Genomic DNA, 288358 nt, shown 5'->3' with positions numbered 1-288358 from the left:
ATATTGCTTATCCAGTGAGCTAGTCATATTATTTTGCCAGGTCGATGTTAAAATTGTAATATTCTTGTAAACAAACCTTTCAAGATTGCACCATCCCTCCAGCCCCACCCCAACCCCTCTCACCCTCCCCCCCTAACCCCTCCTCCCCGGCACTCTTGTTTATTCTCTTCCACCACATCCCCCACTAAGCCCTCACATTTGTATTTTTTTCTCTGATCACCCCTAGGCCCTCTTTAGTGGCGCCTATGGAAGTGATTTTGATTTTTAGAGGAGTGCAGGAGCACACACTTGGCCACATATACAATTGATGGGCTGCTTGCAAAGGGCAGTTATAAAGAGTGCATGCACATTCTGTATTATTATTATTATTATTATTGAATTTTGTAGGGCGCGCGGTTACCCAGGGGCATCCCAGCACTTATAGAAACCAAGAGCAGGCTACTAATAGAGGGCAGAGGAGCTACAATTATTCTGGAAAAAGATACGTTTTCAGATGTTTCCGGAATCTGAGAAGGTTTGGTTCGGAGCGCAGTGAGAGTGGGAGGGAGTTCCAGGCGCGCGCTGTATGGATAGAAAAACTCCAGTCCCCTGAGCGGGCTCTCCTAATTCTCTTTGTCTGAAGGAGGTGTTTGTTGTCAGAGCGTAAAGCTCTTGTGGGCTTATAGGGCCGAATCATGTCCTTCAGAATAGCTGGTCCTTTCCCCTGTATGCTCTTGTGGGCGATGCAGAGGGCCTTAAAGGTAACTCTCTCTCTGACAGGGAGCCAATGGAGTGCTTTTAAAGCAGGCCTGGCTGACTGCCTGGCCGGAACGTTCCGCAGCAGCCTTGCTGCTGCGTTCTGCACTTGTTGCAGGATCTTAAACGTTGACTCTGGCGCTCTGAGAAAGAGCGCATTACTGTAGTCCAGGCGTGAGATGATTAAGCCTTGGACTAACAGCTTCCGGGAGAGTTCTGGCAGCAGGAGGAGAACCTTACGGGCCGACCGGAGAATTCCATAACACGCGCCAGCGGTCTTCTTGGCGTGTGTCCTAAAGGACAAATCCGGCTCCAGCCAGACCCCCAGGCTCTTAATCTCCTTCTTTGGGTCGGGCGGGGTGCCCATGCAGTTGGGCCAGCTGCTCGGCGAGAGGGCAAATCTTGACTGGCCCAAGATCATCAGCTCAGTTTTTGATCCGTTCAATTTGAGCGATGACCTGGACATCCAATCAAACACCTCTCTCAAGCATGAATGGAGCGTCTCAGGCTGTTTCTCCAGCTGTGTCAGACTCGCCACAAGCTGGGTGTCATCCGCATAGCTTATGGTCTTAAAGCCAAACGGAGACACCACACCCTCCAGGGGTGCCATATACATGTTAAATAACGTGGGGCTCAGGGATTAGCCCTGGGGCACCCCGCAGTGAAATGGGAGGGGAGGGGATTTTGCGTTTCCTTCCCAGACCTCGAAGTTACGCCCCTCCAGAAAGGAGGCCAACCATTCCAGGGCCACTCCTGTGACACCCGACTCAGCTAGACGTTGTATCAGCACCCCATGGTTGACGGTATCGAAGGCCGCACTGAGGTCCAGGAGGATCACTGCTATTGACCCCCCTGCGTCCAAAGTGCTTCTGGCCTCCTCTACCACTGCTAGCAGAGCCGTGTCAGTTCCATGACCCGGTCGAAATCCCGTCTGGGAGTCCCTCAACCGGCCATTCTCCTCAAGAAAGTTGGATAACCGATGGTTCGCCAACCTCTCGGCGATCTTACTAACTCCTGGTAACAAGGAGATGGGCCTGAAATTGGCCAGGTTCTGCGGGTCCAAGCCAGGCTTCTTCAGAAGCGCTTTGACAACCGCACTTTTCCAATCAGGCGGCACAGTCCCATGAGTGAACGAGAGATTGACCAGATCGGTCAAGGGCTCTCCTATCGCCAAGGCGGCCTGCTTTAAGTACCGCATTGGGACTGGGTCCCGAGGTGAGCCACTTTTCAGGCTCCCGAGGACCTTCAGTACTTCGCCTGAGGATACAGGGCCAAATGACGTCAGTAGATTTTCCGACATGCTGAAGTCCTCAGAAGGGGCCGATGTTCCCATCACCGAAGGGAGAGAACTAATAATGATATCAATTTTGTTCTTAAAGTAAGTGGCTAATTCCAGACATTTTTCCTGTGGTCTGTCGTAGACAGGAATGGGCTCAGGCGGTTTAAGAAGCTCCTTCATCACTAGGAAGGCTTCCCTGGATGAGGACGCAGCGTGATTTACTCTCTCCCCATAGAAGGAGGCCTTAGCAGTACGTATAGCACGTTTGTATGTTCTTAATTCCATGCAATATTTTTCCCTACTATCTGTCTCCGGGCTCCTCCTCCATAGTCTCGCCGCGCGTTTACAGTTCTGTCTCAGGGTTCTGAGCTCTGGGGTATACCATGGGGCAGACCCCATTCTCTTGTCCCTAATAAGCATCTTCTTAAGTGGAAGCACATGGTCCACTGCATTGGTCAACCAGTTCTTCACTGTAGCATCTGCAGTCACCGGATCACGACCCTTCTCAGGCTGGGTGCCCTCCAGACGGGCATTCCAGGCCTCTACAGGGAGCCTTGACCATGCCCTGTCTATTCTAAATTTCCTGAGTGGGAGGGTGTCATCACACTAACCTCCCAGTTAGCCATGATCAGTGAGTGGTCGGACCAGGGAAGAGCGAGGGGAGGCATAGCGGATATACCCGTCATGTTCGCGAAAAAGGGGTCCAGAAGATGACCTTTAACATGTGTGGCCCCAGTATTTATCAATTTCATCTGCAGGGCGCTCAGCTCGCTCATCAAGTTAGTTGCCATTGGGTCAGTCACTTCATCAAAATGGCAATTGAGATCTCCCAGCAGAATGAAATTGCACGAGACCGCAGCCAGGAGGGTGGTAGTTTCCATTAGTGACGATGTAAAATCACCCACACTCCCAGGAGGCCGGTAGACTAGGAGGCCTGTCAACGTGCAGGTAGGGGAGAATTGAAGTGAGAATTGGCAGCTCTCACAGTCTTTGACCCCTGCCTCACGTGCCTTACAACCCAGTGACTCCCTATATATAATGGCCAGACCCCCCCCTCTCCCTACGCCTCTGTCAAGATGGTAGATCAGATATCCCGGCGCCAACGCTGTCACCACGTCCGGACCCGAGGTGTCAGATAGCCAAGTCTCAGTAAGAAGCAAGGCATCAACCTTGTGGTCCAGTAGTAGGGAGTTAATCTCTGTAGCGTGGCAGGGGAGAGACCTGCAATTAAGCAGGGCGAGCCGACACAAGGTAGTGGGGGTGGCTTCTCCTAAATCTGGTTGGCAAACTCTACATCCCCTAAAGCGCTTTCCATCTTTGGCAATATAGCAGCATCTGTCATATTTCGGTATTCTATAGGATAGAAGCTCATCCTTCGTGTACCTGATCGTGATAGAATGTTGGGGACTCGCATCGGGCATAGCCACTGGCCCTGGTCCCGGTTGTGCCCGGACGGGCACAGACGGGCTTAACTCTGGCGAAACTCCGGCGCTAATCCGGCGCGTTCGCTGCACGCGTCCGCTGCGCGGAGCCATAAGGGACTGTTTTTATAGGGCGACTAGACCGCTCGGCGAATGTGACCTCACCTAAGATGGCCGCCAAAACCGGATCGAGCCCGGGACCTAGTCGAATACAGCACCCAGGGATCGGGGACCGGGGGAAATGCCAAAATGAATTCTCAGCCCAAACGAGGGTACGAGCGTTCAGTAACAAGATTCTAAAAGATTCTAAAATAGATTTTAAAAGTTCGGTATCTTAGGTCCTAAATGTCGTGCAAATGCAGGGGGGGATCGGACACAAAGGAAAATTCAATAGCAGTTTCCAACAAGCTAAAACAACGACTGAGCGCTCAACTAGCAGCCTCTCAGTGATTCTATCTCCCGGTCTGGTCGCTAGGCCCTCCTTTTATAGGGCGACTAGACCGCTCGGCGAATGTGACCCCACCTAAGATGGCCGCCAAAACCGGATCGAGCCCGGGACCTAGTCGAATACAGCACCCAGGGATCGGGGACCGGGGGAAATGCCAAAATGAATTCTCAGCCCAAACGAGGGTAGGAGCGTTCAGTAACAAGATTCATAAAAGATTCTAAAATAGATTTTAAAAGTTTGGTATCTTATATTGTCTTTTGACACATTCAGCAGCTGCACCTGTTGCCCCTTCAGGGGACCTGGACAAAAAAGCTGGGGCACGGGCCCCCTCTAGCGCTGCCATCCTTCCTCCCTGCATTCTGAGTTGCTTTCACCATTCTAATCCTCACCCCCTCTGGAGCACCGTTCAGGAGCAGAAGTTGGATTTGAGAAGGAGAGAGGGAAGTGTCACCCAGAGCAATGGCAAGAGCAGGACCGAGCAGAGTTTTTTTTTAATGTTGGGCGGGGCCTGGACCAGAAATGAGTAGTTGCATATTTCCAGCACTCCTTTAACCCTGACAAACCATGCCAATCCGCTGCATCCTCAAGCCTCTGAAAAACATAAGCCGCTCTGAAGACACAGTGAAGTATCAGCAGCACTCTGGTGGGGTGGAGACATGCCAAAAACATTAGAAGTGAATTGAGCACTATTAAAGTCAACTTTAAAGCTTGTTTCAGTGAACTCAGAAGTGACCCGAATTCCAGAATGGATGATCCAGCAAAGGCTGTGGGTGACCCCTCGGTGGCGCAACATCATATATAGGGGAATCATTCAAACTTTCCAAGAACAAACGTGGGACCAAAGCAACTTAAGCAGGAAGATCGTATACTGAAAGTAATAGAAGATGGATGGAGTAGGGCTTTGACACTGACAAAACTGTGACTGTAGTATAAGCTCCAATTACTAGGCATTCATTCTACAAAAGCAGAGATGCTGATATGCCAGAGGCCTTCATTATTATAGGGGGATATTTGAAACTTGGACTATACTAGGTTAAGGATAAGTCAAGTATAACAAAAACATTTGCAGAAACCGTTACACAGAATTGTCAAAATAGGCTTGACTGAGTGGGTCTGGTATGTGTTTCAAATACAGAAACTACACCAGATTTTACTTGCTGACCCGGGAATATGAAGCACCAACAGAGGGCACATCAGCCTCTCGGATCATGACCCATTGAGTCTGGAAGTGCTAGCATAGCATGCACAGGCTCACTAAAAGGTAGATGTTGGAAACGAAATGATACAAGGATTAGTGAAGAAATCGAATATGTTATCAGACAATTACTGGTTGACAACAATTAGAAATATGTAAGCCAAGAACCATTATGGGATGCTCCCAAAGCTAACCTTCGGGGAAATTTAGCATCTAATTCCTCCAAATGAAATAAACGTTTAAATTGTGATTAGGGAACAGCTGAAATTTCGGTTAAGAGAACGGGAAGACAACCATAAAAGATTCTGCTCCAAGAGGTGGAGGAAGCTAGTTCCACACATAGCTCAGATCAAAGCAATTGATCAAGAAAAGGCATAATATTCTCTTCCTAGTCATTGACAGTGATGATATTGTCAGAAAAATATAGGGAGGCGTCAATTGGCATGTAATCTCACAGTGAAAGTATTAAAAGATTAATGCAATTAGGGTTGAGGATGGGGTCTTTCTGCACCTTCTGTAGCACCTTGTAACTAGCAGAAAACATGCCAACAGAAAAAGAAACCATGCATCAAATAAACTTAAATATTCAGATATTAACACCATAAAAGGCTGCATTCTTAGATCTCCCAATTAGAGTTGCAAAGATTGCTAGCATGAGAAGTAAGGCGACGCAAGGGAAAGCCCCGGGTCTTGAAAGATGTCGTAAGAGAAGCCCAAGTTTTTGTAACTCCAAACTGGAAACAGACCCTTCTTGTTTCAGTTCAAAACAGCTAATATTTTGCTTGGTACCAACGCAAAGATCTTCAGGAGCATCATACCAGACAATATATACAGTACTCCAAAAACAGTGCTCTTCATCTCTTGAGATTCCAAGAAGGCATTTGATCAACGCAATGGCCACTTTCTAGGCAAGATGCTTGATGCCATAGGCATTAGCTCCAGACTCAAAAGCTGGATCGTTGGGGTGTACCAGGCGCCCACAGCTAGACTAAGAGTCAGTGGAGGATCATTGCCGACCGTGCATGCTGGAATGTACGCTCTCAACCTTGCTATTTGCCCTCACTATTGCACTATTTGCAGAACATATGTGTGGAAATCAGGGAATACAGATTGGTAGTTTATTGAATTATCCTTGAATACAGTTATCATTCTTCTAACATTATCTTACCCAGCTTGTTGAATAACCACACTGCTGGAGAAGCTAGACATTTTTGGGAAAGCATCAGTATTCAAAGTTAACTTACAGAACTCGCGGATGCTTAATCTATTAGGGAGCACAGATCTAGAGTGAGACCTTCAGACACATTTCCCATTTTAGTGGACATAGGACATGGATAACCTACTTAGGTGTCCAGATTTCTCAATATAGAGCTTGTAAAAGGGGAGCTACAGGTTGCTATTGTAACAGATCGAAATGGACCGACAATCCTAGGATGGTGGCGGGGGTGAGGTTGTTTCCTGGCTGAGAAGTCATCAAGTTGGAGTTACTTCACAAACTATTATTCTTGTTTCAGGGTTTACCATTACAAGTTTTGAATGCTGAGAATAAAACAATACAGATAGCAAAAGAAACCAAGATAAGCAAAATCACTACTCTCCAAAACTCCAGGAAAGGGAGGCCTAGACATTCCCATGTAAAGTAACACAAAGCAATGCAAATGTCATATATTATTCAAAGGTGGTAACTTAAAACTGAAAACCACTGGTGCTACATAGGTATGGGCGGAAAATCCGTTTCGCTCGCGGATTTTGCGGATTTTCGGGAAATCCGCAATCCGCGAGATTCGCGAATCTCCCGCAAAATCCGCAAATCCGCGAGCAGCGGATTTTGCTCGCACTGCTCGCACTGTTCGCGTGAGTTCGCGGCTTCCCAGTACAACTTCGCGCCCCGCGAATAAGTGCTAAATTGCAGAAATATGATCTTAGCAAAACTGAAACTACTTGCCAGGTTCAAAAGTTCAGGCTCATCATTAGTAGCCATTTCCTGTAGTGCTTCCTGAGGGGCCCCTCCAGAGTTCAGTTGCCAGTTGCAACTATTATGTGACCCTGCTCTGAACCTCAGAATAGTTACACATATGCCACAAAGGTCCTGAATTACAGCGAAGGGAGACAAGCAGGAGCCAGGCTGGAAGTTAAAATCCATTAATCAGCCCCTAATTCATTATTGTCAGTTGGGGCAGGGCAGGTGTTGTAACTAATTTTGTAACAATGAAAGCACTTAGCAAGTGCAAAAGATCACTAATCAGGGCGCACTAAGGAAGCAGGTGCCAGCTAAAAAAATATTCTGTGACACATTAATCAGCCCCAAATTAATTCAGGTCACTTGAGGCAGGGAAGGTGTGCTTTGCTTTGCCAAAAATAATGTACACTGGACAACCAGAGGGTGTGGTGATGAAACAGAGGGTGGCATGGGTGGGCCAGAGGGTGGCATGAGTAGTCAGAGAGTGGCAGTGGTGACAGAGAGTGGCAGTGATGAAGAAGAGTGTCCCAAACAGGCTGGACACGTAGAAACAACAAGTTCGCAAAACTTGCGACCCGACAGGTAAGTTCGCAAATTGCGAAATTGTAAAAACCCTCGCGAACTGGCAGAAACACGGGCGAACACACAAAAAAAAATCCGCAAATTAGCGGGAATTCGCGGATTTTGCGGATTGCGAGTTCGCAAATCCGCAAAATTCGCGAACGCGAGATCCACAAAATTCGCCCATGCTTAGTGCTACATAGACCAGTGTATATTCGGGATACATATAGGGGAAATTCCAAAGTTGAAACAGATGATTTGAAATTGAGGCTCTTACATGGCCCTTGTTAAGAGGGCTACTTTGCTAGTGTGTGACATGATTGCAGAGGAACCGGGCTTACATTTACATTAGTGATTTTTTCCCTGTAGTTAATAATCCTGACTTCACACCAGCTATGAATGGTAGTAATTTTGCTGAATCACAATGAACGGCTGTAACAGATTAAGAGTTAGATCTGTTTGGTAGGTCAGTCATCAAATCCTTAGAGAATCTAAAAAAAAATCAGATATCAAAACTGTAGGATCAGCTTTCATGGTTACCCCCACTTTTTGCTGGTGTCATTCTGTTTTCTGACTGGGATCCTGCTAATAGGGACCTCAGTCACTGTGCTCTCTCCCTAAAGTGAGCTATGGTAAGTACTTTGGTACCTTCCTAATTTGCTACTGGTGTACCCTTCTAAGTCCCTAGTATATGGTACTAAAGTACCCAGGGCATAGGTACACCAGGGGTCTCACACGGGCTGTAGCATGTATTATGCCACCCATGAGTGACCACTCAAACTGTGACTACAGGCCTGCCATTGCAGCCTGTGTGAGCTGGTGCCAGCACCACTCGCAACAGATGTTTCCTTATATCTGAAGTCACCCCTAAAGCACGCCTTTCAATCCTGAAGGCAGGGTGCTTGGTTATAAGTGTGAGGGTACCCTGTATGAGCCGGACAACCCATACAAACACAGAGGTTGATGCTCCAGCCTTTGTAAGTGTGGTCCGTCATTTTATACATACAGTGGATATCAAGTCAATTATGAGATTTCTAATTATACATTGGCTGCACCAAAACCAGTCATGTTTGGTATCAAACATGTTGGTATCCTACCCCAACACAGATTCTAGTGTTGGGTGTAGGATCCCATATACTAGGGGGCTCCGCTAAGGAGCCCTCCTGTATTCCTGGTACCAGCCTTTCAGGATCTAACAACAGGCTAGTGCTGCTGCCAACCACAGACACAAGTCTGCCCTCCTGCTGCTGAGCCAAGCTCGAACAGGGGAAGGAAGAACAATAGGTTTCCTGTCACAGGGAGGTGTGGTCATCTCCCAGACAGGACTTAGTGTATTGAGCTGTGGAGGGGGTGATTGCCAGCACCACAGACTGCTTTGAAGGGCACCCAAGGTGCTGTCCTTGCATACTCCAGTTGAAACCAGCTCAGGGAGCCATTGGCTCCCGCTCTGGCGTGAAACTGGACAAAGAAAATAGGAGTATCCTCCTTTCTGTCCATCCCCTCCTCTGGAGGGATCCCTTAATCATCCCAACCGTTTCCCTAGGGTACTTAAGGGCTTACCTGTAGGTTGCTCTTCAGACACTTCTACTTCAACAGTCTGGGCACTTTGGACTTCGTTGGACTTTACTTTTGTAACCGAGACTGCATCTGAAAGGCTCCTGCTGATCCTGGTCTCATTGTCCTGCCAGTCTAATGCATGGTCTGTGCCTGTCCTCTATCCAGGTTCTTCTCCAGGCTTGTGGGCATCAAAGACACCCGAAGGAATTTCCCTTGGAGTGAAGGAGTCACTCCCCTGCATCTGCAAGCACCCCAACTAAGCTGACCAGTCTGCTGCTCTTAACGTCCTTTGGACTTCGCAAGGCCCAGCAATACAGGTGATGGTTCTGCAACTACCTCGAGGCCTACACCCTCTTCTCACCCAGTTTGAGGCCAGTATCCCTCATTGGAATCTCTGGAACAGCACCCCTGTTTACCACTTCGACTTGCCGTTGCCAAGGCTTGCTGACTCTTTTCTCTAGAAATCTTCAGACTCCAAGAAGCTCCGGCCTCCAGCGTATCTTGCCACCAAGATCTTTGTCCTCACCACATCCTCTACACCATGGGCCTGCACCATTAGTAACCTGCTCACGGTCCTCTTGCGACTCTTGTGCCTTTGGCCTCTGGGGTCCTCTTGAGGGTCTTCTTTCAGTCCAGTGGGCTCCCATGCTTGCTTGGGACCTGCTCTGACAATCTTGCACTTGGTGAGTCCCTTGGACCTTGCTGGTCCCAACACTGCACCTTCTTCTCTTACCTCATCTGTTGCTACTGCCAAGGCGTGTTGATGCCGCCACCGAACACAGACTACCTGTTTCTCACCTTCAGAAGTAGGACAGCTCGAGAACGTCTCTTGGTCTTTCACATCATCGCCTGGTCCTCACAGCTGCAGCAACAAGGTCACCATCAACCCTCCTGTATCTTCCGACATCAGTGGTCATTGGTCTTCAGTGCCTCCTGGTCACTCCTGAGTAGCATAGACTCTGTCCCCTCTGCTTGCAGCTACTCTTCTTCAAGAATCCACCCTTGGGTTCTACCGGACTCTTTCACCTTCTTTGTCACTTCACTGAAGTCCTTCACTATGGTCCACGGTGGTTTCCAACATCACTTTGCACCTTTGCATTTGGCTTCCCTGGTGCTTGGGGTATCCATGGGTGGTGGGACTCTCCAACCTTCCATCTTCCCCGAGGTTTCTTCAGGGTCCTCTGGGAAGGGTCCTTCTTCTGCCAATCTGCAACCTTGACTTCCCCATTGACTTGCATTGAGTGTTTCTACTCTGCAAACTGCCTCTGTGGGGTTCCTGGGTACTTACCTTGGGTGGTTCCTTGGGTCCCCAGCTCTTCTAACTCTTCTGGGTCCAGTCTTGACTTAGGTTGCAGTTCGCATTCCACTATATTAGTATATGGTTTGGTCTCCCCCTGGAGACCACTGTGGATTTGTGCTAACTTACCTGTTCTCCTTTTCAAATATTGTGTGTATTGTGTTTATATCTCTGTGTAGGAGATATACCAACGTGTTAGTGAGTGTGTTTAATAAATATTACTATTTTTATAACTACACTTTGTGGGTCTTTTTCATTTAACCTACACTATATGATTAGTACTGGTAAAACAAGCAGCTTCATTCACACTCCTGGACTAAGCCTGAAGGCTGCTCTCCAAAGCTACCGCTTAGAGAGCTTTGTAAGGTTGTCTAAGACCACTAAACTCACCATAAGGGCTGTCTAGATTAGTGCAAGGTGCTCCACTTAAATAAGTGTGCACCATATACTAAGCCAGCCTCCTACAACAACTATCCTATTCGACACTGGGTGCAAAATCCATCCATAAGACCCTATGTGGCTAGGTCCTTGAGTAGAGAAATGGCTGGTTACTATAGTGAGATAAGAAAACAATTCCAAGATCTATATATTTTTCAGCTGTTAAAATAAAGTAAAGCAGGCTTCAGGGGAAAGAACATGGGACACCAACATTGGCCACACAGCTCATGGGAAAAAATTGAAGGATATTTACACCCAAGCAAGTATTTGGGGTAAAAGTTGTACGTGGAAAGAGGCACTGACAAAATTCGCACTGAAGACAAGGCCAGGAAACATTTAATAAAGTACAAAGAAAGCATGAAAAGACAAGCAGACAAACACAGATCTGAGGCCCCAATGTATAAAATTGGTGACAAAGTATGGCTCTCCACAAAGAACCTAAATATAGAGAGATCCCGAAAGCTGCAACCACGTTTCATTGGACCCTTTAGTATAACTGCCATAGTAAACCCGGTAACAGTAAAATTGGACTTACCAAAAGAATACCCAGTACATGCTACATTCCATGTGTCCTTGCTTAAGCCGTACAACCCAAATACCCGACCCGAACCACCACCTCCACCCATACCAATTAAGGGAAATCTAGAATATGACGTAAAAAGCATAAAAGACGCAAAAAGAATTCATGGACGTCTGTTTTATTTAGTAGAATGGAAAGGATATGACGAAACTGAGAATTCATGGGAACCAGCGTCCTATGTACATGCCCCACAGTTAATTAGACGGTTTTATCTAAAAAATCCAGGGGAAAACCCGTCCAGTAGGAGGGTCTTTGACGGGGGCGACTGTTAGGGTTTGTGCACAGCACAGAGCATGTCCCCTCTCATTGCACTAGTGGTCTCTGTAATAGCTCTCTTTAAACATACGACTGAAAGCCTTTCTTGTTATCTCAGCCCCTCCCTAAGACTTCTGTGTATGTTGCTCAATGTATTCACAATGTATTCACAAGTTTGAACATTGCTGTCTTGTTTGCACATTGGACCCTGCTTTTATCAAGGCTTATTTAGAAAACATTGGACCTTGCTTTTACCAAGGCTTATTTAGAATACTCCTCCCTAGGCCATGTGTTACTTCAACTCATTAGCATAATAACTGAAGCTCTGCACACCTGCTTGTGCGAACCACACCCAGTTCTTCGAACCACACCCAGCTCTTCGAACCACACCCAGCCCTGTCTATAAAAGGCAGCCCCTGAGCCTCACCCAGTGCTTGTGCTCGTCTACCTTCCACTTGCCTGAGAACGGATCCTTCGGCGCTGGCACTCCTGCTCTCTCCAGACCTTCATTGACTTCAACGGGCGCGGCTTCTGGCTCTTCCTTCTTCTGGTTTCCGGCTACTTCTTGCCTCAGCCCCTCTTCCGTCCACTGCAATCGACCTGCAAAAGAGGAAGAGGTCAAGGTTAGACTGATCAGTATCCCTTTTCAGCAACAAGTAAGTGCAAAACCTTTTATTACCTAAAAGAACTTTATTGGCGATTTCTGGATTCATGTAAAGACAATTTGGAACAAGATATCTTCCACGAACTTTGGGCCATATGTAGGTAAAAGGAGAATACCGATTCCTTAATACCGAATTTTACCGAATCAGTATTAAGAATTCGTAAAACGCGATGTAGATAAAAAAATCGGTAAAGTTTACCGATTCGTTAAGATTCGGTATTAAATACCGAATCTGAAAGAATCGGTAAAAAAATCAAAAATCCAACAATGAAATACCGAATCAGTGTTACCGAATCCATTACCGAATCGGTAAAAAACGATTCGGTAATTCAAAAATTCGTACGTAGGATAATCAGCCAATCCTGATCAACCAATTACCTCACAAGCAGGAAGTGGCCACACCCAGCCAGGTTTACAGGACCAGGAGCACACAGTGAGGCAGGCAGGCAGTCAGCCAGGAGAGCTGAGGAGGCAGCAGCAACACAGCCACACAGCCACGAAGCAAGACAGAAGAACCCGAAAGCAGTGAAATGGCAAGCCAGGACAAGGAGAAGGAGGGAGGTGACAGAAAATGAAAACTGAAGTTCGGTGACAAGGAGCTGGAGGTCCTCATCCAGGATGTCATCCAAGAGCACCACAAGCTGTTTGGAGCCCAGTCCCACCAAGTGCCAGAGTCACAGAAGAGGCAAATCTGGAGTGGCATTCGTGACAAAATCAATGCCATAGGTGTCACCCAGCGCACCATAGAGGACATCAGGAAGAGGTGGTACGACCTCAGGAAAGCAGCAAAACAGAGGATGGCAGAGAGACAGAGGCAGGCTGGCCTAACAGGTGGAGGCAAAAGCCGAGCCCCAGCACCAACACCACTTGAACTGATGGTGGAGTCCACCATCCAGCCGGAGAGTGTGAGCGGTGTGGGAGACGCAGACAGCTCTGCACGAGCAGCAAGAAAACAAGGTAAGAAACATGCCCAGCATGCTGTGCTACCCCCTCCCCAACCCCAATCCCCATAGTGGCAAAGGGACACCCACTCCACCCCATGTCTTACTGGTTACCTTCAATGCATGATGGGTGATGTAGTCAAAGTGAACACATGACTGGGTCAGTCAGGCTATCAAGTACAATACCATGGTAAAGGAATTGGCTACGTCAGGACAACCACTGTGCACAATAGGCATGTTGTTTAATGCAATTCCATTGCTGACAGAGCATTGAGTACATGTACATTTGTGTCATTACAGGCGAGTCATCTCGCAGTGCAGCAGAGGCCAGCAGAGGCAAGTCAGCCAGGCCAGAGGGGAGCCAACATGAGGATGACAGCATGTCCTCAGGGACCACAAGCACGGCGCCATCACAGCCACCCATTCCTCCAGCACAGCCATCACCACCGCGCCAGGGAGGGCCGCAGTCCCCTCTCACACAGTCCCCAGAGCGACGATCACCGACACCACCACCACCACAGTCAGGCAGGAGGCATGCCGTGCCCAGCCTCCAGCAGATGGAGAGGTCAGAGGAAGAGGGCAGATTTGGCGAACAAAGTCCCATTGCTGATCGATACCACAGGGAGAGGGCTGGTGCAGCATTTGATGGCTCCCACATCACATCAAGACGCTGCAGGGTAAGGCCGGACAGTCCAGTTACATCCAAGCAGGGTGACAGTGTGTTTGCTGGACTGGAAGGCAACCTGCTGAAGGTCCAGCGCCTGCAATGGAGGGAGATGAAGTCAATGCCCAGGGAGGTGGCACACATGAACAAGCATATGCACAGGATGGAGAAGGGCATCAGTGCTATGGGTGAGAACTTGTGTGCGGGAATGGAGAGAGTAGCTAACTCGGTGGACAACCTCTGCAGCCAGCTTTAGCAGGACCGTCTTGGCAGGCGCGGGGAGAGACAGAGGCTCCAGGCCTATACCAAGTCGGTGAACCGGCTGGCCACTACAACTTTAGTGATGTGTCGCAGGTCCATCGCCATGCAGGAGGAGATGGCGCATTGCAGCAGGGATGTGGCCAGGAGGATGGTGTCCATTACCTCTGTGCTACAGCTCATGCAGAATGCTAAGGCGGCCACAATGGAAGGGAGGGGGGGGGCAGTGAAGAGGCTACCAGCCGTGGTGGCATTACGCCCTAACCCACTGAATGCAGGAGGCGTAGTGAACGCAACCTGCCTGCACATGAACAATCGTCTGTAGCAATGATCTTGCAACATTTCATGGGGCTGTACAGACGTGCTCCTCCAGTTTTGTGGCGGCAACGGAATCTGCTTTTGAGCAATCCAAATGTGCGCTCCACCACGTTGCGTGTGCTCCTATGTGCCACATTGTACCTCCTCTCCCTTGGGGTGGTTGGGTTGAGATATGGTGTGAGCAGATAAGGCCGGAGGGCATATGCGCTGTCACCTATGTGAAGAAGTAATTGGCATTGATTACTGTGAACAACAGCTTGAGGCAGGGTGTACATCAGGGTGTGGCACATGTACTTACCTAGTATGTATCCGTCTCCAAATTCGCCAGCAAGCAGACGTGTATGGATGCCACTGTTACGGAAGATGTAGGCGTCGTGGCTACTCCCGGGGAATTTGGCCACGATGTCAGTAATGATGTGCTTGGCATTACAGATCACCTGCACATTGATGGAGTGGGTGGATTTGCGGTTTCTGTATATGTATTTGCTTGCTGCAGGTGGGCAGATGGGTATGTGTGTTCCATCGATGCATCCAATGACGTGTGGGAACTGTGCAAGTTGGTAGAACTCAATCTTGGTTCTCTGCAGCTCCGCCTGTGTACTAGGGAAGGAAATGTAATGTTCCATTCTGTCCATCATGGCATCCAGGAAGGTCTGGAAGAAACGGGATAGACAGCTCTGTGACACTCCACCCACTGCAGTTATCACACCCTGGAAACTTCCTGATGCAAGGAGGTGCAGGCAGCAGAGTACCTGGACATGGGTGGGGATAGCGTGGGCCCTTGGTGTCTGATGCTCCAGATAGGGTCTTAGGTCACGGATTAGGTCCAGGATGGTGTCTGGGTGCAGTCTGTATCTTTCATGAATTTCAGCTTCTGTCAATTGGAACAATGTGATGCGTACTCTGTACACCCGCTCTTCACGTCTCCAGATCCTCACTCCTGCTGCTCTCAAGCGTAGCCGCCTTGCAATGACGTAGAGGGCTGCCATTGTGGTAACACAGATGCATTTTGGGCCACTTTTTATGCACTGCACCTCATTACCACATGCTCTTGAAACGTGGTAAATACCGAATCGTTATTTCCGATTCTGCTCGTTTTCGGTGTTAGCGACGTTTGTTACATCGCATTCTTGGGGGTTTTACCGATTCTTTAATTCCATTTCGGTATTCATTGTTTCGGTATTTCCGATTCGGTAAATAAGGAATCGGTAATTTTTCACCAATTCGTTATTAACGATTGCATTCGGTATTACGTATATCTCACATGGCTGGATACCGGTCGGTAACACCGAAAAAGGCCCTTTTTCGGTGTTACCGACCGGTATTTGGCCACCTACATATGGCCCTTTGTGGTTTAAACCCTTTGTTACAAGAATACTTTGTGGAACTTTGTGAAATAAACATTGTTTTACATGGAACTTTTTTAAGAATCGAACAGAGGAAACCATTGACAGCAAGGCAAACAGTAAATCAAGGACTTGCACAAATTACCTGCTGTATTTTGATGTAAAAGTACAGTATTTTATAAAGAGTCTGGAAATGTGTGAAAAGTGAGTTTGCTATTAAGAATTTAGGCTTTAGTTATATTAAGGTGAATGTTAGACGTTGGTAATTCTGATAATGATATTCGTTTGATTTTACAGAAGTTTTACAGTAATAGAAAGCACATCCCAGAACAGTAACACATTCCAAACCTGGAAGCTTGAGACCAGGATCCAAGAGGTACTTTTAGAAGAGAGTTTCTAATTAGATTAAGGTTTAGTCAGGAACACATTCAGGGATAGGTTGCACTTATCTGTTCTTTGTTTATGTTTCATTAGGCACCAGTTTCTACAGAAGTCAAAGAGGGCCGCAGATTTTAGCAGCTCTTCTACAGTGGAACTTCCACCCTTCCCTTGAGCTTCTGGTTCTTCGTGCACTGTTTTAAAACTAGTGTGCTGGAACAAGCAGTTTCAGGGTGGGGTCGGACTGTCTTCAACCTCCATCAGAACTGAACAGAAACTCAGGTGAGCTGGGCTTTGACAGAAGCTCAAGCCTTTAAAATATTCAGTTCTGTTGGACGATGAATGCCGGGGAAGAAACAGAGGGCATTGACGCCACGGATATGGCGCAGGCCCTAAACGAGGACTTGGCCCATAATGAATCAGTGTCTGGCATCTTGCAACATATGCAAGAGGAATTAGAGAAATTAAAGTTGGAAAACACCTTTTTAAAACAGGATTTAAGCAGGTATAAATCTAGGGAATCTCATTGGAACACAGCTTTTACGCCTTTGTTTAATACCTCCTCAGAGACAGGGGCGCGAGCAAAACATGCAACTCCCCCCCCCCCCCAGTTGAGGTTACTGTTAATGTTCCTAATGCTGTGCCTTTAGCAGCACCTGAATGTTTTCATGGAGATAGTAACAAATTCCATGTTTTTATCAATCAATGTCAATTACACTTCGTTTGTAAACCACAACAGTTCCCTACTGATGCTACGAAAGTGTCATTCGTCTTGTCTTATTTGGGCGGTAGAGCAGCCAATTGGTCAATTCCTTTCGTGGATAGAGATGATCCCATCCTCCATAATTGGACTCAATTTAAACGTACTATGACCAACCTTTTTGCAAAACACACATTTATGCATGCAAGCGATAATGAGCTTTTAAATCTTAAACAAGGTAACAAGGATTTATTGACCTATCTCACTAGATTTAATTGTTTACTCCCCGAGACACGTTGGCCAGAAGAAAAGCGTGTCTCCCTTTTTTATAAAGGTTTGAGAGACGAGTTAAAAGACGCGCTGGCTCATATCGTTGATTTGCCAGAAGACTATTCTGACTTTGTAGATGTAGTCGTGAAATTGGAACACAGACTAGGAGAAAGAAAGGGAGATAAATCCAAACTGGAATCGCAGTTAACTTTTATTAGACATGAGAAGAAAGACACAGATAATAAACTCCCTGAACCTGAGCCTATGCAAATAGGGACACTCAGAGGTCCACTCACGTCAGAGGAAAAAGAAAGAAGGAGAAAACTTCAATTATGTTTATATTGTGGCAAGGCAGGACATTTTGCCAGAGAATGTCCAGTAAAACCTAAAACTTCACGAAAGGGTACTGTTTCCTCTATCTCCTCAACTGAGTCGGGAAACGATTAAGCTCGACAGGGGGGGAGGTTACTTGTTCGAGAAAACATCTTAATCAAACCTCTAATTCTGCAGCCTTCATGGTACCGCACAAACCTAGACATTTCATAATTCAGATCTTTTTAATTGTTACTACCCAAGTTAGACATTCTCTCCCTGTCCTACTGGACTCAGGAGCAACAGGAAATTTTGTGGATAAATAAACGTGCCGAAGTCACACCTGACCCTCTCAGACACTCCCTTTTATCTGAGCTGCCCTGGTTACATGGCAGTTTCAAGCCTATCCTCCCAAGCAACGAGTCGGGAATATTCGAACTATGATACCAATGTTTCAGCCTCTATCCCGGATTTCGGTGAGAATGACTCTGAGGCTGCTGGGGTAACTCATGGCAAAGGTCACACATGATCGGGGTAGGTGGAAGAATGCAGGAGCCACTCAATCCCTAAAAAGCATCACGCTAGGGGAAAGACTACCCTTAAAAACATCATTGACCCTTACTCTGGCAAGGGAAGGTGAGGTGACCCACTCCATCATTTTGGTCCTCCATCATACAAACTCACAAATGGCAAATCCGAGAAGCTACTGGCCCCAAAGAGAAAAGAAACTTTTAGCACTGCTCTGCACAAAAATCACATAGATTGAAAAAGGTCGGGTGGTCTCTAAATGAGGAGTGGCAAAAGAAACGTATCTGAGTCCTTCTCAAGAAGCGTGGCTAATGCAATAAAAGACATGGCTTAAAATGTGTAAACTAAAAACCAATTGCTTGAAACTGTGTGCCTCCTGACCAGTATAGGTATTTGGGGGCTTCTCTGTGACACTTCTGTTATTGCATGATCCAAAAATTGAAAGGCATACGTCTAAAAGAAACCAGACCTATTAGGTTTCCCAGGGCTTGTTAACATTGTCAGAGAAATAAGAAACAACAGTTCATTTGTTCATAATCAAACAGAAAATATTTCAATCCTCAAAATATAAGACTGTGATTTAAAGATGACTAAAGTCTGTGATAGGTGTTGTATGGTGACTGTCTTATGAACCCACCCTCAATCCCCTTCAGACACCCCCTCACCCATGAGCACTGCATTTTCTTTTTCTTTGATGCTGCTAATATTTTGATAGCTGTTTATCTCCTTTGCACTCTTTCCTTAAGAATTTTAATTAACAAATATGACCTTCGTTCTCTCTATGCGCTCTGCAGAGAGGTCAAGGATTGGATGGGCATGGAGCATGCGTACCTCTATGAGCCACAGGTAAGCACTGTGACAAACGGGCTCTGCCTTCAGCATCAACTCCAGTGCTCCCAATCGGCCGGTCATATTTAAATGCACCCACGACCCGAACACAGACAGACACCTAGAAGCAACTGTGTGTACTACATATGTGGCTTAACGGCTAGAGCGGCCGACTTTGAAGCTGGGGAACAAGGTTCGAGTCTGGGGGCAGGCTCAAGCTCCCTGTGACTCAAGGAAAATCACGTAATCTCCCCGCGCATAAAAATGAACGTGTCAGTCTGTAATACAACTGGTAGTCGTGTAAAACGCTCTGATACCTTCGGGCCGAGTTCTCGTTATATAAAACTGCACAAAAAATCTGAATCAAACCTTGCTTTAAAAAAATAATTTAAAAAACGAAATCTGGGAAAAAAGCCAATATACTTAAGGAAAACAAGGCGGGGTAAAACATGCTAGATGTAAACAGGGAGGGACCGCGTAGCTCACACGTATTAATGTTTTCACAGAAATCGATCAGCGAGCAGGATACGAATATAGGGCCCAACAGGGACCGTTTACAATGTTACATTTAATTACTGTCGGGTCCTGGAGTGCGCCCCACTTAAAGCAATCGCATAGGGAGCAATGTGTGCAGACCTCTATTAACGTAACATTTAATTTACCATGCCTGCCAGCAGCGATGACTTCCTGCCACAGGACGATGGGTCGACCTGCAACTGGAAGTGTTGGCTGGAAACCTTAGCATAACATAATTGCGCTGCAGTGCCACCCCCTTTTCTAAATCGTTTTTGGCCACTATAGGTGTGGCAGGGTATACTCAGACATGAGTCCCTTTCTCACTGCTCCATCAGGATTCAAGCAAGCCGGGCCGAAGAAGGCTGAAATGCCAGAAACCGGTCCCCGGTAGCTTGTCTCCTTTCTGGTGAAGAATTGGCTTGGTAGTTTAGTCTGCCCTGTTCCCATGATGCACTGGGCCAGGGACAGACTGATTTGCATATAGCCAGGTTCTGAGCTGGGATGGGGCAGTGAGATAAATAACGGTGATGGATCAAGCCCTGATCTTTGGACTGGGTAAGAGTGGTCTGTTTAACTCAGACACTCTGTTCATCACCGCCCCCTTTTCTAAATCGCCAGCCAGGTTGTGGGCGTAACTAGGTTTCGGTAGGGAATGGTAGTAAAAGAGGGATGGGGGTGTCTCCTAGGCAGCGACTTGTGGGCTACAGGGTGCGGGGCTCCGGACATGTCGGCGTATTTCACACCTCTGAACACCTGAAATAAGGTAACCTGTGAACATGGTGTCCTCCAGCAGGGGGCGCAGACAATAGGCCCGCAGATTACAGGTCCTCGGCAGTGAATTAGTGCGAGTGCCTCTCTAGGCTTCTTACCATATTATAGAACACGGAATCCGCTTGCTTTTCCATTTGAATTATTTGATTGTTTTCGGCTCGGGCAGGATATCCGTGCCTGTCACGGCGGCTGCTGCGTGGTGCTCAGAGACATTTTAAGACCGGCAGCGCTGGGGGAGGGGCATCCATAACATCTCGGACAGTTTGCTCTAGTTTACATTTAAAATATTTCCAAATGTTGTCTATTAATTCAGACCTGCTCGTCCCAACCCACACCTTCACATCTGCACAGCGCGTTAATGGCTGTTAATTGTTTAGTTCTCCATTGGGATTCCGAGCCGAAGGAAAATAAGAGTAATGTGTTGACAATACATTTAAAAACGAAAAGCCACTGGCATCCTTAGCAAGGCCGAGCCTGGAAGAGTTAACCTCTCGCTTCTGACATCAGCTATGATCTGAAGGTGGCAATCAAAAATCACGCAAGGTCATCTCAGCCATCTCTCCTATCATCTGAGGCATGCTATCCCTCGGTAATTATAGTGCTTGGATATGGCAGAACTGTGAGATGTGCGCTCTACTAACCCTTTAGCAGGCGTCCTTTAATTTGAATTCTCTGACTTGCCCAGTTTGTATCGCCAGGGCCCATACACACGCGGCTCTGTTCTTGTGCCCTCTTTCTCTCTCGCCTCTGTTCTTCTTGTGCTCTCTTTCTCTTTCGCCTCTGTTCTTGTGCTCTCTTTCTCTTTCGCCTCTGTTCTTGTGCCCTCTTTCTCTTTCGCCTCTGTTCTTGTGCCCTCTTTCTCTTTCGCCTCTGTTCTTGTGCTCTCTTTCGCCTCTGTCCTTGTGCCCTCTTTCGCCTCTGTTCTTCTGCTCTCTTTCTCTTTCGCCTCTGTTCTTGTGCTCCCTTTCTCTCTCGCCTCTGTTCTTCTGCTCTCTTTCTCTCTCGCCTCTGTTCTTGTGCTCCCTTTCTCTCTCGCCTCTGTTCTTGTGCTCTCTTTCTCTCTCGCCTCTGTTCTTGTGCTCCCTTTCTCTCTCGCCTCTGTTCTTGTGCTCTCTTTCTCTCTCGCCTCTGTTCTTGTGCTCCCTTTCTCTCTCGCCTCTGTTCTTGTGCTCTCTTTCTCTCTCGCCTCTGTTCTTGTGCTCTCTTTCTCTCTCGCCTCTGTTCTTCTGCTCTCTTTCTCTCTCGCCTCTGTTCTTGTGCTCTCTTTCTCTCTTTATGTCTCTATTCTCCTCTTTCTCTATTTAAATATCAGCTCTCCAACTATAAGAAACGGTTGCGCACGTGGAGGGCGTAGCTTGCGATAAGAACCCTGAATTTGCCTCCCATCAAAGCTGGAAATGGTATTTTACGCCACTGCAGCCTCACTGTGCCTGAAACAGAGAAGGAAATTCGGAGTCCGGAGAGCACGTGGCGGCCGCCTGACCATCGGGTGAGAGGGCACAGAATGGACAGGCCCAGGTAAGAGCAAACGGCCACTTATTACGACAGGTATGCAGCTGAAAGCTTCTATACATTAAGACATATGCAATGAACTCCACCTCACTTAGACACTTAATCACACTATCACCCTCCCCCTCAACCTGAACAACCCCCTAAACAAAGAAAGCTTAGACTAGTATTTTTCCACATTTATGAATTCAATAAATGTAACTTGTCCTTGAATGGCTGCCAGATCTCAATTATATGAACACCCTTACACGATAAAGCACCGTCCTCGTGCATATCTGCAGCCGTGTAAGGCTCTTTACTAAAAGGTATCTCATGTCAGTCCAGACAGCTGAAAAAAAGGTACAAACATTCATCACCATCCCCTTTTTAAACCAATCACCTTCTTTTCACAGATTACCCCAGCGTCGTCTCCCTGTGATCCACCTGCCAGCGTTTGCCCTTCAGGGCCCCAACAAGCCGCGGCCCGTGCAAATAGAGGCGGTGAGGCCAGGTGGGGAGGGGGGATTTCGGCGGACGATGATGAAGGAAAATTCATTATTTATTTCATTTTGCACCGTTGTTTTCTGTAGAAACACTCCGCCCCCGCCCCCCACTGCTCTTACCTGCACAGGCTGCGGCTGGCCCTACCTCTTCCGGCCTAGTGTGCAAATCCTCTGCTTAACCGCCACACAGGAAAAATCCCTTTTTTACAACACCCAAAAAATATGAATAAACATAGATAAAAAGAGCAAAAAATAAATATGAATGAATACAGAAAAGCCCAAAAAATAAATACCATAAAACCGGTAGCCCTAATTAAAATTTACTGTCTTCTTTGCCAGATCTTTACCCCACAAAGGTATCACTACTAACAATGGAAAAAACTCAAAAAATGCAACGCTCTTCGACTCATTCATCCATTTTATTGGCCATTTCTCGGAACAAAACAAAACCCTCAGAGCTGGCTGCATCAGAGAAAACCTGAATCATTGATGTAAAATCCAAATCCACAGACCACATTGTTGCACCATTAAAATTTCATAGAAAAGACAGCCAGACTTCCAGATCAGCCTGCACCACAGAGTCCTAACCTGTGGTGAGACAACTTTGCATCAGACATCTCAAAACCTAACCTTTGACAAAATGATCTCTCTGCACTCACAACTCAACATGCAAAGTTTAGATGCCCCAGCAGCCTCTATACCTGCCTCAACTGCAACCTTGGCATTATTTCAAAATGTGCACTAGTTGTTGTAGTTTGCTTTGCGATAAGATGGCTTCCATATTCACTATGTCAAGCTCAATACCTCTTCCACTACCAATTGATATCCATGTAGAACCCTTTCCACAGTCACCTGTGCCATCTGCACCAAGGAATAAGAAATCACCCAAGTAATGCATTACCATCTAGTAACCGGACCTACCAGTGAAACTCCATTGCAGAAAAGTACTGAAGGTCTCAAAAAACTTGCAAGTTATAGAGCAACCTATGGGCAATATCTCGTCCATGTAGATCAATCCATCAAACTGTATGTTCAGTAAGGAAAAATCATACTGATACACAAAACCAATCAGAAGGCGGACTTTATATCACATTTAGTCAATTCTGGATCTGCGCCACATTTCCACACCAAGTCTATTGCCACATCGACCAAAGCCAACTGCACTGCTGCATCCTCCATTGCAATGAAATAGTTAACAGTATAACCTTCTGGCCATGATAAGTGATGTATCATCCAGAATTCTTCTACTCTTTTCTTGGTAACCACTCGTAAAGGTGACACCATAAAGTAGTGCAAGGGCCAATAATCACACAGACCTGCTATCTTCCCTTCGCCTACCTCTTTGCGCAGTTTATCCCTCACCACTTGTCGCATTTCTGTTGTGGATTTCAATTTGTCTGCAAGCCTCCTTTGCCTGGACCCTAGCTAACTCAGTTGAAACCCTTCTTGAAAACCCAATTCCAGTGTAACTACATTCTCTCTGGGTAAAAAGCCAGCCAGGAAATCAAAGTGTCAACTTTAATTGGCTCAGAAACCCTTCTTACCAGATTGTTGTTGCACTTCGTTCCCCTCCCTTGGACACTTCGCGCACAATTTGCCTTTTCTCAGAAATATTGCAGTAGTGGGTGCTTTCCCACGCATGGTGGGCATTCATGGTTGTAACTTCATGGATTTCTGACACAGTATATCCTGTTAAAACCCCAACATGATCCCAAGTTAATCCTTTGTCCCTGACCACATGCACCCACCGATTCCAGGATCCCCAATGTTGCCCAAATTCCTCATCATAGTGTAGCCATACCAACCGCCAAAATCCACAGGTGCCTTCCTGATTGTGCCTTTATATTTAGAAATCAACATAGATTTTTGCAGCTAAAACACGCATACATTAGGAAAGGAAATGTCTATGTATCAATTGTTGAAGGGACTCTGGGCCTTCGAGCAAGCTTCCAAGTCTTTTCTTTAGACCCTTTTTTCGCTTGAACCTCCCTGTGCAGTAACTTTTATAATCTATAAATTCAAAATCCATATTTTCTCTTTTGTGGCTGTAGAAAGATGTGCACCCAGAGGCATGGCAAACCCCATGTAGGCCATATTTGTTCAGCCCCACTGCCTTCCCTTTACCTTCACCTTTCGCTCTCTTTTTTGTGATCTTCCCCTTACTTATCACTTTTTGCCTTATTCAACTTACCAGCTTCTTCGGTTTTCTAGTTCTCCCTTTTCTTGCTTCCCCCACCTTGTGTTCCCCCAGTCCCAACTCCTTTATCCACAGAATCTGGCCCTACCCATTTTTCAATGAAAATTATGCCTTTCTTCTCTTCTCCAACCGACCAACAATGCCACCACCTCTTCTCACCTACATTTAGCTACCATTGAGTAAGTTGTCGTTTCGTCCCACAAATTGTTCTCTTCTCCGTCTATGCCCCTTTCCACCTCCACTTAACCCTCTTCCTTCACGTCGAACAGCTGCAACATATCGCTATTTGTGGCACTCTAGTCACTACCACCCACCCTGCAACTTTCCATCATTCTCTGTTTTATCCGTGCTGTGCCAATTAGGAATCTCCCCCTCTTCTTACTATTCTTCCTCATCCGTAAGATCCAACTCAAGTACGTCATCATGCCCCCAAATACCCAGTCTTCATTCCTCACGCCCAGACATTTGCCATCTCCCATGCCACCATCAAACGTTCTTTTTTTTGATGATGGCCAGTGTTCTCATCTACCGTCAGGATGGTTGCACCAAACCTCTCGTCTCTTCTGCCAGTGTCAACAGGTCGCCTCAAATCCGACCGCTCACATGATCAGGGATCTAGACCAAGGCTTATCCCAACATTGTCCTTCAAGTTGCCCCAGACTGAAAGAGCTGCGGTCCTGCTCCCTGCCTTAACCCTTGTGAGCCCACCTGCCGCAGGCACCCATATCCATATCCCAGCCTGTTCCCCCCTCAGGCTTGTACCCTCCCATCACATGCATCGCCTTTCCTAAAAATTCTTTGCTTATCCATGGTAAATCCTCACTAGTATCCCTGATTCCACCGTTGCCTTTTTTGACATCAGCACTGTCATTTGTCACTCCTGTTCTCGTATTTCCATCTGCTCAACACCCCCTTTTTCTCCTGCATTACTGCACTATTCCTTTGCTCTATAGTACCCCCAGGCCCGTCACTAACAAAGTGTTCTGGTACCACCTGCCGCCCTTCACGTTGAGTGGTACTCACGTTCACACGTGAGCACCCTGCAGCCACTTACTGGTGCAATGTTTACAGCAGCAGGCCCAGGCAGGACTGACTCTGCCATCATCCATGACAGCGTTTGGGAACCTCCCTACTGCACTCCTCCCGTGCTTGCCTACGTCCTACCCCTACCCCTCCTACTACTGCAGCCAGTAAGGTGATATTGTCCTCCTGCCCATCTTTTGAAGTTGCTCTGACCATAATAGCTCTTTTAGGCACATTCTCAACCAGATCAGGGGTGGAAGGGCGGAAAGTGGGGGGAGGGTAAAGAAAATAAAAATAAACGTACCTCCTCGCCATGTCTCACTGCGTCTTTCCACCGTCGTCTCTCCTGGAACAGGAACAGAGTACCAGGAAGCACACAGGCTCCCCTACACCAATAAACATAACATAACATGTGTATTTGTAAAGCGCACATTCACCAAGAGGCATCTTGGCACTGAATAACAGATGTTTATTGTTACCCAACTCAATGGTACTCATTTTATCGACCTCAGATGGATAAAAGGTTGAGTGGACCCGCTGGGATTTGAACTTGAGACCATGAGGTCGAACACAGGCCCCTGCAGTGGAAACATTTGTCCATTGAGCCACCAGACCCAGCAATGCAGAGTTGTTCGGCACTCAAGCAGGGCCTGGGAGCCTGATCATGTTCTCCACTCAGGCTGTAACCAACCTGGGTGGAGAACATGCAAGTACGTATGACTGTTTGGCCGGTCCAAGAAGGCCAGCCAAACATTTATGCGGACTTACAGAGTGCCCACCACTCCTCCCCCTGCTATGAGAGCCGAGCACACCCACCCAGCAAAGCTGCCACAGCAAGAAAAAATAAAATGATAATAAAAACAAGTTATTATAATTGGATTTTTCCTTTATTCACACTGCTGAAAAGAAGTGGGGCGACACTCCTCTGCCTTACCAAAGGAGCCACCATTGTTCTCAACCTTTAATCTCGGTTTAACTCTATGGGGTGAGCAAGGTAAGATTGCAGCTGAGGTCATCTCAGCCTGCCACACACAACTCCCTCAAAGCCTCCCTCACTGTTGTCCCCTCATTGGCCATTATTTCAACGCAAAACAAACCCACAGCAAAAATTGAAAGATTTTACTTTATCCTACACAACCAGAAAAAATCACCTATACTACCTGGCGAGACCACATCACACTGGGAAATGTGTCTAATTGTCCTTGAATGCTCTGTCACTAAGGTCCCACCCTTGGCACCAAACTCGCCCACCCAATACACCAAGGGCCTGGACCGCGCCACTCTCCCAAGGCACTTTGGTGTTGGACACCATATGGGATGGCACCCACAGGAGCTCACATTTAGAGGTTCAAATGTTGGAGCCTGGCCTTGCTGGCGGCTAAGGAGGTTCCAGACCCCTGGACACCTATGAGTTGAAATAAGGTGACTCAGTAGACTGATGTGAGATCTGCTTTGTGCTACCTGGAAGCGAGAGAATTGCTGGGGAACCAGTGGCAGGAATGTGAAGCTGGTGGCAGGGGCTCGTCTTGTGAGTTTTGGGCCACGGTGAAGGGGTAAGACGTTACTACACTTCACCTGAAGAGCAAAGGTTGCTTTGCATAGCAGTAGGGGCTGTTCAACTGGCAGAGGTGACCCTGGACCATGAAAGATTCTGCCGGTCTCCTTTGCGATTGACGTCAGCCCGGGGAAGGCACCCTGGCCTCGTTAGAGCTGAGAGTAGCATACTTCTCCTGCAACATGGAGGAAATACAGGCCAATAGACCATTAGGCCTACAGACAAGCGTCAGCTATCCAAGCTACCCAAACAAATACTGATCGCAGAAACCTATTGCTAAACATATTGTCTCAGGTCCTGATTGGCAGGGTTCCAGGCCAACTAAGTCGGAAAACCAGCAAAACACCAGGCAAAAAGTTGGGGGCAACCATAGTCAGGTATCCACCTTCCTACACAACCCCCCCCCCCCCCAAACGAAAGGAGATAAGGCTATCCTTGACCAGGTAAGCCTATATTGCCTGAGTGGCCATATGAGGTGGTACATGCACTGGCATGGGTACCCCCTGTATCATGGTCCACTAAGCAACCCCTCACCCTAAGGGTATCTGAGGGTCTCCACCACAGGGAATCACTACCTGTGGTGTGCTTTGGCAAAGTAAAAGGCTGGTGTGGGAATGGAGTACTGAAGTGAGACTCCACTACTGTTGGGCTCAACTTCCTCCAATCACTATCCACCATATGTGCCTTTCTTTCCAGTACTGAGTTGCTATGAGCTCTCAGGGTCAACCTCTGGCTACCTAAAGCTGGAGGCTGAGTCCCTCTGTTTGGCTTACTGGAGGGACAGGTCAGGTTTGGGGTTTTTAGGCCCCAGGTTTGGCTGTGCCCAACAGTGTCCAGCTGTGGGAGGTCCCTAACTACTTTTAAGGAGGATCCCTCAGGAGTCTGTTTTATTTTCACTTGGCTAGGTTTACTGAATGACCACTAGCACGTTAGCGCTTGGGTGTGGAGCGTGCCTGCACTACAGAGCTCGCATTATCAAAGTGTGTGTGTTTTTATCTTTTTTAACTTTTGGGCTACTCCTAAAATTGTAAAAGTGTATTTTATTACTCCTGTTACCTTGCCAGGCACAGAGCTGTCTCCCCGGTCCACCGCAGCTCTTTGATGCTGTTTGAGTGGAGGGAGATCGAGCGCTCCTACTTCCTGTTTGTCCCTCGGCGGGCGGCCATCTTGTGAGGGTGACGCTCTAGTCTTCCCTCCTTCCCGGACTATTAAGGGCTGTTTACTCTGGCGCTCGTGCTGAATGACCACTAGCACGTTAGCGCTTGGGTGTGGAGCGTGCCTGCACTACAGAGCTCGCATTATCAAAGTGTGTGTGTTTTTATCTTTTTTAACTTTTGGGCTACTCCTAAAATTGTAAAAGTGTATTTTATTACTCCTGTTACCTTGCCAGGCACAGCGCTGTCTTCCCGGTCCACCGCAGCTCTTTGATGCTGTTTGAGTGGAGGGAGATCGAGCGCTCCTACTTCCTGTTTGTCCCTCGGCGGGCGGCCATCTTGTGAGGGTGACGCTCTAGTCTTCCCTCACCTCCCAATCTACTTACTCTCTGCCCCCTAGCGCAGCGGGATCGCGCAGCGGGCGTGTCCTCGCGTGGCCGGAGTCGTGCCAGAGTCCTGCCCGTCTGCGCCCGTCTGCGCCCGTCTGCGCCCGTCTGCGCCCGTCTGCGTTACGGACGCGCGGGACGTGGCGGGCTCTGGCCTGCTCTCGTCTATCCAGCACTGTTGCCATGCTTACATACTCTAGGGAGCGTTTGTACTCCATCGGCAAGGTGAGCGGTCATTGCACTTTACAGCCCGTTCATCCCTTATGCGGCCCCTACCGCTGTCCCTGTAATGGCCTGGTACTTGACCCTCCGCAGCTTCTTTCGCGGCACTGCCCCTCTGCCGTCCGGCACAACAGGGGACTACCGCCTTCACTGCGGATTATGCATCTTAATGTCAGGTCAATCCTTAAACATCTACAGAATGTGTATGACCTGATTGAAAATGAAGCTCCGGATATTTTAGCCTTAACCGAGACATGGCTTCAGGAAGCCGACACTGCTATTCCCAATCTTGTTTGTCCTCCCGGCTACTCTATGTATACTGCGAATAGGCCATCTAGAGGCGGGGGTATAGCCCTGATTGTGAGATCTAGTTTTTCCTGTGTGTGGACCACTCTTAAGATCGCTGGCTGTGAAAGCGCCTCTTTTAAAGTCTCTGTCAGCCCAGAATATACACTCTCTGGGATGGTGGTGTATCGTCCGCCGGGCAGTGATGTGGCGTTCAGGAATGCTTTCCCGGACACTGTCGCCACCTTGGTCACTGACTGTGCTAATTTTTCCATTCTGGGCGATTTAAATCTGCATTTCGATGCTCCATCTTGCCTGACAGCACGTAGCATTCTCATGGACTTAGAGGCTTTTCAACTTTTTCAGCTGGTCTCCCAGCCTACTCATTCCGGGGGGCATATTCTTGACCCTTTTTTTACTAACTTGACCGAGGCTAAAGTCACGTCGGTGGCTCCTGTAGCGTGGTCTGACCATTCTTTGGTGTCCATCTGCTGCCCTATAACTTCCAACATTCCCACCTCTTCAGCCAAGCGGGTACCCAGGAGACCCTGGAGTAAACTCAGGCTGGATGACTTTTACCATCTTTTGTCAGTGGAACCTCTGGGCCCATTCAACAACGTAGAGGAGGGGTATGATCTCTTCTGCTCTTGGCTCACTAGGGCACTGGATGTGTTGATACCTGTTGTAACAACGAAGATCAATCCTCGTGTGTCAAGCCCCTGGTACGATGACGCTTTGCGTGCTCTGAAGGGAGCCTGTAGACGGGCGGAGAGGGCCTGGCGGAAGACTTATGGGGCTGAGTTAAAAGCAACATATGTCATGTCCGTCAAGATCTATCACCGGGCCATTTGTCGTGCCCGAGCGGCATTTTATGCCGAGGAATTCCGGAACAGCACTAACCCGTCGAAGGCTATCTTCAAGGCAGTGAAAGATCTTATGTCTAAGCGGTCTATCTCAACGGTTGAGAGCTCTGTCACACACTGTGAATCCCTCGCTTCCTATTTCTTGGGAAAAGTCCAGTCTATATATCGGACTTTCCCGAGCACTGGTATAGCGCTGGGTAGCTCTACGGTGACATCTGACCAGCCCGCTCTGCTCTCATTTCCCCCCCTCACCTTGGAAGGGTTTGACAAACTTGCTATGCAAGTTAAATCTGGGTCTCCATCCGATCCAGTGAGACCTGCCCTCTTTCGAGCCCAGTCCTTTGTGGGGCGCGTGGCTATACGCTCTCTTGTCAATCTCTCCCTAGAGACTGGGGTCGTTCCTATCAGCTGGAAGCAGGCGGTGGTGTCTCCGATCATTAAAAAACCTACTCTTGACCCATCCAAGCCGGAAAGCTACCGTCCCATCTCGCTGCTGCCCTGGCCAGCTAAGCTGACAGAGGCCCATGTCAACCTGGCCCTGTCTGAACACTTAGCCCGGTCCAATGCCCTCGATCCTACACAGAATGGCTTCCGTGCTGGCCACAGCACAGAGACTGCCCTTCTGGTGATGGTGGAACATCTCCGTGCTAGGTTGGATGATGGGCAGACGGCGGCGCTGATTTTGTTAGATCTCAGCGCCGCATTCGATACTGTTTCGCACAGCATCCTCCTTAGGCGGCTCGAGGAGACTGGTATCGGCGGCCAGGCGCTGCAATGGTTCCGCTCCTTCCTAGACAACCGCTCCTTCTGTGTTGCCATCCCTCCCTTCAAGTCCAGGTTCCAGCCTCTGGCCATGGGGGTTCCGCAGGGATCCTCGCTGAGTCCCACGTTGTTCAATCTCTACGTGAGACCGCTGGCTGATGTCGCAAGGCAGTGGGGCCTAACCATGGTCTCATATGCCGACGACACACAGCTGGCGGTTACTCTCAGCGGGGATGCGGAACAGGATGCCCCCAGGTTTCAGTCCGGACTGAAGGCGGTGGCCAGCTGGTTGACAGGTAACTGTCTCCAGCTTAATGCCACAAAAACAGAGGTTATGGTTGTCGGGAAGGGAGTGGAGCTCTGGGGCGACCAGTGGTGGCCTTCGGAGTTGGGCCCCACTCCGACCCCAGTGTCGGAGGTGAAGAACCTCGGGGTCTGGTTAGACGCTGGTCTTACATTCACAGGGCACACTAAAAAAATCGCAGCCTGTTGCTTCGGTCTCCTAAGAGGGTTGAGGCCGGTGCTTAAGTTCTTCGACGCCCCTACCAGACAGCTTGTGGTCCAGGCAACCATCATCTCCCGTCTGGACTACGCCAGCTCCTTGCTGGCGGGGGCCAACCAGGCTGAGTTAACCCGTCTGCAGCGGGTGCAGAACGCCGCGGCGAGAGCCATTGTTGGACTTCCTAAGTTCTGCCCAGTGTCTCATGTCATCCGCTCCCTGCACTGGCTCCCGGTTAGAAAGCGTATTCTTTTCAAGGTCCTGTGTTTGACCTTCAAAATCCTTAGAGGCATTGGTCCCGAGATCCTGGCCAACTCCATTTCCTTCTATGTCCCTACCCGCAATCTTCGATCTCAAGGGCAGGCCCGTGCTGTTGTCCCCAGATTTAGGCTCAGCAGGATGGGGGGCCGTTCCTTCAGGGTGAGAGCCGCGTCAATCTGGAACACCCTCCCAGTTGAACTTCGGCTGATAGAGGACATGCTGTCGTTTCGTAGAGCCATAAAAACCTTCCTATTTTAGCTTCCCTGTTTTTGCACTTTTCTGTAGCATTGTCTCCATGCTGTGTTATGACTGCTTAGTGTCTCTGCGCCGGGATGCTCCTTCGCTGGAGTCGCTGTGCGCATAATAAATTGTTATAACATAACATAACATAACTAGCTTCAGTGATCCTAATCTGTTGATTGGGGATTTCTTTTGGACAGGGGGCCCTTTGGGGTCCACCACTGGCCTCCCTTACCTTTACAGCCCTGGGCTGATTGAGGCAGGGTAGAGAGGTGCAGGCTACCTGCTCCAGACTGGGTCCCACCTGGGAAGGGTCCACTGCCATCAGGGGCTCTGTCAGGCCAGGCCTGACTACCTCTGGGGCAGTTCCTTCAACAGGGGTAGAGTCAGTTCCATGAGGAGGCTGGCTCTCACCTAGTGTCTGGGAGGGGGAAGACTTTTCTTCCTCCTCAATGCTCTCAGTTTGGGTGGAGTGATCCATTGTTTCAGGCTTCACAACCCCACTATCTGTCTGAGTAGAGGCTGAGACCATTTCAACCTTGCCAACCTTTTCAGGAGGGCACTCAGTCTGTGTTTGGGCTGTGACTGTCACAGCCCTCCTATCCTGTTCAGGAAAGTCTGTCTGAGCCTGGGCAGTGGCTACCACTGCTCTTCCAACCTTTTCAGGGAGGAAGGGTGCTTGGACTGGGGCTGTAGCTATTTGTGAGAAGTTGGCCTGATATGTAGTGTTTCCAATTCTGGAACCACTTGGTATCAGTCCAAACAAACCCCAAAGATGTCTGGTTGTAAGTCAACCTTGTTAGACAAGCTATCCTAGTGGTAGCATGGACTAAGCAGCCTTAAAGGCTTAACTTAAGAGGTCGTGTTAAGCGAGCTGTTTTACCACATACAATCCTGTAATCAAATGAAAGGACACCACACAAGTATATATTATAAAAATATATGTATTTATTTCTAAATTACTCCCCAGTACTCTTTATGAGGAAAAAGGCACAAGCGTTAAATCAAAAGCACAGTATAACATACAAAGTTGCACAATTTTGGATAAGGGCCGGTGGCCACTTAAACCATATACTAAAAAAGTGATATAAGAGATACCAATCGAACAGTGGTTAGGCCTAGGGCCTGGAGATTCGCCGGGAGCAGTCAGGACTAGCAATGCTGAAGTCGGGAGTAGCCCACGGAACTCGGGTGCAGCACGGAAAGTGCGGCCTGCACCAATGCAATGTCAATGGTGCGTAAAAGTTACACAAAGTGAATTAAAAGATACTTCCGCTGAACCTAGAGGAACAAAACTTTAGACACAGACCCTAGAGGTGTGTACCAGTGTAGGAACACCGGCGTTGCAATGTTACCTCACCCACAGGCCGTGGGTGCACAAGGTCGAAGTGGCGTCGGGTTTTGACACGCAGGCTCTTGGTGCTTGGAGCTGTTGCAGCTGCAGGCGATGTGAAGCAGAAGTGTCCGGTGCGATCCAAGGGTGGATCAAAGTAGAAAAGTACCTGAAAGCAGAGGGGACAGAGTCTGGGTCACTCAGCAGTGACCAGGGTGGAACCAGGACGGAACCAGGCAATGTCGGGCGCAATCAGGTGGTTGTCGATAGGCTTCTCTCCGCTGTCACGTGGGCTCTGGGGCATCTGCGACGTCCAAGAGCAGGTCACGATCTGTCCCACGTAGGCTCTCGCCGTCAGCACCAAGATTGCAGCAAACAGCACTTGGCAAAAGCAATCCACGCGGAACCGGGAGATTGCTTATCATTCGAACCAGGAGGGTCAGAGTGGGGGCTCCTTTTCACAGGAGCTGGTGCAGATCTGGAGCAACCAGAAAAGCAAGTCGTATTCAAAGTTTCGTCGGCACAGGGGCCACAAGCCAGCTGGCAAGTGACCGGGCCAACGCGTCGAGCCGCCACAAGCAGAAGGGCCCCACGCAGCACTCGTCAAGTGTGGAGGGGGTAGCTTTGGTGCAAGTGTAGCTCGGGGTGGGGGCTTCTCAAACCCCGGTGCACAGCTTCGAGGATCACTCGTGGGCTGCACGGTCAGCGTCTCGTGGCCTTTTCAAGATGGCGTGCCCCACGCTTCCGGTCACCTCCACTGGTCTCAGCTCTGCAGGGACTGTGGATCGGGCTGGGAGAAGGCAGGCAAGCTTGATCTCGTCGATCTCTGTTGCTCGAGTTCCGGCGGGAACTGCAACAAAGCAAGGGTCGAGGGCTGGATGGTGCCTGTTTGCACAGGGTGGTCACTCCTTGACCACAAGGGAGATTCTTCAGGCTTCTATGTCAAATAGAATGTCGAAGGGTCCAGAATTCGTTTCTTATGTTTCTTCAGGATGATCTGAGTTGCATTGGCACTGTTCCCACTCTTATTCGAATCTGGTGGGCTGGACATCCTGCTAGGTCCCCTCCTATGGGTGGGACCCAGGAAGGGGGTGGTTACACCCCTTTCCTTTGAAAAGGAAGGCTGGAAGGCCCCAGAACCGGTTTGGCCGGATTATGCAAGGGGCAGCCTTGTGCTCCCCAGGCAGTGTCTGGTTTCTTTGAAACCTCCCTGCTGCAATCCACTATCTCCTGTCTGGGGTGGTTTAACACCGCCCTGCGACAGGAAACCCTTTGTCCAGGCCACCATTTGCTGAGTTTCGGTCAGCAGCAGGAGGCCAGACCTGTGTCTGTGGCAGGGGCATCCATTTTGTGGATCTGAGGCTCATTTTAAATCAACCGCGTTTCAGTAAAGTAACATGTCTTATCCCTCTAGAAGGGTGGAATGCTACCCCCGTCGCCAGAACTGGCGAGGGGGTAGTATTCCAATTCGTATGACACCTTACACGACATGTTTTGATAAAGCCAAACCGAAGTTGCTATATAACCGCGAGGATTATAAGGCGCTTAAGAGTATATGGTATGGCATTATCCCGGATCAGCTTAGGGAGTTGTTCCCGACAGCTGCAGACAGGCTCAGCTCATGCCAGAGCTCCATCTCACATAAAACCACACACTCTGCCTCCAGGATTGATGAGGCCTTCCATAGGAGTGGCTTACAGGCTATATATGTGTCCAGATATAGGTTTAGATATAGGTATACTATATCTAAGCAAGGGGTGTTTACACCAACTTGCCCCAGCTGAGTGATCAGCCAGTTGTGTCAATTTAAGAACCAGCCAGGGGTGGCAAAAGCTATGCTTCAGCCCCTGGTAGGCCTTGGTGGCACCTATGCCCTGAGCACCTATAGTGCATGGTACAGGGGCTGACAAGGAGTCCATTTCCAATTGTGGTATGTACCTAGGGTACATGGAATCCATTTTACAGCGAGAGCAGATAGCCTGGGGCCCTGATTAGCAGGGAACCAGGCCAACTAAGTCGAAAACCAGCTAAACACAAGGCAAAAAATCTGGGGTAACCATAGTCAGGTAGCCACCTTCCTACACACCCCCCCCCCCCCAAACGAAAGGAGATAAGGCTATCCTTGGCCAGGTAAGCCTATATTGCCTGAGTGGCCATATAAGGAAGTACCTGCACTAGCATGGGTACCCCCTGTCTCATGGTCCACTAAGCAGTCCCTCACCCTAGGGGTATTAGAGGGTCTCCACCATAGGGAATCACTACCTTGGGTGTGTTTATGCAAAGTTAAAGGCTGGTTTGGATATGGAGTATTGAAGTGAGGCTCCACTAATTTTGGGCTCAACTTCCTCCAATTATCTTCCACCATGGGTGCCTTTCTTTCTTCAACTGAGTTGCACTGAGCTCTCAGGGTCAACCTCTGGCTACCTAAAGGTGGAGGCTGGGTCCCTCTGTTTGGTTTGCTGGAGGGACAGTTCAGGTTTGGGCCCTTTGGGTCCCAGGTTTGGCTGTGCCCAACAGAATCCATCTGTGGGAGGTCCCTAACTACTTTTAAGGGGGCTCCCTCAGGAGTTTTTAAAGTTTTCACCTTACTAGGGCTACTAGTTTTGGTGCCCCTAATCTGTTGATGGGGGTGCTTTATTTGACAGGGGGCCCTCTGGGTCTCACTGTCCTTCTTGTCCTCTGCAGCCCTGGGCTGACTAAGGCAAGGTAGAGAGGGGCAGGTTACCTGCTCCAGACTGGATCCCACCTGAGAAGGGTCCACTGCCATCAGAGGCTCTGTCAGGCCAGGCCTAACAACCTCTGGGGCAGTTCCTTCATCAGGGGTAAGATCAGTTCCCTGAGGAGGCTGATCCTGTCCTACTGTCTGGTGAGGGGGAGATTTCTCTTCCTCCTCCATGCTCTCAGTTTGGGTGGAGTGATCCATCATCTCAGGCTTCACAACACACATATCTGTTTGAGTTTGGGCTGTGGCCATCACAGCCCCACCAACCTTTTCAGGAGGAGACTCAGTTTGGGTTTCTGCTGTTATCATAACAGCTTTGCTATTCTGTTTTGGAAGAGCTTCTGGTAAAGATGGGGCAGAGAGTTGCTCAGCCCTACCAACCCTTTCAGGAAGGACATCTTGGGTTGGGGCTGTAGCTATTACAGCCCCACTAACCTTTCCATTGGAGTTTACCATTCTAGAATGGATTTCCTGTTCAACCTCAGCCCAGGCTGAGATTTCTAAATCATTACCCAGTAGGCAGTCTACAGGCAAGTTTGGTGACACTGCCACTCTCTTTGGGCCAATGACACCTTCCCAGCTGAGACTTACTACTGCCATGGAATGATTTGTTTGGATGCCATCAATGTTTGTTACCTGGTATGTGGCACCAGGTAAAAGTTGCTTAGAGGGGACTATACAGTCAGCCACCATGGTGATGCTAGCCCCTGTGTCTCTAAAGGCTTCAACTTTCAAACCATTGATGATGGGTTCTTGTCAATATTTGCTCAAGGTATTTGGGCAAACAGAGAAGTTGGCAAACCCCATGCCAGTCTCATGAACAAGATCATTGGGTGATGGGGACCTGGATAGGCCAGGGTCCCCCTGGGCTCCAAAAGTAAACCCACCCAGATTCCTGGGTGTGCTCCCACTTCCTGGGGGATTACTGCTGACAGTAACAGGAGGTGTTGGAGCTGGCTTTGGAGGTATGTTTTCTTTATTGCCATTCTTGGGACAACAGCTGTCTGTTTTGTAATGCCCAACCTGTTTACAGGCATGACAATAAGGCTTTTTCTCTGTTGAAGAAGTGTCGCGGGGCCCACCCTTTTCATTGGAATTTTGGGGCCCTGGGGAAGTCTTTTCTTTACTTTTATCCCCACCCTTATCTTGAGGCTTGGTAGACTCCTTCTTCTGGTTATTGTCCTGATTCTTAGGCCTAATCCTGGTTCTGACCCATTTATCTGCCCTCTTTCCCAATTCTTGGGGAGAGGTCAAATCTGAGTCCACCAGGTGCTGGTGTAAGAGCTGGTTCTGACAATTACTTAGGATCTGCTCCCTCATAATCAAATTATACAATCCTGTGAAGTCATGTACTTTGCTGCCATTTAGCCAACCCTCCAGAGCCTTAGTTGCACAATCAACAAAATCAGTCCAGTCCTGAGTCTGTGTCTTCTGGGTATCTCTGAACTTTAACCTGTACTGTTCAGTGGTTAAGCCAAACCCATCTATTAGAACACTCTTCAGGACTTTGTAATTGCTGGCATCCTCATGTCTGACAGTGAGGACCCTATCTCTCCCTTTCTCTGAAAAGGAGTACCATAAGATTGCTGCCCACTGTTCCTCAGGAACCTGCTGTACCATGCAGGCTCTCTCCAGAGCAGTCATCCATTTGTGGATGTCATCCCCTTCCTGGTAGGGGGGCACAATCTTTGTCAGGTTTCTACTATCATAGGACCTGGGTTTCTCTTTAGGAACTTTGCTGCCACCAGTGGCATCTAAGCCACACAATTTTCTTTCTCTTGCTAAAGCAAGTTTAGCTTGAGCCAAGGCTACCTCTTCCCTCTCTATCTGGAGTTGGACAGCCCTCATTCTGGCCCTATGCTCTTTCCTCTGGGAGGGAGTCATCCCTCTTTGAGATTCTCTTGAGGCACTAGAAAGATGAGAGTCCCCTGATTGAGATCTCACCCTCCTGTTGCCTGGGAGAATTTGGTTATGAGATCTGGAGTGGTGCTGGCCCTCTCCATTCCCATGTAGGTCTAGGTTGGCCTGGTTAAGCCTGGCAACCTGTACCTGGGTCACCCTCTGATCCTGATCTTCAGGCTCTTCTACATCTGAGCCTTCCTCTTCCTCTTCCTCCTCCTCTTCTTCTTCATCTGGAAGATCCTCATTCTCAGGGGAGTTTATCCCTTCACCTGAATCTAAGGGAGCCTGACTCACCTTATCTAAGTCATCCTTTTCCAGGATAGCTATTAGGGAAGGAATGGTAGGGCCTCTGCCCTTTTTTAGCCCCCTGGCTGTGCACAAGGCACTCAGGTCTTTGTGGCTAAGGTTGTCATATCTGGAAGTTGCCTTGGTAAGGTCAACTGCTACAGGGGCAGACCCTGAGGCTCCACCTGTATCAGACATGACTGCTAGTGAGGTGTAAGTGGTGCACTTACCTACACTAAGTGTTTTCCTACTGTACCTTGCTAGTGAGTTGTAGTCAGGGTGTGCTAATCCCTTTAATCTACAACTACTAAGTTCAGTAGAACTTAATATGCTAAGCTTTTGATTTATATGTACCTAAGGTACTTGATGTGATCTTTCAATTTGATGTAAAGTTTGCAATGGTAAAACAAACAGCAAGCTCAAATCCGCACCGCTGCACACCAATGTGAGAAGTTGGCCTGATATGTAGTGTTTCCAATTCTGGAACCACTTGGTATCAGTCCAAACAAACCCCAAAGATGTCTGGTTGTAAGTCAACCTTGTTAGACAAGCTATCCTAGTGGTAGCATGGACTAAGCAGCCTTAAAGGCTTAACTTAAGAGGTCGTGTTAAGCGAGCTGTTTTACCACATACAATCCTGTAATCAAATGAAAGGACACCACACAAGTATATATTATAAAAATATATGTATTTATTTCTAAATTACTCCCCAGTACTCTTTATGAGGAAAGGGGCACAAGCGTTAAATCAAAAGCACAGTATAACATACAAAGTTGCACAATTTTGGATAAGGGCCGGTGGCCACTTAAACCATATACTAAAAAAGTGGTATAAGAGATACCAATCGAACAGTGGTTAGGCCTAGGGCCTAGAGATTCGCTGGGAGCAGTCAGGACTAGCAATGCTGAAGTCGGGAGTAGCCTACGGAACTCGGGTGCAGCACGGAAAGTGCGGCCTGCACCAATGCAATGTCAATGGTGCGTAAAAGTTACACAAAGTGAATTAAAAGATACTTCCGCTGAACCTAAAGGAACAAAACTTTAGACACAGACCCTAGAGGTGTGTACCAGTGTAGGAACACCGGCGTTGCAATGTTACCTCACCCACAGGCCGTGGGTGCACAGGGTCGAAGTGGCGTTGGGTTTTGACACGCAGGCTCTTGATGATTGGAGCTGTTGCAGCTGCAGGCGATGTGAAGCAGAAGTGTCAGGTGCGATCCAAGGGTGGATCGAAGTAGAAAAGTACCTGAAAGCAGAGGGGACAGAGTCTGGGTCACTCAGCAGTGACCAGGGTGGAACCAGGACGGAACCAGGCAATGTCGGGCGCAATCAGGTGGTTGTCGATAGGCTTCTCTCCGCTGTCACGTGGGCTCTGGGGCATCTGCGACGTCCAGGAGCAGGTCACGATCTGTCCCACGTAGGCTCTCGCCGTCAGCACCGTCGGCTTCAAGATTGCAGCAAACAGCACTTGGCAAAAGCAATCCACACGGAACCGGGAGATTGCTTATCACTCAAACCAGGAGGGTCAGAGTGGGGGCTCCTTTTCACAGGAGCTGGTGCAGATCTGGAGCAACCAGAAAAGCAAGTCGTATTCAAAGTTTCGTCGGCACAGGGGCCACAAGCCAGCTGGCAAGTGACCGGGCCAACACGTCAAGCCGCCACAAGCAGAAGGGCCCCACGCAGCACTCGTCGAGTGTGGAGGGGGTAGCTTTGGTGCAAGTGTAACTCGGGGTGGGGGCTTCTCAAACCCCGGTGCACAGCTTCAAGGATCACTCGTGGGCTGCACGGTCAGCGTCTCGTGGCCTTTTCAAGATGGCGTGCCCCACGCTTCCGGTCGCCTCCACTGGTCTCAGCTCTGCAGGGACTGTGGATCGGGCTGGGAGAAGGCAGGCAAGCTTGATCTCGTCGATCTCTGTCGCTCGAGTTCCGGCGGGAACTGCAACAAAGCAAGGGTCGAGGGCTGGATGGTGCCTGTTTGCACAGGGTGGTCACTCCTTGACCACAAGGGAGATTCTTCAGGCTTCTATGTCAAATAGAATGTCGAAGGGTCCAGAATTCGTTTCTTATGTTTCTTCAGGATGATCTGAGTTGCATTGGCACTGCTCCCACTCTTATTCGAATCTGGTGAGCTGGACATCCTGCTAGGTCCCCTCCTATGGGTGGGACCCAGGAAGGGGGTGGTTACACCCCTTTCCTTTGATCCAGGCCGCGCTGGGACTGGGGCTGGAAGGCCCCAGAACCGGTTTGGCCGGATTATGCAAGGGGCAGCCTTGTGCTCCCCAGGCAGTGTCTGGTTTCTTTGAAACCTCCCTGCTGCAATCCACTATCTCCTGTCTGGGGTGGTTTAACACTGCCCTGCGACAGGAAACCCTTTGTCCAGGCCACCATTTGCTGAGTTTCGGTCAGCAGCAGGAGGCCAGACCTGTGTCTGTGGCAGGGGCATCCATTTTGTGGATCTGAGGCTCATTTTAAATCAACCGCGTTTCAGTAAAGTAACATGTCTTATCCCTCTAGAAGGGTGGAATGCTACCCCCGTCACCAGAACTGGCGAGGGGGTAGTATTCCAATTCGTATGACACCTTACACAACATGTTTTGATAAAGCCAAACCAAAGTTGCTATATAACCGCGAGGATTATAAGGCGCTTAAGAGTATATGGTATGGCATTATCCCGGATCAGCTTAGGGAGTTGTTCCCGACAGCTGCAGACAGGCTCAGCTCATGCCAGAGCTCCATCTCACATAAAACCACGCACTCTGCCTCCAGGATTGATGAGGCCTTCCATAGGAGTGGCTTACAGGCTATATATGTGTCCAGATATAGGTTTAGATATAGGTATACTATATCTAAGCAAGGGGTGTTTACACCCACTTGCCCCAGCTGAGTGATCAGCCAGTTGTGTCAATTTAAGAACCAGCCAGGGGTGGCAAAAACTATGCTTCAGCCCCTGGTAGGCCTTGGTGGCACCTATGCCCTGAGCACCTATAGTGCATGGTACAGGGGCTGACAAGGAGTCCATTTCCAATTGTGGTATGTACCTAGGGTACATGGAATCCATTTTACAGCGAGAGCAGATAGCCTGGGGCCCTGATTAGCAGGGAACCAGGCCAACTAAGTCGAAAACCAGCTAAACACAAGGCAAAAAATCTGGGGTAACCATAGTCAGGTAGCCACCTTCCTACACTATTACTGCCCCACTAACCTTTCTGGGTAGGCCTATCATCCTGGAGTGGGTTTCTTGCTCCACCTCAGCCCATGCTGAGAGTTCCAGGTCATTCCCCAGTAAGCAATCTGCAGGTAGGGTGTCTGTCACTGCCACTCTCATGGGCCCTGTGACATTACCCCAACTGAGCTCGACTACTGCCATGGGATGCCTTCTTTTCACTCCATGAACGTCTGTCACCTGATAAAGGAAACCAGGGATCAGTTGAGCAGAGTGGACCAGATGGTCAATCACCATGGTGATGCTGGCCCCTGTGTCTCTGTATGCCTCAACTTTCTGACCATTGATAAAGGGCTCTTGTCTATACTTTCCCAAAATGTGGGAACCAGTAGTGAAGTTGGCAAACCCCATGCCAGTCTCACAGACAAGAGTGTTGTTAGGGGACCTGGCTAGGCCATAGTCCACCTGGTTTCCCAAAGTAATGCCCACCACATTCTTGGGGGCACTACCACCACCTGGGGGATTACCACTAGTGGTAACAGGAGGTCTGGGAGTATTACCTGGGGATATGTTCTCCTTATTGTTGTTGGCCTTGAGACAACTGCTGTCACTTTTGTAATGGCCTACCTGTTTGCAGGTATGACAATAAGGTTTCTTTTGGGTTTTGGGAGAAGTTTGGGACCCACCCTTTTCAGAGGAATTTTGGGGCCCTGTGGTTTGATCAGAAGATTTATTCCCACCCTTCTCTTGAGGCTTGGTTGATTCCTTCTTTTGGTCACCACCCTGGTTCTTAGGCCTGACCCTGGTTCTGACCCATTTGTCTGCCCTCTTACCCAATTCTTGTGGAGAGGTCAGATCAGAGTCTACCAGGTGTTGGTGTAATAACTGGTTCTGACAATTACTTAAGATTTTCTCTCTCATAATTAGATTGTACAATCCTTTAAAATCAGTAACCTTACTTCCCAGTAGCCAGCCTTCAAAAGCCTTAGTGGCACAATCAACAAAGTCAGCCCAATCCTGAGACTGAGTTTTCTGGGTGTCTCTGAACATCAACCTGTACTGTTCAGTGGTTAAACCAAACCCATCAACCAGTGTATTCTTCAGGACATGGTAATTGTTAGCATCCTCAACCCTAGTAGTGAGGAGCTTATCTCTACCTTTGCCTTCAAAGGAGAGCCATAAGATAGCTGCCCACTGACTCTGGGGGACACACTGTACAGTGCAAGCCCTTTCCAAAGCAGTCATCCATTTGTGGATGTCATCCCCTTGCTTAAAGGGGGGCACTATCTTACTCAGGTGTCTAGTGTCTAAACTCCTGTCTTTTTCTCTTGGGAGAATGCTGCCACCAGTGGGGTCTGCCCCACACAATTTTTGCTCTCTAGCAAAGGCAAGCCTCTCTTTGGCCAGGGCAAGTTCTTCCCTTTCAATCCTCAGATTGGCTTCCCTCATTTTAGCTTCATGCTCCCTTCTCTTAGGGGATGACATCCCTCTATGGGAAGAGGTCTGAGAGCCATTGGTTTGAATGGATCTGTTAGAGCCTCTGGATAGAGACCTAACTCGTCCACTCCCAATGTTAAGTCTGCCTGAGAGTGGCCCTGGGGGTCCCCCAAATCCAGTCTCATGCCTACGTAAGTTGGACCTGGTGAGTCTCCTGACTTCTACCTGTCCTTTGTCTGCCTCCTCCCCTGATAACTCATCTTCATCCTTATCCTCAGCATCATCTGCCTCCTGGAGGGGGTGGTCATGGTTATCAAATGGACCCTGTAAGGGGGGCATATTCCCATCTGGATGAGAAGGATCTGTGTTAGCAGCCCTCCTAGCATCATAAGTCTCTAAGAGACCAATCAGAAAAGGAATGGTAGGGTTAGAACCCTGTTTTAGCTTCCTGGATGTACAGATTTGTCTCATCTCCTGGAAGCTAAGAGCAGCATATCTGGAAGGGACCTGTGGAGGGTCCACAACCACAAGAGGGGTCTCTGAAGACTCTCCGTGGTTAGACATGCTTCTAGTGTGGTGTAAGTGATGCACCTACCTACACTATTTGTTTGCCTACTGATCCCTTGCTAAGAGTTGTAGTCAAGGTGTGCTAAGCCTTGTTAAACTACAACAGCAGGTTCAGTAGAACTCAGAGTATTCTAAGCTAAGTTATATGTACCTTAACTTATGTGATCTTTCACAAAGATATTCTTAGGATACGTGTGGTAAAACAACAGCAAGCTCAAATCCCAACCACTGCTCACCAATGTGAGAAGTTGGCCTGATATTCAGTGTTCACTATTCTAGTGATCACTATGTATCTGTATCTAGTGATCACTATGTATCTGTATGTAGTAGGCCTCCTACTAGTAATCTGAAGGTTCAGTAACGTAGTCCTAGCGATTCCAAAGCCTATTAGTCCAGTACTTACCTGCTAGTAATTTCGCATTCCACTTTCATAGTATATGGTTTTTCGTGCCCCTCGGGCATTTGTGTAAATTGTGCAACTTAAAGTATTTTCGTAAGAGTTTTGTTGTGTGCTTAGTACCCTGTCCTCATAAAGAGTACAGGGCTGTTGTGATCTAAATAAATACACTGTTTATTTTCATAACACTTGTGTGGTGTCCTTTCACTTGGTGTTCAAGGGGTATATGTGATGGTATAACAGCTGGCTTAACACGCCCTCTAGAGTTTAGCCCGAAGACTGCTCTTGTCCATGCTACTAGGATAGCTGGTCTATCGGTTGACTTACAACCAATCACCATAAGGGTTGTTTGGACTGATACATAGTGATCACTAGAATAGTGAACACTGAATATCAGGCCAACTTCTCACACCCCACAACCCCGAACTTACCTTAAATGTGTGGTAAAGGCATACATTGTAAAAGCATATGTGTTCTAAAAACGTGTGGTAAAAAATGCATGGTAAAGGGACTACATGGTAAACCTTGTTGTAAAGGCTGTTTCCCCCATTGCACGATCGCTGTAGTTTTTCCTAGAAACCAGTCCAGCAGAAACTGCCCTCAAAGGAGCCTTTGTGAGGCCACGTATATACAAACATTCTATTCATTAAAGTTTCAACAAGTATTAAAGCCATAACATACACCATGTCAGCTGATTTTAATATGCTAATGCCCACTCATTCTAGACTTAAAATTTATTTGGACAACGCTGTGCACGTATTTAGACAGTTGTATTTCAAATACATAATTATTGTTTGAGATGTGTTGTTATGAACCTGGTTGTTCCGATGAGTGACTGTTACATGTCTCTTTTAGATGCTAACAGATCAATTTTATACAGCCAATGTTTATTCATACAATTCCCCTGCTTTGCAATTTCTATAGCAACTGTTTCATATGTGATTGTAATACATAGAATTTATCACAATTGGAAACCTGCTAAACATGCTGCACCTGAATGGTTACCTTCCTGATGTTACTCTCAGATATGTTTTAATGGAATCATCATTTTTTTTAAAGTTAGCCTAGGTTAAAGCATGCTGTGGGATTGCTGATAAGATAACATGTATCAGCAGGGTATTAAACCCAGGTGAAAGAGGCTATCTGGAATTAATATCTGTATACTGCCATGCCAAGGTGGACAGGATTATTGAGCCTAGCATTCACAATACCTGTATGGTGAGCCGCTCAAGAGGAGGAGGCTGTCCAGGACCAGGACTCACTCTATCAGTATGGTACTGGTTTGCCACCAACGCCATCTTTAAAAGAAGAAGCCAAGCTAGAGAATTGTTCTCATCGTCTATCTCTGCAGGAAGTGACAAGACTGCATTTCCCGTCATCCATCTGCACAAGAAGTGGCATAACTGCATTCCCCCTCTTCCATCGCGACAGAAGTGAAAATCCTGGTTTCCTGCGAAAAAATTTTTTTTTTTAAAAAGCCAAGCAAAAGGATTTTGGTTCCCATAACCTATCTGCATATGACATGACAATTGTGGAATGCCCATAATCCTCTGCACAAGAAATTACATCATTGCATTTCCCGTCATCCATCTACATAGGAAGCAACGTCACTTTCTGCCTTCTCACCCAGGGCAGGGTAACGCAGCACAGAAATTTGTGCTGTGTTGCATTACTCTGGATTTATGAAGCCACTCAGGGCCACGCAAGGTGGCCTTGTGTGGTTTCAAAAATCACACTTTGTTCTTGCATCGTGCATTCACCACGTTGCGTTGCGTGGTGCCATCGTGCCGCAACCCCAGTCATAAATATGCCGCAAGGTGACCAATGGGGAGTAGTTTCCAAACTTAATGCACCCGCACCTAAAGATACACTTTCAGAAACCGTGGTATCTAGCAGTGATACTGCAAGTCACATAAAACGGAGATATATTTCTTCCACACAACATTTAGATCAGCGATATTGGTGAGATTTTTGGGATCAAAGATTAAGGGCCTGATTACGAGTTTGGTGGTTCTCCCGTGGTGCGCTCGCCAAACCTGTCCACACACCGTCCGCCAGATTAGAAGTTTAATCCTGGTCTGGCGGGTGATACTGCGACGGCCCCATGGAGGTACGTTTATTGGGCTCAAAGGAGAGTCTTAGAAAGGCACTGCTGTGGGACTGCTGCTGCACATTCTTTCACAGGAAGGAATGCACCAGGTCATGCAATACCAGAGGGTCACGCCATGTACCCCCCTGCATGCACCCTCAGTCCCAGAGGCAATAGGGGGCCCTGTAGGTGCCCCCTTACTTGCCTCTCAGCCACCCTTTCCATGGCGGGCTCACCCTCGTAATGCAACGCTTGGTGCCGCATTGCAGTGGCAGGGCCATCACCACAGAGCTGCAGTAGTTGTAATTAGGTCCTAAATGTTTTCCCTCTTGATAATGGGTTGATGAGAAGAAGTATACCAGCTAGGACTTATCTTGTTAGGAACAACTTTCAGGTTAAGAATGCTCTGAGTACATCGCGTACCAATGGGGTGTTTATGACTTGTGTCGCTAGTTTAAAGTCCCGTGTGAACAAGAATGAAATCTCACCTAAAAACAAAGTAGTACACTGGATCAGGAATGTGCTTTATTGTTATTCAATCATTCACTCAGAGGTGATTAATGTTAATCGTTGCCCAAAACTAGACAACAAGTCTGTATCACAATTAGGCTTGGTGAGTTCAGACTGACAAAGGGTCTTATTATGTATGGTCATATATCTGATCTCCTAGAGGGTCGTAAATTCAATTTAAAATCTCTCCCCCAATTACTGTGTGCCCTCACGCACAACTGAATTCTGCTTGGGGATCCAACTATAGTTTAAGATTCCTCAGGCAGAATAATGCACCTAAGATACTTACGCCATCCTGTTGACCCTCAGATGAAAAGCATGTGACTGGTATACTGGCGAAGGTACCGATTTTGTCACATTCTCGCATTGAGGGCGACCGCCTTGATAATAAAAAAACAAATGTTTCTATGCATGGGCCACTGAATCAACTTCCAATCACATATAATCCACCTAATGATGGACAGGGAAAGGGCAGGAATGCCCTGCACTGGTCCCCTTTTGGCAGGCAAACGCCAATGCAGGCACTCTTGCGCCATGGTGCACGGGTGCCTGTGTTGCATGCAGGATTGTTTTTGTGCAGGAAGAGGCACCTTCATGCACAAAAACAATCCTCAGAGTCATAGTCCTCTTCCTTTGTGTGCAGCAAAATGCAGCACACGTAGAAAGAGGAAGTGACAAGGAGAAATAAAAATATTTCTCCTCGTTTCGCATCTCCTGGGAGGCGCATCATTTTTAGCGCATTCTGAGGTCTACACGGCATCTTCCAGGTATAAATATACCAACACTTGCCTTAAGCAACACACTGTGGTGTGGAGCAGAGCGGCTATCTACTTATCCGAAGCCCAGCTGATGCGAGAGCCGAAGGAAGCCGCCCCTCCCCTTTGACACACTGGAGAAGCTGCCTTTTCTCACGCCGAGAAATCCAGCTCCGGTGTTTCCAGTCATCCTTGCGGGTTACTGGGAGATCAAGTCCTGAGAAACGAGATACAAGACCTCCTTCATTCTATAACCAAGGTACGGAGCTGATTCAAACCTTAGAGAGAAGTCTTGATGCAGATTCTTGGCAAAAAACCTAACTTAAATTAACACTGCAACTTACTTACTCCTTCCCACGTATTAGGCTTAGGTCAGGCACACTGGGGTAGGCGTATCTTAGAAGCGCCAGCTGAGTTCGTTAGTCAATGTTTTTATGTATGTAAATATTTTATCCGTTTTAAAGTATCATATGGCTAAGAAACCATATCAATGCTTTTACAGTATTACTTTATAATACTCCATTTACTGTACGCACTTTACTTCATAATAAGTATTGCAATTGTGGCAATTCATTTCTCTTACATGAGAAAGAAGACTGCTCAATAAAATAACACCTTTTATTGAAAACGCCTGTCTCTCTATTTCTCTGCACCCTGGTGAAATTAAGCATGCATGATTGACTGAGTGAAATAGCTGTCTATTGTTTTCACACGACTCTGGAGATATACTCCTTATTCTGGGGGAGCAAAGTTGTCATGTTATATGGTTGTCAGAAGCTAATCCCTTCTTTTCTAAATCAGGGAAGTTAACCCCTCCCTATTCATTCAAGAAAGTTTTTAGTGACCTCTGAGCTAGCTGGCAAAACTAAATAAGTCTAACATAGTCAGTAGAGACCTAGATGACCTCAGTCCTACGTCTACATTGCTGTTTATGTTATTCCAATGCACAGAGCCTATTGGGAATATAGGAACTACACTACATGGCGCCCAACGTTTGGTAAGGCGATAATCTAACACAAGATACTAGAGTAACTCAGTCGTGCTTTTCACACAGACCCCTTTCTCCCTTAAAAACTTCAATAGACGTCTGGAGTGGGTAAAAGGTTAATATCCGCCGAAACTTAGTAGGATGAGAATCCTTTTTTTTTTTTTTAATCTCTTTATTGATATTGCAAGAGGTTAAGAGAAACAAAATATGTACAAACAAAAGTAGATAACACCAGTTAACACATCATTTACAACAGAAAAACAGTGATATTTCAGTTTGCATAAATGTCTCTAATAGCCAACCAACATCTTCCCCAATTCTTATCCAAATAAATTAATCCAGACTTTCTCTTTTTTCTTCAAAGAGTTAGGACCCCTTAGTCTCACTAGAGCAATCTCCATTGTATAAATTTCCTTTACTAGACTCCACCACTCCATTGTATGAGGAGGATCTGGTGATATCCAAGATCTGGCAATAGTTAGTCTGGCACAAGCAAAAATAATAGAAATAAGGTCTCTATTGGGACAGTTCACATCCTGGATATCTAATAAAATCAGATGAGCAGATATAGGTGGGAAAACAAGCAATTTCATATTAAGTATAATTTCTAATCCTTTCCAAAAGTTAGTAAAAGCGGGACATGAAAAAAGCATATGCTCTATGTTTGCAGCTTCTAAGAAACATTTAGGGCATCTGGTGCGCTCATTAACCTGATTTTCTAGAGCCCAGCTAGCAATCCTTTCTGGGGTGTAATAAAGTTGACAAACCGTACGATATGCTTGAAGCCTAATGTTAGAAGAATGCACCACTCTATTGATTTGAGTGAGTGTAGAAGAGATCTGTTTGGCGGAAATGTTAACACCCAGCCGATCGGACCATTTAAGAGCCAATTTACCACATTCATCTTTTTTATCTTTGTTCAAGTTATAATAACCTTCACTAATAAGTGACTTAGTCATAGGTAGTAGGATGAGAATCCTATGTATTAGTTTACGGTATAGTCAACATTGAAGGATACAGTGTTCCAAAATATTGTGCACCTAATCTTTGTTTCCTTGAAACTTGATCTGCAACAAAAGACTCTCTGTCAGTAAAAATGTCAGACAGTGAGGACGAAAGGGAAAGAGTTAGACTAGCAGCTCAACTCCTAGCGGAGGACACAGTCATCCAGAATGCAGACCCTGAAGCAAAACTCATCCTGGTCATAATAAGAAAAAGCATAACTATAAAACTAATAGAAAATGGGGTATCACCAAGAGGTGGTACAGTTGTATTTGTGGTAGGGGCACATGAGTATCAGCAGACAGAGGTTTCTATTCCTGGATAACTTTTCCAGCAGCACATACTGTGACACGTGAGTTCCACTATTATAAAATAGCGGAATCTCCAGAGGAATACTCTCCTTTCGAGAAAATTAAAATTCCACTAACATACCAAGAGCACCTGCTCTTATTTAATGCCGCCCTAAAACATCAAAATCACATTACCAGGCTCGGTCCACTAGGTAGACCAGGAGCCACGTGGCCGGTTCTAGCCAGCTACACACCACATCCAGACATTGAAGGAATGTTAGACGGAGAAGGTTTAGTTCAGCTAAAACAATTAATTAAAATTCATAGACAATTGGTCCAATATGTCATGCGGACTTCAACAGTCCAAACTACAATTAAAATTCCACAAAACACCCCTCATCAGGGAAATACAAATAAAATTACACCGCAGAATATACAATCAAGTCTTGGTAAAACACCCGCAAAAAGGGAACAAATTCCTTTTTGGTTAGCTCAAAAAATCACTCAGATAGAGGCAGTTCATCCTGAAACTACCCCTCACGAAAAACACAGAATTCTGACTATCTGTCTCCCAATGGAGATCGCACCACATGTGGAGGACTGTGACACTTGGGGCACGGTCTTTGCTTCTATCTACACAAAAACACATGGTGTTCAGTCAATGGCGGTTATACCAGATGTACTAAGACAGATTCAAAATGAATACGGTCCAGAACCTGCTTTAATTCTGCGTATGAAATTACTGAAAGACTTCAAGCAGGTCTCGGCTATATAATTAGCCAACATAAAAGGAAAAGCAGCATGTGTGGCAATCCGCCAAAAATTGAAGAAGACAGATATAACAGACCAACCTTTTGAGCTTGCTAAAATAATTGAAAAATCCTATGAAAAATTAGGCAGAGATAGTTTGGGTGGTAAACCAGTAAAACCCCAACTAATTGAAAATCCTGAAAAAAACCTTTATTAAAAACAACCTCAATTCTCAAAAGAAGAAATGGGAGGGTAATAAACAAACTACTCCCAGAGAAAAACAATTTCAGTCCAGAGGAAGGTCTCCCCAACGGAGAAATAAATCTCCAGGGGGAGGGGACAAGATATAACCTTAGAGATAGGGATAAAATAAGAAAACCTGACAGATATCAAGATTTTGATACACGTCCCTTTCGATCTTTTCAGAGTTCCTCACAGAAATCGGAAAGAAGAGGACGGTCAGAACACAAGGAAGAGCACATCAAGTCCAAAGACAAAGAACCAGCTCATCAAAGTAAAAAATCACAATTTCCCAGAAAGAAGGTAGCAAGTATTAAAATTAAACATGCTGAGAATCCTGAGGACACAACTGAAAAACAGAGAGTGGGCCCAGACAATGCTAGACAGCGCAGCAGAAGTGACCATAGCTTGCAAGATCCTGATGAGTCTTCTGGAGACAGTGGACACGAATGAATACATTCAGGTGGAAACTGCAGACACGCGAGTTAGCATGCCCCATAAACTATATGAAATAACATTACGTATAGAGGGAGATAAAAGTAGGAAAATAAAAGGTCTCTTTCGGGAGAATCTTTCTAAAGGCTATGATATCCTGTTAGCTGTAAAAGACTGGCCACCAGAGTTTGTCAGGGAGTGCCCTCATGGCGAAGAAATTATTATGCCTGCCTTGTCAAATCATATCCCAATTCATAAAAAATACACATTTGCAAGAAAAGGGGCAGTGGCCCAAGCCCCTGCTTTATATAAAAATCATGTAGGATGGGATGAGATTCTCCGCCCCACAAAATCCAGTTAAAAAATCAACCTACTGCACAAAGGCAGTACCCAGTTAAACAAGAAGCTAAAAAGCAAGTCAGGGAGATCTTAGATCAACTTGAATATCAGGGGGTGATTGAAACATGCACCTCAAAAATGAACAATCCTTTGTTTCCTGTCTCCAAGCCAGACGATTCATATCGTCTAGTTTTGGACTACAGACATCTAAACTCCTGCTGTAAAACATTTGCAGTCCAAAACTCTCACAGTGCATTACTAATGAATAACATCTTGCACAAAAAATATAAAACGGCATTAGATATCTCTAATGGATTCTTCTATCAAAACATTGCACCTGAAAGCAGGTATTTGACCGCTTTCTCAATAATGGGGTCGCAAAAACAATTTTGTCGACTCCCACAGGGATTCAAGAATAGCTCAGGATTATTCTCAACAAGGGTAACAGAATTACTACAAATGTATGATGATGAGGCATTATCCTATGTCAATGACATCTATCTTACAGACGATGACCTGGAGACTCACTTTAAAAGAGTGAACACCATAATACTTGGGTTCGCATCGGAAGGTTACAAATTCAACTTTAAAAAGTCAAGAATAGCCCATCTAACTGTCCTATTTTTAGGATATGAATTATCAAGTGAAGGCAAAAGCCTAGCAGACAATTTCCTAGAGAAATGTGCAGTACTCCAAGCACCTAAAACGCTGAAGAATTTACAATCAATACTAGGTTTCCTGAATTTCGGAAGAACATACATTCTAAATTATGCAGAGAGGGTTAAACCTCTCTACGAATTAATAAAACATGATTTCAAACCAAATAATTGGACTCAAAAACACACAGAAATTTTGAGATCGTTACAGACAGACATGTTAACTAAAACAAAACTGCAAACACGTGCAAACGAACGCAATCTTGTAATCTGAGTCATCCCAGGGAGATGCGGATTTACATACCTGACCTCTAATGAGGGAGAAACTTTACCAATAGTTCACAAATCACATCTGTACACACAGGCTGAAATGAAATTCAGTTGTACAGAAAAAATTCTGACAGCGTTCAAACTGCTGTAGCAAGAGAAAGAGCCCTAGCCCAAGGCAAGGGAATAACTGTTTTTACATCAGAATCAGCCATTGAGGCATTAGCAAGCCCAGGCAATCTAAATGCTGTGGCATTGGATCCTAAATGGATACAATGGGAAAATTCTCTTGCTGCAGAAGACGTGAAACACTATTTTGATCCGAAAATGAAAAAACTAGAAAATCTGGAATACGAATATGAATATCCTCTGCCGACCGAAATCCTGCCTCTCGAACAATACACCTGTGTAATCTACACAGACAGATTTGCACAACATTTTGTTGTAGAAAAGCAAATTTACAACAATGCGTGCGCGATTGTTAAAAGTCGTTGGCGCTTAGGTAAATTCAGACCAATGGTTACTAAAACCGAATCATTCAGAAACTGTACAGCTCATCGAGCTGAAATAAGATCTCTAAAGATGGCACTTGAAAATGCCGATCGCGAATTCCCCACACTAATAGTGTGCGATTCACATTTCTGCGTCCAGTCTTACAATAAGAGCCTGCAGACTTGGATTCAAAACGGTTACAAAGATGACACAGGTGCCACAATAAAGCATAAAAAGCTTTGGGAACAAGTAGTTCTTTTGCAGAAAGAACTACAAAAGACTCACGTGATACATACACTGAGTCATCGACGTGATGGCGTTCACGTTGCAGGGAATTCATTGGCTGATAGAGCCACAGCGGTAGCTGGTCAACCGGCCTCCGTAGCCACTAAAAAGCGTTCAGAAAAACAAATAGATGGAGAAACGATGCTGGCAGTAAAAGCCTCATTAAAAGGCGACTATGCGGCATTACCTCTCAACTATCCACTCAATAATACATACATAATTGATGCGAAATCCGTTCCGTTTGCTCGAATCCCTGGAGTGGGGGATAGAGTAATTCCAAACATGAACCAGAGAATCTTCTTGATACAAGAAGCACACATGGGATTGGGTCTGAGGCACCAAGAGATCCTGAAATCTCTGATAGAATTACAATCACAATACTGGTGGCCGGGGATAAGCGTAGAAATTTACAATTTTGCAATGAATTGTGAAGAATGCAACAGAGATCGCAGTTGTGAACCGGACCAGGCACCAGCCCAGACACCAGTATTAGACAGCATCAGGCTATCTATGCGCAGACGTCCGAACGGACAAATGCGACCCCATAATTATTAAGACTAGATTCACTAAAGATGTGGCCCCAGCGCTCGGCTGATGCCAGAACTGTTATAAAAGATTTGCGAGTCTTTATCGGCACATACGCAATTGGCATGCTACATTCTGACCAGGGTCCTGCGTTTAGCTCTCGAACTTACAAAGAGGCCATGAGCAGCATGGGCATTGCATTGCGGTACTCTTCTCCCTTCCATCCTGAGGGAAATGCGGTTGTGGAAAGAAAAAACCGTGACATAAAGCAATCTATAACAGCGAGGATATTAGGTTCGGGTGATGGGTGGGTCAAACGTCTAACAAGTGTCCAACGTAGTCTTAACAATCTGCCAAGAAATTCTCTAAAGGGTTTCACTCCATACAAACTATTGTTCGGCACTAGAATGAAAATCCAGGATTTAGATTGTCAAACTTCAGTGGTGGAAGAAAAAACCTTTGATATCGAAGATCGTTTGGCTGTTTTACAGGACTTGAATGAAACAAAAAAAACTCTAAGTAATAAGTCTAAGCCAACAACCACTGAAGAACCACCTGTCCCAGCAAGACCTGTCTGGATTCCAAAGATTGGGGATCTGGTCAGAGAAAAGATCGCGGTGAAGAAGGAATTTGGGCCTTCTTACAGAAAAGCAGTACCTGTCTTAGCTGTCAGCGGAACAAGATCAGTAGTTCTACCGCCACTTGCTGGTAAAAAGGAGAACATAGTTGTATCCATCGACCTGGTGAAACCACAATCATGTGGCCAATAATAAGTAGTAGGCCTAGTGGACTCCCAAGAAGTATCAGAAGACCAAATCTTGCTACAATGCAAGAGGTTCAAACTGAAAGACTAATCACTTTCGATAAACCATCAGTGAATAAAAAAGGACTATGCAACAAAGCCATGGAACTTGTGCCTCTTGAAACCCAAATTGCAACAGTAAATGAAGAAACACCAGTCTACAACGATGTAGCCTCGGACTATACAAATGTAACAAGAGAAAATGCAAAGATCAATGGAAATCCGGAAGCAATCCCACCAATTGACAGAACTGCATCTGGCTATTTTATCAACTTTGATGATTTTTCCGATGATCCGAGTGAACATGGAGACAAGCCAGCAACAAAAACTTTCAAAATGAAAATTACAGAACTTTTCCATCAACTCAAAGAAACATATCTAGTTTCCCCTTGGATTGAACTATGGATTGTGTTAGGTGTACTTATCCTACTACTTTGGCTCATCTTCATTTTAATTTTGGGAACATTTATTGATGGAAAATACAGTACAATGGACACAGCAAGTCAGAACATCAACTTGGTCCTGAAACCACACAGATCCTCTCACATAGAAAAAAGAGACCTATCATCAGTGAACATCACAGCAAAGCCTATACCTGGTGGTATAGCATGGGACAGAACTGACTATGAAATCTATGGCCAGGTAGAGCTCTTGAAGTATCCACACCAATTCAAGATTTCATTGAGTGACTTTGTGACACCAAGTTCTTTCTCTGATGATTGGGACTTTGAAAATATTAATAATATGATGTCAGATTTAGAAATGTCAGCAAAATTTACAGAACATGATTATTTACAGGGTTCATCGAATTATGAAGAAATGCACTGTTACAACCACTATGGTCATCATTATCTGCATAAGTCTGCGAATCCTAGAAATGTTTTTTCATTTAATCAGTGGGAACATTATCCAACTCCGCCAATAGGCAGTTCGAAAACGTTTTATGAAAAATTCCCATACTTTTCAGGGTTTAATCACACTGATCCAGAAATGTTTTATTTCAAGATGTCAAATAAGACAGTAATGAAAAACATGCTGACAAATACTAAATTGATTTATTCTGAAAAATTTTACGATAAAATGTCAACATTTGGTTTTGAGTTTTGGAAAAACAACATTGAAACAAAAACCATCTGGGGAACAAAAGAATGACAGGTACAAGGTCTAGAAGCATTATTCAGAGCCTGCATGATCCTAGAACAAATAATGTTCCTGAATGACACAATTCAGCAAACAACCTGTCTTGGTTTAGCCAAGATAAAAGATTTAAATAACCCGTCTATACCAAAACCTATGCCTGATAGAAACACCACTACTGATAAGGGGTTAGACATGCCCTATATTTTAAAACAAAACAGAACAAATCCTGATTGGAAAAAATGATTGATCTGGCCCATAGACACAAATAACTGTCAGAATAGATTCCGGAAAAAAATACAGGGGTTCAAACAGAACAGGCCAGACCCTAGATATTCCCAGAGACAACATCCAGGGATAGTTACAACATATAGTGTAGGAAAACTATGCCTTGACTGGCTACAGAAATCCACACTTCCCGAAATAAAGCAACACTTAACTTTACTTAAAGAAGGTGCTGACTTGCGAGATTTCATAATGGGACCTCGCAAACAGCGTCAAAAACGTTTCATATACGCCAGTATATACGCAGATTACAATGAAGCTTGGAAATTAAAACAAATTGAAACTGCAGAAAAAATACGGGTAATTGACCGTATCAATTTGGAGAAATCACTTTCTGTTGTGGACAATGGGTTAACGACTCTGTCCTCCAGAATCTATTCACTGGACAGCATTGTATCATCTGCTATCGATATAATAGAGCAGGACATGCTAATGTTACAACATGCCAGTCCCAATTACGTTCTATTGTACAGCTAGGCTGGACATTGCAAAACCTGCGTTCAGGCTATGTGCCATGGCGTTTAATCAACACAACGTCATTGTTTTCTATATTTAACCTTACTGATAAACAAATCAGTTTGGCACAAAAAGGAGCAGACTATACGATACTGAGCATTGAAAAACTTGAGAGATTACCATTGACAATGTCAGAAAGACCTGTCATTGAATGGATAATACATGGCACCATTACAATCCTGATAACAATTTTTCAGTTTCAATACTGCCAAAAATATATACCAGCAGGCCTGTATGAAAGTTTGGGTAAAGGAAACATCAAATCTGCCTGGAATTTACCTTATACACTCAAATGTTACAGTGAAGGGAAAAAAGAGGTATTTCTTAGTGGTAATGATTGTAAAAAATCACTAAGCAGTACACTCCTGTGTCAAGGTATTAACTTACATGGGGCCTGTGAAGGTTCTTCGAACAACCTTTCCTGTCATCTGCAGGGCACCCCTACTACACAGATAAAACCATTTTTCAGACAGCTTTCCAACGGCAGCTACGTTCTAATAAGTGAACACAGCTGCTGTGGCATGGTGCCAGGAAAACCCTATCTCGTAACTGTGACGTCCAAGGTCATTTGCTGTATGCAAGTATTGTATCCAAACAGCAATCCAGACATGGAGGCGGCAATATGGCCTTATGTGAATATCTCTTCTATTCGAATTGATACTTTAAGCAGAATGAAGTCTATTCTTTTACAGACAACTGTGCCTTTAACCTCGTCCAAAGAGACGTATGACCTGCAAGTTGCAAGGACAGCGGCAGAGATACATACCCTATTAGCAACAAATTGCCTGGTGCATTTTGTAGCAATGTTAAGTCAAATCTTAAACATGTCAGATACCAGTGGCATCGCACATGTATTTAAGACAATTTTTTCGGGACTGCTAACACCCTTCGAAGCAGTTCTTGGCATCTTCCCGAATTTTGTGCATTCGCTCTTCGGTGGCCTGCCTCTTATTTTGGGACTCGTAGCGGGAATTTTATTTTTGTTCCTTCTGCTCCGATATGGCAAGCCAAGTCACAGACAAAACTCTGGCTACGATGGAAGAAAAGATCCTAGCAATACGGTACCGAGACCGTATCACTAAGGTCCTCGGATTGGCCCGGCTAAGAGATCTGAATACTACCTGGTTTCTTTCATTCAGACCAATTTGGCAAAATTGCATCTTACCTGTGCTTCGATGTCTGCTATGCGGAGAAGAATGCGTGTTGGACGTTTGTCTTACACTACCATCAGCAGTACCATTGGATATCGACGCTTTGCTTTGTCCGGTAACGACTCATGCAACGTGTTGTCCCCAGCGGCTACCTATTCTGATGACGGCATCCGTTGAGACTTCACCATTACGATTAAGTGGTGGTGAGGTACAAGATGAAAGCGGCACCACACAGGTACAACCTTCTGTGAACATTGCTGATCCTGACTTCGATGATGGCAATTCATCGCACATTTGCACTATTTCCACCTTTTCGGAGTTGGCCCAACTTTCACCTACTGTTGTAGACAAATATTTTGCCGGCCTATCAGAAGTAATGTTCTCCCCTAACAACGAGAATAATATTTGAAAAAGCGAGCTCACAGCGTTCCCTGAACTCTGAATTCGGCCTTCAGTTTTTATAAACAGAACTCCAAAAAGACAGTGAAATTATTTTTTTTCTCCCTTCCCGAGAACAACATTATTTTCCCCTAATTTCCAAAATATTTACAGTTTTTTGGCACATGGTACTCTGGTTAAAGTAGAACTATTCTTAGAGAACAGAAGTTCTATTTTTAGAGACTCTAGAGACAATATTTCGAATCAGCCTCTAGCCTATGTACAATCTTGTATAACTTTGTGATAAAATGGTCTCGACTTTTTTTTCTGTATTCAGAGCCATTTCATAAATGTAATTTTTGCAACTCATTCAGCCTATATTCATATTTCCATTTCCTGAATGATAACTCTGCTTGAAAGCGTACAGTATAATACTAATTTCGTGTATCTATACCATTTCAAATGCATTTCATTGTATTTTGGGGTGGGTTGGAAAACACATGCATACCTATATGTTTATATATTGCTTAGTATTTAGTAATGATGGACATTATATGTGGAGTGGGTGTTGTGAACGTATCTAGGACTCTAATTAAATATTCCTGATTCATGCCCTTATGCGGTTATGATAAATCATGTCCTAATGAAGGCATAAGAATCTTACCCATATTCAGTCATAGCCCACGCAGCTCAAATACAGCAAGGCTACTTCCTTAGATTCCTAGAGAGCACAACGAGTTCTTTTGACACACCAAACCTTCAGTAACCTGGGAATTCCACCTGTCTTTGCTTTGATTTGTCATTGAACTGCTGTTCTTAGTGACATCTTTTATTGACGTCTTATGTCAAACACAGCACCTTCCAGGTATAAATATACCAACACTTGCCTTAAGCAACACACGGTGGTGTGGAGCAGAGCGGCTATCTACTTATCCGAAGCCCAGCTGATGCGAGAGCCGAAGGAAGCCGCCCCTCCCCTTTGACACAATGGAGAAGCTGCCTTTTCTCACGCCGAGCAATCCAGCTCCGGTGTTTACAGTCATCCTTGCTGGTTACCGGGAGATTGAGTCCTGAGAAACGAGATACAAGACCTCCTTCATTCTATAACCAAGGTACGGAGCTGATTCAAATTTAGAGAGAATTCTTGATACAGATTCTTGGCAAAAAACCCAACTTAACTTAACACTGCAACTTACTTACTCCTTCCCACGTATTAGGCTTAGGTCAGGTACACCGGGGTAGGCGTATCTTAGAAGCACCAGTTGAGTTTGTTAGTCAATGTTTTTATGTATGTAAATATTTTATCAGTTTTAAAGTATCATATGGCTAAGAAACCATATCAATGCTTTTACAGTATTATTTTATAATACTCCTTTTACTGTATGCACTTTACTTCATAATAAGTATTGCAATTGTGGCAATTCATTTCTCTTGCATGAGAAAGGAGACTGCTCAATAAAATAACACCTTTTATTGAAAATGCCCGTCTCTCTATTTCTCTGCACCCTGGTGAAATTAAGCATGCACGATTGACTGAGTGAAATAGCTGTCTTTTGTTTTCACACGACTCTGGAGATATACTCCTTATTCTGGGGGAGCAAAGTTGTCATGTTATATGGTTGTCAGAAGCTAATCCCTTCTTTTCTAAATCAGGGAAGTTAACCCCTCCCTATTCATTCGAGAAAGTTTCTAGTGGCCTCTGAGCTAGCTGGCAAAACTAATTAAGTCTAACATAGTCAGTAGAGACCTAGATGACCTCAGTCCTACGTCTACACTGCTGTTTATGTTATTCCAATGCGCAGAGCCTATTGGGAATATAGGAACTACACTACAGTTTTGATCGGGGACTGTGATCCTACGGCACGGGTGCTTGTATCGATGTTTTGACAAAGTTATTGTGTGTCTTTTGTGTATTTCGGGTATTGCTGGGGATGGGCACGGCGCGGGGTTCTCCCCCTCCAGGTACCTAGCGGAGCATGTTATTTCATGGAGACTGCTTTTTCACTGCCCGGGTGCTTGTTTCGCTGGTTGTATTAGTAAGAGGGGGCAGGGGTTCCGGTATGTTTGCGACACGGGAGAGAGGATGTGGCTTGCGGCATCTCTCGGCAGTGCAAATGAGATAGGGGGTATTCTCAGCGAGTGGAGGCTGTCGGTACGGTCTCCTCTGCCCCCACCCACCATTGTTACAAGGGTTCACTGCATGAAGGTCGTTCGTGCATCGGTGCACTTGCGTTTGGGCCAGGCAGAGATGCAGGAAGTTTAATTTCTTTGCATTCCTTGTGCGTATGTTCTGGGCCAGCTGTCCTGCATTTACAGTCGGGTGAGTCCAGGCCCCGGGGGAGAGCACGACCTCGGTGCAGCCCAGCGCTGATCTATTAGTTTGTCTGCCAGTCCACGTGAGACTCGCGGCGGTTAGGGGTTGGCAATGGGACTCAGTGACCGAGCGCGGGGATGGTGCTGGTCTGTGGTTCTTGTTTGCTATCTTTGTCGCACGTGGTTAATGGCGTGAAAGGGCAGCCATTTTTAGGGGCATAATTGTCCGGCGCAGAAGGATAATGGTGCCCAGTGCGGCCATTTTCAGGGGTATCTTGTTTCTTTTGTCCGACCCACGTGGTGAATGGCGTCGGTGGTGGCCATTTTAGGGCTCTAATTATTAATGCTCGACGCATGTATGTCATAGGCCCGGTGCGGTCTTTTTCAGGAGCAGCCCCTTCTGGATGCCGGGTGTAGTGGGTATTTGGTGCCCGTGTTTCCGCCATTTGCTTTGTTTTGCTCTTTTGGGGGAACATGCACGCCGGAAAGTTTAGTTATTTGCCCTTAGAAGAAATTTTCAGCCACCATCGTGTGCGCTTGCCAACTGTGGGCCGCGCACCGCGGTCAGCACCAGGACTGAAGATGGATGCTTTTGCTCTCGTGCTCAATTCAGAATTCTTATATTGGGTTCATTTTGACGTGCAGCTTCATTGTTTTCGCTCACTGGCCACTATCCACTGCGGATTTTCTTGCGGTTCCTGCAGCGGCGGTATGCCCTCGCACTGATTGGTAAGGGGGGGCAACCATTGGTTTTCCTAGCGGGGGTCAAGGATTATCCTTCGGCTTTGAATGCGAACTGGGCAGGCTCTCCTTTTGTTAGCGGAGGAACGAGTTGGATACAAGGGGCGAGGGGGGGTGGTGAGGCTCAGCGTGCCTTGCATTGGACTACGTGAATGCATTATAGAGATTTCTATTTAGGAGTCTGCTACTGAGGATCTCAGGATGACTAGGTCGTCACGCCCAACAGGTCGCCTGGAGGTCCCAGGATTTAGGGGAAGTTTTCACGAGCCTGTTTTGACGTGAGAATGGCGTTTTTTCTGTCACGCCAGGCGCTTAGGCCTAGGGTAACACTTTGGGCTTGGTACACACCACATTTTCAGGTCAATAGCCCGGGGACGTTTGGGGGTGAAATAAAGAATGGCGTCAGGGATGACGTATGTTTATGTATAAGACGCCCCTAACATGTGTGTACTTTCAGGAAATGGGTACTTGTACGGCTGGAGAGGACTGGCTGGAAGAAAGCTGTGCTATGGTGGCACGACGCCAGAAGCTGAAGGAGCAATGCGGATCAAAGAGCTCAGCTGAAGGAATGAAAAGAATGTTATGACAATTTCTTTTATCTTTCAGGATTCAAAACAAAGAAGTCGGGGCAAAGGACGAGAAGTCTGTCCTGGGGGCACATTGTGGGGCAGATACAGGTATATAGTTAAGGACCAGACCGAGGTGGGGACACAGAAGGGAGGGGGCTTGCACGCTAAAAGGGGAGAGGGAGCACGACATAGTGAAGTCGGAAAGATTGTCACCTACAAGTGCACCAACTAACGTTACCTATTTCCCTCCATAGCCCCTTTTTTGCCCTCTCTCGCTGAGTTTTCTCCACATCGATCGCACTTTCCGTTTACGCCATTTTCGCAACGCTTTGATATCCCGTGAGGGCGAACAGAAGTGAGAATGGACAGCCAAAGTTCCCCCCTCTCTTTCCGGAAATTACCCAGGTGGAGGACTCATTGCCGGGCACCTCCCAGGATGCATGGTGGGCAGACTTCTTGGAGATGGCAAAACTTAAAGGCCTTGCATGGGCACAGAGCTTGATGCACACACCAGAGCCAGATGATTCTGGTTTCCCGGGTGACTCACCAGCGTCGGATCCCCATAACAGTGCCGATGCCGCCCCTTCCAGGCCCAAATGGATCAGAAAGCCCACTGTTAGGGATTTCCCACAGGATTCTCTGCCGCATACACGAAGTAAAACGGTGGCGACCCCCGTGATGTCCCGTCGCAGGTGTCAATTGCATCATCGCCGCCCCCGGTCCTCTCTAAGGACAGCCAGGCTGCCCAAGGTAATTTCGCAACAAGAGACGATCTTGCTAAAATGATGGACACCATGAACAATTTTATGGGGCGCTTCCAAGGGGGGTTTGCTGCTGCTAGCATGCCTCAAGGGGGGGGGAAGTAGCGTTGTTAGCGTGAGTCCTGCCCCGGCTGCCTCCTCCGTGTGGTCATCTGTCCAGACTTCCAAGCAAGGGGATACGGTACAGGCTGCTATTACACCAGTGGTTATTGGGACTGGGTTGCAGAGTGCAGTGCCTTTGGGGAGTTCCCCCGCTGCTCCTCCCGCGGTCACTCCTTTGGTTCCCAGCCTGCCTTCGGCCTCTGCTAACATTACCGCAGGGGTGCCTCCTGCTGCCAGCCTTTTGTCCACGCCCTTTCCTTCCCCGGTTCCTGCGATATCCACCGCACCGCTCCTTTCTGGGCGATGCTCCCTGGCTTGGCAGGTACCACAAGCTGCCAAAGAGGGTATTTGGAAAAGGGAGTTTATAGATAATTTTACGCTCCTTGTGTTAGGTCAGGAAGGTATGGACGCTAGGAAGTTTGGGGCTAAGGATGATGACAAAAAGGAAAAGTATCAGCCATGGCCTGAAAAGAACATTTCTAATTGGTTAGAAGCCTTTTCCATTTTAGCGTCAGTCACCATGGAAAAATTCCCTGAACAGGGCCCAGGCCTGGTCCAATCCTCTAGGATTATTCGCAATGAGGCCTTGAAATGGGGTGGTAATAGATCGATCAATTACGATAGGGAATTCAGAAGGAAAATGTCTCAATGCCCAGGGATGAACTGGGATCAAAAAGAAGTTCAGCTCTGGATGGAGCACATGGGGGCATGGGGCCAGCTATCTGTTACCGCACCAGGTAGCCTCCCTGGGGGTCAGTCTACGACAGGGGGGTCCTTTCAGTTTCGAGGTAAGGGCAAGCACGCCTTTCTAGGAGGCCGCAGAGGAGGTGGTTACAGAGGTGGCTTCAAGCGATCCCCCCGGGCACTTGCCGTCTTTTCAATAATGGGTCTTGCTCCTGGGGTAAGACATGCAAATTCTTACATGCCTGTAACACTTGTGAGGGACCCCACCCCGCAAACTCATGCCTTTCTAAGCAAAGCACACAGCCAGTTGGGAAAGGGGGACAGTAATTTTGAGGTAGGCACCAGGTCTCCACTTCTGGCTATCCCATCCACGCTTTCCCACTCAGCCCCTTTGCAGCTAAGCGATGTTTCTGGGCGCTCCTTTTTTCCAGTTTCCCACTCTATTCCTCCACTTGTTCATCTGCAAGCGCCAGTTGGTGTGTCCCCCATGATTCTAGACCACATTACTCCCTTGCTCAGGAAGTAGAAGCAGACAGCCGTTTGCTCTTGTGATTTGTGCTTTGATTGATTGTTTGGATTTCATGAAGGTTTCAAGATCCCTTTTACAGGTGCCCTAGGGAGCAAGGATGCTGACAATCTAAGATCTGCTAAAGATCAACCAGAGGTGGTTAGGGCTAAAGTGGAAAAAGAGAGAGCATTGGGCAGAATAGGCGGTCCTTTCCTGCACCCGCCACTTGAGAATTTTGTTGTATCTCCCCTGGGGGTAGTACCCAAGAAGGAACCAGGTGCCTTTAGACTCATTCATCACCTCTCCAACCCTAAAGGGACTTCGGTCAATGATGGTTTAGAGGAGGGAGCATGCTCGGTGTCATACTGCACGCTGGACGTAGCATTGGACCTGGTTAGGAGGGCGGGCAGAGGGACCTGGTTAGCCAAAGCAGATATTGAATCAGCTTTCAGGCTATTACCAGTCCACCTGAGCAGCTATCACCTGCTAGGTTTCAAGCTAGACGGTAAGTTCTACTGTGACGAATGCAGGCCCATGGGTTGCGCTGTGTCCTGTGCGTACTTCGAAGCTTTCAGTTGTTTCCTGCAATGGGCACTCCAAGACACGTATGGTGTAGAAGGGGTAACATTACTTGGATGACTTTTTGTTCATTGGGAGCGACGGGACACAGCTTTGCTCTCAGGTACTGGCAGACTTTGTTCTTCTCACAGACCACCTAGGGGTACCCCTTGCTCCTGGTAAGACAGTGGGGCCAGCGCAAATTTTGACTTTCCTGGGAATAGAGATCGACACGATTGCGGGGGAGTCCAGATTACCAGCGGATAAGGTGCGCGACCTGTCTAACAAGATTCAGGCGCTGGTAGGACTGAACAAAGCTTCCCTGGGGTGCATCCAGGGCATCTTAGGTCTCGTCAACTTTGCTGCCAGAATCATCCCATCAGGTAGGGTCTTTGCCAGGAGACTCGCTAGGGCTACTGTAAATATATCCAAAAAGCACCACATGGTGAAGCTGAGCAAGGGCATTCAACACGATTTGGCCATGTGGTCTGAGTTTCTGCGCAACTTCAATGGGGCAGTGATTTGGAGGGCTCCATGGGATGGCAGCCCTGACCTTGCCCTCTACACAGATGCGTCAGGTAGGCACAGTTTTGGCGCCATTTTAGACAGGTAGTGGTGCGCTTAGAAATGGCCCAACCCTTGGATCAAGAAAAGGGTGACAGCTAAGATCACTGTGCTAGAGCTGTTCCCCATCGTAGTGGCCTTTCACTTATGACCTGCTATTCTGTCAGCCAAAAGGGTCCTGCTGTGGTCAGACAACTTAGCAGTAGTACAAGCCATCAACTCTCACTCTGCCAGTTGCCCCCTTGTGTTATGTCTGCTGCCCGAACTGGTGCAAACTTGCCTTTACAACAATGTCGAATGTAGGGCGCACCACATTCAGGGTACCAAAAACATTGCGGCTGACACTCTCTTTCGTTTTCAGTGGCAACGGTTCTGAGATGCTTGGCCGAGAGCGAGAGAGGAAGCCACCCCATTCCCAACACACCTCTGGTACCTTTTGAAGTGGTGAACAGGATGAAGGCCCTGGAAGAGATGTCGCTGGCACCAAGCACTAACAAAAGATACAAAGCATGTGTGAAAAAATTCTGTGCCACTGTGGGGTCGTGGGAGGACTCTGGGGCAGCCGCAGAGTTGAAAGTTCAGGCCTTTATCCTGTGGGCCAAAGATAACAAAAAGAGCCACTCATGGATAACAGGCCACTTAGCAGCCATTAGCCACAACGCCAAGATGAAGGGACAGGATGACCCGACTAGGACATTTGTTATCAGGGCAGCTCTAAGAGGGTGGGCTAGAGGTGAACCTAAAGCTCCTGACAACAGATCGCCCATTGACTTTCAGATACTACAAAGCATGATCCTTTGTGTGCCCCAGGTTACCTCCTCCGTTTTCGAGGCGGCTTTGTTCGCTTCCACTTTCAGCTTATCGTTCTTTGGCGCTTTCAGGATCTCCGAGCTTGTGGCCAGGTCTAAGAATGACTCGTCAAGGATAGCAATGCTGTTGCAGGATGTGTCATTGATAGGTGATGCTCTCAAGAACACCCTTCGTCAATCCAAAACTGACCAGCGGGGAAGAGGGAAATTGTTTTGTTTACAAAGCCTAGGCTTGCCCAAGTTCTGCCCAGTGAGCCTCCTGGCGGCTTACCTAGCCATCCGCCCGACAAGTGATGGATACCTCCTCATGCACTCAGATGGCACCCCTCTCACCAAATATCAAGTAGAACATGTCATGCAAGCATGTTTGGTTACTGCAGGTGTTTCAACACAGGGCAAACGTTTTTGTACACACTCTTTCTACATAGGCGCAGCTACCACTGCTTTCTCCGAAGGGATACAAGTAGAGGGCATAAAGCAAGTGGGGAGATGGAATTCTGATTGTTACAAGAGGTACATCAGACCAGTGAGCAGCATGTAGTTTTTTCAGAGATTGTAGCAATTTATATGAGTGTGTTTTTTCTGGGACAGAAGGCAGTATCTTGTAGCTTTCGGGCAATATGCCCCGTCCCACAATTTGAGTTATGTTATGTTTCATTTTGCAGTGTGGTTTTATGCCAGTGTGATTTTAAATGCATGTTCAATAAAATAGTTACCTTCACCACTTCTCTTTATTTACCAGGAACCACGGTTTGGATGCTGGGCCACGAGGGTGTCTCCAAGTTGGCTCTGTGGGCTGAAAGCAGGAAGTGGAATCATGGGTTTAACAAAACTCATTTTGTGTGGCGCGGATTCAATGGCTTGCGTTGGAATGGGGTGTTGGGCATTCTGAAACAGGAATTACAGGGGAGCCCCCATCCCCCAGACGTGCTTATTCTGCACCTGGGAGGGAATGACTTGCCTATTTTAGGTAAAAGATTCCTGCTAAGGGACATGAAAGTGAACATTTCCAAGATCAGCAACTTATTAGGACCTTGCGAGCTATGGTGGTCTGAGATCACACCACGCCTGGTTTGGCTCGGGCCATGCTCGGGGCAAGCGTTAGAAGTAGCGCGAAGGAAAGTTAACTGCGCGATGCGCAGATTCGCTGAGCTGATGGGCTTTGGCTTCATTAGACATGGGGAACTCCACACCAAATCCCCAGGATGCTTCGATGAGGAAGGAGTACACCTCTCCAGGGTAGACATGGATTTATTCCTGTTGGACCTCCAGGAAGCCCTTTTATCAGCAGGCTGCGTTTAGGAAGGTTGAGCTCAGGTGGGGGGCCCTGGCTGCGACGGTCGCCACATCCAGGGCTGTGGAGGAGTTACAGGACGATCCAGGGGCGAAAGGTACTCAGGAGTACCCTATTCAAAAGCACAAAGGGTGCTGAGGCCCAATATCCCCGGGAGATCTGTGCGGTGGACAGATCTCGCCCCGTTATCCTTCGGGTGGTTGGTAACCTGGACAGCCGGGGGTCGCTTGAACGCTCCGCCCCTCGTATGGGGGGGGGGTGTGAGCAAGAGGGTGGACCAATGGTTCACCGGATATGGGAGGGGCTATCCTCTCACCACAACTGCTAAGCACCGTCTGGCCAAGGCCGCGGGCTACTTGGCCTATCAGGTGGCAAGCTGCGAGGGGCGGCTTGCCTTTGGATCGTCTGTAAGATAACCCACTATGTTTTGTCATAAGTTATGCTAATAAACCTGCAGCTACCTTTTCCCACCAACAAGTTGTCTTGTCTGTTTATTTATTATGTGCAACATGTATGATGGGGGGCTGTTGTGCGGGCCGATATTAGCACTATGCGGGCCGACCGACTTGTCGCCGCAGGGGACCCTCATAAGAGGGCGGACCCCGTAGTGCCACAAGATGGCAAGTGCAGCAGCCACAGAGTTTGCCAGCTGCTAGCTGCTGGCGCGTCACTTCCGGCGGGTGAGGGGGGGGTCGGGTATTTAGACTTCCTCCTCCCTCTAGGCGGCCTCTTTGTCGTCCGTCGCCGCAGGATAACGTCCTTCTTCCCTCGATGTTGCCCTCCCTTCCGCTTACCCTGCATCTCAGGAGGCGGGGGGAGCTTTGCTTGTAATATTTGTTATTTGTGTTGCAGGAGGAGTTACAGGACGATCCAGAGGCAAAAGGTACTCAGGAGTACCCTATTCAGAAGCACAAAGGGTGCTGAGGCCCAATATCCCCGGGAGATCTGTGCGGTGGACCCTGGGGTGAGACGGTGCCCCGTTATCCTACGGGCGGTTGGTAACCTGGACAATCGGGGGTCACTTGAATGCTCTGCCCCTCGTAGGGGGGGGTGTGAGCAAGAGGGTGGGCCAATGGTTCACCGGATATGGGAGGGGCTATCCTCTCACCACAACCGCTAAGCACCGTCTGGCCAAGGCCGCGGGCTACTTGGCCTATCAGGTGGCAAGCTGCGAGGGGCATGGTCATATCGGTCTTTTCTGCAATGTTTCGGGTGAGGTACCGCTCACCATAGTTGCATCCCGTTTATTACAGAACTATGGCATTCTGATGTGTTTATTGTTCTTCACTTCTGCACTCATTGCTCCCAAACAATCGCTTGTTCCTGCTGTGTGTGTTGTTACTTATGCCATGAGTTATCTTGTGCAGTGCTTTGTTTTCTGCCCTGCATGTCAACTTCTTTTTTTTGTCCAGTTATGGTTTCCCCTATGTTGTGCCGAGACATTGATTCTGTTGAGACATTGTATCTGCTGACCGATTGAATACAGTTGTTTGAAGTACTTGGAGGGGTTGTGTCTTACCTCTGTACATTTGTTTGAAGTGTGTTGAGGGGTGATGTAGATGAGGGAGAGTGTGTGTTTATCTTCTTAGTGATTTTTTTTTCTATTGAGTGTTGCTGTGTTTTCTCCCACTTTACGTGGTTATGGGTTAGTGTGGTACAACCACCCATTGTTTTACGGATGTTTTGGTTCCATGTGGAGTCCCTTCGACACATCACAACCCAACTTTATGTTTGGGTGGAGTTTCTGCTTGGTCCGTTCATGTTACATGCTATTCTACATTTTGCTAAGTTTGCTACCAAGTACCCCATTGGTTACAGGGTTTATGGTGATTTGTGTCATGCGTTTTGGCATGCATCTGCTCCTGGTATTGCTGTCTCCCACTTTACGTGGTTAAGGGTTAGTATGGCATAAGCACCCATTCTTGAACGGAGGTTTTGGTTCCGTGTGGAGTCCCTTCCACACATCACAACCCAACTTTATGTTTGGGTGGAGTATATTGTTGCTGATTGGAGTGATCTTTAATTGTTCTGTGTAGAGCCTTTTCTACACGTCGCACTCCATCTTGCGTTAGGGGGAGTTCCTTACATTTTAAGTCAATTGATATGTGCCTGATTGGTTCTGTGTAGACTGTTCTCTGCACAGCTCACCCCAACTCTCAGTTGGGGAAAGAGTTATGTGTGCCTACTTTTTGTGCATTTACTTGCGTGATTTCCAGGTTTCTTCCTGCTTTTGTCTTTATTGCACTTTTACTCCCTTGGATGTCAAGGTTTCTTTTGCTAGATGTGTGTTTTTCACCTCGCACGCCAGGGTTTGCGTTGAGAGTCCTTTTGGTTCTGTGTGGAGCCCCTTCCACACATCACACCCCAATTTGTTGTTGGGGGAAGTTTGCTCATATTGTGCTTGTTCTTATGTTGTGTGGATATATCCCATGCCTGCATACTGTTTCTTTTCTTATTGTTAGTTTTCTTTCACACTGTTGTTGTTGGCTCTCTTGTACTTCTTGTGTTTGCCTGGCCAGCTTGCACGATCCAGGTACTTGGGTTTGGTCTGTAGTCTGTGGTGTGGGAGTGTTTGGGTTGTTTTTGCAATGGAGGATGGTGTGCATGAGCCTCTGTACTTGTGTTACTGTTTCTCCCATCCCATTTCATTTTCTCTACATAAATGTTCCATCTTTAATTTTTCATGCTATGCTTCAGAAAGTTATCATCTTATGTATTTCTTGCAATGTTTCTAATGTCTTTTGAGAATTCCTTATTTTCCATTACAAAGAAAGGGGATGGGTTATACTGCTGCTGCTCAGCCTGGGTGACTGTGTGTGAGAATGTTGGTGAGTGGAATGTTCACGAGTGTGATTGTCAGTTGGTGATGGGCTGAGCAGTGAGGCTGCTCCTGGTGGGGTTCTCCCTTGTAACGTCTACTTAATAAATCAATTTGAAGATACTACCTGGAATGGACATTACTTTTATAACAACAGTCTTGCATGTACCACGTTGAGTGGTACATAAAGCATCTTGTAAATAAGCCCCCAGATAAACAAAGGACACCTTAGGAACCCAGTGTGGTGTCAGTGCAGGGGGGGCGTGACTGAACCCCAAGCCAAAGCAATACCTTATTGGCAGCCTCATCTCGGTCCACGTTCGCAAATAGCGCTGGAATGCCTTAGGGTAGCTATGAGCTCTGTGAATGGTCATTTCATTCATGCATTTCATTCATTCAGCCTGAGTAAGTGGAAGTTCGAAGCCACCAGCCAATCATAAAAATTTGCTTCAGGATAATAGCAATGATAAGTTGGAATATTTCAGAGCTCAAAACGAAACTAGGTGATAGTGACTGGGACAATTTTATAGATACTTTTAAATTCTGCATTTTCCAAGAGACTTGGGCTACTTAAGGTATATTACACACAGGGTTACACACATTTTCAAGTTTTGGTTGGAAAATCAGGGGAATTATGTGTGGAAAAAAAGCATAATTGTTTTGCAGTTTTTTTTTTTTAATTTATTTTTATTGCAAAATCATATAGTGTAATCATCAACATACACATAGACGCCTACAACCCTGAGGCCGGCTTGCAGTATGAATCATATGTAGGCAATACGGAGACTTCGAAACCTCGTCCGGTTGCAGGAATAGCATCAATCATCAAGATGATCATAAACGTGGAACGAATGAATTCACAGTAAAAATACAATTTGCTTTTTGTTTTTTTTTTAAGTTATTACATTAAACGTAAACTAAAATAACTGCACACATGAATCAGCACGACAATAAGTTATTCGTAGCATGTTACCTAGCATCGTGGTTGTCCTATGAGGGACCAGCTGTATACTTCTCCCAAGACCACATCCCACCCACACCCCTCCGTTTTGCAGTTTTAAGCAACTTCTAACTGTCTCACCAGACCTGCTGGGTCTTAAGGCTCCTCTTATAGAGCAGAAGCCGGTTCTTCTATTTATTATATACAATTGGTGCACTAGCAAGTTAACAGAATCAAGGACTTTAATCTTGCTTCACAATCTCTTCACAAAGTATAGTAGATATTTGTATTCATTATTTGTGGAGTTATTATCACCACTTTTGAGCCCTCTGGCTTACTAAGAGAGGTTGGAAAGAGGAGAGGAGGGCATCCATTGGGACATTCTGCAATTGAGTGTTCCTTTCAGAGCTCATTTCACTAGGTCACCTTTAAAGCTCATTGGCATTTTATCATTATGAATGAATCTCACTGTGTTCATGCATGTAACGGTCATTCCCCTTCAGACGTGGCTGCAGGTCCAACTTATATGAGAGGCTCCTACCGGAGCAATATCGATAATAGACTACTAGACACTCAGCTATGGGGGGAAATGGTTGACATTCAGGTGATCTCGAGACATGAGAGTAACCATGATCCTCTGTGTGTGTAGTCACAAATCGGATTAACACAAATGGACCTGGGACTCTTTGTTTAACTGCTAATGATATAGAAGTTACCAACAATAAGAGGAGTGTAAAATTGACAAATATAATCAGCGATCCCACAACCATCCAGAGAATAATTTGCATTATCACACCTACACCAGAATTTGTTACCAACAACCTGGATTCTCCTATTTTGCTATTGGATAAACAAAAAATCCTATCTAACAATTTAAAATTTTCTTAAGAAAGAACTTTACTGCAGGTATGAACTCTCCAAGTGGCAGTAAGGGATTCAACCTTGAGTGCTGAGCAGGAAGTTCGAACTAATTGACACAGTTAATCCAGGTATCAGGGATAGAATTGACTGTATAGGGAAAGCTTCAAAGGAGCTAAGACAAAACAGGACAGAGAGAAATTGGTAAACCTTCTACAGACAGCCAAGAATAGAATATGATTTAACCCCTTCGATGCTTGTGACGGAACCATTCCGTCATCAGTCACGGCTGAGCTGTGCTGATGACGAAATGGTTCCGTCACGGCCACACCCTATTCTGGAATGTCCAGCACAGGGGAAAAAATCAAGTAGCAGCCAAGGTGTTAAGATTTCAAAATTATATCCTAGGGTGGAAGCACCAAATTAGGGGGCCCAGAAGCTCATATACAGGTAGACGAATATGTTAGAAATTCTTACTTCACTTTATACAGCCCATAGTGAGGTTGATAACCGAGTTTGAGTTCCAATCATAATATACATGCACAGAGGTCCCATTATACGTTCTCCCTGGAAGAATCAACGAATGCGTTAATTGTTCCGAAAAAAGCAGGTGTTCTTGATTAAGACAAGATCCCTACTGACATCTTTTTTACTAAACCCACCCTCTGGGCCCTATATATTAATGCTGTGTCGAATGCAATACCTGCAGGGAATCCATCCCCGATACATGAAGGGATGTCGAACTATACCATGTAAATATCAGCCTGATCGACAACCTGCAGAGAATTTTCTGTCGGCAGGTTCTCGACAGGCGAATGACTGGATGATTAAAACAAACACCTTTAGCCCCTTCCAAGTCGGGTTTAGAGCAAGAAGTGGTACAGCGAACCAGCTTTTCCACTTTCTTCTTATTAAATGGATTTTGGTCAACACTGGGGGCAATCTTTAGGTGTCATTTGTTAACCTTTGGCAGAATTTGACATGGTCCCTAAAGTGAGACTGTGGCAAATCCTTGCAGATGCAGGGCTGCCACTGGGACTGTTATATCTAATAAGGCAGGTCCACATAGGTAATTTTGTACAGATTCGGTGGGGGTCAAAATGGTGAACTGACAGACAAGATCAACATCAATAAGAAGGTTCAGAGGGTTGTGTCCTTACCCCTACTCTTTTCTTGTGTGCTTTTTATTCAACTTTATTTGCTATTTCTCAAACAAACCATTGACAGTTTGAGAGTATTGGCACTTCATAAATCGCAGTGCATTTATCTATTAAAGTAAATAGTGGGCCTGACATCACAATACCATGGTATAGACAGGGTACTGCATGGTTTTGATCTCTACAGAAGTCTGAAATAAGCCCTTAAGGTTTGTTTGGGCATTCTCCCATTGGCTTAGTTTGCGCATTCTTATTTATTATTTATATAGCGCACGAATCATCCCCCAGGGGATCTCTCGGAGCCCAGGTAGCAGGCAACATAATACAAAATTCTCATTTAAAATAGCCAGGTTTTAAGGTGTTTCTTAAAGAGAATCAAAGTGGGTCATGCCTGCAGGTCCTCTGGCAGCGCATTCCAATATTTGGGGGCCAGGTATTAAAAAGCGCGTTTTGTACGGCAAAGGCCAAGGTTGTGGTATATTTTCAGGATGCACCTGTTTCCCAATAAAGCGGCCTTTATCACACCTTACATCTGTCTTTGGTCGGGTCTTCCCCTCCCCGTCTCCCGATGGGCCCTAATGGGGCTTTGCGTGGGGTGGCCGACCGGAGGGAGGCTCGCCCCCCCCGGGGAATTTGGGGCCCCGGGAGGAAGGGTGGGGGGAAGGATTTGGACGGACACAGGAAGGGACTTTGGGCTGGTTGGGCTAGCTGGTGGGAATTGGGCTCTTTTTGGGCTTGGGCCGATAAGAGCGGCCATTTTTGGTCACTGTGCACCATTTCGTGGGACAGTGACCCAGCAGCCGGGGGGCATTATTGAGCGTTGTCCCGCCCGCCCTCCCTTTAGGACAGGTTTTTCGTTGGGGGGAGTAGAAGGGAGTATGTCCGGGGTCATGGCAGTTCTGGGTTGGAAAGGGGGTTTGTGGGAAGCAGGTGCTTTCTGGGTTAGGATTGGCTGGATGTGTTGTCGCTGGGAGCAGGTGCTGGAAAGTTTATGTAGGATGGCGCTTTTTCCTAGTTAAACGGCGGGTAGGATAGGAGGAATGAGTTTTACTGGCTGAGGGGGAGGGAGTGTACATATGGCAGATGTTTAAACAGTTGAGGCAGGCGTTTGGGTAATTGATAATGATGTTAATGTTGTTGGCGGGGAACTGTTTAGGGGTGGGGGTGGGGGGGTTTTGGTCAGGTATATGTATAGTTAGTTAGGCCTAGTTTTGTACGGCAAAGGCCAAGGTTGTGGTATATTTTCAGGATGCACCTGTTTCCCAATAATGCAGCCTTTATCACACCTTACATCTGTCTCCGGTCGGTTCTTCCCCTCCCCGTCTCCTGATGGGCCCCAAAGAGGGATTTGAGTGAGTATGTAACCATGTCTCTGTAAAAAATACAAATTCATGGGCAGATATGAATCTGAGTAGTAAGCTCTGCCCGATATGCAAGCAGGCAGATGAGACAGATGCTCATGTTTTATTTTTCTGTTATGCATACTAGCATAAAAGAGCCAGGTGGGTTAAACGACGGCGTTTGGAGTTGGGTGTAAGGAATTATTAGGTTGCACTAAGAATCTGTAAGCACAATCCCAGTCTGTGCGTGATGTTTGGTACCTCAAAATATATGCAGCTACCTGGCATTCGAGAATAAAATTGCTGAAATTATTTTATTGGGAAACGTTTATGATCTGTAAAATACAGGCGATCCGTCTGCTGTTTTTAAAATGTATAATTAATGTTATCTTATTGTTAAAGAGGTTTTAAAATATTTTTTATTGTTGAAGAATTAATAAACACTCAAATCCATGGAGCTGTTAACATGCCGTTTCCTGCTCTTTGCAACTCAGACTGCCACCTACCATCTCATCCACAGGTTTCCCAGTCAGAATCAATCACTTACCATAAAGCGCTGTAACAAACGCTGTTGTTCTTAGTTTTACATTGTGATGGTCTGAAAAGCGTGCCTGTGGGAACACTATCCCCTCAAACTTAAATACAAGGGCTGCATCATAAGCATCTTCAGCAACCATGCACAGGTCCGGAAGGGGTCCGTGCACCGGTTTGCTGAAACTCCAGCGCATACTTCAACGCAGAAAATCTATTTATCACTGGCACTGCATGGGATGCAGACAGTGCAGCTCATAAACATGAAGCGGCTGCCACAACTCTATACCCTAGTATGTGCGGCAGACAACTCCATTTGAGCACAAAGTGATGTCTTGGCCTTTTGTGAGCCTGTACACTAAAGTAGAACACAGTTGTGATCACCAAATTCAGCTTTCATTCCTACTTTCTGCACAACAAAACAAAGTATGGAACTTAAGGCACTGAAAATAGGCTTGTAACTCAGCCAAATTACGCGCCCAAAATACAGTCGTCATATTTAATGGAAACATATTGAGCTTTGCTTGTTCTTCCCCCAAAGATAGAAAATATCGTAAAGCAGAATATAAAGGGAAAGTGCCTTGGGCAACTCTCCTGCAACCCGGCAGAAGCACAGTCCCTGCAATGCGTTCAAACACACAAACACCCAGGCGCATGGTTAGCAGCTTCACACATTCCATAGACAATGTCAAATAAACGTTATTCATAGTGTAAACTGCAAAGACAAGCGCTGCAAGGCATCCTGCAGATTCATCCCTTACTCAGCGGCTTCTGTGTACAGCTGACGTTTACTGCTGCTACCCAAGTCCATAGAGCAAACAGGACGCATGTTAATTCAGCTACAAACGTCTCACTTCTGGCAGTGAAGAGCAGGGACAAGTCCAGTCCAGGCAGTAAAGCGACATTTATATCAGCCTAGACTATTTAAGAGAACAGGGCCGTGTGGCATTGGCTTCCAATAAAAGAGCACACAGCATCCCACAGTATAAATAGAAAGTCTTCAGTCGAACTTTGTCACTTGTCTAAAGAACAAAGCAGCAGGAAGGTGTGTCAATTACTCAACATTAAGGGAGAAATATTAACAACATTTGCAGTGGGGTACATGGTGGATTAGGTCCTAGGGGTGACAACTGGTACACTGCATGGGTTAACCCCAACGAGAGGGAACTAACTCGGTACATCCACGGATAAAGGAAAGGATGGGTCTTCTTTGGAATGAGAGGGTACAAAAGAGACACCATAGGAGGGACATAGGGTAGTATCCACAAATGGGCCGGTTAATTATAGCGGTGCAGCTATACAGTGGCAGAAAAGAACCAATAAGAGTCACGGTTGCTATGTTTATATGTTTGTGATGCATGCATGTTAATGTGCATAAGTATACATAAAGATTATAAAAAAATATACTCAACATTAACCTTTTGTATGCTGCAATCAAGTTTTAATGATGTAAAAACATAGCAGTATTCATGCACATCCTGGACATAGGGTTGGATTGACCTGTTGGAAAGAGGATTTTGAATGCCAGGAAAGAAGACAGGCAGGGGGGTGGTGGGAAGTGATGAAAAGATGCTTGTAAGAGCAGGTTGAAGTAAAAGGTACAGAGTAAGGAATTAGTAGCATAAAAAGGAAGTAAGAATTTATATATTTAAAAGGAGAATCCAGGCAACAGGATTTCATTTTCCATCACCCATCTGCATAAGAAGTGACATCACTGGTTTGCAGCCAAAAGAAGCCAGACGATTTTGTTTCCCATCATCCATTCCCAATTGAAGTAATAGCACTGCATTTCCCATCATCCATCTGCACAGGAAGTGACATTAATGGTTTCCCGCCAAAACCATCATTAAAAAAAAGAAGCTAGGCAAAAGGACTTCATTCCCCATTATACATCTCCAGAGGAAGTAAAATCACTGCCTTTCCCTTCGTCCATCTCCACATGAAGTAACATAATTGCATTTCTTGTCATCCATCTGCACAGGAAATGAGATCATTTTCTGCCTTCTCCACACTTTAGTCACCTCTTCGGGCAACCCATCACCCAGGCGTACCTAACAAAGGGAAGACACAGATAAGGGAATCCCCTATTTGGGCCTCCTACTAGATCAGGAAGAGCCTTGGCCCCTGTTCCAGTTAAACCTCAACATCCTAGACTTCCTTTTTCTCACAGGTTATGGCATCCATCATGTGGACTACGCGCATAAGAAGGGAGGAGGCCTCACTTTCATCCATAATTTATCTTGTTCCTGCTCCTTAGGCAAGCACTTAAAAATCAACTCAATGGAGCTGCAGACATGCTAATTCCCACTCTGCATCTCAAAAATCCATGTTCCCTCTCATCTAAAGGCCTCGCAGGCAGAATAAGGACTTCATTGATGAATTCTCAGATCGCCATGCCACCTTGTCCATCTGACATAAACACACCACTCTCTTGGGTGACTTCAACATCCCAGACAATATTAGCTCAAACAAATTAGAGATACTCTTCTTAACCTCATCAACACACACAGCATGTCACACAACCAGCACACTCCAAAGGTCACATTCTCAACCATATCTTCTCAACATCACCAACAATCCAAAGCAAACCACCAGTATTCCTAACCTAGACCAAACACTTCCCTTCCCTATCTCCCTGCTCAGCATCCTACCAAGAAACCAAAATCAACTCAGAAGTGAGAACAAACCTTCACATCCTTCACTGACTTCTCCATAGACAACCTAATGCTTGTACTCATCTCTGTATTCAGCTCTGCATCAGATGATAACACCTTTCTAAACTGCTTCAACAGTTTCTTGGCAAACAATGTGAACATCTATGTCCCACTTAAAACATGAAAGCCATAACCTTCAAAGACCTTGCTAACAATAAACAATCCATCCACCCACAGAACAGAAAATGAAAAGGGAGAAGGCAGGATTCCAAATGACTTTATGATAAGGAAATTTCTCCATGCAACATGCAGACATCTCATCCCATCAGCTAAAGCAAAGTACTATACCACTACAGCAAATCGAAGCAAAACACTTTTCAAGACTATCATTCACTGTATCTAACCCCTAATGGACCAACCGATTCCCCAATCTGCAAAAAAGTGCACTGCCATCAGCCTCTTCTAAAGTGAAAAAATATAGACAATCCGATAGCACAACAACAGCAACTCGACTTTATCTCCTACCCCCACCCCTTTCAGCAGAACCCTACAATCATTATACTTTGAAGCTCTATCTCTTGCAGCATTCGCTGTCGTAGTCAACGCCCTCAAAACCTTTTCTTATGAAGATGATATCTTCTTAACCTCATCCTTAATGAAAGCGGTATCTTGAGACGCTCCCTCACTCTGACTCTCCAATGTCAATGCATCCCTCATTCAAAGCATTTTCCCAGAAGCTCTCAAGCTAGGCCAGCTCCTCCCACTTCTAACGAAATATGCACTAGATCATGATGACTTTCCCGATTACCGGCCCATCATTCACCTTTTTTTCATTGGCAAGATCATGGAAAAAGCAGCCAACTCAAAGGTCACATTAACGCTAAACCTCTCCTGCATGACGACCAGTCTGGTGTTGGGATTTCCTCTAGGGACATATCAGAAAAGAGACATAAGTGCAAGTCTTTTTCTTTTTGTTTAAGAGATTAATGAAAGACAGTGAAGGATTGGAGCTGTGAACTACCGACTCTTAGTGGTTGGCTCACACACCCAGGCGTCAAGAACAAATAGTTCCGGGGCAGGGCCATTAGAGGAAGCACAGCACCTATTGGTCACTATAAAAAGGCTAGGAACCAGCAAGATGGTACCCATCAATGTTCTACATGTTGTATGGCTCCCGCTCTCCCTTAGTTCATAACTTTATTGCTTGCCCTTCACTTTTGTTGTATTTTCACTTAACTTGTTGTTTCCCATGTCCCCTTGTTGTCTTGCCTCATTTACTGCTAGATTATTGTGCTACTTGGTTCTTTATCATTTTAGTTCCATCACTACAGCTCCTTTTCCAGAATATTCACCTAGTGCTGCAGGGCATCCATGTGATTCTTGTTGCCTTCGGAGTTCATTATCACTATCGACTCTGAAGTACCTTGTGTGACCCTCTGCCTTCCCTTCCTGTGAATGCTTTCATGGTATACTCGTATATATACTGATTGACACTGTGTCACTTGTTCTTTTAGGGCCTTCACGCGACTCTGAGATTACTTATTACAAAGCCATCCACCCCAGGGGGATTCTCCTGCAAGAAGCCCTCACTGGCATGGCTTGTCTCTCTCTTGCCTTACCACACCCGTATGCATCTCTTTCCCTGTTCCACGTTGATCTGGGAGGTTGTTGTACCATCCCACCTCTCTGGAAGTCCATATTGGGAGATTGGTGGCTGAGTCCAGAGCCCTGCTCTGTCTCTCTGGAACTGGTGCATGCCTGACGGTGTGTCAGATCCACATACAGACTTGGCTCCAGATGTTAATCCACTTCAGGCTTGAATCCAGATGTTAATCCACTTCAGGCTTGGATCCAGATGTTAATCCACTTCAGGCTATGGCTCAAACAGTGAGTTGGAAGTGGCTCTCCAAGAGTGAACCTTTTTAGTAACTAAGATTAACCTTTTAGCACTGATCCCATCTGCGTGGACAATTGAAAGCTGGATCATGGTGGCTGGAGAAATCATTGCAGATTAAAATGCTAGGCGTGGTGCACCACAATTAACAGGCCTTACCATCTTGGCATTGCCAGAGAATTTTTCAAAGGGACTCAAAAATTAAAATCTTTCTTCATTCAGATCAAATTCTATTTTTTAAACTGATCTCAGCTGGTGCAAAGGGACCCGGCGAAGGTTACATTCATTCTCTCTCCTTTTCCCAGAGAAGCCTGGCCACACCTTTAATCAATGGACACAGCCGACACATTAATGCATTACGAACTGGTTTGTTCTCTGCTCCCCCTGTTTCCCCTCCCCTCCCTGTTATTGGTCTGGTCTTAGAATATTACATTCTAAGATGCTCATTGAAGTCTTTTTGGCACCGGCATTAATTGTTATCAGGATGAAAATAAAGTCTTCTCTTGTTACTCATGACTCCCCTTTCTTCGACTCATGCAGCATTTTTTGGTGACAAGGAGCAGGATCCAAAATGTAGCCACACTCCATAACAGTTCTTACAAAATAAAGTGTATCCTCCATTAGAATGGAAGAAATAGAAGGAGGAATTAACTTTTGAGTTATTTGTTAGCAAATGATGAAGAGAAAATGCTATTGAGTTAGGTTCGGAGGGACAAGAAATACTTAGGTCATTGCCCAAAGTAGAGATGCCTGATGATGAATATGATGTGTTTGAGGAAGTTAACCGCATCGCTGCGGCGGCTTTTCCCGCTGTGTGCGGCAAATTTTAAAAAGCTGCGTTACATGACGAGCTCAGCTCGTCATCCGCACACGACCACCGTGGCTAATGACGAGCTCAGCTCGTCATCAGCAGCGAAGAGGTTAAGATGAGGTTAGAGCTACGATTCTAACCAACCATAAGTATAGCATTTGAAAAGTATCATTTTTATAACAGATGTCAAGGAGAAAAGGAGAGCATTGGTAACTTTTTAACCGCTTATGGGAGAATCCTTCTTTAGAAGATGCGGTTAAATCAGCAAAGGTCATTGGAAAGGTCTTGACCTGGGTTATAGAAGTCAACACAGGCAGGACAGAGAAGCCAGAAAAGGAGGTATGGTATACTAATGCAAAAAAGAAGACTTTTCATGCCAAATACCGCAGACCGATATCTAAGGTTGTGTGCTAACAGCCTGGCAGCAATTCCCATGCTGCTAACTTTAAAGGATGCCCAGCTCATGCCCAGGAGTGTGTGGGCTGCATAAGAGTTGGCCATTTTGCTACGACCTAGCGGGATAAAAACAAGAATATTAAAAACATGTTAAAAACATATCAGAGAGTCGTCACTCATTTTGTTGCAGGGGTACCACCTTTTTTTTATGAAGGGCGGGGAGCCTACATCCACTATTTGCCCGTGGTGGCTTAAAATGAACTTACAATGTTCCTAAGCAGGTGACAGGGCTTCGTCCACTGACAAAGTATGCAACAGAGTTAAACAATGCCAAAAGATATCTATGGCCCGATATAACAATATGCATAACTTTGCAGAAACTGAGATTAAAATTGCTGATATGGTAAAACTTGCATTCCCAGGCGCTTTGAAAAAGGAAGAGCAGATTTCAAAGACCCCTTAAAGCTTTCAAGGTTAATAAAGGTCGTGTCATAACTCAGGATGGTGAGTTTTGGAGCTTGAAAGGAGTGTCCAAATGTAATTCCGTACCTAGTCCATTCTTTCCTTATAGGCATCATAACTATGACTGTTGTGATGGCTTTACCGATACATCCATACTTGCTGATGGTCATAATCAACACCTACAGCAGAATACATGCTTGTCGGTACCATCTCAGGAGAACCAACTCTCGCAGATAGTGACTCAAAGCAGTGTTGATGCTTCTGGGGAAAATCTTGATTCCATTGTTGAATGTATCAGAAATGATCCCAGAACCAGGTAACAGTTATTGGAAGTTATGCAAGGTTTTTTTACTATCTTTAAAGGATTGAAATTGTCACATTTATGCTTTGCAAGATGTTTTGTTCTCCACTCTCCCAGTTTCCCCGCCACTCTTTGTTATGGGTCTGGTCTTAGAATGTTAGTGATCTAACGTTCTAAGACAACAATTGAAACCGGTTTGACGCCAGCCTCTCTATTAAGAGGATGAAAATAAATCCTTCCCCATTACTCATCTACACATGACTTGGTTTCCTTCGACTATTGCAACACCAGCCCAGTATTAAAGCGCTATTCAGCCTTTCTTCAACAGTTCTTCAGTATCTTCTCCAGAAAGCACAAATTGCAAGGTGTTCATGTTAATTTGATCTGGGGAACTTGAGAAATCATTTCTTATTTGAGCAGGGTTTATCAATTAAGAAACAGGGTGAATGGATGAAGCTGCTGTAGCAGCGTTCTATAATGGCTTTCTGAAAGAACTAAAGGACCGGTTGACATTACAGGTAAATTGGCCCACCATGACGGATGCCTTAATGGAATTAATGCTTCAGATTAAGGCCCAGCAGAAATAACAGAAGAATGAACGGAGAGCGTGGGTCTGCCCTCTTCTGCTCAATCAAATGGAGGAAAATGCAGAGGAACCAATGCAGATTGGGAATCTTAAAATAAAAAACCTTAGCCAAAGAACACAGGAATAGTTATGGCAAAGAGGGGAGGGTCTAGGCCTCTACTGTGGTAAGCTAGGGGCATTTTGTAAGACGCTGCCACCAGTTGCAGGAAAACTACTGGGACTGTCTTTGACTCGAAACCCCTAGAATGGCCTTTCTCTTTCAAAAGAGTTTGCATCTTCACAAGCACCTTGTTATTTACCACTAGAAGTAATGTCACCTATTGAGCAATGTACCTTTTTGGCTCCTATTGACTGTTGAAAATCTTGGTTGTTTTATGGACTGTACACTTCTTAAGATGACAGAAATAAAAAGAATAGATGGGAAACCCTTAACCTCTGGAGATATCTCACAGGCCACTTACCCATTTTAGTGGTCGCTTCTGAAGGGCATGTAAAAACCATGACTTTCGAGTTGACCGATGCCCGTCTTTTCCCATTGTGCTAGGAACATTATTGCTGTGAATCCATAATCCTCCTATTAATTGACAGATCATATCATTTAATTCTCCTCTCAAAACTGCAAGGAGTGCTTTTCAAGAGGAGGGCTGCAGAAACAGCAATAGCTCGATGTGCAACAAGAGGATTCCTTGTTATATGCCCTTCCAGATGTGTATTATGACTTTGTTGACATATTTAATAAAGCTCAGGCTGAATCCCTGACACTCCACAGGGGAGGGAATATGATTGCCTCACTGATTTAATTCCTGGTGCACTGATTCCTCTTGGAAGGATTTATCATTTGACCATCGAGGAAGATCCAGTATTTAAGGTATATTTTGATGAAATCTAAAGAAAGGGTTCATCAGGCACTCTACATCTCTGGCTCAGGCCTCCATCTCTTACATTTCTAAACCAGGTGGGGCTTACACACTGTGTATTGACTACCATGAACCTAACATCATCACTGTTTGCATCCAATATCCCATATCTTTAATCTTGATGCAAATGGATCAAATCATGTTTGCAAGGATCTTCTCAATGTTGGATCTGTGAGGGGGCATACAAGCATGTTTGAATCTGAAGAGACGATGAAAGGAAGACCACCGTTCACAGTAAATGTCACTTTTGAGTGCTTGGTCATTTTCCGAATACTAGGTAAATTACATCTTCAAGGATATCCTGGATAAATACTTAGCAATTTATCTTGATGATATTTTGATTTCTCTAACTCAGTGAGGAACATCGAAGACATGTCAAGGAGATGTTGTCTTCACTCTGGAAGTGCTCATTGTATGCAAAATTCGAGAAATGTGAATTTGAGAGGACTCAAGTCAGTTTTTTTAGCTTTGTTATATCCAAAAAAGGCATCCAAATTGATCCCTGTAAGGGTAAGTCAGTTGAGGACTGGGCTGCACCGAACAGTGTTAAAGAAATTCTGAAGTTCGTGGAACTTACCAGATTCTATGGACAATTCATTCACAATGTTTCAATGATTGCACTGCCTATCACTCACCTCACAAAGGAAGGGGTAACATTCCAATAGGTTGTGAACAACAAGAAGCGCTACAATAATTAGAGAATCTCTTCAATCTGCACAGTTACTGTTGCATCCTGATAAAAACCGCCCATTCGTAGTAGAGAACGAAGCTTCAGCTTACACAATGGGAACTGTCCTGTCCTAAACAGATCCAGTGATGGCAGAATTACATCATATCGACTTTATCACTAGAACATTCGCTGACACAGAACAAAACAACACTCTATAATAGGAAATTAGTGGCTATAAAAGAGGCGTTTGGTCAATGGTTTCATTATCTGGAATGGACAAAACATGACGCAACAGTCTGGACTGATCACAAGAACCATGGGTTTGTACAATCTATGAAGGCATGCAAGATGGGCACTTATGTTATCCAGGTCTCATTAGGAGATTTATTATTGTCTAGGGAAGAGATAAGGGAAAGCAGCTGCCCTATCCCATTTAGAAGACATGGAAGAAGGACAGGAGGAAGATTTTCCCCTTATAATCTTGACTACGCAAGCTGGTGGTCTTCGCAATGAAGAATTTCTTTTACAAGGACAAGAAGAACATAATTCATTTACCACAAATCTCTAGTTGCATGAAGACCCAGGTCACAGAAATATAGGACAAAGATGTGCTCTTTCATGAGAATAGAATTGTTAAACCTAAAGTACTTGTAGAAATGTATTCTTATCTCAACCCATCATTCATCAACAGCGGGCATTTGGGAATCACTAAAACTGCTGGTATGAGGTAACGTCTGGTATCGTTTGATGCGTAAAGATGTAATGCAGTATGTTAAGAATGTGTGTAGTTTGTGTCCAAGCTAAGGGTGAACACCAAAGGCTAGTATGTGTGCTGTAACTATTACCCACTCCATCTACTCTATGGGCAAACATTTCTATAGATTTCATTGTGGACTTGCCAGTATCTCAAGGTCACACTACACTGTTAGTCATAGTGTGTTATTCCACTAAGCTGATCATTGCATCCCTTTGACTAAATTGACAACTGGTATAGAAATGTCTACCTATTTCCAAGTTCCTTTAGTTGAATTAGCACATAACAACTCTTTACAAAGCACTTTGAAGTATTCTCCTTTCTTTTGCACACATGGCTTCTATTCTGGGTTATGACCTTCCTCTTTAGCAATTAGAAAGGTATCCTCTGCCACAATACTAATTAGACAGCTCCATCAGACTCACAGATCAGCTATCACAGATCAGCAAATTTGATTATGGCTAAGGTAGACTTCATCACCATGATCGCTGTAGTCGACCTACTCCCAATTACAAGATACAAGGTAATGTTTTTTTTTTTCAACTATCAAAAAAAGAGAGGGGGGGGACCAGAGAGCCAGTTAATGGTCCAGTGTCCATGCTCCCAAAATTACACAAAACAAAAAACCTGGCATACCTGGCTGGCGGCGGGACACAATAGGTGCATAGGCTTTGGCACTTGTTACATTTTAGCCCGGCATGGTGCAGGCGTCTAACGCTCACAGTCATTGGAGCGAGTGCAGTTTATATGGGAGGTTTTGATCAGGAGCAGTACAATGGCCCGCCCTGACTTATACTATGGGTATTTATCTATTTTTAATAATTTCTCATGTGCACTTCACCATTCTTTTTAATCCTGGTCCTGAAGAAGCGCCAACGACCGTTTATGGCAACAGAGGCGTGAAACATGTTGATCATTTTTATGATACCGAGGCACAAATGCGCCCCTTGGGATTATACTCTATTTATGAGCGTTTATTCTGACAAGGGTGCTACTATACACTTTAACTTCTTTTGGCTACCCTTGGTCAGTTTTGAATCACGATGCACACACTTTGCTACCCTCATTTTTGGATCCACACCCCACATACCCACACAAACCATTCGGCATGTCTCAAAAGATCTCCCCCAAAGTGACCCTTCGGGGGACCCGTTGGGGATTGCAGCGCCGGACAAACGAGGAGCAACTGCCCGATGATGAAGCATGACACCTCTCGGGGTGTGTGAGGGCAACAAGAGGCAAGACATGTTCGTTTCCTCATTTGGGCGGGTCTTTTTAACCTAGAGTCGTTTTCTCTTTTCTCTTTAAGCACATGGGTGTTTGTTTGCACCCTATTGTTAGAACAGTATCCTCCTTTTTTTGTTTTTGTTTTCTAAGCATCTCTCAATTCCAGGGTCCCATCCAAAGTATTCACCTTAATTTTGGGGGCCTTTTCGGATCAAACAATGGGTTCGGACTGCTGCCTTACACCAGGTTTACTGAAAAGATGAAACTCAATCCTGTAACACATGTATCCAGTTTCAATGTCCATCTAAAGCCCCACCACTACAGGGTGTGGAAGATGGGTTATGGGTAACAAGATTACGAGGTAAAGGCAATCTTAGACAGTGGAATACATCAAAGGAACTCCTAGTGTCTTAAAGAGTGGAAGAGGTTAGACACTTCAGAGGGACCATGGGAACCAGCGGCTTTTGTACATAGCCCCAGATTGTTTAAAGCGTTTCATACAGCACATCCCCATAATCCAAAAAAAGTAAAGCTGGGGAAATTGATCTAAGGGTACTGTCAGGACTCCATCTAAGGATATTCTGGGGAAGAGACATAATGCAAGTGTGTTTACTTCTGTACGATAGATTCACAAAAGACAGAGAATGGCTGAAGGCTTTGAACTACAGACTCTTGGCGCTAGCCCACACACATAAAGTCAAGAACAGATGGTTCCAGGGTCAGGGCGAGTAGGGGAAGCACAGCACCTCCTGGTCACTATAAAAAGGCTACAACCTAGCAGGATGTGCCTGTCAACTTTCTGCCTGTTGTGTGAATGCTATTCTTGCTTGCTTTTTACTGCATTGTGTTCCCTACACTCTTGGATTGTGGTTTCTCTGACCCCATGTTCTCTCGCCTCCTCTCCTGCTAGATCCATGTGCTTCTTCGTCATTTTAGTTCTCTCCGACCGCTGATTTGCCTGACTGTCCTCTGGGTGCCTCAGGACGTACGATTTTCCTTGTGTCTTCAGTACCAAGTCCTCCTAAGTGCCCGGTGAGCCCGACCGATTGACTTCCTGTGTATGCTTCTCTGTGTTATCACCATATATGTTATGTCACTTGTTCTTTCAAGAAAAAAACCAATAAAGGACCTCTAAACTGACCTATACTTTTTTTGAGTGAATCAATCTATAATATTTAGTGGATGCTGCACATATATAGAGTTTCAAACAAACATATTATTTTTCATTGTGTTTATTTTTCTTTTCCAACATTTATATTTTCATTTCAAAATTATTTTTCAAAGAGAAGAAAGAGATTTATTATATATAGGATTTTTTAGACTCATTATTATGACACGTAAAAATACATTGTTAAACAAATTTGTTATATACAAAAAATCGAACAAACAGCTCAAAAAACACCCCCAGACAAGATTGAATAGTGCAAATTTCACCAAAAAGCAACAATCATTCCTAACTTTCTCACCATCACATATACTCATACATACTCACTCTCTAACTATGTAAAAATACTAAAACAACAAACAAAAACAATACATCTGAGATACAAGGAATACTGGTAGTTATTTTCATCAACTATTTGATGACTTGATGTTCCATATATTGTATTTGGCTTTTGGTTCTGATTTCTTATAATCTTCTCTGGTAAAGTTCTCAGATGTATGTGGCCTACGTACGTTTCGGTGAACCACAGATTATTTATATCACCTTCTTCAGGGCCAACATAAGCATACAGATGTACATATAAAAACTGGGGGATCTTCTCATATGAGTATGGGTATCTCTAAAAATAGAAGAAGTCACGCTGACTCTTCAAATGAGGGCAACAGATATAGAGGGTTTTTAGGCTGTCCTCATGTGGGTTTTGATTTTAATCTTTAGAAGGTGTCTGGTTTCGGAAGCCTCTCAATTAGGTTTTGTACTCTAAAATGGGTAGAATGTATCAAAAAGCGCTCACTATAGGAGTTATTCCACCTTCGGAAACACTATAAACCTTTCAGAAATTGTGCCTGGTCCTCCAAATTACGGGGGGTCTAAGTGAACATCACAGGCGTGATGTTGACTTAGAAAATAACTATCAGTATTCCTTGTATCTCAGATGTATTGTTTCTGTTTGTTGTTTTAGTATTTTTACATAGTATGAGAGTGAGTATGTATGAGAATATGTGATGGTGAGAAAGTTAGGAATGATTGTCGCTTTTTGGTGAATTTTGCACTATTTAATCTTGTCTGGAGGTGTTTTTTGAGCCGTTTGTTCGATTTTTTGTATATAACAAATTTGTTTAACAATGTATTTTTACGTGTCATAATAATGAGTCTAAAAAATCCTATATATAATAAATCTCTTTCTTCTCTTTGAAAAATAATTTTGAAATGAAAATTTAAATGTTGGAAAAGAAAAATAAACACAATGAAAAATAATATGTTTGTTTGAAACTCTATATATGTGCAGCATCCACTAAATATTATAGATTAATTCACTCAAAAATAGTATAGGTCAGTTTAGGTCCTTTATTGTTTTTTTTCTCATTTGTTTCTCCCTCCTCTAGACCTAAAATCATATTTGGGAGTACCCTTTCTTAGCTTTACTTGTTCTTTCAAGGCCATCAGCCATGACTCTGAGATCGCTTATTACAATACCATCCATTCTGGACGTGCTGAGTGATGTTCCTGTGACGGTCCCTGCCAGGAGTGGTGTAAATCCCTCTTGCCTTCCTGTATGCTTATACCCGTCTTTCTCTGTTATGGACTGATCCAGGAGGTTGCTTTACCCTCCCACCTTTTAGGAAGTCCTTATCAGGAGATTATCAAATTATCATCTGAATTCAGAGCAAGACAGTGCTAAGCAGGAAGGGTTGTATTCCTGACATCTGACATAAAATCATGCTGCACCACAGCGACCGCTAACTTACACATCACAGATGATGCCCTCCTGATCACAGATGTAGACGACCCCTGCTTTCTGATATTGCTGGACCTCTCAGCTACATGTGACATGTTTGAGTATCCCACCCTGGAATCTTAACAGCAATGTTTTTCACTGGTTCTCCTCCTACCTTTTGATTCAATACCATTTTGTTCACATGGGTACCTCCCATTCCCAAAAAATCCCGATCACCTGTGAAGCTCTCCTGGTTCTGGTTCCACACTGTCCCAAGTCATCTTCACCCTCTAAATGGATTCCCTTGGGGCTCTATTCACAGATAGTATTCACCAATATGACAACTATACACCACTCTACTTAAAGGTCTTCTCCGCTCCGGGCATCCAACACCTCTTATACTGAAGTCAATTTATTAAGACCTCAATGTCCAGAGCGTACCTGATGCTCAATACCCACCCAGACAGAATTCTTATTATTTGCCAAGAACAACAAGCAAGAAACAGAACAAACCTGACTCAATTATATGAACCTTGATGGCTTTCAACCCAACTGTCACTCATGGCAAGTCGCTTGGATTCACATAAAGATCACCCTTAAGCAACACATCACCAAAAAAACAAAGATGGCCTAGTACAAGCTCTCTCTTGTAAAGAAAATTACAGTTTCTTCTAGAAAGCCATTGCAGAACTGCAGTTCACATCACTGCTCCATAGCCTTACATGCTCCACACTGGCTCCCCTAAAAGGCATCCTAAATCCCACGGCACTTCTTATCGAGGGCGTGAAGAAATATGATAATAACCCTTTGGCTCCCCTTGCAAACCCTCACCATATTCAAAACTAGCTGCATCACGCACTGCATCGCATTTGGTGATGCAGTGCACACAACAAAATTCGTTTTATTTATTTATATGTTTACTTACCTATTAAAGTCCGTAATCCATAAATTACAACGCTCCACCCTGCCCCTCCCCCTCCCTACGTCACCGCCCTGCAGTTACACCTACTACCGGCCGTGGCTGCCCTCTTCATAAAACATACCTCAAATGGGTAGCTACCTACACATAGTTTTACCAGGGACTTATGGCAATTCAACATCACACTGCTTTGAGATAACATCACACAGTTTTTTAATTTATGTATATCTACTTAGGAGTCTCACAAACATGTGGCCTACCGGAGATTACTTTGAGAAAATGGCCTACAATTATGTACTTTGCTTCTCCTGTGCCAGTAACATGAATTATATGTTCATATATTCAAACTGTATGTCACCAGTATTTTTATCTTAATATTGGCAATCAGAATTACCTTCATTCTCTTGTGATATATCGTACATAACGTGTAATGTAACAATTGTCAAATATGTACACAAATTGAGTAAGGAAGAGCTGGATATTGTTTGCATTTTGCGCTCCATTCATAATTTATAAGCACGTCTTTCTCAGTACATAACAATCAGCCCATTTTCTATCGATAATTCTGAACTCAGCTCCCATCTATATACACAACCTGACACGTACACCACCGGCGGTGCAGGTCAAATAGAGAGCACACGCATGCTCTGGCTGTCATTCATCAAGACGCGCAGACGGAATCAGACGTCCTCGCTGCTTTTTCCTAGTAAGTGTCTTCGGCGGTGCCTGCCCCCGCACACCGGGTTGGTTCTAGATCAGTAGCCGGTCCTGGGAGGTTTCTCTTCGTACGTGCTGTAACGTTCGAGGCCGCATGTATGCGGTCTAGTCTTCCGCGCCCCAGACGGTGCGGTTACGCGAGCGTGTGACGTCACACACTCGAGTATAAAATAAAGGAGGCGTGGCCAGCGGAGTCAGTCCGGACCACGCGCAAACCAAAAGCGTGTCCCGAGTGTTCTTCATGTCGCAGCGCCAGCGTCACCGTGCGCCTGCGGCCCATGAGCATTACACTGGCGACGAGGGGTCGTGAACCCATGCTGTGCCCCAGTACCCGCCGCGCCCCTCAAGCACGAGCGGCAGCGCCGCTATCGGGGCCCGGAGGGCTTAATCAATAAGAGGGGATCCCGCGCTAAGAGCCCTCCAGCTGGTGGCGAAAGGCAGATGCACCGCCCCACACCACGTGCCTAAAAAAATATAACCACCAGCACGACAAGAGCGTCGCGGACGCGGCCAGAAGCACCTGAGTGTGCCTGCACTCCCCGAGGCCTAAAAGGTTGGCGCTCCAAACAGTGGGAGACCCAGAGAAGAGGCATCCACGGCCAGGCCGGCGCCATGGCCGGATCCAGACACCGGGAACCTCGCGCTGAAGAGGAAAGGTCAGTGCCAGCACGGATAAGGCCCCTGCATGCCGACACAGTGCTACCAACACGAAATAAAATAAGAAAACCTGATCACGCCCCTGCGCACGTGGCTGCCCCGCATAAAGCCACACTCATCAAGCCACTCTACTAAGGAAGGGCGCAAGCTGTGAGCCGAGCCCCGCAGTGTGCCCACATGGCGTCCATACCGGCAATTGAGCCATTTGTCATAGATGGTGCCCCAGCGTCCCTTGCACCTCGGTGGAAGGACTGGACAGATCGACTGCACATATACTTTGAGGGGGCAGGCACAGCCAGGGAACGCCGCAGAGCCCTGCTTTTACATCTAGGTGGGAAGGATATCCACAGGATCTACAATACAAGACGATCGTGGAGGCTACCCCAAACACTCACCTCACGCTCCTCAATGCCCTCAATGCACACTTTGAACCCATGGCCAGCAAAGACTATGAGAGTTTCATTTTTCGCCAAGCAAGGCAAGGAGCAGAGGAGTCACTAGACGCATTCCATGGTAGGCTGAAAGAACTAGCCAGCACGTGTGGCTTCCGCAACCTACAAGAAGAGATACGTGGACAGATAATTCAGGGGTGCTACTCCTCCAAGCTGAGAGTCACAATCTTACAGGAAGATGGCAAACCTCTGGCGGACATCCTCAAATTGGGGCGCTCCAAAGAACTAACAAAGGCCAGAGCCTCGCATATGGAGGCCGCTCTACACCTTTCTATTAAAGCAGAGCAGGTCAACACGGCGGAACAAGTCAACGCCGTCAAACCGAAAGTGCGCCAGTATGGCGGAAAAAAAACGCAAGAAAAGCGCAGGGAATGCGGATACTGCGGAGGCCAGCCCCTCCGGGCCCAGGACTGCCCTGCAAGATGCAGTTCATGTGGTCCGATGAACTACTTCGCAGCTGTGTGCAGATCCACCAAGCCAAAGAAAGAGGCGGCCCATGCTATAGTGGAGGATCAAGACAGTGAGGACATGGACGACGACACCGGTAGCTATCCCGTCCATTACGTATTTGCCATTGACCAACCCCAGCGGAAGAAACGGCGTCTCCTGAAGTGCTGCATCAAGATACAGCAACAAGAAGTGAGGGCCACAATTGACACAGGAGCATCCATCGAATTAATGGCAGCCAACGTGTACAACCAGCTCAGCACCAAACCGCCACTGCGAGCAGCGAGGATCAGAGTATTCGCATACGGGCAGAAAACGCCGATTCCGCTAATAGGATGCTTCCAGACTGAACTCCAGCACCAGGACCTGAGAGTACCGACGACGGTTTACGTCACCAAAGAGGGCAGTGGCATGTTGATCAGCGGGCAGGCCGCAGAAGAACTCAGACTGATATCATTCGCCATGGCTGTACTGACCGAAGAATTAGACACCATATTGGAAGAGTTCAAAGACACTTTCCGAGGCATCGGGTGCCTAAAAGGGAAGGAGTTGTCCCTCCACATCGATCAGTCGATCCAACCAGTAGCCCTCAGGCACAGAAGGATAGCGTTCCACCTGAGGAAGAAAGTGGAAGAAGAACTGGAGTCCCTCGAGCGGCACGGCATCATCGAAAAGGTCAGCGTGCCCACCCCGTGGGTATCCCCAATCGTGGTAGCACGCGAACCGAAGCAGCCGGGCCAAGTCCGCATATGCGTGGTCATGCGTCTACCCAATGCAGCAGTCAAAAGGGAGAGGCATCTGACCCCCACGATCGACGACATCTTGGGAGAGATAAACGGAGCCCGATGGTTCTCAAAGATGGACCTCCGCTCAGGCTATCATCAACTGCCCCTTCATCCAGATTCCCGCTACATAACTACATTCTCTACCCACGTGGGCCTCAGACGATATCGACGTCTCAATTTTGGCATCTCAAGTGCCGCTGAAGTTTTTTCAGAACACCATCAGAGAGGTCCTCAGCGGGCTCCCGGGCGTTTTAAACGTCAGTGACGACCTGCTGATCTACGCCAACTCCGTTGAGGAGCATCATCAAAGACTACGAGGTGTGCTGCAGAGGATCAAGGATGCCGGCCTGACATTGCACCGTGAGAAGTGCCAATTCCTGCAAAACAAAATCAGTTTTTTCGGCTATACCTTTTCAGATTAAGGGATAGCCTCGGACCCAGACAAGGTAAAAGATGTCCAAAACGCACCTGCCCCTTCCAACATATCCGAGATGAGGAGCTTCTTGGGCATGGTGAACTTCTGTGGGAGGTTTGTGCCAGACCTATCGAACCTCACCAGGCCTCTCCGAGAACTGACCAAGGCCGCTACCCCCTGGCAGTGGGGCGAAGAACAAGAAAAGGCATTCCGAGACACCAAAGCAGCCCTATCAGCGGACAGAACACTGTCATACTTCGACCCAGCTAAGCCCACCAACATAGCAGTTGACGCCAGCCCTTATGGCCTAGGGACCGTACTAACTCAACGTCAGGGCAATGACGAGTGGGCCCATATCGCTTACGCCAGTCGCTCCCTAACTGACACTGAACAAAGATATTCGCAGATAGAGCGGGAGGCAATTGCGATTCATTGGGCGTGCATACACTTCCACGTTTACGTGTATGGGCACCCCTTTACAGTGTCGATGGATCATAAGCCCCTTATTCCCCTATTCCGGGGATCCGTGTCTAAACCACCTCCAAGGATCGAAAAGTGGATCCTCCAATTACAAGAGTACGATGATCAAGTAGAATACAGGCCGGGAGCGACAAACCCCGCAGACTATCTCTCCAGACACCCCCGCGCTGCCACCAAGGGGGAGAAGGATGACACCGAGGAGACGGAGGAATACATGAGGGTCGTGCTAGAAAGGTCGAGACCTCTACCCATGAGCCTGGACATGATTATCGAAGCCACTCGGAATGACGAAGTGCTACAACTGGTGGCGAATGCCCTAAGATCCAAAGGGCAATCTACAGTTTTTTACGAGAATATCGCCTGGCACCCCACTGAACCACGGAAGCGGCGCCAGGTCCCTCTGCCATAGGACGAGTGGTCAGGGATACTGGACACCGAACCGAGCGGACCGGCAGGTAACCCTCTCCAACCGAGCCCGATCCAATGACTACGCCAGCTTCCGGCGCAGGGCTAAAAGGTCAGAAATCCAGGAAAGGGACCGAGTGTATGTGAAGGACAGATATCCGGGGAGCAAGTTTCGACTTCCATTTGAACCTCGGCCGTGGACGGTTGTGCGCCGGACCGGCACCATGGTAACCGCCCACCGAGGACCTGAAACAGTCACCCGCAATGTGTCCTTCTTCAAAAAGGCCCACCCCGACACTGTGTGTCCTCCTGAACTGGAGCGGGAAGAAGAGACCTCCAGCCAGCCAGAGGGGCCGGACGAACCCGAGGGGAGTAATCAAGAGGTCCTGAGTGAGACCGCGGAGGTGAGTCCCTCGACAGCCGGGACCCCCAGACTCAACACCCCCGATCTCCAGACACTCACCGAGATGCCCGAATTTACTCACAGGTCATCCCACTGAGGGCCCCCGCCAGGGGAGAAGCAGTGGGGTACAGTCTGCAGAGGAATCCTGCCCCGTCCTCCCAGCTAGCGAACTTTGCGGTGGGGTGATCCCGAACAACCTACCCTTCGGACTGGTAACTGGCCGTTTGGCACTGTTTTTCATTTACTAAGACTATTTAGTAATTTGTGTTGAGGTTTTGTTGATCAAATAAAGGTTAGAAGGAATGTAATGTTCGAGGCCGCATGTATGCGGTCTAGTCTTCCACGCCCCAGATGGTGCGGTTACGCGAGCGTGTGACGTCACACGCTCGAGTATAAAATAAAGGAGGCGTGGCCGGCGGACCACGCGCAAACCAAAAGCGTGTCCCGAGTGTTCTTCATGCGTCAGCGCCAGCGTCACCGTGCGCCTGCGGCCCATGAGCACTACACGAGCCACTCGCACATTAACTTAATGTTGTGCACGTAGCGAACTATGTATGAGTATCCGGCACATTAGATACCGGATGTTCTCTACACTGGGCGTTTTCACTTAAACTTAGTTTTAATGGCACAATGCCCTTCTAGCAATTTTAAGCATTTTTCAGCAATTATGAATCTCCCCACTTTTTTAACATTATCCTTTCCGACAAGCCAAGTTGAGTTATCTGCACGGGAAGCAGGTACTTTAACGCACAACACCGGCACGTACGTGCCTCCATTTTAGCCACAACATGCCTTTGTCACCTCGTACATTCCCGCTCTTACTCCATGGGTTTTGAGCGCATTGAGGAGAGGAGCATCATTACACATATGCGACCGCTTCAGGCAGTTTGATTGTGACGCGTAGGGTTCACTGTATAGAAGAACTTCACTCTAGCTCACGTCTAACTTGTCTGGGACCACAACCTGACAATAGCACTGCCATTTAAATTGTACAATTTACCAATATGGCTTCCACTTACGAACTGCATGATACCCACCATCTAGCCTTCACCCATTCGTGCAGCCCCGGTTTCACGCAACCATTGACTGACAGTGGACTCCTTTACTCATTTTCAGGTGATCGCCACAGCGTCACCCCTTCTCCTGATCTTCCCACCTGCTGGTGCAGAAGATCGTGTACAAAAAAACAAGGTTTGCACAGTCCCCACCTCAATTCCAAATAGATTATACATTACCTGTTTCCAGCAGAGGCCTGAATGTTGCGTTACATGTCTTTATGGAAATACTTCCGCGAAGCATGAACATGGAGTTTGTCAGCTGACATTCTCCACCCCCTCCTTAAAGAACCTGTCTAAAGAAAAACTCACCGATAATCAGGTGAGTACAATTGGGTTCTTGTGCCTAATTGTTTTACAACTGACACACACCAGGCTCTGACTTTGCCCTCCTTCATTTGACATTTTCAGGCTGTCCCACCTCTTTTAGTCCTGATGAAGACCCGCCACAGATGCACACAAATCAGCGCATTTATCTAGGGTCGAAACATCAACGTTCTTTTTATGTACCCATCCACGCAGAGTCTCAACGAGACAAGGGTATACGTTATCAGTTTGAGACAATTGTATTCTAAAGTGGACACTCATGATGTAATGTTTCGTCTATATGTATGACTATATTGGCACTTTTTTCAATTGTGTAAAGCACTTTGTCACCAGTCATGACCTATTCACTCAATGTATACCTAGTCCATGTGTTTTGTTTGTTTTGGACCGCTATTTCAGAGAATTGTGAATTAACTCGCTACAAGGTTTACACTAAAAGATTTACCTTTATAACTATTGTGGTCAGTGTATGTTTCCTCATATATCCGTCATCGGATAGTGTGTTATTTTGTATTTATTGCAGTTTTTCAATTTAATTGCGATCCCCTACAGCACCATTGTTGTTGTCTAGGCTGTTGGAGTACGGGCATCAAACCTCCCACCCTATTTAGGGAGGAAGTCTAATAGCTTTTTATTCTGTCTGTCACCTCCAGGGAAAATGCGGCAGTGAAGATCAGAAACATTTAAATAATTATTCCTGATCCCTAACAAAAACTCCCTAGGTGTGGTAGCATTAATTATTTGTTTTTCAAAAAACATTTCTCCCCTTGAAAGAAGTAAGCCTCCCACCAAGCCCAAAAGCAGGCCCTTAATGAGCCTAAGTGCTTCAGAACATAACTAGTAGAAGCCAAGTAAAAGAAAGCACAACATACTCCTGCACACACATCTATGCACATAATGCTCTACGAAGACCCATAGAGAATCAACCAGTCCACTATTGAAAATATCCCATTCCTAAAGCTACATTAGTCTATTCCAGCCTTGTGAGCTGCTATCCAGTGTGGCCAACATCTTAACAATAGGAAACACAACAAAACACAATATCAACAAACCGCTTTGATTCCAGCCAGTGAGATTCTCAGAATCATTGTATGGGCTCTCCAATTCCGGAAGTGCTTTAGGTCCATAGAACTGGTGGGAATGCATTATACAAATGCACACAACATAACATAGAAATGCTAATTCTTATTAACATTTTAATGTCACCATCTATGTGCAAGCACTAGTCATTTCTTATCGCTCCTTCAATGTTCACTCAGTGTATGAAAGTGAGTCCATCAAGATAACCGTATATGTGTATCATAGTTACACCTTTGCTTTTGTCATGTCTTTGTTCTCTGCCTATGTGCTGTAAGTCTTGCTCTTCCTTGGAACTGGCACTGTAAATGTTTCACTTATGACAGTGACATGACAGTGACATCCCAAGGCTGAGCAGGATGTATCTATTAGGAGTCCTGTAGTAATTAATATTGGTGCAATAATACCATGCCCTGTATTATAGATTGCACAGGTATTGTTAACTACAGCGTGGGCTATCACCAGAGGGATCACAGAATATATTCTACAAAGCCATATAAAATACGTAAAAGCATACAGAAATCAGTGTCACCTCACCATTTCCTAAATGTCATTCAATAACTCTGATGCGGTACGTGAGCATGGCTTTTCTATATATTTGAATGGAAAACAACTTTGCATAAAGTGCCATGGAATCCTCTCAGTTATACAATCATATTTAAGTGAATTAAAAACAAAAGGCCTTGAGTTGAAGAGACTCATTGTAAAGTGTCATTTTAATCCAATAATTTGAGATGTCCTGTCGTTCCCCATATAAGAAACATGGCGTAATTTGGGTCATTGATGGAACACTAAACATTGAAGGTTGTTCAATGTGATAAGAAACAGTGGGTAGGATACATTTGAAAATGCCACTATGCGTTTTTGATAGGAAATTCCGTTTGATCTGCAATAGCTAATCAAAATCAACCTATATTTTTTAGCACAGCAGAATGCAGCAGCCCACTTTTTTTTTAAAGCAGGACAAATTAAATGTTGAGGTTGGGTGTTTCTACGAAACCAAGTGACTTTGTTGGCCTAAAGTAACAAGCATTTGTATTGAAAAAAACGTAGGTTAAAGGGACGTTATAGTTAAGTGAACATTTCAGTTAAAACATACTGTTTTAATCGAACAAAATCCCTGAAATTCACCAGTAATAGTTACCTCAAGTAACAATAACTTGTGCTCTACACTATCTATAACTAGCGCCTCGACAAACAAAGATGTTGCCGTCATATTTCCAATGACATCATAGAACCTCTCATGAGTGATGTAATATGTGCAATTATTAGCACTGCATGGTGAGGCCTTTGGCTACGCTCGGTGTGGGGTTGAGCACAGGGCCATTCTAGTGGGCAGGCCTTGCATCCAACTCCCTGGCGGATGCCCTACCTCCTGCAGCGCGCAGCCTTCTGCCATGCGCGTCATGGAAGCAGAGCTGGCCTGCGCCCTGCACCCAACCCCCTTTTTTTATTTTTTGGGTTATGTGGATCTGCAGTTCCACCTCATCACACAGCGCAATACTTTTGCCCACATTGCTCTATAAACTAGTATGACATTAGAGGCCTGAAAGTTAGAACTAAATAGCTCACAATAATATGAAGCACCATTAATGCTATCACATATACAACTCCCTTAGATGTAACAAGCATGTGTTATGTGTATCAATGACCCTATACCCTGTACCATACACTTCACGAGTAACCTAGGTCACATTAATAATCGAGCAAAGATATAGGGGAAACCTTTGTTGCACATGGTCTTCAATATGTACACAAATGTTTAAAGAAAGCCAGGTTCCTCAGGATACTCAACGTCTGTTCCAAAAGTAATGACCCGCTACGTACAGCTTTTATTTGTATCAAACCCCTCAAAGTCACCAATCATACATTGAGAAATGAAGTTGATATGAGTAGAAAAGTGAGCACTGTGTATTCTGTACCACTGTTTGCATGAGAAACACACAATAGAATATTAAAACGTATCTATTAAGAACAGTGTTCACTCCATGTCAAACTTGTCAACAGAGACATTATTCATTAAAAAATATTCATGGACTGAAGATACTAATGGTCATACTATGTGCAGCTTTCATACTGTGATGAACACATTACAGATAGCCCATCTTTTGTAGCTAAACATGCATATGTACATGTCATGTTGCGGCGTCTTGCCGTTCCTGAGGGGCTGCTAGACACATACGGGCGATCGGGATCTCACTTCCGGGCGGAAGTCGAGTCCTGGATTAGTCTTCCTCGACCTGCCTCCACCGAAGCACTTCCGGGGGAAACGCTTAAACGCTGTGTTTCCCGCCGGCTCTATGCTTCGGATTCGTCCTGCTACCCGGATTCGCCTGGTACCTTCGGAGCCAAACACCAGGGATACCACGGACACCTTGCTCTCCGGTTTCCTTGCTGTGCCCTAAAGAACGCTTGCTGCCGCAGGACTTAGGCAACGTATCTGCGCTGTTTTCAGGTCTGTGTCCACGCTGGAGCGCTATTCTTTGTTTTTTCATTTGATGCGCAGGTGTGCTATTTTGTGGTTAAGCAGTGGCAGCGTAGGAGCGCTTTACCTTGTTAGGCATTGCTGTGCAGGAGCACAGTACTTTGGTTGCTTTCTACCGCGCAGGAGCGCTATTCTTTGTTCCTTATTGCAGCGCAGGAGCGCTATTCATTGGTTGCACATTGCCATGCAGGACCACATTACTTTGACTGCTTTCTACCGCGCAAGAGCACTATTCTTTGTTCCTTATTGCAGCGCAGGAGAGCTATTAATTGGTTGCACATTGCCGTGCAGGAGCACATTACTTTGGTTGCTTTCTACCACGCAGGAGCGCTTGCCTTGGTTTTTTCCTTTATTCATTGGAGCATTCATAACTTCCTTGGTTCAGAGGTCTACACGAGCCCTGGTGAGTTCATGGTTAAAGGAATCCTTTCTGTATGAGTCTAGAGGTCTGCCATTAAGTGGGTGGTGTGGTCTTTTTCTAATTAGGCCTTCTTGTCTCCCCAGTTGGCACCAAAAGATCCTACCCAGCTCCACAACCACCAAGGCCTCTTCATTTCGTTTGTGGCTCCCTTCCCTGGTTCCATCTCATCCCTGCTGGGTACCACATCTCTGCACGGGTCAGGTGGGTACAGGGGCGGTGGCTCTTGTCGTCTCTGCGGAATCGCTTCACAAGCAAAGGTAGGTCTTGTGGGGCATCCGACAGTACATAGCAGGACAAATTAAATGTTGAGGTTGGGTGTTTCAACGAAACCAAGTGGCTTTGTTGGCCTAAAGTAACAAGCATTTGCATTGAAAAAAACGTAGGTTAAAGGGACGTTATAGTTAAGTGAAAATTTCAGTTAAAACATACTGTTTTAATCGAACAAAATCCCTGAAATTCACCAGTAATAGTTACCTCAAGTAACAATAACTCGTGCTCTACACTATCTATAACTAGCGCCTCGACAAACAAAGAGGTTGCTGTCATATTTCCAATGACATCATAGTACCTCTCATGAGTGATGTAATATGTGCAATTATTAGCACTGCATGGTGAGGCCTTTGGCTACGCTCGGTGTGGGGTTGAGCACAGGGCGATTCTAGTGGGCAGGCCTTGCATCCAACTCCCTGGCGGATGCCCTACCTCCTGCAGCGCACAGCCTTCTGCCATGCGCGTCATGGAAGCAGGGCTGGCCTGCGCCCGGGCCCTGCACCCAACCCCCTTTTTTTTATTTTTTGGGTTATGTGGATCTGCAGTTCCACCTCATCACACAGCGCAATACTTTTGCACACATTGCTCTATAAACTAGTATGACATTAGAGGCCTGAAAGTTAGAACTAAATAGCTCACAATAATATGAAGCACCATTAATGCTATCACATATACAACTCCCTTAGATGTAACAAGCATGTGTTATGTGTATCAATGACCCTATACCCTATACCATACACTTCACGAGTAGCCTAGGTCACATTAACAATCAAGCAAAGATATAGGGGAAACCTTTGTTGCACATGGTCTTCAATATGTATACAAATGTTTAAAGAAAGCCAGGTTCCTCAAGATACTCAACGTCTGTTCCAAAAGTAATGACCCGCTACGTACAGCTTTTATTTGTATCAAACCCCTCAAAGTCACCAATCATACATTGAGAAATGAAGTTGATATGAGTAGAAAAGTGAGCACTGTGTATTATGTACCACTGTTTGCATGAGAAACACACAATAGAATATTAAAACGTATCTATTAAGAACAGTGTTCACTCCATGTCAAACTTGTCAACAGAGACATTATTCATAAAAAAATATTCATGGACTGAAGATACTAATGGTCATACTATGTGCAGCTTTCATACTGTGATGAACACATTACAGATAGCCCATCTTTTGTAGCTAAACATGCATATGTACATGTCATGTTGCGGCGTCTTGCCGTTCACGAGGGGCCGCTAGACACATACGGGCGATCGGGATCTCACTTCCGGGCGGAAGTCGAGTCCTGGATTAGTCTTCCTCGACCTGCCTCCACCGAAGCACTTCCGGGGGAAACGCTTAAACTCTGCATTTCCCGCCGGCTCTGAGCTTTTGATTTGTCCTGCTACCCGGATTCGCCTGGTACCTTCGGAGCCAAGCACCAGGGATACCACGGACACCTTGCTCTCCGGTTTCCTTGCTGTGCCATAAAGAACGCTTGCTGCCGCAGGACTTAGGCAACGTATCTGCGCTGTTTTCAGGTCTGTGTCCACGCTGGAGCGCTATTCTTTGTTTTTTCATTTGATGCGCAGGTGTGCTATTTTGTGGTTAAGCAGTGGCAGCGTAGGAGCGCTTTACCTTGTTAGACATTGCTGTGCAGAAGCACAGTACTTTGGTTGCTTTCTACCGCGCAGGAGCGCTATTCTTTGTTCCTTATTGCAGCGCAGGAGCGCTATTCATTGGTTGCACATTGCCGTGCAGGAGCACATTACTTTGGTTGCTTTCTACCATGCAGGAGCACTATTCTTTGTTCTTTATTGCAGCGCAGGAGCGCTATTCATTGGTTGCGCATTGCCGTGCAGGAGCACATTACTTTGGTTGCTTTCTACCATGTAGTAGCGCTTGCCTTGGTTTTTTCCTTTATTCATTGGCAGCATTCATAACTTCCTTGGTTCAGAGGTCTACACGAGCCCTGGTGAGTTCATGGTTAAAGGAATCCTTTCTGTATGTGTCTAGAGGTCTGCCATTAAGTGGGTGGTGTGGTCTTTTTCTAATTAGGCCTTCTTGTCTCCCCAGTTGGCACCAAAAGATCCTACCCAGCTCCACAACCACCAAGGCCTCTTCATTTTGTTTCTGGCTCCCTTCCCTGGTTCCATCTCATCCATGCTGGTGTTAAAAAGGGGTTCCAAAGACAACCGGTAACCAAAAACCCTTTTTATGTTGCTAAGCGGTATCGCCTCTATGACCCACCAATATTAATCAATGAAGAAGCAGGCGCTGGAGACTGGAAGGCAGGAAACGAGGATTTTATTCTCTCCGGAGGAGAACACATCAATTCAGACAGCAAGTATCGTCACGAGGTGCTCTAACCACATCTCTGAGGCCTGGCCTCTTATACTAGGGTTTATGACCTTTATTGCACATAACACATTCTTGCAACACTTTAGTATTAGAAAGAACATCCTCGGAATCTCCCCTGCAGGCCCGTTCCCACACACATTTACAGTTGGATTCCCCACCCCGGTCACAACAGGTGATGGTTGTCGCACAGCAGGGCATTCCGCCGATTCACGGAATGCATGGGGTTTGATCGGATCTCATGGGGTGGGGGCTTTGATCGGTTCGGAGGTCTTTTGATGGGGAGGGGAAGCTTCCTACTGTACGGGGTAATAAACAGTATCCGCAGAGCCAGGTGGCGGCCTGGGAACAAGGAAGACAAACGGGGACACAGGCAAAAGGGGGTTTGCATCAGAAGGATCTGAGGCCATGAAAGGAATGAGGGGAGGTGTCGCGCTGGGAACAGGATGGGATTCAGTGGTGAAGCTGCACTGAAGAGGGGTTTATGACCCAAGGCATGAGAGAGCGGGGGTTGTCAGTGTGCGGGGGGGATGCTTGCGAGGTTAACAGAGAGAGAGAGACGCGCTGGCTATCAGCGAGGGGCAGGGAGGCCATGGCATTAAAAATGGCTGCCGCTTACGCGCACGAATGGGCTTGAAAAGGGGCAAGATGACGCCGATAATGTTCACCAAGTTTGAGTTAATTTTCCACAGTCCTCCCTTTAACATTTCCAAGACATCTTGCTGGCCTATTTCCTATCTATACCTATATGCAGTGATCATAAGTAAGGGAGAGGGGACTTAGGCAAAAGAGCTGTACATAAACATCACATTACAAACATTATATTAAAAAACTCGTCATCTAATAGGTGGGTTCATCGTTAAGTTGGTTGCAGAAAAAGTCATCGTAATGTAATATCAGACTAGAATTACGTAGCGAGGGCGTTGGGTATAGATCATAGATGCTTATAGTCATTCGAAATAGGAGCTGGTAAGTTATCATATAAGTAAGTCCTCTTTGCATTCGGCGGGTGCATAGTTAGTCCAATGGTGCTTGGGAGAGAAAGGAGAGATAGTAAAAATATCAGAGTTCTCGTTGTCTTTTGTCGTCTTCTGTTGGCACTGTTAAGCACCTGGATTACAATTCGGTCTGTCAACAGGAATGTTCATGTGGATTGAGTCGTTGGAGGTCTGCGGGCAGGGGTACATTTTGTCTTGTTTCGCCAGGCCTCATAGGAGCAATGCGTTACGGTTTTGGAGCAGGTGCACTTTCTTTTGTAATGCAGGGCATAGATTTGCAATAAAAATGCGATTGTTCCTGAATTGTGAGATCTGTTTGTTTCTTGGGTCTGTGTGGTGAGCATTTCCAGTCGCTTCCATCATCTTCGAGGCGTTCAGCAGCGGGTAGAACCACATACTTTGTTCATCTTTTCTTTAAAGGCGACTCTTGGTGGAGTTCTAGGTCACCGTTCTAAGATTAACATAGTTCGTGGTCTACTTAGTCGGAGCTCCCTCCCTTCTGACGCAGGGAGTACTCTTCTCTGGGTAGCTCAGTAGGATTTGGAGGAACTTGGGAGTTCGTGTGGAAAGGTGCGGGTGTGAACAGTCCTTATGGTAGGTCGGAGGAGGAGGGGATGGAGCAAGGCCAAGTCGGGGACAGATCAGGGGGAGGCGGAGAGTTTGCGACGGGTGAGTCCGTAACCATGTTCAGAGAGCGGGGGCTTTTGGCACACGTTGATCATATAGCAGGGGCTTCAGGTCAGCCCTTTCCTTAGCTTTGTCTGAAACAGTGCCCCGTCCGGCATCTCCTTACTGCTGTGGTCTCGCCTCGGCCTCCGTCGCTGATGTTCCACAATCCGCAGTCAGGCCGCGTGCTCCCACATCCGGTCTCTTTCTCCTCCGACAGTGATACCCTTAAATGAGTTTTGAAAAGACAGTCTTTAGAGATATTGCAGAAGAAGGTAATTACATAAGTCTATTTCTCTCCCAACACCAAGCAACTGGGGTAAGCACTCGCTACATTGGAGATTCTTGCGGCTAACGTATAAACAATTGATGATGGGTTTGCTGGATTCCTTACAACTTCCTTTCGCTGGTTAATTCTTTGGCGCCTTGATGGTTATTACGTTCATTTGTAATAGGTACGAGGTCTGGTACTCATTTATTGCATACGTCTATTATAGTAGATGTCAGTTCTTCTGGTAGAGACCTATTTCCCTAGTACGAGTCTTGCAAGGCTAGGCTGGTCTTCAGGGCCTTGTATTTTATGAAAAAAAGTGTAACGTGCTATTCACCATAGTCTGATAGGCCTCCTTCTGAGGGGTGAACATAGGCTAAACAAGTCTGCATTACATAAAAACATCTTATTTTCAACCAGGCTTACTGCAACAAGTTCCTTCGATTTTCAATCTAATTTTCAACTTTGCACACATCCTTCTAACTTTCTATATAAATCCTCGCAACCTGGTCACTACAAAAACTCGGGAGGGGTGGTTTGCGATAATTATTAAACTTATCCTCGGGGAAGGAGGGATTTTATGGAAAACAATTAGGGACACAGTGAATTAGAGCAGGGGGCGTTTTTCAGGCTCTCGTTCAGGGCAGCTGACACCAAACTGGGGGCAATTTGGGAAGACGGGGGGTCTCGATCATTGCTTACTGTTTGGGGTACGGGGACGATTTGGAATGGGGGGTGGTCGCATTACCACAGACATATTTTATCATAGAAGCCACTGACAAATAGTTTCCTGGTTGTGGGTCAATTTTAGGGAACCTCAGTCGTCTTACCTGTCCCTTTCCTATTGGTCAATTTAAATTTCATCCATATTTAGCAGAAAAGGAGAGGTAGTAACGTGGTACTGATACAACTTTATTTTAGGACAATTTTGTGCAAATACTTGTGGTATTTGGGGCCAATCAGGGGGTGCACCAGTTTCGTCAATTAGGTGCCAGTCGCTAGGAAGAGGGAAAGTGTGGAGGGGTGAAAGAGTGAGAGAGAGAGAGAGAGAGAGAGAGAGAGAAAGAGAGAATAGGCCAAACAGTACACATGGGATATGGAGAATGACCGTGTATTGTTTGGGCTATTCAGTGCGTTACCCAACGTTAGACGTTTCGGGTCTGTGTTAGGATGTAGAAAGCATGCAGTTTTGGGACAGAAGAGCATTAGATCTGATAAAAAGGTCGTGCATTGGGTAGGGCGTCCTTTTTGTGTCGTCTTGTAGCGGTAGTCCGTTTTCATGCATCGGGCGTGACGTGGTTCCAGATCCCTTACGATACTTTAATCGGGATTCTAATGTAACCTGCAGAGGGAAAAAGGAGGGAAAGGGGGAGGTGGGGGGACAACATTCGAACACATCAAATGTACGGGCACGAAGGTCCTTTACTTACCGCATACTCGTACTTATCTCTTCGGGATATAATCCCTTAGGGTTTTAGTTTCCGAGAGTCAAGGGGGCGGGAAATGTGATAGGTGGTTCATGGGGAGGTTCGAGGATGACATTAAGGATCGTGCGTAGAGAAACGCTTAAAAAGGGAATCAGAGGTGCCTAGCGTGAGGTACCCGGTTTTGTAGATGTATCCGGCCTTCGGGATCCTTAAATCATTCCCAAAGCTGTGAGGTTCTAAGACATATCAGTTCTTCGTTTTAACCCGGTACCTTAGTACCTTCGACCACCATATCTTAATAACATTTTATCAATCACCCCGCTTTACTTTACCCATTCTCAGAAGTCGAGGTCCTTCTTCACATGTTAGTCCCTGAGCTTAGTCGCATATTTTGGAGGCAACGTATCATACCTGGGATCCGATCATCAATCCGGGGCCGGACAACCATTTCTCGGATAACCTTGAAAAAAGAGCAGAACGGTTGCGCATAGAAAAACCCTCCCACCGATACCCGCATTTACAAAAGTAGGTGATGCCTATCCATAGCTTTTTAAGACCTTTATTTGTAGAATTATTCAGTACGTAGAATGTGAGAGCGCAATCATATTTTGGCTTGACATGTCGTCGATAGAAGCACATACAGTAGGGGGTTATTTTGTAACACAAGAACGTGTAAAAAAAACCTTAATTAATTATTTGCAAGTAACTAAAAACATTTCATTGCGTGACGAGGGAATCAGGGGCATTTCAGTTCATAAATGGAAACACAGTCAAGCTCATCGTAATCACATTTCCTAGATGTAAACCGTGGGTATGCATCATAGGCGACGTTATGTATCAGTTACAATAAACATCAAAATAAATCGTTCATTGAAATCAACATTTTTACGGAACCCCTCTCAAATGTTCGCCAAGTAAACCCTCCTCCCTTTCCCCTCGAGTGCACAACGGTTCGTATATACGTCTCAGTACATCAAGTTTCATTAGTTAAGGAACACCACGAGGCATCCGTTAGTTTCCATTGATACCGGCGCCATTTTGGGCGAGGCCGGCTTAATCCGGAAGTAGCATCAGAGGAAAAAATATCCCCGACGATTGGCGGTTGGACCAGAGTCCCTTTCGGCAGTTCAAAAAAACTGTACTAACAGAGGGGCTGGTGGGGTGGACTGTCAATCAAGAGAGGGAGGGGGGATAGAGTCTTTCTTACCGGGTCATGTTGATGCTCAGCCGGAACTTACTCAAGTTCGTTAGCCCATAATGTTCCTGGGTGGTTCAGACGGAAGCTGATGCAGACACGAGAGCACCGCCATCTTGTTGCTAAGCCGTGGTTATTTCATTAGTGATCAATGCAGCTGTTCCCCTCCGAAAGCCTGAAGGGGCTGAGGGCTCTTGGGACTTTGGTAGAATCTTCAAAGCCGAGGGGATGTTTGTCGATGGTGGGGGCTTGCGCCCAGGTGGGCAAGTGCCCGAGTTGCAGTTTCGGACAAAGTTACTCCAGCGGCCTAGACCTGCCTTTCGAGGGCCCAGACGCCATTTTGAGACCCTGTGGCAGCCACCTTTGCCGTATCCATCAGGAGTGGAAGAAAACTTCTTGTGATGGCGAAAGACAGAGCACCATGCGGCTGGAGCAGGACATTTTGGTTCGGGGCGCCAGGGTGCAGCAGTGGAGCCTTCGTCTGGGGAGGTGAGAAAGGCTCGTCCGTGCCGCCTTCCTCTCCCGGCGCATCCTACGCCGTCCCTTGGAATCAGGGGCGCACATGATGACCACCCTACACCCCTGATTCCGACTCTTGGGGGACCACTGTACATCCGGTGCTCCGTAAATATGCCCGTCGGACATTGTATGTCCTGTACTAAGGAAGTATACTAGCCGGGCATTGTATGTCCTGTGCTAAGGAAATATACCAGTCGAGCATTATGTGTCCTGTGCAGCGTAGGTATATGGCCGTCGCCCGGCTGGAGGACATCGGCGCCGGACCAGGGCAGGGAAGCCTCCTACCTGTGGAGGTGGAAGAGGCTCGTCCGCGTCGCCTCTTCCTCCCTGCCCACCCTGCATCCGTTCGATGGAGGAATTCGTGATGGCCGGACCAGGAGATACGAGGGAGGGGGTCATTTGCAGCCGCCCCCTCCCTACTCGCGGCCCGGGGGACGCCATCCCTGGAAGGGTAGTATGGAAAGACCATTTCATTGCCTGCTTGGTGGAGCCTCCAGGACCTTCTCGCCAGCGATCTCCTTTTGGCCCATGGTTGCTGGCAGGCCCCGCCCCACACGTGCTATGTGTTTCGGATGGGCGGGACCATTGAACTGTTACATTTGGAGGACTTCCGGAGTGAGCATAATATATTTTGTATTTTTCTTATTAGTAAAGTTTGTTTTAGAGAGAGAGTTCTACTAGTTATTCTATTTACCGTTGGTTGTGTGTTTCCTTTACCGTAATTAAATCCTAAGTTTGTATAATAGACGCTTGGCTTCCTTGAGTCTTTTCTCTAACGGGGGGTTGTTTACACTGGTCTGTAATTGTGTTTGGTTTTTCAGAGTGGGGGAGTAACAGAGAGCAATCAGTCCCAAAACTCTAACATGTCGTTAAAATTGGTCTGACGAAATCTGTGCCATCGAGCATAATCGAACGGGGTGGTTCTATCTGTCCTGTCCGTACTAGTCTGATTGGTTTTTATTTCGTGCCCTTTTCCTTTCTGTCGGCCTGTCCTTTCTATCGACCCTCCATTCTTACCTATGCTCTGCAAAGTCGGACATTGGGCTTTCCAGTGCCCGAGACATTTACAGAAAGCACATTGGTTTTGTTTTAAATCTGTCCGTCCTGTGCGTAATGTCGGGGGATTACCTTCGGGTCGTTGTGTTCCGGGGTTGGCTTGTCGGCACATCCCTTTACACCGTTCGCTTTTCATGTCTACTCCTCGGGGCTGTGCCATCGCTGGCCCTTCCCTTTGCCTACTAGACGTTTGGGGGGTTGTCCGTCGTGTCCCTTCACCTTTTCTAAATTCGTCGCCTTCCCTTCGTCGTGCAGCTTCTTTGCGCCACATACCGAGGCTATCGAGCATAATAGGTGTTGTTTCATTCCTACGAAGGGCTATTTCTACCGTTTCTATTTTGTCGAGATCAAAGGATCCTCTCAGTGGCCACTGTCTTTCTCGATCCTTTTTCGTATATTTATGCCACAGCTCACTATAGGCTATAGCAATTAATCCATGCTTCATGAACATGTCCTTATTAGGGGTGCCTTCCAGCGGAGCCGGATGGTTCATCTCTAATAAGCGGTCCGGGTTAAACAGGCTACTAACCAGTGGGGAGAAGACAGGCATGACGGATCACAATGGGATAATAGTCAGCACTACCTATCTTATCACTGCGCGCAAAGACTAGACAGAATATTTCTATTCTACGTTGTTTGCACGTAGTGAATACCTCATGAACCAATTCTGAGCAATCAATCAATGTTAGGTCAAAAATAAAAAATCAATATGGTCAATGGGGAGAATAAGTAGGCTCGCAAAGGTTCGCGTCACCTACCCTTTCACTATCTGTAAAGAGGGGACCTATTTTTCCCTGTTTGCAGACAGAGAATCTCCAGAAAACAGTCTATAACAGTTAATCAATGTTAGGTCAAAAATAAAAAATCAATATGGTCAATGGGGAGAATAAGTAGGCTCGCAAAGGTTCGCGTCACCTACCCTTTCACTATCTGCAAAGAGGGGACCTATTCTTCCCTGTTTGCAGACAGAGAATCTCCAGAAAACAATCTATAACAGTTAATCAATGTAGGGGGAGGGGGCAATTGTTCAATGGGGGAGAAAGATAGGTCCGACGGGTGCGTACCTATCCTTCGCTGTTTATAAAGGGAGAGCCTGTTGTTTCTCCGTTTGCAGACAGCGAATCTCCAATAAATTAACAAAAAGTAATACTAGTATTTTCTCAACAATTATCAATCACTTTCAATTATCTATCACTTTCGCAATTCGTCGTGTTTACACGACCTTACCCGGACCGCATGGACAGTTTCTTGTCTTCCGAATCCAGCGCCCGATCGTCCTCTTCTCTTCGTACTTCTCGTGGCACTCCTGATGGTTCCCAGTCAGGACCGCAGATCACTCGAGAGAGGTCTGTTCGGAACCAGTGAAGTTCGGATGATCGGCTGTCAGACAAGGGTCTATCGGACAGGGTACCTTCCGATCGTTGCAGTCGTTCACTCTGTCGTCAGGACCTCTCCCACTGGATCCACGAGTCGCTTATGGGCCCCACGTTTGGGACGCCAATTGTTAAAAAGGGGTTCCAAAGACAACCGGTAACCAAAAACCCTTTTTATGTTGCTAAGCGGTATCGCCTCTATGACCCACCAATATTAATCAATGAAGAAGCAGGCGCTGGAGACTGGAAGGCAGGAAACGAGGATTTTATTCTCTCCGGAGGAGAACACATCAATTCAGACAGCAAGTATCGTCACGAGGTGCTCTAACCACATCTCTGAGGCCTGGCCTCTTATACTAGGGTTTATGACCTTTATTGCACATAACACATTCTTGCAACACTTTAGTATTAGAAAGAACATCCTCGGAATCTCCCCTGCAGGCCCGTTCCCACACACATTTACAGTTGGATTCCCCACCCCGGTCACAACAGGTGATGGTTGTCGCACAGCAGGGCATTCCGCCGATTCACGGAATGCATGGGGTTTGATCGGATCTCATGGGGTGGGGGCTTTGATCGGTTCGGGGGTCTTTTGATGGGGAGGGGAAGCTTCCTACTGTACGGGGTAATAAACAGTATCCGCAGAGCCAGGTGGCGGCCTGGGAACAAGGAAGACAAACGGGGACACAGGCAAAAGGGGGTTTGCATCAGAAGGATCTGAGGCCATGAAAGGAATGAGGGGAGGTGTCGCGCTGGGAACAGGATGGGATTCAGTGGTGAAGCTGCACTGAAGAGGGGTTTATGACCCAAGGCATGAGAGAGCGGGGGTTGTCAGTGTGCGGGGGGGATGCTTGCGAGGTTAAGAGAGAGAGAGAGACGCGCTGGCTATCAGCGAGGGGCAGGGAGGCCATGGCATTAAAAATGGCTGCCGCTTACGCGCACGAATGGGCTTGAAAAGGGGCAAGATGACGCCGATAATGTTCACCAAGTTTGAGTTAATTTTCCACACTGGGTACCACATCTCCGCACGGGTCAGGTGGGTACAGGGGCGGTGGCTCTTGTCGTCTCTGCGGAATCGCTTCACAAGCAAAGGTAGGTCTCGTGGGGCATCCGACAGTACACGGGTTAGCACCTGGTGCACACTGACTTCTATTATATGTTGAAATTGATATCCAACAACGATTCTGTTTGAAAACTCTAGGCTGCTTACAATACTTAGTATCTACTAAGTAGAATATTTGTCCTGTTGGAAATTGTTTCTAGAGAGCTAAAAAAACGTGTGTGAAACATACTAGACACAAGTCATCAACTGTCATATGCACACAGAGTTGCTTTTCAATATAAACAAAATGTATAACGTGTTCAATACCTCTACACACCTATGATGCATTAGAATCACATGCATTTTGTAAACTCTTACAACCATTAGCTGGACGTAGGCCGTACAAAAATAGTAAGACAAGTAATATCGTAGCAACCCGTCAACTTGTAATCTATAAAAAAAAGCAAACACACTTGTTGGATTATGTCTTCAGTGATGCCATCAATAATGCCATTTGAGATGTCATCAGTGATGTCATAAATAATATCAGAACATGACATGAGTGACGGGGCTAAGTTATAGTTAGCTCTGCTAAATCTAACTGGAGAATTTCAGTGTTTTATTTGTTCAAAACATTAATGCTGTCACTGACATTGACCTAAATATAACATTACTTTAACCTTTGTTTGTATCAGTATATACAAAGATTGATGTATTCAGTTAAAGTTACGGAAATATTTTGCGTCACGCACTGGTTCCAATGACAATTCTGTGAATACAAGTGAAGTAGTAGCACCCACTATAAATCCATCATGCAGTGAAGGTGATACTACTGTTATAGGAGCAGCCTTAACACAAGAATTTTTGGAACTACAACAAGAGGAATTTGGTCCCAATACTGAGAGTCAAACAGCGCTGGGGGGTGAACCCTTACCTACATCCTGTGCAACCAACTTTAAGGTGAAATCAAAATTCTGCCCCCTAATGCCTAAAGATAATATAGATATATTTCACGACCGTGTTGCTACACAACTCAAGGAGCTGCAAATCAGGACTGTCAATCAAATCAAACGCTATGACCACAGAGACAGAGAATATCACACCTTGATCAAGAAGCTGAGAGCAAATAAGAACTTGGTGATCAGACAATCTGACAAAGGGGGCAACGTGGTCCTTTGGCCACGCAAAATGTACTTAGAGGAAGCCCACAAGCAACTAAACGATAGAGAATGCTATCGTCGCATTTCCATGCAAGAAGCTTTGAAATCCAGGAATGAAATATACCTCAAACTATCTGCTTGGAGAAGCAAGGGCCTAATAACGATGGATGAATATAAGTTTCTCAAAAAAGACTATCCGGTTATGCCGGTGATATATTTCATCCCCAAAGTACATAAAAACTTACTACAACCCCCGGGCAGGCCCATAATATCTGCTTGTAATAGTTTATTGGAGAATATGAGCAGATATATTGACTTTTTCTTACAGGACTATGTGAAGGGCCTGCCGTCTTTTATTCTGGACACCGGTGATTTATTAAGAAAGATTCAAGGCTTCATATGGTGCCCCAATTATGTCCTAGTATCCATGGACGTGACTTCGCTGTATACCAGCATATTCCACATTGATGGTTTGAGGGCCGTACAACATTTTTTGGGGAAAAGAGATTCTTGTTTCCAGGATCATTCTAAAATGTTGTTGGATATGATCAATATCTGTCTTGAGAATAACATCTTTCTTTTTGCCAATCAGCTATTCATACAGACCAGGGGGGTGGCAATGGGGGCCTGCTTCTCTCCCAGTTACGCCTGTCTACACATGGGGTACTGGGAGGAGCAGGTCCTGAGGAGCCAGTTTGCTGCCGTCATGGATACCAAAGTAAAACTTTGGTTAAGATACATAGACGACCTGGTTTTTGTATGGGATGGATCTGAGGCAGGGGTGACTCAATTTATTGAAGAATTGAATAACAACAACTTGAATATACAATTCACGAGTACCCTGAGCAAACAATCCATTGTATTCTTGGATGTGGAAATATATGTCCATGGGAATAGCTTACACACTAGATTATATCGCAAGCCTACAGCAGGTAACACACTGCTACACGCTGAGAGTCACCACCCAGCACATTTGATACGCAGCATCCCCTATGGGGAGATGCTTCGTATTCGAAGGATATGTAGCAGTGATGATGAATGCCGGCTGGCACAATCTGCATGTAAGGCCCGATTTGTGGAGCGAGGCTACAAAATAGATACCATAGATAATGCCACCAAGAGAGCCAATAAGATCGACAGAATTACACTCCTGGGCTCAGGCAGTGTACAAACTAGTTCTGTTCCAGTGAATACTGATGTAGAGACGAGACTAATTATGGCATACAATCGACAGCACAGAAGTATCCATAAGATAGTTAAAGATAACTGGTTCTTGGTCTCTTGCGATCCAGTTATCGGATCGTTTATCAATAAAAACCCTAGCATTACCTATCGTAAAGCCTGCTCAATGAAGGACAGTCTAGTGTCTAGCAGCCCTGAAGTGATCTCTGGGTCATGGCTTAACGACAGCAAGGGCTTTTTAAGATGCTCTACTTGTAAAGCCTGTAGACATGGCATTAGCAAGACGGAGGTTACCACCCCTCTCTCGCCCTTTCCAATCTAAATTAAACAAAAGTTAAACTACAAATCAGAGTTTGTTGTTTACGTTTTGGAGTGCCCATGCGGCCTAAGATATGTGGGCAGCACTAGGCCACAGGTGCATAAGCGTATACTACAGCATCTGCGAGCAATTACACATGCAGATGCAGCTTACCCAGTGGCCAGGCATTTCGAAAGTAATCATGGAAAGGATGCGTCTCTGCTTAGATATTTCGTGATAGATTGTGTTCCTCCCCAGAGGAGAGGCGGTGATAGAGAGTCACTGTTACGGAAACTTGAGACTCGCTATATAATACTCTTAGATACCAAGGCACCGCTAGGCCTTAACATTGGGGAGGACTGCCACACCTATCTCTGAATATCTTCGTGTTTCTTGTTATACATGTCACCCATGAACCCTCCGATTTCATTTGTTCTTTTCAAACTGCACCTTTCGATGTTGAACTGTGGATCCTACAATCTGTATAAACAACTTGATCCCTTTTTCCCTCCATGACCAAAACAAAATTTTAAAATTTTGATTTAATTTACTTTCACGCACAAGGTAGCACTTTATTGCCATCAATGTTGCACAAAATAGCATATTTGCACAATATAATGTTTACATCTCAGGTTTTGGCACTCGCCCACTTGGGCTATATTATACTTTGTGTTGATTCCTCAATAATAGACCAACACATTCAGATCAAATTTTGTAAATGAATTGATTACAATTTTAGTTATATTTTAATATTTATATAACTATTTATTTGGCTTTTAACTTTTATAGCAATTTTAAAAGTTTCTTATAGCCGTTGCCATATGAATTTCTATGTATTAACATGTATTTTCCTGAGTGTAATAATATTGTGTATATTTCCATACTATATGGTATCAACATAATGTTTATTGTGTGACAAATTATGTTATATGGGCATTCATGCCGTAATGATATACTTGCATGGTTAGAAACATTGATAGTATTTTGTCTGTTTCTATCACACGTGATGGCTTTTTGCACTTTAAATGGGTGATCAGCCCTCGTGACGTTGTCATGTGATCAAGGCTATCTCTAGCCGAAACGCGTCATGGCGGACTGGTGCTGGGCTAAAAAACTAAAATAAAAATATTTGCACCAATTTATGGGTCTTGCTGGTTCCTGTGTTGCTGATCGGCTGAACTGCTGTTTTGGTATACTTTGCGGGAGCGCCACGTACCTCATATATATATATATATATATATATATATATACCGGGTCTGGTGCCTTAGTGGACTAATGTATCTTCTCTTGGTCACAGGTTCAAATCCCGGCAGGTCCATTCAGCCTTTCATCCTTCTGAGGTCAATAACATGAGAACCATTGAGTTGGGTAACTATAAACTTGATGGGGCCGATTCACAGAGTTAATCTGGGATAAAATCTTAAACTTACTACTTTTGGTATTCACAGAAGACATTTAGTAGTAGTAAAGTTAGGACTCCTAACTTTACTACTACTAATCTGAGATAAAATCCTAACTTTACGACTTTCGGTATTCACAAAAGGCATTTTGTAGTAGTAAAGTTAGCACTCCTATATATATTTTTGATGTCAGCAAATATGAGATTCTATCAGTGATGTCATCATTGATGTCATTAAACATGTCATGAGTGATGTAATATGTGAGGCCGTATGCAGTGCGGAGGCGTAAGTTATAATTAGCTCAGGTAACAATAACTGATGAATTTCTATGGTTTTGTGCATGTATGATCTGAGACTAACTATAATGTCCCTTTAACCTTTTTTTGTTCAGTGAATTTCTAAGGTTTTTTGAATTCTATTTCCTAACTGTAACGTCCCTGTAACCTTTGTTTTTTCAGTGAATTCCAAAGGTCTTTCAATTCTATATTCAAAGTATAATGTCCCTGAAATGTTTAGTTTTTAGCATTAAATGCAATCTATTTTACTTTTTAATTCAGTAATATGTTTTTTTAAACTGTAGACTTTTTTAATGAATATACTTACATACAGTTTAAAAAGTAAAACACAGATATGTACTCAACGTAAGGTATATAATGTTTCTGTAAATGTGCTTGAACAATTAAAAAAAAATTATAATATTTTTTGATACCACTGTACTTCCGTAGGTCTGAAAACATAGAATGGACTACAAGTACTCTATAGTTATAGAAATCATTCATGTGATAGCAATGAATCAGCAAATTTCAGTTCACAGATCGACAAAGTAAAAAAAATGTTCTTTAAATATGTACATCTCTCTACTTTCATTAATAACATTAGTGTGAACATATTTAAAGTATATATATTTATATATATATATATATGTCACACTATTTCTGTTTGCAGGTCTTGCCTAGCGTCGCAGCGCATGCGAGATCTATCGTCGTCGTGTGGCTTTCGGAAGTGGGGTGGAAGCTCCACCTATGCTTTTGATTGGCACGCGTCACAATTTATGCTGAACTCTCGCTTTTCCTTGCAAGTGAGGCATGTTTGTTCCCTCCCTGTCTCCTTTTCGGCTCGCCCACCTGGACTGGATATTTGGCTTGCGCATGGCTTCTCTTGTGCTCACACACAGCGTCTCTTCTGAAGAACCGGGTTTTAGAACCCAGCGGCGCCAGGGATAACGCCCGATGTCTTCGGATTCCCCTGCCTTGGCAAACAGAGACACGGGACACTTCTTGATGACGTCAAAGACCAAATTTATTGGCTGCAACCAGGAACAGAGGTCTACGAAGCACAACACGGGTGGTTCGCTAGAGACTGCACAAATTCATAGAGCGGAGCATCATCTTTTATGCTAAAAATCACATTCCTGGCTAGCATCAATTACATACAAACTGACTAATCGTAGAGTGACATTTCAAACATATCGCATGACGACAATCCCACCAGAAATGACCAAGCAAAATCCAACATTCCTGTTCGAACAGGCCGGACAAACCCATAGTAAAGACCTCAACCCAAATCAATAATTAAGCCATAAAGGAAGGAACAGAAGCAGATGAGAAGCAAGATAGAAGGGTGTGTGCATGTACCATAAACTCAGCAATGTCCTGCTCTTTGATCTCTATCTGACCAGCTGCTTAACAAGGAACTGGCTCAACGAGGTCAGCCTCGGGCAAGGGAGTCAGCTCGTTCAGTTCACGAAGAAGTCAGCTAAGGTGTACGTGTCCCAAAGACTCGTTCGGCCGTAGTCATCGGCCTATGTGAGGGCAACCACACAAATGGCTGCCGTACACAAAATGGAACCCGAGGGTTCGAACGAAATCCATGAATACGTAGTGTTCTCATTGAACGGTTATGACAAAAACACTCGTACATACCGCACTCGTCATTTGCGGTCCGCTGACACCAAAATCGTCTATATCCGTCGACCTTATTGAACGGGTTCAGAATCTCAGAACCACAGGACCGCAGAACCACAGACCCTCCTTTTGCCCTTACATAGGCAACAAACCCAAACCCATGTCAGTCTGAATCCAGGTCTATATTCATCAGATCATCAAGATGTTGCTGTAGCATCATCCTAGTACTTAGCAAATCTCTCTGGACAGGTCTCCCCGCACACGAAGTAGCACAGAGGCCACATATAGCAGGAGCACACTGTACACAAAGGCAGAACAGGAAAAGGATAGCTAAGATCATCCCAACAACCATCAGAATCTTCCATCCCCACATGGATAACAATCCCCAAAACCATACCATTAACGACCAATCTCCCTCGACTATATGTACAGACTCGGAGATCTTATGTAGCTTGGAAATGGCCTGGAAAACTGTCGGGCGTTGTCTGGAATGAAAACACAGCAGCTCGATTGAATCAGTTTACACACCCCACCTCTATCTGCAAGTATGACATCAAGCGCAACTCTGTTCTGAAGAGTCATAAGTCGATCCAACTGGAGCTCAGCAGTCAAGTTACTAAGGGCACCGTCAGTTTCGACTATGGTGAACTCAACCACTCTCGTCAACTGGCGAATGTTCCTGCTGTTAGCCATAGGTCCCCAGAACGGCAGAAAACCCTTAAAGAAATCTCCCAATTCTTGTCCTGCGGTATCTTCCTTACTGAAGACACCTCTAGCAACTCTCGTCTTATGGTAATCTGCCGCAGCTGTAAAAGTGGGAGGCAACAGGAAAGAAACAAAAGATGTGCCCGAAAAGTCAGTGGGCAACCATGTGTACGCTTTATCGTAACAGATGAAATAGGTACCCTTAGCTGCTAGGAACGCTGGAGAAGTCTGAGACGCAAATACATAAGTCTCGGTGCAAACACTCTTCCCTAACAGCTCTCGGATTCTTGCCATTTCCTTGGAGACAATAATGACCCTGATGGGGCACTATCCAAATTGGTGGAGAACTTTTCGCTCGCTGGTTAACACTCAGACTAACTCCATATCCAGTAACGTTCCAACCAATGTATGCTTGTGTCTCATCTCTCTGGATAGTCTCATAGGAACTAATTCCTCTAATCATGTCGACTATACCCTTGACCAGAGCACTAGTCTTCGGACTATCTTTCACGGAACGTTGGGGATAGACTCCATGAGCATAAATGAACATCGTTCTGTATGCCCAAATTGAACCATTGTAACTGAAAGGCAAAACCAGGTAAGGAATACCTTTATCGGTAGTATGGGGCATTAGGCCACAAACCCAACAATTTGTTGTGTTCATTACTAGCTGGTGTTGGTGCAGAAGTTGAACAAAGGAATTGTTAGTGAATTCCAATCTTCTAACGATTTCATATTCGGGCAGAGGATTAAAAGAATGAGAAGAAACAGTAGGAGGAGGTATAGGTTGCATAGTGGGCATGAACGTCACTTGAAAAGAGAATGTCACATATCCAATTAAAAACATCATTAAGCTAAGCAATATAAGCAAACACAATATTAAAATACGTTTTCTGCTCATTAATTTACACATTTTGCTCTTAAAGCTTATTCTTTCAACAAGTCTCTCCATCTCGAAAAACTCCATCCTCTCTAATTGCTGCTCGCGGCGGTAGGGTGTTCTGTGCTAAGGAACGCTTCTGTCAGTCCAGGGCAACTCCCTTAGACCAACCAGAACCGTTGACCTAACGTCTTCGGCTTGCACTCCAAAGACTTGACACCGCTACCCTACAGCTGAACCCGGATGGCGGTTCAAAAAACAAAAATCAAAGTAGTTCCTCGGAGGAGAGTTAACCTTCAAAAATCAGAAAAAGAAAGAATCTCAGTACTTTATTAGTCCCGCGACTCTCGGTCGCAAATTATAACGCTCTTTGCCAGGCAATGTCTGTTCTCGGAATAGTAAATCAGGTTCAACAGTGCTCAAACGGTTCAATGGAGGCACAGCTGCTTGAAGAAGATCGTCACTTTCTTGCTCAGTGTTCGTTCCAATCAAACGGGCATCGCTGAAAGGCAGAAAATGAGGCACAGTCTCAGTTTCAGAATCAGGAAGTCCTTTCTGGACCCACGGGTCATAAGGCAGAGGCAAAGGAGCCCTCTTACAATGTACGCCGTGGATCCAGTTCTTTTTACTGTGCACTCGTACTGCAGAACGGGTAGATAGCAACACCAGATATGGTCCAGTCCAGCGGGGCTGCTCGTTCTTGGTCCGCTGAAAGTTTTTCATGAGCACCCACGTGCCAGGTTCAATGGCATGTCCTGGATCTTCAGAAGCTTGTGGCACTGTATTGTGAACCTGTTGATGCAAAACACGCAATTTAGCCGTCAATTCATACAGGTAGTCAAGCAACACAGGATGTTCTATTTGTCGGCCGCGGCACTCCCCAAACATTTGCCGGGCGACCAAAAACTACCTCGTATGGACTCAAACCCATTCGTGAATGCACAGTCATTCTAGTGGACAAAAGGGCTAGAGGCAAGGCATCTGGCCATTGTAAACCAGAGCTCGCTTGAATTTTGGCCAATTTCAGTTTAAGAGTGCCATTATAGCACTCGACTAGACCAGCTGATTGGGGGTGATTTGCAGCGTGGAACTTTTGCCTAATTCCTAATCCATCACATACTCTCTTCATCACTTGACCCACAAATTCACTCCCATTGTCACTCCAGATCATTCTCGACAAACCATACCTAGAGAAGAATTCCTTAATAAGGGCTTTCGCTGTGGACAAAGCAGTGTTGTCTTTCAAAGGGTAGTCTTCAATCCATCAAGAAAAAGAGCAAACAACCACTAACACATATTTCAGGTTGTTGCACCTCTCCATGTGGATGAAATCTAGCTGCAAAGCCTCAAACGGATACGTTGGAGGAGCAAAATGACCAGGATTGTACATCAAACACACCATACAATTCTTAACCAGATTCTCTGCACACTTTAGAATTCCAGCATTCTGCCATACTGGAGCTAACAACTTACAAATCCCTTTCACGCTGATATGAGCCAATCCATGAGCCATCGTAACCACTGGAAGTACATACGCATAGGGTAACAACCATCTCTGATGCTCTGACAAATCAATCCAACAACCATTTGAATCCAATTTACCCTTGCTCTCTCTCCATTCATTCAAGTCTTTCTCTGTAGCTTCAGCTTGGATGGATTTCACACTCTCAATCGTATCTTCACACATACTTCCATCTGGAACCCATCTCGCCGGACCCACAACATACATTCGACTCATCACATTTCTCGCAGTTTCTTTCGTGACTTCATCTGCAAACGCATTACCACGACCAACATCATCCTTAACTTTCTTATGCGCACTGCATTTCACAATCGCAACTTGCAACGGCAAAGTAAGAGATTCAAGAAGTTCATTCACCAACTGACCATGTTGGATCTTGGTCCCATGCGAAGTCAGGAACCCACGCTCTCTCCACAAACGTCCAAAACTATGAGCCACACCGAACGCATACTGGCTATCGGTATACACAGTCACTTGTTTTCCTTTCGCCAACACACACGCTCTCGTTAATGCAATCAATTCTGCTGCTTGCGCTGAATTATGTGGGATACGTGCAGCTTCAACAAATTGTATGCAAAGTCGTAACCGCATATGCCGCAGTCGTATCACCATTCGGAAGCTTGAAGCACGAACCATCAACCCATAAGGTACCATCACACTCTGGAAGAGAAGAATCCCTAAGATCTATCCTCCCTTTCGTTTCTTCCTCTGTCCTAAGGAAGCAATCATGCTGTTCAGTAACATCTGTCTCAGTTGAAATCGGCAACAACGTAGCTGGATTCAGCGTGTTGCATCTCTTTATATGCACATGACTCGCTAACAAGGTCAATTCGTAACCCGACAACCGGGCACTAGTTAAGTGCTGTGTCTTGGTCCGATTCAACACGGTATCCACTGCATGTGGAACCATCACAATCAGTGTATTGTCCATTACCAAACCAGCAGACTGTCGAATCAAAACAGCCGCTGTAGCTCTCAAACAACTCGGCAACGCTCTAGCTACCGGATCCAAAGTTGACGAACAATAAGCACATGGACGCTGCTTATCGCCAAACTGTTGAGTCAAAACTGACAATGCACATCCCTCTCTCTCATGGACATACAATGTGAAAGGCTTGCTGTAGTCGGGGGTACCCAGCACAGGAGCCGAACACAATGCATCACACAATTCTGAAAAGCTCTTCTGACATTCGTCAGTCCAAGGAATAGGATTTGGAGTATCCTTAACAGTAAGAGCTATCAAAGGTTTCGCAAGCAACGAAAAATTAGGGATCCACTGGCTACAATATGACGTAATACCTAGGAAAGCACATACTTCTCTCTCTGTCATAGGCACACTCATTTTCGCAATCGCTTGGATTCTTTCTGGGGTCAGTTTCCTTCCCTCCTTCGATAAGAGGTGACCTAAATAGGTAACTTCTTGTCGACAATATTGCAACTTCGTAAGAGAAACCTTATGATGGAAATCAGGCAGATGACGTAACAACAACAAAGTAGCTTCTCTACAGATCTCTTCATTGTCAGCAGCAACTAACAAATCGTCGACATACTGAATAAGAGCAGCACCATCAGGTAAAATCAACAAATCAAGTTGCGTCTTCAAAGCTTGACTATAGATCGATGGACTCTCACAATAGCCTTGAGGAGCGCGCTTAAACCGGAAACTTCGGCCTCTTAAAGAGAAGCCAAAGATATCTCTACTTTCCACGGCAATCGGGATGCTGAAGAAAGCATTCTTCAAGTCAATCACCGAAAACCACGTGGCTGTAGCCAGGATCAAAGTCAGTAAAGCGGTGATATCAGCTACAACAGAAAATTGCGGGACTACAATCTTATTCACCTCGCAGAGATCGATCACGAACCTATATACAGGAGGTTGTGAAGAATCAGTTCTTTTCAGAACAGGCAAAACCGGACTATTGCACACATTACCTCTCGTTTCCTCAATCACACCTTTCTCAATCAGATCATAGATGATCGTCAGAAGTGCTCTTTCACCATCGCTAGAAATTCGATATTGCGGAATACGTGGCAATCTAGCATTCGCCTTCAACGTCACAACATATGGCGAAATCTCCAAGAGACCCACATCATTAGGACCAGTAGCCCAAAGAGAATCAGGGAGGGAAGACAATTCAGGTGGAAGTCGATCTTTAGATAAATACATCGGAGATATCACTTTCTTACCCAATGTAAGATGTACTCCCGAAGGAGAACAATATAGCGTCGCATACAATCTCTTTAACAAGTCCAATCCCAACAAGTTCTCACCACAACCAGTCGTCAGAATGAGGGGTGCTTCAAATTCACAAGGACCAACAGAAATAGGCAACGGATCAGAAATCGGATTCATAACCGGGGCGCCAGAAAAACCTACGGAAACATTTGTTAAGCCAGACAAAGGTGCGCCAGGGAGTTTAGAGTGCATAATAGAACTCTTTGCAGCACCAGTATCTAACAGAAAAGGCTCTGACACACCTGATGCAATCACTGCAACATAAGGTCCACTCTGATCTACTGGAACTGAAACAACTCCCTCTCTTTGTCTATGGCTGTCCTAGCAATCATTACCATCCACATTCTCACCTTCAACATAGTAGTTGTCCGCATAGTACTGTGCTGTCCTACCAGACGCACCATTCTGCTGATCAAAACAATTCATAGAGTTCTGTGGAGGCAAAGGACGCGCATTTTGACCACGACCTCTACCTCTAGGAGCTTGTTGAACACCTCGACCTCTCACACCAGAAGCACCATTTGTACGCTGTAACAGAACCGGACAACTACCCTTGAAATGGTCCTCTTCTTTGCAATAGGCACACTGATTAGGACCTACGGTAAAATGCTTTTGAGAAGACTCGAACCTTTGCAAGTTTCTCTGATATTGCTGAGGTTGCTGATAATCGTGCTGGTTATTACGGGGCGGATAAGCTTTTTATAGAAGAACTTTAGTCTTCAATTCCTTAGTCTTCCTATCCGCTTTCTCTATCTCATCCTTATTTCTATTCTCATAGTAATGGGCTGTAGCCAAAATCTGCGCTGACGTAGAAACAGCCCAAGCACTCTCAGAATCCTTTAACCTATTGCATAATTCTGGAAGCAAATTATGAACAAATTTGTCAACGAACAACCGTTGACCACCTTCTGTACTCATGTCCTGACCACTGTGGTCTACAAAGGTCTCTTCAAACCGCGTGAAAAAATCGGACACAGTCTCGTCAGTCTTCTGCTTGCATGCAGACAACTTGTCCCAATTGACACGCAACGCAGGCGTCAAAGTCTTCATGTAATCAATAATTCTACCAGGGAGGTCAACAATCACATCCTCAGGTTTAGCACCACCTACTTGTCTAGTATCTACAGCTCTAAGATTATCCCATGTATCACCTAATTCATGCGCATGATCCGTGTGACGAATCTTTCCCCATATAGGCTGTGGAACAACATTCCCAAACAACATATCTATGTCGGCCAGATTCATAAAATACATGAATCCGGAGTTTGAGATAGCTCCTTATAGTCCCCTGCTGGATTTTTATGTGGATCAGGCAAAGTCTGCTTAAGGGCTAAAACTTCAGCACGTTTCAATGGAACATGTACCCAGACTCGCTGAAAGTGTGGCTGAACAGGTGGAACAGCTTGTGCATCACCAGGTCTCCAAACTGGGGGAACCTCACGCATCGGATATTGACGTGCCTTCCTCCTAACTGAAGGATCAGGCTCAAACAGTCGCTGAGAAGGAGATTCACTCCTAAACGACAACAACGTCGCAACTGCTTTCTCAACTCCAAGACTCACAACAGTCCCTTTCGCAAACTCAGAACGTATGTGATACAACTCAGACAGAGTTTGTCCTACTTCACCATCTTCCCATTGTTCGCGAATGAAGGAACACATCATATCGAAAACATATCTTTGTTTCGGTGCTTCCCATTGATGGAAAACATCCATAACACCCTCGAGATCATAAAGTGAAGGATACGTAACCCATTTACGCGCTAAGTGAACTAACCCTGTCCGTTCATCAGGACTAGGCAACTGACTACGCAATTGCTTACGCTCGACAACAGGAGACATACCCAGTGAACCAAAAAGAGGATAAAAGAGACCAGCAACAGCATCGGTCATTCTCTGTCCAGCAGAAGGAGAACTTGACAAAAGAACAGGAGACGGAGCAGAATGAGAAGAAACCGAAGTCGGAACAGTAACAGAAGGAGTAAACAAGACAGGCGTAGGAGTAGCAAACGAAGGAGGTAGCAAAGTCGGTGGCCCTTGAGAAGGCTGCGCCAAAGGAATAGGAGCCAGCGGAAGAGGAGCTGGCTGTTGAGGAATTACAGGTGCCAAAGCAACCGGAGGTTGCGCAACTACAGGTGGCGGAGGTGCCATAGCACTCTGCACATAAGGGGGTGGCGAACTCAATAGATGCGAAATTAAAGGATCTTTCACAAGATCTTTCTTCTCTTCTTGCTGTTGAGGCGGCAGAGCTGGATAGCACCTGTCTACCGCAAGTTTACGCTGCCTAAGCATCTGTTCGCTTTCTTGTTCTTCTTCATTATCCCTAAACTGTATAGCAGCTTGCACCACTGACATACCTCGTTCTCGTTTATTTCGCTTCGCTAACTTAATTTCTTTCTGTTTGGCTTCCTTTCGCCATAAGCGGAAAGAGTCAAACATCGCCGGACGGGCTTTCTTCTTGAACAGTTTAACTTCGAGATTGTCTAAAATCTCTGTTTCAAAGCTACCATAACGGGGCCACTGTAGGACACCGTCTTTCCTGGTATATTTGATCCATACTTCATTATACGTGATAGGGCCCACTCCATGTTTTACGTAAAGCTCATAAGTCAGAGTTCCAATCGGAGGAACTGGACACAAATCCTCAAACCTGGAATCCCTAGTACAACCACAACCAAATATCTTTCCAAGTCTGCTAAGACCAGGCATCTACGCTCACTAGTCTAGCTTCAAACTTCAAGGGAAATCTGAAAACGATAGTCTCGTGAATACACGAGTCCTTCGGATTTGGGGCCTGCAGGTACCAAATCAAAGTGATCCCAAAGGGATACCAAAACAAAACTAAGGACTGGGAGACGCTCCACTCATACTTAACTGAAATGTCGATGGCGTCACCAGAAGACCCGTCTATCGTCTCGCTCTACAAATCGTCTAATGGCTCCAAGACAGGGCGACAGTCAGGGCAGCAGTCCTTCGTAGCCGTCGGAAAGCGGGGAACCTCGCAGCTAAGACTTTCGGACCACGACTACATACAGGGGTCGATGAAGTGGCAGGCCTTCCTCCAGAATTTTCACACGAAGCTCCTCGCGATCTTCAGGCTTGGACCGGTACCGCTGAAGTCGCCCCACGTGGGGCACCAACTGAAGAAGCGGGTTTTAGAACCCAGCGGCGCCAGGGATAACGCCCGATGTCTTCGGATTCCGCTGCCTTGGCAAACAGAGACACGGGACACTTCTTGATGACGTCAAAGACCAAATTTATTGGCTGCAACCAGGAACAGAGGTCTACGAAGCACAACACGGGTTGTTCGCTAGAGACTGCACAAATTCATAGAGAGGAGCATCGTCTTTTATGCTAAAAATCACATTCCTGGCTAGCATCAATTACATACAAACTGACCAATCGTAGAGTGACATTTCAAACATATCGCATGACGACAATCCCACTTTCCGTTGTCCAGCCCACCAGAAATGACCAAGCAAAATCCAACATTCCTGTTCGAACAGGCCGGACAAACCCATCGTAAAGACCTCAACCCAAATCAATATTTAAGCCATAAAGGAAGGAACAGAAGCAGATGAGAAGCAAGATAGAAGGGTGTGTGCATGTACCATAAACTCAGCAATGTCCTGCTCTTTGATCTCCTTCTGACCAGATGCTTAACAAGGAACTGGCTCAACGAGGTCAGCCTCGGGCAAGGGAGTCAGCTCGTTCAGGTCACGAAGAAGTCAGCTAAGGTGTACGTGTCCCAAAGACTCGTTCGGCCGTAGTCATCAGCCTATGTGAGGGCAACCACACAAAATGGCTGCCGTACACAAAATGGAATCCGAGGGTTGGAACTAAATCCATGAATACGTAGCGTTCTCATTGAACGGTTATGACAAAAACACTCGAACATACCGCACTCATCATTTGCGGTCCGCTGACACCAAAATCGTCTAAATCCGACGACCTTTATTAAACGGGTTCAGAATCTCGGAACCACAGGACTGCAGAACCACCGAACCTCACTTCGCCTTGTTGTGTTTGTACTTCTGGGACGTCGCCGCTGCCTCAGAGCCCCGCCAGCACTGCAGAAGCATGAGATTAGTATGCTAGGCACATTAGGCCTGCCGTACTGTTTGTTGTGTTTGTATGCGCTGCTCCCCGCTCTACTTCTGGGTAAGCCGTCGCAACCTCTTAGCCCTGCCAGTACAACAGCGGCGTGGGCACAGCGTGTCATGCACACTCGAACCGATTTGTTCTGGTTTCTCCTTCAGAATCAGGGACAGACCCTGCTAACATGGTGTGCCATGACTTTGGGTGCATAAAAGCCTCTGCCTGTTAATGCGGCGCACCACAACTTCCTGTGCTCTTCATGGGCCGCGGCGCACATAGGTTCTATTTACATAGTTGCTGCGCTTTGTTTTATCTTGGCGCACGCTTGTTCTTCACTGCTTTCTAATTAACAAGCAGGCAAGGCGTCATTTCCAGGTTCTTCTCCAGCACATGGACCAGGCACAGATTTATTGAGCTTCATTAGTGTATCTCCTCTGTATACGCTCTGTTTCAGGTACTTTTATTTTGTTTAACCATATTCCTTCTTTCACCTCCCAGTCCCTCTCACCACTTCCCCATGCTGCTGACCACCCTCCCCGTTATCTGTGCTTGTTTATCGGGTAGGCAGCTTTCCTGGGCCATCGTTTGGCAGTGTTTACAACGTCTATCTCCGTGGCAGGGAGACAAATGTAAGTCCCTTCACTGTACACCTTCTGTAAATGTACTGTACTTTTCAACCATAATTTTCCTTTTATGGCTGACCCCTTCACGTTTCTGCTTGCTCATTTTGTTTGCTTGACGTTTTATAAGCCTTGGAACCACACCCCCCCCCCTAAGTATTTCTTATCACACTCCAAGCCTATCTCTCTACTCCGTCGAAAATAAACAATCTCGCTCCCAAATACACATAAACCATCTCTTTCCCATCACGATTAGCAATCTCTGCAGTTTTTGTTTTCCATAATACTGAAGACATCATGTTTTGTCAAAATAATGTGGCTTTTGAGCATCGAACCCAGGTTTTATCTATTGGTACGTTCTGTTTACTTTGGTCGTTTCTTCCCTTTCACTATTCCTATCCCACATCTCTTCCTCTTCCTTTCCCTATATTCCTCTTCCACTCTCTCCCATCATCTTGCTCCCTCCCTTGCTTGCTATTTATCTGTCCACTCTTTAAATAGGAAATTAACATTCTGGTTGAAAACAAGCATTTGCAATGCAATAGGTCTCGCATTACTGAAACTTAGAGCTATTGGTGTTGCATTATTATTTGCAACGCCAAAAGCTCAAACTTTTACTAATGCGAGACGTATTGCATTGCAAATGCTTGTTCAAGAAAGTTACTAATTTTACCAGTTTCACGACTTTGCAAATCTACAGACTGGAATTACGATGACATGCCCAGATCTTGCCTTTTGATTGGGCATATGAGGCCACCCCCCATGTACATGTAAACCACACCCAAAAACAGTTTTATCTCCAGTGAACTCTATAGAAAGAATATTCATGGGGGCGTGGCCAACTATCATGGCCGCTCGAAAGTCATCTGTACGACCTCCACTGCATTTGCCCATAAGTTTGAGGTTTTATCGCAGTATTTTGCATGCAAGTTGATCTGTGCCGAGCTCCTGCTTCTGTGACTCATGGGAGGCAATAGGGGTAAGCGGAAATGATATCCCATCGACATTACTCCCGTTAAGACTCAGCATGGGCCTTAGCGACCTGGGAGGATGCAGGAGAGAAACACTGGAGTGGGCAGACTCGCTTTGCTGAGCCCGAGCGGCGGACCCTAGGCAAAGGTGCAACTAGAGACAAATTTTGGGGGGGTTAAGAAAAAATTTCAGGGGGGGGCTGAACCTTTAATCAGTAGGCAGAGTGGGGCTGCAGGGGCTCTTAGAAGGGGTGAAACAACTGCAAGGCCTAATTAACATTCAAATGGTCTTTTAAAGACCTGTTAAACGTTGGGGTGCGGCTCTGTGTGTGCCCGGGATTTGTCTCATCCCAGGCTGCCACACACGACGGGGGGACTGAAGCCCGGTGAGTTCAATGGGTGTTGCGCGCCTGGCCCTAGGCACCTGGTGATGCATCCCTGAGCTGCTCCTGGGTGGCTTTCCCCCCTGGAGAGAGACGAAGCAGCGAGACTGCTGATGACACCATGGTGGAGGACACCTCCCCCAAGTACTGTGATAGAGGCCTCTGGCGGAATTAGCCAAGCCTGTTTCTCCCCCTGGAGCGGTAAGGGACCTTGTGTGAGCTGGCGGTGACTGGCCCTGAGGAGAAGAGGGGCTGTAATGCCCCAAATTGCTAAATTGAAACCCTGAAGGGACCTCCAGTCCCTGACTTTAAAATGGCGGCTGCAACATGCAGCGGTTAGCCCCCTCGCAGGCTGCAGGAGATAAAAAGAAAGTGGTGATGTCCGTGACGACTGAAGATTAAATCTTGGTGTACCCCTGTTTAGGAGTGGGGCAAACTGACCCATACAAGGAAACTACTAAGGACTACTATAAGTTTTTGAACCCCAGAGACACTGGAGTCAATGAGGCCTGCCCCCTCGTACTGGTGCATCCCTTCGACTGTGTGGTGAGCTGTGGACTCTTTGAGAGAGGAGGAGAGCAGGGCTAAGCAAGAAGACACTGATGGCGGGGGTGTTGGTCGAGAGGAAGATACCAGTAGCAAACACTCTTTTTTACCTCAGAAGACGCCTTGCAGCACCGGGAAACCATGATAAAGTAGAATCCATTACTAATAAAATTGAGTAAGGCTGCAATATTTTATTGGAGGGCCTCTGGAGCAGCATAGCAACCCCATATCACAGTCAATGTAACAGCTGGGAAGTGGTCTTTTAGGGGCCAGCCCACCACATGTCAGGCAGGACCATCCATTATATGAATAGAGGAATCCTATAACATTAATACAAGGACATGACATTCACCTACGTCTGGAGAGAAGATCATGTTGGGGGACACTATCAACCGATCTTGAGGATAACCTAGAACCAAGGGAAACAATTAGAAGTACTTTAAAATATGCATCTAGTATAGCAACTGGTCCACTAGTAGACCCGGTCCCTATTTAGATGACATAGTCCAGCTCTACATGCCTCTGAAGAAGTCGCAGACTCATAGAGTATTGAGATACTTTCAAACTGCCACAAGAAGATACCAGCTTCCTTCTACTCCCTCAAATGGAGCAAAGGCACCTCACTATGGAAGATCTATTATCCTCCCTCCAAAACCTGGAATTGCAAGAAGAACATAAAGCTGATACCTTTTTAGAGACACTTAGATCAGACCTCACTTTGAAGCTTACTGCTCTCCAGCAGGATCTGAACTCTGTTGGGCATGGACTTTTGAATTGGATAATACCTGCCAGATTTTAGACCAAACTATTAACCAACTTGAATGCTCCTCTCTGGATCTCCAAACCCACCTAAAAACTACTCTAATAAAATGTGAAGATCTGTGAAATCTCTCTCAACGCGATAACATCAGACAGGAGGAGTAGGCTGAAGAACAAGATTTAGGGGCCCTCATAGTGGGCTGGTTCACAGAACTCCTAGTGCAGAATGGCCCCAAAATAAAGCTGGAGCGATTTCATAGAGTATGCCCCGTGATACAGGATGAGGGGCAGCTACCGCAAGATATTTTGGCAGAACTCCACTCCAACTAAAGATGCAATTCTACAAGCAATAAGAAATATGGAGGAAATTTTCTTTCAGGGGTTGTCTGCTCCATATTTCAAGACATTGCCGCAGCAACTTTTGCTGGGCACCTACAGTTCAACCTTCCAATTGATAAATTGCGCATAGACAATTTTAGGTATAGATGGACATAGCCCTGCGGAACAGTCTTCACATTCCAGATAAATTGGTTCACCTCACCATTTTCAAGAAATGACAGCTCTTTGGGACTGACAATTCCAGAGCCAGATCATCCAGATATTGCCACTGAAGGCCAACTGACAAGTAACTTGGTGAACTCTGGCGCACAGCAATAGTTCTCACAAAGACGCACGCAATGACGAGAGAAACCAAATCCTCTGAGCAACATTGAACCAGTGGATGCCTAGATATTCACTGAGGTAGATACCGATAGGAGACTAGCTATTAAGTGACTTTAAAAACTCTTTTTAAAGGTTTTATATCACTATGGTACCCTTATTTGGGAACTCTTTTAGCTCTACCTCCGCACTTATTTGCACTTCTTAGCAAAAACTAACAATAGTACTCGGCACGGAGGAATGGAGAGGCATATAGCTCTTATCTGTTCCGCAGAAGTGTTTACCTTCCAAGCGTAGCACAAATGCATATAGTGTTTTATGACAATCATGCTTAAACAATAATTTTCTGGGGGCGTGGCCAAGATGGCGACCTGAACAGTCGCATGTCCGCGTGGCTCCCTGCCCTGACCCCTCTACAGCACCTATAAACATAGCATACTGCCCCCAGCTCCTCGGCATCCGAGGGACCCGGCTGCCCACTGACCCCAAGAGTGCTCCAGACATCGCTTTGAGGCCGGCAGTGCCGCTCGCAGCCCTGGAAACTGACGGCTGCCCCGGCCCGAGAGAGAGTCCGGCCGGGAGGACGAGAGGTGCGGGCAGCACCTAAATCGAGGCCCTGGTCTGGGCCTGGACAGACTGGCTGACGAGGTGTTGGGCGGCCGGAGTCAAGCCCGGTGGGCGCCGCGAGCCTCCCTGCAGCCTCCGAAAACAGCGGACCGGAGGAGAAGCTGTCCTTGGTGTGCGGAGCTCCCGGCGGCTGGCTGTCGAGCGCCGGGAGCGCAGAAATCGAAGGCCCGGTCGGGGCCTGTGCGGAGCAGCGCCGAACTTGAGGCCCCGGCCTGGGCCTACACGGGCTAGCGGGCAGGGCGCTGAGAGGTGGGGGACCCGATCAGTGGACCCCGCGCACCCTCCCTCGTCCTCTGGAGACGGCTGGCGACCAGGGGAGCTGTCCTTAGCGTGCTGGGCCCCCGGCTGGGCTCCCGGCGGCTTGCTGCTATAGCGCCGGGGGCATGTAAATTGAGGGCCCGGACTGGGCCTGCCCAACGGAGTACCAGCGGACCGCAGGAGCGGTGGGCCTGCAGACGACGGCTGCCTGGCCCGGTGGTAGCTGGCGAGGAGAGTAGACCCCCGTGTTGAAGGTCCTGTGCTCGGACCTGGGGAGCCTGGCCCCCGACAGCAGCCAGCAGGGGTCACTGGACGGATGACCAGGGGGCCCGGGCCACGGATCCAGGTGACCGAAGCAGCGGAGGGCACATCGCTGGCGGTGAGTGGAGCAGCTGGTGAAGCCGCGGAGCAAGGTCGCCGGTGAGAGATCGGTGGGGGGGCAGGGGGGTCCTCTGCAGCCTTGGTCCCTGCTGGATTGCCCCGAGCGTGGAGGCCGCCGGCGCCATAATCGAGGCCTGGGCCTAAGCGGTCCTGCAGAGAGAGCGCCGGGTGGCTGGCGGCCGCACTGGGAGCTGCCGCGCCTCCTCCCTCTACGTCCGGCACCACTGGAAGGCAAGACGAGGGCCCCGTAGGTGCGACACCCAGCGATCGGCAACGGAGGGGACCGACGGCGCTGGCCTCGAGGGCCCGGTCGGGGCCTACGCACCGGCTGGGTCTGGAGGCGAGTAGAGACTCACTCGCGCCATTCTGTGGATTGCCCGGGCCTGGGAGCGGCTGGTGGGGGCCGTGGAGCGTGGCTCCCCAGGACGGCAGTGGAGGCCCGACACCCGATCACCCCTGGGAAGTGAGCTGAGGGCCCGGAGAGCTGGGCGCCCAGAAGCACGGTCATCGGGAGCCCGGATGGGGCCTGAACAGCCACTGGGGCCTTAGCTGCCGCCTGCGACTTCAGAGGGGAGCGGAGTCCTCCGAGGGAGCCCTGAGCATTTCTGGCGGTGAGTGGGGGCCCGGCTGACACCGGACGGACTGGGCCACGACGGCCGCGGACCCCCAGGGGGCACACGCGTAATTGCAGAGGCATTGGGCCATTGGTGGGTGGTGGTCAGCCATCTCCGGCGGCCCCCCAGGGACACTACACTATCCCCGAGCCGACGCAAGCCCCGGAACCGCAGCGACCCCCCAGGGGGGTAGTGACTATCCCGCAGAACCGAGGCGGCGGTTGCAGGCCTGGAGCTGTCGGCCCCCCCGAGACCGAGGCCGCTTGGGATTGAGGACTACCGAGAGTAGCAGGGGAACTGCGCGGAGCTGCTAGGGGCGGCACGGCAAACAGGGTCGCAGACAGTGGCCCCCTGGAGCGGTAAGGGACCTTGTGTGAGCTGGCGGTGACTGGCCCTGAGGAGAAGAGGGGCTGTAATGCCCCAAATTGCTAAATTGAAACCCTGAAGGGACCTCCAGTCCCTGACTTTAAAATGGCGGCTGCAACATGCAGCGGTTAGCCCCCTCGCAGGCTGCAGGAGATAAAAAGAAAGTGGTGATGTCCGTGACGACTGAAGATTAAATCTTGGTGTACCCCTGTTTAGGAGTGGGGCAAACTGACCCATACAAGGAAACTACTAAGGACTACTATAAGTTTTTGAACCTCAGAGACACTGGAGTCAATGAGGCCTGCCCCCTCGTACTGGTGCATCCCTTCGACTGTGTGGTGAGCTGTGGACTCTTTGAGAGAGGAGGAGAGCAGGGCTAAGCAAGAAGACACTGATGGCGGGGGTGTTGGTCGAGAGGAAGATACCAGTAGCAAACACTCTTTTTTACCTCAGAAGACGCCTTGCAGCACCGGGAAACCATGATAAAGTAGAATCCATTACTAATAAAATTGAGTAAGGCTGCAATATTTTATTGGAGGGCCTCTGGAGCAGCATAGCAACCCCATATCACAGTCAATGTAACAGATGGGAAGTGGTCTTTTAGGGGCCAGCCCACCACATGTCAGGCAGGACCATCCATTATATGAATAGAGGAATCCTATAACATTAATACAAGGACATGGCATTCACCTGCGTCTGGAGAGAAGATCATGTTGGGGGACACTATCAACCGATCTTGAGGATAACCTAGAACCAAGGGAAACAATTAGAAGTACTTCAAAAGATGCATCTAGTATAGCAACTGGTCCACTAGTAGACCCGGTCCCTATTTAGATGACATAGTCCAGCTCTACATGCCTCTGAAGAAGTCGCAGACTCATAGAGTATTGAGATACTTTCAAACTGCCACAAGAAGATACCAGCTTCCTTCTACTCCCTCAAATGGAGCAAAGGCACCTCACTATGGAAGATCTATTATCCTCCCTCCAAAACCTGGAATTGCAAGAAGAACATAAAGCTGATACCTTTTTAGAGACACTTAGATCAGACCTCACTTTGAAGCTTACTGCTCTCCAGCAGGATCTGAACTCTGTTGGGCATGGACTTTTGAATTGGATAATACCTGCCAGATTTTAGACCAAACTATTAACCAACTTGAATGCTCCTCTCTGGATCTCCAAACCCACCTAAAAACTACTCTAATAAAATGTGAAGATCTGTGAAATCTCTCTCAACGCGATAACATCAGACAGGAGGAGTAGGCTGAAGAACAAGATTTAGGGGCCTTCATAGTGGGCTGGTTCACAGAACTCCTAGTGCAGAATGGCCCCAAAATAAAGCTGGAGCGAGTTCATAGAGTATGCCCCGTGATACAGGATGAGGGGCAGCTACCGCAAGATATTTTGGCAGAACTCCACTCCAACTAAAGATGCAATTCTACAAGCAATAAGAAATATGGAGGAAATTTTCTTTCAGGGGTTGTCTGCTCCATATTTCAAGACATTGCCGCAGCAACTTTTGCTGGGCACCTACAGTTCAACCTTCCAATTGATAAATTGCGCATAGACAATTTTAGGTATAGATGGACATAGCCCTGCGGAACAGTCTTCACATTCCAGATAAATTGGTTCACCTCACCATCTTCAAGAAATGACAGCTCTTTGGGACTGACAATTCCAGAGCCAGATCATCCAGATATTGCCACTGAAGGCCAACTGACAAGTAACTTGGTGAACTCTGGCGCACAGCAATAGTTCTCACAAAGATGCACGCAATGACGAGAGAAACCAAATCCTCTGAGCAACATTGAACCAGTGGATGCCTAGATATTCACTGAGGTAGATACCGATAGGAGACTAGCTATTAAGTGACTTTAAAAACTCTTTTTAAAGGTTTTATATCACTATGGTACCCTTATTTGGGAACTCTTTTAGCTCTACCTCCGCACTTATTTGCACTTCTTAGCAAAAACTAACAATAGTACTCGGCACGGAGGAATGGAGAGGCATATAGCTCTTATCTGTTCCGCAGAAGTGTTTACCTTCCAAGCGTAGCACAAATGCATATAGTGTTTTATGACAATCATGCTTAAACAATAATTTTCTGGGGGCGTGGCCAAGATGGCGACCTGAACAGTCGCAAGTCGGCGTGGCTCCCTGCCCTGACCCCTCTACAGCACCTATAAACATAGCATACTGCCCCCAGCTCCTCGGCATCCGAGGGACCCGGCTGCCCACTGACCCCAAGAGTGCTCCAGACATCGCTTTGAGGCCGGCAGCGCCGCTCGCAGCCCTGGAAACTGACGGCTGCCCCGGCCCAAGAGAGAGTCCGGCCGGGAGGACGAGAGGTGCGGGCAGCACCTAAATCGAGGCCCTGGTCTGGGCCTGGACAGACTGGCTGACGAGGTGTTGGGCGGCCGGAGTCAAGCCCGGTGGGCGCCGCGAGCCTCCCTGCAGCCTCCGAAAACAGCGGACCGGAGGAGAAGCTGTCCTTGGTGTGCGGAGCTCCCGGCGGCTGGCTGTCGAGCGCCGGGAGCGCGGAAATCGAAGGCCCGGTCGGGGCCTGTGCGGAGCAGCGCCGAACTTGAGGCCCCGGCCTGGGCCTACACGGGCTAGCGGGCAGGGCGCTGAGAGGTGGGGGACCCGATCAGTGGACCCCGCGCACCCTCCCTCGTCCTCTGGAGACGGCTGGCGACCAGGGGAGCTGTCCTTAGCGTGCTGGGCCCCCGGCTGGGCTCCCGGCGGCTTGCTGCTATAGCGCCGGGGGCATGTAAATTGAGGGCCCGGACTGGGCCTGCCCAACGGAGTACCAGCGGACCGCAGGAGCGGTGGGCCTGCAGACGGCGGCCGCCTGGCCCGGTGGTAGCTGGCGAGGAGAGTAGACCCCCGTGTTGAAGGTCCTGTGCTCGGACCTGGGGAGCCTGGCCCCCAACAGCAGCCAGCAGGGGTCACTGGACGGATGACCAGGGGGCCCGGCCCGGGCCACGGATCCAGGTGACCAAAGTAGCGGAGGGCACATCGCTGGCGGTGAGTGGAGCAGCTGGTGAAGCCGCGGAGCAAGGTCGCCGGTGAGAGATCGGCGGTGGGGCAGGGGGGTCCTCTGCAGCCTTGGTCCCTGCTGGATTGCCCCGAGCGTGGAGGCCGCCGGCGCCATAATCGAGGCCCCGGCCTGGGCCTAAGCGGTCCTGCAGAGAGAGCGCCGGGTGGCTGGCGGCCGCACTGGGAGCTGCCGCGCCTCCTCCCTCTACGTCCGGCACCACTGGAAGGCAAGACGAGGGCCCCGTAGGTGCGACACCCAGCGATCGGCAACGGAGGGGACCGACGGCGCTGGCCTCGAGGGCCCGGTCGGGGCCTACGCACCGGCTGGGTCTGGAGGCGAGTAGAGACTCACTCGCGCCATTCTGTGTATTGCCCGGGCCTGGGAGTGGCTGGTGGGGGCCGTGGAGCGTGGCTCCCCAGGACGGCAGTGGAGGCCCGACACCCGATCACCCCTGGGAAGTGAGCTGAGGGCCCGGAGAGCTGGGCGCCCAGAAGCACGGTCATCGGGAGCCCGGATGGGGCCTGAACAGCCACTGGGGCCTTAGCTGCCGCCTGCGACTTCAGAGGGGAGCGGAGTCCTCCGAGGGAGCCCTGAGCATTTCTGGCGGTGAGTGGGGGCCCGGCTGACACCGGACGGACTGGGCCACGACGGCCGCGGACCCCCAGGGGGCACACGCGTAATAGCAGAGGCATTGGGCCATTGGTGGGTGGTGGTCAGCCATCTCCGGCGGCCCCCCAGGGACACTACACTATCCCCGAGCCGACGCAAGCCCCGGAACCGCAGCGACCCCCCAGGGGGGTAGTGACTATCCCGCAGAACCGAGGCGGCGGTTGCAGGCCTGGAGCTGTCGGCCCCCCCGAGACCGAGGCCGCTTGGGATTGAGGACTACCGAGAGTAGCAGGGGAACTGCGCGGAGCTGCTAGGGGCGGCACGGCAAACAAGGTCGCAGACAGTGGGCCCAGACGCGGGGTGTGGACAGCTGCACACCATAGACCTGCAACGACAGTATATCCAGGGACCACACTGAGACCTCCCCCTGGCGGACACTCACCGTCTCCGGAACGGCAGCACCGGATCCCACTGGCCCACCAGGCATCCGCACGACCGGCCAGAGAGCCGTCCCAAAGACGTGCCCGCAGGGCTAGGGCACGGCAGACTGCGCCACGATGTCAAACACCAACCGCAGGGGGGGCCGCTCCATCACCGACCTGCTGGTGAAACAATCGCAGAAGGGGGACAAGGCCCAAACAGCGCCGTTGTCGCCCACACCCGCGTCCAGTAAGATTGGTACCCAGGAAGAAGCCCCAGTCACGAGATCATTCCTCGAGTCCCTCTTTGGCTCGCTGAGGGAGGACTTCCAAGCTCTCAAGCAGGAGATGGTAAGCGAACAGAAGGAGCTACGCAGAGACCTGGACGGCTTGGGAGAAAGGGTGGCCGCGATGGAGGACTCGAACCAGGGCCGTTGCGAGGAACTGGTGCATCTCCAGCAAGAGGTCCTGCGGCTGCGCGACCAGCAAATAGGCCTACAGGCTCACGACGAGGATTTGGAGAACCGCTCCCGGCGGAACAACATCAGGGTCCGGGGCGTACCATCGAAAGCGGAAGGGAACAGTGCCACCCTGTACCTCCAGGACCTGTTCCGAGAAATCCTCAAGGAGCCTGCGGACTTCCCCATCCGCATTGACCGTGCACACCGGGTGGGCCTGCCACGCCGAGCTCTTAAGGAGAGGATTCTTAGAGAAGCGCGCCAGTCTCAGCCTCTCCGCTTCCGAGATGCATCAGTGGAGCTCTTTCAGGACCTCTCAGCGATCACGCTCCAAAAAAGACGCGAATTCAAGACTGTCACCTCCTTCCTGAGGGACAAGGAAGTGCCCTACTCCTGGGGTCACCCGTTTCGACTTATCTTCCGGTGGGAGGGCTCTCTTCACCAGATGCGTTCCCTCCAGGATGTCTGCACTCTACTGGGGATCGAGCCGCCGGAGCAGGACGTCGGCGACGACACTAACACGGAGTCGTCACAGGAACACTCGTCACGACCCCGACGTGACGACTGGCAGAAAGTCCGCAGAAGGAGACAGCACAAGCCGCGAGCCCGCCCGGATCAACTGACGATTGCCAAAGAGCAATCTGATGCTGTTCAGGATGTAGCGAAGCACACCTCTGGGCCTCCATAAGACACTCCCAGCAGGGGCATGCAGAGACAGCAGCATCATGGGGGGGAGCGGGGTGGGGAGCCACGACGGTCGCTGTCACCACGTGCCCTATCTGTACTTTGACTCCAACTGGTTTGGGTCTCTTTCGACTCTGACTACTCCACAGGTCCTTCCTCCACTTGGTTGACCTGGGACTATGATGTTCATCTTGGTTTCTTTGGTTGGGTTTTGGGGATTGGGGTGGGGGGGAAGCGAGGTTGGGGGCACCGGGGACAGTTCACTTTTGGGGCCGGAGATGGGGGTGGGGTAGGGGGTGGGTCAGTTGGGGAGAGGGGGGGGGTGGGGTGGGAAGGGAAGGGGGTGTTCTGCATGAGGGGGTTGGAAGGGAGTTGGTTGGGGGGGAGGGGGGAGGGCACTCTCCTTGTCCAGGGCCTCTGGGCTCTTTCATGGGGGCCACGAACTGGGGGTGCACTGAACGGGGGGCTGCTCTACACCATGCTGCCACGCCGCGAGCGCCAGTCGCAACCATAGCTTCCCACTAACTACGCCCACCATGACACGCCCATTGAGAATACTTTCCCTTAATGTGCGAGGTCTCAACAACCCGGTCAAGCGCAGAGCAGTCTTGTCCTTCCTAGACCACTCGAAGGCCGACATCTGCCTCCTACAGGAGACACACTTGGTGCCCAAAGACCACCTTAGGCTGAGGTCGCGCTCCTTCCCGTGGCAATTCTTCTCCTCCTCCCAGAAAAAGGTAGCTGGGGTAGCTATACTGGTTGCCAGGTCTTTCCAGGGGCGGGTCATGCAGAAGGAGGCCGAGATCAAAGGGCGGCTCCTCCTCCACAGTTTTCAGGTGGCGGGTCAGACATTATTAGTGTGCTCGGTTTACGCACCGAATGAGGGGCAGGAAAGGTTCCTTCTCACAGCATTGGAGGCTGCCACGGCCAATACACATCCACACTTACTGCTTGGGGGGGACCTGAACCTGGTGTTTCACAACACAGCAGACCGCACGGGCCAAAGGTTTGGACAAGTGGGGGCGCTCTCAGCGACGGGACACGCACACTTCTCTGACCTGGCCATCATTGACTTATGGCGACACTTCCACCCACATACAGCGGCTTACACCTACTACTCGGCGGCCCACAAGACCTATGCGCGACTGGACTACTTCTTGTGTTCCTCACAGCTGATGGCGCAAGCTGAGGACGTAGAAATACTCCCGGCCTCATTGTCCGACCACTCGCCAGTGGTAACGACCCTCCGGGTAGCGCCTGCGCCGGTACCACAGCGTCACTGGCGGCTCCGTGACGGACTCCTGCTGTCTCCCGCAACACAGGATAGGCTCAAGGCCGCACTCGCGCAATTCTTGGCCCACAATGCCAACGACGACACGACTAAGGCCACTCAGTGGGCGGCGCTCAAGGCAGTCCTGCGGGGCGAGATCATTTCTATCGCCGCCGCCGATAACAAGGACAGGGCGCTGAAAAGGGCTGAACTCACTCAGCGAGTGGCTGAATTAGAGCAGATGCACCAACGCACCGGGGCCGCGCGGGCGTGGCGCCAGTTGTGCACGGAGCGGAAGATGCTCGCGGCACTGGACCAGGATGTGGCCGAATACGCCGCCATCCGTCTCAAGCACGTGTACTACACTGGAGGTGACCGCTGTGGGAAGCTCTTAGCGAGTAGACTGCGGGCGCAGGAGCAGAGACGCCAAGTGTGCGCCCTCAACTCCACGCTCGGGACGCAGGTCACGGAAGACGCAGCTATAGCGGCGGCTTTCGGCGACTTCTACGCCGGCCTCTATGACGCGGATCGCCTTGATCCGAAAGCGGGCCTGGATTATCTGCACGGCGCGACGCTCCCCACCCTCACTCAAGGTCAGGCGGACTTCCTAGACCGGCCCATTGGCCTGGAGGAGGTCATATCGGCAATATCTCGCCTTAAGGTGGGGAAGTCGCCGGGACCGGATGGCTACACAGCGGCCTTCTATAAAACATTCTGCCCACAGGTTGCCCCCATTCTGCGCGACCTGTTTAACACCTTTGATCGACCCGGTGCCATTCCCCCTGAACTGCTCGAGGCGGCCATATCGGTGATCCCTAAGGCCGGCCGTGACCCGGCGGAATGTGGCTCCTACCAGCCCATTTCCTTGCTGAATGTGGATCTGAAACTTTACACCGGCATCCTTGCGAGTCGCCTGGCGCCGTATATGCAGCAGCTGATAGACCCTGACCAGTCGGGCTTCATTCCCCAGAGGCAGACTAGCGACAATACTCGGCGAGTACTCCACCTCATCGAAGCCGGCTCGCGCACGAGACCGGGTTGCATGCTCCTCACCATCGACGCAGAAAAAGCGTTCGACAGGGTGCATTGGCTTTATCTTGAACAGGTGTTGCAGCACTTCGGGTTTGGGGAAACCCTCCGTCACCGCATATTCAACTGTTACCGGCGTCCCAATGCAGCGGTGCGGGTTAACGGCCATACCTCCCCGAGGTTCGAAATTGGCAGAGGCACTCGGCAGGGCTGCCCGCTCTCTCCCCTCCTGTTCGCCCTCTATATGGAGCCGATGGCGCAGAGAGTGCGACAACACGACCGCATCTCGGGTGTCCGCTTTGGTGGTGACACTCACAAAATTAGTTTGTATGCGGATGACGTACTGCTGTCCCTCACTGACCCGATGCAATCTCTGCGAGCGCTCTTCGTGGAACTCCACGCTTTCGCGCAGGCCTCGGGCTTTAAAATCAATGAGGCGAAATCGGAGGCCCTGAATATCTCGCTACCCCCGACGTCCTGACGGAGGTCAAGGTGGAGTTTAAGGTAAAGTGGTCAGCCACTTCCATCTCCTACTTAGGGGTCCACTTGGCGCCGACGGTGCGGGCCACTGCAGAGGCCAACTACACGACTCTAACGAAGAAGGTCCGTGATCAACTGCGGCGCTGGAAGCCACTCACGCTGTCATGGCTCGGCCGGATCGCGGCGGTTAAAATGACATTGCTCCCACAGATTTTGTACCTATTCCAGACACTCCCCCTGCGGCCACCGCGCGAGTGGCTAAAGAACACCCAGTCGGACCTATCGCGATTTATCTGGAATGGGCGACGCCCGCGTTTCAAACATACTATTGCGACCCTGCCACCGGAACACGGGGGAGTGGGGATACCCGACCTCGCGCTATACTTTCAGGCGGCACAACTGCGCACGTTGGTGGAGTGGCATCAACTAGAGTCGGGCAAGCTCTGGCTCTTTCAGGACCAGGCAGTGGCCGGTCGTCCACTACAGGGAGTCCCATTCCTCCCACGGCGCCACAGACCTCCCAACTTGTATGCCTCGGACATCACGAGCACTGTCCTTGGAGTTTGGGACAGGGTGGCTGTGAAGAAGGGGTTGACTTCTTTTCCGTCGCCGATGGCACCGATTTTCGATAACCCAGATTTCACACCGGGACTAGACGCAAAGGCTTTTGCGGCTTGGCGGGCGACCCCCTGCAGGGCGGTGGGCCACATGTTTGACCTCAAGGGTATACTTCCATTCCACCAGGTGAAGCAGGACTATGGTGTCGCTGAGGCGGACCGCTTGCGATACCTACAGGTACGGCACTGGGTCTTTCACCCTTCCATCTTGCCAGGCGCCCAACGACATCTCACACACTATGAGAAGTGGCTGTTGACCCGCACATCAGACAAGAAATTAATCTCGGATCTCTACCAGCAGTTGCTCCTCACCAACACCTACACATACAATGCGGGCAGGATCAGGTGGGAGAGGGACTTGGGGCGCCAACTCACACTGAAGGAATGGGAGGGTGTCTACTACAGGGCCAGACACTCGGCCCATCACGCAGGTCTCACTGAAACGATGACCAACATTGCCACATACTGGTATCACACCCCCGAGAGGCTGCATCAATGGGACCCATGGGTGAGCGATCGCTGTTGGCGGGGATGTGGGGAACTGGGGACCCTGGAGCATTTGCTGTGGGGCTGCGACAAGCTCCGTCCGTACTGGACCCCCATCCTGGACCTCATCGACTCCCACCTAGATACACAGCTGCCCCGTTTCCCTGCCTACATCATACTTGGCCTCCCTAACGCCCTTATGTACCCCCTGAAATCCTGGAGGGGAAGACTGATCGCACTGGCATTGGGGGCGGCGGTACAGACCATTGTGGCTCACTGGAGGACGGCTCAGGCTCCACTGCAACTGGGCTGGCTACATAGGCTTTGGGCGATCCTGGGCATGGAAAAGCTCTCACTAACCGCGACGGGGAGGGGGGCGGATTTTGCAGCTTTGTGGCAACCCTTCCTCTCCCTGCTGACCGGGGAATTCCGGGAGGTGAGCTGCCCCCGGTATCTGCGACTGCTACGACTCGCGGATACCCCATTGCCGGAGCCTAAGACACGCACACACAAACGCAAGGGCCCCGCGAGTGTGGCTCCACTTGGCTCGTAGATAAGGCGGCGTTGGCGTGTCACCCAGTGCTTGACTATTGGACAAGGAGAGGGGGGACGGGGGGGGCGCGGGGGGTTCGGGGATAGTTTTGTTTCGTTTTGAAGATTCCTGTTCCTTGGCATTTTTATTAGCTTTACTTGCACCTCTTGAGCACCTCTTTGGACGCGGCCGGCCCGGATGGGTTGTAGGCGGCTTGCTGTGTTAACTATGACTGTTTGGTATCACTATGTTGGGCGTATGCCATGCCGCCGGCCTAGACTGCCGCCCCTCGGCGTCGGCGCTGATGCTTTTTGTGAGGTGCAGTGTGACTATTTTCTGCTCAATAAACAGATTTAATACTAAACAATAATTTTCTATCGTATTGGTACCTAATTGTTGGGAAATGCTTCATCTAAAAGTTCATGTCTAACACCATTGTGAGTGGGTGGGCTGGGCAGGCAAGGAGAGAGGATGACGAGACCTTGAAAGAGGATGATGATCATTGCAATACCAGGGTAAAGCCTAGAGAGAAGAACACATTTTTTTGAATTATTATACACTGCAATTGTGTTAACTACATTAATGTGGAACATTAAGAGGCTCAACTCCCTGGCTAAACAACATAAGTTATGGAAATACCGGTTGGATAAAAGACATGATATAATTGCACTGCAAGAAACTAATCTCAAACGCTCTGAAGACCACAGATTGCGACACAAAGCCTATCCCAAGAGGTATGAATCCTTGGCTTTAACTAAACATAAACAGGATGGCCCTCCTATTCCACTTCTCTCTACCCTTTCAACCAATAGACAGAAAAACAGATAAAGATGGGGCTAATGGTTTTGGTTAAGAGAACGCTTTTAGTCAAGATGTGTACAAGTGTTACGATACATGCACCAAATGCAGTCCAAGCCACTTTTCTCAATCCTCTCCTCACTCTCATAGGAGAGTTTGCCGAAGGCAACATTCTATTATTAATCTCATGTGGGACCCAGAAATAGATAGAACTAACTCATACAGAGCAGGCACTGGCAATTTTACCAACGCTCTCAAAACAGTTGTACATTCTTTAGACCTGGTTGATGCGTGGAGGAAGACACACCAGTTCACCCAGGATTATATTTCTTCTTCCACTCCCATCGATTCTACTTGAGTATTGATTATATTTTTCTAAGCCAATTCTTAGAACAGCCCATTAGGGGGGGGTCAACTTTCACCCTATTGACATGTCTCATCATACCCTGGTAGAGATTACATTAGATTGGGCTCTATCTAAGCTTTGACGCTAGTTCTTCCCAAGCTCTTTGACCAAATTTCGTCTCATTATGGAAAACAATTCAAGACTTTTTCCAGGTCTATGATCCAAAAGACACTAATCCTTAAATTGCATGGGACACCTTTAAGGCAACAATTTGGAGTGGTTGCACCTCACTGTTATCTGCATTGAATAAACAGAAAACTAAGGATAGACTTACTATTGAGAAGGAGCTTCAATTAGCAGAAACATAACACAAAGAAAATCCCCTCTCACACTACAATGGAAAGTTACAGCCCTTAGTGGAATGTTGAAGGCAATATATGCCAACAGAGCAGAATACAATGTTAAGCCCTGAGCATTAGACTTATGATACAGGGAACAAGGTGGGCACCTATTTGGAACAACAGCTTAGAGTACAGTATGAGAAAGACTATGGGCCACATGTATGAATCCTTTTTGAGGTCGCAAATGGGCTGAGTTGCAGAATCGGCCCATTTGAGTACGCAAAAAAGGCTTTTCAAATATATCACACCCAAATTGCGATTCAGTATTAGGAAGGGGCGTGTTATGGGCATCTCTTCCTAATACCGAGTCACATAGGTATGTATGAATGTTTTGCGACCAAATGCGGTTGCAAAACATTTGCATTTTACCACCTACTTCAAGTAGGGGGCAACCCATTTGCAAATGGGAATCAGTCCCCAAGGGATCCCTTCCCCTTTGTGAATGTTTGTAAAAGCATTTTTTAAGAGCAGGCAGTGGTCCCACTGCTCTTAAAAAATGAAACGAAAACTTTTCATTTTTCTTTTTGTAAAGCATCCCGTTTTCCTTTAAGGAAAAGGGTCTGCTTTACAAAAAAAAGATTGCTTTATTCAAAAGCAATCACACGTATGGTGGTCTACTGACCTCAGCTGGCCACAGTCCCTGTGATTTGTGCGATTCCTAATGGGGCACAAATTGCGACCTACCTCATTAATATTAATGAGGTAGGTTATTTGAGACCCACTGGGAATCACAGAAAGTGTTCAAAACACTTTCAAACACGCCGTTTTGCGGTTTCCTAATTGAAATTGCGAGGGTTCATAATTAGGGAATCGCAAAACGGTTTCTTCATACAACTATACTTCCCATATTAATACAGAAACGAGAACGATAGCCCATTCTGAAACAGACAAAGCTAAGGCATTCAGGGACTTTTATACTACTTTATATACATCCAAATCACAGAGGAAGGAGTCACAGTTACAATATCTACAAGTGGTGGAACTACCTCAGGTCACTGCAGGCCAGAATGAAACATTGAGTAGCCCCATTGATGAAGAGGAGGTGCGTACAGAGATTAATGCGGTCAGATTACACAAACCCCCATGACCTGATGGGTAAACTTTTGTCAAAAAAGGAGGGGTTTGGCCCAAAGGATTAGAGGGTAGGTAGGGCTAGTTATACTACATAAGAAAAATATTACCTATGCCTCTAGTGACTTCACAACACTTATTCATATGAAGTAAGATGAACGCAAACTAATACGTTCACCTTAGCAGTAATTTCTGCCTTTTATTTCATTATTTTTTTTTATTAATATCTTTAATCACAAAAAGAACACATAGTCAACCAAACGAAATACCACATTAGTACTTACACAGTGAAAATGAACAACGTGAAAATGTGTTTTGACATACAATTACAGATAAACTCATAATAATCAAACATTGTCAGACAAAGGAACTCAACTCCTTGGTTAAATATTGCAAATATACCCCCTTGTGTCCCTGATATTTCATAGGAATTGATTTATCCTAAATATAAGTGTGCTAGTTGTCTAATTTATCATTTTGTATGACAACTTTGTATTTCGTATTGTGTATATATTGATTGTTCTTTGTGACATTTCATTCGTTTGTATTGATGTTTGATTATTATTAAGGTAAACGTATTAGTTTGCGTTCATCTTATTTCATATGAATAAGTGTTGTGAAGACACTAGAGGCATAGGTCATTTTTTTCTGATGGGTAAACAGCACAGTTTTATAAAGCATCTGGCTCAGCATTTGGCTCAGCCCTTGTCTCTCTTCTTACACAACTCGCATGGTAACATCCACAATGAGCGAGGCACTGATCTTGCTTAACCCCAAACCAGGGAAAGACTCTCATTATTGAATATCATATAGAGCAATAGCCCTTCTTATTCTTGATATTAAAATTGACACGAAAATCCTGGTGACTTGATAAGATAAAATATTACCGGAGCAAATTCATCTAGTTCAATCAGGATTTATCCAGGGAAGGCAAACGCACGATAATCTAAGAAGGGTCATCCATCTGGCTGAGAAGGTCACTAAGAAACAAATCCCAGCTGGTTTGGTGGCATTAGATGCTTCGTAAGTATTTGACTTGGTGGAGTGGTCCTTCCTCTTTAATTCCCTTTGCAAGTTCATGTTCAGCGACCACTTTATTTACATTATACAAGCAAACTATGCATATCCACTCTCGTGAGTAATGGTTAATGGGATGGGGTCTAGCTTTTTTGAATTAGGATGAGGAACATGTCAGGGATGCCTTCTGTCCCTGCTTTTATTTGCTCTCAGTATTGAACCACTGGCTGCTAAAATCAGGGCCATCCTATCCATTAGCGGAATTCCCTTTAGTTCGGTAGACTACAAAATGTTACTCTTTGTAGACGATGTGTTGCCGCCCTCACCTCTATGACTACATCCATAGCGGCCCTACAACAAGAATTACATATGAAGCACTTGCAGGCTATCGAATAAATCTTCATAAATCCTTTACTATGAACCTAAATCTACTGGCCCAGGAAATGGAGACACTAGTAAATTAGACACTATTCAAATAGGCAAAAAAAGATATGACATACTTAGGGATGAGAATAACACCTCGAATTGCTGATCTTTATTGTGCAATGATCCTCCATTGATCAGATAACTAAAAATTAATCTTAAATGATGGGCCCCTATGTACCTTTCCTGGCTAGGGTGTATTAATTCCCCTAAAATGACATCCCTGACCCGGGCTTTATACCTTTTTCAGGGTCTCCCAACAGAGCTTCCTCTGGATTTTTCTCGGAAATTAAATTATTGACACTCAAATTCATATGGGAAGGTCGTAGGGCATGCCTTCACTTAAAACAATTATCACTCCCAATTGAAGAGGGAGGCCTGACTCTGCCTGATTTTTCCATATATTATAAAGCAGCACAACTATAGGTAATGTCTGAATGGGTTATGAGAGAATCAGACAAACACTGGCTCCATATGGATAGAGCTGTGGTTGGACGATATCTTTGGGACTTATTGTGTAAACCTAAAACAGATAGGCCTCCCAATGCATACCTCAGTACACCTACTTGATTAACACTTAGAGTGTGGTACTCGATGAAAAGAAGGAAGGATGGGCAACATTTCCTTCCCCGTTCACTCTGATACACTTCAATCCTGCATTTACGGCAGCTCTTCACTCTGGCCCTTTTGATTCATGGAGGGAAGGGGGATGGCTAATTATTTCAGATTTGTTCCATGGGTGGGAGATTCTCACATTTGAGAATTGCCAAATAGACTTTGGGTTAGCAGCTTCCGAGAGATACCACTATACTCAACTAAAACATTGGCTCCTATACATGATATACACTTAGCAGCGACTAGAGAGCTTAACCACAATAAAAAAAATGTGCGTCGTGCGGAGGGGAAGAAAGGCTCGATTTCTTTCCTTTTTGCCTACATGCTCAGCACCCTCCCCAAGGTTAATCCCCGTAATAGGCACTTTTGGGCAGAACTATTAGACGACCCTCCCTCCGACACTCAGTGGCAAAAAATATGGTCGGACCTCCTCAGATCATTCCACAAAGTTGAGGGAAGCACACTACAAAGTGGTGTTTGATTGGTGGAGTGACTGCATAGTGAGGGGGTGTGTGAGCATCTGCATGGATCTATGAGTTGGTCTGTGAGTACGAGTGTGGGTCTGTGAGTGGATTTGTTAGTGCCTGTATTGATATGTGAGTGGGTGTATAAGTGCCTACATGGCTCTCTCACCGAGTCTGTGACTGCCTGTGTGATTCTGTTACTGGGTGTGAGAGTGCTTGTGTGAGTTTATAGGTGGACGTGTGAGTGAGTCTCTGAGTGGGTGTGTGAGTATCTGAGTGGATTTCTGAGTCGGTATATACATGTCTGTCTGGTTCTGTTGATGGGTGTATGAGTGGTTATGTTGGTGTGTGAGTGGGAATGTGAGTTTCTGTGTGGTTCTGTGAGTGGGTCTGTTAGTGTCTGCATTGCTTTGTGAGTGGGTATGTGAGTGCCTGTGTGGGCCTGTAAGTGGATGCAAGGGTCTGTGAGTATGCATGTGAGTAACTGCATTCATATATGAGTGTCTCTGTGAGTGCCTGTATAGGTCTGTGAGGATGTTTGTGAGTGGATGAGTGAGTCTGTGAGTGGGTGTGTGGGCCTGTGTTGGTCTGTGAGTGGACGTGAGAGTGCCTTTGAGTGTGGCTGTTAGTTGATGTGTAAGTGGATGCATGGGTCTGTGTGGGTGTGTGAGCAGGTCTGTCAATGCCAACCTGGATTTCTGAGTGGGTGTATGAGTGCATGCGTGGCTGTGAGTGGGTCTGTGAGTGCCTGTGTGGTACTGTCAGTGGGCATAAGAGTGCATGTGGGGGTCTGAATGAGTGTGTGGATGGTTGTGTGAACCTGTAAGTGGGTGTGTGAGTGCCCATGTGGGTGTGTGAGTGGGTCTCTGAGTGCCAGTATGGGGCTGTGACTAGTCTATGAGTGCCTATGTTGGTCTATGAATGGGTCTGTCAGTGCCTGAAAGGGCGTGTGAGTGGCTGTGTGGGTCTGTGAGTGGGTGTGCGAGTGACTGCGTGGGTATGTCAGTAGTGCCTGCATGGGTCTGAAAGTGGGTCTATAGGTGGCTGCATAGGTCTGTGAGTGGGTGTGTGACTGCCTGTGTGGGTCTTTAATGGGGTGTGAGAGTTCCTGGGTGGGTTTCTGAGTGAATCTGAAAGTGTTTTTTTCTTCAAAGTGCATCATGATTCACAGATCTGTTGCGGACTAACATGGGGGCCACGCTGAGCCTCGTGGGGGATCCACGGTTCCCCGAAGTGAAAAGAAAACAATATAACTCAATTTGGTACCCTACATAGGTCCCTTTGACAGTCCTCTAACACACATGGGTACCTCTAAACTGAATCCTTTAATCATTTTGCATAAAAATTGTAAGACCCCGGTACCATTCCCAAAGACCTAAAATGGCAGCCACTACCTCCTCAGTCTGGTTGTGATCAGCCAATCAAGGAGTTACTGGTGGCACGTGACTTTGTGGATTCACACCGAGTGTCTGCAGTGAGTCCACATACCTGGATATACAATTTGGATTTTCCTTTATTAACTCCGCAACTCCTGGATGGATTTACACCAAATGACAAAAATGTCTCTTTCTGAGCCAGGAGCTACCTCTCTGCCAAATTTGGTGTAATCCCGCCCAGTAGTTCGGACAGTAGTTGTGTTTAAAACCCCAATGGGAACTTGCATGGGGAACGCAAATCTTTAACCCTCCCTTTTTCTCTGCCCCCTGCTTTGCAGATCACTTTGAAACTTTCCATGCAGAACTAGACATATCGTGCCACTTTTTGTCCTATCTATAATTACATACTGTCATTTGAGATGTCATCAATGATTTCATCAGTGAAGTCACTGACCATGACATGAGTGAAATAATATGTGAGGTCATAAGCCGTGCATTGCAGAGACGTAAGTTATAGTTAGCACAGGTAACTATAACTGCTGAATTTCACTGGTTTTGTATGATTAAAATCTGAGCCTAACAATACCGTACCTGTAACAATTGTTTTTTTCAGTGAATGTCTGCATTTTTCTAAATTATATTTCCTAACTATAACGTCCCTGTAACCTTTGCTTTTATTCAGTGAATTTCTAAGGGTTTTAAAATACTATTTCCTATCTATGACGTCCCTCTGACCTTTTGGAATTTCTACAATGTTTTAAATAGTATTTCCTAACTATAACAAACCCTGTAACCTTTGAGTTTTCTTGTGAATTGTTAAGGTTTTTTCAATTGTATTTCCTAACTGCAACATTTGAGAGTGAGTGTTTGATTGACTGCATGAATGTCTCAGCTTGTGTCTGAGTGTTTCTATTAGTGTTGGAGTGGATCTGTCAGTGGGTGTGAGAGTGGGTGGGTTTGCAAGTGCCTCAATAAGTGTGAGTCAGTATGTGAGTGAGTGCGTGACTGCCTGTGTGGGTCTTTAATGGGGTGTGAGTCAAGTCAAGTCAAGTCAGATAATTTATATAGCGCACTATATACCCAGAGGGTCTCAAGGCGCTTAGAAAGGGAGGAGGATTACTTGTCAAATATCCACGTTTTGAGTTGTTTTCTGAATGCTAGGTGGTTCTGGGTAAGGCGAAGGTAAGCGGGGAGTGAGTTCCATGTTTTAGCAGCTAGGTATGAGTAGGATCTGCCTCCCATGGTGGTCTTGTTGATGCGAGGTACAGTAGCGAGGGCTTGGCTGGAAGAACGTAGTTGGCGGGAGGGGGTGTAGAAGGACAGTCGTGAGTTAAGGCATTCTGGTCCGATGTCGTAGAGTGATTTGTGTGCGTGGGTTAGCAGTCGGAAAGTGATTCTCTTATTGACGGGTAGCCAGTGGAGGTCTTTCAGGTGACCGGAGATGTGTTCGTTGCGCGGTATGTCTAATATGATCCTGGCTGAGGCGTTTTGGATTCGTTGGAGTTTCTTCTGGAGTTTAGCGGTAGTACCTGCGTAGAGGGTGTTTCCGTAGTCCAGTCGGCTCGTGACCAGAGCATGGGTGACTGTTTTCCTTGTTTCGGTGGGGATCCAGCGAAAAGTTTTTTTGAGCATGCGGAGAATGTTGAAGCAGGATGAGGATACGGCGCTGACTTGTCTGTTCATTGAGAGTGAAGAATCCAGGATGACGCCTAGGTTCCGTGCGTGGTCTGTCGGGATGGGTGCTTTTCCAAGGGCTTCCGGCCACCAAGAGTCGTCCCATGCAGAGGGGGATGTGCCTAAGATGAGGACTTCTGTTTTGTCTGAGTTCAGTTTCAGACGGCTTTGTTTCATCCATTCGGCAACTTCTTTCATTCCTTCGTGTAGGTTAGTTTTGGCTGTGCTGGGGTCATTGGTGAGAGAAAGGATTAGTTGAGTGTCGTCTGCGTAGGAGATGATGTTGAGGTTGTGTTGGCGTGCGATGGCCGCGAGGGGGCTCATGTATACGTTGAAGAGGGTGGGGCTGAGTGAGGACCCTTGGGGTACGCCGCAGATTACTTCAGTGGCCTCGGATTTGAATGGTGGAAGGCGGACTCTCTGGGTTCTTCCGGTGAGGAACGAGGTGATCCATTCAAGTGCTTTTCCTTGGATTCCGATGTTATTGAGGCGTTGTAAGAGGGTGCTGTGGCAGACTGTGTCGAATGCTGCAGAGAGGTCGAGGAGGATGAGGGCGACTGTGTCTCCATTGTCCAGTAGAGTTCGAATGTCGTCTGTTGCAGCGATGAGGGCGGTCTCAGTGCTGTGTTTTGCTCGGAAGCCAGATTGTGAGGAGTCGAGTGATTTGTTGGATTCGAGGAAAGCGGCGAGCTGGTTGTTGACAGCTTTCTCGATGACTTTGGCCGGGAATGGAAGGAGCGAAATGGGGCGGTAATTTTTGAGTTCGGTGGGGTCCGCTGTGGGTTTTTTCAGAAGGGCGGTGAGTTCAGCGTGTTTCCAGTCTTCCGGGAAGGAGGCGGAGTTGAAGGAGCAGTTGATGACGTCTCGGAGGTGCGGTGCTATGACGGAGTCTGCTTTGTTGAAGATGTGGTGAGGACATGGGTCTGTGGGGGATCCTGAGTGGATGGAGTTCATCAGGCGGATTGTGTCCTCAGTGGAGATTGGGTTCCAGTTGTTAAGGGTGTTCACGGGGGGAGGATGTTCAGCAAATGGTTGGATGGGTTGGTCTCCGGGTTGGTTGTCGAAGCTGTTGTGGATGTCTGCAATCTTGTTGTGGAAGAATGAGGCTAGGGAGTCGCAGAGGGCTTGAGAGGGGGTGATGTCGTTGGAGTTGGCTGAGGGATTGGAAAATTCCTTGACGATGTTGAAAAGTTCCTTGCTGTTGTGGGCGTTGTTGTCCAGTCGATCTTTGAATGCTGTTTTCTTGGCCTTTCGGATTAGTTGGTGGTGAGTGCGGGTGGCGTTTTTGAAGGCGTCCTTGGTGCTACTGGTTGGGTCTTTTTTCCAGGCCTTTTCAAGGGAGCGGCAGAGTTTCTTGGACTTCTTAAGATCCTCGTTGAACCATGAGGCCTTCTTGCTGCCAGGTTTGCTTTGACGTTTTTTTAGTGGTGCTAAGGTGTCGGCGGTGTTGGATAACCATAGTGTGAGGTTGGCGGCGGCTTGGTTTGGGTTAGAAGAGTGGGCTGGGGTGTTTAGAAGGAGCGATGCGGAGATCTGGTCGGTGGTTATTTTGTTCCAATTTCTTTGCAGAGTTGGTTGGAGGTGGTTGGTGGGTTTTGGCTTGTTGTAGGTGAAGTGAACGCAGCTGTGGTCAGTCCAGAGGAGGTCCGTAGTGTGGCTGAAGGAGACATGATTGCTGGAGGAGAAGATGGGGTCAAGTGTGTGACCTGCGATGTGGGTGGGGGAGGTGACTAGTTGTTTAAGTCCGAGGTTGGCGAGGTTGTCCAGGAGGGTGGTGGTGTTGCGGTCGTTGATCTTTTCAAGGTGAAAGTTGAGGTCTCCCAGAAGGATGTAGTCTTTGGAGGGGAGCGCGTGTGGAGTGATGAAGTCCGTGATGTCTTCACTGAATGTTGCGCGGGGTCCTGGTGGTCTGTAGAGGAGGGTGCCTCTGAGTGTGGTCTTGGGGTCGATGTGGATTTGGAAGTGAAGGTGTTCAGAGTTGGCGAGGTTGGCGTCAGAGCTGGTTGAGATGCGGATTGATTTCTTATGTACGATAGCGATTCCTCCTCCTGTGTGGCCGGTACGGTCCTTGCGTGTGATCTTATAGTCTTCAGGGATGGCAATGGTGATGTCTGGGGCGGAGGAAGCGTTCATCCATGTTTCTGTTAGGAAGGCGATGTCTGGAGAGATGGTGTCTAGTAGATTCCATAGGTCGATGGCGTGTCTGTGGACCGAGCGGGTGTTGAGAAGGATGCATTGTAGGTGGTTGGGGTCGGGAGTCTGTGGAGTGGTCGTAGCGGAGTGGTTGTTGGTGCCGCTGAATTTGCAGGCGTAGCAGGAGAAAGGTCCATGGGTGTGTCCAGGAGCAGCTTGGACGCAGTTGGGGGCGCGACCGGGGTTAAGGGCTAGGAGGGTAGCGGCATCGTAGGTAATGCGGGAGGGCAGGGCAGCGCGAGGGGCAGGGGGTCTGGCGCTGGGCGCGGTCCAGGCGTGGACGGGCGTAGACGGGCTTACCTTTGGCGCACCTTCGGCGCGACTGGGGCGCGATCGCTGCGCGTGAACGCTGCGCATTGATGCAGTGGGCATATATGGATGGTGGAGGGGGAGGGGCGAGGGCGTCTCAGCTGGGAGGCGGGGCGGGTCCACGAGGACGATAACAACAAATAAACAAAATGGAGGCGGAGGGGGGAGCACAGACGCGCAAACCGAGTACAAAGTACACTTTCAATGACAAATATGCAAATGCAGCTAAAGCGGCGAGCAGCAGGCTAAACGCAGGCAATATAAAATAGTCAGAAGTAATTCCAGCAAAAGAAATGCAAGTCCAACGATACCAGGTGCAGGCAGGGGACACTGGGAGCGACCACTCTGCTCGAGTGAGAGGAGCGAGTCACGGCGCCTTTAGGTAGGAGAGCGCTGTTCTATTCAGTGGGAGGGCGTCTCAGCTGGGAGGCGGGGCGGGTCCACGAGGACGATAACAACAAATAAACAAAATGGAGGCGGAGGGGGGAGCACAGACGCGCAAACCGAGTACAAAGTACACTTTCAATGACAAATATGCAAATGCAGCTAAAGCGGCGAGCAGCAGGCTAAACGCAGGCAATGTGAAATTGACAAATGACAAATATGCAAATGCAGCTAAAGCGGCGAGCAGCAGGCTAAACGCAGGCAATATAAAATAATCAGAAGTAATTCCAGCAAAAGAAATGCAAGTCCAACGATACCAGGTGCAGGCAGGGGACACTGGGAGCGACCACTCTGCTCGAGTGAGAGGAGCGAGTCACGGCGCCTTTAGGTAGGAGAGCGCTGTTCTATTCAGTGGGAGGGCGTCTCATCTGGGAGGCGGGGCGGGTCCACGAGGACGATAACAACAAATAAACAAAATGGAGGCGGAGAGGGGAGCACAGACGCGCAAACCGAGTACAAAGTACACTTTCAATGACAAATATGCAAATGCAGCTAAAGCGGCGAGCAGCAGGCTAAACGCAGGCAATGTGAAATTGACAAATGACAAATATGCAAATGCAGCTAAAGCGGCGAGCAGCAGGCTAAACGCAGGCAATATAAAATAGTCAGAAGTAATTCCAGCAAAAGAAATGCAAGTCCAACGATACCAGGTGCAGGCAGGGGACACTGGGAGCGACCACTCTGCTCGAGTGAGAGTTCCTGGGTGGGTTTCTGAGTGAATCTGAAAGTGTTTTTTTCTTCAAAGTGCATCATGATTCACAGATCTGTTGCGGATTAACATGGGGGCCACGCTGAGCCTCGTGGGGGATCCACGGTTACCCGAAGTGAAAAGAAAACAATATAACTCAATTTGGTACCCTACATAGGTCCCTTTGACAGTCCTCTAACACACATGGGTACCTCTAAACTGAATCCTTTAATCATTTTGCATAAAAATTGTAAGACCCCGATACCATTCCCCAAAATGGCAGCCACTACCTCCTCAGTCTGGTTGTGATCAGCCAATCAAGGAGTTACTGGTGGCACGTGACTTTGTGGATTCACACCGAGTGTCTGCAGTGAGTCCACATACCTGGATATACCATTTGGATTTTCCTTTATTAACTCCGCAACTCCTGGATGGATTTACACCAAATGACAAAAAGGTCTCTTTCTGAGCCAGGAGCTACCTCTCTGCCAAATTTGGTGTAATCCTGCCCAGTAGTTCGGACAGTAGTTGTGTTTAATACCCCAATGGGAACTTGCATGGGAAACGCAAATCTTTAACCCTCCCTTTTTCTCTGCCCCCTGCTTTGCAGATCACTTTGAAACTTTCCATGCAGAACTAGACATATCGTGCCACTTTTTGTCCTATCTATAATTACAGACTGTCATTTGAGATGTCATCAGTGATTTCATCAGTGAAGACACTGACCATGTCATGAGTGAAATAATATGTGAGGTCACAAGCCGTGCATTGCAGAGACGTAAGTTATAGTTAGAACAGGTAACTACAACTGCTGAATTTCACTGGTTTTGTATGATTAAAATCTGAGCCTAACAATAACGTACCTGTAATAATTGTTTTTTTCAGTGAATGTCTGCATTTTTCTAAATTATATTTCCTAACTATAACGTCCCTGTAACCTTTGGTTTTATTCAGTGAATTTCTAAGGGTTTTAAAATACTATTTCCTATCTATGACGTCCCTCTGACCTTTTGGAATTTCTACAATGTTTTAAATGGTATTTCCTAACTATAACAAACCCTGTAACCTTTGAGTTTTCTTGTGAATTGTTAAGGTTTTTTTCAATTGTATTTCCTAACTGCAACATTTGAGAGTGAGTGTTTGATTGACTGCATGAATGTCTCAGCTTGTGTCTGAGTGGTTCTATTAGTGTTGGAGTGGATCTGTCAGTGGGTGTGAGAGTGGGTGGGTTTGCAAGTGCCTCAATAAGTGTGAGTCAGTCTGTGAGTGAGTGCATGTGTGTGTGAGTGGGTGCATGAGTGACTGACTGGGTCTGTGAGTGAGTGTGTGAGTCTCTGAGCAGATCTGTGCGTGAGTCTCTGAGTAGGTCTGTTAGTGGGCCTGAGAGAGTATGAGTGCTTCTGTTAGTGGGTGCATGAGTGTCTGAGTGGGTGTACATGTCTGAGTGGGTCTGTAAGTAGGTGCATGAGTGAGAGGCGACAAACAGAAACTTTAATAAAGGGCAGTTTTTATAATGCCAGATTTAAGGAATGTAGTGAATATTTTTGAGACAGTAAACAATGCAGCGGCAGAGTGGGTATCACTTTCTATATGGTAACACTGATGCCTGCTTCTCAAACACCATTATCGTGACTGGAAACAGCAAGCCCAGTCTTCGGCTGCTACTGTACTAAAATCACTAATAATTCGATTTTTAACTCCGATGTCTGCCTTTGTAATAAGTAATCTTGCTTCCACAACCTAAAAAAGCTACAAGAACCAGACCCTTGAAAAAAACAAAGAACGCAACGTTATACTGCAATGACAGTATCAACCGAAAGGAAGATAGCAAATCGTGCTAAAACAACGTGGTCAGTGACAGCTACCGCCCCCTCCATGTGGACCCACATCAACCCAGAACACATTGACACGAAACATAATTATCTTTGGAAGGCGGGGGACCGCAAGACCCCCCGGCCGTATTTATTAAGATACAAAATAATAAAGTTTGTTAAACAAAAAATACAAATTTATGCAAAACATTCATGGATATTAGATACAATCATATCAACAAGTATGATAGGCTAACCTTATCAAGATTCTAATACAGCTTGTTTTCTAACCGAATCTAACATCCTACTCTGACATTTTGCATACTAACATTTCTGGCCATATGGCGAGGTCGCTAACCGGTGTCAGGTCCTACTAGCTGCGCCCTTACCGCAGGTGCGCATGCGCAGCCGAGCCTGTTAATCACTCGGTCCACGCCGTCCGTGAACTCCATTTACCCACTGAAGGAGGGCCCTTACTTGCGCCATTCACTGACGTCATGAGTACGCGCGGGGTGGCTACCAGCCTAAGGACAGCGTGACTCCCCTACCCACGCCCCATTGATGCACCAGTTATACCTGCCCCTGAAGTTCTAGGAGGGGCCAGTGACCCCTCCCCCTGGGCGGACACCTCCAAATGATGATGCTGCCCCCTCAGACCTTAAAATAGCTGCTCACCGGTCATGACCTTACCGCATGTCCATACCCTAATAAATACGACGACCTGTGGAAAAAAGATCTAAAGGACAACTACACTATCTAAATCAACATGTCATGACATACCATCATCAGGCTACTAGGGGAAAAAAGGCCTAAACAACATTGCAACCGACATTTATAGTACAACACCACTTTCCAGACGGGAATTAAGCAATTATTGCACGTCAATACACACCATAAAACAGGTATACAATATGCACAAACACCGCAAAGTTCCAGGGATGGTGGGTGGGGAAAATTAGGAAGCCCCGAGCGCGGAGCACGACCAGTGTGGGGGAACGTCCAGGCAAGAAGGGTCCACCTGAGCGCTCCCCCCTCCTTTATTCCCGGGATCACGGGAAGGGGGCGGCCCCCCCCCAGCCGCCCGCCCCCCCCGACCCGGAAGTCTGCACACGCCTTCCGGGTCAAGGGTCGGGCGCCAGCCAACCAGTGGTGCAGCGCGCACCCCCTGCGTCATCACTGGACGCCGGGAGGTCACGCCCCACCACCAGGAGGCAAGGGGAAAGAGGGTTGCTGCACTGCCATGCGGGCGGGGCGGCCGAGGGCCCCCCCTTTTCATTTACAGTCCCTGTAATATTTGTAAACAGGTGCACACGTGATCTATTGCATCTAACCAAACAATGCTAGTTAAAAACACTATCTGTTTTGTTCATTTTGATGCAAAACTCTGCTGTAAAATTCACCCACACGGCACGATTTCTTGTTGCTCTTTTCGCAGAGGTACACGGGGAGAACCAAGCAGGTGTTTAACGTCAGAAAGAGGGCTTGCATGTTTTATGGATGCGGGAAGTGAAACAAGGAGAGAAGTTGCATATGTTTATGTTTTCCGTAAGGGGCAGCTGGAGTGCACCAGATATTTAAATATGTAGGATTTAATGTAAATACATGAGCCTACAAGTCACATCTGTATCCACTGAAAACACAAGCTACATCTTCGGTAGAGCTGTGCCATGCACCAATCACTGACCCAGTGTTTCGCCCACAAATGACGGGAAACCGGAGATGTGGTTTTGTACGAGCCCCAATCACTGCAGCTAAATCTAGGACTGTCAAACTTCAAAGTACAGTCCTGCAAACTGCAGCTCAAGCTGCTCCATGCAGGAAACCACGCACTGATGAGCACCTACCCACGTACCACAAGATATTACAGTGCATTCATCACTTTGAAGATATTTATGCAATCAGAACTTCATAGAAGTGCCAATGAGTATTCAAAAATGCCCTGGAAGATTACATTGGTGATTCGGTAATACTTATGCCTTGTATAATTCAAATTAATATTTACCGTGTGTATGTTGGTGTATTCATGTGTTAATTCTTTTCAGCGAAAGCCACTCTCACTCAGCACAAGAAACTTTCCTCAGAGCACACTTTTCTCTGCACATTTCGACTCCAATCCTGGACAGCACAGCTTGTCTGTACAAGTGCCCAATTCTGAAAGAGCACCCTTTATCCCCTACCTACAGTTGGGAAAGGAGAGCCCATTCTGACTGCTGGAGGACCTCGCTTCTAGTTAAAGGTGTTCCCCTAAAACTAAAACTCTCACCAGTCAGTCAGTGCAGCAACCATTCAGTACCCTATCCCCTCGTACAGTGCCTGGCATGCTGCAGTGCCCAACTGTGCCACCCACTACAACTGAGCACCCACTGAATAGTACCATCCGCTTTCTGGTTATACCCTGTTCTCCAGAGAAACCAAATAACTGCATCCCTTTATTTACAGCCATTCGGGCTTAACGAAACTTGAGCCCCCCCCCCTGCAAACTACATGGAGGGCCCCCCCCCCTCCCATCCTCCATGCCAGTCTAGAGCTCTCAGGCCAGCGACCCGCCATCCTGCAGGGGATTCGGGGCGATTGTTACACCACTGTCACCAATGCAGCCGTTATAAGTAACACTGGATGTGGAGTTAAAGGTTGGGCTTAGTCTGCCAGCAGGCTATCATGTGTTTTGTATTTATATAGCGCCTTCTACCCAGAGGTCTCGTAGCGCTGCATTCATACCGCTGTGGAACCCTTCATTGGCTTTCCTGTGAGATGTCCACTCCTGGGCACCCCCAAGGTGAAGCCAGGCATTCAAGCGCTACTGGGGCCGTTGTGGAGATTTTGCAAGCTATTGCCCAGAGTCACAGAGTGGGACCCATGATTAGACTAGGCACCGAGGCGAGAATTATCAGGTCCGGGGAGATTGAGTCCAAGAGCCACCGAGGCGGGAATTGAACCCTGGTCCCAGGCCAGACCTCTGCATCAGGGTCTGCCGCTCTAACCACTTTTCCATCATAGGTGGTGGTCAATTCATTACAGGGTCCCTGCCATCAGTACGCCGGGGAAGTTTGCCCAAGTTTAGGTGGGTTTCCTGATGCAGACTTCTGTCATGATATATAACATCGGGCCCAGTCATCGTTCAGTTTTGACAAAAGTGCATCCACTGCTCCTTCTGGTTTCCGTTTTAAAACATTAGACAAAGCGACAATGCAGTATTTCAGAAACAGATGTAACTACAAAGAGCGCATTTTGATAATACATTTTTATTAGTAGGCAATAGCAATCTTAAGAGGTATTGCATTGATCCATACACACTGTGACCCCAATTCCATCACAGTCTCTCTCTCTCTCTCTCTCTCTCTCTCTCTCTCTCTCTCTCAATGAGTCAGTCTCTCTTGCTCAGTCAGTCAGTCTCTCTCTCTTTCTGTCATTCAGTCTCTCTCAGTCAGTTAGTCTGTCAGTCTCTCTCTCTCTCTCTCTGTCAGTCTCTCTATCTCTCTCTCTCTGTCAGTTTCTCAGCCAGTCTGTCTCTCCGTCAGTCAGTATTCAGACTCTGTGTCAGTCAGTCTCCACTCTCTCTCCACTCTCTCGCCACTCTCTCTCTACTCTCTCTCCTCTCTCTCCTCTCCTCTCTCTAATCTCTCTCCTCTCTCACTCTCTCTCTCCACACTCTCTCTCCACTCTCTTTCTCTCTCCATTCTCTCTTTCCCTCCACTCTCTCTCTCTCTCTCCATTCTCTCTCTCTCTCCACTCTCTCTCTCTCCTCTCTCTCCACTCACTCTCTCCACTCACTCTCTCCCCTCTCTCTCTCTCCGCTATCTCTCCACTCTCTCTCCACTGTCTCTACTCTCTCCCCACTCTCTCTCCACACTCTTTCTCTCTCCACTCTCTCTCTCTCTCTCCCCACTCTCTCTCCCCAAGCTCTCTCCCCACTCTCTCTCCACTCACCTTCGTCTCACTCAGAACCATCTAGCATTCAGAAAGCAACTTAAAACTTGGATATTCGACAAATAATTCCCCACCCTTCTTCAAGCGCCTTGAGACCCTCCGGGTATGTAGCGCGCTATATAAATCTTCTGACTTGACTTGACTTGACTCTCTCTCCACTGTCTTTACTCTCTCCCCCCTCTCTCTCTCTCCACTCTCTCTCCACTGTCGCTACTCTCTCCCCACTCTCTCTCTCTCCACTCTCTCTCTCCCCACTCTCTCTCTACTCTCTCTCAACTGTCTCTCTCTCCACTCTCTCTACTCTCTCCCCACTCTCTCTCTATCTCCACTCTCTCTCTCCACTCTCTCTCTCTCCACTCTCTCTTTCTCCACTGTCACTTTCCCCTCTCTCACTCTACTCTCTCTACACTCTCTCTCTACTCTATCTACACTCTCTCTCCACTCTCTCTCCACTCTCTCTCCACACTTTCTCCACTCTCTCCCCACTCGCTCAACTCTCTCCCGACTCTGTCCACTCTCTCTTTCTCCACTGTCTCTCTCCCCTCTCGCTCTACTCTCTCTCTCTACTCTCTCTCCACTCTCTCTCTACTCTCTCCACTCTCTCTCTACTCTCTCTCCACTCTCTCTCCACTCTCTCTCCACTCTCTCTTCACTGTCTCTCTCTTCACTGTCTCTCTCCACTGTCTCTGACCACTCTCTCTCTGTCTCCACTCTCTCTCTCCACTCTCTCACCCAATCTCTCTCAACTCTCTCTCTCCACTCTCTCTCTCTCCACTCTCTTTCTCCACTTTCTCTCCACTGTCTCTCTCTCTCCACAGTCTCTCACTCTCTCTACTCTCTCTCTAATCTCTCTCCAGTCTCTCGCCACTCTCTCTCCACTGTCTCCCTCTACTCTCCACTCTCCCTCCACCCCCTCTCCCCCTTCTCTCTCTCTACAATCACTCCACTCTCTCCACTCTCTCTACTTTCTCTCTCCACTCTCTCTCCACTCTCTCTACTCTCTCCCCACTCTCTCTACTCTCTCTCTCCACTCTCTCTCTCTCTCCACTCTCTCTCTCTCCACTCTCTCTCTCTCCACTCGCTATCTCCACTCTCTCTCTCCCCACTCTCTCCCCACTCTCTCTCCATTCTCTCTCCACTGTCTCTCTCTCCACTGTCTCTACTCTCTCCCCACTCTCTCTCTCTCCACTCTCTCTCTCCACTCTCTCTCCACTCTCTCTCCCCTCTCTCTCCCCACTCTCTCTCCATTCTCTCTCTCAACTCTCTCCACTGTCTCTCTCTCCACTGTGTCTCTCTCCACTGTCTCTACTCTTTCCCCACTCTCTCTCTCTCCACTGTCTCTACTCTCTCCCCACTCCCTCACTCCACTCTCTCTCCACTCTCTCTCCACACACTCTCTCCACTCTCTCCCCACTCTCTCCCCACTCTGTCCACTCTCTCTTTCCACTTTCTCTCTCCACCCTCTTGCTCCACTCTCTCTCTCTCTCTCCATTCTCTCTCTCTCTCCACTCTCTCTCTCTCTCCACTCTCTCTCTCCACTCTCTCTCTCCACTCTCTCTCCTCTCTCCCCACTCTCTCTCTCTCTCCACTCTCTCTCTCTACTCTCTACTCTCTACTCTCTCTCTCCCCACTCTCTCTCTCCCCACTCTCTCTATCCCCACTCTCTCTCCCCACTCTCTCTCCACTGTCTCTCTCTCCATTGTCTCTCTCTCCACTGTCTCTAATCTCTCCCCACTCTCTCTCTCTCTCTCTCCACTCTCTCCACTCTCTCTCCACTCTCTCTCCACTGTCTCTACTCTCTCCCCACTCTCTCTCCCCCCATTCTCTCTCTCCTCTCTCTCTCTCCACTCTCTCACTCCCCACTCTCTCTCCACTCTCTCTCCACTGTCTCTCTCTCCACTGTCTCTACTCTCTCCCCACTTTCTCTCTCGCTCCACTCTCTCCACTCTCTCTCTCCATTCTCTCTCTCCACTCTCTCTTTCTCCACTGTCTCTCTCCCCTCTCTCTCTCTACTCTCTCTCTCTACTCTCTCTCTCTCTTCGCTCTCTACACTCTCTCTCTACTCCCACTCCACTCACTCTCCACTGACTTTACTCTCTCCCCCCTCTCTCTCTCTCCACTCTCTCTCCACTGTCTCTACTCTCTCCCCACTCTCTCTCTCTCCACTCTCTCTCCACCCTCTCTCCACCTTCTCTCTCTCCACTCTCTATACTCTCTCCCCACTCTCTCTCTCCCCACTCTCTCTCCACTGTCTCTCTCTCCACTCTCTCTACTCTCTCCCCACTCTCTCTCTATCTCCACTCTCTCTCTACAATCTCCCTCTCTCCACTCTCTCTTTCTCCACTGTCTCTCTCCCCTCTCTCTCTCTACTCTCTCTACACTCTCTCTCTACTCTATCTACACTCTCTCTCCACTCTCTCTCCACTCTCTCTCCACACTCTCTCCACTCTCTCCCCACTCTCCCCACTCTCCCCACTCTCCCCACTCTCCCCACTCTGTCCACTCTCTCTCTCTCCACTATCTCTCTCCACTCTCTCTCTCCACTCTCTCTTTCTCCACTCTCTCTCTCCCCTCTCTCTCTACTCTCTCTCTCTCCACTCTCTCGCTACTCTCTCTACACTCTCTCTCCACTCTCTCTCTCTTCACTGTGTCTCTCCACTCTCTCTCTCAACTCTCTCTCTCTCTACTCTCTCTCCACTCTCTCTCCCCAATCTCTCTCAACTCTCTCTCTCCACTCTCTATCTCCTCTCTCATTCTCCACTCTCTCTCCACTGTCTCTTTCTCCACAGTCTCTCACTCTCTCTACTCTCTCTCTAATCTCTCTCCACTCTCTTCCCACTGTCTTTCTCTACTCTCCACTCTCCCTCCACTCCCTCTCTCCCTTCTCTCTCTCTATACTCACTCCACTCTCTCCACTCTCTCCACTCTCTCTACTCTCTCTACTCTCTCTCCTCTCTCTCCACTCTCTCTCCACTCTCTGTACTCTCTCCCCACTCTCTCTACTCTCTCTCTCCATCTCTCTCACTCTGCACTCTCTCTCTCTCCACTCGCTATCTCCACTCTCTCTCTCTCCCCACTCTCTCCCTACTCTCTCTCCCCACTCTCTCTCCACTCTCTCTTCACTGTCTCCCTCTCCACTGTCTCTACTCTCTCCCCACTCTCTCTGTCTCCACTCTCTCTCTCTCCACTCTCTCTCTCCACTCTCTCCCCACTCTCTCTCCACTCTCTCCCCACTGTCTCTCCATTCTCTCTCTCAACTCTCTCTCTCTCCACTGTCTCTCTCTCCACTGTCTCTCTCTCTGCTGTCTCTACTCTCTCTCCACTCTCTCTCTCCACTCGCTCTCCACTCTCTCTCCACTCTCTCTCCACTGTCTCTACTCTCTCCCCACTCCCTCTCTCCACTCTCCCTCCACACTCTCTCTCCACACTCTATCCCCACTCTCTCCCCACTCTCTCCACTCTCTCTTCACTGTCTCCCTCTCCACTGTCTCTACTCTCTCCCCACTCTCTCTGTCTCCACTCTCTCTCTCTCCACTCTCTCTCTCCACTCTCTCCCCACTCTCTCTCCACTCTCTCCCCACTGTCTCTCCATTCTCTCTCTCAACTCTCTCTCTCTCCACTGTCTCTCTCTCCACTGTCTCTCTCTCTGCTGTCTCTACTCTCTCTCCACTCTCTCTCTCCACTCTCTCTCTCCACTCGCTCTCCACTCTCTCTCCACTCTCTCTCCACTGTCTCTACTCTCTCCCCACTCCCTCTCTCCACTCTCCCTCCACACTCTCTCTCCACACTCTCTCCCCACTCTCTCCCCACTCTCTCCACTCACTCTCTCCACTCTCTCTCCACTCTCTCTCTCCACTCTCTCTCTCCACTCTCTCTCTCCCCACTCTTTCTCTCCACTCTCTCTCTCCCCACTCTCTCTCTTCCCACTCTCTCTCTCCCCACTCTCTCTCCCTACTCTCTCTCCACTGTCTCTATCTCCATTGTCTCTCTCTCCACTGTCTCTACTCTCCCCCACTCTCTCTCTCTCCACTTTCTCCACTCTCTCTCCACTGTCTCAACTCTCTCCCCACTCTCTCTCTCCCCATTCTCTCTCTCCACTCTCTCTCCACTGTCTCTCTCTCCACTGTCTCTACTCTCTCCCCACACTCTCTCTCGCTCCACTCTCTCTCTCCACTCTCTCTCTCTCCACTCTCTCTTTCTCCACTGTCTCTCTCCCCTCTCTCTCTCTACTCTCTCTCTCTACTCTCTCTCTACTCTCTCTACACTCTCTCTCTACTCTCACTCCACTCTGTCTCCACTCTCTCTCCACTCTCTCGCCACACTCTCCACACTCTCTCCACTCTCTCCCCACTCTCTCCCCACTCTGTCCACTCTCTCTCTCCCCACTCTCTCTCTCCACTCTCTCTCTCTCCACTCTCTCTTTCTCCACTGTCTCTCTCCGCTCTCTCTCTCTCTACTCTCCCTCTCTACTCTCTCTCCACTCTCTCTCTACTCTCTCTACACTCTCTCTACACTCTCTTTCCACTCTCTCGCCACTCTCTCTTCACTGTCTCTCTCTTCACTGTCTCTCTCCACTGTCTCTCTCCATCTCTCTCTCTCTCTTCACTGTCTCTTTCCACTCTCTCTCTCTCCACTCTCTCTCTCTCCACTCTCTCTTTCCACTCTCTCTCCCCAATCTCTCTCAACTCTCTCTCCACTCTCTCTCTCCACTCTCTCTCTTCACTCTCTCTCTCTCCACTCTCTCTCCACTGTCTCTCTATCCACTGTCTCTCACCCTCTCTACTCTCTCTCTAATCTCTCTCCACTGTCTCCCTCTACTCTCCACTCTCCCTCCACTGCCTCTCTCCCTTCTCTCTCTCTACACTCACTCCACTCTCTCCACTCTTTCCAATCTCTCTACTCTCTCTACTCTCTCTCCACTCTCTCGCCACTCTCTCTACTCTCTCTCTCTCTCCACTGTCTCTACTCTCTCCCCACTCTCTCTCTCCACTCTCTCTCCACTCTCTCTCTCCACTCTCTCCCCACTCTCTCTCTACTCTCTCTCCACTCTCTCACCATTCTCTCTACTCTCTCTCTCTCTTCTCTCTCTCTCTCTACTCTCTCTACACTCTCTCTCTACTCTCACTCCACTCTGTCTCCACTCTCTCTCCACTCTCTCGCCACACTCTCCACACTCTCTCCACTCTCTCCCCACTCTCTCTCTCTACTCTCTCTCTCTCTCTACTCTCTCTCTCTACTCTCTCTACACTCTCTCTCTACTCTCACTCCACTCTGTCTCCACTCTCTCTCCACTCTCTCTCTCCATTCTCTCTTTCTCCACTGTCTCTCTCCGCTCTCTCTCTCTCTACTCTCCCTCTCTACTCTCTCTCCACTCTCTCTCTACTCTCTCTACACTCTCTCTACACTCTCTTTCCACTCTCTCGCCACTCTCTCTTCACTGTCTCTCTCTTCACTGTCTCTCTCCACTGTCTCTCTCCATCTCTCTCTCTTCACTGTCTCTCTCCACTCTCTCTCTCTCCACTCTCTCTCTCTCCACTCTCTCTCTCCACTCTCTCTCCCCAATCTCTCTCAACTCTCTCTCCACTCTCTCTCTTCACTCTCTCTCGCCACTCTCTCTCCACTGTCTCTCTATCCACTGTCTCTCACCCTCTCTACTCGCTCTCTAATCTCTCTCCACTGTCTCCCTCTACTCTCCACTCTCCCTCCACTGCCTCTCTCCCTTCTCTCTCTCTACACTCACTCCACTCTCTCCACTCTTTCCAATCTCTCTACTCTCTCTACTCTCTCTCCACTCTCTCGCCACTCTCTCTACTCTCTCTCTCTCTCTCTCCACTGTCTCTACTCTCTCCCCACTCTCTCTCTCCACTCTCTCTCCACTCTCTCTCTCCACTCTCTCCCCACTCTCTCTCTACTCTCTCTCCACTCTCTCACCATTCTCTCTACTCTCTCTCTCTCCACTCTCTCTACTCTCTCTCCACTCTCTCTCTCTCCACTCTCTCTTTCTCCACTCTCTCTCCCCACTCTCACCCCGCTCTCTCTCCCCACTCTCTCTCCACTCTCTCTCCACTGTCTCTCTCTTCACTGTCTCTACTCTCTCCCCACTCTCTCTCTCCACTCTCTCTTTCTCTCCACTCTCTCTCCACTCTCTATCCACTGTCTCTCTCTCCACTCTCTCTCTCCACCCTCTCTCTCTACTCGCTTTATCTACTCTCTCTCTCCACTGTCTCTCTCCACTCTCTCTCTCTCTACTCTCTCTCTCCACTCTCTCTCTCCACTCTCTCTCTCCACTCTCTCTCTCTCCCCACTCTCTCCCCACTCTCTCCCCACTCTCTCTCCCCACTCTCTCTCCACTCTCTCTCCACTGTCTCTCTCTCCACTGTCTCTACTATCTCCACTGTCTCTCTCTCCACTGTCTCTCACTCCACTGTTTCTACTCTCTCCCCACTCTCTCTCTCTCCACTCTCTCTCCACTCTCTCCACTCTCTCTCCACTCTCTCTCTCTCCACTGTCTATCCACTATCTCTACTCTCTCCCCACTCGCTCTCTCCGCTCTCGCTCTCTCCGCTCTCTCTCTCCACACTCTCTCCACTCTCTCCCTACTCTTCCCACCCTCTCCACTCTCTCCCCACTCTGTCCACTCTCTCTCTCCACTCTCTCTCTCCACTCTCTCCCCACTGTCTCTCACTCTCTCTACTCTCTCTCTAATATCTCTCCACTCTCTCTCCACTCCCTCCCTCCCTTCTCTCTCTCTACACTCACTCCACTCTCTCCACTCTCTCTCCGCTCTCTCTCTCCACTCTCTCTTTCCACTCTCTCTCTACTCTCTCTATACTCTCTCTCCACTCTCTCTCCACTCTTTCTCCACTCTCTCTTCACTCTCTCTCCACTCTCTCTTCACTGTCTCTCTCTTCACTGTCTCTCTCTTCACTGTCTCTCTTCACTGTCTCTCTCCACTCTCTCTCTCCAGTCTCTCTCCCCACTCTCTCTCTACTCTCTCTACACTCTCTCCACTTTCTCGCCACTCTCTCTCCACTCTCTCTCCACTCTCTCTGCACTCTCTCTGCACTGTCCCACTCTTCACTGTCTCTCTCCACTGTCTCTTTCTACTGTCTCTCGCCACTGTCTCTCTCTCTCTCTTCGCTGTCTCTCCACTCTCTCTCCCCTCTCCCTCTACTCTCGCTCTCTCCTCTCTCTACTCTCTCTCTCCACTCTCTCTCCACTCTCTCTCTACTCTCTCTCCACTCTCTCTCCACTGTCTCTCTCCACTGTCTCTCTCCACTGTCTCTCTCCACTGTCTTTCTCCACTGTCTCTCTCTTCTCTCTCTTGCTCTCCACTCTCTTGCTCTCCACTCTCTCGCTCTCCACTCTATCCCTTCTCGCTCTCCCCTCTCGCTCTCCCCTCCCGCTCTCCACTCTCTCTCCACTGTCTCAACTCTCTCCCCACTCTCTCTCTCCCCATTCTCTCTCTCCACTCTCTCTCCACTGTCTCTCTCTCCACTGTCTCTACTCTCTCCCCACACTCTCTCTCGCTCCACTCTCTCTCTCCACTCTCTCTCTCTCCACTCTCTCTTTCTCCACTGTCTCTCTCTCCCCTCTCTCTCTACTCTCTCTCTCTACTCTCTCTCTCTACTCTCTCTACACTCTCTCTCTACTCTCACTCCACTCTGTCTCCACTCTCTCTCCACTCTCTCGCCACACTCTCCACACTCTCTCCACTCTCTCCCCACTCTCTCCCCACTCTGTCCACTCTCTCTCTCCCCACTCTCTCTCTCCACTCTCTCTCTCTCTCCACTCTCTCTTTCTCCACTGTCTCTCTCCGCTCTCTCTCTCTCTACTCTCCCTCTCTACTCTCTCTCCACTCTCTCTCTACTCTCTCTACACTCTCTCTACACTCTCTTTCCACTCTCTCGCCACTCTCTCTTCACTGTCTCTCTCTTCACTGTCTCTCTCCACTGTCTCTCTCCATCTCTCTCTCTCTCTTCACTGTCTCTTTCCACTCTCTCTCTCTCCACTCTCTCTCTCTCCACTCTCTCTTTCCACTCTCTCTCCCCAATCTCTCTCAACTCTCTCTCCACTCTCTCTCTCCACTCTCTCTCTTCACTCTCTCTCTCTCCACTCTCTCTCCACTGTCTCTCTATCCACTGTCTCTCACCCTCTCTACTCTCTCTCTAATCTCTCTCCACTGTCTCCCTCTACTCTCCACTCTCCCTCCACTGCCTCTCTCCCTTCTCTCTCTCTACACTCACTCCACTCTCTCCACTCTTTCCAATCTCTCTACTCTCTCTACTCTCTCTCCACTCTCTCGCCACTCTCTCTACTCTCTCTCTCTCTCCACTGTCTCTACTCTCTCCCCACTCTCTCTCTCCACTCTCTCTCCACTCTCTCTCTCCACTCTCTCCCCACTCTCTCTCTACTCTCTCTCCACTCTCTCACCATTCTCTCTACTCTCTCTCTCTCTCCTCTCTCTCTCTCTACTCTCTCTACACTCTCTCTCTACTCTCACTCCACTCTGTCTCCACTCTCTCTCCACTCTCTCGCCACACTCTCCACACTCTCTCCACTCTCTCCCCACTCTCTCTCTCTACTCTCTCTCTCTCTCTACTCTCTCTCTCTACTCTCTCTACACTCTCTCTCTACTCTCACTCCACTCTGTCTCCACTCTCTCTCCACTCTCTCTCTCCATTCTCTTTTTCTCCACTGTCTCTCTCCGCTCTCTCTCTCTCTACTCTCCCTCTCTACTCTCTCTCCACTCTCTCTCTACTCTCTCTACACTCTCTCTACACTCTCTTTCCACTCTCTCGCCACTCTCTCTTCACTGTCTCTCTCTTCACTGTCTCTCTCCACTGTCTCTCTCCATCTCTCTCTCTTCACTGTCTCTCTCCACTCTCTCTCTCTCCACTCTCTCTCTCTCCACTCTCTCTCTCCACTCTCTCTCCCCAATCTCTCTCAACTCTCTCTCCACTCTCTCTCTTCACTCTCTCTCGCCACTCTCTCTCCACTGTCTCTCTATCCACTGTCTCTCACCCTCTCTACTCTCTCTCTAATCTCTCTCCACTGTCTCCCTCTACTCTCCACTCTCCCTCCACTGCCTCTCTCCCTTCTCTCTCTCTACACTCACTCCACTCTCTCCACTCTTTCCAATCTCTCTACTCTCTCTACTCTCTCTCCACTCTCTCGCCACTCTCTCTACTCTCTCTCTCTCTCTCTCCACTGTCTCTACTCTCTCCCCACTCTCTCTCTCCACTCTCTCTCCACTCTCTCTCTCCACTCTCTCCCCACTCTCTCTCTACTCTCGCTCCACTCTCTCCCCATTCTCTCTACTCTCTCTCTCTCCACTCTCTCTACTCTCTCTCCACTCTCTCTCTCTCCACTCTCTCTTTCTCCACTCTCTCTCCCCACTCTCACCCCACTCTCTCTCCCCACTCTCTCTCCACTCTCTCTCCACTGTCTCTCTCTTCACTGTCTCTACTCTCTCCCCACTCTCTCTCTCCACTCTCTCTTTCTCTCCACTCTCTCTCCACTCTCTATCCACTGTCTCTCTCTCCACTTTCTCTCTCCACCCTCTCTCTCTACTCGCTTTATCTACTCTCTCTCTCCACTGTCTCTCTCCACTCTCTCTCTCTCTACTCTCTCTCTCCACTCTCTCTCTCCACTCTCTCTCTCCACTCTCTCTCTCTCCCCACTCTCTCCCCACTCTCTCCCCACTCTCTCTCCCCACTCTCTCTCCACTCTCTCTCCACTGTCTCTCTCTCCACTGTCTCTACTATCTCCACTGTCTCTCACTCCACTGTTTCTACTCTCTCCCCACTCTCTCTCTCTCCACTCTCTCTCCACTCTCTCCACTCTCTCTCCACTCTCTCTCTCTCCACTGTCTATCCACTATCTCTACTTTCTCCCCACTCGCTCTCTCCGCTCTCGCTCTCTCCACTCTCTCTCTCCACACTCTCTCCACTCTCTCCCTACTCTTGCCACCCTCTCCACTCTCTCCCCACTCTCTCCACTCTCTCTCTCCACTCTCTCTCTCCACTCTCTCCCCACTGTCTCTCACTCTCTCTACTCTCTCTCTAATATCTCTCCACTCTCTCTCCACTCCCTCCCTCCCTTCTCTCTCTCTACACTCACTCCACTCTCTCCACTCTCTCTCCGCTCTCTCTCTCCACTCTCTCTTTCCACTCTCTCTCTACTCTCTCTATACTCTCTCTCCACTCTCTCTCCACTCTTTCTCCACTCTCTCTTCACTCTCTCTCCACTCTCTCTTCACTGTCTCTCTCTTCACTGTCTCTCTCTTCACTGTCTCTCTTCACTGTCTCTCTCCACTCTCTCTCTCCAGTCTCTCTCCCCACTCTCTCTCTACTCTCTCTACACTCTCTCCACTTTCTCGCCACTCTCTCTCCACTCTCTCTCCACTCTCTCTGCACTCTCTCTCCACTCTCTCTGCACTGTCCCACTCTTCACTGTCTCTCTCCACTGTCTCTTTCTACTGTCTCTCTCCACTGTCTCTCTCTCTCTCTTCGCTGTCTCTCCACTCTCTCTCCCCTCTCCCTCTACTCTCGCTCTCTCCTCTCTCTACTCTCTCTCTCCACTCTCTCTCCACTCTCTCTCTACTCTCTCTCCACTCTCTCTCCACTGTCTCTCTCCACTGTCTCTCTCCACTGTCTTTCTCCACTGTCTCTCTCTTCTCTCTCTTGCTCTCCACTCTCTTGCTCTCCACTCTCTCGCTCTCCACTCTCTCCCTTCTCGCTCTCCCCTCTCGCTCTCCCCTCCCGCTCTCCACTCTCTCTCCACTGTCTCTCTCTCCACTGTCTCTCTCTCCAATGTCTCTCTCTCCACCCTCTCTCTCCACCCTCTCTCTCTAATCTCTCCACTCTCTCTCCACTCTCTCTCCACTGTCTCTCTCCACTCTCGCTCCACTCTCTCTCCACTGTCTCTCTCCACTCTCTCTCTTGCTCCACTCTCTTTCTTGCTCCACTCTCTCTCTCACTCCACTCTCTCTCTCACTCCGCTCTCTCTCTCACTCACTCCACTCTCTCTCCACTCTCTCTCCACTCTCTCTCCACTCTCTCTCACAAAGTAGTGTGCGTTGCCAATGGCGTCCGCAGAAATGTTTCCAGGGGTGGGGCACATTTTTAGGTCTCGCCTGTCAATGCGCATGTGCATTGAGCTTGCGAGACTATGGGGGCTTAAACAGACTTTAACCAACTTGCAAGGAATCGATGGCGATTCCTTGCAGTGCCCGTGAAATTCAAGCTCAATGCGCATGCGCATTGACATTAAAAGCGCGTGCACATGCCCCCAGCCGCCTGCCTTGCATGTCTTTTCCCTCAGCCGCACTCCTCCCACACCCCCGCTCCGCCCCCTCCCCTGCCTGCCGTGTCGCATTTCTTCAGGGCACCTCCCCTCATCAGTTCCCCAGCAGCATCTGTTCCCCAGCCTGCCGAGAGCAGCTCTTCCTGCTCCGCCCTCTCCCCAATCTCTCTCCCCTCACGGCTTGGTGCCGCTCCACCCCCTGCCGGATCAAAGGCTTTCACGGCCGGCCGGCCGTGCTTTCAGTTTCGGCTGTGTCGCATTTCTCCTCCCCCCTCCCCACAGCAATGCCCTCCGTTTTGTTTCTCTCTCTCTCACTCTTCAGCTCAGGTACCTGACAATGACGAGCAGTTTGTGCCAGACTATCAGGCTGAAAATTGTAAGTACCCCATGACTCATCTCTCGTGTGTGTGCCTTTGTGAAATGTTTTATTTATTTAGACTTGAACTCGGCCCTTCGTCTGGCATCCTGGGAGAGAGTGCTGCGCTTGTTTTTTTTATGCGGCTCGTCATATTCACTATGTTGGAGCTGCTTGCACAACAGAGCACCGCCCTTTAACACACGGGTCTTTACTTCTGCTCGGCGATGTGCAACTCCTCCCTTGTTGTCGGTTGCTTTTTATTTCCCACTTTGCCACCACACTGTAGCAGGGCTCCGTATCTCTTCACGTTGGATGGGTGGACTTTCACAGCCCTGTACAACCTAACGTGCAATGCATGATATAATTTACAGTGCTGTATGTACATCAGAGTGCACTGCACACTCTTTATTTTAGAACACTTAATTTCATGTACGTTACTAGTATTTCTGGGTATTCCCCCTCCCGCTTAACGTTTGGGGCCCTTCCCCTACCCTCTGAGAACAAACGCAGCATTGCCCCCCTCCCCACCCCCTCCTTTGCCTGTGTGCTTCGAGTGAAGCAGAAAGAGGCACTGCCCTCCGCTCAGACCTGTTGCTTTCACGGCGCTCAGCCACCCACTGAGATGAGCTTCTTGGCCTCTCTTGTCTGCTGCACCATTACCAATACCCTGTCCTTCCTTACTATCCTTGCGATCTTTACTTTCACCCTTCTGCTCCTCATCTATAGCTAGTGCAGTTCCTCTTACGTTACCTGGATACTCAACTCAGTGTTTGGTTTAGTTTATTTACTGTTATGTTTTGTTTATTTCCTGTTAGCATTTCCTTTTTAGTCCGAGCAAAGCTTGTTTTTGTTCCATTGGCCTCTTCCTATGCTCACTCCATTGTGCTGCGGCATCATTATTTAGCCTTTCTCATGCTTGTCTGGAACAATTACCACCCACACCCTTTATTGTATTTATTACTCAATTGTGTTTATTATACAAATGTTCCATGTAATGAACTTGAAAGAGCTATAATGCAGCGCTATGCTGTATCGTTTTACACCATTTCACAATGGCGGTGACTGTTCTTTGACACAGAGTCCTAAGTTAATGTTTCTGACCATTAGCCTATATACGCACGATACTAACATCTGTAAATGTATTAGTCTACCATGCCGGCAAACTTGAACTTCTGAATAAACATCGATACACCTACATTATATGCATACGCACGGTAAGGGTAACTTTTTTTTAAAATAACATCTCGTTTCTTGCTGAATCTGGCACAGTAATGTACAACAATGCTTGGCACTCAGGGATGTAATGTTAGATATGCCACCCCTTCACCCCTTGCCCCGGATCTATCCCCACCCGCTGTCCTTCTCCATCCTCCGTCTGCCCCTGGGATTCCTCACCAGGATTCTGCCTATTCCACCACCACCGCTCCTTCAGCAGCGTTTCAGCGGCGTCCGTTACCAGGGCAACAATCAGGTTGAAGGGCCGTGTATGTTATTGAAATAAGATCATCTTTTCTCTGTCACAAACCCTTATGGAACCCACAGGACCACCACACCCACCACCACTACATCCACCACCACATCCACCACAACCACCACCCCATCCACCACCACCGCATCCACCATCACCACATCCACCGCATCCACCACCATTGCATCCACTGCATCCACCACCATATCCACCATCAACAACACATCCACCATCACATCCACCACCACCACCACATCCACCATCACCTCCACATCCACCATGACATCCACCACCACATCCACCACCACCACATCCACCACATCCACCACCACCGTATCCACCACCACCACCACCACACCCACCACCACTACATCCACCACCACATCCACCACATCCACCACCCCATCCACCACCACCACCACCGCATCCACCATCACCACATCCACCGCATCCACCACCACATCCACCATCAACACCACATCCACCATCACATCCACCATCACATCCACCATCACATCCACCATCACATCCACCACCACATCCACCATCACATCCACCATCACCTCCACATCCACCATGACATCCACCATGACATCCACCATGACATCCACCATGACATCCACCACCACATCCACCACCTCATCCACCACCTCATCCGCCACCTCATCCACCACCTCATCCACCGCCTCATCCACCACCGCATCCACCACTGCATCCACCACCACCACATCCACCACCACCACCACACCCACCACCACATCCACTACACCCACCACCACATCCACTACAACCACCACCCCATCTACCACCACCACATCCACCACCACCACCGCATTCACCACATCCACCGCATCCACCACCACCACATCCACCGCATCCACCACCACATCCACCACCACATCCACCATCACCACCACATCCACCATCACATCCACCACCACATCCACCACCACCACATCCACCACCACTTCACCACCGCATCCACCACCACCACATCCACCATCACATCCATATCCACCATGACATCCACCGCCACATCCACCACCGCATCCACCACCACATCCACCACCACCACATCCACCACTGCCACATCCACCACCACCACATCCACCACCGCCACATCCACCACCACCACATCCACCACCACCACCACATCCACCAACACCACCTCATCCACCACCTCATCCACCACCGCATCCACCACCACCACCACCACATCCACCACCACCACCACACCCACCACCACATCCACTACACCCACCACCACATCCACTACAACCACCACCCCATCCACCACCACCACATCCACCACCACCACCGCATCCACCACATCCACCGCATCCACCACCACCACATCCACCGCATCCACCACCACATCCACCATCACCACCACATCCACCATCACATCCACCACCACATCCACCACCACCACATCCACCACCACTTCACCACCGCATCCACCACCACCACATCCACCATCACATCCACCATGACATCCACCGCCACATCCACCACCGCATCCACCACCACATCCACCACCACCACATCCGCCACATCAACCACATCCACCACCGCCACATCCACCACCACATCCACCACCACCACATCCACCACCGCCACATCCACCACCATATCCACCACCACCACATCCACCACCACCACCACATCCACCACCACATCCACCACCACATCCACCACCACATCCACCACTACATCCACCACTTCCACCACATCCACCACCACCACATCCACCACCACCACATCCACCACCACATCCACCACCACATCCACCACCTCATCCACCACCTCATCCACCACCTCATCCACCACCTCATCCACCACCTCATCCACCACCACCACATCCACCACAACCGCATCCACCACCACCACCACACCCACCACCACATCCACTACAACCACCACCCCATCCACCACCACCGCATCCACCACCACCACCGCATCCACCACATCCACCGCATCCACCACCACCACATCCACCGCATCCACCACCACATCCACCATCACCACCACATCCACCACCACATCCACCATCACATCCACCATCACATCCACCACCACATCCACCACCACATCCACCACCACCACATCCACCACCACCACATCCACCACCACATCCACCACCACTTCCACCACCAACACATCCACCACCACCACCACATCCACCACCGCATCCACCACCACCACATCCACCAGCACATCCACCACCTCATCCGCCATCTCATCCGCCATCTCATCCACCACCGCATCCACCACACCCACCACCATCACTTCCACCACCACATCCACCACCACATCCACCACCACTTTCACCACATCCACCACATCCACCACATCACCACCACATCCACCACCTCCACCACCACCACCACATCCACCACCACATCCACCCCACATCCACCACCATCACCACCACATCCACCATTACCACCACCACCACATCCACCACCACCATATCCCCCAGATCCACCACCACCACATCTATATGTGTGTGGCTCTGTGTGTGTGTAGGTGCAAATGCAATGTTCTTGAATTTTCGTCACAATAAAATACACTGAACATAATCTTCACAAAAGTTATTTACAAACGTTTAAGCTATTGCCATTATAAATTACAATAACTTTTATTTAAGTATTAATTATTTACAAAATTAAAAGCCATTGTTATTTGTAATATCAAGACATCTAAGTCACGTAAATACAACACACATTGCATTACAAATAATATAGGTGTCTCATTTGCAAAAGTTAAAACTATTGACATTGTAACTGACAAAGCTATTAATTTTGCTACTTTCAAAACCAACACATAAATAAAAAAAAGTGTCATTTACAATACCAATATCTCAAACTTTCCTAATGCGAGACCTATTGCATTTCCAATGCTTGTTTACTTCATCACCATCCCCCTTGCACTCTTCTCCCCTCTGCCTTGCACCCTTCTCCCCTCTGCCGTGCACCCTTCTCCCCTCTGCCTTGCACCCTTCTCCCCTCTGCCTTGCACCCTTCTCCTCTCTACCTTGCACCCTTCTCCCCTCCGCCTTGCACCCATCTCCTCTCCGCCTTGCACCCATCTCCTCTCCGCCTTGAACCCATCTCCTCTCTACCTTGCACCCTTCTCTCTGCTTTCCACCATTCTCCCCTCTGACTTGCACCCTTCTCCCATCTGCCTTGCACCCTTCTCCTCTCTGCCTTGCACCCTTCTCCTCTCTGCCTTACACCCTTCTCCCCTCTGCCTTGCACCCTTCTCCTCTCTGCCTTGCACCCATCTCCTCTCCGCCTTGCACCCATCTCCTCTCCGCCTTGCACCCTTCTCCTCTCTACCTTGCACCCTTCTCCTCTCTACCTTGCACCCTTCTCCCCTCTGCCTTGCACCCTTTTCTGTCCCCCCTTGTCCCCCCTGCGGACGCCCACATGGTGCTTCTAACAAGAGTGCTTACCTGAGGGCACCATTTTGCTGCCTCATCCCTTCTCATATGAGCTTTGCCCTGGAGAATGTTCTCTCTGGGGGCTCCCACTCCCACCCTTGTCAGGGTCCCGAGCAGTGTTCTGTGCTGCCTCCTGCTCTCTCTCTGGGGCCCCCACCCCCGTCCTTGTCAGGGTCTTGAGCAGTGCTCTGTGCTGCCTCCTCTCTCTCTGGGCCCCCCAGTCCCCCCATCCTTGTCAGGGTCCTGAGCAGTGCTCTGTGCTGCCTCCTCTCTATCTGGGGCCCCCAGCCCCCGTCCTTGTCAGGGTCCCGAGCAGTGCTCTGTGCTGCCTCCTCTCTCTCTTGGGCCCCCGTCCTTGTCTGGGTCCCGAGCAGTGCTCTGTGCTGCCTCGTGCTCTCTGGGGCCCCCAGCCCCCACCCCCTATCCTTGTCAGGGTCCCTACTCTGTGCTGCCTCCTGCTCTCTGGGGCCCCCAGCCCCCCCTCTCTCCTTGTCAGGGTCCCTGCTCTGTACTGCCTCCTTCTCTCTGGGGCCCCCAGCCCCCCTCTCCTTGTCAGGGTCCCTGCTCTGTGCTGCCTCCTGCTCTCTGGGGCCCCCAGCCCCCCCTCTCCTTGTCAGGGTCCCTGCTCTGTGCTGCCTCCTTCTCTCTGGGGCTCCCAGACCCCGCCCCCTCTCCATGTCAGGATCCCTGCTCTGTGCTGCCTCAGAGGAGCAGTGGAGACTGCTGTCTCTGGGGCCCCCACCCTTGTCCCGGGCCTGCCTCTGGCTCTGACTGAAGAGAAACAATGTTGATACTTTGTTTCTCTTCAGTCAGAGGGAGGGGTTGAGGGGCTCAGAGCAGGCTGCAGCCTGCACCTGCTTTCAGGGCCTCTCTCACAGCTCTCAGAAGAGCTGAGGTGGGGGCGGGGGCCTCCTTCGTTAACTTAATGAGACATTAACTGAGGAGAGAGGGGCCCCCAGGCGTTTGTTATGCCACTGCCTGCCCCATCGTCGTATAAAGAGCCCTTATTTACTGCAGATCCCAGTATGCTGTGCAGTGCCCCACATCACATTGCCCCATTTGCTGATGTCCTCCCCTTGTACATGACCCCCACACAGTGCACCAACCCTCCTACCACACTCACCCAGGTCATCCATGGCTTCATGTCCCCAGGTAGCACCCCCCACCATGGGGAGAGCTCACACGGTCTCCCCTGAGCAGCTCCTGTTCTCCCCATGACCAGCCTCAGTGCCCAGAGACACACAGGATCCTGCTCGCCGCTGCTCTTCTCCTTATCTGTGTGGGGAATGGAAGCCTTCCTCGTGTTTGCCCTGTGAATCCATCACTCACGATACAGCAATTTGCCCAGCTATGGCAACAAGTATGTTCACGTCTGGAGACAGTCTACAACTTGCATGCACGTTTTGAGAACATAAGAGACTGCTGGTGTGCATTTCTTCTAGTCTACAAACAGTCTATGTCATAGTTTGTATTTGGGATGATGTTGAAGATGGCATGCCCCCGGACCAGTAGCCGGAGCCGCACATCTTCTTTTTTCCTATCTGTAACCTGTAAACTTTGAGGGTGAGTGTGTGAGTGGCTGTAAAGGTCAGTGACTGGATGTATGAGTAGCAGTATGGGTTTGTGAGTGAGTGTGTAAGTGGTCTTATGGATCTGTAAGTGAGTGGGTGTGTGAGTGGCTTTATATATCTGTGAATGGGTGTGTGAGTGCCTGTGTGGGTCTATGAGAGGGTGAGTGGGTGTGTGAGTGCCTGTGAGGGTCTGTGTCTGGGTCTCTGAGTGGTGCTATGGGTCTGTGAGTGGGTGTGTCAGTGACTGTAGGTCTGTAGATGGGTGTGTAAGTGCCTGTGTGGGTCTGTGAGTATTGCTATGGGTCTGTGGGTGGGTGTGTGAGTGGCTATGTAGATCTGTGAGTGGCTGCGTGAGTGCCTGTGTGGGTCTGTGAGTGGGTGTGTGAGTGGTGCTGTGTATCTGTGAGTGGGTGTGTGAGTGCCTATGGGGGTCTGTGAGTGGGTGTGTCAGTGCCTGTCAGGTCCGTGAGTGGGCATGTGAGTGGCTGTGTAGGTCTGTGAATGGGTGTGTGAGTGCCTGAATGTGTCTCTAAGTGGGTGTGTGAGTGATGCTATGGGTCTGTGAGTGAGTCTGTGAGTACCTGTGTAAGTCTGTGAGTGGTGCTACAGGTCTGTGAGTGGGTGTGTGAGTGCCTCTATGGGTGTGTAAGTGCCTGTGTGGGTCTGTGACTGGGTCTGTGAGTTGAACACAGCAAGAAGAACAATTTTCCCTGGGTCTTTGAGTGGCACTATGGGTCTGTGAGTGGGTGTGTGAGTGGCTGTGTAGGTCTGTGAGTGGATGTGTGAGTGTCTGAGTGTGTTTCTAAGTGGGTGTATAAGTGCTGCTATGGGTCTGTGAATGGGTGTGTGGATCTGTGAGTGGGTGGTTGAGTGTTTGTAACCGGGTGTGTGACTGCCTGTGTGAGTTTGTGACTGGGTCTGTGAGTAATGCTATGGGTCTGTGAGTGGATGTGTGAGTGGCTGTGTGGGTCTGTGAGGGGGTATGTGAGTGCCTGTATCTGGGACTATGTATCTGGGAGTTGTGCAATGAGTCTGTGAGTGGCTGTGTGAGTATCTGTGTGTGTCTGAATACATGTGTGTATGTGGTGCTATGGGTCTGTGTGTGGTTATATGGGGTTGTGAGTAGATGTGCGAGTGGCAGGCCCGGACTGGCCGTTGCGGGCACCGGGCAATCCCCCGGTGGGCCGCATGGTTGGGGGCCGGTTTTGGGCCCCTGGGGGCCGTTTTATGTTACAGGGCCGTTTTTGCAGCATAGCTGCAAAAACGGCCCTGTAACAAAAATGGCCGAAAACCGGCCCTGGCACAGAACGCGGTCGAATCCCGCCCCCCCCACCACCCCCGCCTCCCGGAGGGGGGTTAGGGGGACCGGCCGAGCACTTTGCCAGGGCCGGTTCTGGTTCCTAGTCCGGCCCTAGCGAGTGGTGCTATGGATTTTAGGTATCTTCTTACCTACGGTATTTAAAAGGGAGAATTCTGGACTCTGCTCTCACCAAGAGACGGCAAGAAAGAAACCACTCGTCACAGTCACCCCAGATCAGATTGTGCTCCAAAAGACCAATGATGCATTCACCTCCATTAGGTTCACTGGAGGAGTTAACTTGTGGTCCTTTACACAGCTGTAGTCTATAACATGTACTAGACATTTACCCAACAAGATAGCACTTACTAATTTGCCAGTAGAAATTACTCTATTTGGGCAAACATTTTCAGATACAATGAGGTTCTATTCTGGCCCTGTTGCTAATTTCACAGAAATTAAACATGAACAAGATGCACTTACAAATATAAACATAGTAGGTGACCCAGCTGAACATCCACTTGATTAAAGCCCAAACAATCCTAACTTTTTGGGCTTGGCAAAGGCAAAGCAAATGTGTTTCTTCTCATATTTCATATTGAAAAATGATCTGCTGGGTGCTTCTAGGACACCCAGAATGGAGGCCAGTCCCCAGGGCCAAAATTGGCCAAGTCGGGGGGGGGGGGCAACACGGCCCCTCTTCCTGACTCTAAAAGAACCTAAAAAGGCTGGGTCCCATGGGATGGAGTCCTCAGGGTTTAATTCGGCCCAAGCCTCATTCCAAAAAAGTCTGGCTATGGGAGTTGAGATCCCCAGGGCTGGAATGAGCCCAAGAAAGGTGGACCATGCAGTCCCCCTTCCCTAGTAATGTATTTTTTCTAAAAAGCCGGCCCTGGCAAGTCACTGGAGGCCCTGCTCCCTTTCACCACCACTCTGCAAACGCGCCTGTTGGCGCACTACTGGTTGGGGGATTAAGTCCCCCTGACTCCTGAGGGTCCTTTGGGACCAACTACCCCTCCTGTTACCTCTAGTAAGTCCATAACAGTAGGAGTTCTGAGAGGTCATCAGAGGCCCGTCCCCTTTCTACACCACTATGCAAATGCACCTCATGGTGCACTAATGGTTGGGGACTGAAATCCCTTTGGATAATGAGGGTCTTTGGGGTCCAGGAGCCACTCCTGTTACCTCCAGTAAGTCCCACACAGCTGGATTGATGAGAGGTCTTTGGAGGCCATGCCCCCTTTCTCCACCACTTTGCAAATGCACCTCCTGGTACACTACTGGTTGGGGCATGGAATCCTCTTGGCTGCTCAGTGTCCTTGGAGGAGAACAATCCCTCCTGTTACCTCCAGGAAGTCCCACACAGCGGGATTGCTGAGAGATCTTTGCAGGCCATGCCCTCTTTCTCCACCACTCTGCAAACCAACCTCCTGGAGCACTACTGGTTGTGGGATGAAGTCCCCTGGGATGGTGAGGGTCCCTGGGGGCCACCTACCCCTCTGGTTGCCCCCAGTGAGACCCACACAGGGGGATTTTTGTGAGCTGGTGATGTCACTGACTATGTCATGGGTGATGTAATATGTGAAGTCATAAGCAGTGCATTGCAGGGGGGTAAGTTATAGTCAGCTCATGTAACTATAACTGCTGAATTTCTATAGTTTTGTACAAGTGAAATCGGAGCCTAACTATAATGCCCTTATAGCCTTTGTTTTTTTCAGTGAATCTCTCTCTCTCTCTCTCTCTCTCTCTCTCTCTCTCTCTCTCTCTCTCTCTCTCTCTCTCTCTCTCTATATATATATATATATATATATATATATATATATATATATATATATATATATATATATATACATATATATTTATATATCCCAAGACCTCTGATCTCCCGAACAGAACAATCCAGGCAAGAGAAGCGGATACGGACCACAGAATTGGTGCAGGTGAAGTCTTTATTCGCTACCCAGAGCGCTTGATCACATGACACAGAAAGTCGCTAGGATATTGGTTTAAATATACAAAGTACCGATCACATGGTATAGCATACAAGTTGCATAGAGATAGAAAAGTTACTATCCCTAGTAAAGACTACAACATGTAATATTGTGCAAAATTTAGCATATTGTGCAACATTCGCATTAAATCTCAGGCTAAAATCACATTTCATTTGAAAAAAGTATATTTTAATCCTAATAAATATGTGCAAAATAGTGCAAGTTTAGTGCATAGATTTAAAATCAATTTTGATCATGAGAAACAGCAACATTTAAATTTCTTCACAATTTTTTACAATGTTTCAGTTTTTCAGTTGTTTTGTTTTTGTGTTATATGTTCTTTCGGGCCAGAACAGAAAAACCAAGATTTGAGCATCAGGGCCCCGATGTTCAATCTAGTTTAAGATCCCACATTTTCAAATATAAAGTGCACGTGCCTTAGGAAAGTGGAGATGTCTGTCATAATCCTGGATTCTGTCACACGAAATCAGGCGCTCGCTGACACCATGGGATCAGGTTACCAAAGAAAAGTGTTATTTGGAAAACAGGGGACCCCTACAAATACTTAGTTTGCTATACGTAGGGAAATAGTATCATTGGAAAAATAAAAAACTATAGCAAAACACTCAATTAATAACTGCCAAATCTCTCCTTTGAAAGTAAACTAAAAAATTGTGACTATGAATTACATATATGAAATCATACATATATTTAATCAGAGTTTAGTTGTATATAAAAAACAGTTTTATTTCATATTGATATTTTGTTTCAGATTTCTTTTATAGACATGTTTACTTTTTTTGTTTTTAGCTCATCATCCAAATATTTTTAGTTCAGAGGTCACATATAGAAAAACACATATATATACACAACACATAGACCTAAATAAATCACACTAAACCGGTCAATATTCTTTTAAAGTAGGCAAAGCGGTGGTTTTTGACTACGCGCATTTCGGCAATCTGCCTTCATCAGGTGACCGTCTTTCGCACATACATGTAACAAAATATACACTAAAGAAAAAATACAAAAAAGAATATATAAATATATATATTACATATTATATACAGTGTTCGCATTACATTACATATACATTTATAAGATGCAGAATATATTTACACTAATGCTAAGAGACTAGGTCAATATTTACATAAAAGATATATATAGCACATCACGTTATTTACATACGCAGCTCATGTGTCATATTCAGTTTGATTGCATAGTTCAGAAACTGTAGTCAAATTATTACTTAATACATGTTCTTCATATAATACATGCTTAAGTTCATTTTGTATCCATCAGTCTACTTGATAGGCGACTGTTGTACATACATTGAGATCAGTATATATGGCCAGCAGAATGGTCCTAATGCTTTTTAGGCAATATTTCATATATGGATTCAAATCTTATCCCTAGAGATTATCCATCACTGTTTGAAAAGAGGATCTTATGTGAACCGAAATAGTAGAGATAACAGATGGAATAGATGTAAAGTGCTGAAAAAAAGACATTCTTTAAAGAGAGTCCATCATTCTGGCGTTATCTAGGGACATACTTACTCTCAACAGATATTACGGCTGAGATTTACTTTAGCGGTCTAGTGTTCCGTTTAAGCTATCATATATTATATCATTGTATCATATGGAAACTTATGAGATAATCATACATACAACACATATATAATAGGCAATCAAAATGATTTCTGTACAGCTGAGCTTTATGTAGTCTAAAAGTCTCAGCAAACCTTCTAGTTTTTTCAATGCTGTGTTATCGAAGGACCTTATGGGGATAAACAGAAAAAAACTGCTAATATGATTTTAATACTTATCCATAGGGCTCTGCCTCATATCTTAGTGTTAATTTGTCCTTACTTTACTTATATAGCGCATAATTATATCTGATATCTCTTCTTTACTGGTACGCTTGCTAGTCACTTCAGGAGATAAATCTAGTTTAAAGTTTAGACATTCTCATTTAGTAGCGCGTTCCTTATTACCTTAATACGATCCTCACAGCTCTTATTTAATGATGTATCACGGCATTCACGTAAATTGTCAGGGTCTGCAATTCAAAGACGACGGCTGCCTATGGACGTATAAAATGACAGGATAAATAACCTATTCAGTAGCCGTTGTGGGCATTTACTCTACTGTTCACATGTTGTTACAAAAAGTATAGAATATACCTTTAAATAGTATCTTGTTTGAGATGGGCGCAGTTCTGCAGAATCGCGTTTATCAGTAGCGCTGGGTAATGGGGGGCGTGGCTTGGGTGCCGCGCAAGATGGCTGGCTAGGCGTGGAGCTACGCCGCACTGAGACGCCTCGCTGCAGTTTTTGCCCGGTGAGGGGATTTACTGCTCATGCCGCTATCCTGTTTCTGGAACCGGAGCACTTGGGGAGTTACGTGAGCTGCTTTGCAACTCCCAAGGTGCCGTCTTTCAACATAATTCCAAGATGAGGATTCCACTTCAGCACATCGCCGCCATTTTATGTGCTCCGCCTCCTCAGCGCTGCCGGCTTTGCTGACCCACAGCCTCTGCGGCTACTCCGTGATGTTCTGGTTGAAGTCTTAACTTCCTACGCTGGATTTTTGGGTGAGCATGTGAGACTTCTTGCCACTCTTCATGTGCCCCACTTCACTTCACTTTACGATACGTTTTTTCTTATCTGCGCACTGACGCCGCCATTTTCTAAGTGCCGCGGCCGATTTGGAAGCCGCGACTTTCTCCCCGCGATGCTGTTATGGTGCCTGCGTCTTCCTTCCTCCTAACACAGACGCCTCACGCATCATTTCTACGTACCTATGGTGCACTGGACATATTTTTCTACTAATGCTCTTTACTTATGAGCATATATCCCGTTTTCATTATGTGCACACTACTTCCACAAATTAACTGAACTTCCTCCTCTGGCTTTGTGAAGCCCTGCGCTTTGTCTTTACCTTTACCTCATTTCTAGTCTCCATGCTGAACCTCCTCACCAACTGAATGTGCCTTTCCTATTGTAATCAAGGCTCTTTTTTGCTCCTGAGGTGCTTATTCTCCTTCTGTAGATGCCTGATGCTCAATGACTAGCTCTTCTTAAGGAGGCTTTAGGCTCTGATATATATCTTCCTACTGGAGTTCTTCACGTGTATTCAAGTGTGCTGCAGTTTCACTGTGGTGTTCTGGAAGCGTCTTACAGTATACTGGCAATGGTCTAAGCTTTCCTGGAATGGGCCTTTGATGCATATTAATTTAATTTCAGGGGCTTGTGTTTCCCGCCCTTTTGGCCACACCTCAGAGCACAGTGGTTAATTCAATTGATTGGAGTGCAGACTTCCTATGGTGAGGTTACGCAAACCAAAGTTTGTTTTTACTCCCTCTTTGGTTACCCCTGTGAGCTCTTCCACTAACCTACCTACATCTACTCAACCTACCAAGATGGCGACTCCTTCTTCTCAGCGCTCCCTTTCGGGGCAGGCATCGTCCAATAGATCTTCACCTCCCGCTACATCCGTCAAACGGCTAAAACAAGATTCTTCTTCACCAGACAAATCCTCTTCCTCATCCTCCATTGATTTAAATTTGGAAGAGATTCGTGCAATGCGTCCTTTCATTGAGGAGACGAGTAAGGATATGCAACTTTTAAAAGATAAATGGGAGACCATGGATGCCTGAATCTCCTCAATTGAACAGCAAATCCCTGAGGTTCAATCCAATACACAACGTATTGTAGCATTGGAAAAGACTGTCCTCTCTCTGCAACAACATACAGAGGATTTGGAAAATCGCAACAGGAGGAACAACCTTCGTATTTATGGTTTACCAGAGACTCTTGAGGGTGAGGATCCAGTGACTTTCTTTACCTCCTTCCTTCCGAAACTTCTGGACATGCCCCCTTCCACGTCCATTAGCATCCAAAGAGCTCATAGACTGGGAGCACGTACAACCTCCTCTACAAAACCTCGGGGTGTTATTATTCTCTTTTTGAAGTTCACAGATCTTCTCTCAATTCTTACGGCGGCAAGGGCTAAGAGGCAGATATCCTGGCTTGGTCAACGAGTGTACCTGTCCCAAGACGTTTCTAATGCTACTGCCTCCAGGCGTAAGGAATTTCTAGCTCTCCGCCCTTCTTTGCGCTCCCTTGGAGCGCGATATGGTTTATTTCCCCCCTGTACCTTCAGAGTCACTCATCAAAATAAGACATGGTCCTTTCAAGATCCTGGCGAACTGCGAAACTTCATCCTTCTACATAACAACGATGGAATGGACTCTTCTTCTTCAAACAGTGGCTGAATGATATTGTTGTATTCTTGAAAATGGTCTTTAGCTGTTCCTCTGTTTTCCGTGTTTATTTTCTTAGTGCTCTCCTTGTTTTTACATATTCTTGTTATTTCTCATTGATTCCCGTTGTCAATTCGTCCTTTTTCTTTTTCTTGTATGTCGTCGAAACATGCTCTCAACTGACCTCCTCAATATTTGATTTCTATAATACTTATGTCCTGTATTATAGTTATATGATGTGTGTCACATGTTCCTTTATGTATTAATTGTTCTCTTTCTTCCCTCATACAGATATGTATCGGTTGTTCCCCTCATCATGTATCATCCTTTGTAATTTTGTGAGGTCTCAGTGCGGTTACGCTTCTGATCCTGGTCTACCTGTCTTGTTACGCATCACCACTTCCCCATCTCCCTTTGTGTATCTCCCCCTTCAGGTATGTCTCTTGCAGTCATCCTTATGGATTTGCACTGTCTTCTATGCCTTCTTTCCTTTCTTCCTTTTCTTCCCTTTGCAGACCCTCTTTCCTCTCCCTTACTCTCTTTCCTTCCCTTTCCCCTTTTTCTTCTCCTTTCCCCCATTCTTCTTTCTAATCTTTTAATGGTTGGCTTATTGCTCGTACAGTATGCTTCGCACTTATCAATTTTGAACAGTTTAATATGTTTTGATCTTTAAAGTTGTTCCATGGAATGTGAAAGGTTTTAATAATCCTATTAAGCGGCAGCGAGTACTGTCCCACCTCTCCTCTTATAACCCTGATATTGCCCTTATCCAAGAAACCCACCTTTCTGATATTGAATCCCTGAAGTTAAAGAGACTGTGGGTTGGTACTGTCTTATTTTCTCCGGCTTCTCACAAAAAGAATGGTGTTGCTATCTTGATTCACAAACGTCTCAAATCCAAGGTGGTCCTAGATGAAAAGGATGAAGAGGGTCGTTGGATTTTAGCTAAGTTGCTTATTAATGCAATTTCAATTACTCTGTTTAATTTTTATGGTCCTACAAGTTTTGACTCCTCTTTTTGGCCATCAATTACTGCAAAATGCATCCAACACAAAGACGACTATTTCCTATTAGGTGGAGACTGTAATCAGATCATTGATCCCTTTTTAAATTGTAGGTCCTCTGTTCGTTTTACCCCTCACAAGCCCCACAAGCAATTTTTGGACACCATTACCCAGGTTCACCTTGTAGACTCTTGGAGACTCACCCACCCAGACACTGTAGACTTTTCTTTTTTCTCTCCCCCACATGCCTCTTTCTCTCGCTTAGACTATATTTTCCTCTCCTCTTCTTTATCTCAAACTCTTATATCTTCCTCTATTGAGCCTATTGTAATCCCTGACCATGCTCCTATTGTCACAGACTTTGATCTTCTTCCTCCTTTCCCTAAATCTTCTCGTTGGCGTTTTAACTCTTCCCTCCTCGCTGACCCTCTTTTCTCTTCCTCTTTTCGATCTTTCACCTCTGAATTTTTCAACTTAACTCTGACTCTCATATATCTCCCCATGTTCTTTGGGATTCTTTCAAAGCTACAGCCCGCGGATTTATTATTGATTTCGTTTCTAAGAAAAAGAAACAGTTTCTTCAAAAGCGTAAAGTTGCTCTTGCACATATCAAATCCTTGGAACATCAGTTTTATACCTCCTCCCCAAATCATATGTCCTCTGAACTTCTTCAAGCCAAAATTGCCTTCAATAAACTCACCACTGATTCAGCCTCTTCCTTTCTTCTTCGGAGTAGTGCACTTTACTATGGGGGTCGCAACAAATCGGGCAAATTACTTGCCAATTATCTCAAATCACGTAAAGAACGGACTCTCATAGATTCTATCTATTCCCCCTCTAACGTCCTTTTGCACACAGATAACGAAATTTTGGAACAATATCAATCCTTTTATGAATCTCTATACTCTCCCGAGAATCCTCCTACGCCAGCTCTTCTTCAATCTTATTTTGATAACTTACCTAAGCCAGATACTTCCCAACTTCACTTATCAGACATTGACACGGATCTTACTCTTCCTGGGCTATCCACCGCTCTGTCTTCCCTTACTAAAGGCAATACACCGGGCCCGGATGGCTTTCCGGTTGAATTTTATTTACGTTTTTCTGATCTTCTTTTGCCCAAACTTCTCTCCCTTTTTCAGTCCTTTTGCTCCACCGGACTTGCTCAAGGTTCCTTTCAGGGCGCTACTATATGCCTCATCCTAAATTCTGTAAGAATTATCATCCAATATCCCTCGTTAACGTAGATTATAAACTTTTTGCAAAATTGTTGGCTCTCCGTCTTGATCCATTCATGCCACATCTCATTGGGAAAGAACAATGCGGATTTGTTAAGGGCCGTCTTACATCAGACAACTCCAGACTTTTCCTCAATGTTTTAAGTAAGGCTTCCTCTCTTTCTATTCCCCTAGCAGCTATTTCGGTTGATACTGAAAAAGCTTTTGATCGGGTTGATTGGTCCTTTTTGATGGCTTCCTTGAGATGGCATGGCTTCGGTCCTAAATTTATCTCTTTTATTTCTTTAATATATTCCATGCCCAAAGCATCAGTCCTCGTAAACAGTCAACTTACCTCCTCCTTCACGCTTCAACCTGGTGTTCGTCAAAGCTGTCCTCTCTCCCCTCTTCTTTTTATTTTAGCTCTTGAACCTTTTATATCCTCTATTCGTAACAATTCTTCTATCTATGGTTTTCCATACGGAAAACATCAGCTCAAATTGTCTGCATATGCGGATGATATTCTTTTATTTATTTCAGACCCAGTTATCTCTGTCCCTTCTTTATTGGACGAATTTGAGAAGTTTTCCCTTATTTCAGGATATAAAATTAATTCGGATAAGACGGAGATTCTTCCACTAACTAAGTTTTGCCTTCCACATTTCTTTACTTCCACTGGCTTTGCTTGGAATAGCAATAAGATAAAATATCTCGGTGTTCTCTTCTCTAGCTCCATCTCATCCTCTATCCAACTTAACATGAATGCAATCATTTCTAGAATTGATTGTCTGTTTTCTTCTTGGAATCCTCTATATCTTTCTTGGTGGGGTCGTCTTGACACTATCAAGATGATGATTGCCCCGATCTTGATTTATTTACTTTCCATGCTCCCCGTCCATATCCCGGCTCTCTATTTCCGTCGTATTGATTCTGTTTTGACCAAATTTCTCAGGAAGCAGAAAAAGGCCTGTATATTTCTTTCGGCCCTTCGTAAAACCAAATCGAATGGAGGGGTCAACTTTCCAGATTTTCGTCTCTATCATAAATCTTTTTCTCTTCGTCAGGCCTCTCGTTGGTTATCACCGGACTTGTCTCCTTTTCCCCCCCTTTGGCTTTCTATAGAGCGCTCTTTATTGTTGCCCTATTCCTTTCAAGATGTACTTCGCTTCACTGCTAAATCTCCATGTCTTAATCCTCCATTATTCAAACATACTTCTTCTCTTTTACGACCCTTAGTATCCACGTTACCTGTCTCTCGAGAATCCTTTTTACTGTTGCTCATCTGGTATAATTCACTTATTTTATTACGCAATAGACCTCTTGCCTGGTCTTCTTGGAGGTCGAAGGGTATCATTTGGATTCATCATCTTTTTGATGGCTCGTCACCTTGCTCTTTTCCTCAATTCCAGTCCCAGTTTCAATGCCCTGGTTCGTTTGCGAAGAAATACTACATTCTTATGGAAGTTGTCGTCGATCGTTATTATTCTCTTCCATCTGCTGAATTGCCTCTCCCCTCTTCCCCTCTTCTTGCCATTCTTTCGACCATTCCTAAAGCTTCTCTTATCTATCGCTTCTTTTCGGCTCCTGATCCGGATCGTCTCAAATCAAAATTGGAACTCTCTTGGGAAAAAGACCTAGATTGCTCTTGGTCGGTTTCTCTCTGGGACAAGCTTTGGACTAAATCCTTGAAGACTTCTCGTACTGCATCTCTCACTCAATCCTTATTTTTCTTCTATCATAGACTTTATCTTTCTCCTCTCTCTCTCTCTCGTTTTCTTTCTTCTTCCACCGCTAACTGCTGGACATGCAATACTCCCAATGCTGATCTTTTTCATCTTTTCTTTCTCTGTCCTTCAGTTCGACTTTTCTGGATGCAGGTATGGTCTCGCATTTCCCGTATTTTCAATCTTTCTATTCCCTACTCTGCCTCTCTGGTGTTTTTAGGAAGCCTCTCAGAGTCTTTTGATCTCCCCCCGCATTCATGCGGTCTTTTTGACCTCATGTTGGCACATGCACTCCAACACATTGCTTCTAATTGGAAGTCTCTTACGAAACTCTCCATTGGTTGCTGGTGGAATCTCCTGTGTCATTCCCATAGGCTTGATGTTGCTTTTGCCTCCTCCTGTAAACCCTCTCGCAATGTTGAGCTTTACTGGTTGCCCCTTACCTTATATCTAGATCAGTCCGCCAAACGAAACTATACTCCGCTTTCTTCTGATCATTTTAAGCCTCCTTGAACATTTGTACTCCTGCTTGCAGTTACATTACTTTGATTTCACAGTTGTAGTTTTTCTCCATTCCTGTTATATATAATGCTTTTTTCACTTCTATTTAATGATTGTGCATTTAATGTAATTTGTTGCCAACCGTGCTTATGCTTATATTTGTTTTTAGGATTGTACTAACATGGTTTCTATTCCCCTCCCTTTCCTTCCCCCCCTCCCCCTTAAAATCTAGAAAATGCTTTGATTTTTCCTTGTGCCATCGGTAGCTTATGTTTTTCCTATTTGCACAAATTTGTCTTCCCTCATTTTGTTCTGCTGATGTCACCTTATTGTTTTATGACCTTTCTTTCAATAAAGCTTTCAAACATAACAAAGTAGCGCTGGGTAATATCTTATTGTTCTAAAAATAGAGAACAACATTTCTAATTTACGTTTATGATAGCCAAAACGGTTTCACTGTTCCAAACGTGCGATTCTAAGCAGTATCGGCTGTTTACCTTCTTGCTTATGTAACGAATCCTCTATGGGGGTTCTGTTTCGTCAGCCGTGCCAAAAGCTCCGTCCGAGTGCGAAAACGGAAAGTCAATGCCCCTCACGTTTATAAGTAGCTCTGATCTTCCCGCGTTTTGGTTGCTAGTTGTTTGCACCTGTGCGGGGATTTGGCGCATGTATACTGATGTCATACACAGCGCGTCCAAGGGGGCATAGAGCTAAAAGACGGACTAGTGAAAGATAGTAGGAGCCGGAATGTATTTTTATAAAAATGGCTGATTGTATAGATATATTGCGATAATCCATAAGGTTCGTCCATAGCATAACTATTTTGTTTCAAAATAAAGACATATTATTAGTTTGTACAAATGATTAGTAGAGAGACAGAATATTTTAAATGCATCAGTTTAAGCATATCGCCCTTACATGTGCCTTTTTATTATGGAAGGGATATATGATCTATGTTGTAGATATTCTTATGCATAGAGAGATAAAAGATATTACTAGATTCAATGTGGAGAAAGCATGATTAAATACTCATTCTCTTCCCTATAGATCTGTAGGAAATTCGCTTATCTCAGATTTGCCAAACTATCCCAGCCAGGGACCTATATAATTGCCTGCTTCCATGGGGTTTCTAAGTTAAGTCCTCTATTCATGGTATCAAGGGTAAAAATCCAGAAAACTTCACGTTTTTTCCGAATCTTGTCAGTGCAAGAACCTTCTCTTGGCTCTATTCTCTCTATAATAAGCCAGCGGATATCTTCTGGTTTATGATTATTTTCTGCATAGTGAGCTACTAGGGGTGCATTCATTTTCAGTGTACGTATTGCCGACTTGTGTTCTGTTAATCTCTTGTATAGGGATCGTGAAGAATCGCCTACATACCCTTGATTGCATGGGCATAATAACAGATACACAATGTTTTTAGTTTTGCAATTTGTCATGCCCTTAGTTTGTATCCTCACTCCATTATGCATCAATTCCTTTGTCTCATTAGCCTGTGGGCACACTTTGGATGTACCGCACTTGTAGTTTCCAATTACGGGATTATGGTTCATTATGCTTCTTTGGGTACATTCTTTGCGAGCGGGCATGCGTGATCTTACCACCAGATCCTTGATATTTTTGTTCTTTCTATACGCAAATAATGGTTTCGGTAATTTTTCTTCTTCGGATTTATTTACATTCAGAATGTGCCAGTTTGAATACAGTATTTGACGCACTTGATTATTCAAAAGGGAATGTCTGGATACAAACACCAAATTTGTGCCTTGATTAGATTTTGTACCCTCTAGAACAGAGGTCTTCAAACTTTTGAAGGTTGAGCCCCCCCAGCTGAATTTTTGTAAATGTCGGGCCCCCCCACCACCTGACAGAAATTTCTGGAACCTGCTACACTACATAATTGACCGCCACCCGCATATCCCTGGCCATATCCGGCAAATAATGTTCAAAACAATGAGTGTTTCCTCCTTCTCCATGAATTCCCTCGCTACCACTCACCAACAATGCACCTCATCTCTCTATAGCACCTTTCTGGCAAACATATAATTTTTTTTATAGTGCTACTCATAGTTTCATCATACTCAGGGGCACATGTACAAGCACCTATAGACACCACACCATCACTTTTTACAACATTGTGGTGGTGATAGGGGCATTGCTGTATTTACACGGCAGAGTTAAGCCACTTAACTTGGCTTAACGCTGCCTTGTAAATACGGCCCTCTTTCATACTATGCTTAGCGTGAAATGGTGGGCAGTGGGTGTTGCAGTGGGTGTTCCACTGCAACAGGCACTGATTTTGATGTTGCACCCTATTTACAAGGGCAGCGTAAAAGTGAGGCAGCGTTAAAATTAAGAACAGGGAAAACCTGGTCTTAAGCTGGTGAAAGTAGGAGAAATGCATTATTTCTCCTCATTTTTCATTCATCCATGTGTGCTGCCTTGTGCAGCACACATGGAAAAAGCAAAATGCCTTGTATTTGTACTCTTTAAAAAAAAAAAACAATTTTGTGATTTCTGTGTGTGCTGCATTAAGCAGCACACATGGAAGTGATAAATGGCATTTAAAGATTGTTTATGTACAGGAAGGTCCCCCTCCTGAACATAAACAATATTTTCCCTGCACCCAGACACCCTTGAACTATGGTGCAATGGTGTCTGAGTTGGCCCTACACTGATAAGCATAGCGCCAGCGCAGGGGAAACGCAAGGCTGCACCATATTGTTGTAAATATGGTGCAGCCTTCCGTTTCTGAAGTGGCGGAGAGAGGCTTTAACCCATGACTACTAAACGCCTCACTCCGCAACTTCCTTGAACATATGCCCCTCAGTTCTTTGATCTGCATGTTACACCTTCTTTGTAGCAGGCACATTAACCCTCTGTGCTGTGAGGGTGGCAGGAGTGCTCATGTGAGTGCACAGTGAGGTATGCGACAGTGTGAGAGTAGGGTAAGTGGAGTGACTGCAGGGTGGGTGAGGTGACCATATGAATTTGGGTGTGCATGTTAGTGCAGAGTGGGACTAATGAATGCACGGTTAGTGATGGGTTTGTTTAAGTGAGATTGCAGATTGAGCAGTGAGGGGGACAGGTGAGTGAAGTGTCACATGAGTGCAGGGTGGGTAGTGTGCTTGTGTGGCTGCAGGTTGAGGTACAGGGAAAACCGCGGAAGTGCATTGTGAGAGCAGCGTGATCACTGAGTGCAGGGTGAATTGTGTGAGTGAATGGGGGTCAGTATGAGGGAATTGTTATCGCTGTGAGTGCAGGGTGAGCATGAAAGTGAAGGGCGAGAATGAGGAGCAAGTTGTCTGAATGCAGGGTACATTCCCAGACACTTGCAGTAAATAGTTGCAAAATAGATGCTTTCAGTTTTAGAAAAGGGGGCTCCTTGCCTCACACTGCAGCTAAAGCATTTCAGCTGTAGGAATTAACCAGGATAGCCCCCTCCCCCTCCCCCCCCCCAAACATAGCTGCCAAGGTTTCAGATTGCTATGTGTGACATTTTCTTAATTTCAGTGTAATTATGAGTGACATTTCAAGGACTATGAGTGACAATTTCTCGCAGGCAAACTCAAGCAGTGAAGACGAGGGAAACATACATATCAGAAATGACACCCATGTGAGCAACAAGGAACTCTAAGACGAGTCACATCATAAACCACAAGCTGTATTACTGAGCGGTGCACCCCGGTCCTGAATATTGCCCACTGCCTGCCAAACCCCGCTGGTGGCCCCATCATACCAGTTGCAGCCTGTCACACAGAGCTACCCGGCATGCTCTTCTGACTCTGTGTTGCTTTGCGCGCTGAAAAGTTACGTTGGCAAGCACCACAGTGGCTCTCAGTCACCTGACCCAAAACAGGTTAGTGCAAGCAACTACTAACACAGCTTACTGTCAGTGAGAAGACAGACTGCTATGTAATGTACAGTTCTCAGCTGTTACAGGGCAGACAGGCGGCAGCTCTGAAGATGATCATGACTGAGGCACAAGAAAAAAATAACTGTCAGGGGTGTTGCCAAGCAGGCCTGCGCAAATTAAATAAAATAAGAAAAATAAAGATGCGCAGTGAAATTCGTCCCAAAGCTGAAACCTGCACTCCATGCAAACTTCTCAGGAAAGATCTGCTCAAGGAGTCCCTAGGAGGCCTCTGCAACACGTATGAGATTACTTGCACTTTGATGTGAAACAGAGCCCGCACGCTGCAGAGATGAACAGAGGCCCCTGCACACATTTGTTTTCAGATATATAAGCGGCTCTATCCCCTCTCCAACCATATGGTTCACCTTTGTCTTCAGAAGGGCAGTTTAAACCCTTTATCAGTGCTGCACCCTCCCACAATAATTACGTTTCATTTACACCTGTGCTTAGTCCCTTTACGGCGATTACATGGCTGAAAGAGAAATCTCGCATTGTTAATGAGGCTTTAATAGTTTTCACCCCTTCTTCGGGCCCCTGCAGCTTCACTCTGCCGTCTGTTACTTTAATCAGAAGAGGACAAAGGTGAGATTTTCGGCGGACTACGAGCCCCCTCCTGAGACGGTGGCGCGCCCCCCCAGGGGGGCGCGCCCCACAGATTGAAGAACTCTGCTCTAGAAGGTGTTGGCGGTCATAGTACCTGGCCCTTTTGAAGGACTCTCGTACTAGTCTATGTGGGTAGCCACGCTCTTCAAACTTATTTTTCATTAGCTTTGCTCGTTAGTCATAATCTGTTAATTTGGTACAGTTTCTCCTTAGCCGAAGAAATTGGCTAAAGGGGATACTGTTTTTCTGTGCTGCCGGATGAAAACTGTCATAGTGGAGGATGGTATTAAGTGCCGTAGGTTTTACAAAAAGATCCATGAATAGTTGGCCCTGATCGTGTTTTACAATGATGTTCAAGAATTCCATTTCTGTGTTGCTCATATGGGCAGTACATTTCAGGTTCGTATCACAGGCATTAAACCAAAGTATGAATTCATTGAGGGTGTCTTCATTGTCGTCCCATATAAAAATGACGTCGTCAATGTATCGTGACCAGTAAAAAATTGATTCAAAAAATGGGGCCACCTCATTGAAAATGTTAAATTTTTCGAAAAACGCCACATAAATATTCGCGATAGTGGGGGCACAAGACGCCCCCATACTTACACCCTTTATCTGTCTATAGAGGGTACCGCGAAATTCAAACACATTTTCCTCCAGGACAATTCTTAGGCAGTCCAGAATAAAATCAATGTTACACTCTATTTCATATAGTTCAATGAACCATCTTGTAGCATCAATTGCACCAGTACATGGGATGTTTGAATAAACACTTTCGACATCCAGTGTCACAATCCATTGTCTTTGAGCATTGAATGCTGTCCCTTCTAATGGGTTAATTATGTGCCTTGTGTCTTGCACATATCCCTGTATTCGTGAGATATAAGGACGCAATATTGCGTCAAAATATTTTGATATTGGTTCTGTTATGGTACCAATTGTTGTCACACTGGGACGAAAAGGTGGGTCTAGTTCATTTTTATGAACTTTAGGGGTTCCATATAGACTAGCCATTCTCGGGTTGTCTATGTTCAAATATTCGAACTCTTTTGTGCAGATATCTTCATTCTGCAAAGCTTTGGAAGTCAATTTCAAAATGTTGGTTTTTGTTTTACTGGTAGGGTCTTTTGTGATTCTGATATAAAAGGTGTTATCACTAAGCATTTCTTCGATTTTCTCAATATATTTTACAGTGTCTAGGATCGCTATCCCTCCCCCCTTGTCGCAACTCTTTTGAATCTTTGAGTTGCACTAGTGCTTTGTGTTCTTCCATACTGTTATTATATAGGGTATTCGGTATATATTTAGTGGCAATACGCAATTTGTTGATGACTACTTGCTCAAATATACGTATTGCAGGGGCCACTTGAGCCAAAGTCGATGTAAATACCGATTTAGGAGTTAGGCCAGACTAGTTCACTTCCAACACATTATACTCATTGTTGAAGAAAAATCTCTTTAAGCGGATTTTGCGAAAAAAATGTCATGACATCATTGTATAATTCAAAATTGTTTAGCCCAGAGTGTGGCACAAAGGAAAGTCCCTTTGAAAGGATCGAATAGATTGCTACGTTACCCTCTAATTTACTCAGCTTAAAGATAGGGATAGTTTTTATTCCCTCCAATAACGTGCATTTCTCGTTTCCAAATATCTGTTTGGATTCTGAGGTTGATGGTCCTGAAATTGAGTTTGGTATTGCCCCCACTGCTGGTAAGGTTGATTCGGTTGGTATTGGTATTGCGGCTTGAATTGGGATCGGTAATTCGATCGCCAATTCCCTCTGTTCTGGGGGCGCCTCCCTAAAAAAGGGCGGTAACCTTGATTGGATCTCTGTGCCCCTCTATATCCTCTTCCTTGGTATGGTGATACACTTGAGTTGCTATCTGAGTCTGAACTATTAGAGAAAGTGGCTACTCTTTTGGGTCTCATATCTCTTTGATATGGGAACATTCCTTGGTTGGTTATGTCTGTTTGTTCATAGAAATTATCTGCAAGGTACCAAAGAAAAGTGGTCTTTATTCCATACAGATAGCTTGATGCGTTTCGGTGGCAGAACCACTATATATATATATATATATATATATATATATATATATATATATATATATATATATTATATATATATATATATATATATATATATATATATATATATTTATATATATATATATATTTATATATAAAAAATACTCCTCTCCCTGATGTCCGACATCATCTGCGGCATCCCCCAGGGCTCAGCCCAACGCTGTTCAACGTCTACATGGCCCCCCTCGTACAAGTGGCCCCCCCATCACGACCTCAACATCATCTCCTATGCTGATGACACCCAGCTCATCCTCTCCCTCACCAAGGACCCACACACCGCCAAAACCATCCTCCACCAGGGAATGAAGGCCTTCCCCGATTGGATGAGGAGCAGCCGTCTGAAGCTGAACTCGGACAAGACGGAGGTCCTCATCCTCGGACCCACCCCCTCAGCCTGGGACGACTCCTGGTGGCCGACCACACTGGGAACAGCACCAACACCCACCGACCATGCACGCAATCTAGGATTCATCCTTGACTCCTCCCTCTCCATGCCTAAGCAGGTCAACGCCGTCTCCTCCTCCTGCTACAACACCCTCCGCATGCTCCGCAGGATCTACAAGTGGATCCCGACCGAAACAAGAAGAACGGTGACACAGGCCCTCGTCAGCAGCAGACTGGACTACGGCAACACAGTCTACGCAGGAATCAAAGCCAAACACCTATGACGACTACAACGCATCCAAAACGCCTCCGCCCGACTGATCGTCAACGTCCCTCACCACAGCCACATCACCCCCCACCTGAGAGACCTACACTGGCTCCCCGTCAACAAGAGGATCACCTTCAAGCTCCTCACCCACGCACACAAAGCACTCCACAATGCCGGACCAGCCTACCTGAACAGCAGACTCAGCTTCCACACCCCCACCCGCCAGCTCCGCTCCGCCAGCCTCGCCCTCGCAGCTGTCCCCCGGATCCAACGAACGACCTCCGGCGGCAGATCCTTCTCCTACCTCGCCGCCAATACCTGGAACACCCTCTCTTCCCACATACAGCAGACCCAAGACCAACTCACCTTCAGAAGACTCCTCAAGACCTGGCTCTTCGAGCAGTAGCAGCACCCCATCTCCCCTCAGCGCCTTGGGACCCTCACAGGTAAGTAGCGCGCTTTACAAGTACTCTGATTGAATGATTGATTGGTTGATCTTGGTAATTTCTTGGTTGCTTGGATAGGTAAACAATGTCTGAAGGTGCTAACACCGTTGATTACAAGGAAAATATCCTTAAATAAGATGATTTTCCTTCTGAGGTGTCTATACACCCTGCAAAATTCCATGTGCCCTGTGCAGTTTAGGCTGATCCTGTAACTGGATTGAATGAGTGAGAAAACTTAGTTGCATCAAAATCGAAATATTGAGATTTCCGTGGTTGAAAGGTGGACTAGGACACATAGACTTTTTACGTGGCTGCTCAGCTGCCACACGCAGTGTATTTGTTGCTGAAGGGGAAAACTTGGGAGAAGAGGCTCCCTGGGGAGACACATCCCCTTAACACCCTCCCTGAGGCCTTCACGTTATGGAAAGATTACCCATATCTGATAAGACACCTCGGAAGGGTGTGGGGAAAAGTGTTAAAGTGATCCTTAGACAAAACCCATGTGCCTGTGACATTCCCTTTTGGCCCTTTGGCCGCAACAAGTCAATGGTAAAATGGAGAGAAGCAAACTGTAAAAACATGGGAGGCTTACTCCTTAACAATAGGTTTCTGACATTTGATCAGGCACAGAAAAACCTATCAGGGAGGGCCCGGGTCAATTCATTCAGTATGCCAAGCCAGTGCGTTCCACCGAAGACATTGGGCCCCATTTCCAGAATTTCCCCAGAAACAAATATATTGCAGGGAATGCTCAATCTGACAGCAAGTTGAAAACTAATTGCTAATCTCTATCTAGCAGTAACAGTGGATAGCAAGGGGGATACTGAACATGCAGAAGAAAGGTGGGAACATATGTGCCCAGACTCTAACCAGAGGAAAGCCTGTGAGCAACCCAAATCAATTTGTCCCAGTGTAGTCATACAGGAACTCTCCCAAGTGCTATTTGGCCCATCCAAAGACCAAGTCATTTTGATACCTAATATTTTATAATCTTTATTTTCAGTTTACTACAGTACAGGTACCAAAAATGAAAGAAAAGAAACTATCTGATATCCTTCAGGTGTACGGGACACCTCACGGCGAGAAAGCAGGCTTGTGTCTAGGCTTATCTTCCTTTCTGTCATGGATAAACAAGGCTTGGCAGTCTCGGAAGCTAAGAACTTCCACCATATTCTTGAAGAGAACCGCTGTTTCTACAGTCTATAGTGATATTGCCTGCACGTTGGCCACCATTACTTGACTCAACCAACAGCACCTTTTTTCTTTTAATTGGAAACATTTTAATCAGAGCCTAAAATTCAACAGAGAAAGCGGAGAAACATTTCTGTAAGTAACACATTCCTTGCAACAGATCCTTTTTTGGGGGGGGGAATTCAGCCAATTGTTAAGTATGGCCTCCAAATCTAGAAGGAAGGATGCAAACTAAGCCCTGTCACCTTTGCTAATTACCTCCAGAAGTTACCACCCTACAATAGATTCCAAACCTGCACACAAATAAGAACTTAGGGCATGCAATGAATGGCCCATCCCCTGGCTAGTTATGGCTGCTCATTGTTTACCTGTGTTTGGGCAGAGTGGCCTTACACAGAGGTTGATCACTGCTTGCCAGTAGGTTTCAGCTGTTGAAAATTGAGCAAATGTGAATGCATGCAAGATGGCTTCCTAAGTGTAACAGACAGGGAGGATTTTTGGCGAACTTTTCTGCTAATCCTGGCTGACAGAAGCAGGGTCCTCTTCCCGAAGGCTTTTTGAACCTTTTCCAGCAAAAATTGTAATTTCTAAAACCCGAAGGACACCATGTACAGGACAAAATCATAATGTCTCTAGTCTATGGGCCGAATGACAGAGAAGAGCAAGTTGCGACTCACGTTACTGAGATGTGGAGGCTTGTGTAGGGGACAGATCCAGTGTCTCCAATTCAAGTTACATGGCCTCCCAATCTAATGAGATATGTTGCTTCCTCAATCCTCTCTCCTCTTCTCTACGAAGAGCTGCACCCTCCGCCCTCCCCCATTGAAGCATGTCAGTCGGCCAGACCGCAACCGCCGGACTTCTGGGAGCCTTCCACCTCATAGTTAGCACCCTGATCACCAAAATAAGTGCAAGGTCCAAAAACTTTAACTGCACCTTCTGGACCTATGAGCACCTACGGAGTCCCACCAGGCAGGTTAGGGCCTCGTCTGGCACTGGGAGTTGTGTCAGTGTGGTTAGGGATTGGCGTACCCCTCCCCAATAACCCCGCAGGTGAGGACAAGACCATAGCATGTGGATAAAATCTGCCTCATCTCCTCTACACCGCGGGCAGCAGTGGGGGGAATCCGGGAACATACGGTGTATCCGTTTCGGTGTAAGGTATGATCTATGGAGTATCATTATCTGTATAAATTTGAGCCTCGTATTGCGCATCAATTTTTTGGGGTGTTCCAGTATACATTTCCATGCGTGGTCCGTGATCTCCACGCCAGAGTCCACCGCCCAGTGTGCTCGGAGGGAGGTGAGTGTGATTGCTGCATGTGTACGCACTCCAGTATATAGCCAGCGCACCAAATGTCCTCCCGGCCCCATGTAGTATAAGGGATCTACTAGGGAGTGTTGTGGGGATTCAGTCCTCTGTGGGGCCCAAGTGGTTATGATGTATTGTGTCACAGTAACGTGTAAGAGATACAGGTGATGTGGTGCCCCAGTGGCCTGCAGAAAGGAGTCGTGGTCCAGCATAGTGCCATCACCAAAGAAAGCCCCTACCTCCTCTATTCCATTGTCCGTCCAGGCCCTGGTTCTGGTTCGTGTGAGTTTCCTCTGTGGTGTAGGGATACCTAATATGGGGTGTTCGCAGCGTAGTGGGTCGTCGTGGATGAGTAGGATAGGGCCCTCCTCCAGCAGAGCAGGGCAGTCCGCAACAGGGGGCGGGCAATCTGAGGGGATCCTAGCCTTCTGCAATAGCAATGTGTGCAGTTCCCCTCGATCCAGCCTCTGTGGTGTAAAAGCGATTTCGTGTAGATTCCTCCTTGCAGTCCAGTAGGAGAGCCACTGGAGCTGACTAGCATAATAGTAACCTCGGAAGTCAGGGACTCCCAGGCCGCCACTCTGTGTCGCCAGCTGTAGCTTTCGAAGACTTATCCATCTCCGACTCGCACCCCAGATGAGGGAAGTCAGTATAGTGTTCAGCGTGTTAAAAATGGATTGCGGTAGGACCACGGGCAGATTCACAAAATAGTATAGTAGACTAGGGAGCACCACCATCTTTGAGATGGTGATCCGCCACATCACTGATATGGGTAGGGAAGACCAGAACCCCACACTTGCCCGGAGCCCCGCTATTGCCCGTAGGATATTGCCCTCTATTTGGTCCTCTTGTGCTCTATATACTTGGATACCAAGGTACTTGGACGTGGTGGGGTGCACTGGTATCGTGTAAGTACCGAATTGTAGCTGGGTCATATGTTGCATGTCTTGGAAAAAATAACTGGTCAATTTCTCCAGGTTTATGGCCAGTCCTGATAAGCGTTCAAAGATGGTGAATATACCCAGGAGAGGGGTGTTGTCAGCAGTTAGGTCCTGCAGATACAGGAGTATGTCATCTGCGTAGATAGATATTAGGTGATGTACACCGTCAATGCAGATGCCGAGCTGGTCCGCTGATCTTCGAAGAGCCAGAGCTAAGGGTTCTTATGTCATCCCTGTCCCGTGCCCCTGTGAATGTGATATTTGTCATAGATATAGCAGCCCATACGGACCCTAGCTGTGGGGGATGTGTACAATAGGCGAACCCATTTAAGGTATGTCTCTGGAAACCCAAACCGCTATAAAGTCGACAAACATGAAGCCCCAGGATAAGGAATCAAATGCCTGTCTAAGGTCAGTCACTGCCCTTACATATACATACTCCTCAGCCATAGGGATGTGGAGTACCTCTGACAGTGAATAGGCTGTTCTGCTCCCTTCAGCTCCACATAAGTGTTACCTTCATGGAGAGGAGCACTCCAAAGATGTCTTGTGGGGTAACTGACCCTTTGAAAATGCCCCTGTGGAAGAGCGGGCAGAGTTTTCCAAATTGCAGCTACCGTGTGGTTTCCTGTCTCTAAGGAGGCAACACCTCTTACTAATATCTAGAACCAGATGTGGGGGTTTTAAGATCCACAGGAGACTTTATATGTGGTTAAAGTTGTTTATTGGAGATATACAAGAATTTTCAATAGGTAGTATACAAATAATAACACCATGACATGCAAGTTTCCGAGCACAACTAGATTAAACATATCTTCCTTTAAAGTATGCTTACTATTCACGGACAGTGTAAGATCCAACGAAATGTCCAACTTTACCTCAATGTTTAAAGATTGAAAGTTGAAACACGCCTCAGGGGTTGTTCTCTTTTCTTGAAGATTCCTTTTCTTCTCTCCTTATATGATGCTTCAAAAAGGGAATCCCATCCGTGCCGCCACTTTCAAGATCCACAGGAGACTTTATATGTGGTTAAAGTTGTTTATTGGAGATATACAACCCCTAGGCACAGAGGTCCTTCTTCCTTCAGTAACTGCTCCTTCTCACTGTGTTCCCTGGATTCTACAATCCAGAATCCATTGTACATGACATATGACAACAAGGTTACCTAGAAGCAGTTGCTAAGATACAACAGAGGGGAATGCTCTTATCTGCAGCTAGGAGTCGTCCGGTTCCTTTTCTTTGTCAGGAAAACCTCCAGAGGCCTCCATGACGGAGCTGTACCCTGGGTCGTAACCTCACACAGCCATGCAACATCTGTGGGAAAATTGTGTGCCCTGGCAGGTACCTTCACACTACCATGCTACGAGGGATGCCACCTTCCTGGGTTTTTTTTAGCTTCATGGCAGATTTTTATGTCAAGACAGGTAAATAAATTAAATATTTGAAATATAAACGTGTAACAGAAAATACAAGAAGAAATAGCTTTAAACTTATTTTACATCAGTCTACACTGTTCCAAAATTATTAGTTAAGCAAACGTGGTCACATTGGCATCCAAAAACATAATGCAGAGGGTCTTACTCGAAAACATGCTCAAGAATTTGAAATCTAAAAAAAAATGAACATATGATTTTCATGACTGACCAATGACACACGCTTCCATTCACATTGCCAGCAGGTGCACAACATTCCACAGTTGTAGCACCAAAGTTCCCCCTAGTGCTTGGTTTATGTGTATCCTGCATCTGTGTTTGCTAATCCTATAATACACCTTTCTGTCTCAAGCGGCCATATATTGAATGGGAGATTTGCATCTGGTGAAACAAAATTGTGGTTCATTGGCTGTGCCTCTGTCAGCTAAAACAGTGACTGGCTGTTGTTAAATTGAACTCCCATTCTGCACTCTTGTTAAGAGAGTTAATGGGTGGCTGATATTTCAGAACGGATGAGTCTAACTAAGGCTTCTTTAAAAAATGTGACCAAGCCCAAAAAAACTTGCTGCTAGTTGAGATCAACTTAGCCAACCAGTCTTGCCGGCTCACCCAGTCGTTTTGGTCGTCGTTTATTAGATTGTTAATCCCTTCAGGGATCCTCCCTTTGTGGCAGGTGAAATCCGCCACATTTTTAACACACCTTGCTGTTGCATTGGGTGATGGAGTGGGGGTGGGGTTTCTTGCAGTTTGGCCTGAGTTTTACAGCATCAGCCAAAAACGTCCTGTATTTTTACCAAACCTTGCCTGTAATTTCTTACTCTTTGTTGATCATTTTAGATTAGTGGACACGAAATTGTTGTTTTATGTTACATAATACAACAAAAGCATTTGTGTTTTTATTTTTCCATTTGTACGTGTTCGATTCAGCACTCAGAGGCTCTACAATAGCAAATGTAACTCAATAAAAAACAAAAAACATAATGTGCACTTTTGGTTTCCTGGAAGGTCCTTTTGCCAATAAATGCATTTGGATAATTTCCTTCTTGCTTTCTCCTCAGTCGTTTATGTGTGCACAGTATACAGTGTTTTCCCAAATCATTTCCCCTGATGGTGGATGCTGGTTTTCATTGTTCCACAGAGCCCGTCGGGTGCATCCCAAGGCACACACTGTGCATCTGGTAAGAGCTGAAAGCGTGGGGTTTGACGAATACTAGGGGTCAATATTCCCAATGGTAATGGTTGGGGATAAGTAATACGTATTTCCCCTTCCGCGGTGCACAGGGTCGAAATGTGAGCGGTTTGCCTGTATCATTTGGCCAGTTTTAACATTGTGCATTAAAACCCCGCAGTGTGCACGATTTGCACCCGAGCTCGCATCTCATTTCGTAGTATTTGTGCAGCCCCAGAAATGAGGACCTTTTTAAAGGTCGCGTTTTCTCTCAACGAAGATCCAGGAGAGATCCCAAAACCCTGCGGTGAAGTGCTTCCCACGTGACCGTAGATAACAGGCCCATGTTCAGAATGATTGTGTTATCCCCCATTTCGAGAGACTAACCTTACAATACAGATATGGTAAATTCCATACTCCGAGTTTCAGCTTTCTTTTTTTTTTTTTAAAACCTTTATTACAAGAAAAGTAGTACAGTTACAGACCTACAACCACAGAGGCCGGCCAGTAGCAATAAATATCAAATTCGCAATGTTACACAGCTCATCAGCCGACAACCCATGGGTCCGGCAGCGATACCGCATGGCAATGTAGAGATCCTGTGGTGATAGGAGGATGAATGAAAGGTTTCACATTTTATATTTTATAAAACAAACACACAAACAAAAATTCCGAGGCAATAGACTATACAGTGAGTGGCTGTCCCAGGCAGTAGGGGGAGCGACCCAGCTAAAGGAGCTGATTTGATGGAGGATCTCGGGGAGGGAAGGGGGCCGAGAGTAGGCAAGCAAGTCGTATACAATAGGATGTAGATGCCATGGAATGCACGGTCACGGGGACAGAGGAATGTCAGAGACTTCTACGAAAGGGAGGGTGCAAATCTCTCCACGATACGAGTTCCATTGGCCCCATATCCTCCCCCACTTCTTGGGCTTGCCACGGGCGACATACACAATTTTTTCTCTGAACATGCACCAGTCCATGTTTTCTTTCCATGTTGAGACTAGAGGTGCCCTTTGAGACCCCCACAACTGGGCTATGTCCCTTTTCGCTATCATGTTGCCGAGGGTGGCCCATTGAGTCTGAGCAACGCTGTAGTCATTCGGCTCCCAGACGTTCAACAAACAGCGTCTGGCCTCTGGCGATAATGAAATACACATTTATATTTACAACAAGGGGTGGTGAGGGACAGAGTCTCTGAATTAAGCAGAAAGCTCTCACCCAGTCAAGAGATCAGGGCTAGATCCAACACCGTTTTTTAGCTCACTGCACCATCCCAGTTTCAGAACCTGGCTGTATGCAAATTAGTCTGTTCCTGTCCCAGTGCATGATGGGAACAGGGCAAACCAAACTACAAAAGCCAATTCTTACACTGGGAAGGAAACAAGCTCCCGGGGACCGGTTTCTGGCATTACAGCCGTCTTCGGCCCGGTTTGCTTGAATCCTGATGGTGCAATGAGCAAGGGTCTCACATCTGAGAATACCCTTCCACGCTTAGGGTGGACAAAAATATTTACAACAAGGGGTGGTGAGGGACAGAGTCTCTGAATTAAGCAGAAAGCTCTCACCCAGTCAAGAGATCAGGGCTAGATCCAACACCGTTTTTTAGCTCACTGCACCATCCCAGTTTCAGAACCTGGCTGTATGCAAATTAGTCTGTTCCTGTCCCAGTGCATGATGGGAACAGGGCAAACCAAACTACAAAAGCCAATTCTTACACTGGGAAGGAAACAAGCTCCCGGGGACCGGTTTCTGGCATTACAGCCGTCTTCGGCCCGGTTTGCTTGAATCCTGATGGTGCAATGAGCAAGGGTCTCACATCTGAGAATACCCTTCCACGCTTAGGGTGGACAAAAATATTTACAACAAGGGGTGGTGAGGGACAGAGTCTCTGAATTAAGCAGAAAGCTCTCACCCAGTCAAGAGATCAGGGCTAGATCCAACACCGTTTTTTAGCTCACTGCACCATCCCAGTTTCAGAACCTGGCTGTATGCAAATTAGTCTGTTCCTGTCCCAGTGCATGATGGGAACAGGGCAAACCAAACTACAAAAGCCAATTCTTACACTGGGAAGGAAACAAGCTCCCGGGGACCGGTTTCTGGCATTACAGCCGTCTTCGGCCCGGTTTGCTTGAATCCTGATGGTGCAATGAGCAAGGGTCTCACATCTGAGAATACCCTTCCACGCTTAGGGTGGACAAAAATATTTACAACAAGGGGTGGTGAGGGACAGAGTCTCTGAATTAAGCAGAAAGCTCTCACCCAGTCAAGAGATCAGGGCTAGATCCAACACCGTTTTTTAGCTCACTGCACCATCCCAGTTTCAGAACCTGGCTGTATGCAAATTAGTCTGTTCCTGTCCCAGTGCATGATGGGAACAGGGCAAACCAAACTACAAAAGCCAATTCTTACACTGGGAAGGAAACAAGGTGTGGCAGGGTATACTCAGACATGAGTCCCTTTCTCACTGCTCCATCAGGATTCAAGCAAGCCGGGCCGAAGAAGGCTGAAATGCCAGAAACCGGTCCCCAGTAGCTTGTCTCCTTTCTGGTGAAGAATTGGCTTGGTAGTTTAGTCTGCCCTGTTCCCATGATGCACTGGGCCAGGGACAGACTGATTTGCATATAGCCAGGTTCTGAGCTGGGATGGGGCAGTGAGATAAATAACGGTGATGGATCAAGCCCTGATCTTTGAACTGGGTAAGAGTGGTCTGTTTAACTCAGACACTCTGTTCATCACCACCCCCTTTTCTAAATCGTTTTTGGCCACTATAGGTGTGGCAGGGTATACTCAGACATGAGTCCCTTTCTCACTGCTCCATCAAGATTCAAGCAAGCCGGGCCGAAGAAGGCTGAAATGCCAGAAACCGGTCCCCGGTAGCTTGTCTCCTTTCTGGTGAAGAATTGGCTTGGTAGTTTAGTCTGCCCTGTTCCCATGATGCACTGGGCCAGGGACAGACTGATTTGCATATAGCCAGGTTCTGAGCTGGGATGAGGCAGTGAGATAAATAACGGTGATGGATCAAGCCCTGATCTTTGGACTGGGTAAGAGTGGTCTGTTTAACTCAGACACTCTGTTCATCACCACCCCCTTTTCTAAATCGTTTTTGGCCACTTTAGGTGTGGCAGGGTATACTCAGACATGAGTCCCTTTCTCACTGCTCCATCAGGATTCAAGCAAGCCGGGCCGAAGAAGGCTGAAATGCCAGAAACCGGTCCCCGGTAGCTTGTCTCCTTTCTGGTGAAGAATTGGCTTGGTAGTTTAGTCTGCCCTGTTCCCATGATGCACTGGGCCAGGGACAGACTGATTTGCATATAGCCAGGTTCTGAGCTGGGATGGGGCAGTGAGATAAATAACGGTGATGGATCAAGCCCTGATCTTTGGACTGGGTAAGAGTGGTCTGTTTAACTCAGACACTCTGTTCATCACCACCCCCTTTTCTAAATCGTTTTTGGCCACTATAGGTGTGGCAGGGTATACTCAGACATGAGTCCCTTTCTCACTGCTCCATCAGGATTCAAGCAAGCCGGGCCGAAGAAGGCTGAAATGCCAGAAACCGGTCCCCGGTAGCTTGTCTCCTTTCTGGTGAAGAATTGGCTTGGTAGTTTAGTCTGCCCTGTTCCCATGATGCACTGGGCCAGGGACAGACTGATTTGCATATAGCCAGGTTCTGAGCTGGGATGGGGCAGTGAGATAAATAACGGTGATGGATCAAGCCCTGATCTTTGGACTGGGTAAGAGTGGTCTGTTTAACTCAGACACTCTGTTCATCACCACCCCCTTTTCTAAATCGTTTTTGGCCACTATAGGTGTGTCAGGGTATACTCAGACATGAGTCCCTTTCTCACTGCTCCATCAGGATTCAAGCAAGCCGGGCCGAAGAAGGCTGAAATGCCAGAAACCGGTCCCCGGTAGCTTGTCTCCTTTCTGGTGAAGAATTGGCTTGGTAGTTTAGTCTGCCCTGTTCCCATGATGCACTGGGCCAGGGACAGACTGATTTGCATATAGCCAGGTTCTGAGCTGGGATGGGGCAGTGAGATAAATAACGGTGATGGATCAAGCCCTGATCTTTGGACTGGGTAAGAGTGGTCTGTTTAACTCAGACACTCTGTTCATCACCACCCCCTTTTCTAAATCGTTTTTGGCCACTATAGGTGTGGCAGGGTATACTCAGACATGAGTCCCTTTCTCACTGCTCCATCAGGATTCAAGCAAGCCGGGCCGAAGAAGGCTGAAATGCCAGAAACCGGTCCCCGGTAGCTTGTCTCCTTTCTGGTGAAGAATTGGCTTGGTAGTTTAGTCTGCCCTGTTCCCATGATGCACTGGGCCAGGGACAGACTGATTTGCATATAGCCAGGTTCTGAGCTGGGATGGGGCAGTGAGATAAATAACGGTGATGGATCAAGCCCTGATCTTTGGACTGGGTAAGAGTGGTCTGTTTAACTCAGACACTCTGTTCATCACCACCCCCTTTTCTAAATCAATAATGAAATACACGTCACCTCATCCATAACAGCATGCACACGGTTCCAAAATACCACAACATCCGGACATTCCCATAAAATATGAAGAAAGGTAGCAAGCATACCGCAGCCGCGCCTACACAACCCATCCACAGAATAACCCATGCACATCAAGCGTGGACCCGTGACATAGACACAGTGTAAAATCTTCAGTTGCACCAGCCGGAGACGCGCCGGAAACGCGACCTCTTTGGTGGAAGATATCGCGACCTGCCAGTCTTCATCATCCAACTCCAGTCCATCGCCGGTCCAAGCCCCACAAAGCTGTACAAGGAGATCCGAGCGGTCATTAATACGTTTTTTATAAATGAGAGAAATAGTACTATCGGGGACGTACCCGTCAAGCACTCTATCCTCCAGGGGAGAGGACTCTGGAATAGCGGTTCCGGCTGGGAAGACCGACTCAAGCGCATGGCGGATCTGGATATAGCGGAAGTGCTCCCTATCACTCAATGCGTATTCCCGTTTGAGTTCATCGAAAGTTTTGATTCTGTACTTGACCCAGAGATCTCCGACCTTACTGATGCCGATGAGGTCCCATTTGTCGAATCCCTTCGTCGTCCAGAGACTGCCCAGTCTCTCTGCTGCGTAAAGCGGGGTAGCTCTAGTCAGCTTGTCCGACCACCCCGTGGCAGCGGTTGCACTACCCCACACCCGTACCGCAACCCCAGTGGGGCCAGTCAGATTCTTTCTAGCCGATCTAGAGTAGAGCGCCCTATTATAGTCGCCTCCTGGTAGTTGCCATCTATCCATTTCGAATGCGGGATTCGGGACAGGACCGTACATTGCGTGGTTGACTGCACTCAATTGGGATGCCCAATAGTATCATTTGATATCGGGCAACGCTATGCCGCCATCATACCAGGGCAAAGTCAATTTCGCCAGTGCAATGCGAGGTCGCCCGCCCCACACAAGCTTCCTCTGGAGGCCCTCAATCTCACGGAAATAACTGGCAGGCACCAAATCAAGCATTTTTTGTATGGCGTACAGGAATCGGGGAAGAGACATCATCTTAAAGAGGGCCGCTCTCCCAACCGGGGACAGCGGCAAACCACACCACGCCGTGACGTCCGATCTAAGCCGGATAAGCGGAGGAAGCAAATTCCTCTCATATCGTGCTGCGGAGTCCAACGATATATAAATCCCCAGATACTTAAAACCGACGTGTGAAATCGGTATCGGACAGATGCGGGGCAAGAGAGGTAATTCTCCAGTAAGCGAGTAAATACAGGACTTGGCCCAATTAATAATCGTTACCTACGCGGACGATACCCAGTTGGTGGTCTCTCTGACGCGGGCTGAGGGCCCTACAGCCACGGTAGATCTGGCTGGCTGCCTGAGCGAAGTGAACAGCTGGATGACCCTGTCTTGTCTCAAACTCAATGGGGACAAGACAGAGGTTATGATGCTGGGACGCTCGGCCCCGTCTTCGCTGGGCTCCATCTGGCCGGCCTGCCTAGGTCCCCCCAGTCCCAAAGGATGCCATTAAGAGCTTGGGCATTTGGCTGGACAGGTCCCTAATGCTAGACCACCAGGCTGTTAAGCTGTCTGCCACCTGTTTTGGCCTTATCAGAATGCTGAGGAAGATTCTTCCCCTGCTACCATTCCAAGCTAAACAAATTGTTGTACAGGGATTGATCCACTCTAGGCTAGACTTCGGAAACGCACTTTATCTTGGAGCCCCTGATTTCACACTGCGGAAACTGCAAGTGATTCAAAATTGTGCAGTCCGGACCCTACTTCAAATTCCCCGTAGTTCTTCTGCCAAACCTGGATTAATAAGATTGCACTGGCTCCCTGTTAGGGACAGGATTACTTTTAAATCCCTTTGTATTGCCCATCAGTCATTCTGGGCAACTGGCCCACTGATCAATCGCCCCTTAATCACCCCTTACCTCCCTAGCAGACAGTTGCGTTCCGCCAGCGCGTTCCTTGCTACGGTGCCCAAAGTTTACCGGGCCAGATCAGGAGGCCGTTCTTTTACCCTCAATGCCGCTAGGTTGTGGAACAACCTTCCCCTTCAATTAAGGTCCAATCCAGATCTGACCTCCTTTAGGAAGCATCTGAAAACTTTTTTGTTCAATAAATAAGTTCTCCTCCCCTTTTATGTCACTTGCCCTGCTGCTTAGAACACCTCGCAATCTCAGCGCTTGGATGCCTCCGGGCAACTATTTCGTGCTATACAAAACGCATTTTCATTTAATTTCATTTCATTCATATCCAAGCCAGAATTCCTCCCGAAGGAACTCAAAACGTCGAACAAGACTCCTAATGATTTACGAGGGGAAGTGAGGTACAGCAATATATTGTCCGCATACAACGATATACGATCCTCAAAGTCAGGGGACCACCTAATGCCCTTGAGCGATGGTTCCCACCAAAGCCACGCGGCAAGGGGCTCAAGGGCGAGCGCGAAGAGCAGTGGTGACTCCACCGTGTCAAAGGCCATCGAGGCATCCAAAGAAACCAAGATGGCCGGCTCACGAAGGGACCCCGCCCTTGCCAATACGCCATGAAGACGGCGAAGGTTGAGCGCGGTATTTCGATGGGGAATTAACCCAGACTGATCTGGGTGTATCAAATCGCTGATCACCTTTATCAGCCGATTTGCCAAAAGTTTTGCCAAGATCTTTGGCTCGACGTTCAAAAGCGAAATCGGCCTGTATTATGAACATTGATTGCGGGGCTTCCCGTCTTTGTGGATGACTACAATGGACGCCAGTCTCCGATCCCGGGGAAGGGATCCGAGATCTCGCAATTCCAAAAACATTTTGTGAAGATGCGGCGCCATTTTGTCGGGACGCAACTTGTACAGCTCGATCGGGATACCATTCGGGCCGGAGGCCTTCCCCGAGCGAAGGGAGCGGATAGCGAGCGCTATTTCATCGGTGGAAAATTCCGCCTCCATAAGCTCCTTGTCTGACTCTGACAGGCTAGGCAACGCGATATCCCTAAGTAGCAAATGTGAGTCCTCCTCCGGTCTGTCCGAGACTGGCGCGTAAACCTTCTGAATGTGCTGGGCAAAGACCCCGACTATCTCAACCGGGTCCACAACCCGCGTTCCATCCACTCTTTCAACAACAGGCACCATCCGATTCAATCTGTCTCTTTTATCCAACCAAGCAATCAATCTTCCCGCTTTATCACCAACATCATACAGACGCCCCTGTTGCTCACTACTCATTGCTTGGCCGCATCAGTCACCAAAGCCCTGTAGTCAGACTTTTTAAGGGCTAGATCATGCAACCCCTCAGGTGTAACCCCAGATTCCAACTCTTCTTCCAAAGCAGTAATTTCATTCTCCAAACGTACCACTTCCTCATTCTTGCTTTTCCTCGCACTGGCAATCAAGGACAAGGTTTGACCACGAATCACAGTCTTATAAGCCTCCCACAGGGAGATGGGGGAGGACACCGACCCCACGTTCTCAGCAAAGTAATAATCCATGTATTTAACCACCTCGGCTCTAGTTTTAGGATTACGAAGGTGCCAGGGGTTAATCGGAGCAACCCGGCCCTCAGTTCCCAACTGTACATCAATAGTAAGCCAGAGTGGGGAGTGGTCCGAGATCCCCCTGGCAAGGTGTCGAATTTCTCTCACAGAGACCACCTGCACCGCCGGTATTAGGATATAATCAAGCTCGAGAGACTCCCATGTGCCCCGAAGAAAAGGTATATTGTGCCTGTCCGGGGTGCAGTTGCCTCCAGCAATCCACTAGACCCAGCTCATCCAGGAAGTTGCCCAGCCATGATTGTGATTTCGGGAGAATCCTCGGGGGGCTACGATCCTCACTACCACAGGCAACCGAGTTAAAGTCACCACCCACAACCAACATACCCTCAGGGAAACCCAAAATCACCCATCCCAAATCAGAAAATGTGGTGGACTGTAGGCCCAGGCGGGACATATACAGAGAGTATGGAGATCGTCTTCCCTTCCCAGCGGCCCGTAATGGCCGCATATCGGCCTCTATCATCCAGCACAGTGTCGTCTATCTCCAGGGGGAGGGAGCTCCTAACGAGGACGCCCGCCCCCTCGACCCAGTAGTAAATCCAGAGTGTGCCGCCAGACGATAGCCCCGTCTATTCAATGCATGGCATGTGTTCCCTATTAGATGTGTTTCCGGCAATAACACTATATCTGGGGAGAGACGTTTCAAGCATTGCAAAACTATCCCCCGCTTTATCCTATCGCTCAGACCATTGACATTCCAGCTCAGCACCCTCAGCCCCCTACCCCCCATCCCAGAAATGAGAACAGTGCTCCCCCACGAAGAAACAGGCACAAAAGACGAAATATGCAGCAAAGCGTAGCCTCGAAATAAACAAAGAAACAAAGACCCCCCCACCACCCCCAGAGGAATCCCCAAAACACACCCCCCCCACCCTGCACCCCTGCGTTAGACCAAAAAGCCATCCCAACTTGCAGTGTGCCTGTCGCCCCATTAAACTAACCTACAAAAAGAGAGAAAAACGCCTAGAGGAGGAAGAGTCCCGATTCCTCCCACCCCCGGGTAATCACCAATATATGTACATAAGAATCATCGAACCACTGCTGTAAGTCCATAGAGCTGGCACGCCGGTAAGGACTCACTCCTCATGTTCCTTCAAGCCACCTTCAGCGCCCCTCGATTGTTCCGGGCGGTTCCGATGTGCCGGCAGAGTATCGAGCCAGTCACTGACAACCTCAGGACGGTCAAAGAAGAGCGCACGTTCCTCATATTCAATCCTCAATCGGGCCGGTAAAAGCATAGCGTACTTCAGTCCCATGTATCTAAGTCGCCGTTTCACCCCCGTGAAGCCCATGCGTTGTTTTTGCACCACCTGTGTAAATCCGGATAAAAACTGATCGATGCGTTTTCAAATTTTGTGGGACCATTGGTACGTGATGCTTGAAGAATAGCGTCTCTGTCCCGAAAATTAAAAATCCTGGCTATGATAGGCCTTGGGCAGCACCCAGTTTAGGCTTCCCGCCGGGAACTCTGTGGGCACGCTCCACCGTGAAAAAATTACTGAGGCCCTTGGGTGTTAAGTGATTCAACACGAGGTCCTCCACCAGGAGGTCTGTGGATAATTCCGTGGAATTCTCCGGAACACCGATGATGCGGACGTTGTTGCTCCTGGCCCGGCTCTTGAAATCATCCAGCCGACGGGCAAACAAGTCATTAGATGTTCGGAGATTACGAACTTCGGTCTGAAGATCCGAGACATCAGTAGTGAGACTTGCAGTCTTGATGTCCAGGGACTTGACCCGCTCATTGGTGTTCGCGAGAACCGTCCTGATGAGGTTGACTTCGATCGCCGCTGTGTCTATCTTAGAAGCCAGTGTCTCGTACTGCTGGCCCATAGAGGTCTTCACACTTGCAATGGCACCCATGACGTCCCTCAATGTCAATTCTTCCGTCGCAGGAGAGCCATCTCCAGTCTCATCCAAAACTTTACCCACACCACCAGGGGTCCCTTTCGGGCGGGTGAAGCGATCCATAGTATTGGATTGGGTGATACTCCCTCGGTACGTGCCCTTGGTGGCCCGCTTCTTGCTCTCCGTATTGCCCGCCATTTTGAGCAGCGAGCCCTGACGGGCCTTTTGGGACCTGGATGGAATGGCTCTCCGCAAAGCTGACTTGTAGAGTCCGGGGACGAAGGCGAAGGCGAAGGACAAGCTTAGAGCCGGCAGCAAGACACAGGCCAGCAGTGTCAACAGGCAGCAAGTCGCAGTAGACAATGACCAAAAACGAAACCGAAAGTACCACAGGGGCAGTGGCCGAGTCTCACTGGCCGCTGTTGTTCAATTGCCACCTGGGTACCTCGGGGACTCAAGTCCGTGGATAGTCGTCGATTTAGGCCACGAAGTTTTGAAGTGTAGTAAGTCCAGTTCCCGGCGGCCAAATCGATTTTTGAAAAGAGATATCATGTCAGCAGGTCATCAGCTAGTAGAACCCGTCGTCTAAATCAGGATACGTGGCAGGATAGATGCGGGAGGCGGAAAGGGTCTCGGGAGCCCTGTGCTCACGCGTCCATCTTGGATGCGCGCGAAGCTCCTCCCCCCGAGTTTCAGCTTTCACTATCGCCCCTCTTACTGCAGGACTGTAATTGCTTCCTGCCTGTCCAAAACTGTGAACATATACTATTGCTCAAGGGGTGTCACTAACTCTATGATCCAAATGCAAGTGTGTGGGCCATATAATGTTGCACTAGTATCCATTTCTAATCCGTGTCTTGATTATCTATGCTCTTCTTTTCGTGACCACACTGCTTTGAAGTCACAATTAATACAAACACTAATAAACAAAAACGAAGTCACAATTAATACAAACACTAATAAACAAAAAGTGAAAAGGAGCACAGGCTGGGCTAATGCACGCTTGTAATTAAACCAATAAAATAGACTTGAAAACAGATGAACAAGATTCCCTGATTAATGTAATTGGATGCGAATCATGCAATTGATTAAAGTGTCTTTTTGTACTTACAATTAAGGAAACATATAAAAATCATATGCTCCTTTTTAAGGGTGAGCGCAAAATCCGTTCCGCTCGCGGATTTCGCGGATTTTCGGTAAATCCGCAATCCGCAAACTCCCGCGAATTTACCGGAAATCCGCGAAATCCGCGAGCGGCGGATTTGGGGGGCAAAAGTTCAAGCCTGTTGAACTTGTAACTATTTTAGGATGGCGCCGGCAAGCTGCCAGCGCCATCCTAAAATAGTTACTAAATTAGCTTCATCAGGAAGCACTAATAGATAAAAAAAAGCAGGTGCTCGAGCACCTGCTTTATTTTATCTATTAGTGCTTCCGGTTACAGGATGATGGGCACTGGCAGGCAGCTCACTCAAGGGACCCCGGCGCTCTTTGGTGTGATGCCAAAGTTAATCAGCCCCCCTAAAATGTGTGTTTTGTCGAGGCTGGGTAGGTGTGCGTTCTCCCCATATCTATTGTCGAAAATTAGCTTTGATGCTTGATGGAGGCCTTTACACAATTGACTTTCACGAGCTCAATCCGTGTGCAGTTCCTGTGACCGCGAGCTTCTCTGATCCGTGCCTGTCCTTTTATGCACACAAGAGGCATGTGAACTCGCATATAAGCCCCGTCCGTTTGGCCCCTCCCCACACACTAGTGGTGTGCACCGTCTTCGCGCCCTTTACCCACTTGATGGACAGCTCACTCGAGGGACCCCGGCGCTCTTTGGTGTGATGCCAAAGTTAATCAGCCCCCCCCAAAATGTGTGTTTTGTCGAGGCTGGGTAGGTGTGCGTTCTCCCCATATCTATCGTCGAAAATTAGCTTTGATGCTTGATGGAGGCCTTTGCATAATTGACTTTCACGAGCTCAATCCCTGTGCAGTTCCTGTGACCACGAGCTTCTCTGATCCGTGCCTGTCCTTTTATGCACACAAGAGGCATGTGAACTCTCATATAAGCCCCGTCCGTTTGGCCCCTCCCCACACACTAGTGGTGTGCACCGTCTTCGCTTCCTTTACCCACTTGATGGACAGCTCACTCGTGGGACCCCGGCGCTCTTTGGTGTGATGCCAAAGTTAATCAGCCCCCCCAAAATGTGTGTTTTGTCGAGGCTGGGTAGGTGTGCGTTCTCCCCATATCTATCGTCGAAAATTAGCTTTGATGCTTGATGGAGGCCTTTGCATTATTGACTTTCACGAGCTCAATCCCTGTGCAGTTCTTGTGACCACGAGATTCTCTGATCCGTGCCTGTCCTTTTATGCACACAAGAGGCATGTGAACTCGCATATAAGCCTCGCCCGTTTGGCCCTGCCCCTCACACTAGCGATGTGCACCATTTTCCCGCCCGGCCTTTACCCGCACAATCCGCAAAATCCGCGAATCCGCAAATTCGCGGATTTTGCGGATCGCGAATTCGCAAATTCGCGAATTGCGAATTCGCAAAATTCGCCCATGCTTACTCCTTTTCACTTTTTGTTTATTAGTGTATATACTTGTTTGAAAAAAAAGAAATCAACATGTAACTGTACTGTACCCATCTACACAAAAGAGGTCACATTAGGATTCACTTGTCTAGCTTTTCCTTAATTTTGACTTGGTCTGATCTACTAACCTTAAATCTAGGCTGTAGTTCCATGACTTAGAGCTGGGTCTAGGTCTCTCTACCATGAAGAAGGGGCATCATGTTATAACTAAGTTTTGTACTCGCATGTTTTCTTCTGCAGATGTTATTTCATTAGAAAGTGTGTAAGGTCTTATTTTTTCTATGCAAATGCTTGAAATGTTAAAGCAGTTAACTCTTTGCGCCTGCTTGATGCTGCATGCGGAGGTTGGCGATTGAGAGGGTGGTTGGGAGACAGGCAGAACCTCCAGTCTGCAGTGACATCTGAGGGCTCTTGTGTATATCTGCAATAAACCTAAATTCAAAGTTATTATATTTCTCATGTCCTTCTAGGATTTAATATTTGGTGACGAGCTGACAGCAGGCGATTTGAACCCAGTTGGAGCCTGCACCTGGATAATTCTGCTTTGACCCAGTCTAGTTCACATATTCAATGACAGTGGGTCAAAATAATTTTGTTTTAAAGATTAGCCTGTGAATAATGCTGAAAGAATATGGGAATCCTGTTTCAAGAAGTTACTGGTTCTATTGAGGATCTGTGTTGAGGCGATATAACGCTTGATTGGTACCGACATCTACCCCAGATAATTACGTGAACTCCAGGCAACGTCGGGCACCTGGCAAAGACTTGTGTAGCAGCCTGAGGGGTAGAATGTGTAGCGTCATCTCTAGGGAACCACAACAAGATCAAGCCACACATGCTACAGGCTGTGATGCAATGCACAGCATCACCACTACCGAGGCCATCTTGGACGGTAGTTACTAATAGCAAACAGCTGATTTCAAAAGATAAGGTCCTGTTAATTTCATAACAAGTTGTATGCTTTATGCTACATGAACAGGCATGATAAAGAACTAAAGTTGGTTTATTGTTGCTGATTGGATTGCATTAGATTGCATTTTTGTATACTCTTTAACTTCAATTCTTGGAGTGGGACGCAACTTGCAGAGATCCCACCAAGGCTTTCACTTCTGGCCCCATCCTAGCATCTAAATATGCCCCAGTTCCTTGAGGGGATCCTAGCAGCACTTACAGCCCTTCCCCAATTGCCCCCTGCCCGGCTCCAGAAAGTGAGATCGCAGTGCCCTGCAAACAAAAGGAGATTATGGACGGAGCGCTGAAACTTTTCAGACACTCACCCCAGTCACACATCTGGGTTGAAACAATCACCGTACTTTAGCTCACTTCGCCACCTCAGTTCAGACGCAGCTATATGCAAATCAGTCTTGACCTGTGCTTTATGGGAACAGTCCAGCCCGAACTCTCAAGCCAGGTCATCCCTGAACTGGAAACAAGCATCATGGGACCGGTTTCTGGATAACACCCCTCATCAGCCAGGCTAACTTGAATCCAGTGGCAAAGTGAGCAAGGGACCCGCGTGTGGGCATACCCTGCCAACTTAGTACGAACAGAGCAAACACAAGGAGATGATGGACGGAACACTAAACTTTTCAGACACTCACCCCCAGTCACAGATCTGGGTTGAATCCATCATCGATCTTTAGCTCACTTCGCCATCTCAGTTCAGACTCAGCTATATGCAAATCGGTCTTGACCCTGTGCTTATGGGAACAGTCCAGCCCGAACTGCCATGCCAGCTCTTCCCTGAACCGGAAATCGCAGTTCCCTGCCCGTGGTGTCAGCCGGGCCAGGACTTCATTATTGACTGCTAAGATCGCGCCGCCCAGGGTTCGGAGCCTGGTAATGTGGGGTCCACTATGCTGGAGCCTGAGGAGTGTGGGCTTTCTGAAGTGCCCTTGTAGTGAGGTGGGTAGTGGTACCCAACGATCAGCGAGGTCACGGATTCCCCTTCAGGTGCTGGATAGGGCCTGTGGTGACAGACCTGCAGCAAGGCCTAGAGCGCCAGACCTGTGCAGGCAAGTGTAGAGGCAATCCCCTGGTGCTTTTAGGGAGTTTGCATGGGCTGACTGGCTCCTGATATTGCCCGGTGCTCACCCTGGACTGTATGGGAGTGGCCAGTGAATCGAGAGGAGTGTCCCGGTGGACACTCCTATAGTATATAGTATGGTGGCCATATTGGAGGTTCAGAGACCATTGCTGCACACCTCTGTGATTCAGTTTCCCCCAGCCTCCGACGCTCAACCGATGCCTGGTGCAGTTCCAGGGGACCAACCGGGGCACAGTAACTACAGCCTGGCTTGCTCCCCGCTGTGTGCGGGGAGGACATCTGGCCATCACCAGCTCGGGGATCCCTCCAGTCCCAAGATCACCGCCTGTGAGTGCTACAAAACCCAGAAAGCCGGGATGAAAGCAAGAACCCCAGCAAGTGCGAGAAGACCATGCTGTGTAAAAATGTAATATATATTTGTCCAACCCTAATAGCTTTAACTTTTCTTAAAATGTAACCTTGAGTGAATTTTCAACTTGTATGTATGTCACTCTAACCACTCGTATCTGTAGTAGACTTATGTATTTACTACCATTCTCATGTCAAATCTTGGGTTTATCTGTTTGTATCTTATATGTATATCACATACTCTGAAGCCCTTATATGATGTGTCCGGTTTTACTGTAATGTGCTCTGACACCTTTGGGTAAAGTTTTTATGCTATATAAAAATGCATAAATAAATAAATTCTGCAATTCTGGCGAGAGGTCCGGGCGGTGGCCTGATGGCTTGTGCCCATGCCTGGCAGCCCTAGCTGAGTGAACTTGAGGAAGGGGAGCACGCTATAGAGGCCGGGTCTGACTTGTGTCTCATCGGTCCGCAGATCGGCGGACGAAGCACAACTAAAGCACAGCCCTGACAGTCGCTGACCTCCGGAGCTCTGCCTGGTATGTAATTGATCACCAGCCTGGCGGAGGGGTGCAGCGTCAAGGGCAGAGCGCTATAGACCCTGCCTATGGAGGGTTTGTTATAACGGCGCAGGCGGGAAAGAAGTTCGACAGACACCTGGGCAGAGGGCTGAGTGTTCGGTGAGCTGCCAATTCAGCCACTCATGCAAAAGACCTGGAGAACCGTTCCCGGCGCAACAATGTGAGAATCAGGGGCGTTCCATGGAAGGAGGAAGGGGACGATCTCAGGGCATATGTCAGTGCCCTATTCCAGCAAATCTTTGGGGAAGATGAGATTTCGGACATTCAAATGGACCATGTCCATCGAGTGGGCCTCCCACGAGGTAAAAAAGCACCTCCCCCTCACGTACTCATGTGTGTGCATGATTTCCAATTGAAAGAACGCATTATGCGGCAAGCGCAGGAGGCCCAACCCATACAATTTCGTGGACACCAACCAGCCAAATTCCAGGATTTGGCGGCCTCCACACTCATCAAGAGACAGGCATTTAAAACTGTGACCACTCACCTGCGTGAAAATAATATTCCATACTCCTGGGCTCACCCCTTCCGCCTTATATTCAAACATCAGGGCAGGCTGCTGCAAATCAGATCGCTAGAGGAAGCACTGGAGATCCTTGGTCTCAAAAATACCACTTCGACGGAGGGCGCAAAACGACCCAGTTCACAGCATGCACGTTGCGCCTCGGGATGGCAGAGAGTGGGCAGGCCAACACCAGTCAACAAACCCGACCAGGACACAAGGGATAGAGAAAGAGAGGCGGTGCTTTCCACCCTATCGCAAGTCTCAGAGTGCCCTGCCACCCCGGGAAGTATGCAGCTGATGGCCCTGGGGTAGGCTCACAGAGGGGCGCTGGGGGAACGGGAGGGAGTGGCCGTTTCATCTTCTTGACGGCTCTTCTGCGTCGAGGTGGACACTTGTCCAACCCTCTACAGGCAGGACAGTAGTCTCAGCCACAATCCTCTGGACTTTATCTTCTGTGACAAACTTTGGTCATGTTCTTACTGTTGAATTCTTTTCTTTTAGAGGTTTTTTGTTTCCTTTTTTGGGGGGATGGGGTTCGTTAGGGTTGCAATTGGGGTTCTTCGCACCAGTTCACGTGCCAGGGCGGCCTGTTGAAGGGCGAGTCAAGACCTATGTTAGGGGTCACATGATGGTCAGACGAGGGACTAACACCTTTTGTTGCATATATTCTGGATAATACATGGGTAGGGATCTTAAGGTAGTGAGCCTGAATGTTTGTGGGCTCAATAACCCTGTAAAACGTGCTGCAGTGCTTTCTCTCCTTGAAAATGCTGATAGTGATATTTGCCTCCTCCAGGAGACGCATCTGCTCTCCAAAGATATTCTGCGAATGCGTGATAGGCGATACCCGCAACAGATGTTGTCCGCTGTGCCATCTAAGAAAAATGGGGTGGCTATCTTGCTGGGAGCCTGTAGCCCATGCAAGGTAATATCGACTGTGGCAGAAATAAAGGGGCAACTGTTGCCCATAAGGGTACAATGAGGGGGGAGACACACTTTCTATTGGGTCACTTAACGCCCCAAATGAGAAACAGGAACCCTTCCTTCTCTCAGCCTTGGCGGAGGTTCTATCTTCCCCGGATGCCGCAAATCTGGTTGGGGGAGATTTGAATCTTGTGATGGATCCAGGGCTGGACAGGTTGGAGCAGCGGACGCACCAAGCTGGGGCTCTATCATAGTTGGGGAGGGGGATGGCTGAAAGATAGTAGATTGCATGATGTGTGGCGGTTTCAGCACCCCACAGAGCGAGACTATACATATTACTCTGCCTCGCATAAAAAGTATGCATGGCTCGACCGCTTTCTGGCCTCTACTTCACTCATGTCTATCCTTCCTTCCGCCGCAATTACCCCCGCTCTCTAATTGGATCACGCCCTAATTTCCGTCCTTTTTCCTGCATAGCATACACAAGCATTCCCTCCTGGATGGCGGCTTAGAGAGAATCTGTTGCACTCTGAGGATGTGGTTAAGTGCATATGAGAGACTATAGTACATTATTTCCAGGTTAACGATGTAGGGCCCACTTCGCTGTCAGCGGTATGGGAGGCCCTGAAGCTGGTGGCGCGAGGGGAGTTCATCGGTATTGCAGCGACTTATAACACCATACGCAGAGGAAAATGCACTGAGTTAGAGAGGGCAGTAGGAGAGCTAAAGGCGATCCATAAGCACACAGGGGCTCCGAGAGTGTGGCAGGAGCTAGAGAACCGCAGGCGCATGCTGAAACATTTAGATCTGGACAGAGCTGAACATGCCCTCCTGCGGCTGCGACACAAATTTTACCTTAGCAGTGATGGGTGCAGGAAGAGGTTGGCCCATAGGTTGCGGGCTAAGATGCAGACTTCCTTAATTCAGGCGGTGCGGGACCATTCCGGTGTTGAACAGTCCGCTGACGAGGAGGTTGTTGACAATACCATAAAAACGCCCGAAAAATGTTTCTTTGTGTTCCGAGGTTTCAGTAGCAACAAGCAGCCCTTTTCAATAACTGTGGCCTTTTTCAAATTAGTTTAATGGACATAACATGCGAAGGACGATATTTTCTTTCTCCTAGAGCCGCGCTACCTACTCTACCTTCTTCCAATCAATGGTGCGAAGAGCTTTCAATTTTCTTCTCCGAAAAGATTCTAAAGATCCAGCAGGATCTTCAGACTGCTTTGAACAAGTCCCAGACATCCATTTCACTGCCCATATTGACAGCTGTTCCGATGGAGGGTCTGTTTACATCCTTCTCCCCAGCTTCCGAGTTGGATGTTCTGACAATCTTGTCTGCCCTTAAATCTGGATCGCCCTCCGACCCCTGCCCTGCTAGAGTTTTGGGGGGGGGGGTCGTCTATAGTCTGCCAGGAGGTAACTAGGATTGTTAATCTATCTCTCTGTTCGGCTTCCGTGCCTCTGAGTTGGAAGCAAGCCAAGCTCCTCCCGTTATTGAAAAAGTCCGGTCTGGATCCGGCTGTGCCCTCCAGCTATCGGCCCATATCTCTACTGCCAGCCCTGGCTAAAACATGTGAAAAGATTGTTTTTAGACAACTCGAAGGGTTCATTGAGTCCTCTCACGCGCTCCATCCTGCCCAATCGGGGTTTAGAGCGGCCTACAGCACCAAAACGGCATTAATCGAGGTTTCGGAGGCTATTCGGGGGTGCCTGGATGGAGGTGGCAGGGCGGTTCTGATTTTGTTAGACCTCTCTGCCGCCTTCGATACGGTGCCCCATTCGATGCTTCTGGCCAGATTGCCTGCCATCGGTATCTCAGGCCGAGCTCTGGACTGGTTGACCTCGTTTTTGAAAGACAGATCACAGCAAGTGTGGATGCCCCCCTATGCATCCAAGGCTAAGGAACTAACCACAGGAGTCCCGCAGGGGTCTACCTTAAGCCCTCTGCTTTTCAATGTTTATGTGACCCCCCTGGTCTATCTAGCTGAGCAGCTGGGTGCCAAAATAATGGCATATGCTGACGATACCCAGCTGCTCTTCACTTGGCCAAAAAACCACTTAGACCCCTTGACCGTCCAGAGCTGCTTGTCGCGAGTTTTCTGTTGGCTGGCATTGGCCCAACTTAAGTGTAACGAGGAGAAGACAGAGATCCTCCTCTATGGGTCTTTCCCGGATATTTTCAGGGAGCAAATCTGGCCCTCTGATCTACCCTGTCCGAACTCAATAGGAGGCCCTGTAAAGAACTTGGGTGTCTGGTTCGGGCAGGACTTAAAGTTTGTGGAGCATATTAAGAAATTAACCGGTACTTGCTATGCCACTCTAAAGGCCCTCAGAAGGTTTTTCCCCTTCATCCCTGGTGAGGCTAGAGAGACTGTGCTAAGAGCGCTGATCTTGTCACGCTTGGATTACGCAAATGCACTCTTTAGTGGCCTACCAGACTATATGGTCCATCGACTCCAGGTGATTCAAAACTCGGCAGTCAGACTGATGTTTCAATTACCTAGGAGATCCAGTGTTCGTGGACATCTGCGCAGTCTTCATTGGTTACCTGTTGCCAACCGAATTCTGTTTAAAATTCTGGTCCTGGCCTATCGTGCTATCCATCAGTTGGGTCCAGTATATCTGCGGAATAGATTCGCTCTTTATGCTCCTAATCGGGCTCTCCGCTCCGCCAACCTGTGTCAGATGGTTCAGCCCAAGTTCAAGCTTTCAAGAACAGGAGGCAAATCCATTTCTGTCAAGGCAGCCAGAGCATGGAATGCTCTTCCCCTGGCCCTTCGTACTGCTCCCTCACTTTCTCAGTTTAAGAAGGGACTCAAAACCCATCTGTTTAATATCACTTTGTAATCTCTCTGTTTGTTATGTTGGCTGCTCCTTTTTCTTTTTTACTCACCGCGCCAGGATACTCTTGAGTAATAGAGCGCGTAATAAAAGGTTTTATAACATAACATAACATAACATAAATGAAATACGAAATACAATATCCGCCTCCTCCAACGTGAGCATTGATTTTAACTGAATTAACACGTACCACTCTGGTGATAATTTAGTGTTGATACTTAAGAGTGCAAGCTGACAGCAAATGCCACAAAATATGGAACTGTTTATATGTGACAAGAGATAGATCTGAGAGAGTTGAAACTACCAATCATTGTGGGGTCAATAAGTATCGCTACTTTTAATTAATTTTTTAGTTATAATGTCCTTTTAATTGTAATTATGTTCTGATCAAAAATGACTATCACGCCAATGTTGAAGGATCTAGTCATTATTTGTGTCCCCAATCTCTCTCCCCTCCCCCTTAATGTCCATACACTGTTTATTTTTGTCTTACAGGTACAATGAGACCTTCATGAAACAAAAAGAGAACAGGTCACATTACTTCTTTCTCTTTCATTCTTATAATTAGACAGTATCAATTATAAGAGACTCACTATTTTCACGCACCTCGGTCCTGAAGAAAGCCCGATAGACCTTCCTAGGCAACAAGAGCTGAAACATGTCGACCACTTTTAATTACCCGAATACCTGCATTTGAATTCCTAATAAATTCACTAAACGCACGATCTTTCATTGAACGGGCTATCCGAAACCAGACTGAATAAAACATAGAATCTGGCTGTCCGGATATTTTAATTTTGCTTTCTACACTGTCACATCACTTATCACTACTGCTTTTAACCATGGGTAAGAACCTCCGGGTGGAGGCTGCATAACCACCAACCCAATGATTATGCACATACGTGTATGAAGAGCGGAGAAACAAGATATACCGCTACCTCGATCTTTCAACACGTGCATGAGGGTTATTTATTTGGGACACACGAATCATAAGACCTGCATACCCTGGTTATGCAGGACCAGTGATTCTTCCCTTTTTAACCAGACTGTTTAATTCCTTTCTTAAAACAGGGATAGTGACGCCTTCTATGTCTGAAGTGGCGATCTCTGTTATTTTGAAACCTGGTAAAGACTCACGGGAATGAGGGTCCTACAGACCTATTTGACTTCTCAACATCGATGCAAAGCTTTTTGCAGGAATTTTAGCCGCACGCCTCAACCCCCTTATGGTCAACATTAGAGACCCAGATCAATCGAGTTTTATCCCCTCCAGGCAAGGGGGAGACAATGCCAAAAGACTGTTACACCTCATCCATAGCATACAGCGGTCACAAAAACAGGCCTTTCTCTTATCAATAGACGCCGAAAAGGCCTTCGATCGTGTAGGTTGGGGCAATTTTTTTGCAGTGCTGCGCAGCTATGGGCTCGGTGATAACTTCCTGAAATGGATCAGGTGCATATATTGTGCGCCAAAGGCGTTTGTGTGGGTTAATGGGTGCAGGTCGGCATTTTTATCCATCGCGTTGAGGACACAACAGGGTTGCCCCCTGTCCCCGCTTTTATTTAAGCTTTATATGGAGCTTTTCGCTCAGCAGATCTGAGCTATCCATAGTGTCGTTGGTCTTAAATTCGGGGCAGACGTCCATAAAATTAGTCTGTATGCAGACAATGTGATTCTCTCTCTTACACAGCCTCAGACGACCCTACCCGCTTTGCTCGATGAACTCGCTGCCTTCGGGGAAGTCTCAGGTTCTAAAGTAAACTTAGGGAAATCACTGATACTGAAACTCTCTGATGATGTGGCGGCCCTGCAAAGGGATTTCACCTTCCACTAGATGCACACAGACATAACATATCTGGGGTTTAAGTTGACTCCGACCATCGCTAAGACGGTCTCGCTAAATTATGCCCTGTTGCTGGAACACACGACCAAAGCGCTGGCATGGTTCGGGAGGATAGCAGCGGTGAAAATGGCAGTTCTTCTGCGCATCCTGTATATTTTCCAGATGCAGAAACGTGAATTTGAGAGCTCAATATGGCAACATTAACTTGATCAAGTTATAGAAAACCGATATCATTAAAAGACACAAGAATGTCTTATATACTGTCATAAACCCACAGGGGAGGAAACATTGACATAGCCAAAGGTATTGAACATTCAGCAATAGCACACAGAGAGTTTAACAAAATAGAGCTGTCACTGATGGAGCCATAGCACTGGGTTCTACTGGAGGCAACATGCTATGAATTAGTTGCAGCAAGCAAGGTTATTGATGCCATTTTTGATCGCGTAATCACGTTAAGAACATGAACAGCTGTCCTGCCTTAAATAGAAAGTGCAGTAAGTGCAAAATGTCATGCCATTTTTGCAAAATATGTCAGTGCGTTTTAGTGCTCAAAGAATAGTACAGGTGAATAAGGGACAGGAGGGCAACCTTACAGGGGCAATGAAAAGTTAGTATCAAAGGTCTGATCAGGGGATAACATCGATGTTCAGGGTGGATAAAAAGGGGACTCATCTTTTACTGTTACAATGAATTCTGGATTCTCAAGAAATTCAACTCCAATACAATGTATTATAAAGAATATAAGAACAAGACCCTGTGTCTGTCTGATGTCAGCCATTGGGCATTTAATGAAAATAGAATTAACAAGTACATTACTGTATATTAGGTTTGTGAGTTCAGGGTGCAGTTGGAATGGTTGCATTGGAAAATACATCATTAAGGGAAATCCTTTCATCACATGATACAAATTTAGCAGCAAATTGGTTCGGTTTGTAGTTAGGAACACAAGATCATCCGGAAAGGCTCTGCAGTATCGATCTATCACAAAGTAAGAAATCCACCACTTTTCAAAAGTCAATGTTTCATTTGTTCCAATGTGTCAGTGGTGTACTGCGTTAGAAGGTGACACATTGATTCATGGCGGATAACTGGAAGAAAACCAATGTATTCTACACCATGTGTTGGGCATTTTAGAGGAGAGATGACAGTACAAAAATTAAAACTTTAATATATAAGGTTTGAGCATTTAGGTCATCTTTTGATATCTGGATGGATAGCAGCAAAATGGGACTAGACCACACCATCACTAATGCCGCTAAATCCACTACCTTTCAATCAACTACGGTAATTCTTGGATATTTGTAAGTATTATGCTCATTTAGTGAAAGGATTTGCAGTTCTGGTAGACATTCTTAAGAATTCACTGCATAGAACAGTGCAATTTACTTGGGTTGAAGAAGCGGTGGAGAGAAATACCTTTGAGAAAACCAAAAGAAGGATTGTTAAAAACAACTTCCATTTTAAACCCGTATGTTGAGGATGGGTTATTACTGTGATTGCCAGTTCAGGCAATGTTTGAGTCATGTTGAGTCAACATACAGTTACATTTCCTTCAAGATGTTTGAGAGATGCAGAAATTCATTATAGTACAATTCAGTGTGAGGCATCCTTGTGTGTTTTGGCTGTAGGACATTGTCACATACATGTGGCGATGCATTTATTTTGTGCAAAACCCAGATTTATTTATTAGACGAAAAGAGAATGGGCAAAACTAGTACCAGGTTGATCAGACTGCTGTCTAGGATGCACATTTTTGTGGCATTCAACATGTTTCAGAGAAAGGTAACTCAACAGCATATTTGTTGCCTTGGCTTCTTTTGAGGTGAAAGAAGAGGTAAACCATGTGGAAGATGTTGATTTGGTAGATGATACAGTAGATGGGTTGACTGCTTCTGAACAATTAATTAGAAGAGTAGATTAATCCATGCTGACCAAATGTTTGGTGACATGAATATGAACAGAATTCATGGACTGCTTAGAGAAAAATATATGCTAGTGCAGTTGCAGAGTTTTGCTAAAGTTATAGATAATTTGACCACTGAGCAGGAGATAGTGTTGATGAAACTGTCTTGCTTCCACAGTCTAGACTTAAAAGGATATAGACTTATAAGCGTTACCCATGAGCACATTTTAAGGAAATACAGCTACAAAAACATTTGAGAATGTATTATTGGTGTCTTGAGCTCTACAAAGCTGTTGAATTATTTATCTAGTCTTGCATCAGGAATCTGACACGCACACCATTATTCATAACAAATCTTTGGTACAGGTTATATTTCCTCAAAATGCATGAGAGAAAGTGGAGCTAGATTGCTTTAGGCCCTATGCAATGTTTACCGGATGCCATGAATTACATTCTGGTCCTTATTAACTATCATTGTAAGTGGGATCATGTTGCAGAACCCCACAGCTGAGAGTGTAATCAGATTTGTAGTCATGTTTTCATAAAATAATGTTTTCCCAAGATCTTGACATTTGACAATGGGTTGCAATTTGTGTACCATGTTAAACAAGACTTTGTGATTTTATGATTTCGGTTGGCATCTCATTGTGGCCTTCTACAGTCTGCAAGATAATTGATTGGTGGATAGAGGGAAGAGATTTATAGAAGAAACCTTAAATTGGCTTTGCATTCAGGTTAGGATGTGGCACAGACTCTAAAAGAAAGGATTTGAGGTTACCACATCACACCCTATTCAACAACTGGGTATACACTCTTCTGCTTGTTGAGGCGGAGAGAACCTGTTTCTAGATTGGTTCCTGTGCACATCTAGGTACGTTGTACCCAGAACATCTCCATTGACATGCAAGCAGATAGGGTTAGAGTAAAACTAAGATACAATATGGAGCATTGTGAGAGTGTTTTTTACTTCAAATTCTTAGTTTTTAGATTGATACAGAAATGTACTGCACATGCAACAGTTGTCAAGATAGGCCAAGAGTTACAGAAATCACATGTAGGTTACAGCTTGTTTACGAGTTCTGTGGCATGAAAAACGTATTGATAGTTACAATCATATCATGTTGCATTTAGTATTCTACTAACTTCTGTCAATCTACCTTCTAAAGAGAGGCACATAGAAAGGAAACTTAACATCTCTAAAAGAACTAACAAAACTGTGATGGCAAGGTGCAAGTAATAATGAAGTGGTCATGAGGGAAGGGTGCCTGGGCCCAGGACGAGGCATCCTCCTACCTGTAAGCTGCCATCTATGGTGCTGTGGCATTAAATATGAAACAGATTAAGGGCCCTTGGCCGTGGAGCGCAAAAGGAGCCCTTCCGATAAGTAGCTCACCAGCGGGGACCATATATATCAAATCCTTTTCTGGTGTCGTCCACTATGTCGGCCATGTGCTCCAAAGCCAAAGCCCTCCATAGCTGCGCATGCCATTGGGTTAAAGGTGGTGTCTCTTGTTTTTCCATGCAGCAGCTACTGCCATTTTAGCTGCTCCCAGGCACAGCCACATGACAGGCCTATCACTCTACGTCTGGTGTTTCAGGATTGTATCTCTCATCCCCAGCAAGTTGTGTTCCAGGGAATTGGGTAGCCAAATAGGAGTTTAATTTGGGACAGGATCTCTTTCTAAAAAGGCTGTATGGAGGAGCAGTCCCACCAGATATGACAAAACTCGCCCAATAGACCAGAACCCCTCCAGCATCTATCCGAAGTGTTATGGAAGATCATGTGCAGTTTCTGGGGATACAAGTACCAGTCATACATGATTTTGTAGCGTGCCTCCCTTATATACATCGAATGGTTAAATTTCGCTATGTCTTTACTTAAATGCTCCCACTTTTTGTCTGCTAAAAGAGTATCTAAAAGTGCATCCTGAGGGTGTGGTTAAGATGCCGATCTGAGCGGTCACAAGGCATGGAGGCTCCTCGCTCCTGGCCCCCGTATCCAGTCAAATTCTCGAGCAAAGTCCCCCGTTGTGCACCACAGATGGGGGCACGACAAGCGGGAGTGAGGCGACACCACCGAAAGCCATTGAAGATGATGTACGCCTCCGGTCGACACTCTACAAGGCCCTGCAAGTAGCAGTTGGAAATGGCGCCCAGGCTGGGACCCCAGTACAATGGCTGAGCTGGGAAGAAAGACACAGCTCCTCAACAGTGAGGGTACCGACGGACCTAGCGACGGCGCACTGAAGGGGCGTCTTGTGCAGCTTTGAGTTAGTACCCGCAGCAAAGGCGATGAAATAGAGACAGCAGGGAATGGTGTAGCCGCAGACCGGCGATCCCTGTCTGGGCAACAGCATAAAATAGAGAGCGCGGGTTGCAGGCCTTCTTGGGTGCGAGACCGACGCCCTCTGCAAAACACTGAGAAGACGTGGCGCTCAGCAATTTCTACTGGGGAGGCACAGGAGGAGCAGTGACTGACTTGGGGGTGCCCGCTGCCACCAGTGACAAGCCACTTCATAAGCCCTTGAAGCCCCGGCGTAGCCCGAGGGCGGGAAAACATACGGGAACACCTAGTGGCGGCGGTGAGACAGGCCCGTGGGCACCACCGTTGAACACAGCCTCGGAGTACACAAATTGAAAAGATGCACAGCAGGGCCTAAGGGGGCGAACGCTGTAAGCAGGCACATAAAGGGGTCTCCCCAAAGGAACGGCCGGGCAGCAAAAAGAAAGGCGCTGGAGCAGGAGCGGTGGGGGCAGCGCAACAGACGAGATCGACAATACCCCTTATCAGCGCGGGCAGTGGCGGCCCTGGGGTTCCCCTGATCCACCCAAGGATGACTACCTGCGGAAGCCACAGCAGACTGGGGGCAGCAGGAAGTAGCCCACACCCGGACAGACGTGGAAATTGAGGGCGAGACTGCAGGCCGTCCTGGGCGCGAATCTAGCAACCACACGGAGCAGCGGTGTACGTTATTCCCCTACTGAGGGACACAAGAAGCATATCAGACTTGGAAGTGCCTATCCCAACCTACATGGGGCTACCCAGTGGGCAGCTGGTGCTAAAGTCAAAATAAGAGAACGGATCCTGGCGACAAGGGCAAGGCGGACCCTCAGGCCCGCTCGCTGAACACCCCCACATCAAAGCCGTGAGTAAGGCTGGCACTACCAAGTGGACACACACATGGGAGGGCCACATTATTCGCATACTGCACTTCCCCCCGAATCCGGAGAAACAAAATGATACGGACTACAGCAGCTGGAGCCCACAGAAACCATATGAGAGCAGCTAAGCACACAACAAGGCTCCGAAGGGAGGAAGAGCTTTGTAGGAACTGAATCAACTGTAAGTCAAGAATCCGTTTGCATCAAATCATACCCAGAGGCGATTCCCCTGCGACGCGCATGCAGACCAGGAGCAGAGGTAGACGACCAGCGGACCCGGGGCCCTAAAATGTCCACAGCGAGGAAGAAAGGGGCGAGATCACTAAAAGAGATGCTCGCCAAAGGCTCCACTTCAGGGGAAAAAGGAGGTAAAACTTCCCCAGCCCCTAAAGCGCAAGTAGGACAAGGTGAAGGGGAAGTGTCAATCACACATGCATTCCTCGAGACTCTCTGCAACACGCTACAGGAGGATTTTCAAATGCTGAAACATGAAGTGACAGAGGTGACAGAGATACAACGTGATGTCGATGAAATCGGGGAGCAAGTAGCTACCATGGAAGACCGTAAACAAACAAAAGGCGAGGAGAGGGGCGTGGCCAAGATGGCGGCTTAGCAAGACGTGTTCTCCGGAGGCTCCCCGTCCCCGTTCCCCAAACCGGGTCTAAAAGCAGACCTTTTCATCTTCTAGCACCGGAGCCGACACCTGCAGGCGCAAGGGACTCCCCAGCAGTGGTCGAGACTTCAGGCGGACCTTGGGGACGGAGCAGTGACCGACAGAGCGAAGCCGCCGGCGGAGACCGACGGAGAAGCGGGAAGCGGTGATCTCCCGCCTTGGCGGGGGAAGCAAGCACACCCCCCGCCTCCAGCTACTGGTCTGTGGGACCACTCCAAGAGCCTCCCTGGCTGGTGCGGAGATTCGGAGGAGGCGTTCACTGGGACGCAGCGGCGGAACTTGAGGGGACGACCCGAGAGGGGCGGCGCTCACGAGGCCGGCTCTGGAAGGCAATCGAGGCCCCGGCTTGGGCCTACCCGGCAGTGACGGTGCTTCCGAAGGTGAGCGAGGCGGCGCGACACGCGACGCGGCCAGGGAGTGCACCGCTGGGGACTACTACCGAGAACTTCGACGCCTGACAGCCCTGTCGGGTGTAGCAGAGACCCAGGGCTGCACGACCAAGCGAAGCAGATGACGCCATATGGCCCACTGCTGCTGGCCGCGGGCCGAAGCACGGGCGCCACAGCTGCGGAGGACCGAGAGCGGCAGCACGGGGCGTTGGTCGGACTCCGAGGAGGACACATAGCCACAGGCGAATGTGAGGACTGTCGTGCTGGGGAGTGAATTAAGGGGGAATCTGCCGAACCCCTGCAGTGACGCACGCCAAGAATGGGCTCCCTGGCTGGGAACGACCCATCACGAGGCGCCACGATCCAGTGTGGCCCAAGCCCCGGACCCGGAAGGAGCTCGATCCCCCCCCCCCGGTTCTCCCACCGCACCTCGGCAGGGTTCCGTTTAGGAGGGCAGCAAGCTGCCTCGCCCTGAGGAGAGAGGATGACTTCTTCCAATCGCAAAGGCCATCACACCATAACCAAACTGCTGGGCAAAGGCCCCCCAAAGACAGACAAAAGCCCTGACAAACCGGCTCAGGCTCCCTCACCTAAAGGGAAAGATCACGGCGAGGGGGAGGCCCCTGCGACCAAAGCATTCATGGAGACTCTCTTCGCCTCTCTTAAGGAGGACTTCCACTCCCTCCGACAAGAAATGACGGGGGAATTTAAGGAGCTGCGCCGGGACGCCCCACCGCCAAGCGCCTTGAGACCCTCCGCGTGAGTAGCGCGCTATACAAATGCTTTGATTGATTGATTGATTGACGTCGATGACTTGGGGGAAAGGGTGGCCGCCACTGAACTCGCGGGACAAGCAAGGAGCGAGGAAGTGGAATTTCTGAGACAAGATATTATCAGGCTCAACGACCAACAGACTGATCTCCAATCGCACACGGAGGATCTGGAAAACCGCTCAAGGCGCAATATTATCCGGGTCCGAAATGTGCCGTCCAAGGCAGAGGGGGACAACATGACAGGATACTTGCAGGCCCTGTTCCGATCGGTGCTGGACGAGAGCGAGGACTTCGAAATTCGCATCGATAGAGCCCACCGGGTGGGCCCACCCCGCCAAGCTCAGGGTCCTCCACCGGACATTCTGGCTTTCCTGCCAGACTACCCCCTCAAGGAACAGATTCTGAAAGCGGCACGGCCGGAACAACCTCTTCGCTTCCAGGGCCACGAGGAGGAACTTTTTCAGGATCTTTCGGCAATCACCCTGCAAAAGCGGAGATCGTTCAAAATGGCCACCACTTTCCTCCGCAAAGAGGGGATACCATACTCATGGGGGCACCCCTTTAGACTGATCTTTAAATGGAACGGGGTGCTCCATCAAATGCGCTCCCTGAAGGACACTTGTAGCCTACTGGGCTTACCGCAAGAGGAGGCCCGACCAGATGAAGCGGAGGGGGGACATTCATCCTGGGCCCCGTCCGGTTCTCTCCGGACACATGGCGACGGCTGGCAAAAGGTGAGAAGAGGACGTCCCTCCAGGAAACACCTCAAGCCGAATCTGGAAACGATGGAGCAAGAAAAGGCGTTAGCAATGCAAGAAGTATCCAGAGACACTGGCGCCAGCTCATGAGACTTTGAAGCTACGGTCCTGATTAGCTAAGTATGGCAGCTCGTTTTGGGGTCGGGCGGGGGGTCTCGAGCCGTCGAGCCGCCATTGCCACATAACCCATTCTTGTCATAATGTACTGCAGGCCCGGACAGACTTTGGTTAGGCCTGGAACAATGTACTATAGTTGTTGTTCTTTGTTTGGGACTACGAACATTTTGTTTTTGGGGGGTTTGCAGGGGGGGGGGAGGGTTGGAGTGGAAACGGCACTGGATTTCACCATGGGCCTGCTGGGGGACATGATGTGGATTGATTCGGTACGACACCAGAGGGGGGGAGGGGTTGCGGGGAAGGGTGTGGGAGGCCTTAATGCTTCTGCTGAAGATCCGGGGGGCAACCACAAGTGGAAATGGGAAGGTATGGCTCGCTACGAGGGGGAAAAGGACCGGGAGCAGCTCTCACTGAAGTAAACCCAGGGTCTGCCCTAATATGCCGCTTACTATAAGGACCTGGAACGTCAAGGGGCTTAACTACCCGCAGAAACGCCAGAAGATCTGGAAGTACATTCTAGACCACCAATTAGATATAGTGGCTCTCCAGGAGACTCACTTGTTAAAGAAGGAGGATCATCGTCTTAACCATAAAAGATATCCTCTAATCTATAAAGCCTCGGCCTCCACTAAACAGAGAGGTGTGGCTCTCCTCTTTAGTCCGGGGGCACAATTCCAACCCTTGGCCACCCAGGGTGACAAAGAAGGAAGGTGGCTAATGGTCAAGGGCTGCTTGAAGGGTAAGCTTTGTACGTTTGTCACACTTTACACCCCCAATACGGGGCAAAAGCACTTTTTACACTTATTATTGGGGAAGGTGATCGATTTTGCAGAGGGACCCTTATTTCTGTTGGGAGATTGCAACCTAGTGTGGCAACCGGACCTTGACAGCACACACACACGCCGCTCTGACACGAGTACCTTCCCAGAGGCCCTGCAGACACAAATTGGGGACATGGGCCTACTAGACACCTGGCGTACCCTATACCCACTCACACGCGATTACTCCTTCTTCTCACACGTACACCAGACGTACTCTCGGCTAGATTACATTTTTATGAGTCAATCCCTGCGGGGTAATCTTCAAGATGCCAAGATACTTCCTATCTCGGTATCCGACCACGGTATGTACATTATATGCCTTTCCTGGTTGGGTAATGCCCCAAGGCCAGCCCAATGGTACTTCCCGGAGGCCCTGACGAGGGACAAGGATTCAATGACACAGCTGAGGGAGGCTATCGCTGAATTCTTTACCCTCAATACTCCAGATGCGACCTCTGAGTACAACATGTGGGACGCCTTTAAGGCGGTAATACGCGGTAAATGCATTTCGCTCAACTCAGCCCTGAATAAACGCCGGGCGAAAGAAAGGGAGGGCTTGGAGGAGGAACTGGGGAAGGCTGAGCAAGCTCACAAACTCAAACCCACTAGGCAGACACTACGCACCCTCACGGCACTCAAGGGTAAGTTACGTGCCATATACAACAACAGGGCAGAATTCACCCTCCTTTAACTACGCAATCTATCCTACACTCAGGGCAACAAGATAGGGAAACACCTTGCTAGACAATTGAAGGACAAGCAGGAAAGGGAATACATAGAGGGACTTAAAGATGAGGCAGGGAACATACTCCATAGAGACGAGGATAAGGCAGGACTCTTTGAGTCCTTTTACGGTTCGCTGTACTCAGCTGACACTCCCAACACGGTCCACCCGCAGGCCTTTCTCAGGGATCTCCCTGTCCAGCAAGTCTCCCCAGAATGGAATGAGACCCTCACAGCGCCCATTACCCTGGAGGAAGTACAAACAGCTATCAAAGCATTGAAACCCGATAAGGCACCCGGTACGGACGGGTACACAGCAGTCTTTTATAAGACCTTTGCGGGGGACATTAGTCGTCACCTGGTCCGGCTTTTCAATCAGATGGCCCTAGAAGGCGACACCCCTGCCTCCATGGCGGAGGCGGTGAGCGCTGTAATCCCCAAACCTGGAAAGGATGTCACTTGCTGCTCTTCCTACCGCCCCATTGCCCTTTTGAACATCGACGCAAAGTTGTACTCCTCTATCCTGGCCAGGCGACTGACGGACCTTATGCCACTCATCATCCATCCCGACCAGTCGGGTTTTATAAAAGGGCGCCAAACACATGACAACACCCGCCGTATCGTCCATTTAATCGAAAAAGCCAACAAATTTAAAATTCCTGCAGTATTAGTCGGTCTGGAAGCTGAAAAAGCATTTGATCGAGTCGATTGGCAGTTTTTATGGGCCACATTGGCAAGATTTGGCTTCTCCTCCACATTCATAACGATGCTCCAGGCCAATTATAGACGTCCTACTTCCAAAGTCTCTGTCAACGGAGTGCAATCCTCCCCCTTCGGCCACTCCAGGGGGACCAGACAGGGTTGCCCCCTGTCTCCCATGTTATTCGCCCTTAGCATAGAACCCTTAGCTATAACAGTAAGAGAGCACCAGGGAATCGAGGGTCTCCCCTTTACTGGGGAGTCCCATAAAATGTCCCTCTTCGCGGACGACGTCCTCCTCTCCTTGTCAAATCCGACTAGTTCACTCCCACACCTACAGGAAGTTCTTAGTTCCTTTGAGTTGGCGGCAGGCTTTAAGGTAAATCTGGGTAAATCCCATATACTCAACCTAACCCTCTCCCACACGGAGTCCCTGCTTCTCCGGTCTCTAACGCCGTTGGCGTGGGCGCCCTCCTCCATACAATACCTAGGGGTGCAACTCACGCCCACACTGGAGAAATTGTATTCAGCCAACTATCCCCCTATCCTCGCCCGCATCCAAACGGAACTGACAAGATGGAAGCCGCTCTTTCTCTCCTGGCTGGGATGTGTGCACGCTATAAAAATTACACTCCTCCCCAAATTACTATACTTATTTCAGGCTCTCCCCATAGAATTAGAGGAGGACTTCTTTAGGCGCATGAAAACAATGATCCTGCGCTTTATTTGCCAGGGAGGACGGGCCCGTCTCGCCTTCTCCATACTTCGACGGCCGCAAAGGGAGGGAGGAGCAGGGCTCCCTGATCTCAAACTTTATTATAAAGCAGCCCAATTGCGCATCCTAGTTGAATGGACGCAGATGGAGTCGGAAAAGCATTGGCTCCACTTGGACCGCAGTGTAGCAGGCAGGACGATATGGGACTTGATTTGGCGCGCAAAGAAAGATAGGCCCCCAAACGCATACCTCAGCACCCCGACACGCACCACTCTCAAGGTGTGGGACACTGTAGCTACAAGGGAGGGTTGGACAACTTTCCCCTCACCACTGACACCTCTTCATTTCTCCTCCCACTTCCCCCCTGCACTGGTGGAGGGACCATTTGATGCCTGGAGAGAGGGAGGTTCCCTCGCACTGACACACTTATTCCACAACTATGACCCACTTACCTTTGAGAACTGCACAAGAGAATATGAGGTGGGGGACCGTGAACGGTACCATACATTGGGCCCTAGACCCCCGGATCAGGGAGGGAGCCACTAGACCTCTCACTAAACTTCAATTACTCCTCCTTAAAACTAAATCCATGAAGGGGGCTATTTCGGCGCTATACAAGCTCCTACTCTCTACGGAAACTAGCCCCCGCCCGAGATATCAGGCCTACTGGGAGGGGATGGCCCAGCGCGACATTTCGGAGGACGACTGGAGCCACCTATGGTCAGATGTCCTTAAGTTTAACCAATCCACAGCACTAAGAGAAGCCCACCTGAAAGTAATGATGGACTGGTATTTATACCCGTCCAAACTAGCTAAAATATTTCCCGGCACATCGGATCGCTGCTGGAGGGGATGTGGCCTCTTGGAGGATTTCCAACACATCTGGTGGGACTGCCCCTCCATTCGACCATTCTGGGAGGAGATGCTGGCGCAGATAAAATCCATCCTGGGGTATCCCGTCCCGACCTCCATGGCCGAAGCTCTACTGGGCATTAGAGACCCTACACTAGAACATCCAACCAGGGCCGATAAAAGGATCATGTGGCTATGTATGGGGGCTGCTAAACTGGCTGTAGCGGCAGCGTGGAAGAAGAAGGAGGCACCTGCGATGTCCCTTGGTCTCCTTTCTATCGAAGGGTCTGCCATCGGCGGTATGCCCTTCCACGATCAGGGCCCTTCACCTATTTCAAGTCTAAGATCCACTCTACGATGGGACACACTTTAGTGCCGCTCCACCACCACTGGGGAGGGGAGGGGGGGGGGATTTGGGGGAGGGGGGATGAGTTGGGGTTCTTTTTCCTTTGTTTTGGCGCTTTTCTATTATTTGACTCAATATGCACTACTCACTGATGATCTTCTTCGAGCTCCTTGGGGGTCTTGGCGTGCCAGTGGCACAAACTGGCTTCTTGGCAGTGACGGGAACATTGACGAAAGAAGGAGCGTAGGGACACCTAGAGACTTGATAGCATTCTTCCTGATGGTTCCCTGTATGTAACGTGTCAATCGCTCCCCATCTGCCCCACCACCAACGCCTACCCACGTGCTATGGCCTGAGAATGGGTACACAGTAGCTAAGGGGCACTCAGATTTACTGTATGCCAGTGATGTAACTGTTGTAATTTGCACTTTGGAGAGCCCCAGCGAGGGCATGTAGGCAGATTGTGCCTTGAGTCGTGTTTTGAAAACTACAATAAAAACTACTTTGACAAAAAAAAGGCCAGGAGATAGAGCAACTACAGCAGGAACTTATACACCTAATGGACAAACAGGTTGACTTGCAAGCTCACGCGAAAATCGGTTACGGTGAAAAATTCGCGTTAGGGGGGTCCCACCGAAAGAAGAGGGGACGGACATCACCTGATGCCTCCAGGGCATGTTTAGGGAGATTCTGGGAGAGGCCTCTGATTTTGACAATCATATTGACCGAGCACACCGGGTGAAACTGGCAAGACAGGTGCCAGCCCTTCCACCGGACATTTTGGCCTTCCTACCAGACTTCCCACTCAAGGAACGTATACTACGTGAAACAAGACTGAAGCAACCCCTCAAATATCAGGGTCACTCCATAGCACTCTATCAGGACCTGGCCTCCGTTACCTTGCAAAAGAGGAAAGCATTCAGCGAGGTGACAACATTCCTGAAGGAAAAGGGAGTGACATACTCTTGGGGTCACCCCTTCGGTTTGATCTTCAAGTGGAATGCACCAAATGCGATCTCTCCAAGAAACATGTGCGCTCCTTGGCCTAGAACAACAGAACCAGGACGAATCGCCCAACCGCACAAAATGATCCTCAGGGGCAGAATGGCATAGAGTGAGCCGCAGACGCTCGCCTAAGTTGGAATTGCGGCCGGATCCTGCCACCATGACACAAGAATGAATGGCAAACCTGGAAGGTGTGTCAAGGTACACCACATTGCCAGACAGACTTTGAACTGCATAAGGTGACAAAACAGCATTGAACTATAGCTGGATGGGGGAGGAGGGCTGGGGGAGCCGGGGGCCCGGGTCACTTGGATCACAAGTTCACCCTGATTTTTCACTCCCAAATGCCTCCATCTTGGTATGATGGGCGTTGGACTATGATAAAACTTTGGGACTGTTCAGTTGGGGTTAGGGAGGGAATGGGGGTGAACCCGGGGGTTGGGGCAGAGGGAGGGACAAATGGGAAGGGGGTAGAGTGCAGGAGATTAAGGAGCGCAATCGGAACAGAATTCAAACAAGCATTTACAATGCAATGGTCTCGGCATCATTAAAGGTAGAGCTATTGGCATTGCTCATGACATTTCTTTTTTTTTCTTTAAATCATAAATAAATGGCATTGTCATTTACATTGCCAATACACAGCACTCTGCACTCAACAGCACACAGCACTCTGCACTCAACAGCACACACCACTCTGCACCTGCACTTACTGCTCTGCACACTCACTCTGCACTCACTACTCTTCATTCTGCACTCACTACTCTGCACTCACTACTCTTCATTCTGCACTCACTACTCTGCACTCACTACTCTGCACTCACTACTCTGTACTCACTACTCTGCACTCACTACTCTGCACTCTGCACTCACTACTCTGCACTCTGCACTCACTACTCTGCACTCTGTACTCACTATGCTGCACTCTGCACTCACTACTCTGCACTCACTACTTTGCACTCTACACTCACTACTCTGCACTCACTACTCTGCAATCTGCACTCACTACTCTGCAATCTGCACTCACTACTCTTCACTCTGCACTCACTACTCTGCACTCTGCACTCACTACTCTGCACTCACTACTCTGCACCCACTACTCTGCACCCACTACTCTGCACCCACTACTCTGCACCCACTACTCTGCACTCTGCACCCACTACTCTGCACTCTGCACCCACTACTCTGCACTCTGCACTCACTACTCTGCACTCACTACTCTGCACTCTGCACTCACTACTCTGCACTCTGCCCTCACTACTCTGCACTCACTACTCTGCACTCACTACTCTGCACTCACTACTCTGCACACTCACTACTCTGCACACTCACTACTCTGCACTCTGCACTCACTACTCTGCACTCTGCACTCACTACTCTGCACTCTGCACTCACACTCTGCACTCTGCCGAATTTCCAGGCTTCATAACCACACTGGGGTCACTCCCTGACATGCTGCGGACAGTGGAGTGCTAAGACGTTACGGCACAGTGTCAGGTCTGCTGCAGAGGAGCGGCCGAAGCAGGCCCATACGGCACCGCTTCTACTCAAATACAACAATAACCAATTCTGCTCCAGGCTTTGACATTTACAACGCCCCGTGGGAAGCGGCGAAGAGTGGAATCCTTATTATAAAATGTGTGCACACCTGGTTCAAATGCGTATACGGTGGTTGGCAGAGTTAAAGCAGCTCAATGGGTTAGGCTCCAACAGCACAGGCCCTGTATAACTTGCAGGACACGCTTCAAACCCTAACATAACCAGCTCAACCTTCTGCCTCACAGAGGGATGAAGTGAGCGCCGTTCTACTGGGCAGACCTGGGGTCGGGCGTGAGGGTCGCCAGGGGCGTGCACACGTGCACAGCAGTGCGCAGCCCCTGCCTGTGAGGACGAGGAGCCCCCGCGGTGTGGACCGGCCAGAGGCCCGATGCAGGCCGCAGTTGCAGCGACCTCATGGATGGTGGACGCTTCGGATCTGCAGGGTGCTCCCAGAGTCGAGGGATCTCATCCAGTTCTGCATTCTTATGCGAGAAGCCCCCGCGGTGGCAGCAGACGTCGGGAGTGGCGGCTGAGGCCGCTGATGCGGGAAGTGGGGCTTAATTGTGGGGGGAGGTGGCGGCGTGTGTGTGTGCGTGCGTGTGTGTGTGTGTGCGTGTGTGTGTGGGGGCGGCGGCGATGTGTGTGTGTGTGTGTGCGCGTCTGTGTGTGTATGCTGTGTGTATGCACGTTTGTGCGTGCCTTTGGCCTTCAATAACGCTGTGTGCGCACGCGCACAAATCGCGTCCACATACCCTAAGCGGCTCGTGCACCTGTCTGTCTCCCTTGGGAGGCATTTTAACAACAATAGGTCTCGCTGCCGAAGCAAAAGGTTTAAGTGGCCAACCCCTACTAGATCAAACATACAAGCTCTGCACTCAATCAATGTTTGCACACCAGCGGCACATCCGAAGCGAAGAAATTTGGGTCAGACCGGTCATCAGATTGGCCAATGCCCACCCTCAGACCGTGGGCACAAGGGAAGAGAGAAAGACAAAAGGCAGGAGAGAAGGAAGAAGAGGCGCTTGAAGCAAATATGAAGCAATATATATCCCACTACTACCATACAATATTTGTACTGGGGAAGCAAGTTTTTTCTCAGTACATTCTGCCAAGATACAAATTTGAGGTTTTGGATGATGATTTAAGTAATGGCTTACCTAATGGGTTTTAATTGTGTCAAGTCCCATTCACAAAAGAGGCAAAAATCTAATAAAATACACAAATCATCATTGCTCCTGACTGCGGTCATCTGTATTTGACAGACATGGCAAGTAAGACAATGGTAACAGCCTCGACCTATAAAAACCTTGGATAATGCAGTTTGGGCCAAGACCCAGGAATTCTTGGCAACACGCACAGTGTGTGCAGTGAGCACAGAAGAGGAATATGAGAATTTCACTTACACATTGTGCACTTTTTGTTCATCATAGCCAGGCTCAATACACACTTGTCCAAAAAAACAAAAACAAAACACCACTTCTTGATGCCACTGTTAACTTCACACGTCTCTTATGGATCCAGCTTGCACATGCTGTACTGTGCAGTTGCAGCCACAAACAATGGCACATTTGAGGTAGCTCGTACTGGGTTATGATCCTCTGTAACACGTGCTATAACATGTAAAGGTATTTTCAATACCCAACCTCTAATTAATTAAGAAGGGTAGATGGGTAGGAAATGGAGAACCCTGGATGCTGACTCTCAGATAGGTCATTAAGAAAACTTCCACAACAGGGCTTTTCCAATCTTAGTTTTTGTAGATTTAATCAAATATTAGCATCATGACAGAAAGCAAGTCATTAAAGTTAAGAAAATTAGCATAAAACCAAAATCATATTACAGGCAAAATACCACATGCCTGTATACCTATATATAGAAAGGACCACAAGCATTTAGCACCCTAAGCAAAAAGGAGAAAAAGAACAGGAAAGTCGAGATCTACTCCAACAAGCATGTCTTTCACAATGTTTTACACAAAGAAAACACTAATTCATAACTTGTTTTTACGTACATGGTAACCACTAAATTACTTCCACAGCACCAATCACATTATTAATTTCAAAATAAAACATACTTGCACATTAGTTTAATTGGCTGTTAAATTCATGACTTATTGCATACAAGAAAAGGTACGTTTTTTTAATGCAAGAACACGAGAAAACAAAGATTTGCTTCTGCACATTCATAACGGAGATTAGCTCATAGCCTTGAAATGTTGCAACACAACTATATCCCGCCCCCAAGGAAGCTAAAGATAAGTTACGTCTGCACACAAGGACGACATCATGGTTTGCAGCTGAATTTCGATTATTTTAAGAAAACAAATACAACACAAGAAGGTGCGCAGGTCGAGCACAACAAATAAACATACACTTTTCTGCAATGTGACTATTGTAAACACGGCCTACTTATGCTAACTTAATTAAACCTACGCTAAGCACTATTTTCTAATAAAAATATTGCATTTTTACCCTAGTTAGACTGTCAAATGTTATAAAACCCATTATACCTACTCTGCGGGGAAACAAACTCCTGAAATCCACAAATATATGCTTAAAATGGGAAACATTAAAACATCCCCTTTCATCCCACAAGCTGATTGCAGTAAATCGATCAGTAAAAAAACAAAACAAAAAAAACAGCTTGAAAAGGAAAGGCAGAACAGCAGGTACTCGCTATATCAGAATATATGTTTGCAACAGAGAAGTGCTGGCACACTCCTATTAAATGCACAGAATCTCTGCTGAGATGCCCAGATGCTCTGCCTTTCGAATGAAAGACACTCATATACTCGGTATCTTAGAGGAACTGTCCATTCAAACACTGTATAAAGGGTATACTGGCATGAAAGTTGGTTCTCAAAAACAAATGCGCCATTAGCCCTTACAGTCTGCAGAAGTCAGACCACGGAAGCATCACTATAGCATTACATGACAATGCCTCTGCCTAGAGGAGGCAGCAAGACCTTCCATCCGCCACTCCCTAAAACAGGAGCACAATCAAATGCTGGAAGTCTGACATCACCACCACACCCTTCCACACCCTTCCACAATCACAGGAGCCACGCCGCCTGCGGCACAACAATAAGAGTGAAGCATGCAGGTCAACAATTGGGAAACACTCAAGTAGAAGTGCACGGGCCTAGGGAGACAGAAAAATAGAGAACTATTTGAGAAGGATGGAGAATGTGTAAAGGCTGCCTTTTTTGTATCCGGAATAGAGGCATCGCTGGTGCACCGTGGGTGTTACCCCTGCCCTCCATACCTTACACCCTCCACACTATGCAAGCTCGGACATCCACTGACGCACTATTAAACCTTTGGGGCTGGTGGGCCTCCTGCTGCGGGATGGCTGTATCGATCCTGCACTCTGCTTCACAAGGCTGTGCCACCACTGCAACCCCTACAGTGCCAAACTGCAGACAGTGACCGCTAGCATGTAAGCAGGGTACTCGAGCCCCTGAACCCTGTATCCAAGAGGCGTGGTGGCGACAGCTTTGGTTCAGCCCTGACACCACCACCGCCCAGACAACTGCAGCGCTCCTCCCAACCGAATCAGCGGCTGTGTCCACTAGCTAACTCACCCGGAGCAGAGGCTGCTTGTTGAAAGATTCAATGATTCAGAACCGCTTATGTTGGGCACCCAGCCCGGAAGGCGTCTGGCTCGTCTGCCTGGATAACGGGGTGCCACCTCCTGCCCAGGGGCTCACAGCCAGCTGAACCCAGGCCGCAGCGCTGTCAGGTGTGACGTACAAAACAAGCACACTGTCCCTTGAAACAAGCCGTGAGTGTGCACTCCCCCGAACTTCCGGTTTCAGGAAGTGCACGCTCACAGATTCTCGTGAGGCGGCAGCGATGGCAGCAGGAGTGGTGGCAGGTGGCAGCAGAAGTCGTGGCAGGTGGCAGCAGAAGTCTGGAGTGGCGGCTGAGGCCGCTGATGCGGTAAGTGGAGATTGGGGGGCTTGGCACGTGTGTGTGTGCGTGTGCGTGCGTGTGTCTGCTTGTGTGTGTCTGCGCACGTGTGTGTGCCTTCGACCAGCCTGCTAAGCGCGTCCACAAAGCCTGGTCGGCTCGTGCACCGCTCTGTGTCCCTTGAGAGCGAACTCGGCAGCAATAGGTCTCGATGCCGAGACCTAAAAAGGGGAAGATGCTGCCCTGCAAAGCTTGAGAGGGGATGGTTGGGGTTAGGGAGGAGGGTGGAATGGGGATCCTCTGATCCCCTGTGCTGATGGGGAGAGGGCATGGATGAGAATCAGAATCAATAATGAACAGAATCAAGGCCCAGGAGCACAGACACTCAAATAGAGAGAGCAGACTCCCGATGACACAGTGGGCACCACTTACTGACACACTATGTCAAGACCTTCTCTTCAGGTGATCACCCTTAATGTGAAGGGCTAAACAATCCCATTAAAAGGAGGGCCATATTGTCCTATCTAGAGAACTCGGGAGTCAGTGTGCCTTCTAAAGGAAACACCACTCCTTTTCAAAGACTGGCACAGAATGAGGTTCTGCGCTTTCCCCCAACAGTTTTACTCCGCTACAACAGACAAGAAGGCATTTATTTGTAGCTATACTGTTTGCTAGACACTTTCAGGGCAAAGTGGGAGATAAAGTGGCAGAGATCAAAGGCCGGTTACTAGCATACAAGATATGGGTGGGTGGGACCTCCGTGGTGGTGGTGTCCCTCTATGCTCCTAACTCAGGACAAGAGAACTTCCTGAAAGGAGAATGTCAGGGATTCAGTCCAAAAGATAGAAAGATACTGGTGGGAGGCGATTTCAATCTGGTCATGGATCCGGAGAAATGCAGATCCGGTCAACGACACGGCCAAACAGGAGCCCTTTCGAAAGATGAGAGGGAATGGCTGAGACTTAGGGGTTTGGTAGAAATTTGGCGGGAGGCCCCCCACAGAGCACACAGTTCTCCTTTTACTCCCACGTATATCACACGTACACCAGACTGGACTATTTTATAGGGTCATTTGAGTTAAACATTTTAGTACACACTGTGAAAATTACCCCAGTTGCGCTCATGGACTACGACGCAGTGACAGTGACACTCGACCTTAGGGGAGGTGGCGACTACGGGAGAACTTGCTTCACCACAAAGGGATATCCCAACAGATACACACATGCATCGCTGACTATCTTGCAACAAATGACAATCCGGACACACCTCTGGCGCCAATATGGAGGGCTCTCAAGACGGTAGTGAGGGGCGAACTGACAGATATTTCTTCGGCGGAAGCTTGAGAACGGAAAGAAAAGAGAGAATTGCTCACGGCAAAGGTGGCAGAACTATAGAGAGTACAAGGTTGTACGGGCGCCCCTAGAGTATGGTGCCAACTGAAAGCGGCCAGAGCGCAGCTTGCAAGCCTGGATCTAGACAGGGCTGAATATGCGGCCTTACGGCTCAAACACTCATATTACATAGGGGGAGATAAAACAGGACTTCTCCTGGTGAGTAAACTTAGAGCCTGTACCCAACGCTCTAAAATTACAGCCCTTCATAACACCAAGGGAGAGATGGTGGAGCAAGACAATCAAATAGCCGAAGCCCTCCGATATTTTTATGCCTGTCTGTATAGTAGAGACACGCAATTGAGTGGGGATGGAGAGGCATACGACAGCTCTGAACGCAGCAGGGGCAGAAGCACTCGATACACTCATTGGGTTTGGAGAAGTAATAGGGGCAATTTCCCATCACAAGCTACTAAAGTCACCAGGGCGGGATGGCTTTTCGGCTGGATTTTACAAAACGTTCTGCCCACTCCTACGTCCAATCTTAACCTGCCTTTTTAACTCCTTTCAGGGCCCTGGATCTATCCCCCCAGAAATGCTTGCGTCTGATATAATCCTTCTTCCCAAGCCTGGGAAAGACGTAACCCATTGCGCCCTCTACCGGCCGATCGCCCTACTCAACTTAGACCTGAATTTACAGGGGTTCTTGGCTAGACTAGGTCCACGCATGCCCGGTATCATCGAACCAGACAAATACAGCTTTATACCAAATCGACAGAGCAGCGACAACACCAAACGCATCATGCACCTAATTGTTAAAGCCCATTGCAACAAGATGGATGCCCTGCTGTTGTTGATAGACGCCGATAAGGCATTTGATATAGTAGACTGGGACTTCTTGGACAAAACATTGCCACATTTCGGCATCGTGATCGATTCAGGGCTTGGGTGGCGAGTTGCTACGATAAGCCCAAAGCTACGATACGGGTCAATTGGACAATCTCACAGCCCTTTGATATCTAATGAGTCACGAGCCAGGGATGCCAGTTGTCACCCCTCCTTTTTGCGCTTTCGAGATAACCCCGAAATCCTTGGCATTTCCTTCGGAGGAGAAAAGCACACAATCATTCTGTATGTGGACGACATCTTGGCGGCCCTGCAGACGCCCAAGTGCTCGGTGGCAGCTTTCCTTCTTGAACTGACTGCTTTTGGCAGCGTTTCCGGTTTCAAAATAAATATGGGGAAATCAATGATCCTACATCTAGGCCTCAATGAGAACTTACACGGAAGAGCACACAGGGAGTTCGGAGAGCTGCAACTTCAAGCCACGATCCCATATCTGGGGATAGTCCTGGCCCCTCCACTGGGCAAACAATCATAAAAAACTATGCTAACCTCCTCTCACAAATACAGGGGGATCTTCGTCGGTGGCAGAAGCAGCCTCTGTCACTCCTTGGCCACATCGCCGCCGTTAAAATGTCCATATTGCCTAAAGTGTTATAGATTTTCCAGACCATCCCGGCTTGGCCCCCCCCCAAGGGAACCATTTATAAACTGCAAGTAGCGGTGCAACACTTCATCTGGGCCGGGAAGCGGCCTCGGGTGTGCAGAGATTTAGCCTACCGTCCCCATGACGAAGGGGGGCTAGGGGTTCCAATCTTTTTGGAAAACTTTCAGGTAACACAACTTAGATATTTGGTAGAATGAAGCAGGCAGGAGACTGAAAAGAGATGGCTGTTTCAAGATGGGGCATTGACGCAGCTATTCCTATGGAAAGTGCCCTTTCTAAAGCATTCTGATAGAACACTAAACCTCACAGTCTCCCCATTTACACACATAGTGCTGCAGGTATGGAACAAAGTGGTGATTAAACGTGGACTCACTTCCTTCCCCTCACCACTAACGCCCTTGTTCGACAATCCGGAATTTCCACCAGGGCTAGAAGAGGGAGCATTCCCGTAATGGCGGGCCTCGTTTTGCAAGTCAGCAGGACATCTATTGGACTTAGAAGGGTTCCTAAAGTTTTCAGACATGCCACAAGCATACAATATTAAGGAACCAAAATGATTCCAATACTTCCAAATTTGTCACTGGCTCCTGCACCCAGATGTGTTCCCGATGTTCGGTAGAAAACGACCTACGAGAAATGGCTCATAACCAAAAATTTGGACCGAAAGATGATCTCTGAACTCTATAAGTTGCTACACGCCCCAACTTCTCCAGGGCCCTCTGCTGGACAGAGACGATGGGCACAGGAACTAGGGAGAGATCTATCGGAAAAAGAATGGCGTGATATTTACTTCAGGGTGAACTATATGGCCAGAAACACAGCCAGTAGAAAAGCAGCGGTCAAGGTGGTAACCTATTAGTACTTGACACCTGCCAATCTGAACAGAGGAAACCCTGACTGCAGTCCGACATGCTGGAGGTGTTGTGAAGAGGAGGGTACACTAACTCGCTTGCTATGGGACTGTAAGGAAGTGACTGGATACTGGAAGGCTGTCCTAGACGACATTGACAAACAATTTGACACAGAAATCGCTCGCTTCCCTGCCTACACTTTGCTGGGGCTCCCCAACTCGCTTACATACCCACTGAAGTCAGTTAGGGGGAAACAAATGGGCCTGGCAATGGGAGCAGAGGTACAACACATTCTCTTTATGGGGTACACAGACTAGACCAACACACATGGGATGGCTACACAAGTGATGGTACATTATCGGAATGGAGAGAATCCAAGCCAACCTTACACACTCAGACACATTCAACACCATATGGCGCCCTCTGCTATCCTTGCCATCATTGGAATTCAATGAAATAACATACCCAGAATACCCTCGCCTTCTTGGACTCACTGACTCTCAACAAGCTGTGGCGGCCTCCTGAGGCGTGGTAAGACATACATTTTCTACTCAACAACCTAACAAGATTCAGGCTCAGCACACCGGTTCAGGGTGGGGGCGTTGGGCACGGGGAGGGGGTGTTGGGAGTTTTTATTCTGTTAGGCCTTGCATACCGCTTAGATAGTTTGAGCCTTTACCCTACTCTGCCAGTTCTGGCAGCTAATTTCACTACGGAACCGCACAATGGTCTTCATAGAAATGGGGTGGTTGGGCTAGATAGGCGGACCAAAGGGACGAAAAGAGGGATTATCCGCTGTATTTAATGTGCCTTTTCAATTGCCTGAAAATCAATAAAACAAAGTTAAACCTAAAAGTGCATCCCAAAAGCGTTTATATCACGGGGTCATCCTTCCGGATGCTCAGTGCTTGTATGAGAGCATACAGAAAGGAAATGCATCCCTTGGAGGAGTGAGGTTCCGTGATTCTGAACCCGTTCAATAAAGGTCGTCGTATTGTGACGATTTTGGTATCAGGGGACCGCAAATGACGAGTGCAGCATGTACGAGTGTTTTCGTCATGTTCGATTGATGGATACACTGTGTATTCAGGGATTTCGTTCCGAACCTTCGGGTTCCATTTTGTGTACGGCAGCCATTTTGTGGTTGCCCTCACATAGGCCGATGACTACGGCCGAGCGAGTCTTTGGGACACGTACACCTTTAGCTGACTTCTGTGTGACCTGAGCGAACTGACTCCATTGCCCGAAGCTAACCTCGTTGAGCCAGTTCCTTGTTCGGCAGCTGGTCAAGATAGAGATCATAGAGCAGGACATTGCTGAGTTTATGGTACACGCACACACCCTTCTATCTTGCTTCTCATCTGTTTCTGTTCCTTCTTTTATGGCCTATTTATGGTTTGGGTTGAGGTCTTTTTACTATGGGTACGTCCGGCCTGTCCGAGGAAGAATGTTGGGTTTTTCTTATAATTGATGGTGGGCTGGACAAATGAAAGTGGGCTTGTCGTTATGCGATACCTTCTGAAATGTCACTGTGTGATTGGATAGTTCGTAAGTAATTGATGCTAGTCAGGAATGTGATTTTTGGCATAAAAGACGATGTCTCGCAATACGAAAATTGTGCAGTCACTAGCTAACCACCCGTGTCGTGCTTCGTAGACTTCTGTTCCTGGTTGCAGCCAATAAATTTGATCCTTGACGTCACCGAGAAGTATCCCGTGTCTCTGTATTCTAAGACAGGTGAACCTGAAGACATTGGGCGTGCCACTGGCACTGCTGGGTTCTAAAACTCGGTTCTTCAGGTGGACACAGATTGGGCAAACTTCTCTATGGGGAGCAGGTCCCTGGTGACAGCCAGCCGCACCAGGGCTGCTCTACCCAGTTTTTAATCTTCGAATAGTGAATTCCTCCTTGGCAGTTACTGTGAATTGTCTCATGCATTCTTGAAAGGTTAGAATCTCTCCTTTATGAAATTGGTGGGAAATCGTGAGACAACCCCCAACTCACCATGTCTCGAAGGGTCCCTCTTGGAGCGCCGGGGGGAAGGCAGCATTGAAATGTATGAGCGTGTAGGGAGATGTAAATGTAAATGTAAAAGTGTTTTTATATAGCACATCTTTCACTCCACGGAGCATCTTGGCGCTGAGAGAAACCAGGCGGATGAAAAGGTGTTGGATCAACTGCTCATCAGGGTGGACCTATCATTTCATATTAGACCTTTACACAGTGTGACTGGCAAGCTATAAATCCAAGTTTTTAGTGATTTCCAAAATACTGATTCAGAGGTGATATGGCGAAGGGGGAGGGGCAGTTTGTTCCAAGCCTTTGAACCCAAGACCGCCAGAGCCTTCCCTCCCCTAGTTTTTAGTCTGAAGGTAGGAGTGGTCATCAGGTTAGCGTTTGAGGATCTCACATTACGTGAGGGTAGGTATCGCTCAAACATCATCTGAAGGTATTTGGGCCCTCGTGAGTAATAGGCCCTAAAATTGATCAGTAGGACTTTGAACAATACCCTCTTGTGGATCGGTAGCCAGTGGAGGGCGTACATCGCCGCTGTGGCCGATGTTCTCCTATGCCATCTCAACACCAATCTGGCTGCTGCATGCTGGACCATCTGCAGCTTGTGCACAACCGCCTTATTGGTCCTTGCATATAGACTGTTACAATATTCAAGCCGGGATGTTATAAGTGCCACCTCCACCATTTTTCGAGATGGGAGTGGTAGTAGATCGAAAAATTCTCAGGCCTTTTATGATGCTAAAACATGTCCCCGCCACGGCCAGGGCCTGTTGTTTAAAGGATAAAGTGGCATCAAACTTGATCCCTAGATTCCTGACTGTAGTGATAGTATTTGGGGGGGCGGTGGCATCTTCGGGCCACCACTGCTTGGGACTAAAATAATTGTCTTGGCCAAAAGGCAGAATTTCAGTTTTCCCTGAATTATACCTCAGGTGATTGTTGCTCATCCATTCAAAGGTGGCTGTGAGGCAGTTTTTTTGATTTTCTTCAGCCTCTGTTGTATCACCATCCAGCACCAGGATGAGCTGCGTATCATATGCATAAGAGATGGTGTTGATCTTAAAGGATGATATCAGTGCAATCAGGGGGGCCAAATATACATTAAAAAGCGTTGGGCTCAGGCAGGATCCCTGCGGAACCCCTGAGGTAAGCTGTTTTTCCTCCGAACTAAAATGGCCTAATGTGATTACTTGCTGCCTATTTTCCAAGAAATTTTTGATCCAGGCCAGTACATTTCCTGCTATACCAGCCGCTGCTAGACGGTCTATAAGGATGGTATGCGAGACCGTATCAAAAGCCGCGGACAGGTATAATAGCGCCAGGACGGCCTTCTTTCCCTGGTCCATGGCAGCTCGCAGTGTTTCTGTGGTGAAAAGGAGGGCTGACTCTGTGGAATGTTTGGCTTTAAAACCTGCTTGATTTGGGTGCCAGGCGTTGTTTTCCTCCAAAAAGGCGGTTAACTGTCTGTTTACGAATTTCTCCGTTAATTTACAGAGAGCTGGAAGCAGTGAGATAGGTCATAGGTTTGAGAGCGTTGTAGGGTCCGCTAGCTTCTTTTTTTGTAGGAGCTTTACCGCCGCTCATTTCCATTCTGCAGGAATTGAGGCCTGGTCAAGTGAAGAATTTATTATATTATTAATGGTGGGGTTGACAATGTCAACCATGGATTGCAGGACCAAAGGCAGACACGGGTCAAACGGGGAGCCTAATTTAATGGCCAGTATGGCTTGATGTGTTTCCTCCAAATTGAGCAGAGAGAACACGTTCATGCTGGGGATGTCTATCCCTGCCCTGGTGTCTCCTTTTGAATTCAGTGAAATCGGGAAGGGGAGAAGTCTTTGATTAGGGTATGGATTTTTTCTTCAAAAAAAATCGGCTATGGTGTGGCAGAGGCTTTGGGAGGGGGGAATTTCTTTCAGCAGAGTTTTGGGGTTCATAAAAGTATTTACTATATTAAAAATGTCTTTTTGTTTGTTATTATAATTGTTTATGGCTTCCGTGTAGAAATCAGTTTTTGCAGTTTTTATCAGGGCATGATACTGTCGCCGTGCGTCTTTATACGTATTAAGGTCATTCCTCTAATAATTTCGGCGCCATCTTCGCTCTAAAGCCCCCACTTCCCCTTGCTTTCTTTTTAGAAGCAATGAGGACCATGGTGCGGATGTTTTCTTATTCCGTGCTTCCTTTCTGGGGGCAGTGGGACCTGACTCCATACTGAGTTCGATTATTTAATCCCCAAATGATTATCCTTGATTGGGTCTCCTGTCAAGGAAGGCCTCTTTTCTAGGGCTTTATTCATAAAGTCGGAGTGTCCTATGATGTTTTTCCAGCCGGGTTTTCCCTGTGGAGGCGCTATCGCTTTTACTGTACTTTTGCCCACTGGGCAATCCTTAACTAGGAGTTCAAAAGGGATAAAATTATGGTCTGTCCATGTTTGTATCACGAGCAGTTTTACATTAAGTGTTTCTAAATTAGAACAGATGCAGTTGAGGATGTGGCCTGCCCTATGTGTGATGTCTGTAGTGAGCTGGGGTAGGCCTAGGACACTCATTATGTCCTTAAAGCAGGTTGCCGCTGGATCTGTGGGGGAGTCAAGGTGCAAGTTTATGTCCCCCAAAAGCGTAAAATTAGCAGACCTAAGAGTTAGATTACTAAGTAGTTCCCAATGCTCTCCAAGAACTCATTTTGCTGCCCTGGAGGTCGGTACATTAAAGCTCCTGCATAGGTGAACGAGTCATGGACCTTAATCAAAAAACCCATACACTCTGCTCCTTTGAGGTCCGGAAGGTCATATGTTAGACACTTCAGGGTGTCCCAACAGATTATTGCAAGGCCTCCTCCACGTTGTTTGGGTCTATCTGCCCTTGAGATAAGATAACCAGGGAGAGAGTGTTTGCAATATCTGGATTACACCAGGTTTTCAACCATGTCTCAGTTATAAAGAGACAGTCTAAATCCCCTTCCGTTATAAGTTCAAAGATATGCAATAAATGTTTGCTCATTGATCTTGCATTGATGAGCCCGCCACGTAAGCCTTTAGATTGACTATCTTCCAGTGCCAATTTACTGGACCCAAACATTTTCTTACATTGGTTACAGCACAATGGCCCCTCCCAATTTGCAATGTTAAGGGTCTGAGTGCATGTGTTTAGGCCAGTATTGAGTGATAATATAAAGTCGCTCGTGAGCGGTTGAATTGGACCTAAAGGGGCAGCATGCTTGGCCCCAGGCCCAGTCGTGGCGCGGACGGGCGCAGAAGGGCTTGCCTTTGGCACGCCAGCGGCGTGCCCGCTTCACGCGTCCGCTGCGCGTCCACGTCATCTGTAAAGAACAGATATTAATATAGGGGGTGAAAAATTCGGTCCTAGCCAGAAAGACTAGAACGTAACCTCACCCAAAGATGGCCTCCAATGATGTGCCCCCAGAAGTGGGTCTGATTCACTCCCCGTGTGGCGTGCTTGTAGCCTCCCTCCAAGCAAACAGCACAGGCTGCGGTGGACTGGGGAGAGAAGCGGCGATTTTAAATGTAAGTAGCAGTAATTATTTCACCAATACACTGTCTCACATATGATTTATATTTTGAAATATTCACTGCTGAGATCATTAGTCATCCATACAGTGCGCCCTACTGATAGTTAAAAAATGCTCTACTGAATCGTCACTCATTCAATATGCATACACAAGTAATGGAGATGGAAAGGTGGTCAGCTGCAACCTCCTAGTGGGAGCATCCCATACCGTTAATGTGGTGGATGTGGTTGTACTGGCGGTCTGTTATATTTTGGCTTTCACAATAGATCCCATTTGGTGCGGACGGTTATCTGTCTGTTTATATGAAGCTAGTGCTTCTCAAAGGTACGCAGCGACCATTCTTTGATTATGCGCAGCTGAGCTGCCCTGTAGTATCCCTAAAAATCCAGCAGTGCCAGACCCCCCTCCCCACGTGGGCACATGAGCAAGCGATAGGGCAAGAGAGCCCTCCTCCCCAACCAAATAAATGTAGCAGTCATTTGTTGCAACTCCTTAAAGAGACCTTTTTCCACTGGAATGGGTAGCCCCTGAACGAGGTAAAGCAATCGGGGGAGTCTGTTCATTTTGATGGCATTAATCCAGCCAGCCAGGAGATGTATGCAGCACTCCAGTTGCCCAGGTCAATTTTCAATTGGTGTAGAAGGGTAGGGAAATTGGCCTTGTAGAGATCTGAAATACGGGGGGTAAGCTTGACACCCAAATAGGTAATCTCCTTAGTTGTGCAGTTAAATGGTGACTCGCTCTCCACGCATCGCAGCTCCTCTTTAGATAGGGTCAGATTAAGTAAGAAGGACTTGGCCAAATTGGTCTTGAACCCCGCCGCCTGCTCGAACAGTGCAAGCGCCTCCTTAATAGCCTGTAGAGAGGTGGAAGGCTCTGTGACCAGAAGAAGCACGTCGTCGACAAAGAGCGATATCTTATGGTCGTCTGTGCAAAATCTCACTCCCCGTATGTTTGGGTTTTCTCAAATTTTATGCACTAGGGGTTCTATGCTTAAGGGAAAAAGGAGGGGGGACAGCAGGCACCCCTGCCTCGTCCCACACACCAAACTAAAAGAGGGGGAAGCAACGTCATTGACCAGGAACCGGGAGCTAGGAGAGTGATAATTGGTGTGAATCATATCTATAAAAGCCTAGTTAAATCCAAAGTGCTGGTGCACTCGAAACAGACAGGTCCACTCCACGTGGTCAAATGCTTTCTGCGCATCTAACGAGAGAAGAGCCGCTGGGATCTTTTCCTTCCGGGCCTTTTCAATTATATGGACGATGTGTCGCAGATTATCATGGGTCTGCCGTCCCTTAATAAAACCTGATTTGTCTGGGTCAATGAGGCCTGGGAGCACAGATTCGAGGCGAGTAGCCAAGATTTTGGAGTAAATCTTGGCGTCCAGATTCAGAAGGGTGATTGGGTGGTAAGAGGAACAGGCTGTAGAATCCTTCCCCGGTTTGGGAATTACCGCCACAATCGCCTCGCCCTTAGAGGGGGTGACCTGCTGTGTAGAGGCGATGACGTTAAATAAAGTAGTCTAAAAAGGGGCTAGTTTCGGAGCGAAGGTGCGGTAAGAGTGTGCTGTAACCCCGTCTGGCCAGGTGCTTTCTGTAATTTAGGTGCATCAATCGCATGCTGCACCTCCTCATGGGTAATGGGTTTAGCCAAGTCCTCATTGGTGTTAGCCGAGACCTCTGGGAGGTCTAAGGGGTCCAGATACCCCATTTGGTCCGCGCCTGTGGGTGTTCTGAAGTGTAGAGAGTACAATAAAACTCTTCAAAGGCCTGCACCTTCCCTTCCTCTGTCTTATGTGAGACGCCCGCGTCATCTACAATCAGTTTTATGTATTCCCTTTCCTGTTTGGCCCTTAGTTGGTGTGTGAGCCAGGATCCCACTTTTTTCTCTTCCATATAACCACTGGCCTGTAAGCGTGAGATGTTTTTTTCCGCCATGTTAGTGCAAATTACCTGCAGCTTCCCTTTGAGGGCAGTTACTTTCCGCAGCGCCAGATCCGAGGGACTAATCTTGTGCACCTGCTCTGCGGTCTGTAATTCCCTTTCCAACATGAGGCGCTCCTCTCGCTGCTGTGTTTTCAGGGTGGTGGCCAACTCGATGCACTTACCCCGGATTACAGCTTTGAATGCGTCCCAGGGGGTGGCAGGAGAGGATCATTCTGCTCAAAAAAATCTTTAATGGTTTGCATAAGTTCATCTCGCAGAAGTCTATCCCTGCAAAGGAAGTGGGGGAAGTACCAACGCACGGGTTTTGGTCATGGGTTCCGCCAGGTGAGGGTCAGCTCGAGGGGGGTATGATCAGACAGGCATTTCGGGTGGAAGTGTGTCTGTGTACCAAGGGGAGCAGAGATTGTCTCGCAAATTTGTGATCGATGCTGGAGTATGTCCTGTGGGAGTGGGAGAAGAAGGAATAGTTTTGAATGGTGGGATTGCTATCCCTCCACACATCCACCAGGTCCAGGTGCTGGAATTGTGACCTAAGTGCCTTGGCAAAAAAAGAAATTCCCTCCCTATGTGGATGAGTCGTGTCTAGCCCCTGATACCAGACAAGATTGACTACAGTTGGAGATCAGCCATGGTAGCTTGGATAGGAGGCAAGATGGTGTCAGAGTGAGGAGGCACATCGATCCTGCTCCTGAGGATCTGAGAGATAGCCCAGATGGCTGAGTGCCTTTGATTGTTGAATCATATCCCCAAGAGAAAGAGAAAGATTACGGTGGTCAGATGTGCGTTCGGCGTTCAGCGAGAGTAGAAAAAAATAAAACTCCTACCAAGGACTTGATTGCTCGGTGATCGAGCGGCGGATCGAGCAGTAGAGGCCGGTGCACTGGGTCACGACGACTGGGAGCTGATGGGTGCGATATGCTGCGGGATGGAGAGGTGAGCCCGCCGGCTACATCGCGAGCGCAGTGAGCCGCAGTGTGTGGCTGCGTACAGCGAGGCTGTTTTCGAAGTGTGGATAACTCCTCCGCTTACCCCCTTGGTGTCCCGGTAGCCCGGCCCGGCCCTCTGGTTCTACATTCTGCACTGTGAGGTTGTGCTGCCTACTGTCCGCCATCGCTGATCGCTGGTTGTCGCTCTGATCCGTGTGTTCCACGGGAGAAACTGTAGACGTCATCAGAGCACTGCCAGTTGAATATTATTAAAGACAAAGTCACGCCTCCGGCTTTCAGAGCTTAGGGAGCGTCAACAAATTATCAGGAATTATCGAAAAAAAAAAAAAAGAGTAGAAGTGGAGCTCTATCGCATAGGGGGCTGTGGAGAGATGCACTTTTGTCTTCCTTTGAGTAAGAAAGAGAGCCTGACTGGTTATATCTGCAGACGCCAAATCATCCAAATAGACATTTAAGAAGATCTGGGAGGGGGTATAAGCGCAAGGAGAAACCTTTCATTACAGCATCTAAGCGTAAACAAAACAAGCAAAACAATCATAACAAGCATAGACTGCTGCAAAAGGCATTACAAAGGGCTCTACAATCTAACCTTAAACTCAAGGGTCTTGTGGGAGTTTCTATGGCGGCAACTGCACCAAATGCACCAAATGCTGAAAACTCTATGCAAATAGGGCAGACAGCACAGAAAATGCCTGAAACAATTTCGAGTGAACCTATAAGCAAGGTGCTTTCAGAGGATGAGGTAAATGAACCTAGCGAGCCAAAAGAGTCGACCAAAACAACCGCAAAACCAACCCCAAAACCAATAAAAAACATGCCGACAGTGGAACACGAAAACAGCAGGAAACAAATGATTAGCCAACAATTAAAAAACAATGGCTCCACTAGAAGACCAGAAACCAGAGGATTGAAAGCACAGGCACAAGAAGTCAAAGAGACCAAAAGTGGAGAGGAAGGTATAGAGGGCACGACCGCTGACAAGGTAAAATATAAAAACATGGAGAAAAGCAAAAGTCAAACTCAAAGCAAAAATGCCCCGAAAAGTGATGAGAAGGAGAAGGGGAAGGAGAAGGGGAAGGAGAGAGATGGTGAAAGGGGAAAACAGAAGAAACAACTGCAACTAACTGAACGCAACGAAGGAGAGAAATCCGATGAACAAGCTGACGAGAATATTGATCTTTTGCTTAAGAAGGCTAAAAGAGTGCAAACTATTAAAAATATGAAGGCTGCAGCAAAACTAACAGGGTTGCACAATGAATCTCCACTAAGGATATCTAACATATTTACGCCACTCTCAAAGGAAAAGGAAACCCGGAAGGAAGGAGGCAAAGGAGATGACAGGTGTAGCACTCTCAATGATAATGGAAAGCTAATGGATGTATTGATCAATAGGAGTTCTAGTGATGGAATAAATCCAACTAGCACTAGTGAGGAAAAGGCGGAAATGGCTACAGATCTGATCGATCAAGAACGGGACTATGTGGATGCTAATGGACAAATTCAAGCTGGGGGTAAAGAAACGGAAGCTGTGGGCGAAGATTCGTCAGAGGAATCTAACTCCGAAATCTATGAAACTGGGGTCTCGATCACTAGTGAAATTGAAAGTGATACTGAGGCCACAAGTGCGGCTAGCGAGGATGAAAACTCACCAACCGCTAATCTGGAAGTAACCGAGTTAAAGATCAATATAACGAGCCAGGTCAAGACTTAGCTTCTAAAAAAAATGGAGAAGAAGAAATCCAAATTTAGAAAACCACACAAACCACTAGATGATGAAACAACAGATCAGGGGAGCAACCAGGATCAAGCAAAGAGAAAACACAGACCCCTCCGAAAAAGTCCGACTCCTACATTGAAAGGAGACACAGAACTTAAAAATCCCAAAATCGGGGCAGCTGAATCGAGCAAAAGTAAGGGAAAGCAACAACACCATGATATCGACAAATTAGGAGGCTCTCCAGAACCATCATTGAGTGAGGTCCTGAAGACCATAAAAGATTTTCATTTGGACGTTAAAACAGATAGTCAAAGGAATCATGACGTGATTCAACAACTCCAAGGTGCTATCCAGAAGGTAGATAATACCTGTATGGAGATAGTGGATAGGATGGCCTCGGTGGAGAACCGCATAGAAAATCTTGAAGCAGATGTCATCAAACTCCAGGTTAAAGAAAAATCTCAAGCGATGACACGCATTAATATATGTACAATGAATGTGGGGGGATTAAACGATTGGAGGAAAAGGCAGAAATTAGCATATTTAGTTAAACATAACAAAATAGATCTTCTCTGCTTACAAGAGACCCACCTCCCTTGGTCTAAAAGAAATTTGCTTTGTATAAATGGATTTGAACTATTAGCCTGTACAACTCAAACATCAACAATCAGAGGGGGTTGCCATTCTAGGAATAAAAAGTTTAGGGAAAGCGAAAAAGGTGAAAGTAGATAGTAATGGCAGATGGGTGATTATTGAGATGGAGTTGGGTCTAACTATCTGTACGGTGTATGGTTCTAATGAGGACGATCCCGAAATTTACGACTTCCTAGAAATAGAGCTTGCAAATTGGCCCTCTCCTCTAGTGTTTACGGGAGATTTAAATATCTCATCTGAATGGCGGGATGGGTACATCGTATCAGGCAAGAAAACTTGTCTTTAAAGCGGTTCAATCTATGTTAGCCTCTCATGGGCTTCAGGACCTATGGAGAGCTAAAGAACCTTCAAATTTAGGTTATACTTACTTTTCAAACCCAGCCCAGAGATATTCAAGATTGGACTACTTTTTTGTCTCTGCTTTGGAATCTGAAAAAGTTAAGATAAGTAGACTCCCAAGGGTCATTTCAGATCACAACCCTTTGCTGCTGAACTACGATATGGGAGGGCTAGAACGGTCTAAAACAAACTGGACCTTTGAAAAAAGGCTGTTAGCAGATATCAGATTCGTGGATCATTTGAATAAATGGGCTGGAATTTTTTTTGCGGCAAATAGATATAGCACATCGCGAAATGGGGTCTGGGAGGCTTTCAAAGCCGCTCTAAGAGGAGAAACAATCAGTTGTGCTGCCAGGCTCAGAAAGGAAGATAGAAGTGAAGTAGAGAGACTAATGGTCAAATTAGTCGAGGTGGAAGAACAACATATAAAGGATATCGCTACTGGCAGTAATACCGAGGCTAGTCAGGGAGTTCTGCTGGCAGTAAAAGCGGCACTGCAGAAGGAGGTTACACAGAAAGCAATAGGGGAGTGCCAAGCATCAAGGGCAAAGAGGTATGAAACGGGTGAGCAAGCTGGTAGAGCACTTGCACTCCGGATTAGACAGGAAAAAACAAAGAATGAGATCCCATGTATAGAAGAGGAAGGGATAACATATACAGAGATAAAAGATATCCTAGCGATATTTAAAAAATACTATCAGAAATTATATGAGAAGGAGGATAGATGTATTGACAGAGGACCGTGTTTGGATGATACAACAAGAAAATCACTCGATAAAGATATTACGTCTGAGGAAGTCTTATCTGCCCTGCGAGAATTAGCGCCAGGGAAAGCATCTGGTCCTGATGGTCTCCCCTCGGAGGTTTACAAAGCTAATGAAAAAGAGATCGCTCCTCTTTTAGTAGATCTTTTTAATGGGATACTGTACTCTGGGGTGGTCCCCGATTCATGGAAGGAAACTAATATTATAGTATTTCATAAGAAAGGCAAACCATCAGAGAATCCGGGGTCATATCGACCTACATCCTTAATAAATGCCGATACCAAGTTATATTCAAGGATCTGGGCGAAGAGGTTGGGCAGGATCATAGGCGATCTTGTCTCTCCATGGCAACACGGTTTTGTTCCTGGGCGTGGTACGACAGATCACACATCTAGAGCAATAACTCTGTTTGATGCCCAGGAAGCCGTGGTGGGAGGGATGGCCATGATCCTGCTCGACGCAGAAAAAGCTTTTGATCGGGTGGAGTGGAGCTTCCTCTGGAGCATTTTGGCCGGGAGGGGTTTTGGTCCAAATATTGTTAGGGCTATCAAAGCTATGTATATAGACCCAGAAGCGACAATTACGGGAATGGGAGAGAAATCAGACAAGTTTAAGATAAGTAGAGGGACACGGCAGGGTTGTCCCTGCTCCCCCATACTATTCGCTCTATACATTGATCCGCTCATTCAGAAGATTTTAAAGTGCCCTAGAATATCTCCAGTGATTTATAATAGCTATGAAAACAAGATCATGGCTTATGCTGATGACCTGGCGGTTATCACAACAGACCCGCAGCAGGCACTCCCAGAACTGGTACCAAGGGATACACTCCATCAGCTTTGCAAGCATGGTATCCTGAGCCATGGCTGTCACCGTTCAACTCGTGCAGCATGTCTGGCCTCGCCCAATCTACCCACCAATGAACTCGCTATTTTGTATCTCAACACTCGCTCTCTTGTCAAGCATCAGATGGACATCTTCCTGTTATTAGACACGGAAAAGCCAGATATCCTCTTTCTGGCAGAAACCTGGCTAACCCCTACCTCAGCACCCGATATTATAGCAGCACTGCCTCCTGACTACTATATTATACAGGCTGATCGCGCTACCGGGAAAGGAGGAGGTGGAGTTGCGGCAATTATCCACTCGAGCTTGAATGTCACCACTCTCAACTGCTTGACGCTATTCAATACTGACAATCTGGTATTAAAGATTGCTACTCCTCACATGTCTATAGCATGTGTTCTACTATATAGACCACCCACCTCAATGTCACTGTTTCCTATGTCTCTGAGTGAGCAAGTTGCCAATCTGGCTTTGGACCATACCAGGGTCATATTAGTTGGCGATTTCAACTACTGGTATAAAGACCCAGCAGAGGGCTCTCAATCGGCAGAACTGACTGACCTTCTTTCTAACCTCAATTTTAAGCAGCTGGTGCTTTGCTTTCCCCCACTCACGTTAAAGGACACATTTTAGACCAAGTGTGGTCTAATACTACGTGTGTGTCATCTCCTTCAACCTTGCCTTGCCTATGGTCAGATCATCGCATTCTCAGATTTAAGATCTGTGTTGAGTATATTAGAACCACGGTGCCAATCACCGGCAAACTAGCCAGAAACTGGAATGCTATGGATAAAGATGCTTTCCTACAGTCACTAGCCAAGGATGTCCCTTCCTTGGATAATGACATAAATCTGTCAGTTGCCACGCTAACCAACAGGCTACAAGAGGCCAGTAACCTTCATGCTCCTTATAAAACAATCAGACTAGCACGCCGTACGGACGCCAACAGATGGTTCTCAGCCGACTTGAAAAGCAGGAAACTGGCCCTTCGGCATCTTGAACACCAGTGGCGCCGTGATTATGACACCGAGGGGAAAATTAAATATACTAGGGCAAGGAAGGAATACATGAATGCCATCTCTGCAGCGAAGACAGAGTATTTCTCTTCTCGTATCCTAGAATCAACAAACAAGTCTAAAGATATCTTTTCGGTTTTTAATGAACTGACCAATTTGGAGAATGTTCGCCCTAAAGTAACTCCTACCCAGTGTTTGTGTGATTCACTCAACACTTACTTCAGTGACAAAATCAAAGATATTAAAGCTAGCATTCCCCAATCAAAAACTCCAATCACGACTGGCATGGCAATCAAGACCGGTTCTGCTACTCTTACCAACTTTTTACCCATAACTCAGGAATAGCTTTCGGAGCTTCTGACGAGAGTTAAATCTGGCTCCCCATTGGATATTTGCCCCCCTCACATCCTGAAAGAATGCTTCTCCGCCTACCCTACTCCTGTTCTTGCCCTCCTTAATGACTCTTTATTGTCGGGCATAGTCCCGTCTGCTTTCAAAGAAGCAACGGTCATACCCCTATTGAAAAAACCTGGGGCTGACCCGGCATGCAAAGCAAACTACAGGCCCATCTCGTTGTTGCCTTACCTGGCAAAAATCTTAGAGGCACACGTGGCGAAAATCCTCTCCAACTTTTTGGAGGAGTCCTCCTGCTTTGACCCCCATCAGACTGGATTTCGCCCTGCGCACTCTACGGAGGCAGTAGTCACTGCGGTGTTGGACACTCTCCGAGATTGCGCAGACAGACGCTCTCCCCAGGCGCTGGTGCTCCTGGATCTGTCGGCCGCGTTCGACACGGTCGACCACAACATCTTGATCGACCGTGTCGGGTAGGCTGGCATACAGGGCACAGCGGCCTGCTGGTTGAGATCCTTCTTGGAGGACCGTTCACAAGCGGTACGCCTGGGGGACCTAACTGGCGTTAAACAGCTTACCTCATGCGGAGTGCCACAGGGTTCTTCCTTGTCACCTCACCTCTTCAATATATATATACTCCCCCTGATACAAACGTTGAGGGACAAACAGGTGAGAGTTTTTAACTACGCAGATGATCTGTAATTACTCTTCACCATTGATAACTCTGAAAAATCCGTCAGTCACTTCCAGTCAACCATGAGGTTCATTAAATCCTGGATGGACCAAAATCAATTGAAATTGAACCCGGGGAAAACAGAACTGGTATTGACTGGGGACAGCGCTAAGCACTGGGGCCCTCAATACTGGCCCTTAGACCTGGGCCAAGCTCCACAACCATCACCATCGGCTAAAACGCTGGGAGTCATCGTGGACAGTGACCTTTCATTAAAGGCACAAGTGGGCCAGGTGGTTTCCAAGTGTTTCTATCAGCTTAAAAAAATCAGGAAGGTTCGGCGACTATTAACGCTAGAGGCCACTACCCAGGTTGTGATCGCCACTGTTATGTCCCATCTGGATTATGCGAACGCCATCTATTTGGGTCTCCCAATCTTTCTACTCAAGCGTCTCCAGATGGTACAGAACTATGCTGCCAGGATGATACTGAAGCAACCAAGGTGGCAAGCAGCGACCCCCCTTCTTACTAAACTGCACTGGCTTCCGATCACACAACGCTGTGCTTTCAAGGCAGGCTGCATGATTTTTAAATCACTGCATGGCAAAAGCCCCAAGTTCATTAATCAAATAATCACCAGATATGTTCCCCCCCGCAACCTTCGCTCACTCCATCTGGGCCTTCTTCAGATCCCCCCGTTCAAGCTCAAACGTTCTTGTGGACGTAGGTTTGCAGCACTTGCCCCCCTCCTATGGAATACCTTGCCACTAGAAATTCGCCTCTGTCAAGATCTTCTACCTTTTCGGAAAGCACTGAAGACTTGGCTTTTCAGACAAGCTTTTTAAACCCTATTTTTTTTACCTCTGTTGTGTTACTGTCAAACTCAGCGCCAAGAAACTAATCAGTGCTAGTGCGCTTAATAAATAATTTAATAACATAACATAACATAACAGATGGCTAAACATTTTGGTCAAGGTTCTGGATATCTTCTGAATGAATCCAAAACCCAGATAATCTGCTCTAGAAACACACCAAGACCCGACCCAAGGTATGTTGATTCTGCTTTATATTTAGGGGTTAAGATAAATGCTACAGTGGGTAAGATAGTGGAAGAGAATTACCCCCCCTTATTAAATCCATAGAGCAAGAACTGAAAAGGATGGATGCCCTTCATCTTTCGCTGGTTGGGAGAGTAAATGTTGTAAAAATGGCGATGTTTCAAAGGGTGCTATATCTATTTAGAGCCATTCCCCTATATATTGAGGAGAAAATTCTGAAGCAATTAGAGTCTGTCTTTATCAAGTTCATATGGCAGTACGGCAAGGTTAGACGTTCAACGACCCTTATGTCCCTTCCGTGGGAAAGAGGTGGGATGGCACTTCCGAACCTGAGATTGTATCACTGAACCTGTCTCCTAATCCAGATGTCAATCCTGTTTCAATGCGATTTTTTTCGTATCCCTAAAGTCAACCCTTCTCTCCTCTTGGTTAATTCTAGCCTTTTTCCTCACTTAAGCAATGACGGGATCCTACAAGTCTGGAAGGACTTAGCGGTTAAGACTATTGGAGACCTAATGGTAGGAGATAGGATAAGCGGTTTTGAGGACATGCAAAGGAGATATGGCCTCCCTTCAAATCAATGGCTTATATATGGACAAATCTCCGGTATCTTACAGGCTTGTAGGCCAAAGCTCAAACCCCTCGTAGACTTTCCTGTGGTTGAGGGTATGAGAAGGAGGTGTAGGAAGATAAAAGATATTTACAACATGCTAGTGTCCAGACTACAGGACGATGTAGGAAAAGTAGAAAGTGATTGGGCAACTAAATTGGGAAACCCAGATGTAGATTTGGACCTAGCATTAAGCTTGAATAAAAAGATTTTTCGGGCGTCCAACTTACGAGCACAACATTTTAAAACAGTCTTTAATCTGTACCATACACTGGCTAAATTATTTGCTTGGGGTGTTTGGAATGATGATTGCTGCCCGAGATGTAATAAAGGGCAAGCCGACCTACTACATATGTTCTTTACTTGTGAACGACTGACCCCCGCCCTGGATGGAATAACAAAATTCTGGGAGGAGCTGCTAGGTCATAAGATCGATCTATCCCCAACACTAATGCTATTTGGCTCAGATTCTAAATTGGTTTTAACAGATGACGAGCCTGCTTTGGTTTTTATGTCGGTCGCCGTGCTCAGAATCATTATTTCGGCCGGATGGAAGGATGTTAGAGCCCCGTCTTTTCAGATGTGGATCTCCAGATTCTTGGCCATTTACAATATTGAGTCTGGCCTCTATGAATTTAAAGGTGTTAAAAAACGAGAAATGGGAAGACGATTATGGGCCCCGGTTAAGAAATGGATGGACGATAGAATAAGAATTTGAAATGTACTGTATTGCTATATTTATTGACAGATCTTTATATAATTTTGTTTATCCCCACATAAAATATTGTGTTCTTTAATTGCTCATATATGTATCATATATGTATCAGGCGCTCTTATACTTTGCTTATGGTTATTTTTTTATGTATTTCCTTATTGCACCATGAACTCCAATAAAAATAAAATAAAAAAATAAAAAAGATACCAGACAAGATTGAAATCTCTCATCAGGAGTATGTCCCCTTGTGCAAAGTTCTCCAAGACCATAAGGAAAGAGAATATAAAGTCCTATTGCCCCTTATTTGGTGCATAGATAGCTGCAAAAGAGCACTGCCGACCCCGCAAGTCCCCCAAAACCATAATTTACCTCCCTGCTTTGTCAGCTTTGGTGTCCTGGGCTTGAACCAGGACCCCCGCATGGACAGCAGTGCCACCGCATTCTGTTTTGAGGTGTTAGAGGATCTGAATATAAGAGGATAAGCTTTATGTTTCAGATGGTGTTCCTTAGGTTTTTTGAGGTGGATTCCTTGAAGGGCTGCCACTTTGAAGTTATGGTCGATTAAGTATTTCCAAATGCGTTGTCGCTTATGTTATGTTATGTTATGTTAAATGAGACTTCTATAGCCCACAGCTGCCCCAGCAAAGGGGCGTCCCGACGCTTAGGATAGGCAGAAGAAACACAACACTAAAAAGACAGCAGAGAGATCTGGGGCACAGAATACTAAAGGACAGGAGGAAACAGAAAGGTTTTGATAGCCCTTCTGAACTCAAGCAAATCATTGAGGGCATGGATGTGGCATGGAAGTGAGTTCCAAAGTTTGGCAGCTAAAACACGGAAGGAACGTTCACCAACTCTGCAAAGCCTAAATCGTGGAACAACCACCAGATTTTGGCCAAGGGACCTCAGAGATCGTGAAGGATCATAAGGGTTAAGAAGTTTCTCAAGAATCCGAGGGGAAGATGACTTGAGGATCTTAAAGGAGAGACATAAGGTCTTAAAGTCAATCCTTTGCACCATTGGAAGCCAGTGGAGGGCACGGATAGTACCTTTTGCAGAGCAAAACCTCAGTAGGCCAACCACAGCTCTAGCCGCAGCATTCTGAACACGCTGTAGCCGAACAATTTCCGCTTGATTAGCCCCTAACAAAAGTGAGCTGGCATAATCAAGTCGGGATAAGATGCTTGCCTGAATAATCAGCTGCCTGGTAGGGGCATTAGCAGCCTGATTCATCAAGCTGAATTGCGCTCGCAAAGGGCCAGATTCTGAGAATCTGGCCCTTTGCGAGTGCGATTTTTGCATTTGGGATTCATCATCCCAAATGCAAAAATCGGTAATAGCGATTTCGCTATTTTGCGAGGAATTACATTTAAGGAATCTCTATTTGAGATTCCTTAAATGCAATTCATCATCCATTTTAAAATTGCGAATTCGCAATTTCGGCCCGCTATTTACTGCGAGGTCAAACCTCGTGGTAAATAGCGAAAACTTAGAAAAATGCTTTTAAAGGCATTTTTCTAAGTTGCATGTTGCACACACACATGTCCTTTGGACATGTGTGCGCGCAACACCTGTGTAAATTTGCATTTAAGGGGTGCTACAGGGTGTCATTTGGACACCCCTGGCACCATTTAAATCGCTATCTTATTTGCGATTAGCTAATTGCTAATCGCAAATAAGGAATACTCCCCATTCATTCCTATGGGCCTTTTGGCCCATAGGAATGAATGGGGAGTATTCCTTATTTGCGATTAGCAATTTGCTAATCGCAAATAAGGAATATGTAGGAATCGCATTTTTTTTTGCGATTCCTACATGAATCCCGTTTTGCGAGCCTGTAATAGCGATTCCTTATGAATCGCTATTAAAGACTCGCAAAACGGGTCTTTCATGAATCAGGCTGAAATCTTTTTTAATACGGGCCTCAAGCCACGTAAGATCCCGAAACAGGTTGCTGCTACTTTTTTTGTATGGCCACAAAAAGTAAGGGCTGGGTTTAGCCAGACACCTAGGTTTTTAACCTCCGAAACCGGAGTAGGAGTAATTCCTAACTCTGGGGGCTACCAATTATCACCCCAGAGGTTGCTATGCTTGCCCACAATCAAGACCTCCTGTTTTCTTGGCATTAAGCTGGAGACAATTAGCTGTCATCCAGCCAGCCACTGCCAGGAGACCATTTCGAAAACTAAGGGCGTCGAGGTCGGAATTCCCACTAAGAGTAACCGCCAGCTGCGTGTCGTCAGCGTAGGAGACAACAGTCATACCCCACAGCTTGGCGACCGCAGCCAGCGGCTGCACATAAAGATTGAATAATGTGGGACTCAGTACCGATCCCTGGGGAACTCCCAATTCCAGAGGGTAAGGTTTAGACTCATAGGGCAGAGTGGCGACCTTAAAAGAGGGGTCTGCCAGAAAAGACCGAAACCATTCGAGTGCCATGCCAGAGACACCTGCATCTCCCAACCATTGCAGTAATATTGCGTGGGAGACTGTGTCAAACGCGGCACTGAGGTCGAGCAACACCAGTGGGGCAGTTTGACCAGAATCCACCACGGTCCACAGGTATTTAGTCATCGAGAGAAGAGCTGTCTCGGTGCTGTGGCCAGCACAAAAACCATTCTGGGAAGAATCCAAAATATTGACCCTCTGTAGATGTTCAGACAAGATGTTATTTACATGGACCTCAGCGACCTTCGTGGCCCATGGAAGAAGAGAAATAGGTCGATAACTCTCTAATTTAAGAGGATCTGATGTGGATTTCTTCAAGATGGGAGTGACATAGGCCTGTTTCCATTTGATAGGGACTGTGCCTGAAGAGAGAGATAGATTAATAAGATGACGTACATGGGGCAGACAACAAGTTGAGGATTCTCTCAGCTGTGCTGGTCTAAGTGGGTCAGCAAGTACCCAGATTTCACCTTGGTTGCCAAGCTATCAAATACTTCCCCGGACATATCAGGGAGGATTGAAAGAGCTACATCGACGGTGAAGCTGGGCCTCGAAATCTCACTCAGTAAGGTGGGCCTCGGGAAGGAGCGGTAGATGGTTTGTATCTTTTCATGAAAAAAAGTCGCTAAGTCTTCACAGTGGACCACTGAGCGGATTTCAGCTGCTGGGGCTCTCTTGGTAGTGAGATCTTTAAGAACTTTAAAAATCAACTTCGAAGGATTAGAGCAGTTTTTGAGCTCTAGAGCGTAGTAGTCCGCACGGGCTCTACAAATGGCTCTCTTATAAGTTTTAACTTTAGAAAGATATACTGCTTGCTTCTCAGCCTCGAAGGTTTTCCGCCAGCAGCTTTCCGCTTGTTTGCAAGCTTTTTTCAAAGGCAACAAAGTACTATCGTACCAAGGGCTGGGCTCTTGAGCGCGGCATTTGCTCCAAGTAGCAGGAATCAAAAAGTCGAGAGCCCGAATGATCCATTCGCAAGATAGATCATAACCATGGTCTACATCAGTAAACGGACCAAGCGGATTTTCATCAAGTAGTCTGTGAAAATCTACAAGTGTTAATTTTTTCCAGGGGCGTTTCAAGGCAACTTTCTCTGCGGGTTTAAAGACAGGGTCAATAATCATAAGGACAAGTTTCACAAGAAAGTGATCGGACCAAACTATTGGGCTAGGTGGCAACACCCTGGCTCCTGTTAAATTGGTAAATATAGGGTCCAGGATATGTCCGCCCTCATGAGTAGGGTGGGTCACCAGCTGACTAAGCTGTACAGCTTCCAGGTCTGTGAGAATGCTACTGATAGCTGGAGTATGACAAAGGTCAAAATGGAGATTAAGATCTCCAAAGACACTAAAATTAGCAGAGCTAAGTGCAAGAGAGCTCACCAAATCTGGGAGAGCCTTCCTGAAAGCAGCGTCATTTCCAGGGGGACGATAGATCAACAGTCCCGAAAAAGAGAAATGATGATTAACCAATATGCTAAATTGTGCACACTCACAGCCATCCACCTTCAGAATCTTCCAGGTACAGGGAAAGCAGAACTTTACTATCGCGGCAATACCCCCACCCCTAGAGTTGCGATTATGGGTGTAGATGGAGTATTCCGGAGGAATAGCGAGATTCATACTAGCTGACGCTTAATGCTGTAACCATGTTTCGGTCATGAAAAAAATGTCCGGGGCCCCCTCGGTAATAAGATCATGTATACCGGAACGATGTTTAGCCAAGGATCTAACATTAAGACTCCAGACTATAAGATCACAAGGGGCCTTCGACTCAGTACACGAAAATTCCTCCGAAGGGAAACCAGCTACAGCTAAAGTAGGTGTAGATTTCTTCAAAGAGAGATTACCACAAGCACATTGAAAGGGGCCGCACAGCGGATTAACCGGGCCCAAAGTACAATGAGGGAGCCAATGCCGAATACTCAGAAGCTCCTCCCTCGAATACCTACCTCCAGTGATCTGAAACAGACATGGGTTCCTGGCGCTGAGCGCTTCCTTAGCGCTGACGGGCGCAGACAGGCAGGTCTCTGGCACGTCTCCGGCGCGATTACGGCGCTCCCGCTGCGCGTCACCGCTGCGCGTCTCCATGACAGGTTTAAATAGGCGACTCGCCTGCACGCATGGGCACTAGAGCGCGGACCAAAATGGCGTCACAGCACGTCGCTCCCTACCCCCAAGATGGCCGCGAGGCGTGAATACCTGCCGAAAGATCCGCAAAAACAGCGGTGAGTATGACGATTAAAGTGCAGGTATGCGCTAAAGATCTAGATAAAAACAGGGAATAATAAAGTAAATTAAATAAAAAGTGGACAAAACAGGGAGTTTAAAAAGATGCACTCGCAGTTGCAAATTATATCGCCCAGCACCTGGTGTCTAAGTATCCAGCGTCAGCTTTATACAAGCATACCTTATCCAAGGGCCAGCTGGCAGTGTAGTTCGTCTTAAATAGGCGACTCGCCTGCACGCATGGGCACTAGAGCGCGGACCAAAATGGCGTCACAGCACGTCCCTCCCTACCCCTAAGATGGCCGTGAGGCGTGAATACCTGCGGAAAGATCCGCAAAAACAGCGGTGAGTATGACGATTAATTAGGGAAGTTTAGGCCCCAGACATTCCATGTTAAAGTCCGGACTGCCATAATTATCTGGATGGGACCCTGCCTCCACTGTTTGGCCCCCTGCTCTGGCCCTGGTCACCCCCCACCCCCCAATCCTGCAAATGAAAAGTATAAAAAAAGGCACCATGACATCTAACTTATTAAATAAAACAACACAAAAAGTAAAATTGAGTACAGAGAGTCCCCCTCACAGAGTGGAACCTCCTCACCAGAGCAGACTCGAGGAACGTAACCATTCCCTTCCCCCAGCTCCTACACCATCAACTATTTAGGCATATAATAGTGAGATTATACTGCCATCCAATGGCTGAGACATTCCCGAGCACCCCTGCATAAACTACTCAAGTCTGTCAGTTCCGACTGCTCCATAAGGAGTCAGAAGATTGCATGTCCTCCACTCCAGCCACCCTCCCAATGTAATCTTCTGACCACTGTAGTGACAGGCAGCTATTCACTTCGTTCACATCAAGCGCAACTCATCCATATGGCCCACGGGCCACAAGCATCAGTCCGAAGACTACATAGAGGAGACCGGGCTAATGGTTTCACCAAAGTTGTGTGAAGTGCAAGTGCTCCGCTCCATCCATCTCTCCACAACAACATCTGGCTGCCCCCCATTGGGTTGGGGGGTAGAGTACCATGTATTCTGTAAATAGTCCAGTCGTGGGACCCTTTGTTCTTCAGACTCAGTCCGGATATTTGTTGCTCTTTCGCCCGACACTCCACCATGGGCCGGTCCCTTGTCGCTCTCGCTGCCTTTCCCCTACTGTGGCCCTTGAAGTTGCTGCGCCGTTGGACACAGGGATCTTGATTCCCAAGATGTCTGCCGCCTCCGTCAACTCAGTACAATGCAAGTGTTTGTTTTCCCATTGGAAGGTAATCCCAAATGGATAGGTCTACCTGTAATTCACCTTTTTCTCTCTCAAGCAGTCGGTGATCGGGCGGAATTGCTGCCGGCGCATAAGAGTGGCTTGGGCCACGTCCTGATAGTGTGTACACGTTGCGTTTTGGAAAGAGACTTTGTCAGTGTTTCTAGCTTTTTGTAGGACCAGTTCTATAACTTTAAATGAACTGAATTTTGCCAGAATGTCTCGGGCCTCCTGCCCTCCCCAGAGCGTGGTGGCCCCACTCTGTGAACTCTCTCCAGGCAGATCTCGGGCTATACTCTCCCAAGACCGTAGAGAAAAGGCCCACCAGTACCAGATCAGGTCCCTCACAGTCTACCTCCAGGCCACGGACTTTTATATTATCCCGGCGGGAGCTATTTTCTAAGTCCTCACACTTGAGCAAGGTAGCTCGGAGCTGTCCGCTTAAGTCCGAAGAGCCTTCCTCCAGGGGTTGAATGTGATCAGTCAACTCCTGCACTTTCGCCTCGGGTTTGAGCGTTCTGGTGCCCACCGAGTCCTCGTCGCCCTGTAGGTTTGTCAGTTACTCCCTCATTTCCGCCCAAAGCGCATTGAAGGAGTCATCCATGTCAGTCTTAATGTCCGCTCAGATCTCTTTTTAAACTCCTGGAGGAAAGCTAGGAGGTCCTCCCTAGTGAGCGCCATTGCTCCTATAGGCTGCGCCGATTCCTCACCAGTCAACCCTGTACCTGAAGGGGCAAAGTAGTTGGAGAACGTAATGGGCCCTGCTTGGTCTCCCTTGGGGCCCCCGCCGTAGTGAAGATCCCCACGCTGCAGTCTGCCTTTGAGACAGCGCTTGCCTGGCTGCCGGCGCAAGCCTCCAATTAAAGAAAATCAATGTCCCGTGGACCTAGCACTACTCGTGGCTCCCCAATGTGGCTCCTGATGCAACCGCCGGCCTAACATGGGGGCCCGATTGCAGCGCTCACCTGGTAGCCCTGTGGGGGCTCGGGGACACTGCTGCATTTTACTCCACTAGCCCAATAGGAAAAGTTGCTCATTTACAAGGAGCCCGGTCTCGGTGGTCTTGGCCCCGTCCTTGCCTCACCTCAGCGTAGCGGGGGCGTGCATCAGGTTGCCAATGGTCTCGTGGAGGCTTCGGTCGACTTGTCCTCAGCTGGGCCTCTCCGTTAGCACCACTCGTCATGTCCGCAGGGGGGCTCCGACATTTTGTTAGGTCCGGTTTCCAGCAGTTATCACAGGGACATCCCCTTGGCTCACAAATGCGCCCTCATCTCCCTAAGTAATTCAGGGGCGCACAAGGGGTCACGACCGGAGCCCTCACTGCTCAGCTCCCCGCAGATTCTCACAAGGGGCTCAGCTGCACTGCTATGAGGTGTGCCCGATGGGGAGAGCTGCCATTTTGTATAGCACGCCCCAGGGCAGTCGCGGTCTATTGGTGCTCAACCTCTTCCTCCCGGGGGCTCCTCTGAGCATGAAACCAGCACGCAGCAGTTCCCCCACGCCTAGCTGCTCTGTGCGGGTGGGGGGGAGGAGGGGGGGCTCGAGGTGCACTTCAATACGCCTCAGGAGATACAAATTTCGTGTCTTGGGACGGAGCGGGTCTGAGTCACGTCCGATCGGCCTTGTTGGCTGGCCACGCCCCCGTGAGAGTGTTTTTTATTTTAAGGTTTGAGATTTTGTAAAGATTCACACACCAATGGTTAGTAACAACAAAAGTGCTAAATCTAATCTTGCTGCTTGCATCAGCAAAGTGTTAATAGGTTCTGTGCAAGTGTTTAGCAGCAAAAGTTAGGAGGCAGAGTTGGCACCAGGAAGCAGGGGGTGAAATGCTAAAGGCCAGGAAGCAGGGGGTGAAATGCTAAAGGCCAGGAAGCAGGGGGTGAAATGCTAAAAGGTTTGAAGGCCTACTGTGAAATGTGACATTGGTGCAAGTGATGTGCTGAGTACTGTCACAGAGGTCTCCGTGGAGGGAGCAGCAGCTGAGTACATGGAAAAGGATGGAGTTTAGTGTAATCCACAATGTGTCTGTTATGGTGATTTTACTGTGGGAGAAGAAAAGATGGTCAAGTATCTAGAAACGAATGTACCCAGGAAAACCTTGAAGGGAACGTGGATGGAAAGAACAGCATCGTAAACATGGATATTTTTAAAGTAGCTGAATGTCATTTTACAAGCATTCCACGTCCTCCAGATACTCGGAAGATGTACTTACATAAGTTGTGCACTAATATTTATTTTCTAAAGATGTTATTTCGTTCGTTTGCCTTTTTTTATGTTAATATTCGGAATGTTAAAACAGTTAGTTTGTGCTCGTGCTTGATGTTGCATGTGAAAGTTTGAGACAGGGCAGACAGGTTAGTAGTAGGCGGCTGGGATCCTTAGTATGCAACATTTTGTGTGGGCTCTCATTGTTATCTGCAGTAAGCATGAATCCTTAGTGCTCGAGATTCCTGTGTCCTTCATCAGGCACACCTTCAGTGAAGATGGCCGAAATCTTTGGATCGGGGATGAGTGAGTATGACATCTTAAGCAAATATATTCTGGAGAAAGTCTCCATATGTGGACCCCACCTCTTGAACTGAACGTCCAGGAAGCGTCCAACATAACTAGCTTTTTATCAAATGTCAGAAAGCTTCTCTGTCTGGATTGTCTTTGATAACAGATACTCCCGTGATCTATAATATTAGATCTCAGACTATTTTTGTTGTGCTAGCTAGATCTACAAAAAAAGATGGTGGTGACAGCATTGAGGCGCTAATTCTGACATTATTTCTATGTCTTCACCTTTTAGCTTCCCCATAGCCACCACCCACCTGTACTCAAAATCTTTCAGCATGTTTACCAGTTGAAAATGCACCTTGCCATGTATCAGAATTGCTTTTTATTGAGGGGGACATTGCAAATATTTGACAAGTGTGTTGATTCTGTATTTATCTCAGTCAATCTGACGTATGTATTTCGAAGTACCATGATACCTGAAATTTTCTTTCATGGTTCCGAACTCACTTTAGGTTTTTTGAAGTGGTTATGCACCCTGTGCACATTTGAGTACCATACTTATAATTGCTAAATCGACCTTTGTGTGGGTATTCATTACTTTAATGGTTGTATGTACTCTAATTCATCCCGCTGCCTATTATTGGGGCACTCAGGTTCATAACCCTGTCATATCATGTGACCTCTCCCTGCCACCTTAAGAGTATCCATCCAGTGGGACCAAGTAGGGTGGATTTCTGCCTGGTATTTACCTAGAGTTACTGATAACGGGGGTGGGGGGCGGGGGGGGAGGGGTGGGAGGGAGGGGGAGAGGGAGATTGTAGTATCTACAAGACGATGGGAGCTGAAAAACAGGATTTTGAGCAATAATATGTGGGAACCCGTGTTTCCACATGAATTTCAGCAGGTTTTTTCCTTGCTAGGCCCAGACAAGCAGATTTTGTAATGAGATCCTACGTGCTTTCCGTTCATTCAGTGTAGACCCTAGGAAACAGCGGCCTCTATCAATTTCGGGGATATTTATTTTAATTTTCAGGGTGTCTGAAAAGATGTTTGACGAATATTTGCTTTATATTATTTGTTTGCTACAGCAGGATCCCCGTGTTCTTGCTAATGTTGTTTTAAAACCAAACGAAATAGACAATTCCTTTAACTGTGTTTCGCAAGAGCAAAGTCGCCCATTTCCCTCTGTAAAGTTTTCAGTCCTGCCCTAACTTCTGGCCTTTCTCAGAAGGCAAGTTTGCTGCAACCACAGGAAGTGATGATGTCACTCCTTTAACCCACTAGCTTCCCCTGATTTCCCCTTACTACTCCAGGCCATTTCTGTGAGGCCCAACAGATGTCTGAACATTGCAAAGGATACCAGGCCAGGACTGCCTTCCTCTTGTAGAAAAAAACACAGTTGATGGACAGAATGCAGAACAATGTCTTACATTGCATTCTGTCCATCAACTGTGTTTTTTGCAATTTTCACCCCGAGTGCGCTGGGTATGCTCAGACGTGAGTCCCAGGCTCTCCACATCACTGGAGTCAAGCTATCCAGGCTGAAGAAGGCTGATAGCCAGAAACCGGTCCTCGGATGCTTGATTCCGGTTTAGGAAAGACATGGCTTGGTAGTTCGGGCTGGACTGTTCCCATGAGGCACAGGGTCAAGGCTGATTTGCATATAGCCATTGTCTGACCTAGGGTGGTGTGGAGTGCAAAAAACCCAATGGATTTAGGCCCAGATCTTTGTACTGGGGTGAATGTAAGACATGGTTCTGCATTCTGTCCATCAACTGTGTTTTTTGCAATTTCCTCTTGTAGTCTGCATCAAGCATGCTACTGATTCTCCCCCAGAGTGCCACAGGTTAGTGTTACACTCCTTTACGTGGGTGAGCTGCATGTTCTATTTTGGTTGCTCCAGATTGGATGAGCCGAGTTAGCCTCTGTGGGGTCCCTCACTCTGCAGCTCTCAAGACTAAAGTTTCCCATCTACCAATGCAGTGTGGTTTGCAGCAGCACATCCCACAATGGTTACTCTGGTACGCCCTCCACGGTGGGTATTCTGCCAGGCTCTCACATCGAACACACACATACTTCCTTCAGTTCTGAAAACAGTCATGCTATCATCACTAGGTCAGAGACGGCGGGATTCTCAAGGCCCAATCTCAGCTCACTATTGTAGGATGAATACCATCGTCTATCTGTCTGCACTACATTACAACTATTTGATTGACAGCCAGGTGGATGGTTTTACCCTTGGGTATATAGGGTGCTTGCTGTTGCCAAGGTGCAATAAGATGTTCATGCTCTTAGGAGGACAGGGATTAGGCAGGCATTTGTTCCAGCCGAACAACTCCACCTGTGCTGTGTAGTTCATGGAGATACATCCTCGGGAAGAGAGCTCATACAATTGTCACAAAGTAAAAAATCATTACCTCAAGATCACAATGAGTCCTCGGACTGTGTTCTTGCGTTTGTTATATTTGTCTGGGCGCAATTCATACCCAAGAACAGCCTTCCGTTCCTGTATTCTTCTCCAATCAAAACAAACAAATTCAGTCCTGGTTTGTCCTACAAACATTCATTCACCTTCATACCTGAACGAAATATACTAACAAGCATGGTCAATCACTTCCCAGAATAAACCTCCCATTCTCCATTCCTTTCTTGTGTGCTGTGTGTGTGTCTCTTTCCTCCTGAGGCGGAAGCCGGGAGGTTGATTGGTGACTGTACTGTTCTTATGTACCCTCTCCCTATTGTCCCACGGACTTAACGTGTTTTTAAAATTTGATCTGTATTTTTAACTTGCCTTCACTCTCACTTTGCCTCGATTTAGGAGCGCATTTGCGGTGTTTCCCCGCCATTCCCGCACCTTGGGCCAGCTCGCAGCCGATTTAGTTGCTGAGTCTGCCGGTCCCGGAGATCATTTAGGAGCGGCAATTTTGGATAGGGAGGAAGCGCTTTGCGCAGTCCAGCGATTAGTATAAAAGGGGGCGGACATGGCTCCGTTCAGCGGACGTGAGCAGCGGACGCGCCGGACCTGCGCCAGAGTCGCGCAAGAGTCCAGCCTGTCTGCGCCCGTCAGCGCCAAGGAAGCGCCTGGGGCCTGGGAGACTGGCTCCATACACATCCAAGCCCCATGTGAACCTTTGTATACCCTATCTGCCTTAAAATCCCTCAAACCCCCTAGGCAGTCTTGCCATTACACCTATCCCCCGGACCTGCTCATGACCGACCCAGATTGTGGTTGCAACAAGATAGGCAATCACTTTTACTCTCCCGATACCACCCATAAGCGGTTTGTCCCTAAGAGGCCAGGTCCTCCCCCCACCTCTAACTACTCTGGGTTCCTTTTTAAAACCCGCTCGCTAGTTAAAAATAATGTCACATTTAGGGAATTTATTCTGGAACAAAACCCTACCTGGGTTTTTATCACCGAAACCTGGGCTACGGACTCCTCTGAGCCCGACCTAATAAATGCAATTTCAGAAGGCTATGCTTTGGCCAGAATGGACAGAGTTGGTCGTAGGGGAGGGGGGCTGGGGATCGTGTATCACAGCTCGACAAGATGTCGAATTGATCACCTGTCCTCCCCGTCTGACCCCTTCCAGGCCTTATATTTTGCCTTAAACCCCTCTCCCACTGTGTCCTTCACCGGGATCCTGATATACAGGCCCCTGGGCCCAAGGTCCGCTTTCAGTCTTGGACTTCTTAAGACTTTGGAACCTTACATGGATAGACCCAACCTTACTGTTCTAGGGGACTTTAATTTCCATTTGGAGAATTCTAATTCCTCTGAAACTATACACCTGCTGGACACCCTCGCCTCCTGTGGACTTCCTCAGGTAGTGGGCAGTCCGACCCACCTCGCTGGGCACACGCTGGACGGGGTATTCACCAACGAACCCCGGCTCCAGATTGGCTCTCCCCTCCCCCTGTCTTGGTCGGATCATCTAGCTGTTCCCCTCAATCTTGTTCTTCCCCTTTCCACTGTGCCCCAGTTGGATAACATCAAGTGGGAATCGAGGAGGAACTTCAGGGGGCTAAACAACGATACACTCTCCCCCTTTATGTCCAAAATCAAGCCCCTGTTAAAAATTGGTGCCAATGCCGCTGCCCTCGACCTGTCAAATACTTTGGCAGGTGCCATTGAATCTCTAGCGCCGGTTAAGCAACACTACTGTGTCAGGAAACGACCTTCTGCCCCTTGGTTCTCTGACTCCCTCAGGGTCCTTAGACAGGGATGTAGGAAACAAGAAAGACTTTGGAGGCTACACCTGGACCCCATAGAGAAGGACAAACACAAAAAACGTATCAAGGACTATAAAGCCGCGGTTCTGGCAGAAAAGAAGGCGCACTTTGCCAAATTGCCTGCCTCACTCAGCTCCCCTAGGGACCTGTTTAAAATTGTTGACACCTTGTCCCTCCTTCAGTCACCCGACCCCATAGTCGCCACCCAAGAACTGTGTGATCAGATCTCCACCTTTTTCCATACCAAGATCATGGACATCTACACAGACTTGGAAGCTCTCAACTTATGCCCTGGGAGTCTTGTCTCGACCGTCTCACCCCCTTTGGAAAGCCAGACGCCTGAATCCTGTCACCTCCTCACTCACTTTCCCCCCCTCACTCCCGAGCTTCTTAGTCCCCTCCTGGACAAACTTTTTTTTTTTTTTTTTTAAACCTTTATTTAACATTTGCAATCAAATACAAACAAGGGCCTACAACCCCCAGGGCTGGCCGCTAATCATAGGATCTTAATTCACAATACGCATCGGTTGCAAAGGTAATTCAAGTTAGACACAGGATAAGAGGTTTTGATTTTAAAATAATAAGTAGAGAGAGTCAGGTATGGCACAGCGTCTCGGATCACAAAGTGGGGGCGAGCAAAAAAACAACATATCCAAGAGAAACTTGCTATCAACTAAGTCAACGTATGTAAGACGTGAGTCATCAGGATAAACTAGTGCATTGTGATCGTCGACTCCATCAGTAATGTCCGCCCCAGAACGCCAAAACCTCGAACAATCAAGGTACAAATATAGAGATCAGGATGTGTGAAACCGAACCCACTATACTAACCCGGGGGAAGAAAAGAGAGGAAAACAAGGGGAAGAGAAGGAAGAAAGAGGCCATAGAACAAAAATAACAACGAACACCTATCCCCACACCCCCCACCCTGCACCCCTGCTGATGACTATGGCCACCCCCCTTGCAGCGTGTCTGTGGCCCAGTAAGAGAATATAGAAGATGAGAAAGAAAGAAAAGACAAAGAACCCCACCCAGTGAGGGAAATCGGAGGAGGGCATGTTGTGCGGACTCCCGGTCTCCTTCCTCCGTCAAGACCAACCCCGCCCCGGACTCCGTTAGATCAGATAAACAATCCCGGTAAACCTATACGACAATGAGAGACCCAGATAACAGTATCAACCCTGGCCCCGCCTATCAAATGCACAGAAATCATTAATTAAAGAAAGTCTTTTCCACGAAGCACTGCAAGAGTCCAAAGAACAGGGGCAAACAGAGAAGAAAAGTGCAGCAGTTCTCGATGTGGAAAGTCGGTGCCAAAGATGCCCCTCCCCGCCTCCGAAGCCAAGCATTACCCCATCCGCCATCTTGTAAGCCCGACAGGGGAGGGGAGTCGACAAAATCCAAAACAACAAAGGACAAGGAATGGAAAGTTCCAGAATGGGGATATCTTGCAAGTGTCCCACAGGATACACAATCGGGGGTTCCAACGGCTCCACAGGGTAATCGGGCACAGTACAGTCGGATAGGTCAAATATAGTAGGAGCAAAACCTGCTTCCAGCGCCGGGTCAATACAGGTCTCCTAGGCATAAATTGAAATGCAAGCTGGTTGCCGGGACGCGGGTGTCGAGTCAGGATCCGCTCTCAGGTCTATGAGTCCATCCGTCTCAGACAGCAAGCTGCAAGTCCGGGCTGCAATGGTTCCCTTGAGTGCCATAAGTGCCTCCAGCACCGTTCGCAGAGACTGGCCAGTTCGAGCCTGCTCCGCTAGCTGCTTTTCCTCCTCCAACATGGTAGTACCCACAGAGTGGCGCCTTCTCCGGGGCAAAATTAGATGGAGCAGGAGTAAGCCATGAGGGACTGATGTGTAACAAACAATAATATGCAGCGAGGTACCGACCCGGGGGGATCGACGATGCGAATGTCGTACCCCCGGTCAGGGACCCCCGCGACACATCGCCGTGCGTCACTCGTCGCCTCGCCTATTGTAGAGCACCAGGCAATTGGTGGTAGCAGACCAATCAAAAGTCCGAATGCTCCAGAGAGCGGACCCGACCACGTTCAGCAGTCCGTTGTTGTTCAACCCGGACCCGGCAGAGCCCGCACTCGAGACCCCGGCTTCCTCGCTGGGTTAGGCCTCGGACGACCATCGATGTATCTCCGCATCACAACGGCGGAGAAACTCCGGGATTGCACCACTGGATAGCAGGTCAAATCACACACACGGATCCGGTGCGGGTAACCAGGATAGTCGACAGGATAATAGGCCGAAAGACGGAGGTCGGCGGAGCCGGGAGACTATGCGGCCATCTTGGTTGGTGTCGTAGCTCCTCCCCCCCCTCCTGGACAAACTTAAGTCCGGATCCCCTCTTGACCCCTGTCCTTTGAACATTTTCAAAGAGTGCAGGAAGGTAATACTACCCCCCCTTGCTGAGGTCATGAATCTGGCAATCTCGGAAGGCATCTATCCTCTTCCTTGGAAATTGGCCATTGTTAAGCCCTTGCTGAAGAAACCTACCCTGGACCCCGGGACATTAAAAAACTTCCGCCCCATTTCTCTCCTCCCAGCCCCTGCCAAGCTACTAGAGGCACATCTTAATCATCATTTGAGCGCCTTTCTGGATAGCTCCAGCCCTCTGGAACACTCACAGCACGGCTTCCGGAATGCTCACAGCACTGAGTCGGCTCTCACAGTGGTTGTCGACAGTATCCGCGCTAAGGTCGACAGTGGCCAGACTGCCTTACTGGTGCTGTTAGACCTTACTGCGGCCTTCGACACTCTGTCTCCCTCCATCTTAGCAAGCCGACTCAGTGAGGTGGGAGTAGCCGGCCCGGCACTCAGCCTTCTAACATCCTTCCTTGACCAGCAGAAGCCATTCCTTTTTTCGTGTCCCTCGTGTCTTTCTATGTCCCCGGCAGGGCTCTTCGCTCCACCGACAAAAATCTACAGACAGTTCCCCGAGTCCTCAAGGCCAGATGGGGTGGAAGGGCTTTCCGCTCCCTCGCACCCAAACTATGGAACATGCTCCCTGATGACCTCAAGGGGTTGCCTCTCACCCCCTCTTCCGCAAAGCACTCAAGACCTGGCTTTTCCGAGAAGCTTACCTATGATCTGCACATCATTTGTTCATACAGCCATACCATCTTTCAGTGCCTTGATGCCTTCGGGTTTAGTTGCGCTCTACAAATTCAAGTTCATTCATTCATTCTTCAATCACATTACCATCTACAATTAACCTGGCCAATTACTCATATCCTACACTGTCCTCCAAATCAATGATTACCCTTTAATCTGTGCGGTACCCACAAAAGGCCTTAATAAGCAAATAGTGTCTACAAACAAATTTAAAACCCCCATAAGGCTTATTATAATAAGTACTCCACGCGCTGCAATTTCCATCCACTCACCTAGTCTTTCATGGCCTTGCTCCTCCGTGATAGCAATTCATCTAGTGTTCATCTGGTCAACGCTTAACAAACAACTCCATGTATCTCCCTATTTATGTTGAATAGTCAACCAATCAACAATCAGGATTTGCTTTCCTGATATAAGTTTCCTCTCTAGTCCCCTAATTCCAGAGCCAATCAGAAAAAGCTAAAGCTTTATTCCTAGTTCAGGGCGTCCATTGAAATTATATTCCTCTAATTATCAATCCATCCTTTGTTTAGCTAAAAAAAATGTTTACATTTTTCAGCTCTATTACGAACACCCCTTCTTTTCCCTCACGATTGGACTACTGTTGATCCGACTTGTAAGTCAGATCGAAAAAATGCCCTGGCTGTTTATTTCTAGCATGGATCCGAAACAAGGCCCCGTACAAACTTCTTCATCAATCAAACCCTTCTAGCCATGCCTCATTGCCGCATGTGGTCAGTCTTTCAGCCAATCACATTCAGCCCGGACCAGAGTGGAAACTATATACACTCCGTCCTGGCCCAAGTTTCCACCAATCATACCTCTCTACTCAGCCTTCGTAGGCCAAGAAACAGCGTGCCGTCCTGTATAAACTGCTTCGTAAATCGAGCCTTTCTAACCATGCCTCATTGCCGCATGTGAACTGTCTTTCAATCAATCACACTCTGCCCAGACGAGAATGGGAACCATGTCAACTCCTTCCGGCCCAAGTTTCCACCAATTAGCTTTTGCTGGTCTGAGCACAGCCTTGTGACGATGGTATCTGCTCCCTAAATAGTGAAAAGGGGAGAATAGGTTTTTTTATGCATACACGCTGATAGGTCCAATTCACTATGAGGCATGATTGAGACAATGGGACAGTTTCCCAGGAGAGGGAATGCCGTTATACACAGATTCAATGATAAAGAATCTTGGGGGCATTAACATATAAGGAACATCAATTTTGGGCGAATCTGGAGAGCAACCCGGATGCTATGCACTAGGATTATTGATCTAATAATGGAATATGTGACTGTTACATTTTCTTGACATAATGGGGTCGATTCCGATTCGGGAAAAAAACCGTCCGTACGATTTGTATCCGGAGCCCTCTCCGTACGAATCGTACCCGTCCGTCTGAGTCGCGTAGTACGATCTGTATTCCGTGAATCCGTCCGAATCGTCGAGATCTGTACGTATTGCAAGGCTGAAACCGTGAACCGTACAACTCGTACACATGCCGTACGACTCGCACACATGCCGTACGACCCGACGAGTACGATCCGGACTGGGGTATGAGGACGCGATTCCTAAGGTCCACGTCAGGTAAGGGCGAGTCGTACGGAAAAGCACACAAACACATACACACCGTACGGTCCGTACACCCCATTATCGCAGGGGTATGGTGCCTACCCCTGCGATCATGGGGTGTACGCACCGTACCCCATGTACGATGGGTGTACGCACCGTACACCCTTTCGTACATGGGGTACGGTGCGTACACCCATCGTACATGGGGTATGTTGCGTACACACCATGATCGCAGGGGTACGGTGCGTACCCCTGCGATCATGGGGGGTACGCACCGTACCCGGGGGGGGCTGTTCCATACCTGTTTCGGCGCAAACTCTGCTTTTACGGCTGTTTTCAGGTCCCGTAGAAAAAGGGTCGTACGGTGCATACCCGACACGTTTCATACTTGCTGGGTCGTATAAACCACCTTTTATAGTTCATCTTCAAAAACGCTTAACGTAATCAGAATAAGGTATGCAGTAGTAAGAAATAAATTGTATTTATTCCACATACAAATTAATTCATTGTACGTCTGAACTGCATACATTTACTTCAAAGTCAGCTATATTTCATCAGTATAATTATAAAAGCATTGCATTATAGGTGCTCTCAGTGCAAAGAGAAAAGGGAGTGAAAGGTTTGTGAGGGACAAGGTAAAGGTGGTGTGACAATTTTACATCACATTCAAATCATAACGCCTTTACAATTAAGGTAATATCAACGTTTCCATAGTACATCACACATAGGTAAGATTCAATCTTTCTTTTTTTCTATGGTGTGTAGCATTTGAGGCGTAGTCTACGCTTCGACCCCGAAAGCGTAAAAGGGTTTATTATCCCTCATGTTGGGGTCTTCATCAGGACAGAAGAAAGAGCATATAAAATGGCGGACGGCGATTCTTGCGTCACGTCTGGGGCCTGGTAGTGCTCCTAATCGTTTTTCAAATCATCATATTTTAGTGTGGCGAAGCTCACTGGGAAATCTTCATATATGTGTCTTCATCTTGCGCCACACATCATTCTGCATAGGAACTGCAGCACACCGCTTTCCCAGTGAGCTTCGCCACACTAAAAGCTGATGTTTTGAAAAACAATTAGGAGCACTACCAGGCCCCAGACGTGACGCAAGAATCGCCGTCCGCCATTTTATATGCTCTCTCTTCTGTCCTGATGAAGACCCCAACATGAGGGATAATTAACCCTTTTACGCTTTCGGGGTCGAAACGTAGACTACGCCTTAAATGCTACACACCATAGAAAAAAAGAAAGATTGAATCTTACCTATGTGTGATGTACTATGGGAACGTTGATATTACCTTAATTGTAAAGGCGTTATGATTTGAATGTGATGTAACATTGTCACACCACCTTTACCTTGTCCCTCACAAACCTTTCACTCCCTTTTCTCTTTGCACTGAGAGCACCTATAATGCAATGTTTTTATAATTATACTGATGAAATATAGCTGACTTTGAAGTAAATGTATGCAGTTCAGAGGTACAATGAATTAATTTGTATGTGGAATAAATACAATTTATTTCTTACTACTGCATACCTTATTCTGATTACGTTAAGCGTTTTTGAAGATGAACTATAAAATGTGGTGCCTTTAAAATACGCATTAATACAAAAGAATTGTATAAATACTTCTATTGAACTCGGACCACCCCTTTTTCTGTACCGTCATAGTGACCCAGGTCCATGAGTTCTGAGGGCTCACCCCTTTTTTGAACTCCTGGGTCGTATAAACCAGCCGCGAACCGTACCGATGTCGAGTACAGTGGGTTCCGAGGGAGATTCGGACGGGGATTTGATTCGTACGGTCTCTGTACGACTCGTAGGGAGTACGGCTCCTGGTACGATTCATACTTCGTCGTACGTACGGGGGACGTTGCAGGGTACGATTCGTACGGGAAAAACGCTGCGAACGGCTATTCGGAGCGGTTTTTCCCGAATCGGAATCAGCCCCTATGTGTTTTATAGATTGTAGATAAGTAGGAATGGCGGAGATCAACTGACATGCTATGCACAAGGATTACAGATCTAATAATGAACGATGTCAACTATTGCATGTTCTTGACGCAATGTCTTTGACAGATTGTATATAGGTCGGAAGTCTTATAGAGTGATTTGGGGTAGTTCTGTGCTTCAATGTGTGAAATCATGTACAGAGATTCATATGAATTGAATGGAGTTATCATCACAAAAATGATATGTTTGTTTTATTTTTACAGCCCTGATGATGTCTATATGGGACGAAACCCGTTGGCTGAATTGGGTTGATTGCTTCTGATGAAAAGTATTGACTGAATAAAACTTGGAATCAGAAAAAGGAACATAAGACTCCCAAGTGACTGTCTATGGTTGAATCTAAATGGGCTATGGATCAACATTATGATTGTTAGAATCTTTGAAAGATAAATTATGGATTGATTTATACACACTCCTTTTGTTATAAAGTTGAACTCAGTTTTGACATGGCCCAGGGGCAGCGGGGCCACATAAAGTTGAGCATAGGAGTTCGAATTTCTAAATCTTGTTAATTATACACCGGTGCTCCCATGTTCTAAGCCCTCATTGCCAGCCTCTTTTTGACAAATCCTTAGGAAGAGGTCGAAGAAGCACATCACTGACCACCATATCCTTCTTATCAAATGTCTCCTGTGGAAAAGATGAAAGGATCACATTCAAAAATCACAATTTCTCTACAACCACAAATCAGGTAGTTTGATCAGGAACATATCCAGTTACACAGCTCAACTGCAAATCAAGAAAAACCTCTTTCTACGCTCTGTGCTCCTGATCCAGCGGGTTACCAGCAACAGGTACTCCAACAGTATATACTCCCCTGGGCCAATACACACAATTCACAACAACCTGGTAATACCCGCTGGGGTCAAGTTTTATGAATGTCTTACCATATCAAGATTAGTTATTTCTGGCTCCTAACCAATCTTTCACTGATCAAAAAGTTCTTTTCTCTGGTCAATGGACCAAATTAGTTGAACTAGTTGATAGTGAAATGACACAGATCAATTTATCTGTAAATACTAAATGATCACAGAGTCAGGAAGTGTTTTTAAATCTTTATCTAAGAGATTCTCTTCATGTGAATCACTTACAGAGTACAGAGCAGTCTCCGTCTATTCATGGAAGGTTCAATAAATCAAATATCAAGTGCATTCACTATCCTACGCAATGACAATGCATGAAAAAGGAGAGGATAGAGAGCAAAAGCACATAGGCACATAAACAAACATATATTTATAGTTACCAAGTATGGTGTGAAAACCAACCCCCTCACCAAGGGTCTGGGAAGGGTCCCCAAGGAAAGATCTGGCGACCAAAGGCTTCAGAACAGGAATCTGGACAGGACAGATGGCCCCTCACTGACACTCTCTTTGTCCTCGAGATTCTTCTGCGATCTTCTTATAAATTAATTAGCTTAAGATATATAGCTCTGCAATTCAATTCTTCTTCAGCATCTCTCGCCATTCCGACAGCATCTTGGTCTCATCAGCATTCAGCATCGAAGTCTCTCGAACAGCATCCCAGTCTCATGCTCACTAACTAACTAATAACTACCTAATTATACCCTACATCATTCTCGTACCTCCCAAAATTGTTTCAATATCATGAAACTCCTAACTCTGATTGGACAGACTAGAGGAGGTGATCACACCATGCTTACATATTACTCTTTTTCAGTTAGCCCTTTGTTAATAAACCCCTTCCCTTAATTCAAACTTTATTTCCCACCCGTATTCACATTATATTTGTAACATTTTATAATAGCTTCTACAGTTTCTTACATCCTGGTGAACTCTTCACCACTTGGTTCCCAAGTGCCCTTGCCTTGTATTCAAGTTTTAGTCATTTAGTCGTTCCAGATTCACTCTCAGTGGGCATGCACGTATAAGCCTTTCAGACACGTGACTCTGCTTACTTCTGTCAAGCTTGGGAGGCCCAAAGATGTACAAATAATAAAGTCAGAAAAACAAATGTTATTTTCAAAAATAAATGGTTTCACTTATACCACCTATCTCTATTCTAACCCCATTTACTTATTTATGCTTTTCAGGCGTTAGCATTACTAAATAACCTGTTTTAGTTTTCAACAAAGCAACTGCCAAGCATGTGAGTTTCATAACAGCCATCTTGTTAGCAACCATGCAAGTGCTAGAATTTCCCTCCAAGCAAAAGTACGTCATACAGTACAGATGCAGTTGAAGCATTCGTACTAAAGAATTTCAGTTAGAGGCCATTTTAGAATCACACTTGGGTTACTGGTTGATAAAACACATAGGCAAGCTTCTCTTTCTTGTGTATATATAATGTTGTGCATATTAATTTTCACAATACGAGGCTAATACGGGGTTAAAGGTTACTTGAGAAGATTGCGTCCGAGCAAGTCTCTTTTCTACCAGTCCTTGCTCCATCACTCTGCCAGTAAGAATGAACTAGAGGAGCGGTGTCTAAGGTTGTGAATGTTTTCTCTTTTAAAGACTGTGTAACACTAACAGAGACTACAATACTAAGTACCAGTTTTCTTCAGGTGGGTCCTCATGTTAAAATCGCGCCTCTTTCAAGCCTTAGTGAGAAAAATATATCACTAACATCCATCCATCTTCAAAGTCGTAAGGAAAATAGAGATAAAGTTCACTTGCCAAAAACTGGCACATCCATATTACTAGCGTGTGAGGCAAAACCCTAAAAAAGGCCCTGCGTGTAGGAATAATAAAAAACTCTATGAATTAAGGGTGAGCCAGTAATTGTGAACTTCATGGGTATGTGCTGGAGTAACAATGTCTTCACACACCCCTAGTATGAGCAGTATTGTGGAGCTCAGGCGCCAAGAGCAATAGAAGGGACAGATAATGCCTGCACAAATACAGAAGAATGTAATAAATTTGCTGAAAGGTTCTAATGCATCCATTCAAGACCAGAACCGATGTTGGAAAATAACACGGAGATTAAAGGGGTGAATAACAAGGACGCCGCCATGTAAACAGGCCCAAACATCAATCACAGCCATGTTTGTGAACTAAAAGCAAAGGCTAAGCAATGTACTATTCAGCTAAAGAACTGGACAGTTCAATTTATTAGTTTAGTTGGGCCTAAAGCTAATATTTATGTGAGGATCAAAGGGCACTAGGTTGTTGCAGCCCCAACCTGGCCTACTATAATTGCGACAGTTGCAGCCCATACTGGTCCCACAATGGTCACAAGAACTGGGCTGAGAGTCCTTGGGGGCTGCCTTGACACATGGGTCCCACTTAGTTTGCAGTTGGGCAGTCAGCTCTCTCTGGATGTGCCTCAGGAACCAATGGCATGCAGGACCTCACACCTACTGGACAGTGTTGCCTCTTGCAGGGACAGGTAGACTCTCCTTTTTCTCAAAAGGTAGGCAGACTTCTTGGTACTCCAGGTAGATTTACAGCGTCTCCAGCATAACGTGCAGAATTCATATGAGGTCCTCTGAATCCTGGAGACTGGTAGATAATAGATACAGTTTCACAGCAGCCCTCTGAATACTCTGGGGAGCACTCCCTTGCCTGGGTTTAAAGGGTTTGGAACTGGAACCAACTGGAATGGTTTGGGTCCCACTTTTAAATACAACTTGTAGACTGGGGATGTGGAACCAGCGTCTAAAACAGTAGAATTTTTTTGGAGCAGTTCTCTTTTCCAGTGTTTTCCGCAGGCCCCTCTCTAGACACAGCCTAATGTCGATTGATACTTCTAACAGAAGATAGCAATGGGGCTATCTCCAACGTGGAGTAACCTAAAAAGAAGAGTGCTCCAAACAAGGCACAATGAGGTGTGAGGTTTCTGCACCTGTCTTTCATCAGCCCAACTGAAAGAGTAATCAGGTACATGCAAAATGGCAGGCCTCACCTAAAACCTCCATAACCTCACACAACAAAGACTGCAGTCCCGCTCCTCACCCTCCCATCTACCAAATGGCTGTGCTCAGGAACACTCATTAGCAGCTAATCGCTAACAAAATGTCTCAAGGAATTTCTAAATGAATCCGTGTCTTCCATACATTTCAGTGTCTAGTTCTTCTCCCTCCAGCTACAGGAATGCAGGCAATACACTTCCACTGCCTTCTGTCATATGCTAGCCAAGGGCATCTAAAATGGAACCCACTGGCCTCCATGACTCAGGTTCATTCACACACAGCTTATCACCATGCTTGTGTTACATGCACTACTCAAACAACCAACATACATGGGGAATGTTACTGCAACGTTCTAGCCCTCGGCATAATATTTAACTTTAGTCAAGGGGTCCAGTAGGCCTCACTCTGCGTGACATAGATAAAACATCTGGTCACATGAACTGATCTATTCTGAAAGCCCAGTGTGTTGCCACCATCTCCTTATGGTCTGTCGCCTGTGTCATCTATGGAGGAGGTGTGCAGTGCTTCTTATAGTTTAATTCATGCACATCTGGGTGTTGCTCATCATTTTGCCCTATAGTGAAATATCCCAAAATCTGCATTATGTTCATGTCTCAAACCAAGATGTTGCCCAGCTTTAAGCCTGACAATATCACTCTCGGTAAAACGAGATTAGAAAAATCTGCGATTCATCTTCTTATCTTAGGGGGTCCAGCAACTGATCACTTCAAATGTGATAAATAAAATTTGGTATTATTGAAGTGTATTGAGCCTAAACATAACTGACCAAGTACTAATGATACATTCACCTCCTACAGGTCTCCCCTGTTGTATTCTGTTTTTTTCCATGCCCCCCCCCCCCACCAGGCTATTTTTTTATGGTGATTTACTTCTTTCATTGCAAAAAGCATATAGGGGGGCCTGGGTTCACCAACATAACATGCCACTGAAGACTCCCTCTTTGACTCTGCATTCACACACATGCGTATTGTCTGTGCAGCAAAGAAAATGGGAATTAAACGGGTTACTTAAAACTCCAAAAATTGTCAGTGGAAGCAAACCTTAATCCCTTATTACAGGCAAAATATCCCGAACAGGAGACAGAAAGAAGAACATTTATCTGCTAAACTTTACTCTGTTACTGAATCAAAACTATTCCAAACTCTTTCTTTGTACATAAACTTGGGACTTAGAGTAGAGGCGTAACATAGAACCATGCATCTACCCCCTGATGGTGCACGGGTGCCTACAGGCTCCTTGTCTGGGGAGTGGGGAGGCTCCACCTGCCATATCAGCCCTAAGGGGAGGGGCTCCTGCAAGCATTTTACAGGGAGCCTCCCCCTCCAAGAACATACTCCCAGGGGATTGATAAAGCCAGCGCAATGCTTGCACTCATTACAAGACGGAGGTATTCTTTACACAAATGATTGAAATGATTCTCTCAATAGTGGTGCCATCTAGTTAGACCGCAACATACTGGGGGCTAGCACTGCCATTTGTATCCCATGCGACGATGCAAGGGATATTTGACCTCTATCACTAAAATGAGTTCACGTTGAGTAGTTAGGGTCAGTCTAAAGTGACAAAGTTTATACATTTCTACATGTTTTATCCTTCCAAAAGCTTAGATGCCAACTCTTGTAGTTCAGTGACTCGCAAGCAGCGCAGGAGGGTGGTTTAGTGTCGGGAGAAGAAGGTCTTGTCATGTTACCAGCATATGATGACAATATGGTGCAAGATGCTCAGAATTGTTTGACATGCACTTCATTTCCAAGTTAATAGAGTGTAGTTATGGTGTGGTGAGGGGACACTTCTAAAGAAGGATTGGAATGTACCATCTTCCCTACTAATACCCTTTCAAAGTTTTTGTGGCCGCTGGTAGGACTGTTTTCTGGTCGGTTTAGGACCTAGTAGTCAGCCACATTCATTTTTATATTTTGTTTGGCACTTTTGGTGAATACAGGCGTTCACTTACTA

Source organism: Lissotriton vulgaris, unplaced genomic scaffold, assembly GCF_964263255.1.
Source record: "Lissotriton vulgaris unplaced genomic scaffold, aLisVul1.2 SCAFFOLD_1439, whole genome shotgun sequence".
Classification (NCBI taxonomy): domain Eukaryota; kingdom Metazoa; phylum Chordata; class Amphibia; order Caudata; family Salamandridae; genus Lissotriton; species Lissotriton vulgaris.
Note: the sequence above shows the minus strand (reverse complement) of the source record.